The sequence below is a fragment of the Argentina silus genome (genome assembly GCF_951799395.1).
Source record: "Argentina silus genome assembly, chromosome: Y".
NCBI classification, from domain to species: domain Eukaryota; kingdom Metazoa; phylum Chordata; class Actinopteri; order Argentiniformes; family Argentinidae; genus Argentina; species Argentina silus.
The window spans coordinates 32,213,423-32,501,780 of record NC_139654.1 but is presented as its reverse complement, the minus strand read 5'-3'; the positions used below and the strand labels follow the sequence as shown (position 1 = coordinate 32,501,780).

General features: G+C 46.9%; 4 protein-coding genes and 2 pseudogenes across 9 annotated transcripts; 5 read left to right on the top strand and 1 right to left on the bottom strand.

Annotated features, from left to right (window-relative positions):
- The first annotated feature begins 99,081 nt into the window (after positions 1–99,081).
- LOC310823571 (tyrosine-protein kinase ABL2-like) lies at positions 99,082–154,855 on the top strand. The gene is made up of 11 exons (XM_083696448.1): positions 99,082–99,834; positions 139,813–139,977; positions 141,123–141,418; positions 141,527–141,799; positions 142,026–142,110; positions 142,291–142,468; positions 143,062–143,246; positions 143,472–143,624; positions 143,826–143,915; positions 144,692–144,874; positions 153,013–154,855. The coding sequence occupies exons 1-11, from the start codon at positions 99,639–99,641 to the stop codon at positions 154,851–154,853; spliced, it is 3,645 nt and encodes a 1,214-aa protein (XP_083552574.1). The 5' UTR covers positions 99,082–99,638; the 3' UTR covers positions 154,854–154,855.
- Positions 154,856–159,550: 4,695 nt separating this feature from the next.
- On the top strand, positions 159,551–236,085 carry LOC310824224 (oxysterol-binding protein-related protein 9-like). 3 transcript variants are annotated; one of them, XM_083697053.1, is made up of 23 exons: positions 159,551–159,670; positions 161,339–161,389; positions 169,717–169,795; positions 174,521–174,597; positions 177,979–178,074; positions 178,183–178,230; positions 178,681–178,710; positions 178,802–178,852; positions 191,317–191,407; positions 192,020–192,124; positions 192,565–192,712; positions 194,811–194,923; positions 220,333–220,445; positions 221,565–221,650; positions 221,795–221,972; positions 222,196–222,280; positions 225,189–225,299; positions 229,543–229,606; positions 229,938–230,078; positions 230,536–230,614; positions 231,172–231,263; positions 231,507–231,642; positions 234,885–236,085. In XM_083697053.1, exons 1-23 carry the CDS (start codon positions 159,560–159,562, stop codon positions 234,957–234,959), a joined length of 2,160 nt encoding a protein of 719 aa, XP_083553179.1. In that variant the 5' UTR covers positions 159,551–159,559; the 3' UTR covers positions 234,960–236,085. The 3 variants fall into 3 exon arrangements, with proteins under 3 accessions (XP_083553179.1, XP_083553177.1, XP_083553178.1); XM_083697051.1 differs by having other exon boundaries at positions 159,587–159,670; positions 174,487–174,597; XM_083697052.1 differs by lacking the exons at positions 159,551–159,670; positions 161,339–161,389; positions 169,717–169,795 and adding an exon at positions 175,972–176,201 and having other exon boundaries at positions 174,501–174,597.
- A 1,825-nt stretch (positions 236,086–237,910) lies between these two features.
- On the top strand, positions 237,911–246,114 carry LOC310824225 (torsin-3A-like; annotated as a pseudogene). The gene is made up of 11 exons (XR_014555077.1): positions 237,911–238,215; positions 238,402–238,461; positions 238,630–238,676; positions 238,857–238,953; positions 239,190–239,245; positions 239,398–240,935; positions 241,337–241,459; positions 241,748–241,998; positions 242,435–242,590; positions 242,895–242,997; positions 243,272–246,114. The product of XR_014555077.1 is annotated as a torsin-3A-like (transcript).
- Positions 246,115–246,301: 187 nt separating this feature from the next.
- On the top strand, positions 246,302–257,180 carry LOC310823768 (calreticulin-like). 2 transcript variants are annotated; one of them, XM_083696619.1, is made up of 10 exons: positions 246,302–246,430; positions 246,542–246,655; positions 246,968–247,069; positions 247,279–247,482; positions 247,570–247,664; positions 248,173–248,382; positions 248,922–249,035; positions 255,603–255,746; positions 255,948–256,040; positions 256,393–257,180. In XM_083696619.1, the coding sequence occupies exons 2-10, from the start codon at positions 246,562–246,564 to the stop codon at positions 256,567–256,569; spliced, it is 1,233 nt and encodes a 410-aa protein (XP_083552745.1). In that variant the 5' UTR covers positions 246,302–246,430; positions 246,542–246,561; the 3' UTR covers positions 256,570–257,180. The 2 variants fall into 2 exon arrangements, with proteins under 2 accessions (XP_083552745.1, XP_083552746.1); XM_083696620.1 differs by having other exon boundaries at positions 246,326–246,655.
- Positions 257,181–257,514: 334 nt separating this feature from the next.
- LOC310824075 (uncharacterized protein) lies at positions 257,515–278,041 on the top strand (the record flags this gene model as incomplete). The annotated part of the gene is made up of 8 exons (XM_083696956.1): positions 257,515–257,602; positions 261,977–262,903; positions 265,614–265,853; positions 269,550–269,591; positions 271,622–271,688; positions 271,909–272,021; positions 272,574–272,668; positions 277,939–278,041. Exons 2-8 carry the CDS (start codon positions 262,334–262,336, stop codon positions 278,039–278,041), a joined length of 1,230 nt encoding a protein of 409 aa, XP_083553082.1. The 5' UTR covers positions 257,515–257,602; positions 261,977–262,333.
- A 6,786-nt stretch (positions 278,042–284,827) lies between these two features.
- LOC310824074 (phosphatidylinositol 3,4,5-trisphosphate 3-phosphatase and dual-specificity protein phosphatase PTEN-like) lies at positions 284,828–285,668 on the bottom strand (annotated as a pseudogene). The gene has a single exon. The product of its transcript is annotated as a phosphatidylinositol 3,4,5-trisphosphate 3-phosphatase and dual-specificity protein phosphatase PTEN-like (transcript).
- Between the last annotated feature and the right edge of the window lie 2,690 nt (positions 285,669–288,358).

The window sequence follows — 288,358 nt, the reverse complement described above, 5'->3', positions numbered from 1 at the left end:
CCGACACCGCTCTCTAGCCCTCTCAAAAAGGGACGTGATTCCTGAGCTCCACTGCTGTGAGTCTTTTAATACTCCAAATTCAGTCCACTGATCTGTCCTCTTCTTTTAGATCTCCTACCCAGCTCGTGTTACTGGTCCTGGTGCGGATGCAAGTATCCCGTCTGTTCTTCGGGGGACCGCCTGCTAGCCTACAGCCTACCGTGAACTCTGTATTTCCAACTCACTGCGGCGGTAGGAGGAGAGATTGTGGGACTCTGGGGCGTGAGTTGGAAACGGACGGACGTTTTAATTCCATTTTTCGTTTTAAAACTATTGTTATGTTTTTGCCATTATTGCCACTGTTGTGTTGATTAATTAGATCTACAATTCCTTTCGGGAAACTCTAAGGCCAGAAAGTTATGTCCATCAGATGTGGTTAGTATACTGTGTACTAGTAATGGCCTACATCTCTCGCCTTATACCTACCTAAGATTTACCTGTGTGCAGGGATGTCACTTTGTTATGACTATATTGACTGTGAAGTGTGCAGTGGTTATTTTCCTTAGCACCATAGGAATGTATTCTCCCATTTGAGTTGTTTTACAACCCCTTGAGGTCAGTTGGTTTGCCGTTTGATATTGTGCTCCCTCACTGTGTGAAGTGTACTGGTACATGTAGCTCTTGTGCCCCCATCTATCCAGATTGTGCTTTTACCACTTATGCATGCTGTGTGCTGTGACTCTAACTTCCCTGTACCATTTAACGTATTGATATCGTAGGAGACTGAGATGCTACAGTACATCGACTAGTCCGCAGCTCATGCTTTCTGCCTAGTGTATCCCCCCTGACCCTGTAGATCTTTTTAGTATGACTGATTATAACCAATGAATTTCTATTAAAGTATATTGTGTATTTTTTCAAACCTGCCTATTGTTGTGGTACTTGGGGATCCAGAAAATATGTATTTGAGAGAGGTATGGAGAGGTCATTAGTAGTCGATTTGGGCTTAGCCCTCCCTCTCGTGACAGACTCACCCTGCTGTTAACTGTCTACTTCCCACAGTTTCCTCTGCTTCAGCTTAATGTTATGCTCTGAAAGTGACCTACAAATCAGAGCTTAGCATATGAAAGCCTCAATAGTTAACAACAGCTCTATTCTTATACGAGTACCAGTTGGTGTGGTTGCAGGAATTTAATGTATTGATAAGGACAGTTCATCCAAAGGGGATATTTTAATGCAGGGGCTAGAATAACCATTCAGATCCTTTGGTGTAATATGCACAGTGTAATCTATCTTTTTATGTTTAGCAAGGAGAGTAGCACAACTTAGGTGACTATTTCAATTCTGTCTAAACTTCTAACAAGAACTAAAATACTTTTTTTTTTTTAAATGCAGATTTGTACTTTATTTAAGCTTTAAGCGTTACAGCATGGTAATGCAATGTAGCAATAAAGTAATTTAAGAAATAAAAGAAATTAAAGTAAATAAAAGGAATAAAAGAAATTTAAATCTTATCCTATCTGTCCCTACTCTGTCTAACTTAGTATAAATTTAGAGAGGCTCCATCCACCATCGGCATTTGCGCAACCACCGAATACTCTCGGTGCCTCTATCAGCCCTGCTGATTTCTCCGAAGTAGCACCGTGCCCTCAGCCGAGGGGCTTCGACGACTCATGCTTCTCAGTACAAGTGAAGCGGTCACTCAACCTTCAGCAAGCCTTTTAACCGAGTCCCAACCACAGACAGTTATGGACAATGCCAACTACTGAGAGGGCGAGGGCTAAGTCTCCAGGCAGCTAAGAGGAAGCCTACTCCGATACTAACAGCCATCCAGGCTGGGAGCAAGTCTAAACTCTCCCCAGAGAGGACTTTGGTTGTGGATGCCTTGATTGGGCTAGACCTCCTGGTCTTTTAGGGATCCATCCTCCGTGCGGTCATATGGAAATGCCCGTTGAGATGCTCTTGTCATCCCATTTTATACCTATTCTCCGGACCTGGACTCCTCCTGGTAGGTGGAACACTTTTCCCCTATCAGACTTCTTTCTCCTTCCCCACAACATACTTGGGCATACATTCCCCTGTTCTGGAAAGTATCTTCCAGAAAAGGCCCACGTCCCAATGTCAACACCACATTTGGGCACATCTTCCCCTGTTTGTAAAGTACCCTCCAGATAAGGCCCACGTCCCAAGGTCATTCACCTCTCTCTCCCTACCAAACTTGAATACAGATCAATACTTAAACTTTAATCATAAAACAAACTTCAACATCAACCATTAAACATGTTAAACACATTTCAATCATTAGTCAATCTTGAATCACTCTGTTTGGTACTCAACTTTAAACATGTTTCCACATTAATCATTCTGTTAAGTACATTTGAAACATTAAATGTATTAAACCATGTACTATTGGTTATATTTGAATGGTTACATTTGCTGTTACTTTATTAGCTACATTGGAATAGTTATATTTTGATGTTATATCAATAGTTATTTAGTATATCCTATTGATAACACTTGATTTTACTTCAGAACATCATTACTCCACACAGAGAAGACAGAGAACCAGGTGTTGCAGGTCGAGGGAAGTCCATATCTTTCGACATCCCCCCCCCCCAACAAAAATAAAAACAAAACACCATCCAGTCTAAAACCACAACATCCCTCCAAGTCTTACCCATCCATAATACCACCTGCACAACCACTCCCACCCCCTGAAGCCCCCAACCAACAGCCTCCCATCACAGCACAGATCACACTTCCCCACATTCACATACACCAATCACAAATGCAGTAGGTAGGGGTTATACGGCTAATAGGTCCAAGCCGACACTTCAGAAATTTCACGGTGTGAAGTGTTGCCAAAAGGCACCACAAGGTGGTGACAAGAGCTGTGAAGGATATGCGTCTTACATTTACATTTTACATTACATTATGGCATTTAGCAGACGCCTTTATCCAAAGCGACTTACAACAAATACATTTGTTTAAGTAAGTGAATCATCTATCCATCAGTCATCATAAGAAATAGTAATCAATGCTCGGACCAGGGGCCATTGGCAGTAACAATGCTAGAAGAAGGAAAAATTATTTTTTATTTTTTTAACAGGAGAGAAACTTGTACAGGGGGGTAGTGGGGATGAAGAGGTCTTTAGGAGGGACCGTTAAGATGTAGCCTGAAGAGATGGGTCTTCAATCTACGGCGGAAGATTGATAGTGACTCTGCAGTCATGACAGCAGTGGGAAGCTCGTTCCACCAGCAGGGCGCCAGGACAGTGAAAAGCCATGACCGAGTAGTGTGGCTGCTGCATCCATGTAGAGGTGGAAGCCGAGGTGGAAGAGCGAGTGACTGGGCAGGGGTTTGGGGGCTGACCATTGCTTGCATGTAGGGAGGGGCTGTTCCCTTTGCCGCCCGATAGGCGAGCACTAGGGTCTTGAATCTGATGCGAGCTGCTACCGGGAGCCAGTGAAGGGTGTGGAGGAGGGGAGTGACATGGGAGAATTTGGAGAGATTGAACACCAGACGGGCGGCAGCGTTCTGGATGAGCTGCAGAGGCCTGATGGTGGAGGCGGACAGACCGACCAAGAGTGCGTTGCAGTAGTCAAGGCGAGAGATAACAAGTGTTTGGACCAAAAGTTGTGCTGCTTCTCTGGTGAGGAATGGACGTATCCTTCTGATGTTGCAGAGGAAGAATCTACAGGAGCGTACTGTCGCTGTGATGTTCGCCACACAGGATAAGTGGTTGTCAAGGATCACCTTAAGGTTCTTTGCTGTATGGGAGGAGGTCATGGAGAGGGCAGGCTTTCCCTGGGAGGAAGAGCAGCTCAGTCTTGTTAAGGTTGAGCTTGAGGTGGTGAACTGACATCCAAGCAGAAATGTCTGCAAGACACGCAGAGACACGTGTTGCCACCTGTGCGTCAGAAGGGGGGAAAGAGAGAAAAAGTTGAGTGTCATCTGCGTAGCTATGGTAGGAGAAACCATGTGAGGAAATTACAGAGCCAAGAGATTTGGTATAGAGGGAGAACAGTAAGGGCCCTAGGGGACCCCAGTGGTGAGGGCTCGTGGAGAGGACAGCGATCCTCTCCACGTCACCTGGTAAGAGCGATTGGCCTGGTATGATGCAAACCAGGAGAGTGCAGAGCCAAAGATGCCCAATTCTGAGAGGGTAGAGAGAAGGATCGGGTGGTTTACTGTGTCGAATGCAGTGTCTCCCGGCAATTCAGGCCCTGTACAGGTGCCCCGGACCAACCCTCTATTCAACAGGTATAGACCTCAGCCTGCAGGGTCTTACCTTATCAGCTACTAAAAGGTCCTGTGTAGGTTGGTGTCGATTAGACTCACTCCGCTGTTAACAGTCTATGTCCCATAGTTCCTCCATTGACTTCCTTTACCCACCTCAGTTGAACTGAAAAATCACCCCAAAAAACCGTACACAGAAGTGGGTAATCTCTATGGTTAGCGACTGCTCTAATCTTATATGAGTGCAAGTTGGTGTGGTTGCGGATAAAAAGTTTATCGGTGAGTACAATTCACCCAAAGGAGGTAATAATGGGCCTGATATAACCATTCAGATCCTATGATGAAATATGCACAGTAGTCTATATCCTTTTATGTCACCAGGAGGAGGTAAAACGCTTATGATGGATGGAATACTAAAAACAAAAATAAAAAATAAGAATTAAGAATTAAATTGAGAAAACTGTTCCTTTAAATGCAGGTTAGATTCTTTAATAATGGCTTAAAGCATTACAGCATAGCTGAGTTCTCATAAAAATGGGTTACAGACAGAGTGTTAAAATGTAAAAATGATAAAATGTAAAAATGATAGAAATCAGAAAATAATTTAAAAAAAAACCTATCAATCTGTCCCTACTCTGCCCCGTCCTTACTCGTCTGTGAAATTTAGAGAAGTCCCAGTTTCACTTGGACGAGCGAAGCCGGTTCCTCTTTCCGCCACGGCTGTGGAAAAGAGCCGCTGTTATACAAAGAAAGGTCCGCCAAGGTCCTCTGTTGTAATCCAGTGGCGAGTCCATTCGTCAGAATTTAATCAGAGTGTGAGCTCCGGTCACGGAGAACTTCTCGGGCACAAGAGTATGAGAGCTCCAGTTTCCATCCCGGGGTAAAGTATCCAACACGCTCAGTCCTGCTCCGGTCCTTCAGGCTTCAGGTTTTATCGCTCCTCAGCGGGGAAAGACCGTTGTACTGCTCCGGGGAGCTCTTTTTATACTCTTGCTAAAAGTCCTCCAATGCGACTTCCTTTTTGTCTAACACCTCTTATGTGGCTTCCTATTCGTGTAACACCAGAGGCAGGTACACACTTAGTGGGTTTGTGCTTGAATATTAAAGCGTGTTAAACACAGTTTGAGTGTGTTTGTGTTTTGAGTGTTAACCATAGTGTGTGTATGTTCTTGTGCTTGTGTATTTGTGTTAGACACACTTGTGTGTGTTTGTATTTTGATATGAAGTGCTTCTAGGGAAGTTCTTTTTAAGGAAGTCTCTCTGTCCCTCAACTCTCAGTATTATAAGACATAATAATACATTCGAACCGTATAACAACATAGCAATCAGGCATATAATTCGATCTAGAATCCAGTAAATCACTCTGGGTTCACCTTGTTATTCTTAAACCTTCTTATCATACTCATGCTTGATTATGGACACCAGGGTACTTTTTGTTGGGGATTTCTAACACCTGACCTACTTCACTCCGTAGGCCTTACACAATTAACCCTTTTTATGCCGTGATAAAACTTTGTATCATCAAAATTAAACTTCAGTCATATAGTAGCCTACTTCAGTAATCATCCCTGAGTAAGATTACACAATAAAAAATTAGTATTTTTATATTCTTAGTACTTTCAGTATTAGCAAGCCGTCATCACAATGAGGCCCAAGCAGATATGTTGACACGGGGTCATACACTTGCATTCTAATTTCTCTTATTTAGTTATGCAGTTACACATATTTGAATCAACTTATCATTTATAAGCAGTCATTTCCAGCTGCTAGGGTCATCTCGTAGAGTAGATCAAGGAAGGTCACCTCCGAGCCATAGGCCATATCTGGTGGAGAATTCAGCTGTAAAACCTCCATGTCTAGAGTAAGGATCAGCATCGGGTCATGCACTTGTAGCACTGGGTCGAGGGCTAGATCGAGGATGAAGACTGTTTCAGGAGCATCCTCGGCTGCGGCCCCTCTCATCAGGTTTGGCATGATAGGATCAGCAGGAACCACAGCCATTGGCTCCAGTATGGCTAATTCTGTTTTTGTGAACGGCGAGTATGGGGAGAGAGGCGAGTAGGGAGTGCTAGGTGCCTCGTCCAATACCACCCAGTCGGGCGGCAGCTGTAGCTCCGGGGAGGAGATATCCTCCAGCTCCAACGGGTCCTGTGATATTGGGGGTGGCGGTGGTGTGACCTCCTTCTTCTCATGCACACCTCAGCCTCCTGTGGGCCTCTGCACACTGTACTTTGCCTTTTTCCTAAGGGTTCGTGTCGTATCAGGCCTCGGTCCGGTGGTCTCAGTCTCGGTGTCTTCATAGGTGGTACAGATTAGCACTTTTGGCGCCATCTTCCGGGTCCCAGACGTGCTCTTTTCCTCCTTTATTGATGCTCTCTTTGTTGATATCCTTTTGGTTGATGTCGTCTTTGTTGAGGTCCTCTTAGTTGATGTCCTCTTGGTTGATGTATCCTTTGTTGATGCCCTCTCTTTCTTAGCTGTTTGTACCAGAGTACCTGGTCTGAGTGGCCTCAACCTCCATTAGTGGCGGTATAGTTTCCATACTGCTACGTCCCCAACTGCCAAGCCTCTTCTCTCTCTCGCCAAGGTTGCTCCCAAACCTCGGGCCAATTCCGTTGTGCTTAACTGGGTAACATTGGGAGTGGTGTTCAGGCCGGGGAAAGGCCAAACTAGACTCGCCCTTGGCGACAGCAGCGGACAGGTCCAGAAGAATGAGAACAGAGGAGAGGGAGGAAGCTCGAGCAGAGTGGAGGGCCTCCGTGACAGCAAGGAGAGCAGTCTCAGTAGAGTGCCCAGCCTTAAAGCCGGATTGGTGAGGGTCAGGGAGGTTGTTCTGAAGGAGGTAGTGAGACAGTTGGTTCAAGGGTTTTAGATAAGAAGGGGAGAAGGGATACCGGTCTGTAGTTATGGACAGCAAACGGGTCAAGAGGTGGTTTCTTGAAAAGAGGCTTGACTCTGGCTGTCTTGCAGGCCGCTGGGACAGATCCTGTGGAAAGAGAGGAATTGATTAAGGTGGTAAGGAACGGAAGGAGGTCTTTGGAGATGGATTGGAGAAAGGGGGAGGGGACAGGATCGAGGGGGCAGGTGGTTGCCCAGTTTTAGAACATCATCAGGGGAGAGGGGGGAAAAATCGGATAAACCAGAGACTGGGTGTAGCACAGTGGGTTTGGGAGGAGAGGTAGCAGTGTTGGTGAGAGGTAGAGGGAAAGAGCTGCTAATGTCATCAACCTTCTTTTCAAAGTAGTGACAAAGTCATCCGCAGACAGGGAAGAGGGGGACGAGGTGGGTTGAGGAATGAGGAAAATGTGGAGAACAGTTTCCTTGGGTCAGAGGCAGAGGATTGAATTTTGGATTGGTAGTAAGAAGCTTTAGCAGCTGATGCAGATGAGGTGTAGTTGAAGAGGAGAGAGAGATAAGGTTCTAGGTCATCAGGCAGGCCAGTTTTTCTCCATTTCCTCTCAGCTGCCCGGAGCCCTATTCTACAAGCTTGCAGGGTTTCAGACAGCCAGGGAGCACGTGGAGTGGATGGTGCCGGCCTTGAGATCTGTGGACAGAGAGAGTCGAGGAAAGAGAGGACAGGAGGGTAGAGAAGGCTGCATCAGTGGATAGAAGGGAGAAGGATTCAACAGCGGGTAGGGTGGATAAGACAGAGGAAGAGAGAGCGGTGAGTGAGAGGGTACGCAGGTTGCGTACGAGAGGATAGAATGTGGGTAGAGACTGATGGGGATGGGGAGGATTTGAGAGGAAGGGAGAAGGATACAAAATGATGATCAGAAACCAGAAGAGGGGTAACAGTAAGGTTGGAGGTATGGGAGGATCTTGTGAAGACAAGGTCGAGCTGATTGCCCGCCTTATGAGTCGGAGGAGCGTGGGACAGGGTAAGGCCGAAGGTGGAAAGAAGGTCAAGTACTCCAGACGAGTGAAGCTTCTCCAACTGGATGTTGAAGTCACCCAGTAGTGTGAGCGGTGTGCCGTCCTCAGGGAAGAAGCTGAGAAGGACATCCATCTCGTCTCAGAAGTGGCCAAGCTGACCTGGTGGATGATAGGTAACAACAATGTGAAGTTTGATCGGGGAGGTGACAGAAACAGCATGGAATTCGAAGGTGGATAAGGACATTATGTGACCACTGAGGTGAGATGAGGAGTCGTGTTCCTCCCCCTCGACCAGAGAGTCTAGGGGAATCAGAAAAGGAGTCGGCATCAGAGAGGGCTGCCGGACTAGCTGTGTTTTCCGGTGTTATCCATGTCTCTGTGACCGCTGACTGGCAGTTCCAAAGCCCTCCCGTGACAGTGAGGTCGTGGTCAGTTGAGCATGGTACGTAGACTAGATTAAATGGGTTGCGAGTGGGGGTGTAGCGTGTCCTCCTGAAGGATGAAATAACAGGAATGGGGAGGAAGCACATTGTGATATTTGCCAGTATAGAGAGAGAGGGTTTGTGGGAAATACAAGACGTAGGTAGCACTCAGTACACTCAGAGGAGTGAAAAAATAATCTTCCTCTCAGGCCTTCCTCGATGGACTCCACAGATTGACTCCTTCGTCTTTGTGTCAAGCGTCTTTGTGTCAGGAGGCTGTCGCTCTATGATCGTCACAATAGAAATGCAGATTCTGTGATTGCTGATGACTAGCAGGGTAGCAGCCCCTCTCACCTGACGATCAGTTAACGACCAGACATGTTTCACCACTCAACTCAATCCTAAATGTCTTGCACTTGCAAACGTCCATGTTTGTTTACATTTGTCAGCGCACATTTCACAGCGCGCACAAACAATCACCATCATCGGATAATTTAAATTTTCTGGAAAGTGTTTTAGTCAATAATTTTTTTATCACGAATGACCTCACACGTAATGTGATAAATTATGAATTGTAATCGCTACATCGCAAACAGAGGATGATCTCACATGAGAATCAGAATCAGAATTCTTTTAATTGGTCAAGAATATTTGCACATACAGGAAATTTACTTGGTGAGGTTGGTGCATGGGACAAAAAACTATATAAAAAAAACAAAAAAAAGAACAATATATAAGCAAATATGAACAAAAAATGTACAAAATATTAACAAAGTAGCAAAAGCAAATTTACAAAATAGAACAATAAAACAATACATTTTTGTCGGGTGTGTGAGGCTAAGTGGCAGTGAGGCTAGAGGCTGTGAAATGGGTAGGGGGCACGTACACTATGAATTAGAATAATTTTAAAAGATTATAAATTACACTGTCAGTGCATTGTGTGTGTGTGTGTGAGACAGGGTGGGGAGGAGGGAGTGGAAGTCCCAGAGTCAGTGAGAGGCAGGGAGCTTATTTGTGAGCCCCACTGCCATGGGGAAGAAACTGTTCAGGTGGTGCGAGGTTTTGGTCTTGATAGACCGGAACCTTTTGCAAGTCTATGGAAGAGGTGGTGACCAGGATGGGAAGGATCAGCTATGATCTTTCCTGCTCTCTTACTGGTCCTGGAGTGGAACAGGTCCAGGAGAGATGGCAGGTTGCAGCCGATGATCTTCTCGGCTGATGGAATGGTCCGCTGCAGTCTGCCTTTGTCCTTGGCAGTGGAGGCAGTGGAGGCAGCGAACCACATGGTGATCGATGAGCTGAGGATGGCTTCAATGATGGCCGTGTAGAACTCAACCATCACTTTCTGCAGCATGTTGAATTTCTTCAGCTGCCGCAGGAAGAACATCCTCTGCTGGGCCTTCTTGATGGTGGAGGTGATGTTCTCCGCCCACCTGAGGTCCTTTGAAATTATTGTCCCCAGGAATCTGAATGACTCCACAATGTTAACTGGGGAGTCACACATGATGAGGGGGGTGGTTGGGGCTGGGCTTCTCCTGAAGTCTACTACCATCTCTACAGATTTTAGGGCGTTCAGCTCCAAGTAGTTCTGGTTGCACCAGGAAGCCAGGCTGTCAACTTCCTCCCTGTAGGCGGCCTCATCACCGTTGGAGATTAATCCAATGAGGGTAGTGTCATCCGTGAACTTCAGGAGTTTGACAGAAGGGTGGCTAGAGGTGCAGCTGTTGGTTTAGAGGGAGAAGAGTAGAGGAGAAAGCACACAGCCTTGTGGGGCTCCGGTGCTGATGGTCCGGGGCTCCGAGACAAGTTTGCCCAGCCGTACCTGCTGCTTCCTGTCTGTCAGAAAGTCAGTGATCCACCTGCAGGTGGGCTCAGGCACACTCAGCTGGGATAGCTTATCCTGGAGGAGAGCTGGGGCGATAGTGTTAAATGCAGAGCTGAAGTCCACAAACAGGATCCTGGCGTAGGTGCCGGGGAAGTCTAGGTGCTGTAGGATGAAGTGAAGTCCCATGTTGACTGCGTCGTCTACAGACCTGTTGGCTCTATAGGCAAACTGCAGTGGGTCAAGGAGGGGGTTGGTGATGGCCTTGAGGTGGGTGAGCATGAGGCACTCAAAGGTCTTCATTACCACGGAGGTCAGGGCGACTGGTCTGTAGTCATTAAGGCCTGTGATCTTCTGCTTTTTGGGAATTGGGATGATGGTGGATGTAGGAAAGCAGGCAGGTACCATGCATTCAGCCAGTGAGGTGTTAAAGATGTCCGTAAGCACTGGAAACAGCTGGTCTGCACTTTGCTTCAGTGTGGAGGGGGAGACAGCATCTGGTCCAGCTGCCTTGCAGGGGTTCTGTTTCTTTAACAGTTTGTTAACGTCTCTCTCCTGGATGGAGAGGGCTGTAGAGGTTAGTGTCTCTGTCCAGGCTGGGAAGGAGAGGTGTGATAGCTGTGGGGGAGGGTTGGTTTTGTGGGTCAGAGTCAGGGCTGCTCCATTGTCTGTCAAGATTCAAGATTCAAAGATTCAAAGTGTTTATTATCATATGCACAGTAGAAAACATGTTTCCATGTACAACGAAATTCTTGCTTTGCTGTCCGCAGAATGCCAACCAATGTAAAATATACAATACAAAAGAATATACAATATATACTAAACAAATGTACAAGACAGCAAAATTTAAGGCATAAAATAAAATAGCAGCAATAATAATAATAAAACAGTGCAAACGTAGCAGTGCAATTATGCAAACTGGTTATGAGGTAGTAAGGTTATATTCATCTCCTATGGGTTGTTTAGGAGCCTGGTGGCAGTGGGAAAGAAGGAGTTCTTCAGTCTGGTGGTCCTGCATTTAACACTTCTGTACCTCCGGCCTGAGGGTAGAAGTGTGAACAGTCCGTGCTGGGGGTGGGTGGGGTCCTTGAGGATGGAGGCGGCTCTCCTGTGGACTCTGCGGTGGTAGATGCTCTGCAGAGAGGGCAGTGGAGTCCTGGTGATTTTCTCAGCGGTCTTCACCACTCTCTGCAGGCGTCTGCGGTCCATAGCAGTAGTGCTGCCGTACCACACAGTGATGCAGCTAGTTAGGATGCTCTCAACAATGCAGCTGTAGAAGTTGCTGAGGATCTTGGGCGACATGCCAAACTTCCTCAGCCTCCTCAGAAAGTACAGCCGCTGTTGGGCCTTCTTAACCAGCTGAGTGGTGTTAAGTGTCCAGGTGAGGTCCTCGCTGATGTGGACGCCCAGGTATTTGAAACTGCTCACCCTCTCTACTTCAAGTTCCCGGATGTACAGTGGCCGATGAGGTCCCCTCTTCTTCCTCATGTCCACTATCATCTCCTTCGTCTTGTCCGTATTGAGGGCCGAAGGTGGAAAGAAGGTCAAGTACTCCAGACGAGTGAAGCTTCTCCAACTGGATGTTGAAGTCACCCAGTAGTGTGAGCGGTGTGCCGTCCTCAGGGAAGAAGCTGAGAAGGACATCCATCTCGTCTCAGAAGTGGCCAAGCTGACCTGGTGGATGATAGGTAACAACAATGTGAAGTTTGATCGGGGAGGTGACAGAAACAGCATGGAATTCGAAGGTGGATAAGGACATTATGTGACCACTGAGGTGAGATGAGGAGTCGTGTTCCTCCCCCTCGACCAGAGAGTCTAGGGGAATCAGAAAAGGAGTCGGCATCAGAGAGGGCTGCCGGACTAGCTGTGTTTTCCGGTGTTATCCATGTCTCTGTGACCGCTGACTGGCAGTTCCAAAGCCCTCCCGTGACAGTGAGGTCGTGGTCAGTTGAGCATGGTACGTAGACTAGATTAAATGGGTTGCGAGTGGGGGTGTAGCGTGTCCTCCTGAAGGATGAAATAACAGGAATGGGGAGGAAGCACATTGTGATATTTGCCAGTATAGAGAGAGAGGGTTTGTGGGAAATACAAGACGTAGGTAGCACTCAGTACACTCAGAGGAGTGAAAAAATAATCTTCCTCTCAGGCCTTCCTCGATGGACTCCACAGATTGACTCCTTCGTCTTTGTGTCAAGCGTCTTTGTGTCAGGAGGCTGTCGCTCTATGATCGTCACAATAGAAATGCAGATTCTGTGATTGCTGATGACTAGCAGGGTAGCAGCCCCTCTCACCTGACGATCAGTTAACGACCAGACATGTTTCACCACTCAACTCAATCCTAAATGTCTTGCACTTGCAAACGTCCATGTTTGTTTACATTTGTCAGCGCACATTTCACAGCGCGCACAAACAATCACCATCATCGGATAATTTAAATTTTCTGGAAAGTGTTTTAGTCAATAATTTTTTTATCACGAATGACCTCACACGTAATGTGATAAATTATGAATTGTAATCGCTACATCGCAAACAGAGGATGATCTCACATGAGAATCAGAATCAGAATTCTTTTAATTGGTCAAGAATATTTGCACATACAGGAAATTTACTTGGTGAGGTTGGTGCATGGGACAAAAAACAATATAAAAAAAACAAAAAAAAGAACAATATATAAGCAAATATGAACAAAAAATGTACAAAATATTAACAAAGTAGCAAAAGCAAATTTACAAAATAGAACAATAAAACAATACATTTTTGTCGGGTGTGTGAGGCTAAGTGGCAGTGAGGCTAGAGGCTGTGAAATGGGTAGGGGGCACGTACACTATGAATTAGAATAATTTTAAAAGATTATAAATTACACTGTCAGTGCATTGTGTGTGTGTGTGTGTGTGAGACAGGGTGGGGAGGAGGGAGTGGAAGTCCCAGAGTCAGTGAGAGGCAGGGAGCTTATTTGTGAGCCCCACTGCCATGGGGAAGAAACTGTTCAGGTGGTGCGAGGTTTTGGTCTTGATAGACCGGAACCTTTTGCAAGTCTATGGAAGAGGTGGTGACCAGGATGGGAAGGATCAGCTATGATCTTTCCTGCTCTCTTACTGGTCCTGGAGTGGAACAGGTCCAGGAGAGATGGCAGGTTGCAGCCGATGATCTTCTCGGCTGATGGAATGGTCCGCTGCAGTCTGCCTTTGTCCTTGGCAGTGGAGGCAGTGGAGGCAGCGAACCACATGGTGATCGATGAGCTGAGGATGGCTTCAATGATGGCCGTGTAGAACTCAACCATCACTTTCTGCAGCATGTTGAATTTCTTCAGCTGCCGCAGGAAGAACATCCTCTGCTGGGCCTTCTTGATGGTGGAGGTGATGTTCTCCGCCCACCTGAGGTCCTTTGAAATTATTGTCCCCAGGAATCTGAATGACTCCACAATGTTAACTGGGGAGTCACACATGATGAGGGGGGTGGTTGGGGCTGGGCTTCTCCTGAAGTCTACTACCATCTCTACAGATTTTAGGGCGTTCAGCTCCAAGTAGTTCTGGTTGCACCAGGAAGCCAGGCTGTCAACTTCCTCCCTGTAGGCGGCCTCATCACCGTTGGAGATTAATCCAATGAGGGTAGTGTCATCCGTGAACTTCAGGAGTTTGACAGAAGGGTGGCTAGAGGTGCAGCTGTTGGTTTAGAGGGAGAAGAGTAGAGGAGAAAGCACACAGCCTTGTGGGGCTCCGGTGCTGATGGTCCGGGGCTCCGAGACAAGTTTGCCCAGCCGTACCTGCTGCTTCCTGTCTGTCAGAAAGTCAGTGATCCACCTGCAGGTGGGCTCAGGCACACTCAGCTGGGATAGCTTATCCTGGAGGAGAGCTGGGGCGATAGTGTTAAATGCAGAGCTGAAGTCCACAAACAGGATCCTGGCGTAGGTGCCGGGGAAGTCTAGGTGCTGTAGGATGAAGTGAAGTCCCATGTTGACTGCGTCGTCTACAGACCTGTTGGCTCTATAGGCAAACTGCAGTGGGTCAAGGAGGGGGTTGGTGATGGCCTTGAGGTGGGTGAGCATGAGGCACTCAAAGGTCTTCATTACCACGGAGGTCAGGGCGACTGGTCTGTAGTCATTAAGGCCTGTGATCTTCTGCTTTTTGGGAATTGGGATGATGGTGGATGTAGGAAAGCAGGCAGGTACCATGCATTCAGCCAGTGAGGTGTTAAAGATGTCCGTAAGCACTGGAAACAGCTGGTCTGCACTTTGCTTCAGTGTGGAGGGGGAGACAGCATCTGGTCCAGCTGCCTTGCAGGGGTTCTGTTTCTTTAACAGTTTGTTAACGTCTCTCTCCTGGATGGAGAGGGCTGTAGAGGTTAGTGTCTCTGTCCAGGCTGGGAAGGAGAGGTGTGATAGCTGTGGGGGAGGGTTGGTTTTGTGGGTCAGAGTCAGGGCTGCTCCATTGTCTGTCAAGATTCAAGATTCAAAGATTCAAAGTGTTTATTATCATATGCACAGTAGAAAACATGTTTCCATGTACAACGAAATTCTTGCTTTGCTGTCCGCAGAATGCCAACCAATGTAAAATATACAATACAAAAGAATATACAATATATACTAAACAAATGTACAAGACAGCAAAATTTAAGGCATAAAATAAAATAGCAGCAATAATAATAATAAAACAGTGCAAACGTAGCAGTGCAATTATGCAAACTGGTTATGAGGTAGTAAGGTTATATTCATCTCCTATGGGTTGTTTAGGAGCCTGGTGGCAGTGGGAAAGAAGGAGTTCTTCAGTCTGGTGGTCCTGCATTTAACACTTCTGTACCTCCGGCCTGAGGGTAGAAGTGTGAACAGTCCGTGCTGGGGGTGGGTGGGGTCCTTGAGGATGGAGGCGGCTCTCCTGTGGACTCTGCGGTGGTAGATGCTCTGCAGAGAGGGCAGTGGAGTCCTGGTGATTTTCTCAGCGGTCTTCACCACTCTCTGCAGGCGTCTGCGGTCCATAGCAGTAGTGCTGCCGTACCACACAGTGATGCAGCTAGTTAGGATGCTCTCAACAATGCAGCTGTAGAAGTTGCTGAGGATCTTGGGCGACATGCCAAACTTCCTCAGCCTCCTCAGAAAGTACAGCCGCTGTTGGGCCTTCTTAACCAGCTGAGTGGTGTTAAGTGTCCAGGTGAGGTCCTCGCTGATGTGGACGCCCAGGTATTTGAAACTGCTCACCCTCTCTACTTCAAGTTCCCGGATGTACAGTGGCCGATGAGGTCCCCTCTTCTTCCTCATGTCCACTATCATCTCCTTCGTCTTGTCCGTATTGAGGGTGAGGTTGTTGTCCTCGCACCATGTTACCAGACTGGCCACCTCCCTCCTGTAAGCCGCTTCGTCCCCGCCAGTGATGCATCCTATCACTGCGGTGTCGTCTGCAAACTTTAGGATGATGTTGTCCTTGTGGGAGGCGACACAGTCGTGGGTGAACAGGGTGTAGAGGATGGGGCTGAGGACGCATCCCTGTGGGGTGCCAACATTTGTAATAATGCTGGCTGAAGTCCTATTGCCAATCCTGACAGACTGGGGCCTGCCAGTCAAAAAGTCTAGGAGCCAGTCACAGAGGGTGGGGTGCAGGCCAAGTGTGGACATTTTGTGGATGAGTCTGTGGGGGATGACTGTATTAAAAGCTGTTTTTTTTTTTACTGTCGAGTCTACAGTAGAAGTCGTTTAGGTCATTTGCAAGTCTGAGGTCTTCCATAGAGTGGGGGGATTTGGTTTTGCAGTCTGTGATCACTGACGAGGAGTCGTTGGCTGCAAACTGTTGTTTTAGCTTCTTTGAGTACTGTCGTCTGGCCTCCTTAATCTCCTTGCCAAACGTGTACTTAGCTAGTCTGAACCTTTCCTTGTCTCCACTCCTGAAAGCCCTCTCCTTCTCCAAACGAAGCTGTTTGAGTCTTGCTGTGAACTAGGGCGTGTCATTGTTGTAACTCACCCTGGTGCGTGTTGGAATACATCTGTCCTCACAGAAGCTGATGTATTCGTCCAGGCTGTTAGAAGCAGTCCTAAAAATGTCCCAGTCTGTGGTGTGAAGGCAGTCACGCAGATGCTCTACTGCTTCTCTGCTACTCCAATTCTTTGATGTCCTCACAGCAGGTTTAGAAAGTTTTAGTTTCTGCCTGTATGCCGGGATCAGATGAATAAGAGCATGGTCAGATAGTCCCAGAGCCGCGCGGGGAACTACGTGAAAAGCTCTGCTGATGGTGCTGTAACAGTGATCCAGAATCTTCTCCTCCCTGGTCAGGCATTTGATTAGATTAAAGTCCCCAAGGACAATAACTGTTCGCTCTCCTTCTCTCCACTCCTAATATTTGGTTGGCGAGTTGACGTTGAGCCACTTTCATGTCAGCTTGCGGGGGGAAGTAAACTCCAGCCAATATAAAAGAAGTGAGTTCACGTGGAGAGTAAAACGGTCTGCAGGTGATGAAAAATGATTCCAGGTCAGGAGAACAAGTTTGCAAAATCACTTTCACGTCGTTGCACGAGCGTTGATTTATATAGAAACAGATCCCACCTCCCACCTCCTCCCAACACAAAACAGAAGAGAGGGAAAAGTCTCTATTTGTCCTGATAAGAAGACGCAATTCGTCCATTTTGTTGCACAGTGCGCGGACATTTGAGAGGAGTATTTCCGGTAGAGGCGAGCGTAATCCTCTCTCCCTAAAGTGCACTAAAGCACCGGCGCGTTTGCCGCGGCGCCTTCGTTGCACTGCTTGGCCAAGGGCCAGAGCACCTTTGACCAGAATGTCCAGTAAATCCACGGATGAAGCGAGAAAGTTGGGACATAAATCAGATGGTGTTGAGTCCCTGATGTTAAGCATCTCGTCCCTCGTGAAAGTAAACTTAGTGGAATCACAATTAATGGAATTAAAGACTATAAACAAACAAAGAAGTGCGCACCAACACACCGTGGCAGCCGTATGAGGCGCCATTTTGATATATATGGACTTAATATATGGAAGACCAAAGAACTCATTGTGGACTTCAGGAAGTCTAAAGCTGGCGCACACACCCCCATCCTCATCAACGGGACTGAGGTGGAGCGAGTCACCAGCTTCAAGTTTCTGGGTGTCCACATCTCTGAGGACCTCTCCTGGACCCTCAACACCTCCACCCTGATAAAGAAGGCTCACCAGCGTCTCTTCTTCCTGAGGAGACTAAAGAAGGTCCATCTCTCTCCTCAGATCCTGGTGAACTTCTACCGCTGCACCATCGAGAGTATCCTTACCAACTGTGTCACAGTATGGTATGGCAACTGCTCGGCATCGGACCGGAAAGCACTGCAGAGGGTGGTGAAAACTGCCCAACGCATCACCGGTTCCTCACTCCCCTCCATCGAGGCTGTCCAGGGCAAACGATGCTTGCGTAAGGCACGCAGCATCGTCAAGGACATCTCTCACCCCAACCATAGACTTTTCACCCCACTCCCCTCCGGGAGGCGCTACAGGTCTCTCCGCACCCGAACCAGTAGGTTCAGAGGCAGCTTCTTCCCTGCGGCTGTCACCCTGCTGAACTCGAACACTACACCTACCTGACAACCTACTACCCCTGCAACCCCCACCCCCCCCCCCACCCGGACAATTGCACTATTGCACTATTACTCCCCTCCCCTGCTCTTACTCAATACCACTGCTCTTCTGTACATACCTGTCCATACTGTTCATACTGTTCATAATGCACATAATGCACATATCCTATATTTTCTTTAATACTACTGCACATACTGTACATACTTGTTTATACTGTTTATACGGCATTCCATATTTATATTTATTCTGCATCTACCTCATGTTACTGTTAATACATATATACTGCTAGACTGCATTACCCATACAGCTCATATGCTGCTACACTGCTCATACTGTAACTATTTATTCTGCTATAATGCTACTGTTACTCATATACTGCTATACTGCACTGCTATATTATACTGCTTATATTATACTATATTATACTGCACTACTACTGATCATATATTGCACTACCTGTAAATACTGTTCATTGCACTTTCTGCTATTTTGCACTCCTGGTTAGACGCTAACTGCATTTCGTTGTCTCTGTACTTGTACTCTGCACAATGACAATAAAGTTGAATCTAATCTAATCTAATCTAAACTGTAAATTCTGATATCCAATACAGGCAACATTGAAGATGAAGTCAAACTACTGTATACAAACTAGACCAACCTTTTTAGCCTACCGAGGCGATGACAAAGAGGATGGTTATTAGAGATTGGCAAAAATCAAGTTTATTGTAGCAGCTCATGAATTGCAGAGATGAAGAGTGGAAATGGTTTAAATATCAGGTTATTTTAACGAGGACCAAGCAATGGGACCAAGTCCTATCTACTCTCATTGTCACGCCTTCCACTTCCACCCAGCCTGTGCCAGTCTCTCTCCCTCTCCCCTCTGTCTGTGTGTGTTTGTGTGTGGGCGTGGCTCCAGGCTCCAGCCATCCAGTTCACCTCATCATCTTGCAGTATTTAATCCCCGGCTTCCCATCCACTCATCGGCAGATCGTTTGTTGTCTTTTCACGTTAGTCTCGCTCTCGGCCGCTTTGCAGCGTTTAGTTCTCTGTAGATTCTCTTTGTCAAAGTATTTGTCTCACCACGCTCTTTCTGTGCTACATGACATGTTTCTGCCAGCCTGCCTGCTCGCCTGCCTACCCTACCTGCCCTATCTGCACTGCCTGCCTGCCACCCTACCCTGCTTGCCATTCCACCCTGCTACTCCGTTTTCCCCTATTCCCTCATTAAAACCAGTTTCTTTTATATACAGTCATGAGAAAAAGTTAGGACACCCCCCAAAATATTAAGTTATTCTCTTAAAAATATGGACATATCAATATGTTATCTTCTTTCTGACAATGTCTATAGATAAAGGGGATGTAATTGAACAAAAAACTATGAAAATGTAACTTTGTAATCATTTATTTAACGAAAAATTAACAATAATGCCAATTCCTACTGAGGAAAAAGTTAGGACACCCTATGCCCTAATAGCTAGTATTGCCCCCCTTGGCTGAAATAACCTCAATTAGACGTTTCTTATAACTGTCTACAGGTCTCTGACATCAATTGGGAGAAAGTTTTTCCCACTCCTCCTTGCAGAATTCTTTCAGCTGTGTGATGTTCGAGGGGTGTCTTGCATGCACAGCCAGTTTCAAATCAATCCACAGCATCTCAATAAGATTAAGATCCGGGCTTTGACTTGACCATTCCAGAACTCTCAATTTATTTTTCTTGAGTCATTCCTTGGTAGATTTACTGGAATGTTTTGGGTCATTGTTATGTTGCATGGTCCACATCTGCTTCAGCTTCAACTTTCGAACAGATGGTCTCACATTTTCCTCAAGCACCCTCTGATACAATACAAAATTCATAGTGGATTCTATGATGGTGAGCTGACCAGGCCCTGCTGCAGAAAAGCAGCCCCAAACCATGACATTTCCACCCCCATGCTTCACAGTTGGTATGAGGTTCTTGTTCTCAAATGCTGTCTTGGTTTTGCGCCAAACATGTCTACTCTTACTGTGCCCAAATAGTTCAACTTTGGATTCATCTGTCCAAAGCACATTGTTCCAGAAGTTCTGGTCTTTCTCTAGGTGTTCTCTGGCAAACTTTAGTCTTGCCCTGATGTTTTTTTTTGACAGCAGGGGTTTCCTCCTTGCACACCTCCCATGTAATGCAAACTTGTTCAGTCTCTTTCTTATGGTGGATGCATGTACTTTGACATCAATTGTGGCAAGAGATACCTGTAGGTCTCGTGATGACATTCTGGGATTGTTGGAGACTTCTTTAAGCATCTTTCGGTCAGCTCTTAGGCTGAACTTGCTTGGGCGGCCTGACCTGGCCATGTTGGTGGTGGTTTTAAATGTTCTCCACTTGTAAATTATTTTCCGGACAGTGGAATGGCCAATTTCGAATAGTTTGGAGATCTTTTTATATCCCTTCCCAGACTCATATGCATCTACAATTTTTCTTCTGAAGGCCTCAGAGAGCTCTTTTGATCTCGCCATGGTGATGCAACTCACTTCAACAATCAAGAGCAAACCAAACTAAATATCTGAGGTTTAAATAGGACAGGCTCCTCCAAAATCCTCTGTAACGATGTTCTAATCATTTGCACCTGATGTGGTGCTCTTTATTATAATTTTAGGCATTTTAAGTGGAACTAAATGTGGGGGTGTCCTAACTTTTTCCTCACAAGAAGATTGCATTTCTATTAATTACATTTTACCAATCATTTTTTAAATAATTTGTTTCAGTTGTATTTGTTTAGTTATATTACCTCAATTTTTCAATATTGTTCAAATGAATATCAAATGTCCATATGTTTGAATATGTTGAAGAAGACAAAGGTTTTCATAGGGTGTCCTAATTTTTTCTCATGACTGTACGTGTCCTGTCTCTGTGTCCTGCGCTTGGGTTCCTTAGCTCTGACCGTAACACTCATCCCGTCATCAAGCATTCTCTCATAGCGTAGAGAAGCGGGGGAAATGTATTAGCGCAATTATACTGTATTTCATGAGGGCCTAAAATGCTGTGAGGGTTGTGATGTCTTTGGGTGAACCTTAATTTAGAAATAATTAATGTCTTCATGGACACTTCATAAAATGATGCCAGACATGGAATATACACTCACCGAACACTTTATTAGGACCACTATACTTATACTGGGTAGGGCCTCCCTTGGCTCTCAAAACAGCCTCAATTCTTCGTGGCATTGATTCCACAAGATGTTGGAAACATTCCTTTGACATTCTGGTCCATGATGACATCATGCAATTCCTGCAGATTTTTCAGGTGCACTTTCAAGCTGTGAATCTCCCGTTCTACCACATCCCAAAGGTGTTATGTTGAATTCAGATCCAGTGACTGGTCACTGAAGAAGACTGAACTCATTGTCATGTTCATGAAAGCAGTTTGAGACGACTTTTGCTTTTTTGGTGCATTATCATCCTCAAAGTAGCCATTAGAAGATGGGTAAATTGTGGCTGTAGCCAGGTTCTAAACACAGAGGCGGACTCAATACGAGTGATAAGGGAATATCCCGTTTATTTAGAATTATGTTTTACGTCCTTGTTGACTTTTCAGCCTGTTTTCTAGCTTTTCAGCCTTCTCTTCTTCCTCCTCCTCGTTGTTGTCCAGCCCCCCCTACTGAAAGCAGAGGCACACACATCTTAAACCATTCGGTAACGAGGCTTCATTCGCAACAGGTGTGCGACAAAGCCTCGCTTCCGCCCCCTGGCCACGGTCCTGTAGCACCCTCTACAGGCCGAACGCTGCATGTCCCCCCCACAGTGGCCATGAAGGGATCCACATGGTCAGCAACAATACTCAAATAGGCTGTGGCAAGCGATGATTGATTGGTATTAACAGACCCAAAGTGTGCCAAGAAAACATTCCCCACACCATTACACCACCTCCACCATGAGAAGGTGTACAGGTGTTCCTAATAAAGTGTTCAGTGAGTGCATGTGGCAGTGTGTCCGCGAAAGTGCATATTAATTAACTCATAGAATATAATGTTTCTCAGTTGATTCTGCGCATTTCAGCTACATGGACATAAATATGTTCATATGCGCAGAGAAGTGGGGGAAATGTGGGGGACATGAATAAGCGTGAGTCGGCTTTAATAATGCAACAAATCTTCACGCGGGACAGGAGTGAGGATTTGGGGTTTCAGTTGGATAATAATGTATTTATTTTGTATAGCACTTTTTGGCGGATTGTTTGAAGGATGAGAGCGTGCTAGATAAATTGTCACGCCTTTGTTTGCTAAACCATCAACAATACAGTATATCACTATAAACGTTGAACTCAAGGCTGGCTCGGGAACAGCTTGCTTCAGTCACACTGGATTTTCGGTTTTAGTCTATAGAAACACGCCAAAAATGAGATTTGTTCACACAGGTCTGTTTGCTAGTGTAGTTAATAAACTTAGATGAAGAAAGGAAGCTGCAGAGGTCCGGATGAGTCAGTTTAATCGTCTTTAATTAATCATAACTTCATCGTTACAATCCACGGCCAGATGTGGGGGCTCCTATACAGTCAATGATGTCCCCCCCTTCTAGTCTAGCCGTTCAGTCTTATATACAGGACAGCATGCCTTATCTTACAGAACAGTATGTCTTATCTTCCAGATTTGGGCATGGAATTCCCAGGTCCACGTTGCTCTAAACCTTTTCAACCTATACTATGGTGATGTTCATAGCCCTACCCAAATAAGGCTATGAATCCCTAGGCCCGCATTACTTTAAACATTTTCAACCTATACGATGGTGATGTTCATAGCCTTAACCAAATAAGGCTATTCCCAACACTATCTCTCCCGCACCGTCTCCTCAATCTACAGTGGCCAACTGCATGCTGCATCTTCCATTGTGCACAACACTGTAGGCTATTCATAACACATCAGGCCTTCTTTTGGTCAGAGCAAAATACACTACACTAGAGTTGTCATAGAGAACAACAACCAGTCGGCAAAATCTTGATTTTCGTTAAAACGTGGAACAAATAAAATAATGTTATGTTATCTTGTTTTGTTCACACATTATTTATTATAATGCCTAATGCATAATGGGAGGAGCGCACCGGTATACAAAAAAAATGCACAGCTGGTTTCGGACACGCTCTGCTGTATCCTCCTCCTGTTCTCTTGCTTGATCGTGACTGTGTGAGCGAATACCCTCTCCCTCCCCCTCCCATTGTAACTATACCTCAACTGCTCTGCTTTGATTGTTTATCTGAAACGATCAAGCAAGCTATTGCGAAAGGCTATCTTATTATGATGAGTACAACCTTCAAAAAAGTATTTTACACACACTACATGTGTCCAATACAATGTATGCACGAATCAGGAAAAAATGATTTGTCAGCAGTAATTGAATACATGTGAATAAAAAAAAATAACCTGTCAGTGATTTTTTTTTATTGACACAAGTGGTGACTGCTGGTGTCTTGGGCTGAATAAATTCGTCGGATATCCAAGTTAAGCTATCCAAGCTAGACCAAACATTTTTTTTGCCTATCAAGGCTATCTGGCTCAAAACGCAGTGCAAACATACTTCACAGCTCTTATCACCACCTTAAAGTTAAGCTACTGTATAAAGCTAGACCAAACTTTTTAGCCTACCAAGGCTATGATACTGTACAAAACGCATCGCGTTTGAAACAACTCATACAGCAAGCTACAATACAGTACTCTTGGGGGACGTTGTGGGACTCCCGCAACATCGTCACACCAGTGGGGACTTTCTCAATTCCTACCAACTGTATTTTAAACTGCTCCATCTCCGGAAGGTAGCCCCTACTCCAGAGAGAGCTGTCTCCCCCGCAAAAGGTCAGTCAACAGTAAATCATCTAGAACTGGAGACCAAATCTTTTCAAAAGACCTTTCATTACCCCCCAGAACAGCTCTTATTCTTTCATGGGGGAGTACCCTGAACATTTCTCTGTACCACAGAGTTTCTTTAATCCAATTTATCAAAATACACTTCCTTGCTAGGAGTAATAGTTTGTCAAAAAGTTTATACTGCAAGAAAAGGAATGAAAGATGTGAAATTGGTTTTGAAGCTGCTGAAAGGACATCAGGACATTGTCCCGCCACACTTTAATAGTGTTCTAGATGATTGGGTTATTTGTAATGTCCCTATTTATGTTTCCCTTGTCAGATAACCAGACTCCATAAGGAAAAAGGTGAACAATCCCAGGAATACACAGAGGGATTAGAGTTGAGATAGACATGTAACCATTCCCAAATAGAGCGAGCATGGCACGCCCAGTTGTAAAAATTTACATTTGGCAAAGCAAGGCCACCCCTGTCCATAGGCAACTGCAAGGCTTTCATTTTCTGCCTGGGTCTCTTGCCATGCCAAATTAATTTTGAGAATGTTCTTTCCAAGTCTCCAACAACCTTTTGGGACAGCCACAGAGGAAGCATTTGTAAAGGGTAAAGCAGTCAAGGGAGGATGTTCATCTTGATCAGACTTATTCGACCCATAAGAGAGAGTGGGAGATCATGCCAGCATTCCATATATTTCTTTACCGCTGCTGTTATTGAGTCAAAATTCAATCGCCAAAGATCCTTGAGATTTGGTGGCACTTTAATCCCGAGATACATGAAGCCAGTCCTCGACCATTGAAAGGGAAAGTTCACCAAAGAGTCAAGATTGTTACACTAGAACGTCTGAAGAACCAAATGACGGCACACAGAGAGGGTAGTAGCATTTAGCCCGAAGGCGTATTTAATAATAAAGAATAGGGAGAGGGATAAGAGAGAGAAGGAATCCAGGAGGGCGCCCAGGCTATAGGACTCCTGGTTCCAGGCGAGGGTTGTTGGGAAGAGTCACGTTTGAGGGGTGCCAGGGTGGGCGAGTGTAGTGTGGCTTACCAGGACCCCTCTCTCTGGTAAGCCATGTCTTTTGCCTTCGGGGAACGAGGACAGGTCAGGCAGGTAGTGGCCGGTCTGCCCACAGTAGAGACAACGCTGGTCCCGAAAATGCTGCTCGTGCTCCGCTGTGGACAGACGGGACCTGCCCACCTGCATAGGTTCCTCCTTGGCCCTGGGAACCGAGGTGGTCATGGGGGGCACCGTGGGGACTTGAGCTCGGGGAGGTCCGGGAAGGGAGCTGGGGGGTACACGGCCGAGCGTGGGTGTCAGCCGGGGAAATGGAGTCCTGTCCTGGCTACGTTCATAGCGTCTCTCACGCAGACAGTCGTCCATCTCCAGGGCGAGCTCATTGTAAGAAGCGGGGCGGGGAACTCCATGGTGTAGTCCGCCACCGAATGGGTCCCCTGGCGGATGACGTGGAGGCGGGCAGCTGCATCAGAGCCCTACTGGGGGTGATCGAAAACAAAACGAAACTCTGCCTTCGTTGTCGGACGCCAAGGCAGGGTTACTGCCCAGGGCAGCGATGGCCCACTTCAGCACGCGATCGGTCAGCAGAGAGATGATGGAGGCCACCTTGTTCCTCTCGGATCGGAATCTGCTGGGCTGGTAGCAGAAGGCGAGCTCGCATTGAGCCAGGAAGCCGCGGCAGAGGTCGAACTCACCAACGAAGGGGGAAGGCAGCGCGAGGTGGGGCTCTCGAAAACCATGCGGAGTCAGGGCACTGGGTCCGGGGGCTAGGCTCTGTTATGGAAAATACATTGATAGAACTATTTTCAGGTAATACACTTTCATATGACTGATACAACTTGTGTAACTACTGTGATTACATTTTCTCTTGCCACACCTCTAAAGTTCTATAGCCATTGTTCTGAGAAGCACTGTATGATTTACCATATGAACAGCGGTGACTTCGGAGGGAGTGGTGAGGGAGCGCAGTAATGGGGGAACAGACATACAGTGGGTGAAATAATTATTTGATCCCCTGCTGATTTTGTTAGTTTGCCCGATTACAAAGAAATGAGAGGTCTATAATTTTTATGGTACTTTTAGTTTAACAAATAGAGACAGAATATCAACAAAGAAGTCCAGAAAAAACACATTATATAAAGTTATAAATTAATTTGCATTTGATCGAAGGAAATAAGTATTTGATCCCCAAGCAAAACATGACTTAGTACTTGGTGGAGAAACCCTTGCTGGCAAGCACAGAAGTCAGACGTTTCTTATAGTTGGTCACCAGGTTTGCACACATCTCAGGAGGGATTTTGGTCCACTCCTCTTTACAGATCCTCTCCAAATCCTGAAGGTTTCAAGGCTTTTGCTTGGCAACTCGAAGCTTCAGCTCCCTCCACAAATTTTCGATAGGATTAAGGTCTGGAGACTAGCTAGGCCACTCCATGACCTTAGTGTGCTTCTTCTTGAGCCACTCCTTTGTTGCCTTGGCTGTAGGTTTTGGGTCATTGTCATGCTGGAAGACCTATCCATGACCCATCCTCAGTGCTCTGGCTGAGGGAAGGAGGTTCTTGTCCAAGATCTTATGGTACATGGCCCCGTCCATTGGCCCCTCAATGCAGTGAAGTCGTCCTGTACCCTTAGCAGAGAAACAACCCCAAAGCATAATGTTTCCACCTCCGTGTTTGACGGTGGGGATGGTGTTCCTGGGATTGTAGCATTCAGCATTTCTCTCCCTCCAAACACGAAGAGTCGAATTTATGCCAAAGAGTTCAATTTTGGTCTCATCTGACCACATCACCTTCTCCCAAGCCTTCTCTGAATCATTTAGGTGTTCATTGGCAAACTTCAGATGGGCCTGTACATGTGCCTTCTTGAGCAGGGGGACCTTGCGGGCACTGCAGGATTTCAATCCGTTACGGTGTAGTGTGTTACCAATGGTTTTCTTGGTGACTGTGGTCCCAGCTGCCTTGAGATCATTACCAAGCTCCTCCCGTGTAGTTCTGGGCTGATCCCTCACCCTTCTCATGATCATCCTTACCCCACGAGGCAAGATCTTGCATGGAGCTCCAGGCCGAGGGCGATTGATGGTTATTTAGTATTTCTTCCATTTTCTAATAATTGCACCAACAGTTGTCTCCTTCTCACCAAGCTTCTTGCTGATGGTATTTGTGGGGGGACATGCAGAGTTCGGCCTGTAGAGGGAGCTACAGGACCGTGGCCGGGGTTGTGTCGGCGAGACTTTGTTGCACACAAATGAAGTCTGCAAATGAAGTCTCGCCGGCGAATGTTTAAGATGTGTGTGCTTCTGCCATTTCAGTAGGGGAGCTGGAAACGGCGAGACGGGCACGCTGTCGGAGAGAGAGCGGACCGTGTGTTAAGGAGGCTGGAAAGCCAAGAGACATTTAAAACCACTCTGTATGAATAAACGGGAAAGTTGTTCCCTTACCGTGAACGCTGCGTCTGCCTCTGTGTGACAACGAACATTGCTACATTGGCGCCCAACCTGGGACACAGAGTGAAGGCGGAATGGAGTCGCTAGCAGCGGCGATATCGAGGATAGCGCTTGTCCTCGAGCAGCAGACCCAGCAGGCGACGCTGGAGGAACTGACGGCGGCGAGGACCGCGGACCGTACCCTCCTCCAGGACCTCACCAGGGTCGGCGGGCCGGCGCCGGGTACCGGAGCGGCACCAGGTCCCCCCAAGGTCCAGCTACAGAAGATGGGGGACCTGGACGACCCAGAGGCGTTCCTCGCGGTGTTCGAGGGGACGGCAAGGATCTCGGGGTGGCCGGTCCGAGAGTGGGCCTACCATCTGCTGCCCCTCCTGTCAGGGGAGGCGCAGCTCGCGGCCCACAGTTTGCCGGCGGCCGCCCAACGGGATTACACGTCCCTGGCCCGGGCGATTCGGGACCGCCTGGGCCTGACACCGGAGGAACACCGGCGCCGGTTTCGGGCCCTGACAATGGAGGAGGGCTGCCGGCCCTTCGCCTACGCCCAGCGGCTGGGGGACAGCGCATGGCGGTGGCTGGACCCCGAGAACAACTCGGCGGTGGAGGTCGGGTACCGGGTAATCATGGAGCAGTTCCTCGCGGGGCTCCCGGCCCGTACCGCTGCCTGGGTCCAGTACCACCGCCCCCAGGACCTCAAGACCGCCGTGGGACTGGCCGGGGGGGGGGGGGGGGCGACGCCCAGGAGGAGCCGAGGGAGCGGAAGGAGAGAGGCCGGCGCCCGCCCCAAGGTCGAGATGGCAGGGGCGCACCCATCCAGAGCCGACCCCACAGGTAGCACCTCGAGCGACAGGGGGGGTGTGTTGGCGGTGCGGACGGCCGGGCCACGTGCAGGCCGAGTGTCAGGCGATGGACGTGGGACAGGTCGTCCGCATCGGCGACATACCGGGCCCTCCCCCCGGACCAGGAGCAGCGTATCGTATTCCGGTAAGGATACAACATGATACGCACCAGGCATTCTTGGATTCGGGCTGCATGCAGTCCATGATCCAGGAGCGCCTGGTTCGGCCGGGGGCATTGTTGAAGGCATCGAGGGTGCGGGTGAGGGGACATTCACGAATATCCGGTGGTCGCTATCGAAATTCATTTTGAGGGAAAAAACCATAGTGTACAGGCGGCGGTTAGCCCACGCCTCACGCATCCCCTGATTCTAGGTGTGGATTGGGAGGGGTTTCCTCAAGCGGTAAAGAGGGCTACCGGGATGCGTGCACGACAGCTAGGGAGGTGTGAGGCGTGTAATGTGCTCTGTGCCGAGGCGGCGCCTCGCGGCACTGCCGGGGAGCCGGAGCCGGCGGGGGCGCCTCACCCCGAGACTTCCCCGCCGAACTATCCGCTGCTAGGCGACTTCCCCCTCGAGCAGTCTCGTGACGAGACCCTAAGATCAGCCTTTGACGGTACTTTGATACGGCCAGACACAGTGCGCGCCCACCCCTATTTTGCAATTATCAGCGACAGGTTATATAGAGTAAGTCGTGACTCACATAGTCAGGAGGAAGTAACCCAGTTGTTGGTTCCCCGCAGCCGCCGCGAAATGGTCTTCCAGGTGGCTCATTTCAACCCCATGGCGGGCCATTTAGGGTATGACAAAACACTGCACCGTATAATGGCTCGATTTTATTGGCCGGGGATTCGGGCAGAGGTGCGTAGGTGGTGCGCTTCCTGTCGGGAATGTCAGTTGGTAAATCCCCCGGCCATTCCACGGGCCCCCTTGCGGCCCTTACCATTGGTCGAGAACCCGTTCGACCGCATTGCGATGGATATTATCGGGCCATTTGACCGGAGTACACAGGGTTATCGATTTGTGTTGGTCTTGATAGATTACGCCACCCGATACCCCGAGGCAATACCTCTGCGCAATATCTCTGCCAGGAGTGTAGCGCAAGCATTGTTTCAAGTCATCTCCCGCGTGGGAATCCCGAAAGAGATTCTCACCGATCAGGGCACTAATTTTATGTCACGCACCCTCAAGGAACTGTATGGCTTGTTGAACATCAAGGCGATTCGAACCAGTGTTTACCACCCGGCCACTGACGGCCTTTGTGAGCGGTTCAATCGGACCTTGAAGTCAATGATCCGGAAGTTTGTCCACGAGGATAGTCGGAATTGGCATAAATGGCTAGATCCCCTGTTGTTTGCGGTGCGGGAAGTTCCCCAAGCTTCCACCGGGTTTTCCCCGTTTGAGTTACTCTACGGGCGTAAGCCCCGGGGTGTCCTAGACCTGCTTAAAGAAAATTGGGAGGAAGGGTCTAGCGACAGTAAAAGTGAGATCCAGTACGTCCTCGATTTGCGCACAAAGCTCCACACCCTAGGGGCTATCTCACGTGAGCATTTGCTGCAAGCCCAGGAGCGTCAGAAACGCCTGTATGACAGGGGGACTACCCTACGAGAGTTTACACCGGGAGACAAGGTGCTCGTACTGTTACCCACCTCCAGCACGAAATTACTCGCGAAGTGGCAAGGGCCTTTTGTGGTCACACGTCGCATGGGGGACGTGGATTATGAGGTTGTACGCTCGGACCGGGGGGATAGCTTGCAGGTGTATCACGTCAATCTCCTAAAAAAATGGAACGACGTGGTCACTGTTGCTCTGGCTACGGTAATTCCAGAGAGAGAGGAGTTCGGTCCGGAAGTCCCAAAATCGAAAGTTAGTACTCCGGTCGATATTGATAACCATCTCTCTGCTAGCCAGGCCGCGGACGTTGCAGATTTGCAGCTTAAGTTCGCCGACGTGTTCTCTCCCCTGCCCGGTCGGACTACGCTCATCGACCACCATATAGAAACGCAGCCGGGTTTAACGGTGCGCACGCGTCCCTATAGGTTGCCGGTGCACAAACGAGACGTTGTGTGCAGGGAGTTGGAAGCCATGCTGGAGCTGGGTGTGGTCGAGGAGTCCCGCAGTGATTGGTGTAGCCCCATCATGCTTGTCAACAAGCCAGATGGGGCTATACGGTTCTGTGTGGATTATAGACGGGTTAATGCGGTCTCCAAGTTCGATGCATATCCGATGCCCCGGGTCGACGAGCTCTTGGACCGGCTTGGTACGGCCAGGTACTTCACGACATTGGATTGCACGAAGGGATACTGGCAGATTCCACTCTCGCCGGTGTCCCGGGAGAAAACGGCATTCTCCACTCCGCTCGGGTTATTCCAGTTCACCGTGCTCCCTTTCGGGTTGTTCGGAGCCCCAGCCACTTTTCAGCGCCTCATGGACCGTATTCTGCGGCCGCACGCCGCCTATGCTGCGGCCTACCTAGATGACATTGTCATTCACAGGGACACCTGGCCGCAGCATGTGCGGAGTGTGGCTGCTGTTCTGCGGTCCCTGAGACAGGCGGGGCTGACGGCCAACCCGAAAAAGTGTGTGATCGGGCGGAGGGAGATCCGGTATCTGGGGTACCACTTGGGACGGGGGGAGGTGCGACCGCAGATTGAAAAGACTGCGGCCATCGCCGCCTCTCCCCGGCCCAAGACAAAGAAGGAGGTGAGGGCCTTCCTGGGGCTGGCGGTATATTACCGGCAGTTCGTACCAGGGTTTTCAGAGCTGGCCAGTCCCTTGACGGACCTCACCCGGAAGGGTGCCCCGGATCCGGTCGAGGCCCTTAAGGGGGCTCTTTGTGGAGAAACGGTCCTGTATGCGCCTGATTTTAACCTCCCTTTCTCCCTGCAGACGGACGCGTCGGATAGAGGGCTGGGAGCAGTGCTGACCCAGCGCGTGGAGGGGGCCGACCGACCGGTGCTGTACCTCAGCCGCAAGCTGTCGGAGAGGGAGGGCCGGTACAGCACCGTGGAGAAGGAGTGCTTGGCCATCAAGTGGGCGGTCGGCACCCTCCGCTACTACCTGCTGGGTCGCGCCTTCACCCTCTATTCCGACCATGCCCCCCTCCAGTGGCTCCACCGCATGAAGGATGTAAACGCGAGGATCACCCGGTGGTACCTCGCGTTGCAGCCCTTCAACTTTTCCGTCGTGCACAGACCGGGGGCGCAGATGGTCGTGGCAGACTTCCTCTCCCGTGCAGGGGGGGGGGAGTAGGTCGTCGGCCGTCGGGTCGTCGGCCTGTAGAGGGAGCTACAGGACCGTGGCCGGGGTTGTGTCGGCGAGACTTTGTTGCACACCTGCTGCAAATGAAGTCTCGCCGGCGAATGTTTAAGATGTGTGTGCTTCTGCCATTTCAGTAGGGGAGCTGGAAACGGCGAGACGGGCACGCTGTCGGAGAGAGAGCGGACCGTGTGTTAAGGAGGCTGGAAAGCCAAGAGACATTTAAAACCACTCTGTATGAATAAACGGGAAAATTGTTCCCTTACCGTGAACGCTGCGTCTGCCTCTGTGTGACAACGAACATTGCTACAGTATTGTAGCCCATTCCAGCCTTGTGCAGGTCTACAACTCTTACCCTGATGTCCTTTGAATGTTCTTTGGTCTTGCCCATGGTGGTGGAGAGGTTGGAATGGAAGAGATTGATTCTATTGACAGGTGTCTTTTATACCCATAACAAGCAGAGATTAGGAGTACTTTTCCTAAAGTGACAGGACTAATCTGTGTGCCTCATGGGCATATAACCGGTCTGTATGAGCCAGAATTCTTGCTGGTTTGTAGGGGATCAAATACTTATTTCCTTCGATCAAATGCAAATGAATTTATAACCTTATATAATGTGTTTTTTCTGGACTTCTTTGTTGATATTCTGTCTCTATTTGTTAAACTAAAAGTACCATAAAAATTATAGACCGCTCATTTCTTTGTAATTGGGCAAACTAACAAAATCAGCAGGGGATCAAATAATTATTTCCCCTACTGTATCTTGCCGATCGGTGTGAAATGTTGAACGCCGATTGATCAGTAAGAAAGTCTCCCCATTGTTCATTCTCTCCCACCCTCTCTCACGTAAACACAAGTCCATCAGCGCCTACCATTATGTTTAAACTGTATAAAAAGACAACCCTGATAATCGTCTCTTCAGACTTGTGCTGAACGGATCTACGCTGGGCTGCTCTTTCGCTCTTGTCTCTTGTTTGCAAGCAATAAATACCGGACTCAGATATTGTGGCTACTCAGGACTTGTTTCTTGATTCTTACCTCCGAAGAGCTGAAGTACAGAGTGGTAAAGCCTAGAATTCCACCACAGCTCGCAGGCGCTGAGGGTTGGGGTTGGCTCAAGGAGTTGAACTCGAGTTGGGATATGCGCTCTTTCATGAGCCGGAAGGCGCTGTCGAGTTGGTCCATGATCCGGTTCAGGAGGGTGCTGTGGTGTTGAACGATGGCGAGCAGGGGATGGTCGCCCCCTGCCTCCCTCCGGCTCGGGTCCCTAAAGCTGTCTGGTTCCAACATTTGGCCAGAACGTTCTGTTACACAAGAACGTCTGAAGAACCAAATGACAAATGAGAAAGAGAAAAAGCTTAGCAGCTGGGGGACACCGCGGCTGCGGATGTTCCTGAAACACATTTTATCTTTGATTTATCCCTCAAATAGGTGCAACTGCATAACTGCTTATAGATGATAAAATGATTCACACATTGTGTAACTGCATAATTGCATACAGATGATGAGTAGAAATCAAAGATAATGTGACTGAAGTGATAAGTTGATTCAAACATATGCGACAGCCTAACTGCATAGACGTAACTAGAGTGAGAGTGCTTGACCCCGTGTCACCATATCTGCTTAGGCCTCATTATGATGACGGCCCGCTATCAAAGAAAGTGCTAAGAATATGAGAATACCCATGTTTGATTGTGTAATCTTACTTAGAGATGATCACTGAAGTAAGATACTATATTACTGAAAGTTGTAGTCAAGGGTACAAAGATTAATCACTGCAAGAAAGGGGATATTGTGTAAGGCCTGCCGGGAGAGTCCCCAACTGAAAAGTACCATGGCGTCCAAAATTAAGTGTGAACCTGTTAAGAAATGTGTAATACTAATGATAAGAAGAATAGAATGTTTTACTGGTTTTAGATCCTTTAAAAAGATTGATTATTATACGGTTATACGGTTGGAGAATGTGTTGATGTAATGGGGCCTGAAAGCCATTGAGGGACAGAGAAACTTTCCTAATTTTAGTGTTGCGAAATCTGGTGATGATGCATTTCTCCCCCCCCCTTGTCTAGACACTCTCTGCAAATACTTTGTAGGCCTGCTCTGCAAAACAGAGACACACACTCGGCAAAACATAGACACACAATGTTCAGACATAGACACACATACACAAGGTAGGGAGGTACCTTAGCAAGGGTATAAAACGAGCTCCCCGGGAGCATTTCGCTGGTCATTCCCCGCTGCGGAGCGTATGAACCTGAAGCATCGGAGCAGGAGAGAGTGTGTTGGAGACCAAGCCCGGAGCTCATACTCTGATCAAATTCTGACTTACGAATTGCAACTGCTGAACAGCTATTGAAGACGAGTTTTCTTGACAGTACTTGGACAACATTTTAGTAACTAGACCACACTCTGAAAACTCCACAGTTCCTCTCTCAGCACGGGGCTCCTCCCTTAGCTGTTGAGGCTGTGGCAGTGAGGAAGACTGGGGGCTATTATTATAGGTTTTCACAAATTCCTGGATCACATTTAGACATATTTGTGGAGGGGACATGCAGCGTTCGGCCTGTAGAGGGAGCTACAGGACCGTGGCCGGGGTTGTGTCGGCGAGACTTTTGTTGCACACCTGCTGCGAATTAAGTCTCGCCGGCGAATGTTTAAGATGGGTGTGCTTCTGCCATTTCGAGAGAGAAAGGGCGACTGGAAAGTCGCCGAGTGTGTTGAAAGACTGGAAAGTCGAACTAACGAACTTTATGAATAAACGGGACCTTTCCCTCACCACACCACTGCGTCTGCCTCTCTGTGTACAACGGACATTGTTACATTGGCGCCCAACCTGGGACACAGAAGAAGGCAAGATGGACGCGCTAACAGCGGCAATATCAAGGATAACGCTCGTCCTTGAGCAACAGACGGCCCTGCAGCAGACCCAGCAGGCGACACTGGAGGAGCTGACGGCGGCGAGGGTCGCGGACAGGGCCCTCCGCCAGGACTTCCCCAGGGCCGGCGGGCCGGCGCCGGGGACCGGAGCGGCACCAGGTCCCCCCAAGGTCCAGCTGCAGAAGATGGGGGACCTGGACGACCCAGAGGCGTTCCTCGCGGTGTTCGAGGGGACGGCGAGGATCTCGGGGTGGCCGGACCGAGAGTGGGCCTACCATCTGCTGCCCCTCCTGTCAGGGGAGGCGCAGCTCGCGGCCCACAGTTTGCCGGCGGCCGCCCAACGGGATTACCAGTCCCTGGCCCGGGCGATTCGGGACCGCCTGGGCCTGACACCGGAGGAACACCGGCGCCGGTTCCGGGCCATGGCCATGGAGGAGGGGTGCCGGCCCTTCGCCTTCGCCCAGCGGCTGGGGGACAGCGCATGGCGGTGGCTGGACCCCGAGAACAACTCGGCGGTGGAGGTCGGGAACCGGGTGGTAATGGAGCAGTTCCTCGCGGGGCTCCCGGCCCGCACCGCCGCCTGGGTCCAGTACCACCGCCCCCAGGACCTAAAGACCGCCGTGGGTCTGGCCGAGGACCATCTCTCCCTCCCACCGCGGGGGCCACAACGACCGACCCCGGCCCCGCGGCAAGGGGGGGGGGGGCAACGCCCAGGAGGAGCCGGGGGAGCAGAAGGAGGGAGGCCGGCGCCCGCCCCGAGAACGAGATGGCAGGAGCGCGCCGATCCGGAACCAACCCCGGCCCCGCAGAGAGCACCTCGAGCGACAGGGGGGGTGTGTTGGCGGTGCGGACGGCCGGGCCACGTGCAGGCCAAGTGTCGGGCGATGGACGTGGGGCAGGTCGTCCGCATCGGCGACATACCGGGCCCTCCCCCCGGACCAGGAGCGGCGTATCGTATTCCGGTAAGGATACAACGTGATACGCACCAGGCGTTCTTGGATTCGGGCTGTATGCAGTCCATGATCCAGGAGCGCCTGGTTCGGCCGGGGGCACTGTTGAAGGCATCGAGGGTGCGGGTGAGGTGTGTGCATGGGGACATTCACGAATATCCGCTGGTCGCTATCGAAATTCATTTTGAGGGGAAAAACCATAGTGTACAGGCGGCGGTTAGCCCACGCCTCACGCATCCCCTGATTCTAGGTGTGGATTGGGAGGGGTTTCCTCAAGCGGTAAAGAGGGCTACCGGGATGCGTGCACGACAGCTAGGGAGGTGTGTGGCGTGTAATGTGCTCTGTGCCGAGGCGGCGCCTCGCGACACTGCCGGGGAGCCGGAGCCGGCGGGGGCGCCTCACCCCGAGACTTCCTCGCCGAACTATCCGCTGCTAGGCGACTTCCCCCTCGAGCAGTCTCGTGATGAGACCCTCAGATCAGCCTTTGACCAAGTGATAGCAATTGATGGTACTTTGATACGGCCAGACACAGTGCGCGCCCACCCCTATTTTGCGATTATCAGCGACAGGTTATATCGAGTAAGTCGTGACTCACATAGTCAGGAGGAAGTAACCCAGTTGCTGGTTCCCCGCAGCCGCCGCGAAATGGTCTTCCAGGCGGCTCATTTCAACCCCATGGCGGGCCATCTAGGGTATGACAAAACACTGCACCGTATAATGGCTCGATTTTATTGGCCGGGGATTCGGGCAGAGGTGCGTAGGTGGTGCGCGTCCTGTCGGGAATGTCAGTTAGTAAATCCCCCGGCCATTCCACGGGCCCCCTTGCAGCCCTTACCATTGGTCGAGAACCCGTTCGACCGCATTGCGATGGATATTATCGGGCCATTTGAGCGGAGCACACAGGGTTATCGATTTGTGTTGGTCTTGATAGATTACGCCACCCGATACCCCGAGGCAATACCTCTGCGCAATATCTCTGCCAGGAGTGTAGCGCAAGCATTGTTTCAAGTCATCTCCCGCGTGGGAATCCCGAAAGAGATTCTCACCGATCAGGGCACTAATTTTATGTCACGCACCCTCAAGGAACTGTATGGCTTGTTGAACATCAAGGCGATTCGAACCAGTGTTTACCACCCGGCCACTGACGGCCTTTGTGAGCGGTTCAATCGGACCTTGAAGTCAATGATCCGGAAGTTTGTCCACGAGGATAGTCGGAATTGGCATAAATGGCTAGATCCCCTGTTGTTTGCGGTGCGGGAAGTTCCCCAAGCTTCCACCGGGTTTTCCCCGTTTGAATTACTCTACGGGCGTAAGCCCCGGGGTGTCCTAGACCTGTTTAAAGAAAATTGGGAGGAAGGGTCTAGCGACAGTAAGAGTGAGATCCAGTACGTCCTCGACTTGCGCACAAAGCTCCACGCCCTAGGGGCTATCTCACGTGAGCATTTGCTGCAAGCCCAGGAGCGTCAGAAACCCCTGTATGACAGGGGGGCTACCCTACGAGAGTTTACACCGGGAGACAAGGTGCTCGTACTGTTACCCACCTCCAGCACGAAATTACTCGCGAAGTGGCAAGGGCCGTTTGTGGTCACACGTCGCAGGGGGGACGTGGATTATGAGGTTATACGCTCGGACCGGGGGGATAGCTTGCAGGTGTATCACGTCAATCTCCTAAAAAAATGGAACGACGTGGTCACTGTTGCTCTGGCTACGATAGTTCCAGAGAGAGAGGAGTTCGGTCCGGAAGTCCCAAAATCGAAACGTAGCACTCCGGTCGATATTGATAACCATCTCTCTGCTAGCCAGGCCGCGGACGTTGCAGATTTGCAGCTTAACTTCGCCGACGTGTTCTCTCCCCTGCCCGGTCGGACTACGCTCATCGACCACCATATAGAAACGCAGCCGGGTTTAACGGTGCGCACGCGTCCCTATAGGTTGCCGGTGCACAAACGAGACGTTGTGTGCCGGGAGTTGGAAGCCATGCTGGAGCTGGGTGTGGTCGAGGAGTCCCGCAGTGATTGGTGTAGCCCCATCGTGCTTGTCAACAAGCCAGATGGGACTATACGATTCTGTGTGGATTATAGACGGGTTAATGCGGTCTCCAAGTTCGATGCATATCCGATGCCCCGGGTCGACGAGCTCTTGGACCGGCTTGGTACGGCCAGGTACTTCACGACATTGGATTGCACGAAGGGATACTGGCAGATTCCACTCTCGCCGGTGTCCCGGGAGAAAACGGCATTCTCCACTCCGCTCGGGTTATTCCAGTTCACCGTGCTCCCTTTCGGGTTGTTCGGAGCCCCAGCCACTTTTCAGCGCCTCATGGACCGTATTCTGCGGCCGCACGCCGCCCATGCTGCGGCCTACCTAGATGACATTGTCATCCACAGTGACACCTGGCCGCAGCATGTGCGGAGTGTGGCTGCTGTTCTGCGGTCCCTGAGGCAGGCGGGGCTAACGGCCAACCCGAAAAAGTGCGTGATCGGGCGGAGGGAGATCCGGTATCTGGGGTACCACTTGGGACGGGGGGAGGTGCGACCGCAGATTGAAAAGACTGCGGCCATCGCCGCCTCTCCCCGGCCCAAGACAAAGAAGGAGGTGAGGGCCTTCCTGGGGCTGGCGGGATATTACCGCCAGTTCGTACCTGGGTTTTCAGAGCTGGCCAGTCCCTTGACGGACCTCACCCGGAAGGGTGCCCCGGATCCGGTCCAATGGTCGGGCCAGTGCCAGGGGTCGTTCGAGGCCCTTAAGGGGGCTCTTTGTGGAGAAACGGTCCTGTATGCGCCTGATTTTAACCTCCCTTTCTCCCTACAGACGGACGCGTCGGATAGAGGGCTGGGAGCAGTGCTGACCCAGTGCGTGGAGGGGGCCGACCGGCCGGTGCTGTACCTGAGCCGCAAGCTGTCGGAGAGGGAGGGCCGGTACAGCACCGTGGAGAAGGAGTGCCTGGCCATCAAGTGGGCGGTCGGCACCCTCCGCTACTACCTGCTGGGTCGCGCCTTCACCCTCTACTCCGACCATGCCCCCCTCCAGTGGCTCCACCGCATGAAGGATGTAAACGCGAGGATCACCCGGTGGTACCTCGCGTTGCAGCCCTTCAACTTTTCCGTCGTGCACAGACCGGGGGCGCAGATGGTCGTGGCAGACTTCCTCTCCCGTGCAGGGGGGGGGGAGTAGGTCGTCGGCCGTCGGGTCCCCGGCCTGTGTCGGGCGGTGGGGGTATGTGGGGGGACATGCAGCGTTCAGCCTGTAGAGGGAGCTACAGGACCGTGGCCGGGGTTGTGTCGGCGAGACTTTTGTTGCACACCTGCTGCGAATTAAGTCTCGCCGGCGAATGTTTAAGATGGGTGTGCTTCTGCCATTTCGAGAGAGAAAGGGCGACTGGAAAGTCGCCGAGTGTGTTGAAAGACTGGAAAGTCGAACTAACGAACTTTATGAATAAACGGGACCTTTCCCTCACCACACCACTGCGTCTGCCTCTCTGTGTACAACGGACATTGTTACAATATTATTATAGGATTTTTCAACAGTTTCACGGAACATACTTGGACACATGATTTCAGGATCTTCTAGATTTCAGGTTCATCCAGAATTCTGGATCCTCGAGATTTCAGGATCATCCAGAATTCAGGATTCTTCAAGCAATCAAAGAAAAATTATTTTAGTAGATTTTCTAGGTTTTACTCGTCAGGGGCAAAGCTGAGGCCCCCCGCGGGGATTCAGAGCCTCTTGGCTGGGTAGAGGAAACTCAAGCTCTCCACCACAACCACGGCGGAAAGAGGAACCGGGTTCGAAACTGGAGCCTCTCTAAATTTCACTCACACACAGTAGAACAGGCAGAGTAGGGACAGAGGTATGGCTTTATTTACTTTTAGGATTTTTATCGTGTTTCTATATTTTATCTGATTAACATTTTAGAATACTGTCTGTAACCCCATTTTATGATATTTTAGCTATGCTGTAATGCTTTGAACTATTATTAAAGATCATATCCTGCATTTAAAGCAACAGTTTCACAAAATTTAATTGTTTATTATTTTTACTTTAAATTGTATAACTCATCACAAGTCATATATCTCCTCCTGGTTATGTGAAAGATTATAGGTTACTGTGCATGTGTTATCATAGGATCTGAATGGTTATATCTGACCCATTATTATTACCTCCTTTGGGTATATTATACATACCGATAAATCTTTTATCCGCAACCACACCAACTTGCACTCGTTAAGGTTAGAGCAGTCGTTCAACCATAGAGATTGCCCACTTCTGTGTACGGTTTTATAGGGGTGAATTTTCAGTACATTTGAAGTGGGTGAAGGAAGCTTATGGAGGAACTATGGGATTCTTAGACTGTTAACAGCGAAGTGAATCTAACCGCCACCGACCTCCACCGGACCTGAGGTCCAGACCTATTACTAGAGGGTTGGTACCGGAGCCCTGTAAGGGGCTTTGAGTTCTTTTTATTCTTTTTATATTTTTAATTCGAACTCATCTGCCGGGAGACAGGGGTTGGGGGCCGAAGTACAGGTAGGGGCTAGGTCCGTGGAAAATGAGGGTTCTGGAGGGGCACAGGAGAACAAGGTAAGTCACAAGGATACTCTGGAGGGCTGAAGCGTCTGCGGGACACGTGGAAAGAGTTACCATAACACAGTAAGACACAGTACGTTCTGGCACTGGAGTGGAGTTCAGGCAGGGTTTGTGTAGGCAGGCGATTGGCGATGGGTTGCAGGCGCGCTGATTGGCGATAGGGAACAGGTGCGCTGCCGACTGGGGGCTGGACGCTCCAGCGATGATCGCTGGGGCCTCAAGGTGGTGTCAGAGGGTTGGTTAAGAGGAGGGAACGTAACAAAAATCATCAAAACAGTTTAGAGGCATGGCCTCAGATTTACTATAGTTTATCTTATACCCAGATATGGAACTGAAATCATTAATAACTGACAATATAGCTGGGATTGACAGCTCAGGGGATGACAGGAACAAAAGTATATCATCCGCCTATAAGGCAATCTAATGTAGCGTACCCTCAACTGCAATACCCTTTATGTCATTGTGAAGTCTGATAGTCTCTGCTAGTGGCGAGAGCAAAGAGCAGTGGGCTAAGTGTACTAAGACACCTGTCTAGTACCTCTGGCCGGAGGAAAGGGTTCAGACCGCAGGCTATAGAGTATCCATGGCATAGATACCAGGGCATATGGGAAAGTCCAGCAAAACTGTCACTTTAAACAACCATGCCTGATAGAAAGTGAAATAAGGCCATCTTCGTTCAATTCAGTCCATCGAGAGTCAGCCATCATGGGACAACCATCTGCGGCCTGGCCGAGCGTTCTGTGTGCTCTGGTGATTTTCACGGTGCCTCTCTCGGTCTCCAAGCTGAGTAGAGTAGGAAGCCAGCTCTCAAAGAATTTGACAGGCAGATGTCCTTCTGCACCCTCTTTTAGACCGACGATGCGAATGTTGTCCCTCCGACTTCCTGAAGATCCTCAGCTTGACAGGTAAGATGGTTCACATTCTTCTCAAGCTCCTCAATCCTTTTCTCCATGGTCACCCCAATATCCTCGGTCACTGACACACTGCTGCAGTGATCCGCTTTGTGTTGTTGTCAAGTTGTGACACGATTGAGTCCAGAGTCACAGACAATTCAGCAAATTTCACATCCATCATCGCGCTTATCCTCTCAGTGACGTTGCGTGCGAGGTGTCCAGCTATGCCCTTGTCGACCGCCATCTTTCTCAGGCATAGCACTAGCTTTTAAGGTAAGGTTAACTGACCTACCTTAACCTTTCCATTCTCTTTGATGGCACATTCACAACATTTTGCAAAGTTCAGAAGGGTCTCACTGGCATTTCGTTGGCCAAGAACCTCTTCAAAAAGCTCAGGTGCCACGACTGCAATCTCCGCAATTGGTGCAGTGGACAGCACAGTGTTCTTGTCGACTCTAGGGCTGTGGTCCAAAATTGCGTTCTCTATCTAGAGTGTACAGATATGCACAGTCATGTGATCAAGTGCTGTTCCAAACTCAAGTCCGTTAAATGTCAAGGACATTGTCAAGGAGTTTTCCTGGCATACTTGGGAGGTCTGAATAACAAAGCATGGTGGCCAGCATACTTTCTGTTCCCAGTGATCATTGCGATTTGCACACAATAGGTAGAAGAAGAGATTTTTTGGGGGGGGATAAATTATGGCGTGTACAAATTTAAGTGAGATTTTTTTTAATTAGGTATTTGGGTAAAATAATTTGTATGCACAATTTCAGAAATGATGTATGTATACATGTTTTTAAAAATAAATAGTGACAAAGCAAGCTAGCAATCTAGCAAGCGGTTAAAGTAGCTTAACGAGCCAACGTTACAGTGAACAGTTAACGGACCGTTAATGTTGGACGTAGCTAGCTAAGTAGGTCAGTGCTTTAGCTACCAACGGAGCTACAGAAGCGACATTAGCTAGCTAATTGTTCCAGGAAGACAGGACATCGAGGCCATCATCACTGCTATGTCCACCACCAAGCAGCAATTGTAGCTGGCAAAAGACGTGGATGGCTGGATCAGACTGTTGGCTACCTTCTGTCTCAGGCGACTAGATTAGATTAGATTGGATTAGAATCAACTTTATTGTCATTGTGCAGAGTACAAGTACAGAGACAACGAAATGCAGTTAGCGTCTAACCAGAAGTGCAAAAAAGCAGAAAAGTGCAGTGTATAGTATAAGTAGTGCAGTGTAAGCAGTATATGAATTAGCAGTAGCATTATAAGCAGAATAAATAGAATGCAGTATGAACAGTGTAAGCAGCATATGAGCTGTATAGGCAATGCAGTATAAGCAGTATATATGTATTAACAGTAACATTAGAGTAAATAGCAGAATAAATATGGAATGCCGTTTGAACAGTATAAACAGGTATGTACAGATATGTGCAGTGTATTAACAGTAGTATTAAAAGAAAAATATAAGGATATGTGCATTATGAACAGTATAGACAGATTATGAACAGTATAGACAGATATGTACAGAAGAGCAGTGGTATGTAGTAAGAGCAGTGTGTACAAGTGAGGATACAGTATGTACAGTTTATAGGAATACTGTAGGGTAGAGTAGTGCAATTGTCCGGGGGGGGGGGGGTGCAGGGGTTGGTAGGTTTTCACCTAGGTGCGGAGTTGGAGTTCAGTAGGGTGACAGACGCAGGGAAGAAGCTTCCTCTGAACCTGCTGGTTCGGGTGCGGAGAGACCTGTAGCGCCTCCCGGAGGGGAGTGGGGTGAACAGTTTATGGTTGGGGTGAGAAATGTCCTTGACGATGCTGCGTGCCTTACGCAAGCATCGTTTGCCCTGGACAGCCTCAATGGAGGGGAGTGAGGAACCGGTGATGCGTTGGGTAGAAGTTCACCAGGATCTGAGGAGACAGATGGACTTTCTTTAGTCTCCTCAGGAAGAAGAGACGCTGGTGAGCCTTCTTAATCAGGGTAGAGGTGTTGAGGGTCCAGGAGAGATCCTCAGAGATGTGGACACCCAGGAACTTGAAGCTGGTGACTCGCTCCACCTCAGTCCCGTTGATGAGGATGGGGGTGTGTGTGCCAGCTTTTGATTTCCTGAAGTCCACAATGAGCTCTTTGGTCTTCCTGGTGTTGAGAGCCAGGTTGTTGTCGGTGCACCACACTGTCAGGTGCTGGACCTCCTCCCTGTAGGCCGACTCATCGTTGTAGAACCTTCTATCTGTCTCAGGTGACGAGAACCTTCTGTCTCATGTGACAAGAACCTTCTCTTTGTCTCAGGTGACTAGAACCCTCTCTCTCAGGTGACTCGAACCTTCTCTCTCTCTTCGGTGTCGAGAACCTTCTATCTGTCTCAAGAGACTAGAACCTTCTGTTTCAGGTGACGAGAACCTTATCTCTGTCTCAGGTGACGAGAAACTTCCCTCTGTCTCAGGTGACCAGAACCTTCTCTATGTCTATGGTGACTCGAACCTTCTGTCTCAGGTGACGAGAAACTTCCCTCTGTCTCAGGTGACTAGAACCTTCTCTCTGTCTCAGGTGACTACAACCTTCTGTCTCAGGTGACTAGAACCTTCTCTCTGTCTCAGGTGACTACAACCTTCTGTCTCAGGTGACTAGAACCTTCTCTCTGTTTCAGGTGACTAAAACCTTCTGTCTCAGGTGACTTGAACCTTCTGTCTCAGGTGACTTGAACCTTCTCTCTGTCTCCGTCGCACCCTTCACTGGCTCCTCGCATCAGATTCAAGACCCCGGTGTTCGCCAACCGGGCAGCAAGGGGAACAGCCCCTAAACCCATGCCCGATCACAGCCCCCAAACTCCTACCTCTTCCACCTCAGCTGGCCGCCTGGCACCGCCGCCTCTACGTGGACACAGCAGTCGCGCTCCTCGGTCACGGCTTTTCACTGTCTTCGCGTCCCGCTGGTGGAACAAGCTTCCCACTGCTGTCAGCACTGCAGATTCACTACCTATCTTCCGCCATAGACTGAAGACCCATCTCTTCAGGCTACATCTTGACTGTCCCTCCTAAGGACCTCTTCATCCCCACTACCCCTCTGTACAGTTTCTCGACTGTAAATAAATAAATTGAAAAAAAAGAAGAAAAAGTAATTCTTACTTCTTCTAGCATTGTGACTGCCAATATCCCCTGGTCCAAGCATAGATTTGTTTTTCTTATGTTGACTGATGTATAGATGATTCACTTACTTTGACAAATGTATTTGTCGTAAGTCGCTTTGGATAAAGGTAATCATCTGCTAAATGTAAAAAATGTAATGTAAATGTAAACAAAACATCACCTTACATCACCTAACACCACAACACATTACCTGACAACACATCACGTAACATCACCTAACAATACAAGACATCACCGAACAACACACCACCTAAAAATACAGCACATCACCTGACTGCACAACACATGACCTAACAACACCTAATAATACAACAAATCACCTAACAATACAACATATAACCTAACATCACCTTTCATTACAACACTGTCATGGTTTCGGCTGTACCTCCCCCATTCCCAGTGTTTCCTCTGTTATCCCTTCCCTGTGTCTCTCGTTTGTTTTCCTTGCTGTGAGGACGTGGGTCTGGGTGTGACACCTCCGGGCACACCTGCTGCCTATTCACCTGCACAGCTGTGTTCCATCCACTCATCAAGCTCCAACAGCTTTTATACCCCGGCTCTTCATTCCAGTCTTCGCCGGATTATTCAGTCACCTACGTGGTACTAATACTATCGCCTTGCAACGTAGTACGCTACCTATGATATCCAAGTGTTTATGCTCATTGCTAACTATATGTTCCCTGTGCCTCAGGATCAACACCTCCCAGGAATCCTGGTCTGCCTCGCCCGACTGCCTCCCCGCCGACGCACGGACCTCCACACAGCACCTCGCCCGTCTGTCCTTCCGCTCCCCCTGGTTACCCACAATAAATCATCCTTTAACATTGCCGATCCTTGTCCGTGTTCTGCATTTTTGGTCCAACTAACCCTAACCCTAACACACATCACCTAACATCACCGAACAACACTGTTAGGGTGGGTGGTAGTGTGGTGGACCCAAGTGCGGAGAGGCAGGCAGGCAGAATCTCAGACGAAGACATGGGGAACACACAGGCTATTTATACAAACAGGGGACAGAACACACAGGTGGTATGATTTAAGGTAGATTGGGAGGCACTGACCCATATAGCCAGAGGGGGGCGCCAGAGTCACCAGAAAGCAACCTCACATCAATACAACAATACAACACATCACCTTCCCTCACCTAACAAAATACGGTCCTCTGTGGCTCAGTTGGTAGAGCATGGCATTAACAACGCTTTGGTTGTGGGTTTGTTTCTCGCTGGGGCCATACAAAGAAATGAGCGGTCTATAATTTTTATGGTACTTTTAGTTTAACAAATAGAGACAGAATATCAACAAAGAAGTCCAGAAAAAACACTTTATATAAAGTTATAAATTCATTTGCATTTGATCGAAGGAAATAAGTATTTGATCCCCTACAGTCCAGCAAGAATTCTGGCTCATACAGACCGGTTATATGCCCATGAGGCACACAGATTACTCCTGTCACTTTAAGAAAGTACTCCTAAGCTCTGCTTGTTATGGGTTGTGGCGCCCGGCCCGTGCCTAAGCCCATGCGCGAGTGTGGGACGGTGGTAAATGGAGTATATATCTCGCCTCGCTTTGTCTCTGCTGTTTCTGCTGTCCCTCTCTTGCCCCGTGTTGTCTTTGGCAGGACCATGTATGGAGTTCCTGCGCCCCAAGGGGCCACAGCTGCAACCCGTGGAGATAATCACCGTATGCCCATACATGGAGTTCCTGATAATCAAGGCACAGCTGAAGGGCATCAGCAGGAGCAGCAGAGACCGTACAAAAGGAGCCAACGGAGCACCCAGTGGGGAAGAGTTGCTACGGCGAACCACGGAGCAGTTGATGAGAGAAAGAGTAAGCCAAGTCACCGTTGTCCTGTGTTTGATCCCTGACCATAGGAGAGCCCCCTTTGAAGCCCGACCCCGAGAACGACTGAGAGCCCGCTACGTTGCCAACCTTCGCCTGTCTGACTACCCCGCTGCCGCCCCGACCTGGAACGTAAGAGGACCACCCACCGTGTACCGAACCCCCTGCTATCTTCCCGACGACGGATCTCCTGCGAGGCCCTTGAACGACACGACGCCTTCTCACCCCCACCCTCTCTCTATCATTTCCCTCTCCCCGCTAATCGAATAAATATTGTTGACTGTAATTCTGGTGTGGACCTCTCTGATTACACTGTGTTTGGGTCCGTGACGCGCCCGCACACCCCGGCGGCCGTCACAGGGTATAAAAGACACCTGTCGATAGAATCAATCTCTTCCATTCCAACCTCTCCACCACCATGGGCAAGACCAAAGAACATTCAAAGGACATCAGGGTAAGAGTTGTAGACCTGCACAAGGCTGGAATGGGCTACAAGACCATCAGCAAGAAGCTTGATGAGAAGGAGACAACTGTTGGTGCAATTATTAGAAAATGGAAGAAATACAAAATCACCATCAATCACCCTCGGCCTGGAGCTCTATGCAAGATCTCGCCTCGTGGGGTAAGGATGATCATGAGAAGGGTGAGGGATCAGCCCAGAACTACACAGGAGGAGCTTGGTAATGATCTCAAGGCAGCTGGGACCACAGTCACCAAGAAAACCATTGGTAACACACTACACCGTAACAGATTGAAATCCTGCAGTGCCCGCAAGGTCCCCCTGCTCAAGAAGGCACATGTACAGGCCCATCTGAAGTTTGCCAATGAACACTTAAATGATTCAGAGAAGGCTTGGGAGAAGGTGATGTGGTCAGATGAGACCAAAATTGAACTCTTTGGCATAAATTCGACTCTTCGTTGTTTGGAGGGAGAGAAATGCTGAATGCTACAATCCCAAGAACACCATCCCCACCGTCAAACACGGACGTGGAAACATTATGCTTTGGGGTTGTTTCTCTGCTAAGGGTACAGGACGACTTCACTGCATTGAGGGGCCAATGGACGGGGCCATGTACCGTAAGATCTTGGACGAGAACCTCCTTCCCTCAGCCAGAGCACTGAGGATGGGTCGTGGATGGGTCTTCCAGCATGACAGTGACCCAAAACATACGGCCAAGGCAACAAAGGAGTGGCTCAAGAAGAAGCACACTAAGGCCATGGAGTGGCCTAGCTAGTCTCCAGACCTTAATCCTATCGAAAATTTGTGGAGGGAGCTGAAGCTTCGAGTTGCCAAGCAAAAGCCTTGAAACCTTCAGGATTTGGAGAGGATCTGTAAAGAGGAGTGGACCAAAATCCCTCCTGAGATGTGTGCAAACCTGGTGACCAACTACAAGAAACGTCTGACTTCTGTGCTTGCCAACAAGGGTTTCTCCACCAAGTACTAAGTCATGTTTTGCTTGGGGATCAAATACTTATTTCCTTCGATCAAATGCAAATTAATTTATAACTTTATATAATATGTTTTTCTGGACTTTTTTTGTTGATATTCTGTGTCTATTTGTTAAAACAAAAGTACCATAAAAATTATAGACCGCTCATTTCTTTGTAATCGGGCAAACTAACAAAATCAGCAGGGGATCAAATAATTATTTCCCCCACTGTATATACTGAAAAATGTATGCACTCACTGCAATGTAAGTCGCTTTGGATAAAAGCATCAGCTAAACGGCATATATTATATTATATATGGCATATATAACAACACAACACATCACCTAACAATACAACACATCACCTAACATCACATCACCTAACAACACAACACATCACCTAATAATACAACATATAACTTACATCACCTAACAACACAACACATCACCAAACAACACAACACCTAACAATACAACACATCATCGAACAATACATCACCTGACATCACCTTACAATACAACACATCAACAACACATCGAGTTGCTTTTCACTTTCAACTCCATCGAGTTGCCTCGCATTCTGTGCCTCGTTGTTTTAAAAAAAAAATGTTGTGTTCTCTGAAAACTCATATCATTGTCTTTGTTAATATGCTACACTCAAAAAATGAGTCGCCCCATGGTGTTTCTAAGCAGAGGTATTTGATTCTTCTTTTACTGTTAATCTCTGGTAATATACAGCCAAACCCTGGCCCTGCTGACACCGACATAAAGATTTGTGATACTCCAGCAGATTTCAAGTGCAGGTCTGGTCTGGGTGTTATTCATATGAACATATGTAGTATGCTTCCTAAAATTGATATCTTACATATCTGGGCCAAATCTACTGATGCCGACGTTATTGTGCTATCCGAGACCTGGCTCACTAGGTCTGTCGTGGATAAGGACATCTCTATTGGTGGGTATTGTTACGGTCCCTCTCCCTGACCGGCCCTCTGGCACCACCTTGAGGCCCAGGCGATCATCGCTGGAGCGTCACCCTCCCAGTCGACAGCGCACCTGTTCCCTGTCTCCACTCAGCACATCTGAGAACCATCAGCAATCACCTCCCTATAAGAACCCTGCCTGAACTCCACTCCGGCACCAGAACGTACTGTGTCCCACAGTAACTTTTCGAGTCTCCACATACGTTTCCAGCCAGTTTTGCTATCCTCCCGTGTCCCTTGTGTCTGTGTGTGTATCACCGTGTTCTCCTGTGCCCCATCCAGAACCCTAGTCTTCCTCGGATTCCCCTCCTCTACCCATCCATGGACCTAGCCCCTACTCCCTCTTCGCTACTGGACCTCCCTGCTACCGACCCCTGGACTGAACCCCGTCTACTCCCCACGGATTACCCCACGGCGCCTTTCCCCTCTCCCGAACACTGGACCTCCCGTTATCCACCCCGGACCGGACCCCGACGACCCACTTGGATTATCCTTCTCTTCCCTACCCTTTTCCCTTTTATTATTATTAAATATGCCTTCGGGCTAAACCCCACCACCTTCTCTATGTGCCGTCATTTGGTTCCTCAGACGTTCCTGTGTAACAGGTATAATGTTTATCAATGTGATCGCCCCAGGAGAGGGGGGGGGAATCGCAAAAAAAGACTAAATTTCCGGGGCGCTCAGTGGCATACCATATCATCGCAAGGTCCCTGGTTCGATTCCGGCCATCGACATATCCTGCATGTCATCCCTCCTCTCTCACCCATCCTTCCTGTCAATCTCTACTATCTCTATCCCAATAAAGCAGAAATGCCTTTAAAAAAAAAAAAGACTGTTGCTGATGCACTTCCAACGCTGTCACAGTTGCTATCACAACTGCAGTACAGCGAGATCATTTTGACAGGTGACCTTAACTGGGATTGGCTTAAGCCTATTTCTTTTTTAAAGATCTCTGTAGCTCACTAAATCTTACCCAACTTATCGGGTCCCCCACACACCCTAACCCCAAATACCCAGAGAAATCCTCTTTAATTGATTTGTTTTTAACAAATGTTCCCCACAAATATTCTGAGGCTGGTGTTTTTGCAAATGACGTTAGTGATCACTGCGTAATTGCTGCAATTAGAAATGCTAAAATTCCAAAGTCTAGGCCTCGCTTTGTTAAAAAAAGAGATTTGAAGCACTTCTCTGAACAAGGCTTTTTGCACTTGTTGTGAACTTATTTGTGATGTATTTGTGTTGTGAACTTATTTCACCTTGACTGGGAGAAAATCGATCTCATTGATGATGTTGAAATTGCTTGGTCACTTTTTTATGACTTGTTCTCTCGTACTGTGGATAAACATGCTCCTGTTCGAAGGTACAGGGTTAAGGGACGAGACAATGCATGGTTCTCCCCTGAACTGTCTAAATTACTCCATGAAAGAAATTTGGCTTGGGCGAGGGCTAGGAAAACAGGGACCGAGGCTGACTGGCTCTATTTTAGACAAATTCGCAACCGTTTTACTTCATTTACTAGACGAGCCAAGTCTGATTTTTATTTGACTGACAATTTGAATAATCCCAGGAAATCCTGGAAAGCCATAAAATCTTTATCAACCTCTAATACCCGTCATACACATACCCTTGTATTGTTGAGGACACCAAATCCATTTCAGATAAAAAAGACATGCTGGAATGCTTTAATGAACACTTCATTGCCTCTGGTTCCCTGTTTAACCAGTCCCCACCTCTAAAAAACGTGCCTTCTCCGCACTTAGCTGCTGACTGTGCGTTTGATGGTCACGGGCTGCAAAGCTCTCACTCACCATTGCACCCTTTATGCCAGAGTTCAGTGGCCTTCATTGGCCTTTCGCAGGCTAACTTACTGGTAGTGATGGCAATGCGACACTGAAGCTTCGATACGTGCTTCAAACACTGAACAACAATTCCATCGAACCACTGCTTCAAAGCTTGCTTTGGTGCGAAAAATATCATGTGACATATGACGTCCGAAGCAGCAACTGCTTCATTGCCTGAATGAATCACCTGACTGGTTCGTGGTCCAATCAGGTGATTCACTGGCACTGCCTCGTCTCGATTCTGACAGGTGATAGGTTGCGACAGTTTTGAATTTGAGTGCCTCAACACTTTATAACCGCTCTAAACAATGCACAATTTGTGGATTGTCGTAGTAGGTGCGTTGTTGGAATTGCGTTTGTATTAGATTATTATGGAGCCAGCCAGGAGGAGAGGTCGTTCTGACATGTGGGAACACTTCAATCGGATCGCTCCTGATAAGGTAGGTGTGCTGGCTGTTTAATATTTAACGTAGGAAAAGTAAAGTTACTTATACAACAGTAACTGTCAGTACAGTCCTATAGCTATGGTCTATCTCAAGTCTATACTAAGTAGCATTACAGTAAAATGATGTATATGATTAGTGTAGCCATTAGGCTACAGCTTTATAGACTCAAATTGTATTTTTATTTACAAATGGCTTTCTCTACAGGTCCGGTGCTTGGTGTGTTCATCTGAACTGAAGTATCATGGGAATATCATGCTAAGTATCCTTAGCAGCATGGAGCTGCTGCTAACCAGGGGAACACAAATCAAGGTCGGCTATATGTATTATATTGTTATTAACTAGACACACTAACACAATATGATATGACTGTATTCCATGACTCATAGGCCTGCTTCATTTTAATGCAATTTCACATAAATCCTTATTTTCTTTTATTCATTTTCTTTTTATTTCTTTATGTTTTTATTTATTTGTCTTAGTGGACCGGAAGCGAGAGCTAGATGAGGCTCTTGTGAATATGGTGGTGAAAGACTCGCAGCCTTTTTCCATCGTGGATGACTGTGGCTTCAAGGAGTTTGTGGCATTGCTTGATCCCACATACACTCTTCCATCCAGACGGGCTCTAAAGAACATGGTGGTCCAGAGATACGAGGAGCAGAAGACCAAGACCAAGGCTGTCATGCAGAGGGTAGAGGCTGTGAGCCTGACTGCTGATATGTGGACCTCCATTAATATGGATGCATATCTAGCAGTGACCTGCCATTATGTGGATGACTCTGTGAAGCTGGCCACAGTGCTTTTGGGAGTGCTGCCTTTCCCTGAAGCTCATACAGCTGATAACATCACTGCTGCAACGAGGTCTGTCATGGAGGAATGGGGCATTGAAGGCAAAGTGACCTCGATTGTGACAGATGCAGGAGCTAATATGGTTGCCTCTGTCAGAAGTTTAAATCTAAGACATGCACTTTGCTTTGCTCATTCACTAAATTTAGTGGTGAAGAAGTCTCTTAATGCAACTCCTGGCCTAGAAGACCTACGCACAAGGGCACGAATTTTTCAAAACCAGCACAACAGCAAAAGAGAAGCTCAGACAAGTGCAGGAGCAGATGAATCGTCCAGTGATGAAGCTTATTCAGGAGGTGGACACACGCTGGAACAGCACCTTCCTCATGCTACAACGCCTTTTCGAAGAGAGACAGTCAGTGGGGGCAGCTCTTGCAACGCTGAGAACAGACGTGAGACCTCTGTCCTCTGAGGACTATGAAACAGCTGCTGCATGCCTGCAATTGCTTGCCCCCTTTTACCAGGCAACAGTAGAACTGTCCGAGGAGAAGAGAGTCTCAGGGTCAAAGGTTATCCCAATGACAAAAATGTTAATCTTATACTTGTATGACACAATGGGGAAAAGAAGCCACAACACGGCTAAACTACTGGGACAGAACTTGGTGTCACTGATGCAAAACAAGTTTGACACTATAGAGAACCAAACAGCACTGACCCTTTCAACACTGCTGGATCCTAGATTCAAAACCATTGGATTCTACAATCAAGCACAGGCATCAGTAAAACGACTGACAGCACAATGCTCACAATTGATAAGATACACACCACCTGACACACCTACAGAAGAACAGCCCTCCACATCAGCTCAACCAGCACCAGCAAATGTTGAAAATCCATCATCCACAGGTAATGTTATAAATAGTTAATTGATAAAATGCAGGACAAAATAAGTACAAGTAAAAAAGGATACAAATTGAAACCTTTCAGTACTGATGATTACCGTCATGTTTGTCTTTCAGATATTAACCTTTGGGCAACTCTGGACAGAGATGCTTCTGAAGCAAGGAGGGCAAGGAATGCCACAGCGGATGCTGTAGTGGAGGTGCAGCGGTACATGACTGATCCACCGCTGGAAAGATCAGAAGACCCACTGGCTTACTGGCTGAACCATCAAAATGTGTACCCTCATCTGTTTAAATTAGCAAAACAATTTTTATGCACGCAAGCATCATCGGTTCCTTGTGAGCGAGTATTTTCCAAATGTGGAGAAGTTGTGAGCAAAAAAAGAAACCGGCTCAATCCAAAAACTCTTGAAAAAATAATGTACCTCACTAAAAATCTTTGAGTGTTCCCCATCCCACATAATCACCCCCTGCCATAGTTACACAAGCACACCCAACCTATGCCATATTTTCCCCATCACTCTCTCCTCAATGACACAATACACACATTCATCAATCTTTATTTGTAAATAGAACATGATAGTGTGTGTGTGCATCAAATAATTTTCAAAGCAAAGATACTTTAAATCCAAGGGTGATCAAAGCAAAGATGCTTCAGAACAAAATATATTTTCTACAAAAGTAAAGTAGTTTCTCCAAAACTGCTCATTGAGGTGTGTGTGTGTATGTGTGCGTAATTAAAAGCCTTCTGTCCACCAACGAGCCTGCCTAATTTGACTGCAGACTGCAGCCTTGACCTCCAGGAGGGGTCACTGTAACTGAAGCTTCAAGTAATGAACCCATTTTCAAAACAATTGGCTCAAGTGGTTCAGTGCTTCACAAAAAATTCATTTGCCCATCACTACTTACTGGTACATCTTTATATATAAGTCTATCCTTGGTCTGCTCCCCTCTTATCTTGGTGGGTACATCTCGCTCAAAACTAGTAATTACTGTTTGCGTTCGAGCACTTTTACTTTACGTCCCTAAGGTTCGCACTGAACTTGGGAAGCAGGCCTTTAGGTTCGCCGCCCCTGTAGCTTGGAACCACTTACAGACTGACTTACAAATTGAGGATCTGATCCCGGTCGGGGCTGTTACGCCCAAACCCCCTGGTGGTAGGGGACCGCCGGCGCAACACAGGACAGTGAGAGCATGAACGAAGGAGACCAGTGACAACCAAAAGTCTGTTCAATAATAATTTATTTGCAGCAGCACGGGACACAGAGAACGAGACACAACATAGACCCAACCCCCTGAGCTAAGCAGCGACGACTAAAGGAAAAACCCCAGGAAAAAAACTAAATCTAAACTTATAACTCAAAAACAACCCCAAGGCTAACCCCCTAAACTAATCCCCATGACCGGCGCCGAAGCATCTAAACAAAACAATACAAGGGTTACCCTACGTGTGTGCAGGACAAGATGTAAACCTGCAGGTTTGTAACTAATTACCCTACCTCTCGAACTCTGTGCCCGGCTAAAAAAAAAGAAGAGAAAAAAACAAGGTTAACAAAAGGTAAACAAACTAAAAAAATAAACAAAGTGAAAACTCAGGAACATAAACTACATCCTAAACAAAGTATCAAAAAACAAAAGGAGAGCTGCCACCTCTCTAACTTAACCAAACCAAATGAGGACTGCCACTCCTCTTGAGGAACCAAACAAAATAACTTAAATAGGGTGTGGTGTGAGTTAATTGATGGACAAATGAAGACTTGATTGATGGATCCCAGCTGCCAGGCATTCCCACTGATTCACCTGACAGGAGGGACCTGCTGGAACACAAGAGAGAGAACACAAACAAACAAAACACTAGTGATGGGCAAATTAAGCTTTTGTGAAGCACTGAACCACTTGAGCCAATTGTTTCGAAAATGGGTTCATTACTCGAAGCTTCAGTTACAGTGACCTCTAGTGATGGCAGTTTGACACTGAAGCTTCGATACGTGCTTCAAACACTGACCAACAATTTTATCGAAGCACTGCTTCAAAGCTTGCTTTGGTGCGAAAAAAATCACGTGACATATGACGTCCGAAGCAGCAACTGCTTCGTTGCCTGAATGAATCACCTGACTGGTTCGCGGTCCAATCAGGTGATTCACTGGCACTGCCTCGTCTCGATTCTGACAGGTGATAGGTTGCGATAGTTTTGAATTTGAGTGCCTCAACACTTTATAACCGCTCTAAACAATGCACAATTTGTGGATTGTCGTAGTAGGTGCGTTGTTGCTGTTGAGTTGTTGGTATTGCGTTTGTATTCTCTGAGTGTTCTTCTTGTAATCTTTGAGTGTTCCCCATCCCACATAATCACCCCCTGCCATAGTTACACAAACACACCCAACCTATGCCATATTTTCCCCAGCACTCTCTCCTCAATAACACAATACACACATTCATCAATCTTTATTTGTAAATAGAACATGATATTCAGTCTTAGTCAAAGAATTTCATCAAAGCAAAGATACTGTAGCGAACGGCGGGGTAGAGCAGCTTGTCTTAAGCCGGTATCGAACTCGCAATCTTTCGCTTACAAACCGGCCGCGCTAGCCACAACACCAAGAGCGGTAACTCCCTTGGCGGAATTGCTAACGGGCCTTTCACAGGGTCGTTACAATACTTTAAATCCAAGGGTGATCAAAGCAAAGATGCTTCAGAACAAAAGATCTTTTCTACAAAAGTAAAGTAGTTTCTCCAACACTGCTCATTGAGGTGTGTGTGTGTGTGTGTGTTCGTGCGTGCGTGCGTGTAATTAAAAGCCTCCTGTCCACCAACTAGCCTGCCTAATTTGACTGCAGCCTTGCACTTCGCCAGGAGAGGTCACTGTAACTGAAGCTTCGAGTAATGAACCCATTTTCGAAACAATTGGCTCAAGTGGTTCAGTGCTTCACAAAAGCTTCATTTGCCCATCACTAGTGACCTCTCCTGGCGAAGTGCAAGGCTGCAGTCAAATTAGGCAGGCTAGTTGGTGGACAGGAGGCTTTTAATTACACGCACGCACGCACGCACGAACACACACACACACACACACACACACCTCAATGAGCAGTGTTGGAGAAACTACTTTACTTTTGTAGAAAAGATCTTTTGTTCTGAAGCATCTTTGCTTTGATCACCCTTGGATTTAAAGTATTGTAACGACCCTGTGAAAGGCCCGTTAGCAATTCTGCCAAGGGAGTTACCGCTCTTGGTGTTGTGGCTAGCGCGGCCGGTTTGTAAGCGAAAGATTGCGAGTTCGATACCCGCTTAAGGCAAGCTGCTCTACCCCGCCGTTCGCTACAGTATCTTTGCTTTGATGAAATTCTTTGATGCACACACACACTAAGACTGAGTATCATGTTCTATTTACAAATAAAGATTGATGAATGTGTGTATTGTGTTATTGAGGAGAGAGTGCTGGGGAAAATATGGCATAGGTTGGGTGTGTTTGTGTAACTATGGCAGGGGGTGATTATGTGGGATGGGGAACACTCAAAGATTACAAGAAGAACACTCAGAGAATACAAACGCAATACCAACAACTCAACAGCAACAACGCACCTACTACGACAATCCACAAATTGTGCATTGTTTAGAGCGGTTATAAAGTGTTGAGGCACTCAAATTCAAAACTGTCGCAACCCATCACCTGTCAGAATCGAGACGAGGCAGTGCCAGTGAATCACCTGATTGGACCGCGAACCAGTCAGGTGATTCATTCAGGCAACGAAGCAGTTGCTGCTTCGGACGTCATATGTCACGTGATTTTTTTCGCACCAAAGCAAGCTTTGAAGCAGTGCTTCGATAAAATTGTTGGTCAGTGTTTGAAGCACGTATCGAAGCTTCAGTGTCAAACTGCCATCACTACAAAACACCCCAGGTCTAACAGAAAAAGACCTCTCCACCCGTAACACTCCCTCCCTCAAATATCAACCCATTTGATACAAACCATAACCCTTGGGGAGGAAAAAACATGTTACATCAACAAACACATTTCAATAGTGGAGTAAAAAATAATATGATGTTACCAAAATAATGACTTTCAAAACAAAAACAAATAATATTTTCTCATGGCTGTCCACACCGGGACAGAGCATCCGCGAAGACATTAGCAGTGCCTTTCTTATGGCGGATGACTAGGGAGTAGTTTTGTAGAAACAAGGACCACCTCATTAGTCGACGGTTGTGGTTATACATTCGGTGAATGAAAACTAAGGGATTGTGATCAGTGTAGACCACAATGGGTACAGTACTGGACCCCACGTACACATCAAAAAACTGTAAGGCCAACAGTAGGGCCAGGGTCTCCTGTTCTACAGTAGAGTACCGCATCTGGCATTTGTTGAATTTCTTCGAGAAGTATCCGATGATCTAAACCATCTTCATCCGACTGAATCAATACTGCCCCAACAGCAATGCAACTGGCATCGACCTCCAGTGCAAAGGGGAGGCTGAAACTTGGTGCACTAAGCACGGGAGCGCTGCATAGAAGAGCCTTACAGCTCTCGAAGGCCGTCTGACAGGCATCGGTCCACTGGAAAGAAAGTTTAGGACTCACAAGGTCGGTCAAAGGAGCAGCAACAGAGGAAAAGTTTTTACAGAAACCCCTGTAATATCCCGCCATTCCTAAAAACCGGCGCAACTCCCTCCTAGTGGTAGGAACTGGAAAGTCACGGATCGCTATCAACTTGGCAGCAAGGGGGCGCACTTTGCCACCACCCACTTGCTTACCCAAGTACGTCACCGTTGCCTTTCCAAATTCACATTTTGCCAAGTTGACGGTCAGAGATGTGTCTGCCAGATGCTGAAAAACGGTGCGGAGAGAGCACTCATGCTCCTCCCAAGTTGTGGAATGAACCACTACATCATCCAAATATGCCGTACAATTTGGAACGTCTCCGAGTGCGGTGTTTACCAACTTTTGGAAACAGGCTGGGGCGTTCTTCAGGCCAAACGCCATCACTGTGTACTGCAAGAAGGTATCGGGAGTGACAATAGCTGAGATATCAGAAGCACGAGCTGTAAGGGGCACCTGCCAATACCCTTTAAGCAGGTCTAACTTTGTCACAAAGGTAGCAGAACCAATGGTATCCACACAATCATCAATGCGTGGAAGTGGAAACGAATCAGAAACCGTGATGTTATTTACTTTTCGATAATCCGTGCAAAATCTAAAAGTCGAGTCTGGTTTCGGAACAAGTAGGCAAGGACTACTCCACGGACTGGAACTAGGCTTAGCCAGACCATGTTCTAACAGGTACTGAGTCTCCTGTTTCATAGCTGCCCTCTTGACAGCGTTAACGCGGTAGGGATGTTGTTTTATTGGTCGAACATCGCCCACATCTATGTCATGCTCCAGGACATTAGTACGAGATGGAACGTCTCCAAACAGGCAGGAGAAATCTGAGATTAATGATACCAGCTCTGATTGTTGCTCAGCACTCAAATGTGACATAAGACTCGGAAGGTTGTTTAGCATCTCTGAATTGGTCAATCGAGGGATTTGTTGCTGAAATCTACGGGTATCTAACCCGTCTTCGTCACAATCAGACGGATGGGAGCTAGGACCAGCCACTCCAACAGTGGCCACTGGGGGCACTCTGCTTTCGGGACTGAAGCTTTCTCGGTCGTGGTATAGTTTAAGCATGTTAAGGTGACAGACACGTGTTTTTCTCTTCCGATCAGGGGTTCTGATTATATAATCAGTTTCACTCAACTTTCTCTCAACGGCATAAGGACCTGAAAATCGTGCTGACATAGACGACCCCTGAATAGGTAACAGGACCAACACCTGGTCTCCTGGTACAAGAGATCGGAGAAGAGCTTTCTTGTCGTACCGCGTCGTCATGTCACCCTGAACTCCCAACAGACTCTCTTTAGCCAGGCTGCATGCTCCGTGCAGCCGCTCACGAAAACGACTCACATAGCTGAGGACATTGTTCTTTGTTGACAGACCCTCACCCAGGATTTCATCCTTGAGCACTTTCAATGGCCCCCTCACAGTGTGGCCAAACACTAACTCAGCTGGACTGAAACCTAGGGATTCCTGTACTGTTTCTCTAACTGCAAATAGAGCCAACGGGACCCCATCATCCCGATCTTTGTTGTTCTCCAGGCAGTATTTGCGCAACACAGACTTAATGGTGCCATGCCATCTCTCTAGGGCACCCTGCGACTCCGGGTGATAAGCACTAGAGACACGGTGAATAATAGCTAATGATTTTAAAACCTGTTCGAAGATGCCTGATAGAAAGTTAGTACCTTGATCTGTTTGTACTATCTTGGGCAGCCCGAATGTAGAGAAAAACTTGATCAGGGCCTTCACTACAGACTGCGATGTTATCTTTCTAAGAGGGATAGCTTCGGGGTATCTAGTAGCTACACACATCATTGTTAACAAGTACTGATTTCCACTCTTTGTTTTTGGTAGAGGACCGACACAGTCGACCAGGACATGCTCAAATGCCTCGCCTATAGCGGGGATCGGACGAAGAGGAGCAGGTTTAATAACTTTTCCAACCATCTGACATGTGACATGTACGACAAAACTTTTAAAAGTCTAGTGAAGGGCTTGGAAGCAGACTCCATAGGAGTCTGTAACTGCTTCCACTAGACCTGTTTCCCCCTGTCTCCTTATGCCTCTGCGAGGTGTTTACTGTTAATGCTTTGTATTTTATGTGTTTTAATGTTTTGCTTGTGTGTTGTGTTCTATGTCTTGCTTTTGTACCTTTAATGCTGATTGTGTGTTGCTTTTGTGTGTCTACTGTTACACATAGGATCCTGTGTGCTTTGCCTTTTGTGCTCTTGGTGTTGCTTGCTTATATGTTGCTTATATGTTATGTTACTCTGCAGATGTTTGCTGTTTTAAACTGTGTTGCTGCTTTCTTGGCCAGGGCTCCCTTGAAAAAGATGTCTCGTCATCTCAATGGGACTCCCCTGGTAAAATAAAGGTTAAGTAAAAATAAATAAAAACATCACCTAACAATACAACACATCATCTAACAGTACAACATATAATCTAACATCACCGAACAATACAACACATCATCTAACAGTACAACATATAATCTAACATCACCGAACAATACAACACATCACCTAACATCATCTAACAATATAGCACATCACCTAACAATACAACATATTACCTGACAATACAACACATCACCTAACAATACAACACATCGCCTAACAATACAACACATCACCTAACATCACCTAACTACACAACACATCACCTAACAATACAACATATAATCTAACATCACCTAACAATACAACACATCACCTAACAACACAACACCTAACAACACAACACAGCACCTACAATCACCTAACAATACAACACATCAGCGAACAATACGACAAAGAGAATGAGATTGACTGGAGTTTGTGGTGGAAGGGCCAGTACATTCTGTCTCACTAACTTCTCTGCTGGTGTAGCCATTCTCTTTTCTCCAGGGCTTGATGTTAATATCATCTCCACCACAGAGATAGTGACAGGCAGGGCTTTAGTGGTCAGAGCAGAAATACAGGACATTTCTGTTTCTTTAACATCTATGCTCTGAATCAGGGCTTAGACAGGCTGGACATCTTTCAGAAAATAAAGGATATCTTAAAGCAGTGTGATCAGAGCGAATGTGTAGTGATGGGGGGAGATTGGAATTGCACTACAAATTTTACATTAGATAGAACAGGAGAGGAACCTCACTTACAGTCATCTGCCACTTTATCACAGGTGTAGTAGATGTATGGAGGGTCAAACATCCCCAAGTTAGGCAGTACACATGGGTTAAGGTGTTGGATGGGAACGTGAGTGCAGCCAGGCTGGATAGGGTTTACATGTCACATAGTTTTAGAAACAGGTTACTGAACAGTTACATTTACCCAGTAGGTTTCACTGACCATCACTTAGTTACTTTAGATTTTCATATCTCACCAACCACTAAATGCAGCTCATACTGGCACTTTAATGTTAAGCTGCTTCAGGACGGTGATTTCTGCCAGAAATCTGAGACGTTCTGGGGAATCTGGAGAGAAAGGAAGAGGAACGTCAGAAAGGAGTCATTAAGTCAGTGGTGGGCAGTGAGCAAGGCACACATAGGAGTTTTCTGTCAACAATATACAAGTCATTCCACAGTGAGAGTCAAAAGACTCATTCAGAAATTAGGGATTTGGAAAACAGTCTATTCACTCACAACAGCAGAGACAGTCACAGGCTTCAACAAAAGAAACAGGAATTAGGTTATTTTTTACATTAAAGAGTTAAAGGGCTTTGGTCAGGTCACGGTTCGCCAGTGTTAGAGACATGGATGCTCACACCTCCTTCTTCTTTAACCTGGAGAAGTCTGTCTCTCGGACCAAACAAATGGTCTGTCTCCGCCTCCCTGATGGTAACAGGGACGACTGACCTGGCTGAGATGAGACAACATGCCGTAGAGTTCTACAGCGCCTTCTTCAGGATGGGGGACTGTAACAGGAGAGTGTGTGGACAAGCTGCTGCATGGCATCCAGCTGGGCTCTGAGGACAGAGCTGTCCTGGATGCCAATATCTACCTGGAGGAGCTCACTGCTGCTGTGGGTCAGATGGCTCCTGGTAGAGCTCCTGGACTAGACGGACTGCCTGCAGACTTTCATAAGGACTTCTGGAAGTGTTTGGGAGCTGACCTGTGGGAGGTGCTGCAGGAGTGTTCTCAGACAGGCCTGTTACCGGCATCCTGTTGGCATGCAGTTCGTTCACTGTTACCCAAAAAATGAGATTTGGCTTTACTTAAGAACTGGAGACCAGTGGTTTTGTTATGCACAGACTACAAACTTCTTTCAAAGGTGCTTGCCAACAGGCTTAAAAACGTTCTGTAATTAATAATCCACAGAAACCAGTCATACTGTGTACTGGACAGATCTATCATGGACAATATTTTTCTCATGAGAGACTTATTTGATATTTGTAAACTGTACAGTATTGATGTTGGAATTATATCATTCGATCAGGAGAAGGTGTTTGATAGGGTTGACCATGGTTTTCTTTTTTCCACTTTAAGAGCTTTTGGTTTTGGAGAAGGTGCTGGGTTTGGTGTATAAGGAAGCGTTTTGTTTGGTGAAAGTGGGTGGTGGGCTGAGCTGTCCAGTACAGGTTCATAGAGGATGTCCTATCTCTGGACAGCTATGCTCTTTAGCTATTGAGCCTCTTCTGAATAGATTAAGATCCAGGCTATCAGGACTTATGTTACCAGGGTTGCCTCAGCGGCTCTCGCTGGTGGTGTCAGCTTATGCTGATGACATTAATGTGTTTGTTAGAGACCACAGAGATGTGGAGTTCCTGGGTAGTAGTTTAGATATGTATGAAAGGGCATCTTCAGCAAAAGTGAACTGGGAAAAAAGTGGAGCTTTGCAGGTTGGGCTGTGGGCAGACAAGGAAGGGCCAAAGTTACCAGGAAACCTCAGCTGGGGAAGGCAGGGCATGAACATTGTGGGTGTTTTTCTGGGAACAGATGAGTTTCAGAGGATGAACTGGGAGGGTGCTATGGAGAGAGTGTGTGCCAGACTGTCTAAATGGAAATGGCTGCTACCTCAGCTTCCCTACAGGGGGAGAGTCTTGATTGTCAAGAACTTGGTTGCCTCGACCCTTTGGCACAGACTGATAGTCTCACCTCCACCAAGGGGCCTGATTGAAGGAATTCAGAGGGCAGTTGTGGATTTCTTCTGGTCAGGGCAGCACTGGCTAAGATCAGCGATACTGTACCTGCCGGTACAGGTGGGAGGACAGAGCCTGGTTGACATTGCATCACGTATCACAGCCTTCAGGCAGCAGACAGCTCAGAGACTGCTTTACAGCTTTGGCCTGCCATGGATAGATACTGCCTGTTTGCTGCTGAGGAGGACTGGATGCTTAGGATACAACAAACATTTGTTCCTGCTTCGGCCCCAGTCCATGGATTTAACTGGTCTGACACATTTTTACCAGTCTGTCTTACAGGCGTGGCAGGTTTTAACGTTCCATGACACCAGGAATGTGGCTATTTGAGGAGCCCCTGTTTGAAAACAGTTTCATCACCTTTCAGGTTCTGTTTTCTGTCAGCCCTGAGATCTAGACTGAGAGAGGCTGGCTGTGTTAAGCTGGGTCATCTCATGAAGACCTCCTCCATCTCTCATCTAGCTGGACTGCTCAACATCAGATCCAATAGACTGCTGCTCAGGCTGGTGGAGGAGGTCGGTGCTTCCCTGCCAGAAATCCTCAGAGCGTTTGCTGAAGACCGTACTCTATCTGGCCAATGGGATGATGAATATGAGTATGTCTTTCCTTCCCATGCTGTCTCTCCTGCTGTGGGACAGTGGCAGGATGAGGAGGACATCCTGCTGTCTCTAAAGACCCCAGAGATGGGAGACTTTGAGACACTGGGGAAGAAAGCAGCATCATATCAGTGTGAAGGTTTCAAACGTACGCTCCCTGGCAGGGGTGAAGGTGTCAAGGTGGAGTTTTTTGGCATGGAATCGTCCCCGAGGGGCTGTTGGGGGTCCCTGTACAAACCCCCCGTTGACAAACAGACAGGTGACCTCCAGTGGAGGATTGTACATGGGGCCATAGCTACAAACAGGTATCTGGTGCAGCTCAATCCTGGCACAGGGGACGGCTGTCCTTTCTGCTCGCAGACAGAAACAATATACCATCTGTTTATTCAGTGTTCCAGACTGGTTGGACTATTCAGCCGACTGCAGTCATGGTTTCAGGGCTTAGGAGAAAATATTTATTTTTGTCTTTTTATCTATGGTCCACACCTATCTGTACACACACTAATGAATTTCATTTCAGGACTGGCCAAATTAGCTATTTGGAAAACAAGGAAAAACCGTGTGAGGGGTGAGGGGTCAGAGGATGTGGTTCTGATGCTGACTGGGCTGCTGGTATGGTAAATTTCTATAGCAAATAAAGAGAGAACATTCCTGTAACAAGGTCCGGACACAGAGGTAATGTTCTGGGAATCAATCCCGTTTATTGGTCAGTAATACTTTGTTCTTTGGTCTTGGTGACTTTCCAGTCGCCGTGTATCAAGCGTTCCGTCTTCTCCGCCACTCTCCTCCTGAAAAGCAGAGGCACACACATCTTACGCCCTCCGGTAACGAGGCTTCATTCGCAACAGGTGTGCGACAAAACCTCGCTCCCGTACCCTGGCCACGGTCCTGTAGCACCCTCAACAGGCCGAACGCTGCATGTCCCCCCACATACCCCCACCGCCCGACACAGGCCGGGGATACGACGGCCGACAGCCTACTCCCCCCCCCCTGCACGGGAGAGGAAGTCTGCCACGACCATCTGCACCCCCCGTCTGTGCACGACCGAAAAGTTGAAGGGCTGCAACGCGAGATACCACCGGGTGATCCTCGCGTTCACATCCTTCATGCGGTGGAGCCACTGGAGGGGAGCATGGTCGGAATAGAGGGTGAAAGCGCGACCCAGCAGGTAGTAGCGGAGGGCACCGACCTCCCACTTGATGGCCAGGCACACCTTCTCCACCGTGCTGTACCGGCCCTCCCTCTCTGACAGTTTGCGGCTCAGGTACAGGACCTGCCGGTCAGCCCCCTCCACCTGCTGGGTCAACACTGCTCCCAGGCCTCTATCCGACGCGTCCGTCTGTAGGGAGAAAGGGAGGTTAAAATCAGGCGCATACAGGACCATTTCTCCACAAAGAGCGCCCTTAAGGGCCTCGAACGACCCCTGGCACTGGCCCGACCATTGGACCGGATCCGGGGCACCCTTCCGGGTGAGGTCCGTCAAGGGACTGGCCAGCTCTGAAAATCCCGGCACGAACTGCCGGTAATAGCCAGCCAGCCCCAGGAAGGCCCTCACCTCCTTCTTCGTCTTGGGCCGCAGAGAGGCGGCGATGGCAGCAGTCTTTTCAATCTGCGGCCGCACCTCCCCTCGACCCAAGTGGTACCCCAGATACCGGATCTCCCTCCGCCCGATCACGCACTTCTTCGGGTTGGCCGTCAGAACAGATGCCACATTCTGCATATGCTGCGCCCAGGTGTCACTGTGAATGACAATGTCAACCAGGTAGGCCGCAGCATAGGCAGAGTGCGGCCGCAGAATGCGGTCCATGTGGCGCTGAAAAGTGGCAGGGGCTCCGAACAACCCGAAAGGGAGCACCGTGAACTGGTAAAGCCCGAGCGGAGTGGAGAATGCGGTCTTCTCCCGGGATACCGGCGAGAGTGGAATCTGCCAGTATCCCTTCGTGCAATCCAATGTCGTGAAATATTTGGCCGTGCCAAGCCGGTCCAAGAGCTCGTTAACCCGGGGCATCGGGTAGGCATCGAACTTGGAGACCGCATTAACCCGTCTATAATCCACACAGAACCGTATAGCCCCATCCGGCTTGTTGACAAGCACGATGGGGCTACACCAGTCACTGCGGGACTCCTCGACCACACCCAGCTTCAGCATGGCTTCCAATTCCCTGCACACAATGTCTCGTTTGTGTGCCGGTAACCTATAGGGACGCGTGCGCACCGTTAAACCCGGCTGCGTTTCTATATGGTGGTCGATAAGCGTAGTCCGACCGGGCAGGGGAGAGAACACGTCGGCGAACTTAGCTTGCAAATCTGCAACGTCCGTGGCCTGGCTAGCAGAGAGATGGTTCAATACCGACCGGAGTGCTAACTTTTGATTTTGGGACTTCCGGTCCGAACTCATCTCTCTCTGGAATTATTGTAGCCAGAGCGACAGTGACCACGTCGTTCCATTATTCGATTTACGTGATACACCTGCAAGCTATCCCCCCGGTCCGAGCGTACTACCTCATAATCCACGTCCCCCATGCGACGTGTGACCACAAACGGCCCTTGCCACTTCGCGAGTAATTTCGTGCTGGAGGTGGGTAACAGTACGAGCACCTTGTCTCCCGGTGTAAATTCTCGCAGGTTAGTTCCCCTGTCATATAGGCGCTTTTGACGCTCCTGGGCTTGCAGCAAATGCTCGCGTGAGATAACCCCTAGGGTGTGGAGCTTTGTGCGCAAGTCCAGGACGTATTGAATCTCACTTTTACTGTCGCTAGACCCTTCCTCCCAATTTTCTTTGAGAAGGTCTAGGACACCCCGGGGCTTACGCCCGTAGAGTAATTCAAACGAGGAAAACCCGGTGGAAGCTTGGGGGACTTCCCGTACCGCAAACAGCAGGGGATCTAGCCATTTATGCCAATTCCGACTGTCCTCGTGTACAAACTTCCGGATCATTGACTTCAAGGTCCGATTGAACCTCTCACAAAGGCCATCAGTGGCCGGGTGGTAAACACTGGTTCGAACCGCCTTAATGTTCAACAAGCCGTACAGTTCTTTGAGGGTGCGTGACATAAAATTAGTGCCCTGATCGGTGAGAATCTCTTTAGGGATTCCCACGCGGGAGATTACTTGAAACAATGCCTGCGCTACACTCCTGGCAGAAATATTGCGCAGCGGTATTGCCTCGGGGTATCGGGTTGCGTAATCTATCAAGACCAACACAAATCGATATCCCTGTGTACACCGATCAAATGGCCCGATAATATCCATAGCAATGCGGTCGAATGGGTTCTCGACCAATGGTAAGGGCCGCAAGGGGGCCCGTGGAATGGCTGGGGGATTTACCAACTGACATTCGTGACAAGAAGCGCACCACCTACGCACCTCTGCCCGAATTCCCGGCCAATAAAATCGAGCCATTATACGGTTTAGTGTCTTATCATAACCTAAATGGCCCGCCATGGGGTTGAAATGAGCCGCCTGGAAGACCATTTCCCGGCGGCTACGGGGAACCAACAACTGGGTTACTTCCTCCTGACTATGTGAGTCATGACTTACTCTGTATAACCTGTCGCTGATAATCGCAAAATAGGGGTGGGCGCGCACTGTGTCTGGCCATACCAAAGTACCATCAATTGCTATCACTTGGTCATAGGCCGATCGTAGGGTCTTGTCCCGAGACTGCTCGAGGGGGAAGTCGCCTAGCAGCGGATAGTTCGGCGGGGAAATCTCGGGTTGAAACCCCCCCGCCGGCTCCGGCTCCTCGGCGAGGCGCCACCTCAGCACAGAGCACATTACACGCCTCACACCAGCCCGCTTTACCGCTTGAGGAAACCCCTCCCAATCTACACCCAGAATCAGGGGATGCGTGAGGCGCGGGCTAACCGTCGCCTGTACACTATGTTTTTTTCCCTCATAATGAATTTCGATAGCGACCACAGGATATTCGTGGATGTCCCCATGCACACACTTCACCAACACCATCGATGCCTTTAACAATGCCCCCGGTCGAACCAGGCGCTCCTGGATCATGGACTGCATGCAGCCCGAATCCAAGAACGCCTGGTGCGTATCATGCTGTATCCTTACCGGTACACGATACGCCGCTCCTGGTCCAGGGGGAGGGGCCGGTATGTCACCGATGCGGACGACCTGCCCCACCTCCATCACTGGGCACTCGGCCTGAACATGGCCCGGCCGTCCACATCGCCAACACACCCCCCCTGTCGCTCGGGGTGCTTCCTGCGGGGTCAGGGCTGGCTCTCGATGTGCCATCTCGTTCTCGGAGCGGGCGCCGGCCTCTCTCCTGACAGAGGGAGAGATGGTCCTCTGCCAAGCCCACGGCGGCCGCGAGATCCTGGGGCCGGTGGTACTGGACCCATGCGGCGGTTCGGGACGGGAGCCCCGTGATGAATTGTTCTAAGACCACCCGGTCCCCGACCTCCTCCGCCGAGCTGTTCCTCGGGTCCAGCCACCGCCACGCGCTGTCCCGCAGCCGCTGGGCGTAGGCAAAGGGCCGGCTCCCCTCCTCCATCGTCAGGGCCCGGAACCGGCGATGGTGTTCTTCCGGTGTGAGGCCCAGGCGGTCTCGAATTGCCCGGGCCAGGGACGGGTAGTCCCGTTGGTAGGCTGTGGGCAGCGAGCTGCGCCTCACCTGACAGGAGGGGCAGCAGATGGTATGCCCACTCACCGTCCAGCCACCCCGAGATCCTCGCCGTCCCCTTAAACACCGCCAGGAACGCCTCCGGGTCGTCCAGGTCCCCCCTTTTCTGGAGGTGGACCTTGGGGGGACCTTGTGCCAACTTGGGCGCCGGCCCCGCCTTGATGGCCCCAACGAGGTCCCGGAGGAGGGCCCGGTCCTCAGCCCTCGCCGCCGTCAGTTCTCCCACCGCGGCCTGCTGGTTCTGCTGCAGGAGGGCCTGCTGTTCCAGGATCATCGTCATCCTCGAAATGGCCGTAGTTAATGTCTCCATGTCTCTGTCCCAGGTTGGGCGCCACTGTAACAAGGTCCGGACACAGAGGTAATGTTCTGGGAATCAATCCCGTTTATTGGTTAGTAATACTTTGTTCTTTGGTCTTGGTGACTTTCCAGTCTCCGTGTAGCAAGCGTTCCGTCTTCTCCGCCACTCTCCTCCTGAAAAGCAGAGGCACACACATCTTACGCCCTCCGGTAACGAGGCTTCATTCGCAACATGTGTGCGACAAGACCTCGCTCCCGTACCACCCTCTACAGGCCGAACGCTGCATGTCCCTCCACAATTCCACATAGGACAGGACAGAGAGGCTAAAAGTGAATTATGAAAAACAATTATAAATGTTCCATAAGAAAACAGGTTGATGTAGAAAGGGAGTAAAACCAGGAGATAACCAGATGTTGATTTATGAAGGGAATGATGTGAAGAGGTTCTTAGAAGTTGCATGAAAGGATGAGAGCCTATAGGAAGCAGATCACCAGAACATGAAAAACATGAAATATTAATAAGTAGTACAGGGGGTGATGTAATATTAACCAATTATAAACATTCCATATAAGACAGGGCAAAGAGCCTAAAATAGAGTGATGAAAAACAATGATAAATGTTCCATAAGAAAACAGGATAAGGGATAGAGGCAGTGACGATTTATGGAGACACTGATAACAGTGCGGTTGGTAGGTGAAAGGAGGTTCATCGGTACCAAGCACAAGAACCACAGTACTAATATTCTTGTGATAATTACGATGAGCTCACCACCAATATTGTAGCAACCCGAGAACTATCTTTAGAAATGGGAGGGGAAACCAGGCCGTGACGAGGTATAGGAACCGGGTGAATGATATTGGTGGCGAACAGCCAGGAAGTGTAAATGATTTGCATATGAGGCATGGAACCTAAATTTGAATTGTATAAATATGGTGTACTGGGAGACAAACGGGAGATGCTTCGTGAATCACCTCGGCTTTTGTTACTTGAAATAAAAGTCTCTGAATAAACCATCAGCTCGAGTCTTTGGCATTTTATTTCAAAGTATTTTGACTTGGAATTCCACCACACTGGCAGCTCGGGTCAGGGTGTAGTTCGGTTTTTACAGACTGACAAAAAAGACAGAAGTCTTTGTGAACATTTGGGGTGTGCAGGATGTGCTGTGTTCGGTCAGAGAGAACTCGGTGGTTCTGAATTTTAGATTCCTTGAGTGTTTCTGTTCGTTTTTTTGCATGAATTTGTTTTGTTGCAATTTTTGATAACAGCAAAACTTGTGTAAACGGAATTCACTAGAAATAATGGTCTGTTTTAAAATTCCAAAATTCTCTCTGTCTCTCTCTCTCTCTAGGACTCAGGACTGGACGCGTTCCCGTGTGCTGCCCCGGACCTGTGGAGGACAGAGAATGAGTAGGGCTGGAGGGAGAGGAACCAGCGGGTGACCCGGGCGTTGCTCTCTTTGTTCCGAGCCATCCAAACCAGTGGTGCATGCATCGGTGACCAGGGTGAATTGCCGTCCCAATACATAATACTTTAAGGTCTCCAACGCCCATTTGATGGCCAGACACTCCTTTTCTACCGTCGAGTAATTCTTCTCTCTCAGCAGTAGTTTTCGACTTATGTACATTATGGGGTGTTCCTCACCTTCTCTCAGCTGGGACAGGACGGCACCCACCCCGGTCTCTGAAGCATCGGTCTGCACCACCAGCGGTTGAGTGAAGTCCGGGGTCACCAACACTGGGTCCGAGCACAGGGCCTCCTTCAGCCCTACGAATGCCTTCTCCGTCTCTGCCGTCCACTCGACCCGATCCGGCATTCGGTTCCAGGTTAGTTCTGTCAGCGGTCCTGCTAGGGAAGAGAAGTGGGGAACAAATCGCCGGTAATAGCTGGCAAGCCCTACAAACACCCTTACTTGTTTTTTGGTTTGGGGGCGGGGCCACCCGCGGATCGCCTCGACCTTCCCTACCTGGGGTTTGACGCATCCTCTCCCGATAGTGAACCCCAGGTAGTTCGCATCTTGGAGGCCGAGACGACACTTTTTGGGGTTTGCTGTGAGCCCCGCCTCCCGTAGGGCTTGCAGCACGGCTTCCACCTGTTCCAGGTGCTTTCCCCACTCCTCTCCGTGTATTACTATATCATCAATGTATGCCGCGGCGTACTTTTGGTGGGGCCTAAGGACCTGATCCATTAGCCGTTGGAAGGTGGCAGGGGCTCCGTGGTTTTCTCCCGGGCTTCCGGGTTGAGGGGCACCTGCCAGTATCCCTTGGTCAGGTCGAGCGTGGTAATGTACCTGGCCCTACCCAATCGCTCGATGAGCTCGGCTACCCTGGGCATAGGGTAGGCGTCGAACTGTGAGATGGCATTAAGTTGCCGAAAGTCATTGCAGAATCGTATGCTTCCGTCTGGTTTAGGAACCAATACTATGGGACTACACCATGCGCTCCTAGACTCCTCAATTATCCCGGCTTTCAGCATGGCGTGTACCTCGTCCTTAATGGCTTCCCTCCGAGCTTCGGGTATGCGGTACGGCCTTAGGGTTACCTTCTTCCCAGGGGTGGTAACGATAGGGTGGGAGATGAGGGTGGTGTGGCCCGCGGTGGGGGAGAAAACATCACAATTCCGGCTGGTCAGCTCCGTCATATCTTGCCGTTGCCTCGGGGTCAGCTGGTCGCCCATCGGCACCACCTCGGGTTCCTCCTTCTGTTGAATCGGGGGGGGGGGATAGGGACAACAGGGCATCACGGGCTACCCACTTTTTTAATAAATTGATGTGATATACCTTGGTGGGTGGTCTTCTCCCAGGTTGCCTCACCCTGTAGTTCACCTCTCCTATCTATCATTATCTCATACAGCCCATGCCATTTGGCAAGAAACTTACATTCTGTGGTGGGGACGAGCACTAGTACCTTATCCCCCGGTGCGAATATTCTGGGCTGGGTCCCCCGGTTGTAGACCCTGGCTTGGGCCGTCTGGGCCTCGATCATGTGCTCCCTCACCGTGGGCCATAGGACGGCCATCCGGTCCCTGAGCTCCTCCACATGCTCCACCATGGTGCGGTGGGGAGAGGGCTGATGTTCCCAGGCCTCCTTGGCCAGATCCAGCAGTCCGCGTGGTCTCCGCCCGTACAGCAACTCGAACGGGGAAAAGCCGGTGGACGCTTGGGGTACTTCCCGGATTAAAAACATGAGAAAAGGGAGGAGCTGATCCCAGTTCCTCCCGTCTACTTCCATCACCTTTTTTAACATCCGTTTTAAGGTCTGATTGAAACGCTCCACCAGCCCATCAGTCTGGGGGTGATACACAGAGGTGCGTATTTGTTTGATTCGCAACAGCTTGCACATATCCTTCATTATATTGGACATAAACGGAGTCCCTTGGTCCGTCAGGATTTCGTCGGGGATGCCGACCCTCGTGAACATCGTCACCAGTTCTTTCGCGATGCCTTTCGTGGCCATTGTGCGGAGGGGAATGGCTTCGGGATACCTGGTGGCGTAGTCCACGATAATGGGGAGGGGTATTAAGGGGTTCCTTACGTGGGGACGGGGTGCCACCATCTGGCACTCCGGGCAGTCCCTACAGTATGTCTCCACGGCCTTTCTTACTCCTGGCCAGTGGAATCGGGCCTTGATGCGCTCCAGCGTTTTCTCTCCTCCCAGGTGGGCTCCCAGCATGTGGGTGTGGGCCAGCTGGAGGACAGAGGGGATAAAGGGGCGGGGCACCAACAGCAACTCGCGGGCTATCCCATCTTTCATTACCACTTGATACAATAAAGTTTTGTTAACTGCAAAGTGCGGATAAGTCAGCTGTCTTACCCCTTCCATCAGCTGGCCGTCCACTACCTTCACTTGCTGTAGGGTGCTGGCGAGATTGAGGTCCTCTAGCTGGGCCGTCCCGAAATGTCCCGTCAGACGCGCTGGTAGGGGGGGTGCGTCGGTGCCCATAGGGAACATGTCCCCGAGTCCTGCCTCCTCTTCTTCCGATGGGGACACTTCCCCTGCTGCTGCCGTGGCGAGGGTCTCCTCCTCTGCCCTTGCGGCGGCGGCGCTGCCCGCGCCGTCCGACAGCGGGACCGTGGAGTCTCCTGACTCCGGCCCTGGGAGCGCGCTCGGGGTTTTGGGGGTGGATTTTTTCTTCCCCTTCCTGGGCGGGTTGGCCCAGTCATACCTCCCTCTAGCGTGCCAGAGTTCTAGGAAGAGGGGGTTGTCCCGTCCTATGAGGACCTCTACTGGTAGGTCCGGAACGACGCCGACGGCTCCCTCGAACACGCCCCGTGTGGTCTGTATCCGGAGGTGGGATAGTGCCTCGTCTCCCCGTGTATACAGGTGACTGGGAGCGAGGCCACGAGGTAGGGGAGTTGAGCATACTCAGGGAGGCCTAGCATCACTGTGCTTCCGGAATCTAATAACGCCGTGGCGTCCCGACCATTAATGCTTACGGGGATAATGGGGGGTGGTCCGGCCGGCTGAGCCCAGCAGGCTGCCAGGAGTCCCCCGTGTCCCCGGGAGGTCGACTCGGAGGGGGCGGTTGGCATGGAGGCGTCGGGATTTCGGGGGCATGACCACGAGAGGTGGCCTATTCCCCGCAGGTGTACAGTCATGAGAAAAAGTTAGGACACCCCCCAAAATATTAAGTTATTCTCTTAAAAATATGGACATATCAATATGTTATCTTCTTTCTAACAATGTCTATAGATAAAGGGGATGTAATTGAACAAAAAACTATGAAAATGTAACTTTGTAATCATTTATTTAACGAAAAATTAACAATAATGCCAATTCCTACTGAGGAAAAAGTTAGGACACCCTATGCCCTAATAGCTAGTATTGCCCCCCTTGGCTGAAATAACCTCAATTAGACGTTTCTTATAACTGTCTACAAGTCTCTGACATCGATTGGGAGAAAGTTTTTCCCACTCCTCCTTGCAGAATTCTTTCAGCTGTGTGATGTTCGAGGGGTGTCTTGCATGCACAGCCAGTTTCAAATCAATCCACAGCATCTCAATAAGATTAAGATCCGGGCTTTGACTTGACCATTCCAGAACTCTCAATTTATTTTTCTTGAGCCATTCCTTGGTAGATTTACTGGAATGTTTTGGGTCATTGTCATGTTGCATGGTCCACATCTGCTTCAGCTTCAACTGTCGAACAGATGGTCTCACATTTTCCTCAAGCACCCTCTGATACAATACAAAATTCATAGTGGATTCTATGATGGTGAGCTGACCAGGCCCTGCTGCAGAAAAGCAGCCCCAAACCATGACATTTCCACCCCCATGCTTCACAGTTGGTATGAGGTTCTTGTTCTCAAATGCTGTCTTGGTTTTGCGCCAAACATGTCTACTCTTACTGTGCCCAAATAGTTCAACTTTGGATTCATCTGTCCAAAGCACATTGTTCCAGAAGTTCTGGTCTTTCTCTAGGTGTTCTCTGGCAAACTTTAGTCTTGCCCTGATGTTTTTTTTTGACAGCAGGGGTTTCCTCCTTGCACACCTCCCATGTAATGCAAACTTGTTCAGTCTCTTTCTTATGGTGGATGCATGTACTTTGACATCAATTGTGGCAAGAGATACCTGTTGGTCTCGTGATGACATTCTGGGATTGTTGGAGACTTCTTTAAGCATCTTTCGGTCAGCTCTTAGGCTGAACTTGCTTGGGCGGCCTGACCTGGCCATGTTGGTGGTGGTTTTAAATGTTCTCCACTTGTAAATTATTTTCCGGACAGTGGAATGGCCAATTTCGAATAGTTTGGAGATCTTTTTATATCCCTTCCCAGACTCATATGCATCTACAATTTTTCTTCTGAAGGCCTCAGAGAGCTCTTTTGATCTCGCCATGGTGATGCAACTCACTTCAACAATCAAGAGCAAACCAAACTAAATATCTGAGGTTTAAATAGGACAGGCTCCTCCAAAATCCTCTGTAACAATGTTCTAATCATTTGCACCTGATGTGGTGCTCTTTATTATAATTTTAGGCATTTTAAGTGGAACTAAATGTGGGGGTGTCCTAACTTTTTCCTCACAAGAAGATTGCATTTCTATTAATTACATTTTACCAATAATTTTTTAAATAATTTGTTTCAGTTGTATTTGTTTAGTTATATTACCTCAATTTTTCAATATTGTTCAAATGAATATCAAATGTCCATATGTTTGAATATGTTGAAGAAGACAAAGGTTTTCATAGGGTGTCCTAATTTTTTCTCATGACTGTAGCACCTCTGTGGGTCGGCCATCCCCGCCGGCCGGCCCCCTGGGAAGAGGGGAGGGGGTCGTACGGGGTCGAGGGCGGATCTGTGCTTCCACTTTCGCTGGTCGTGGGGGTCTCAATACCCCTTGGGCGGCCTGGTAGCCCTCCACCAGTGTCACCAGCTGCTCCGCATTCTGGGGGTTGCTCTGGCAGGCAAACTTTTTGGCCTCGAATGGCAACGCCCGGATGTATCTGTCCATTACGACTCGCTCGACCGGTCCTCGGGTCTGCGGTTCCGACACCAACCATTTGTTGGCGAGTCGGGTGAGCTCATGCATCTGAGCGCGTGGGGACTCTGAGGGGTCGAAGGACCATTCATACAACTGCTGGGCCCGCGAGAGGAGGGTGTGGCCGAGCCTCTTTAATATCTCCTCTTTTAGCTCCCCGTATGGTATGGTGTCGCTGGTGCACATATCCTGGTAGGCACTCTGAGCCACCCTCGCCAGGAACGGTGCCACCATGTCCGTCCAAGACTCCAGTGGCCATCCTTCTCTCTGGGCGGTCCGTTCAAAGGTGAGGAGGAACGCCTCCACGTCGTCCATCTCCGTCTGCTTTACCAGGAAGCGCGCTGGGTTCGCCTGGCGTCCCTGATCCTTAGCCATCAGTCCCGCCACTAGCTCCTCATGCCGCTCCTGTTGGGCCTGACTCATGGCTATGAGCTGCGCAATCAGCGCCTGGAAGTCGGGGGCTGTAGCCATGGCGATCTCTGGGCGACTTTCACTGGGTTTGGTTCTAATAGGCAACTGCCCGCATTCTCCACCAACTGTGACACCCTCCGGGGCGTGAGGGAGTGTCACTGAACCAAACACAGTAAAAGACGTGAGTTCCGCACCAGGATCCAAATTAATTAACTTTATTTGGGAGCCGGGGAGGGGAGAAGGGAGGTGATAGGGGAAGGGAGAATCGGAGGTCAATGCATCCACTGGGCTGTCAATCCGTCGTCGGTGGTCAAGCACAGGATTCGGTACACGGGTTCGGGTAGTCATACGGTCCAGGATGAGGCGGTCGGCAGGGTAGTCGGGCAGGCAAAGTTCGGTACACAGACGGGCTCTCAGACGGTCAGGGGGTCGGACTTTCCTCTGGGTTCTCCTATACAAATGGGTCATACACAGCGCTTTTAAATCTCTCTTTCTTACTCTTCTTCTCATCACCTACTTCCACCCAGTGTTTGTCGGAGTCCCCCTTTTCTCCTGCTTCCACTCGCGCTGATTGCGTGTTCCGGCTGCCCTCGCGCTGACCGGCGGAACTCCATATATGGGCATGCCCCATATCTTGCGTGGGGAGAGAGAGAGAGGGAGAGAGGCGGCAGCAGAGACATAGCGGGGCGGGATATACACCCCATTTATTACCGTCCCACGTTTCCGTGCGCCCTCATTCACACAGCAGGCGTCACAGTATGATTAAATCCCCTCCTTCAGTTCACAGTCAAGTCACCGTTTCATTTCAGATCTCTCTCTGTGCCAACATAGTAGTCCTTAAATGGCAGCTCGGCTGTAATGTTGACTTTTCTCTAAGTATGCAGTAATATACAGTATAGTGCCTTCAGTTAGTATTCACGCCCCTGGACTTTTTCCACATTTTGTTGTGTTACAACCAGACTTTATAACAGATTTAATTGAGATGTTTTTGTCACTGATCTTGTTGTAAAACAACAATAGTATTCAATAAACAGAGTTCTCCACAGGTCTTCAGCTGGATCTGGATATAGAGGTGCAATACCATTGCCCTTCAAATGACCATTGTAATCAACTGATTGACCCTCTGGCTGAAATCCTGTGGAGCGTCTAAGATACATAGCAAAACACTAGAAAAAAACATCAGAAAATAACATCAAAATACTACTCGTAAAACACTCATTAAAATGAGATCAAATATGACTCTACACACATCTATGAAACACTCAAATGTCATAATAGAAAGACCTAGGGGAAAGAGGGTGTGAAGAGGTCATGATGATTCAATTGCCAGCAGGACATTGGCCAGGTGTGCCCACTCTTTGGTGACACAATGGACCAGGACAGTTGTAAAGTGATAGCAGTTGATCAAGGCAATTCCTTTGGCTCATAAACACAGACAGTGATTCACATGTAAACACATGTAAATGGCATGTCATCATCACAAATTTAGCCAACAGCTGTATTTCCCACATTAATCATTGTGGGGGGACATGCAGCGTTCGGCCTGTAGAGGGAGCTACAGGACCGTGGCCAGGGTTGTGTCGGCAAGGCTTCGTTGCACACCTGTTGCAAATGAAGCCTCGTTGGCTAGTGCTTAAGATGTGTGTGCCGTTGTCATTTCAGGAGGTGAGCTGGGACCGGCGACACAGGAGAGAGAGAGAGTGGAGAGTGGCTTTTGAGGAGGCTGGAAAGCCAACGGACAGTATTACTAAAAAACTTTATGAATAAACGGGAACATTCCCTTACCGGTATACTGCGTCTGCCTCTGTGTACGAACGGACCTTGTTACATTGGCGTGCCCTCCTCCAGGACCTCGCCGGCGCCGGAGACCGGGTCGGCACAAGGTCCAGCTACAGAAAATGGGGGACCTGGAGGCGTTCCTCGCGGTGTTCGAGGGGACGGCGAGGATCTCGGGGTGGCCGGACGGAGAGTGGGCCTACCATCTGCTGCCCCTCCTGTCAGGGGAGGCACAGCTCGCGGCCCACAGCTTACCAGCGGCCGCCCAACGGGATTACCCGTCCCTGGCCCGGGCAATTCGGGACCGCCTGGGCCTCACACCGGAGGAGCACTGTCGCCGGTTTCGGGCCCTGACAATGGAGGAGGGGAGCCGGCCCTTCGCCTACGCCCAGCGGCTGCGGGACAGGTCGGGTACCGGGTAGTCCTGGAACAGTTCCTCACGGGGCTCCCGGCCCGAACCGCCGCCTGGGTCCAGTACCACCGTCCCCAGGATCTCAAGACCGCCTTGGGACTAGCGGAGGACCATCTCTCCCTCCCACCGCGGGGGCCGCAACGACTAACCCCGGCCAGGGGGCGGGGGGCCGGCGCCCAGGAGGAGCCGAGGGACCGGAAGGGGAAAGGCCGGCGCCCGCCCCGAGGACGAGATGGCAGGGGCGCACCCATCCAGAGCCAGCCCTGGCCCCACAGGTAGCACCCCGAGCGACAGGGGGGGTGTGTTGGCGGTGCGGACGGCCGGGCCATGTGCAGGCCGAGTGCCCGACGATGGAGGTGGGGCAGGTCGTCCGGAGCGGCGTATCGTGTTCCGGTAAGGATACAGCATGATACGCACCAGGCGTTCTTGGATTCGGGCTGCATGCAGTCCATGATCCAGGAGCGCCTGGTTCAGCCGGGGGCATTGTTGAAGGCGTCGAGGGTGTTGGTGAAGTGTGTGCATGGGGACGTTCACGAATATCCGGTGGTCGCTATCGAAATTTATTATGAGGGAAAAAAACATAGTGTACAGGCGGCGGTTAGCCCACGCCTCACGCATCCCCTGATTCTAGGTGTAGATTGGGAGGGGTTTCCTGAAGCGGTAAAGAGGGCTACCGGGATGCGTGCACGACAGCTAGGGAGGTGTGAGGCGTGTAATGTGCTCTGTGCGGAGGCGGCGCCTCGCGACACTGCCGGGGAGCCGGAGCCGGCGGGGGCGCCTCACCCCGAGATTTCCCCGCCGAACTATCCGCTGCTAGGCGACTTCCCCCTCGAGCAGTCTCGTGACGAGACCCTAAGATCGGCCTTTGACCAAGTGATAGCAATTGATGGTACTTTGATACGGCCAGACACAGCGCGCGCCCACCCCTATTTTGCGATTATCAGCGACAGGTTATATAGAGTAAGTCGTGACTCACATAGTCAGGAGGAAGTAACCCAGTTGTTGGTTCCCTGCAGCTGCCGCGAAATGGTCTTCCAGGCGGCTCATTTCAACCCCATAGCGGGCCATTTAGGGTATGATAAAACACTGAACCGTATAATGGCTCGATTTTATTGGCCGGGGATTCGGGCAGAGGTGCGTAGGTGATGCGCTTCTTGTCGTGAATGTCAGTTAGTAAATCCCCCGGCCATTCCACGGGCCCCCTTGCGGCCCTTACCATTGGTCGAGAACCCATTCGACCGCATTGCGATGGATATTATCGGGCCATTTGACCGGAGTACACAGGGATATCGATTTGTGTTGGTCTTGATAGATTACGCCACCCGATACCCCGAGGCAATGCCGCTGCGCAATATCTCTGCCAAGAGTGTAGCGCAGGCATTGTTTCAAGTAATCTCCCGCGTGGGAATCCCTAAAGAGATTCTCACCGATCAGGGCACTAATTTTATGTCACGCACCCTCAAGGAACTGTATGGCTTGTTGAACATCAAGGCGATTCGAACCAGTGTTTACCACCCGGCCACTGATGGCCTTTGTGAGCGGTTCAATCGGACCTTGAAGTCAATGATCCGGAAGTTTGTACACGAGGATAGTCGGAATTGGCATAAATGGCTAGATCCCCTGTTGTTTGCGGTACGGGAAGTCCCCCAAGCTTCCACCGGGTTTTCCCCATTTGAATTACTCTACGGGCGTAAGCCCCGGGGTGTCCTAGACCTTCTTAAAGAAAATTGGGAGGAAGGGTCTAGCGACAGTAAAAGTGAGATCCAATACGTCCTGGACTTGCGCACAAAGCTCCACGCCCTAGGGGTTATCTCACGCGAGCATTTGCTGCAAGCCCAGGAGCGTCAGAAACGCCTGTACAACAGGGGAACTACCCTACGAGAATTTACAACGGGAGACAAGGTGCTCGTACTGTTACCCACCTCCAGCACGAAATTACTCGCGAAGTGGCAAGGGCCGTTTGTGGTCACACGTCGCATGGGGGACGTGGATTATGAGGTAGTACGCTCGGACCGGGGGGATAGCTTGCAGGTGTATCACGTCAATCTCCTAAAAAAATTGAACGACGTGGTCACTGTTGCTCTGGCTACAGTAATTCCAGAGAGAGAGGAGTTCGGCCCGGAAGTCCCAAAATCAAAATTTAGCACTCCGGTCGGTATTGATGACCATCTCTCTGCTAGCCAGGCCACGGACGTTGCAGATTTGCAAGCTAAGTTCGCCGACGTGTTCTCTCCCCTGCCCGGTCGGACTACGCTTATCGACCACCATATAGAAACGCAGCCGGGTTTAACGGTGTGCACGCGTCCCTATAGGTTACCGGTACACAAACGAGACATTGTGTGCCGGGAATTGGAAGCCATGCTGGAGCTGGGTGTGGTCGAGGAGTCCCGCAGTGACTGGTGTAGCCCCATCGTGCTTGTCAACAAGCCGGATGGGGCTATACGGTTCTGTGTGGATTATAGACGGGTTAATGCGGTCTCCAAGTTCGATGCCTACCCGATGCCCCGGGTTGACGAGCTCTTGGACCGGCTTGGCACGGCCAAATATTTCACGATGTTGGATTGCACGAAGGGATACTGGCAGATTCCACTCTCGCCGGTATCCCGGGAGAAAACTGCATTCTCCACTCCACTATTCCAGTTCACGGTGCTCCCTTTCGGGTTGTTCAGAGCCCCAGCCACTTTTCAGCGCCTCATGGACCGCATTCTGCGGCCGCACTCTGCCTATGCTGCGGCCTACCTGGATGACATTGTCATTCACAGTGACACCTGGGCGCAGCATGTGCAGAGTGTGGCGGCGGTTCTGCGGTCCCTGAGGCAGGCGGGGCTGACGGCCAACCCGAAGAAGTGTGTGATCGGGCGGAGGGAGATCCGGTATCTGGGGTACCACTTGGGTCGAGGGGAGATGCGGCCGCAGATTGAAAAGACTGCGGCCATCGCTGCCTCTCCCCTGCACAAGACTAAAAAGGAGGTGAGGGCCTTCCTGGGGCTGGCTGGCTATTACCGGCAGTTTGTGTCGGGATTTTCAGAGCTGGCCAGTCCCTTGACGGACCTCACCCGGAAGGGTGCCCCGGATCCGGTCCAATGGTCGGGCCAGTGCCAGGGGTCGTTCGAGGCCCTTAAGGGCGCTCTTTGTGGAGAAACGGTCCTGTATGCGCCTGATTTTAACCTCCCTTTCTCCCTACAGACAGACGCGTCGGATAAGGGCCTGGGAGCGCTGCTGACCGGCCGGTGCTGTACCTGAGCCGCAAACTATCGGAGAGGGAGGGCCGGTACAGCACGGTGGAGAAGGAGTGCCTCGCCATTAAGTGGGCGGTCGGCGCCCTCCGCTACTACCTGCTGGGTCGCGCTTTCACCCTCTATTCCGCTCCACCGCATGACGGATGTGAACGCGAGGATCACCCGGTGGTATCTCACGTTGCAGCCCTTCAACTTTTCGGTCGTGCACAGACCGGGGGCGCAGATGGTGGTGGCAGACTTCCTCTCCCGTGCAGAGGGGGGGGGTAGGCTGTCGGCCGGCGTGTCGGGCGGAGGGGGTATGTGGGGGGACATGCAGCGTTCGGCCTGTAGAGGGTGCTACAGGACCGTGGCCAGGGTCACGGGGGACGAGGCTTTGTTGCGCAGCTGGTGCGAATGAAGCCTCGTTTAACGAAATGGTTAAGATGTGTGTGCCTCTGCTTTTTCAGTAGGTGGGCTGGGAACGACGGTGAAAGGTTTTCGAGACAGACGACTGGAAAGTCAGCGATTGAATGACTGTACTAATAAACGGGACCAAATCCCTCACTAACATACTGCGTCTGCCTCTGTTTACCAAAGAACCTTGCTACAGCGCTAGACCTAAAGTCTCGGCTAGCTCAACTCTTAGCCAAGCGGTGCCATGGTCCGTTGTCATGAAGGGAAAGCATAGTGCTGGTAAGCGCCTCTCTCGCCCATCACACACACACACATCTCTCTCGCCCATCTCCACCAGAACACATCCTACTGGAGAACAGATTTAACATCCTGGACTTGCAAGAGTTCCCCTCTTTGGCTAGTCAGACCCAACCTTTTCCACCTTCTATACCACCTAGGCCTAAATTGACTGTCCCCATGCACACACTTCACCAACACCCTCGACTCCTTTAACAATGCCCCCGGTCGAACCAGGCGCTCCTGGATCATGGACTGCATGCAGCCCGAATCCAAGAACGCCTGGTGCGTATCGTGTTGTATCCTTACCGGAACACAATACGCCTGTCCTGGTCCGGAGGGAGGGCCCGGTATGTTGCCGATGCAGACGACCTGCCCCACCTCCATCACTGGGCAATTCGCCTGCACATGGCCCGGCCGTCCGCATTGCCAACACACCCCCCCTGCCGCTCGGGGTGCTTCCCGTGGGGCCAGGGCTGGTTCTCGACATGCCTGCCCCTGCCATCTCGTCCTCGGGGCGGGCGCCGGCCTCTCCTCCTCCAGCAGCACGGCTCCTTCCGGAGCACGGCGGGGTTCCTGTGGCGGGAGGGAGAGATGGTCCTCCGCCAAGGTAACGGCAGCCGCAAGATCCTGGGGCCGGTGGTACTGGACCCAGGCGGCAGTCCAGGCCGGGAGCCCCGTGAGGAAGTGCTCCAACACCACCCAGTCCCCGACCTCCTCCGCTGAGCTGTTCCCTGGGTCCAGCCACCGCAGCTGTCCCGCAGCCGCTGGGCATAGGCAAAGGGCCGGCTCCCCTCCTCCATCGTCAGGGCCCGGAACCGGCAACGATGTTCCTCCGGGGTGAGGTCCAGGCGGTCTCGAATCGCCCGGGCGAGGGAGGGATAGTCCCACTGGGCGGCTGTTGGCAGCGAGCTGCGCCTCGCCCGACAGGAGGGGCAGCAGATGGTACGCCCACTCGCCGTCCGGCCACCCCGAGATCCTCGCCGTCCCCTCGAACACCGCCAGGAACGCCTCCGGGTCGTCCAGGTCCCCCATCTTCTGGAGGTGTACCTTGGGGGGACCTTGTGGCGACCCGGGCGCCAGTCCCGCTTTGATGGCCCCGACGAGCTCCCGGAGGAGGGCACGGTCCTCAGCCCTCGCCGTCGCCATCTCTCCCATCGCGGACTGCTGCTCCTGTTGGAGTTGGGCCTGCCGCTGCAGTATGAGGGCCATTCCTCCGATGGCCGCTCTTAGCGCCTCCATTTGCCCTCCGTCTCTCTGTGCCCTACGTTGGGCGCCATTGTAACAAGTTCCGTTGTACACAGAGGCGGACGCAGTGGTGTGATGAGGGAATGGTCCCGTTTATTCATAAAGTTTTTCGTTCTTTTCGTATTGGCTTTCCAGCCCTCCAAACACTCGGCAACTTTTCAGTTGCCGTCTCCCTCCTGAAAGCAGAGGCACACACATCTTAAACCCTTTCGTCAGCGAGGCTTCATTCGCAACAGGTGCGCAACCAAACCTCGCCTCCGTAACCCTGGCCACGGTCCTGTAGCTCCCTCTACAGGCCGAACGCTGCATGTCCCCCCACAGTTGGTCTGTGGTATAAATGTGATACGCTCACCCTTATTGTGACAATATATCGTCCACCGAAGCAGTGTGCAGCTTTTCTCCCAGAAATTGCAGATCTACCATCATTTCAACTGACTATGACAAGGCCTATCTCCTATTTCAACGTACACATCGATTATATCTTCGACTCTAAGGCTATGCACTTTCTAAATCTATTACTGTAACGAGTTCCATTGTACACAGAGGCAGACGCAGTGGTGTGGTGAGGGAAAGATCCCGTTTATTCATAAAGTTACTGTTTTGCTTTTAAGTTATTGCTTTTCAGCCCCCATGCACTCCTTGAAAGCAGAGGCACACACATCTTAAACCCTTTCGTTAGCAAGGCTTCATTCGCAACAGGTGCGCAACCAGCCTCGCTTCCGTACCCTGGCCACGGTCCTGTAGCTCCCTCTACAGGCCGAACGCTGCATGTCCCCCCACAATTACACTCACTTGATTTTATTCAGCACATTGCTGAACCAACTCACAACAAAGGCCATACTTTAGATTTGGTCATTTCTAAAGGGTTGGGTATTTCTGTCTCATCTATTTTAGATCTAGTTGTGTCAGATCATTACTGTATTTTTTCAATGTAATGCTCCCTGTAGAACTTAAAACTTGCTATCTACAACAGAGTAATGAAGATGGCTAGACAAGCACACTTCTCTAGACTCATTTCTGAAAACACAAATAAGCCTAATATTATCTTTTCAACAATTGATCAATTAATTAATCCTACGCTGACTGCCGATCCTGACATTGTGTTCGGTTCCGCATCTAGATGTAATGAGTTTGCTACTTTCTTTCAGGAAAAGATACCCAGTATTCGTTCACACATTTCTCAGGCCAAGTTAACTATAGATTTAGATGATCAATGCAGACAAATTGATGCTGTTATGGATTCATTTGATCAAATCGTGACGCAAGCTTTGAGTAAAGTTATCTCTCAGATGAAGTCCTCAACCTGCTCACTTGATCCCATCCCCACAAAGTTCTTTAAAAAGGTGTATGATTGTTGACTTGATGATGCTTTGGCAATTGTGAACTGTTCTTTATCAGCTGGCAAATTCCCCACCGCCTTGAAATCTGCCATTGTGAGACCAACACTGAAAAAGAGGCATTTTGACAGCTTTGTTCTCTGAAATTTCAGGCCCATATCCAACATCCCTTTTTTAAGTAAAATCCTTGAAAAAACTGAATCAATTCCTGGTTACACACAACACCCTTGAGACATACCAGTCAGGCTTCCGATCTAACCATAGCACAGAGACTCCTCTGGTAAAGGTTATAAAAATGTGGATGTCCCAGAATTTTCTCCAACTGAACGACGACAAAACAGAGATCATTGTGGTTGGACCAATACCTCAAAGAGATATAATATCAAACATCTAGAGCATCTGGGCCTATGCTGTAGTCAGGAGGCCAAGAACCTAGATTATAGATAATGACCTATCTTTTGAGCTCCATATAAGAAATGTTACTAGAATTGCCTTTTTTCATTTAAGAAACATTGCAAAGGTCAGACCTTTCCTCCAACAAGCGGATGCAGAAAAGCTTATGCATGCTTTCATCACCGGTCGCCTAGACTACTGCAATAGCCTTCTCTCTGGTCTCCCCCAAAAAAGTATTAAACAACTACAGTTAGTTCAGAATGCGGCTGCAAGGGTATTGACTCACACAAAAAGGAGAGACCACATTACCCCAGCACTCCATACACTACACAGGCTACCTATGTGTTTTAGAATAGATTTTAAGGTTCTTCTTCTGGTTTTCAAAACGGTAAAAGGTTTAGCACCAAGATACTTGGGTGACTGCATTCAGGAATACACTCACCGGCCACTTTATTAGGTACACCTTGCTAGTTGGACCTCCTTTTGCTTTCAGAACTGCCTTAATTCTTTGTGGCATAGATTCAACAAGGTGCTGGAAACATTCCGCAGAGATTTTGGTCCATATTGACATGATAGCATCATTGCTGCAGATTTGTCGGCTGCCCATCCATGATGCGAATCTCCCGTTCCACCACATCCCAAAGGTGCTCTATTGGATTGAGATCTGGTGACTGTGGAGGCCATTGGAGTACAGTGAACTCATTGTCATGTTCAAGAAACCAGTTTGAGATGATGTGAGCTTTGTGACATGGCGCGTTATCCTGCTGGAAGTAGCCATCAGAAGATGGATACACTGTGGTCATAAAGGGATGGACATGGTCAGCAACAATACTCAGGTAGGCTGTGGCGTTTAAACAATGCTCAATTGGTACTAAGGGGCCCAAAGTGTGCCAAGAAAATATCCCCCACACCATTACACCACCACCACCAGCCTGAACCGTTGATACAAGGCAGGATGGATCCATGCTTTCATGTTGTTTACACCAAATTCTGACCCTACCATCTGAATGTCGCAGCAGAAATCGAGACTCATCAGACCAGGCAACGTTTTTCCAATCTTCTATTATCCAATTTTGGTGAGCCCGTGCGAACTGCAGCCTCAGTTTCCTGTTCTTAGCTGACACGAGTGGCACCCGGTGTGGTCTTCTGCTGTTGTAGCCCATCTGCTTCAAGGTTCGACGTGTTGTGCGTTCAGAGATAGTCTTCTGCATACCTTGGTTGTAACAAGTGGTTATTTTAATTACTGTTGCCTTTCTATCATCTCAAACCAGTCTGGCCATTCTCCTCTGACCTCTGGCATCAACAATGCATTTTCGCCCAGAGAACTGCCGCTCACTGGATATTTTCTCTTTTTCGGACCATTCTCTGTAAACCCTAGAGATGGTTGTGCGTGAAAATCCCAGTAGATCAGCAGTTTCTGAAATACTCAGACCAGGCCATCTGGCACCAACAACCATGCCACGTTCAAAGTCACTTAAATCACCTTTCTTCCCCATTCTGATGCTCGGTTTGAACTTCAGCATGTCTACATGCTGAAATGCATTGAGTTGCTGCCACGTGATTGGCTGATTAGATATTTGCGTTAACGAGCAGTTGAACAGGTGTACCTAATAAAGTGGCCGGTGAGTGTATGTACCCTCACTTCCCTTCACTCCCCGCTTAGTCTTCACCGTTTGTTGGCCGCTTCACAAGCGTGAGTTCTATGAGTACACAAGTACTATTTGGAGACTGTGATCTCCCCTTTTATTTCGAGTCTTGAGTCTGTGTTTTTGTATCCTGTTTTGTCTGCTCTTTCAAAGTAAAGATCCTTTTGTTTGGCACCGCTAACTACTCGTCCGCCTCCCTTTCTCTGCACCGCACCTGGGTCCGCTTACAACACCAAACCCTTACAGTTGGCTAAATTTGTGACCACTACATTCCATTTCCATGTGTTTCCACGTGAATCACTATCTGTGTTTATGAGCCAAAGGAATTGCCTTGATCAACTGCTATCACTTTACAACTGTCCTGGTCCATTGTGTCACAGAAGAGTGGGCACACCTGGCCAACATCCTGCTGGCGATTGAATCATCATGACCTCTTCACACCCTCTTTCCCCTAGGTGTTTCTATTTTACAGACTGACGTTTGTTGTTCCATGGACCCCAGAGGCCAGGACAGTGAAAGGATCAACCTGCATTGAATTAGGGCAACGGGTCAAACTCAGCCATGACTTACGATGTGGGAGATGGATATGGAAAAAAATTCGAAGGGCCATCTAGTGCACATCCACACACACTTGCTTCTTTGAATATAGTCTCTTCAATTTGTTGTAAGACAGGCTCCACCCATGCTCCCGCCTCTAGCACTATAGGACATGTTCCTGTTAACGATGTTATGCATCACTGGCAGGGACGAAGCGGCTTACAGGAGGGAGGTGGCCAGTCTGGTAGCATGGTGTGAGGACAACAACCTCACCCTCAATACGGACAAGACAAAGGAGATGATAGTGGACATGAGGAAGAAGAGGGGACCTCATCGGCCACTGTACATCCGGGAACTTGAAGTAGAGAGGGTGAGCAGCTTCAAATACCTGGGCGTCCACATCAGCGAGGACCTCACCTGGACACTTAACACCACACAGCTGGTTAAGAAGGCCCAACAGCGGCTGTACTTTCTGAGGAGGCTGAGGAAGTTTGGCATGTCGCCCAAGATCCTCAGCAACTTCTACAGCTGCATTGTTGAGAGCATCCTAACCAGCTGTATCACTGTGTGGTACGGCAGCACTACTGCTATGGACCGCAGACGCCTGCAGAGAGTGGTGAAGACCGCTGAGAAAATCACCAGGACTCCACTGCCCTCTCTGCAGAGCATCTACCACCGCAGAGTCCACAGGAGAGCCGCCTCCATCCTCAAGGACCCCACCCACCCCCAGCACGGACTGTTCACACTTCTACCCTCAGGCCGGAGGTACAGAAGTGTTAAATGCAGGACCACCAGACTAAAGAACTCCTTCTTTCCCATTGCCATCAGGCTCCTAAACAACGCATAGGAGATTATAATCATGGACTACCTCATATAACTGTACTACCTCATATAACTGAACCCGACTGTCAAATTTTCAGTTTGCACATGCATAATTGCACTGCTTACATTTGCACTGTTTTATTATTATTATTGTTGCTTTTTTATTATCACATGCTGCCTTAAATTTTGTTATCTTGTACATTTTGTTTAGTATATATTGTATATTTTTTAGTATTGTACATTTTACATTGGTTGGCATTCTGCGGACAGCAAAGCAAGAATTTCATTGTACAGGGAAACATGTTTTCTACTGTGCATATGATAATAAACACTTTGAATCTTGAATCTTACCTACAATCATGCTTCTTGGATGAAGTTAACACCACACAGTGATCCACAATTTGGTGGACTTGATACTTTATATGCGAAGAGCAATCATGGCAAGGATCCACGGAAGTGTTATGACACTAAGAGTCTCGCTCCGGTCCTTTATGTATGCACACACACAGATCCACATAATTCCACACATTATAATTATGTCTCTCTTCTGTTTAACCTTACTTCTCCCCCAGGTGAAATTAGACCCAGACCATTCATCTGGACGAAACAAAGGGAAGGTATGTACTGTGTTGGTTCATGTGCTGCTAGTCCAACAAGTTGGACGAGTCCACAAAATTGTTCATGGACCAGTGAGCGTTACAATCTTACCACATGTGGATATCACAAACAGAACACAGTGTCCAAAATCATATCCTGTTCCCAAGGGAGGTCTTATGAAAGGCAATATTAATAAAACCCTCCTGCATGACGTGAATCTGATCCGGGTTCACGTGTCTTATAATATTTCTAATGTTCTTTCAGCCAATCTGTCTAGATGCAACATTACAAAACATTTAAATGGTTGCAGTCACGCATGGCTGATTTGGTATCAGATTACAAGGACAGGCTAGCTGTCCAACTCCCTCACATACCCGTACTAAGCGTGGCTTATTCTGTGATATGACTGGACCTTTTGGTACTGGTAATACTTTATTCAACACATATCAGATTACTAAACAATCACAATACACTTCTTGGCTTTCTAATCAAATTGTTACTGGCTTTCAACACATAACCAAAGCTGATGATAGTCTAATTAAGGCAGTAAAATCTGAACTGAACTGTTCTTGCAAGAGTTCCCATCAGTGGACGGGAGCAGATATGGCGGAGGGAAGATGTCCATCAGCAGAAATCCGAGCTGGGGTAAGCTAACTAGTCTGGCCTCACTCCAAGAAGAAGAAGAAGAGACGGAGCCATAAAAGCACTATCAGTAAAAATAAGAAAAATAAATAGAAGGCAGAGCAAGCTAACTGAAGGCAAGTTTAAATAAGTGTGTTTTGAGAAGTTTCTTAAGTGTTAAGAGTTTCTACCTCTCTGATATTGCCTGGTAGGGCGTTCTAAAGCTTAGGGGCATAGCAGCTAAAAGTCGCCTCACCGCTTCTCTTACGGTTTGCTTTTGGAATCACTGAGAGAGAAGCAGTGGAGGATCTAAGGGTTCTATTTGGCACATACGTATAGCACAGTGACAATTACGCACAGGTGCTAGCAATGAGTTTGTGATTGGGTGGCCCAGTGGAAGGACAGAGGGAGACACCTAGGGACCGCACTAGGAAGCGCGACCCCCATCCACAACAGCCAACAGCTGTATTTCCCACATTAATCATATTTTCAGACCAGTTTAATAATCAGCCTGTCTTCAAATCTATCTACAACACTCCTAAAATTAGCTGTAATGCAAACATGTCTTCAACAACTTACTCAATAAGTTTAATTGAATCCATCTGAGTGCTGTAGTCGGATAGCAGTTCATGTGATTTCGGAATTAATATCTTTTGTTTTCACAGGGTCTCTGATTTGCATATAAATCAATTACACACTGTGTGGATTAGGCTGTCATTACCAACTCAGCAAAATTAATAATTTTGCATAGCCATAACATGATGCAACTACCACTATTCTTCACACGAGGGATGGTGCAGAAACTGCATTGCATGTGCTGGATTTGCACTAAACTTAATGTTTTGAAGTAAAAACCAAATAAACATTCAAGCCACTTTCTTTGTTGCATCGCTTGAATTCATTGTTGCTTCACTTGAATTCACATTAATTTACATTTTTACATTTTTGACATTAAGCACACGCCTTTATCCAAAGCAACTTACATCAAGTACATTTCTCTAAAGTAAGTGAATCATCTAGATTAGATTAGATTCAACTTTATTGTCATTGTGCAGAGTACAAGTACAGAGACAACGAAATGCAGTTAGCGTCTAACCAGAAGTGCAAAATAGCAGAAAGTGCAATGAACAGTATTTACAGGTAGTGCAATATATGATCAGTAGTAGTGCAGTATGATATAGTATAATATAAGCAGTATAATATAGCAGTGCAGTATAGCAGTATGTGAGTAGCAGTAGCATTATAGCAGAATAAATAGTTACAGTATGAGCAGTGTAGCAGCATATGAGCTGTATGGGTAATGCAGTCTAGCAGTATATATGTATTAACAGTAACATGAGGTAGATGCAGAATAAATATAAATATGGAATGCCGTATAAACAGTATAAACAAGTATGTGCAGTAGTATTAAGGAAAATATAGGATATGTGCATTATGTGCATTATGAACAGTATGAACAGTATGAACAGGTATGTACAGAAGAGCAGTGGTATTGAGTAAGAGCAGGGGAGGGGAGTATAGTGCAATAGTGCAATTGTCCGGGTGGGGGGGGGTTGCGGGGGTAGTAGGTTGTCAGGTAGGTGTAGTGTTCAAGTTCAGCAGGGTGACAGCCGCAGGGAAGAAGCTGCCTCTGAACCTACTGGTTCGGGTGCGGAGAGACCTGTAGCGCCTCCCGGAGGGGAGTGGGGTGAAAAGTCTGTGGTTGGGGTGAGAGATGTCCTTGACGATGCTGCGTGCCTTACGCAAGCATCGTTTGCCCTGGACAGCCTCGATGGAGGGGAGTGAGGAACCGGTGATGCGTTGGGCAGTCTTCACCACCCTCTGCAGTGCTTTCCGGTCCGATGCCGAGCAGTTGCCATACCATACTGTGACACAGTAGGTAAGGATACTCTCGATGGTGCAGCGGTAGAAGTTCACCAGGATCTGAGGAGATAGATGGACCTTCTTTAGTCATCAGTCATCATAAGAAAAACAAATCTATGCTAGGACTAGGGGCCATTGGCAGTCACAATGCTAGAAGAAGGAAGGATTACTTTAAATTTAATTTAATTTACAGCAGAGAAACTGTACAGGGGGGTAGTGGGGATGAAGAGGTCTTTAGGAGGGACAGTCAAGGTGTAGCCTGAAGAGATGGGTCTTCAGTCTACGGTGGAAGATAGGCAGTGACTCTGCAGTCCTGACAGCAGTGGGAAGCTCGTTCCACCACCGGGACGCCAGGACAGTGAAAAGCTGTGACTGGATCGCGCAACTATAGATATTTCTTTTCATGAAAGGATTCTGTTGTCCCATCGACTGTGCTTTTTCCTCTCCGCCATTCAACTTTGTAGATTTTTCTAAGTCTCCCCAGGCCTCAGGGTAGTATTCCTGAGCAATTTTGTTCCTCTCCATATGCTCAGTTTGTAATGACAATCTGATCCACACAGTGTGTTATTGATGCCTATGCAAATCAGAGACCCTATAAAAACAAAGATATTAATTCCAAAATCACATCAACCATTAACACTCAGATGGATTCAATTCAACTTATTGACTAAGTTGTTGATGACATTTTTGCATTTGAGCTAATTTTAAGAGTGTCATAGCAAAGGAGGTGAATACTTATTGACTCAAGACATTTCAGCTTTTCATTTTTAATTAATTTGTAAAAATGTCTAAAATGTTCACTTCAACATTATGGGGTATTTTGTGTAGATCAGTGACAAAGACAATTAATTAAATCTGGTTGGAACACAACAAATTCTGGAAAAGGTCCAGGGGGGTGAATACTTACTGAAAGCACTATATCTACAAGATTACATTTAATATATTGAAACAAATTATCTATGTAGGTGGTAAAGCACAGGATGACATTAGATGATCCATGTTTGTAACGAAGTCCGTTGTACACAGAGGCAGACGCATTATCGTAGTGAGGGATTTTGTCCCGTTTATTATCACAACTATTCACTTTATCGGCTTTTCAGCCCGTCTCAAAGTTCTAGCGGCTTTTCAGCCCGTCTCACAGTTCTAGCGGCTTTTCAGCCCGTCTCACAGTTCCTGCGACTTTTCAGTCGTCTGTCTCGGAAGCCACTCCTGTCGTTCCCAGCCCACCTCGCCTTCTGAAATGGCAGAAGCACACACATCTTAAACATTTGCCGGCGAGACTTAATTCGCAGCAGGTGTGCAACAAAAGTCTCGCCGACACAACCCCGGCCACGGTCCTGTAGCTCCCTCTACAGGCCGAACGCTGCATGTCCCCCCACATACCCCCACCGCCCGACACAGGCCGGGGAACCGACGGCCGACGACCTACTCCCCCCCCCCTGCCCGGGAGAGGAAGTCTGCCACGACCATCTGTGCACCCGGTCTGTGCACGACGGAAAAGTTGAAGGGCTGCAACGCGAGGTACCACCGGGTGATCCTCGCGTTCACATCCTTCATGCGGTGGAGCCACTGGAGGGGGGCATGGTCGGAGTAGAGGGTGAAGGCGCGACCCAGCAGGTAGTAGCGGAGGGTGCCGACCGCCCACTTGATGGCCAGGCACTCCTTCTCCACGGTGCTGTACCGGCCCTCCCTCTCCGACAGCTTGCGGCTCAGGTACAGCACCGGCCGGTCGGCCCCCTCCACGCGCTGGGTCAGTACTGCTCCCAGCCCTCTATCCGACGCGTCCGTCTGTAGGGAGAAAGGGAGGTTAAAATCAGGCGCATACAGGACCGTTTCTCCACAAAGAGCCCCCTTAAGGGCCTCGAACGACCCCTGGCACTGGCCCGACCATTGGACAGGATCCGGGGCACCCTTCCGGGTGAGGTCCGTCAAGGGACTGGCCAGCTCCGAAAACCCTGGTACGAACTGGCGGTAATATCCCGCCAGCCCCAGGAAGGCCCTCACCTCCTTCTTTGTCTTGGGCCGGGGAGAGGCGGCGATGGCCGCAGTCTTTTCAATCTGCGGCCGCACCTCCCCCCGTCCCAAGTGGTACCCCAGATACCGGATCTCCCTCCGCCCGATCACGCACTTTTTCGGGTTGGCCGTCAGCCCCGCCTGCCTCAGGGACCGCAGAACAGCAGCCACACTCCGCACATGCTGCGGCCAGGTGTCACTGTGAATGACAATGTCATCTAGGTAGGCCGCAGAATAGGCGGCGTGCGGCCGCAGAATACGGTCCATGAGGCGCTGAAAAGTGGCTGGGGCTCCGAACAACCCGAAAGGGAGCACGGTGAACTGGAATAACCCGAGCGGAGTGGAGAATGCCGTTTTCTCCCGGGACACCGGCGAGAGTGGAATCTGCCAGTATCCCTTCGTGCAATCCAATGTCGTGAAGTACCTGGCCGTACCAAGCCGGTCCAAGAGCTCGTCGACCCGGGGCATCGGATAGGCATCGAACTTGGAGACCGCATTAACCCGTCTATAATCCACACAGAACCGTATAGTCCCATCTGGCTTGTTGACAAGCACGATGGGGCTACACCAATCACTGCGGGACTCCTCGACCACACCCAGCTCCAGCATGGCTTCCAACTCCGTGCACACAACGTTTCGTTTGTGCACCGGCAACCTATAGGGACGCGTGCGCACCGTTAAACCCGGCTGCGTTTCTATATGGTGGTCGATGAGCGTAGTCCGACCGGGCAGGGGAGAGAACACGTCAGCGAACTTAAGCTGCAAATCTGCAACGTCCGCGGCCTGGCTAGCAGAGAGATGGTTATCAATATCGACCGGAGTGCTAACTTTCGATTTTGGGACTTCCGGACCGAACTCCTCTCTCTCCGGAATTACCGTAGCCAGAGCAACCGTGACCACGTCGTTCCATTTTTTTAGGAGATTGACGTGATACACCTGCAAGCTATCCCCCCGGTCCGAGCGTACAACCTCATAATCCACGTCCCCCATGCGACGTGTGACCACAAACGGTCCTTGCCACTTCGCGAGTAATTTCGTGCTGGAGGTGGGTAACAGTACGAGCACCTTGTCTCCCGGTGTAAACTCTCGTAGGGTAGACCCCCTGTCATACAGGCGTTTCTGACGCTCCTGGGCTTGCAGCAAATGCTCATGTGAGATAGCCCCTAGGGCGTGGAGCTTTGTGCGCAAGTCGAGGACGTACTGGATCTCACTCTTACTGTCGCTAGACCCTTCCTCCCAATTTTCTTTAAACAGGTCTAGGACACCCCGGGGCTTACGCCCGTAGAGTAATTCAAACGGGGAAAACCCGGTGGAAGCTTGGGGAACTTCCCGCACCGCAAACAACAGGGGATCTAGCCATTTATGCCAATTCCGACTATCCTCGTGGACAAACTTCCGGATCATTGACTTCAAGGTCCGATTGAACCGCTCACAAAGGCCGTCAGTGGCCGGGTGGTAAACACTGGTTCGAATCGCCTTGATGTTCAACAAGCCATACAGTTCCTTGAGGGTGCGTGACATAAAATTAGTGCCCTGATCGGTGAGAATCTCTTTCGGGATTCCCACGCGGGAGATGACTTGAAACAATGCTTGCGCTACACTCCTGGCAGAGATATTGCGCAGAGGTATTGCCTCGGGGTATCGGGTGGCGTAATCTATCAAGACCAACACAAATCGATAACCCTGTGTACTCCGGTCAAATGGCCCGATAATATCCATCGCAATGCGGTCGAACGGGTTCTCGACCAATGGTAAGGGCCGCAAGGGGGCCCGGGGAATGGCCGGGGGATTTACTAACTGACATTCCCGACAGGAAGCGCACCACCTACGCACCTCTGCCCGAATCCCCGGCCAATAAAATCGAGCCATTATACGGTGCAGTGTTTTGTCATACCCTAGATGGCCCGCCATGGGGTTGAAATGAGCCGCCTGGAAGACCATTTCGCGGCGGCTGCGGGGAACCAGCAACTGGGTTACTTCCTCCTGACTATGTGAGTCACGACTTACTCGATATAACCTGTCACTGATAATCGCAAAATAGGGGTGGGCGCTGTGTCTGGCCGTATCAAAGTACCATCAATTGCTATCACTTGGTCAAAGGCTGATCTGAGGGTCTCGTCACGAGACTGCTCGAGGGGGAAGTCGCCTAGCAGCGGATAGTTCGGCGAGGAAGTCTCGGGGTGAGGCGCCCCCGCCGGCTCCGGCTCCCCGGCAGTGTCGCGAGGCGCCGCCTCGGCACAGAGCACATTACACGCCACACACCTCCCTAGCTGTCGTGCACGCATCCCGGTAGCCCTCTTTACCGCTTGAGGAAACCCCTCCCAATCCACACCTAGAATCAGGGGATGCGTGAGGCGTGGGCTAACCGCCGCCTGTACTCTATGGTTTTTCCCCTCAAAATGAATTTCGATAGCGACCACCGGATATTCGTGAATGTCCCCATGCACACACCTCACCCGCACCCTCGATGCCTTCAACAATGCCCCCGGCCGAACCAGGCGCTCCTGGATCATGGACTGCATGCAGCCCGAATCCAGGAATGCCTGGTGCGTATCATGTTGTATCCTTACCGGAATACGATACGCCGCTCCTGGTCCGGGGGGAGGGCCCGGTATGTCGCCGATGCGGACGACCCGTCCCACGTCCATCGCCCGACACTCGGCCTGCACGTGGCCCGGCCGTCCGCACCGCCAACACACCCCCCCTTTCGCTCGAGGTGCTCCCTGTGGGGCCGGGGTCGGTTCCGGATGGGTGCGCCCCTGCCATCTCGTCCTCGGGGCGGGCGCCGGCCTCTCTCCTTCTGCTCCCCCGGCTGGGCGTTGGCCCCCCCCCCCTTGCCGCGGGGCCGGGGTTGGTCGTTGTGGCCCCCGCGGTGGGAGGGAGAGATGGTCCTCGGCCTGTCCGACGGCGGTCTGGAGGTCCTGGGGCCGGTGGTACTGGACCTTGGGGGGACCTGGTGCCGCTCCGGTCCCCGGCGCCGGCCCGCCGACCCTGGTGAAGTCCTGAAGGAGGGCCCTGTCGGTGCTCCTCGCCGCCGTTAGTTCCTCCAGCGTCGTCTGCTGGGTCTGCTGCAGGGCCGTCTGCTGCTCGAGGACCAGCGCTATCCTCGACATTGCCGCTGCTAACGCCTCCATTCTGCCTTCCCTCTGTGTCCCAGGTTGGGCGCCAATGTAACGAAGTCCGTTGTACACAGAGGCAGACGCAGTATCGTAGTGAGGGATTTTGTCCCGTTTATTATCACAACTATTCACTTTATCGGCTTTTCAGCCCGTCTCAAAGTTCTAGCGGCTTTTCAGCCCGTCTCACAGTTCTAGCGGCTTTTCAGCCCGTCTCACAGTTCCTGCGACTTTTCAGTCGTCTGTCTCGGAAGCCACTCCTGTCGTTCCCAGCCCACCTCGCCTTCTGAAATGGCAGAAGCACACACATCTTAAACATTTGCCGGCGAGACTTAATTCGCAGCAGGTGTGCAACAAAAGTCTCGCCGACACAACCCCGGCCACGGTCCTGTAGCTCCCTCTACAGGCCGAACGCTGCATGTCCCCCCACAATGTTATCTGTCCTTCTGCTGCCAGGGTTGGACAGGCGAATGATACCATTCCTTATTCCGTTCCATGCATTACAATGAGCCCGTCCTCCGATTTCTACCTCCACCAGCCTCCCCTGGTCTGCTAGTTCCCCAGGGTGTTCCCAGCCACATGAAGGAGATGCTGAAATAGCATAATGGTCCTTTCTGAAGTGTATGAGATCATTCCAGACAGTGGAGACCAGATTATGTGGTTTCTGTACGACTATGAATGTTAAGCCAAAGGTGTATGTCTTACACACACACACACACACACACACACTTGTAGAATAATTTCATACAGATTTATTCCAAAGCAATATTGAAAGTTCTACAGTGGAACCTCGAGATACGAATGCCCCAATATAGCAATGTTTTGAGTTACGAATTGAAATTTCGTAGAATTTGTGCTCTGAGATACGAATGAAAATTTGAGATACGAATCCTTTTTTTTCGCGAGAATTGGCAGCCGCGCGCCAGAACTGGCAGTCGCCTGCACACGAACCCTTTTTTAAAAAAAATTTGAGATACGAATGTTTTGACTTACGAAGGAAGTGAACGGATTAAATTCGTATCTCGAGGTTCCACTGTATATCTATAAATAAATCTGTAATTCCACACCGGGTGTGTATAGGTGGAAACTAATTAACTACTGTTGCAGCTGGCTGCCCGTGTGTTACCATTGTCGGTGTAACTGGTAAAGGTGTATATGTATTTGTGTCATGTATTCCTGTCATGATGTATGATGAATGTGTGTAGCTTCAGCAGGTTTTACATAAGCATGTTACCATTTTTACAAAAGCATTTTTTCCCCATCACTGTTTAAAAAAAAAAAAAAGGAAAATGAGAGATTTGTATATCAGGAAATGTTCATTCTGGAAGCTCCAAAACCATGGTTTTGATAGTTTGTTTAAAGTTTTCACAATTGTTTGGGGTGAAGTACAGAATGAAACCAGTACATACCATCACCACTCTAACAACATGTTGCTGTTTTGCCCGATTTCAGTATTTCTATGCTTGTTTCTCATGACTTTGTCCATCAAAAACCTCAGAAATGACCCTCGTAAAGTTCTTGCAAAATCATACCAAAAGATGTTTTGTTACAAGAACAGTACTTTAGAATAGTGCAGTGAACTGTTTACTAGTGGTATATTAGTATTTCAGTTGTTTTTCTTTCATAAAGTATTTAACAACAACTCATAACTCATTTCTCTGATCATTTAGAAAATGATTAAAACTACAGATAACTTTTGTTATGATATTTATATTTTTGAACAGAGTTTACTTTATAACTGTGGGGGGACATGCAGCGTTCGGCCTGTAGAGGGAGCTACAGGACCGTGGCCAGGGTGACGTCGGCGAGGCTCCGTTGCACACCTGTTGCAAATGAAGCCTCGTTGACTAGATGGTTTAAGATGTGTGTGCCTTGGCGTTCGAGAAAGAGGGAGGGCGACTGGAAAGTCGCCGAGTGTTTGAACATTACGAACATTTTATATAATAAACGGGATTTTCCCAGACCACACCACCTCGACTCCGCCTCTGTGTCACAAACTTGTTACAGTGGCGCCCAACCTGGGACACAGCGAAGGTGGAGGAAAAGGGAATGGAGGCGTTAAGCGCGGCTATCGGAAGGATGGCCCTTATACTGGAGCAGCAAGCCCACCTCCAGCAGGAACACCAGACCGCAGTGAGGGAGATGGTGACGGCAAGGGCTGAGGACCGTACCCTCCTCCTGGAGCTCGTCGGGGCCATCAAGACGGGGCCGGCGCCCGGGTCGGCACAAGATCCCCCCAAGGTCCACCTCCAGAAAATGGGGGACCTGGACGACCCGGAGGCGTTCCTGGCGGTGTTCGAGGGGACGGCGAGGATCTCGGGGTGGCCAGACGGCGCGTGGGCACACCATCTGCTGCCCCTCTTGTCAGGTGAGGCGCAGCTCGCTGCCCACAGCCTGCCAGCGGCCGCCCAACGGGACTACCCGTCCCTGGCCCGGGCAATTCGAGACCGCCTGGGCCTCACGCCGGAGGAACACCGTCGCCGGTTCCGGGCCCTGACGATGGAGGAGGGGAGCCGGCCCTTTGCCTACGCCCAGCGGCTGCGGGACAGCGCGCGGCGGTGGCTGGACCCAGGGAACAGCTCGGCGGAGGAGGTCGGGGACCGGGTGGTGTTGGAGCAATTCCTCACGGGGCTCCCGGCCCGGACCGCCGCCTGGGTCCAGTACCACCGGCCCCAGGATCTCGCGGCCGCCGTTACCTTGGCGGAGGACCATCTCTCCCTCCCGCCGCAGGAGCCCCGGCGACCAACCCCGGCCCCGCGCCAGGGGGCGGGGGGCCGGCGCCCGGAAGGAGCCATGGTGCCGGAGGAGGAGAGACCGGCGCCCGCCCCGAGGACGAGATGGCAGGGGCAGGCATGTCGAGAACCAGCCCTGGCCCCACAAGAAGCACCCCGAGCGACAGGGGGGGTGTGTTGGCGATGCGGACGGCCGGGCCATGTACAGGCGGAGTCGAGGTGGTGTGGTCTGGGAAAATCCCGTTTATTATATAAAATGTTCGTAATGTTCAAACACTCGGCGACTTTCCAGTCGCCCTCCCTCTTTCTCGAACGCCGAGGCACACACATCTTAAACCATCTAGTCAACGAGGCTTCATTTGCAACAGGTGTGCAACGGAGCCTCGCCGACGTCACCCTGGCCACGGTCCTGTAGCTCCCTCTACAGGCCGAACGCTGCATGTCCCCCCACAATAACATTCCTCTATTTTTCCTGAGATCAATTGATGGAGTTATCATGTTTGAAACATTTCTTGGGAAATTGGTTGTTACAATCATGTATGATGTTGACTTAATGGCTATGTTTCTACCAGTACTGTAAAGATTAGGTATTAGATTAGATTAGATTAGATTAGATTCAACTTTATTGTCATTGTGCAGAGTACAAGTACAGAGACAACGAAATGCAGTTAGCGTCTAACCAGAAGTGCAAAATAGCAGAAAGTGCAATGAACAGTATTTACAGGTAGTGCAATATATGATCAGTAAGTAGTGCAGTATAATATAAGCAGTGCAGTATAGCAGTATATGAGTAGCAGTAGCATTATAGCAGAATAAATAGTTACAGTATGAACAGTGTAGCAGCATATGAGCTGTATGGGTAATGCAGTCTAGCAGTATATATGTATTAACAGTAACATGAGGTAGATAGCAGAATAAATATAAATATGGAATGCCGTATAAACAGTATAAACAGGTATGTACAGTATGTGCAGTAGTGTTAAAGAAAATATAAGGATACGTGCATTATATATTGTATTGTATACACTGTCAGGTTGAAAACATAATGGTTAAGTGGTATCCTGAGGCCCATACAGGGTTGACATTGTGACTTCTGTATGTTGAACCTCACAAGCACCGTTGTGGTTTCTGATATACCTTTCATAGAAAAGGTTATTATAACTTATGAAATATAAAGAGAATAAAACTTGGGATGGCTTTCACCAAATACTTCTTGGTCCTATGGTTATTTGTGTGAAAATTAGTAATTGTATTCAGCTAGAAACTATCTATTCTGTGTTATGATAATGAAAGGTTAATGCTAAGTGGGATCCTTGGGACGACCCAACTCTGACGTCACCTCATTGAAGTTGAGATTTAAAACGTTTAAAGGTAAACTTAGGTTAGGTAAGGGTTATGATTAGGAGAGGGGGTTCAGGCTCGGGTTAGGGTTTAGAGTAGGATCGCCCCATGGATCCCACTTAGCATCTACCGATAATGATATGACCGTAGGCTATATGAATGTTGAGATTTGCTGCTTGTGGGGACAATGGCCATGTAGTTATCAGCCCACTCTGAGACTAACTTAGAGTATTGTGGTGGTGATGCACTGGCCTGTATCATGGTCTACCTGTGCAGGTAACCTGTGGAGATGATCTACTCTTAATCTTCACATTTCTGTCCAAATGAAGGCTGTGTATCTTGATACACCTCAATGGAATGGATATAAGCTCTATTGATTCAGCATTTCATTTGCATGTTCTTGTCAAAAGAGTAGGACTTTTAGAAGAGTTTGCACTGTTGAGAGGAAGCTGGCAAAGTAAGCATTTCATTATTGCAATTTACAACTGTATCCTGTGCATATGACCAATACACTTTGACTTGACTTGACTTGACTTGACTAGGACCCCACCACCAAACAAACAGCACATCATTGACTCTTGTAATGTTTTTATTAAGTAAATGCTAAGGAACCACACACACAGCAACATTACATTCGTTCAAAGTTCTGATGACAGTGTCCACAGCATTATTAAGTGTATATTGGGGCCCCCATAATAAAACTCATGTCTAGCAGTTTTCTGGTCCAGGTGTAAGCTATAGTTGGTCCCCGAATGTCCACCTCTAGCGGCCGGGAGGTCTTGGTAGAGTTGGGGACATCGGGCCGGGGTAGGAATGGATCATTGTGACAAGCGGAGCGAAACCCAGCTGTATTCTGCGGTAAAGATGGCGGCAGCAGAGGGGGCGCGCAGTGGCCGGAGCACGGTGAAACGACCCTGAAAGGGTCCGTATTTCCCAGAATAACGGCCGTTAAGGAGCGAACATTGCAGCCTCGCGATCCCGCGGACCGTTGGCAAACAGTTGTTTTCATTTATTCGTGAGGCTTTTAGCGTTATTGTTTGAGGCAAGGTGGGTGGATGTCACACTGATAGCTGGCTAGCTATCGAGCTAACAAGTAGCTTGGAGTCGGGTGGAAGAGGGGGTTGACGAAGAGTATTCGGAACAGGCCGCTCCATAGTTGGGGGATGTGAGACAGGAGTGCGAAGGGTTGGCTCGCTTCGTCCCGAACATCTTTACACCGAACAGCGGGGATGGGACAACAGGTAGGCCGTGTCGGTGAGGGTGCATCGACGGGGCACCCACCGCAACAGCCACACCACGGGAAAGGGAACCGGGGAAGCAGCGCCGGGAGGAGACCACGGGAAGTCAGCAGCGCCGGGACGCCAGGCAGGACTGCTGCCGTTAATGTACCGGACCCAGCGATCAATATATTCACCCAACATTCAGGTAGAAACAGACACACATTGTATAATACGAAACAGTTGATTCGCTAGCTTTTTATGAATTTAAGTGTAATGGTATACTCTGACTGTGGCTAGCTAACGTTAGCAATCTCTGACAACGACGCGTTAGCGGAAATAAGGCATTGCCATCAGTGCCAGCATCCAGTTGTTTGTAAACCAGCTAAAGCAAAAACGTTCGCTCGTTTCCTTGGACCTGCTAATCCAGATTTATTTGGCAATTTATCAGGGCAAGTAGAAGCGCAGATTTGGCAGTGACAGCAAAAAATCTGTCACTGTGTGTGTGAGAGAGTGTCAGACTGTGTGTGCGCGTGTGTCTGTCTGACTGACTGACTGACTGACATGGTCAGGTAACTTAGTGCAGTCAAAGCCACTAAAGGGAGGAGATATTGTTACTCCGATCCTAGACAGAAGAAGAGAGAGAGGGATGAGGACGGAAGAGAAAGAACAGTGCAGGATCACACCAGAAGGGATGCTTCTGAAACAAACGTCTTTGCCACTGGCGACAGAGTACCAATTCCACTCTATTAACTCACTATGGCTGCTCTAACAGTCTCGCCTTACAACTCAGAGAGGTTTTTTACATGCTCCATTACAACTCTGTATAGTCTATGGTTACTGTCTACTCAACAGGAAAATATGCTAAGTTCTCCTCTTGGTTCATTTGTAGACGTTGTGACTAATGTAACCAACACATATCGGTTGAGGATGGCTTTATTCATAGACAGCATACTGGGTCAGTACAGGCCTCAGTCTGTGCTATGCACGCAGTGGGCTTGGAGTGTGACACACCGGACCCACCCGTTCCCATAGTGAGGAGGCTATAGTCTAGTATGCCCCTTAGTCTCCTCTGTGTCCATCTGTAGAGGCTGGTGAAGGTCATTCCATTCCATGCATTCCAATGAGCCCGTCCTCCGATTTCTACCTCCACCAGCCTCCTCTGGTGTCCATGTTGCTCCAGGATGTGGTAGACGCCATAGGTAGGCTACATGGTTCAGCATCTCTCTGTGGTTCATTGTTGTTTGATCCGAGCCTCCCTCGCCTGGGCTGGCACTGATTACTGTTGTGTTGTGTATGTGATTGTGTTGTGTATGTAACATTGTATGACCGTTAGGAAGCATGATTCAAGGGGGTGTCTTCGGTTCTTCCCTGCATGATTAAACCACATCACCCCTGTAATCTCCCAGTGTTCCACCTCCTCAGACCTCCATCTCTCCCCCCGGCCCCCTGCCCCAGTGAGGGTTAGTCAACGTCCAGTGTTATCCGATGTGAAGGGGGGAGAAGGCCCAGCCCCAGCCAGAGTCTCGCCGGCTCGTCCCTTTCGTTAGGCTCCCTACTACCCACAGAGAGACCCAACCCTGTCACGTCTCTCTACCAACACCCAGCCTCTTCAGCTGGAAACTTAGACCTGCAAAGTGCAGACTCACACTCGCACACATTCCCTGTCGGGTCTGGTCTCTCCAGTGTCAGGATTCAGGAGTGGCTCTTTAATAGCGGATGCAGAGCCCTAGCCAGCGCTGGGGGGCAGTTAGCTTGTAAAACCCCACACGGTAATAGAAGAATGAAAAGCAAAGATGTATTTGTCTGTATGTGCAGTCTCTCTTTCTCTCCAGGGCCACTCTGAAGCACCGTGTGTGTGTGTGTGTGTAATGGATGGTAATGACGAGGGTTGGACGGTAATACGGTATCCCGCAGGATTTGAAAATGCCCACAGTGTGCTTTTCAATACAGTCATAACATTTCTGCTCCATTATCTATCAAACTACCAAATGAAGCGCAGTTTGTTACAAAGAAATTATGTTTCAGGCTAGCAGGTTCTCTCTCTCTCTGGGAGTCTCATCTCCCAAAGAAAATATATAGACTTTCAATGGAATTTGGCCTTGGAGGCTACAGGTCCTAGGCCCCCTTTTCCCTAGCTCTGATATTATGTCTCTGCGTTGTGTACTGAGAGGCACACAGAATATTGTCCAATTCCAACACACCTCAAACTGAAACACCCATTAACAGCTGCACGGATGGGATATCTGTCTGTATCAAGTGCTGCTGTCGGGTTCAGACAATGGATTTGTGATAGTCAGTTAACATGACACCAAACATGTTGTTAACTGTCCACTTTTTCACACCCGACTGGAACCTACAGTCAAAATGCCTACAGACTAGCTTTTTTCCAGAAAACCACACAGCGGACAACATTGTTGATGCAGTCCGCACGGCACTTAAGGATTGGAATGCGAATAAACTCTCGGCCATAACGACAATACTGCTAACATTGCAGCTGCCATCAGGGCCCTGAATTGGCCATGGCTCAACTGTTTTGACCACAACCTCAATCTGGCGGTGACAAACGCAGTGCAGGACCAGAAGCAACGGACAGAGCGGGCCCTCTGAGTCTGCCGTGCCATTATCACAGCTGGCCCTGAAATAGAGAGCTCAAAAAGAAGCAAGCAGAATTAGGACTCCCAGAACAGTCTCATAACGGTAACTAAATCAATATTCTTAGAGACAAATTATAGCCTATAGGCTACAGGACGATATTATATATGATATTATATTATTACGAATGCTGTGTGTGATGCTTCTTATTAAGCTATCGTATTATGCTATCCAACTGTTTCTTTAGTTTGTCATGCTGTGATCAGGATGTCAAGTTCAAATGATTGTTTAGGCTAAATGTCATACGGTATAGCCGTATGACCGTCACCACATAAATAATTGAGTTTTTCAATGAAGATTAAATATATGGAGCAAAGACGGCTCCCCCATGACCATTATTTAAAAACAAATTGCGGTTATACTGCATACCCCAGTAAAATTTGAGGACGGTATACATTTTTTCACACCTGTATGCCGTCCAACCCGAGTAATGATACAGTTATGACCTACCTGAGACACGGTTGTGTATGGTGCGGTATTGCTGTGTGAATCCATTTAGACCATGTGTGAGTACAGCCAATAGTGTAGCCTATATATCACTCAGGGTCTAATGCTGAATTCCAAATGTAATGGACCCCCTGATAGCCCCTACCATCGAGCTAGCCACTCCTGTTGCTAGACATGAATATCCAATCCCGTCAGACCTACACTACCAAGGACCTAGGGGGTAGGGGCTAGAAGGCAGAGGTGGAGAGACTAGTTTGGGATGAAGGGTTAGGGGCTCGTTTGGGGTGGAGGGGTTAGTGGTTAGTTTGGGGTGCAGGGTGAAGAGGTAGGGGTTTGTTTTGGGTGGAGGGGTTAGGGGCAAGTTGAGGTGGAGGGGTTAGGGATTTGATTGGGGTGGAGGGCTTAGGTTTTTTTTGGGGGGGTGGAGGGTTAGGGGTTAGTTTGGGGTGCAGGGTGAAGAGGTAGGGGTTTGTTTGGGGTGGAGGGGTTAGGGGCCAGTTTGGGGTGGAGGGGTTAGTGGTTAGTTTGGGGTGCAGGGTGAAGAGGTAGGGGGTTTGTTTGGCGTGGAGGGGTTTGGGGCTAGTTTTGGGTGGAGGGGTTAGGGGCCAGTTTGGGGTGGAGGGCTTAGGGGCTAGTTTGGAGTGGAGGGGTTTGGGGATACAGTCATGAGAAAAAGTTAGGACACCCCCCAAAATATTAAGTTATTCTCTTAAAAATATGGACATATCAATATGTTATCTTCTTTCTAACAATGTCTATAGATAAAGGGGATGTAATTGAACAAAAAACTATGAAAATGTAACTTTGTAATAATTTATTTAACGAAAAATTAACAATAATGCCAATTCCTACTGAGGAAAAAGTTAGGACACCCTATGCCCTAATAGCTAGTATTGCCCCCCTTGGCTGAAATAACCTCAATTAGACGTTTCTTATAACTGTCTACAGGTCTCTGACATCAATTGGGAGAAAGTTTTTCCCACTCCTCCTTGCAGAATTCTTTCAGCTGTGTGATGTTCGAGGGGTGTCTTGCATGCACAGCCAGTTTCAAATCAATCCACAGCATCTCAATAAGATTAAGATCCGGGCTTTGACTTGACCATTCCAGAACTCTCAATTTATTTTTCTTGAGCCATTCCTTGGTAGATTTACTGGAATGTTTTGGGTCATTGTCATGTTGCATGGTCCACATCTGCTTCAGCTTCAACTGTCGAACAGATGGTCTCACATTTTCCTCAAGCACCCTCTGATACAATACAAAATTCATAGTGGATTCTATGATGGTGAGCTGACCAGGCCCTGCTGCAGAAAAGCAGCCCCAAACCATGACATTTCCACCCCCATGCTTCACAGTTGGTATGAGGTTCTTGTTCTCAAATGCTGTCTTGGTTTTGCGCCAAACATGTTTACTCTTACTGTGCCCAAATAGTTCAACTTTGGATTCATCTGTCCAAAGCACATTGTTCCAGAAGTTCTGGTCTTTCTCTAGGTGTTCTCTGGCAAACTTTAGTCTTGCCCTGATGTTTTTTTTTGACAGCAGGGGTTTCCTCCTTGCACACCTCCCATGTAATGCAAACTTGTTCAGTCTCTTTCTTATGGTGGATGCATGTACTTTGACATCAATTGTGGCAAGAGATACCTGTAGGTCTCGTGATGACATTCTGGGATTGTTGGAGACTTCTTTAAGCATCTTTCGGTCAGCTCTTATGCTGAACTTGCTTGGGCGGCCTGACCTGGCCATGTTGGTGGTGGTTTTAAATGTTCTCCACTTGTAAATTATTTTCCGGACAGTGGAATGGCCAATTTCGAATAGTTTGGAGATCTTTTTATATCCCTTCCCAGACTCATATGCATCTACAATTTTTCTTCTGAAGGCCTCAGAGAGCTCTTTTGATCTCGCCATGGTGATGCAACTCACTTCAACAATCAAGAGCAAACCAAACTAAATATCTGAGGCTTAAATAGGACAGGCTCCTCCAAAATCCTCTGTAACGATGTTCTAATCATTTGCACCTGATGTGGTGCTCTTTATTATAATTTTAGGCATTTTAAGTGGAACTAAATGTGGGGGTGTCCTAACTTTTTCCTCACAAGAAGATTGCATTTCTATTAATTACATTTTACCAATCATTTTTTAAATAATTTGTTTCAGTTGTATTTGTTTAGTTATATTACCTCAATTTTTCAATATTGTTCAAATGAATATCAAATGTCCATATGTTTGAATATGTTGAAGAAGACAAAGGTTTTCATAGGGTGTCCTAATTTTTTCTCATGACTGTAGTTTGGGGTGGAGGGGTTAGTGGTTAGTTTGGGGTGCAGGGTGAAGAGGTAGGGGTTTGTTTTGGGTGGAGGGGTTAGAGGCAAGTTGGGGTGGAGGGGTTAAGGTTTCGTTTGGGGTGGAGGGCTTGGGGGTTCTTTTGGGGTGGAGGGGTTAGGGGTTATTTTGGGGTGCAGGGTGAAGAGGTAGGGGTTCGTTTGGGGTGAAGGGGTTAGGGGCCAGTTTGGGGTGGAGGGCTTGGGGGTTCTTTTGGGGTGGAGGGGTAGGGGTTAGGGGTTAGTTTGGGGTGCAGGGTGAAGAGGTAGGGGTTTGTTTTGGGTGGAGGGGTTAGGGGCTATTTTGGAGTGGAGGGACTTGGGGTTAGTTTGGAGTGGAGGGGTTCGGGGCTCGTTTGGGTTGGAGGAATTCTATTTAAATTCATGGCATTTAGCAGATGCCTTTATCCAAAGCGACTTACAACAAATACATTTGACGAAGTAAGTGAATCATCAACACTCACCGTCCACTTTATTAGGTCCACCTGTTCAACTGCTCTTTAACGCAAATATCTAATCAGCCAATCACATGGCAGCAACTCAATGCATTTAGGCATGTAGACATGGTCAAGACTACCTGCTGAAGTTCAAACCAAGCATCAGAATGGGGAAGAAAGGTGATTTAAGTGACTTTGAACGTGGCATGGTTGTTGGTGCCAGATGGGCTGGTCTGAGTATTTCAGAAACTGCTGATCTACTGGGATTTTCACGCACAACCATCTCTAGGGTTTACAGAGAATGGTCCGAAAAAGAGAAAATATCCAGTGAGCGGCAGTTCTCTGGGCGAAAATGCATTGTTGATGCCAGAGGTCAGAGGAGAATGGCCAGACTGGTTTGAGATGATAGAAAGGCAACAGTAACTAAAATAACCACTCGTTACAACCAAGGTATGCAGAAGACTATCTCTGAACGCACAACACGTCGAACCTTGAAGCAGATGGGCTACAACAGCAGAAGACCACACCGGGTGCCACTCGTGTCAGCTAAGAACAGGAAACTGAGGCTGCAGTTCGCACGGGCTCACCAAAATTGGATAATAGAAGATTGGAAAAACGTTGCCTGGTCTGATGAGTCTCGATTTCTGCTGCGACATTCAGATGGTAGGGTCAGAATTTGGTGTAAACAACATGAAAGCATGGATCCATCCTGCCTTGTATCAACGGTTCAGGCTGGTGGTGGTGGTGTAATGGTGTGGGGGATATTTTCTTGGCACACTTTGGGCCCCTTAGTACCAATTGAGCACCATTTAAACGCCACAGCCTACCTGAGTATTGTTGCTGATCATGTCCATCCCTTTATGACCACAGTGTACCTATCTTCTGATGGCTACTTCCAGCAGGATAAAGCGCCATGTCACAAAGCTCACATCATCTCAAACTGGTTTCTTGAACATGACAATGAGTTCACTGTACTCCAATGGCCTCCAGAGTCACCAGATCTCAATCCAATAGAGCACCTTTGGGATGCGGTGGAACGAAGGGATTCACATCATGGATGTGCAGCTGACAAATCTGCAGCAACTGTGTGATGCTATCATGTCAATATGGACCAAAATCTCTGAGGAATGTTTCCAGCACCTTGTTGAATCTATGCCACAAAGAATTAAGGCAGTTCTGAAGGCAAAAGGGGGTCCCGGTACTAGCGAGGTGTACCTAACAAAGTGGCCGGTGAGTGTATACCATCAGTCATCATAAGAAAAAAATACATCTATGAATCAGAATCTGAATTCTTTTATTTGGCCAAGTATATTTGCACATACAGGAAATTGACTTGGTGAGGCTGGTGCATGGGACATAAAAAACAATTGCAAAAATTGACAAGAAATTTACAAAATAGCAAAATATTAACAAAATAGCAATAACAAATTTACAAATTCACAAAAAAGAACAATAAAACAATACATTTTGTAGGCTGTGCGAGGCTAAGTGGCAATGAGGCTAGAGGCTGTGAAATGGGTATGGGGCATGTACACGATAAATGAGAATAATTTTAAATAATTATAAATTACACTGTCAGTGCATTGTGTGTGTGTGTGTGTGTGTGTAAGGGTGGGGGTGGAAGTCCCAGAGTCAGGGAGCTTGTTTGTGAGCCCCACTGCCATGAGGAAGAGACTGTTCACGAGGCGCAAGGTTTTGGTCTTGATTGACCGGAACCTTTTGCCGGATGGAAGTCTATGGAAGAGGTGGTGACCAGGATGGGAAGGATCAGCTATGATCTTTCCTGCTCTCTTACTGGTCCTGGAGTGGAACAGGTCCAGGAGAGATGGCAGGTTGCAGCCGATGACCTTCTCGACTGACCGAATAGTCCGCTGCAGTCTGCCTTTGTCCTTGGCAGTGGAGGCAGCGAACCAGATGGTGATAGATGAGCTGAGGATGGACTCAATGATGGCCATGTAGAACTCAACCATCACTTTCTGCGGCATGTTGAATTTCTTCATCTGCCGCAGGAAGAACATCCTCTGCTGGGCCTTCTTGATGGTGGAGGTGATGTTCTCCGCCCACCTGAGGTCCTTTGAAATTATTGTCCCCAGGAATCTGAATGACTCCACAGTGTTAACTGGGGAGTCACACATGATGAGGGGGGCGGTTGGGGCTGGGCTTCTCCTGAAGTCTACTACCATCTCTACAGTTTTTAGGGCGTTCAGCTCCAAGTTGCTCTGGCTGCACCAGGAAGCCAGGCTGTCAACTTCCTCTCTTTAGGCGGACTCATCCCCATTGGAGATTAATCCAATGAGGGTTATGTCATCCGCGAACTTCAGGAGTTTGACAGAAGGGTGGCTCGAGATGCAGCTGTTGGTGTAGAGGGAGAAGAGTAGGGGAGAGAGCACACAGCCTTGCGGGGCTCTAGTGCTGATGGTCCGGGGCTCCGAGACAAGCTTGCCCAGCTGCACGTGCTGCTTCCTGTCAGGAAGTCAGTGATCCACCTGCAGGTGGGCTCAGGCATGCTCAGCTGGGATAGCTTGTCCTGGAGGAGAGCTGGAGCGATGCTGTTGAATGCGGAGCTGAAGTCCACAAACAGGATCCTGGCGTAGGTGCCGGGGGAGTCTAGGTGCTGGAGGATGAAGTGGAGTCCCATGTTGACTGCGTCGTCTACAGACCTGTTGGCTCTGTAGGCAAACTGCAGTCGGTCGAGGTGGGGGTTGGTGATGGCCTTGAGGTGGGTGAGCACGAGGCGCTCAAAAGGTCTTCATTACCACAGAGGTCAGGGTGACTGGTCTGTAGTCTGTAGTTAAGGGTTAGGGTTATCCATCCTGGATGGAGAGAGGTGTGATGGGGGGAGGGGGTTGTCTGGGTCCATTGTGTAGAGGGGGGGGGGGGGGGGGGGGCAGTGTCTCAGGCTGGTAAGAAGAGGTGTGATAGCTGTGGAGGGGGGTTGGTTGTGTGGGTCAGAGTCGGGACTGTTCCATTGTCTGTCGAATTTACAGTAGAAGTCATTCAGGTCGTTTGCAAGTCTGAGGTCTTCCATAGAGTGGGGGGATTTGGTTTTGCAGTCTATGATCTCTCGAAGGCCTTTCCAGACTGACGAGGCTGCTCGTTGGCTGCAAATTGTTCTTCCAGCTTCTTTGAGTATATAATTTTTATGGTACTTTTATTTTAACAAATAGACACAGAATATCAACAAAAAAAGTCCAGAAAAACATATTATATAAAGTTATAAATTAATTTGCATTTGATCGAAGGAAATACAGTGGGGGAAATAATTATTTGATCCCCTGCTGATTTTGTTAGTTTGCCCGATTACAAAGAAATGAGCGGTCTATAATTTTTATGGTACTTTTATTTTAACAAATAGAGACAGAATATCAACAAAGAAGTCCAGAAAAAACACATTATATAAAGTTATAAATTCATTTGCATTTGATCGAAGGAAATAAGTATTTGATCCCCAAGCAAAACATGACTTAGTACTTGGTGGAGAAACCCTTGCTGGCAAGCACAGAAGTCAGACGTTTCTTATAGTTGGTCACCAGGTTTGCACACATCTCAGGAGGGATTTTGGTCCACTCCTCTTTACAGATCCTCTCCAAATCCTGAAGGTTTCAAGGCTTTTGCTTGGCAACTCGAATCTTCAGCTCCCTCCACAAATTTTCTATAGGATTAAGGTCTGGAGACTAGCTAGGCCACTCCATGACCTTAGTGTGCTTCTTCTTGAGCCACTCCTTTGTTGCCTTGGCTGTATGTTTTGGGTCATTGTCATGCTGGAAGACCCATCCACGACCCATCCTCAGTGCTCTGGCTGAGGGAAGGAGGTTCTCGTCCAAGATCTTACGGTACATGGCCCCGTCCATTGGCCCCTCAATGCAGTGAAGTCGTCCTGTACCCTTAGCAGAGAAACAACCCCAAAGCATAATGTTTCCACCTCCGTGTTTGACGGTGGGGATGGTGTTCTTGGGATTGTAGCATTCAGCATTTCTCTCCCTCCAAACACGAAGAGTCATGCCAAAGAGTTCAATTTTTGTCTCATCTGACCACATCACCTTCTCCCAAGCCTTCTCTGAATCATTTAAGTGTTCATTGGCAAACTTCAGATGGGCCTGTACATGTGCCTTCTTGAGCAGGGGGACCTTGCGGGCACTGCAGGATTTCAATCCGTTACGGTGTAGTGTGTTACCAATGGTTTTCTTGGTGACTGTGGTCCCAGCTGCCTTGAGATCATTACCAAGCTCCTCCCGTGTAGTTCTGGGCTGATCCCTCACCCTTCTCATGATCATCCTTACCCCACGAGGCGAGATCTTGCATGGAGCTCCAGGCCGAGGGTGATTGATGGTTATTTTGTATTTCTTCCATTTTCTAATAATTGTACCAACAGTTGTCTCCTTCTCACCAAGCTTCTTGCTGATGGTCTTGTAGCCCATTCCAGCCTTGTGCAGGTCTACAACTCTTACCCTGATGTCCTTTCAATGTTCTTTGGTCTTGCCCATGGTGGTGGAGAGGTTGGAATGGAAGAGATTGATTCTATTGACAGGTGTCTTTTATACCCATAGCAAGCAGAGATTAGGAGTACTTTTCCTAAAGTGACAGGACTAATCTGTGTGCCTCATGGGCATATAACCGGTCTGTATGAGCCAGAATTCTTGCTGGTTTGTAGGGGATCAAATGAATTTATAACTTTATATAATGTGTTTTTTCTGGACTTCTTTGTTGATATTCTGTCTCTATTTGTTAAAATAAAAGTACCATAAAAATTATAGACCGCTCATTTCTTTGTAATCGGGCAAACTAACAAAATCAGCAGGGGATCAAATAATTATTTCCCCCACTGTACTTAGCCAGTCTAAACCTTTCCTTGTCTCCACTCCTGAAAGCCTTCTCCTTCTCCAAAGCAAGCTGATTGAGTCTTGCTGTGAACCAGGGCTTGTCATTGTTGTGACTCACCCTGGTGCGTGTTGGAATACATCTGTCCTCACAGAAGAAAGCTGATGTATGACGTCATAGACGTCATAGACATGTCCAAAGTCCGGCCCGGTTAAATTTCCACCGGCCCGCAGTCTCTGTCATAAAATCTATAATATGCGGCCCGCCAGCACTGTTGACCAGAGTATAAAATACGCGCGTACAAAAAAGCTATTTTATATTTCACCAGAAGATGGCAGCAGACCTATGGCGCAACTGGAAGCTGTTTTAACGTCACAGCAGCGCTTTTTCACAAGAGCCCGCGAGTCAAATGAAAATGCTACAAAGGCGAGCTACGAGGTGGCAACGCTGATTGCCAAGCACTGCAAACCTTGCCTAGCCTTCAGGTGCAAAATGCAGTGGTAAGCGAACTGTATTCACACATCAAAGCCTTTGGGACCAAGCTGCAATTTTTCCAAAGGCACCTGTCACAAACGCAACCCAATACCACACATTTCCCAGCGCTACAGGAAATAATGTCCAGTTTCCACAGAACAATAACAGTGCGCAAACGAGGAGGTATGCAGCAGACATCTCATCTCTGGCTGAGGAGTTTCAACAACGCTTTCGGGATTTCACAGCTATTGAAAAGGAGATGACGCTTTTTTCCTCTCCTTTCTCTGTGCAACCTGATGATGCTCCGGACCACCTGCAGCTGGAGCTCATTGAGCTGCAGTGTGACCCCGAGTGGTGCAGCTGGCACCAACAGCTCTCTCGTCAACTTTTACCGCCAGCTTGATAAAGGCAGGTTCCAAGAGATTCGGTTTGTTTGGCTCGACGTATTTTGCGAGAACACATTCTCGGTTATGAACTTTAACAAGAACCGCGTGAGGACAAGACTAAGTGACTCTCACCTGCGTGACATCTTGCGCATCAAAACCACTGTCTTTGAGCCAGACCTGGCCTATTTAATGCAGTCGAGATCTCAGTGTCACCCATCACATTAGTGCAGGCAAGGCAACTTATTTGTTTTTGTCGTCTGAGATGAATACATTCCAAAATCTCAGTGAATTATTTTTTTGTGATGATCAAAGCCACAGTTTTGAATATCCACTGAGTCGTATGGCCCTCAATGTTTTGCACTTCTGAATAAGATAACTGTTATATGTCATATGTTTTGAATTTAAAAGTTTACAGTGAACATTTAATAGTGAATAATATGTAATGTTTCAAATGAACCTAAGTTGTTCTATGTTTAAGCTTCTTGAAAGTTTTTTTTACTCAGACTGCTTTTCTTCATTTTATGTAGCCTTTAAATTTGAAAGGCAGACTGCTTTTGGTAAAACTTGTTAATTTGTGTGCCATGTGAAGAAATGAAAGGTATGCCATTTCCAATAAAAATGTCATAAAATAGTTTATTTGCATTTATTGTTAATGGTTCAAAGAATTTCAGGCTGAAGGTCGGCCCTCGCACATTTTCACCTCACCAAATCTGGCCCTCTTTGCAAAAAGTTTGGACACCCCTGGTCTTGGCTGTTGGAAGCAGTCTTAAAAATGTCCCAGTCTGTGGTATCTTGGCAGTCACGCAGCTCCTCTGCTGCTCCAATTCTTTGATCTCCGCACAGCAGGTTTAGAAAGTTTTAGTGTCTGCCTGTATGCCGAGATCAAATTGAATAAGAGCATGGTCAGATAGTCCCGAGGAACTGCGTGATAAGCTCTGCTGATGGTGCTGTAACAATGATCCAAAATCATCATCTCCCTTGTCGGGCATTAGATTAACTGTTTATATTAAGGGAGTTTGAGTTAAGTTCCCCTTGTTAAAGTCCCCAAGGACAATAACTGGGGAATACGTGTTCTCTGTCCTTCTCTCCACTCCTAATATTTGGTCGGCCAGTTGACGTTGAGCCACTTTCACATCAGCTTGCGGAGGGCCAATATAAATGAAGTGAAATGCCAACGCCAGCCAATATAAAAGAAGTGATATCACGTGGAGAGTAAAGCAGTCTGCAGGTGATGAAAAATGATTCCAGGTCAGGAGAACAAGTTTGCAAAATCACTTTCACGTCGTTGCACCAGCGTTGATTTCTATAGAAACAGATCCATCCACCTTTCGTTTTGCATGAAAGTATTGGGTCGCGATCCGCACGTAACAGCTGAAAGCCAGGCAGCTGTACAGCGGAGTCCGGTGTAGATTCAATCAGCCACGATTCTGTGAAACACGAAACAGAAGAGAGAGAAAAGTCTTTGCACAGGGGGGTAGTGGGGATGAAGAGGTCTTAAGGAGGGACAGTTAAGATGTAGCCTGAAGAGATGGGTCTTCAATCTACGGTGGAAGAGGTTGTGACTCTGCAGTCATGACAGCAGTGGGAAGCTCATTCCACCAGCGGGGGTGCCAGGACAGTGGAAAGTCGTGACTGAGAAGAGCGACTGCTATATCCACGTAGAGGCGGCAGTGCCAGGCGGCCAGCCGAGGTGGAAGAGTGGAGTGATCGGGCAGGGGTTTGGGGGCTGACCATTGCTTGAAAGTACGGAGGGGCTGTTCCCTTTCCCGCCCGGTAGGCGAGCACCAGGGTCTTGAATCTGATGCGAGCTGCTACCGAGAGCCAGTGAAGGGTGTGAAGGAGGGGGGTGACATGGGAGAATTTGGAGAGATTGAACACCAGACGGGCGGCAGCATTCTGGATGAGCTGCAGAAGCAGAGAGCCTGGCCAAGAGTGCGTTGCAGTAGTCAAGGCGAGAGATCACAAGTGTTTGGACCAAAAGTTGTGCTGCTTCTCTGGTGAGGAATGGACATATCCTTCTGATGTTGTAGAGGAAGAATCTACAGGAGCGTGCTGTCGCTGTGACACAAAGGATAAGTGGTTGTCAAGGATCACTCCAAGGTTCTTTGCTGTCTGGGAGGAGGCCACAGTAGAGTTCTCTACTGTGATGGGGAAGTCTTGGAGAGGGCAGGCTTTCCCCGGAAGGAAGAACAGCTCAGTCTTGTTGAGGTTGAGCTTGAGGTGGTGGGTTGACATCCAAGCAGAAATGTCTGCAAGACACGCAGAGACACGTGTTGCCACCTGTGAGTCAGACGGGGGGGGAAAGAGAGAAAGAGTTGAGTGTCGTCTGCATAGCAGTGGTAGGAGAAACCATGTGAGGAAATTACCAAGCCAAGAGATATGGTGGAGGGTGGAGGTGGCTGCATCAGTGGATAGAAGAGAGAAGGATTCAACAGAGGGTATGGAGGATAAGACAGAGGAAGAGAGAGCGGGTACGCAGGTTGCGACGAGAGGACACAGTGTGGGTAGAAACTGACAGGGATGGGGTGGATTTAAGGGGAAGGGAGAAGGATACAAAATGATGATTAGAAACTGGAAGAGGGGTAACAGTAAGGTTGGAGGTATGGGAGGATCTGGTGAGGACAAGGTCGAGCTGATTGTCCGCCTTATGAGTCGGAGGAGAGGAGGTCAAGTACTCCAGAAGAGTGAAGCTATTCTGACTGGGTGTTGAAGTCACCCAGTAGTAAGAGCGGTGTACCGTCCTCAGGGAAGAAGCTGAGAAGGACATCCATCTCATCTAAGAAGTGTCCAAGCTGACCTGGTGGACGATAGATAACGACAATGTGAAGTTTGACAGGGGAGGTGACAGAAACGGCATGGAATTCAAAGGTGGATATGGACAGGTGTGACAGGGGAAGGACATTATGTGACCACTTCGGTGAGATGAGGAGTCCTGTTCCTCCTCCTCGACCAGAGAGTGTAGGGGAATGAGAAAAGGAGTCGGCATCAGAGAGGGCTGCCAGAGTAGCTGTGTTTTCCGGTGTAATCCATGTCTCTGTGAGGGCAAGGAAGTGTAGAGACATGAAGCAGACATAAGCTGAGAGAGCCTCTGCTTTCTGGACCGCTGACTGGCAGTTCCAAAGTCCTCCCGCGACAGTGAGGTCGTGGTCAGTTGAGCATGATGGGTAGATTAGATTGGAATGGTTGCAAGGGGAGGTTTAGCGTTGATGTGTCCTCCTGAGAAATGAAATAACAGGAATGGGGAGAAAGCACATCTTGATATTTGCCGATATAGAGAGAGAGGGTTCGTGGGCAATACAAGATGGAGGTAGCTCTCAATACACTCACAATTCAATAGTAGTGAAACTAATAGAATATAAATACTTAGTAGTTTGGCGTTCCTCTCAGGCCTTCCTCGATGGACTCCACAGGTTGACTCCTTCGTCTTTGTGTCAGGTGTCTTCATGTCAGGAGGTTGTCGCAGAGGCTGTTGCTCTGTGACCGTCAGGATAGAAATGCAGATTCTGTAATTGCTGATGACGAGCAGGTTAGCAGCCCCTCCTACCTAACGATCAGTTAACGACCAGACAGGTTTCACCACTCAATCCCAATTGTATTCGTCCTAGTCCAAGGTGAGCAGGAGTTAAAATACCTTGCAGAGTAGTTTCAGGCCCTCCCACTGGAGATTGACAGCAATTGGCTTCAAACAGATGGCTTTCAATAGAAACTAGAGCAAGATAGCCACAGTAAAATACAACAGCTGCTTTTAAACAAGATTAAATTAATTTACTTAGACTGGAGAACAGGCTTCACCACTCAATCCCAAATGTATTAGTAAGAGTAACGTTAGGCTGCAGTAACATGATACATAAGCTTTTTTTAATTTTCACACCGCTATTGTACAGTTGAATCTTACCCTGACAGCACTGTATGTGTCCATATTGATTTCATATTGAGTGTGAACAATGCAGCTGCCTGCCCCTCCTAGCGAGCATCAAAGTCTGGTGTCATTCTTGACGTAGAGATCCGCAGTGTAGAGGACAGATGATGGTCCCTTAACCGTGATCAGATTTGTTATTGTTCATCACAGAGAATGTTTGTTCGCACACGTGGAGCCGAATAACACCAGCATCAACTGGGCATGTTTTCACGTGTGGAAACTTTGTTTCACTCAGTGAGGCGTAAAACGTGTCTTGTGCGACTGTTGTACTTCTCCTTCAGAGTGGAGTCGCATTGTAGGTCAATGAGTTTTTTTGGGTATCATTTGGTGCTTTCTCGCAGTCAAGGTTTGGGGAGCCATCTGTGGTGACGTTTGCCAGTTTACTCCATGGTAGATTTAGTCTTTCTAAGCACACAGACACTAGGTCGTAAAGGTCCGATCCCCTCGTTGTCACCTTCATTGATTCCATTGCAAGAAATTCCTCTGTTATTTCAAAGTTGTCATTTATTCCTCTGACAAAGGTTCAGGGTTAGGTTCAGGTTAGGGTTAAGGTTAGGCATATAGGACAGTGTGGTTAGGTTGAGGCAGAAATCTCAAAGGATCAGAGTTGTAAGACGGGAGGCCAGAGACCGTGTGTGTGGGTGTAGTGTTTAGGGTCTAGGGTGTAGTGTGTCAGTGTAGTGTGTGTGTGTAGTGTTTAGTGTTTAGGGTGGAGTGTTTAGTGTGTAGTATGTAGGGTGTAGTGTATAGGGTGTAGGGTCTAGTGCAGGGGTGGGCAATTATTTTTCCCAGGGGGCCACATGAGAAACAGAAAATATTATGGAGGGCCGGGCTAATAGCCTGAACTCAATTCTACATAACATTAATTGTATTTCTTTGTAAAAAGCGGTAAATTGCATTGTTTTGACAAGCTGTGACTGGTAAGAGTAAATGTTATGATTATTAAGTAATGAAAAAGTGAGGTTGCCTTACAAGAAATGTCATTTATTCAATCACATTTTCAAAAACAATGGTACACAAAATAAGAATGTTTTTAACATTTGTGACTTGCTCATTTCTCTACTCAGTCACATTAACCCCAAAACACATTTTAGTTTAATATACAGTATTGTTGGAAAGAGGAGATCTTTAGCTTTCTAAAGACATCAATATTGTCTTTGTACTCCAAATATTAAGTAGTCTAACCATCTAATTTACTGTTTCTTTTTTTTTTTTTTCTTGTTCAGTGAGAGAAATCTAGTCTCTGTTGGGCTTTAACAAGTGTATCAAAGTCAGGCTGAATGTCTGAGGTGGCTATGCGAAGCACAGCTGACAGATGATCATCAGTGAGAGAGGATCTATACCTGGATTTGTTAAACTTCATCAATGAAAATGTTTGTTCACATATGTAGGTAGATCCAAAGAGAACCTTCTGAGCATGTCTCCTCATGTTTGGAAAGTTCTCCTTTTTGAGAGAGGAGTAAAAGTCCAGCACTGATTCTGACTTAAAGTGCTCTGCCAGTACCACATCAGACTGCAGGTCAATGAGCTCCAGCTGAACGTCACTGGGTGCATTATCCACAATGCAGGTGAAGGGAGAGAAGATCATGCTCATTTCATCCTCAACTGTTTTGAAATCTTCAAATCGCCTTGAAAACTCACCATGCAGTGCTCCTAACATGGATGAGTACCTGTGGAGGTGATCAGCTGATGGTTTGACTTCTTTCAGGGTTTGCATGTGAGTGAGAGTGTTGCTCTCCAGTTGGCTTGAAAGAAACTGCAACTTTCTCATGAAAGCCTTCACCAGGCTGTGCATTTCATGAACAAAAAGGCCCTTGCCTTGCAGTTTGGTGTTCAGTTCATTCATCAGTGCAGACACATCCACAGCAAATGCTAAATCTAGTCCCCATCTGAGAGCTCTGGGATGTCTTTGCCTTTCTTCTCACAAAACTCCCGAATCTCTGCTTTCAGGTCCCAAACTCTTTTCAGCACTTTGCCCAGGCTGAGCCATCTGACAGTTGTGTGGTAACCAATGTCACCATGTTCAGACTCATGCTCCTCCAAAAGCTCAACAAACTGTCTGTGATTTAATGCTCTTGCCCTGATAAAGCATACTATTTTAGTTACAACATCAGTAACATGGTTCACTTTTAACACTGACTTGCACAACACATTCTGATGGAGAATACAATGTAAAAATACAAATTTCTGCTCTGGGTCGATTTCAGTCACTTTATCTTGCATTCGTTTCAAAAGTCCAACATTTTTCCCAGTCAGATTTGGACAACCATCGGTTGTGACACCTGCCAGTCTGTCCCATCTCAGTCCCAGCTCGTCCATGCATGCATTTACCTCCGTAAACAGATCGCTCCCCGTCGTCGTCCCTTTCATTGACCGCACTGCTGCCAGCTCCTCCGTAATCTTGAAGTCTTTCGTTATCCCACGTAAAAATACAAGTAACTGGGCTGTGTCACGGACATCACAGCTCTCGCCCAAAGCTAAGGAGAAAAAGTCCAAATTTGCAATCTCACTTTGCAGCTGAAGCTCCAAATTCCCTGCGATGTCCTCGATCCTTCTCGTCACGGTTCGCCTGGACAGCGGGACTTTCTCAAATGCTTCTTTTTTCTCGGGGCATATTAGAGTCCACCAAGCACTCTTTAATGAACTCCCCCTCCGAGAATGACTTGCTGTTTTTAGCGATTTTGTGGGATATCATAAAGCTGGTCTTGGTTGCTGCCTCACTGGATGTGTGAAGCTTGGTAAAAAAGCCTTGTTGCCTCTGTAGCTTAGCTAGCAAAGCTTCTGTTGTCCGTGACCGTTCAGCATCGGTCAACTCTTTGTATTTTCCCGCGTGTTTCGTCTCGTAATGTCGATTCAAATTGTAATCCTTGAAAACGGCAATCTGCTCTCCACAAACTATACACACAGTTTTACCTCTGACTATAGTAAATAAATACTTATCAGTCCATGTTTTGTTGAAAACTCTGAATTCGGCATCGACCTTTCTTTTTTTGGCGTGACCAGACATTTTGAGTGCTATCTTGTGACAAGGTAATATCAGATACCGTCAATCAGACTCATCCCATCACACAATGTTTTACGACATGTCGAATCGAGTCATTAGGTACGCTTAAAAAATGTATAAATAAATAAAAAACAATACGTTTATTTTCTAATTTCCATTTATTCCTACGGGGGCCGGTCAACGTCAGCCAAAGGACCGTATGTGGCCTGCGGGCCGTGCTATGCCCAGGTCTGGTCTAGTGTGTAGGGTGTAATGTTTAGTGTGTACTGTGTAGGGTGTAGTCTTTAGGGTGTAGTGTCAGTGTAGTGTGTGTGTGTCTGTGTGATAATGTGTGTGTGTGTGTGTGTGGGGGGGGGGGGGGGGGTGTGTGTGTGTGAGAGAGAGGGGGGGGAGAGAGTGAGTAATGGGCAAGAGAGAGGGGGGGGGGAGAGAGTGAGTAATGGGCGAGAGAGTGAGGGGGGGGGGAAGAGAGAGAGGGGGGGGAAAGGGGTCATGGGGGGGGGAAAGAGAGAGGGGGGGGAAGGGGTCAGGGGTCATGGGTCATGGGGGGGGGGAGAAAGAGAGAGGGAGGGGGGTAAAATGGGTCATGGTAATGTTTAAAAAAAGTGTTTTCCCTTTGTCATGATGGGGTATTGTGTGAGGATTGATGGCAAAAAGAAAGAAATTTCATCTACTAGGTTATTTTATTTATTTACACATGATTCTATCTTTTCACATGGTCATTTCAGTCCATTATGGTATATTTGGTATTATTTCTGGTGTACATGCAAACAAGACATGCCTCTCTGACATGTGGAGAGTCAACATGAGGTCACACGGCTCTTTGTTTCACAAACATTTTGTTTCTATGGACATCGTTCTCATCATCATCACTGTAGTAAAATGAAAGAACTTGACTCCAGGGTTAGTTGAGGCTAGTAGACTAGTGCTGCCTTTATCAGAATGAGAAGGAGGAGGAGGCAGAAGGTGAGAGTTACTGTCATTACTAGCAAAACACAGAGGCACTTGGGGGGGAAATGAGGGATAGAGGGAGGGAGGGATAGAGGGAGGGATAGATTCGATTCGATTCCACTTGATTGTCATTGTGCAGAGTACAAGTACAGAGACAAGGAAATGCAGTTAGCGTCTAACCGGAAGTGGAAAAAAAAGCCGGAAAGTGCAATGTGAACACTATCTATCTACAGGTAGTGCAGTATATACAGTGGGGGAAATAATTATTTGATCCCCTGCTGATTTTGTTAGTTTGCCCGATTACAAAGAAATGAGCGGTCTATAATTTTTATGGTACTTTTAGTTTAACAAATAGAGACAGAATATCAACAAAGAAGTCCAGAAAAAACACATTATATAAAGTTATAAATTAATTTGCATTTGATCGAAGGAAATAAGTATTTGATCCCCAAGCAAAACATGACTTAGTACTTGGTGGAGAAACCCTTGCTGGCAAGCACAGAAGTCAGACGTTTCTTATAGTTGGTCACCAGGTTTGCACACATCTCAGGAGGGATTTTGGTCCACTCCTCTTTACAGATCCTCTCCAAATCCTGAAGGTTTCAAGGCTTTTGCTTGGCAACTCGAAGCTTCAGCTCCCTCCACAAATTTTCTATAGGATTAAGGTCTGGAGACTAGCTAGGCCACTCCATGACCTTAGTGTGCTTCTTCTTGAGCCACTCCTTTGTTGCCTTGGCTGTATGTTTTGGGTCATTGTCATGCTGGAAGACCCATCCACGACCCATCCTCAGTGCTCTGGCTGAGGGAAGGAGGTTCTCGTCCAAGATCTTACGGTACATGGCCCCGTCCATTGGCCCCTCAATGCAGTGAAGTCGTCCTGTACCCTTAGCAGAGAAACAACCCCAAAGCATAATGTTTCCACCTCTGTGTTTGACGGTGGGGATGGTGTTCTTGGGATTGTAGCGTTCAGCATTTCTCTCCCTCCAAACACGAAGAGTCGAATTTATGCCAAAGAGTTCAATTTTGGTCTCATCTGACCACATCACCTTCTCCCAAGCCTTCTCTGAATCATTTAGGTGTTCATTGGCAAACTTCAGATGGGCCTGTACATGTGCCTTCTTGAGCAGGGGGACCTTGCGGGCACTGCAGGATTTCAATCCGTTACGGTGTAGTGTGTTACCAATGGTTTTCTTGGTGACTGTGGTCCCAGCTGCCTTGAGATCATTACCAAGCTCCTCTCGTGTCGTTCTGGGCTGATCCCTCACCCTTCTCATGACCATCCTTACCCCACGAGAGGAGATCTTGCATGGAGCTACAGGCCGAGGGCGATTGATGGTTATTTTGTATTTCTTCCATTTTCTAATAATTGCACCAACAGTTGTCTCCTTCTCACCAAGCTTCTTGCTGATGGTCTTGTAGCCCATTCCAGCCTTGTGCAGGTCTACAACTCTTACGCTGATGTCCTTTGAATGTTCTTTGGTCTTGCCCATGGTGGTGGAGAGGTTGGAATGGAAGAGATTGATTCTATTGACAGGTGTCTTTTATACCCATAACAAGCAGAGATTAGGAGTACTTTTCCTAATGTGACAGGACTAATCTGTGTGCCTCATGGGCTTATAACCGGTCTGTATGAGCCAGAATTCTTGCTGATTTGTAGGGGATCAAATACTTATTTCCTTCGATCAAATGCAAATTAATTTATAACTTTCTATAATGTGTTTTTTCTGGACTTCTTTGTTGATATTCTGTCTCTATTTGTTAAACTAAAAGTACCATAAAAATTATAGACCGCTCATTTCTTTGTAATCATTCAAACTAACAAAATCAGCGGGGGATCAAATAATTATTTCCCCCACTGTATATGTATGAACAGTGACATTAGAAGCAGAATCAATAGAGAATGCAGAGAGAGAGAGAGAGGGGGGAGGGAGAGAGAGAGTGAGAGTGAGTTGGACCGGGTTGAGGGGTGTCCTTTGTGTCAGTACTCTCATCCAGCGCAATAGAACAAATATGTGAAGCCCTCCGGTTTATTGCTCAACTTTGTAGCCAGCTCCTTGTCAGTTGTCTCCACACGCAGGGTGGCAGTTCGGTGGGATAAACTCAAGTTTTCGAAATGGTTTTTGCTCTCTGGGCAAATCATCCGAGCAGTCCATACATTCCTTCAAAAGCTCCCCTTCAGAGAAAGATTTGCCAGGCATGGCAATTTTGTGAGCTAGTACATAACTTGCCTTGGTCGTGGATTCTTGAACGGTGGACTGGCATGTAAAAATGTTCTGTCGACCTTGCAAGTTTGTGACAAGTGGCTTTACTTGCCCTTTCCTGAGGAGATGGGTTGCTAGTGTAGTTAGCATGCTTGAGAAGTGGCGACTGATATTGTATTCCTTCAATACATTAATACTGTCCTGGCATATTAAACATACAGCCTTGGATCCAACATTAGTGACAATATTTCAGTCCATTCTTTGTTGAAAACTCGGCATTCAACGTCCACTTTTCTCTTTTTTGCCCCACTCATTTTTTTGTATTAACTGTCAGGTCAACATGAGTTCTGACAGAGCAGGAGCACTGAACTTCTACACTTGAGTGACAGTTAGGTGACCTCAGGCTAGGCCTGAGAGGGTTGCATATTGTTAGATATATGTGCAGTATTTCTCCCGCAGTAACACAATAGTTTCCAGGTTTGCAATGAGATGAAATAAAGAGACCTGAAGGTTGACGTCTTTTGGAGAGGGTACTTTAGTCAATGTCACAAAGAAATGATGTTTCGGGCTCTCTCTCTCTCTGGTACTCATCTCCCAGAGAAACTGTATAAACTACCCATGGGATTTGGCCTTGGAGGCCACAGGTCCTTATCCCTCTACTCCCCTTTCACTTGCACCAGGTGTTATTTAGTCTGCGTTTTATCTGTGTATTTGACAGGTTGCTACTTGGCTAGAAATGAGGGGCACATAGAATACTTGAAAATAGAATACAGAAATCATGGGACAATTCAGTCAGTTCAGACAAAACAGTCCCCCCATGATCATTTTAAACAAAGTATAATGATCAAGAATTTCCGAAATGAACAATAAAGACACCAAAACATAAAAAGTATAAAAGTATATGTAACAAGGTCCGTTAGTACACAGAGGCAGACGCAGTATAGGATTTAGGGATTGCTCCCGTTTATTCATACAGTCTCTCGTCAAAGTCCTTAGTCGGCTTTCCAGCCTCGTCAAAATCCTTAGTCGGCTTTCCAGCCTCGTCAAACGGTTCGTTCGTTCGTTCGTTCGTTCGTTTGGTCGTTACGTCTTTCTCTCTCTCTCTCTCGCCGTTCCCAGCTCACCTACTGAAATGGCAGAAGCACACACATCTTAAGCACTCGCCAACGAGACTTCATTTGCAACAGGTGTGCAACGAAGCCTCGCCGACACAACCCTGGCCACGGTCCTGTAGCTCCCTCTACAGGCCGAACGCTGCATGTCCCCCCACAGTATAAAAAACAGGAAGTATTAAAAACAGCCAGAATAAAAAGTGATTACATTCCTTCATATACTTAACACCCCCCCTGTTGTCTCTAGGACAACATCCACATACAGAATCCCCATCAGATTCTGGAACTTTATACCATTAAACCCAGGGAGGGGTGAAGGCCACTTCAGCTATACAGCTAGAAAAGTTACAACAGTTGATTATTGTACTTTGTTTTCCCACTAAAGAATAATCAAAATAAGGAAATACAAAAATGAATGATTAAAATACAAAAGATATAAAAAACAGCAAGCAATGTCATATAAAAATTAGTCACTCATACTTCTAACAAATACCAGGGTTCTCAAATGTTAATGCATACCAAGCTCTTTACCAAGCATGCCTCAGGTCAGTCTTGATGACTCTCAGTTTATTGCGCCGAAGCAATGAGGCAAACATTTTGAGCACCACACATTTCCAGAGCATGAATATGACAGATCACCAACAGACGAAGCAAGAGAGGCACCAACAGTTTCAATAGGCCCTGTAGCAAAGGAGAGGCACAAGAAAAGGGGTCCCACTCAGAGGTCGTTGGAATGTGCAGGGCAGACACAACATCTCTAATGTGTTCTATTTGCACTGCCAATTCTTGAGAATGGTCGGGAATATAGAAACAACAAGTGGAATTAATAACTGCACACAATCCCCCCTGTTGAGCATAAAGCATGTCTTGGCCCATACGATTTTGAAGTACCACTTTTCTCATCTGACAAGTCTCTTCTCCCAACATTTCTAGTGATGTTGCAGTAGCATTAGCCAACTTATCCATCTCCTCTGCCAACATCCATCAGACAGGGCAGAGTAAACACCTACAGGTGATAAAACATTGGAAACCTTGAGCATGAGTCATTTTGGATGTTGCATTAGCACTGAGTGAATGTCTAGTGCGTGCGTGTGAGTGTTGCACATAGTCAGAAGGTAGTCCTAGATGATGTAGGAGAGGAGTGTACCACTATCCCAGGAAGAACAAACCCCAGATAACAAGTCCCAAACCAGTGATAAGGTAACATTGAGTAAGCCCTTAGACCACAAACCCAATAAGTGTTCATCGTGTTGAAGCTGGGTCGGTAAGACACAACTGTGGCTGTGTTTTACACTTGCTCCGCCCAACTTGCACACTACCTTTTTCAGATTTCAGACAGAAGCGTCCCTTGAGTCGGCGTGCTAGAGTAATGGACTTGGAAGGTCCATTCCCATGTGAACACAGTGCTGTTGTACCTTTGAGGTCTGATAAATCTATGTACATTTACAACATTTAGCAGACGCCTTTATCCAAAGCGACTTACATTAGATTAGATTCAACTTTATTGTCATTGTGCAGAGTACAAGTACAGAGACAACGAAATGCAGTTAGCGTCTAACCAGAAGTGCAAAATAGCAGAAAGTGCAATGAACAGTATATACAGGTAGTGCAATATATGAGCAGTAAGTAGTGCAGTATAGTATAAGTAGTGCAGTGTAAGCAGTATATGAGTAAGCAGTAGCATTATAAGCAGAATAAATAGGTTGCAGTAAGAACAGTGTAGCAGCATATGAGCTGTATAGGTAATGCAGTCTAGCAGTATATATGTATTAACAGTAACATTAAGGTAGATAGCAGAATAAATATAAATATGGAATGCCGTATGAACAGTATAAACAGGTATGTACAGTATGTACAGATATGTGCAGTGTATTAACAGTAGTATTAAAGAAATATAGGGATATATGCATTATGAACAGTATAGACAGATATGTACAGAAGAGCAGTGGTACAGTAATAGTGCAATTGTCCGGGTGGGGGGGGGGGGGTGCAGGGGTTGGCAGGTTGTCACCTAGGTGCAGTGTTCGAGTTCAGTAGGGTGACAGCCGCAGGGAAGAAGCTACCTCTGAACCTGCTGGTTCGGGTGCGGAGAGACCTGTAGCGCCTCCCGGAGGGGAGTGGGGTGGGCATATGTCAGTCCAAACCTCAGTCAGCTGCACAGCACAGGCCCTGAGGACGCGTCCGGGGATCCCATCAGGACCAGCAGCCTTGCGTGCATTAGTCCTGCTCAGTGCCGCACACACGTCGGTGGGAGAGAGAGTGAGGGGCTGGTGATCCGCAGGGAGCACAGCCTTGATGGCCACCTCCTTGTTGTCCCTGTCAAAGTGGCCATAGAAGTGGTTCAGCTCATCAGGCAGGGAGGCGTCAACGGAGAGGGGTGAGGTGTTAGTCGGTTTGTAGTCACATTTGTCTAAAGTGAATCATCTGTAGTCATCATAAGAAAAACAAATCTATGCTAGGACCAGGGGACATTGGCAGTCACAATGCTAGAAGAAGTAAGGATTATTATTTAAAAAAATGTTTAAATGTAGATATTTTTTTTTAGGATTATTATTTACATAAGAGAAACTGCACAGGGGGTAGTGGGGATGAAGAGGTCTTTTGGAGGGACAGTCAAGTCAAGATGTAGCCTTGACTTGACTGTCCCTCCTAAAGACCTCTTCATCCCCACTACCCCCCTGTGTGGGAGGTAACATGGAATACACAGCTATTTGTAGGGCTGAGGCGTAGTGATGAGTGTTCTCTTGAGCAGCCATGGAGTAGTAGTCTTGCATCAGAGTAAAGTAAAGGGGACAGGCATTTTGGGTATTCCCAGTGCGAGAGATATTAGATTAGATTAGATTCAACTTTATTGTCATTGTGCAGAGTACAGAGACAACGAAATGCAGTTAGCGTCTAACCAGAAGTGCAAAAAAGTGCAGTGTGAACAATATATACAGGTAGTGCAGTATATGAGCAGTATAAGTAGTGGAGTATAAGTATAGGTAGTGCAGTGTAGTAGTATATGTATTAGCAGTAACATTATAAGCAGAATAAATAGAATGCAGTATGAACAGTATAAACAGATATGTACAGTATGTACAGATGTGCAGTGTATTAACAGTAGCATTAAAAAAATAAGGGTATGTGCATTATGAACAGTATAGACAGATGTGTACAGAAGAGCAGTAGTATGTAGTATAAGAGCAGTGTGTACAAGTGAGGATGCAGTATGTACAGTTTATAGTAATACGGTAAGAGTAGTGCAATTGTCCGGGGGGGTGGTGTAGGGGTTGGTAGGTTGTCACCTAGGGTGCAGAGTTAGAGTTCAGTAGGGTGACAGCCGCAGGGAAGAAGCTTCCTCTGAACCTGCTGGTTCGGGTGCGGAGAGACCTGTAGCGCCTCCCGGAGGGGAGTAGGGTGAACAGTCTGTGGTTGGGGATATGGGCATCAACATACAGACATAACATTGAGATTGGTTCATCTTTTCTGCTACCCTGTGTGCATACTGTAAGGCAACGTTTTGTGGATCCGTCTGTACCTGTAACAATATCACACTGAGGAGCACAATAGGTTGAAGCATGATGGTTAGAGTTGAGAACACAAACTGTTGTAAATATGCCACAAACGTTGTTTTTAGTCCACACACAAAACCCTGCTACCCAAATACCACAGTCTTTGTCTGTTGTCACACTTGATAGGTGACACGGTAACGTTGAAGTTCCAGGAGTGATGTCAATTGGAATTGGTGCAGCTCACAGATTTTAACTCCACCCGAAAGACAAAAAAAAATGAAAAACAGCAATAACAAGGTTCTTCTTGAAGTGTTGTTGTTTTTGCCCGAATCAAAACAATACATTTCCCTATCTGAGGTAGACCAGCATGGATGTAATGTGACATCAAATGAATGATTCCCCATTAACACCGTCTTCACCCGGAGTAGGCCCCCACAGCCGATTGCTCATGGTTCTGTAGCTCCAAGGCTTGGTCTTCCAGTATTATCAACGGGTTTACAATGACTGGCGTGTATCCATTTTGATTTCCCCTCTACTTTAACTGCTGTGTTGGTTATCAACAAAACCTGATAGGGACCTTCCCATCTAGTTTCTAATGTAACTTTTTGTGGTTTGTGTATCATAACCCATTGACCTGGTACAATAGTGTGTCCCCCTTCAGGAGGTTCTACCCACGCATCATGTACCCGCTGTTCACCAAAACATATTCAAGTTACAGTTATATAATGAATATGGGCTTAAAGTTCAGACACTCAGCTTTAATTTGAGGGTATTCATATCCAAATTGGAGGAAGGCTTTAGGAATTACAGCTCTTTAATATGTAGCCCCCTCTTTTTCAAGGGACCAAAAGTAATTGGACAATTGACTCAAAAGCTGTTTCATGGACAGGTGTGGGCTATTCCTTTGTTATTTCTTTATCAATTAAGCAGGTAAAAGGTCTGAGTTGATTCCAAGTGTGGCATTTGCATTTGGAAGCTGTGAACGCACAACATGCGGTCAAAGGAGTTCTCAATGACAGTGAAACAGGCCATCCTTAGGCTGCAAAAACCAAAAAAAGAGACCTAGCGGCAACATTAGGAGTGGCCAAATCAACAGTTTGCTACATTCTGAGAAAAAAAGAACGCACTGGTGAGCTCGGCAACACAAAAAGGCCTGGACGTCCACGGAAGACAACAGTGGTGGATGATCGCAGGATCCTTCACATGGTAAACCCCTTCACAACATCCAGCCAAGTGAAGAACACTCTCCAGGAGGTAGGCATATCATTATCCAAGTCTACCATAAAGAGAAGACTTCACAAGAGCAAATACACCACACACCACAAGGTGCAAACCACTCATAACCCTCAAGAATAGAAAGGCCAGATTAGACTTTTTCAAAAAACATCTAAAAAAGCCAGCCCAGTTCTGGAACAGCATTCTTTGGACAGATGAAACTAAGATCAACCTGTACCAGAATGAAGGGAAGAAAAAAGTATGGAGAAGGCTTGGAACTGCTCATGATCCGAAGCATGCCACATCATCTATAAAACATGGTGGAGGCAGTGTGATGGCATGGGCATGCATGGCCTGACAGGTAGGGCACTGAGATACGACTCTTTCTGCCTTTTTCCTGAAAGCTGGGTTCCACCACTGGTTGGTAAAACAATCAAATTTTGGTCGAGAGTGATGCTGGACACCAGTCCCTCAGCAAGGTATATTGCTTGTAGGGCTCGAAGGCATGCTCCAAAGCAGGCTCCAAAGCCCTAAGGCCACAGCATCCAACTTGGCTGAATAGTACCCCACAGGTCATCGTCAATCTCCGTGTTCTTGTGCGAGGATGGCGGTCATGTATCCGTCTCTCACACATACAACATGAAGAGCTGTCCATTGTCTGGTATTCCAAGAGGTGGAGCAGTGCTCAGTGCTGCTATTAACTTCTGGAATGATTGTCTTTGTTCTTCGTTCAGTTGAATTGGAGTCTTGGACTCTGGTTGACCTTTCAGCAGTTCGTTCAGGGGCTTAGATATCTCAGTGTATGCATCTACCCAGGCTCGGTTGTAGTTGCACAGCCCCAAGAAGGATCTTCTTTGGAAGGATCTTCTTTGATTTTCGTTCCGGAGTCTGTTGGATTGCTGCAGTTCGGTTTTCCGTGATGTCTCGCCTTCCCTGGGAGATCAACTGACCCAAGTAAGTCACGCTGCTACACCAATTGGCTTTGTGACCCTTTATCTGATGATGGTACAAGAGGGTCCTGAGGTCCATCACAGCGACAGCACACTCCTGTAGATTCTTCCTCTACAACATCAGAAGGATACGCCCATTCCTCACCAGAGAAGCAGCACAACTTTTGGTCCAAACACTTGTAATCTCTCGCCTTGACTCCTGCAACGCACTCTTGGCCAGACTCCCCGCCTCCGCCATCAGACCTCTGCCGCTCATCCAGAACGCCGCCGCTCGTCTGGTGTTCAACCTCCCCAAATTCTCCCATGTCACGCCCCTCCTCCGCACCCTCCACTGGCTCCCGGTAGCAGCTCGCATCAGATTCAAGACCCTGGTGCTCGCCTACCGGGTGGCAAAGGGAACAGCCCCTCCCTACTTGCAAGCAATGGTTAGCCCCCAAACCCCTGCACGATCACTCCGCTCTTCCACCTCGGCTGCCTGCCTGGCACCACCGCCTCTACGTGGATGCAGCGGCCGCGCCACTCGGTCACGGCTTTTCACTGTCCTGGCAACCCCGCTGGTGGAATGAGCTTCCCACCACTGTCAGGACTGCAGAGTTACTACCGATCCTCGCCGTAAATTGAAAACCCATCTCAGGGTACATCTTAACAGTCCTTCCTAAGACCTCTTCACCCCCACTACCCCCCTTGTACTACCCCTAACCCCAACCCTTGAGACCTCTTCACCCCCACTTTCCCCCCTGTACAAGTTCTCTCCTGTAAATAAAAAAAAATATATGTGTAGCAAGGTTCTTTTGTACACAGAGGCAGACGCAGTATCTTAGTGAGGGATTTGGTCTCGTTTATTAGCACAGTCATTCACTCTCTGGCTTTTCAGCCCGTCTCAAAGTTTTGGCGACTTTCCAGTCGTCCGTCTCGAAACCTTTTCCGTCGTTCCCAGCCCACCTACTGAAAGCAGAGGCACACACATCTTAACCATTTCGTTAAACGAGGCTTCATTCGCACCAGCTGCGCAACAAAGCCTCGTCCCCCGTGACCCTGGCCACGGTCCTGTAGCACCCTCTACAGGCCGAACGCTGCATGTCCCCCCACAATATGCCTTCTGGCATTACGACTGCCAATGGCCCCTGGTGTGAGCATTGATTACTTTGTCTTATAATGACTGTTGGATAGATGATTCACTTACTTAAACAAATGTATTTGTTGTAAGTCGCTTTGGATAAAGGCGTCTGCTAAATGCCGTAAATGTAGGTCCATCTCATGCTCCTGCTCGTCCTCTGACTCCAACATATCGTCCACATATAGGAGGATTGTGGATTTGATTAGGGCCATCTCTCTGAGGTGTTTTTTTCTTCACTGTAAAGGCGAGCCACGGTTGAACGTCCTTCGTGAGGGGGGCGGTCCAAAAAACATTCTTTATGTTGATAACACAAAAGTACTTGTGTTCAGGCTTGAGATCTTGGAAAATTTTCAGCTTGTCAATGCACTCATTGGCCACCCTGTAGTCAACGGTTAGTCGCCAAGGTCCATCCGCCTTACGAGCTGGCCACACTGGGGAATTCGAGCTGCGGTGTCTTCACCAGTATCCCTCGTCCCACCAGGTCATCAACAATTTGTTGGACTGCTGCAACTGCTTCTTTGTTGTTCTCATGTGAACGGCAGCCTGAAGAGGGCGCAATAGGGCGGCATCTGGTCAACAGCCCTCCACAGTGGCCATTATAGCTCTCTGTCGCTCTAGGGACAGCTGGGTGAATTGTTGAACAATTGGTTGAAGCATGGAGTTTGAGTTGGTTGATTGGTTTTGAGAGTAGTTTGTTTTATCCCCTCTGGGATTCCTGCCATTTTCTTTTCTTGCAGTTCTCCTTCCAGTGTCCAGGTCTTTTGCAGTAGTGACGCTCTCCTTCCCGTCTGGGTGCTCGATTTTGGTTCCTCGAGACTGCTCTGACCTTTATAGTACTTCCTGTTCCCAGGTCATGATCCAGTTGTGACAGTTTTGCCACGAGTTCGCCATAACTGGCATTTCTCCAGTCTGCACATACTGTGACAACACCCCTTCGGAGTCCCTCTCTCACTGCTTGCATCAGTTGGTGGTTTAGGGCTCCATTGATGGTCTTGTCCTTGTTGTCTGAAGTTATGGCAGGCAAGCCACTGTGTCTGACCACGTCTGACGGAAGCGTTCCTCGAAGTCAGGAAAGTACTCAGCAGCCTTCTGGAGGCACTTGGTTACCTCAGTCCAGTCAGTGGTGGTATGGGAGGCTGTAATCACCCATGCCTGAATACCTTCCCAGGCTCCAGTGATGTTCTGCAAATCTACACCCAGAATGTTCTCCACTCTTAGTCTCAAGGCTTCAATCTCTCGAGGGTTGAGCACATAGGAGTAAACCTGGAGTGCATCGATAAATGCCCCTCAGACGTTGCACCTGTTCCCAGGATTTTAGACCTGCTGTGCCTGGGTGTGACACCTCTTTTGACCAGAGTTCTCTCACAGGGCAGATGGTTGGTAGTGGAGGGGCTGGCCCCTCCTTCGTTGGCCTCCCTTTAGCTCTGTCCCTGTACTTCCAGGTTTTAGCGCATTCTGTCTCGAGCTTCACCTTGAGCACTTCAGCCCTCTCCTCTGCTTCAAGCCTGGCTTGGTCAGACTCTTCTTTCGATTCTGCCCACGCCATATCCCTCTGCTTGTTCGTGTTCCACTATGGATCCAGTCAATGCCCTGGTCCTCTGCTCTGCTTCCACTTTGGATTCAGCCAGTGCCCTGGTTTTACTTTTTTCATGCTGAAGCACTCGTTCGTGTTCCAGTGTAATGTGGAAGTCTTTTCTTGCACAAATCACTCCTACCACAATCAATGACCATTGATGTTTTTCCTCTCCAGCTTTCATACACTGAATTTGGAGCGGCATTGCCTCCTTTTTCAGTCGTGGGCTTATCAATGCTATTTTCCTCAAGTAGCATTTTTAGTTTTAGTTTTAACACTAGTTGTGATCAATTACTGGAATAAAACAATAGTTAACCGACTGACAGGATAACAAGACAAAGAAATAACGGACTGACAGATAAACAGGATGTTTTGTAGTTAACCAACACAGCAGATTGTACAATACAGAAAATACAGAATTCGGACAGTGAAAGCACAGTATTCACAGTATTCTTCTTACTATTGCAGGTTTCAGATTTAGGATAGATTCAAGAATGAATATATACCAGGTAAATAGTGACTCATAACCTTAAAAGAATTAACAGATATATGGATAACCTGTTTTAATGACGACTTTCGAGTGACAACTCCACTATTCCAAGTGAAGGTTTAACATCAGTCACACTTTTTTCACTCATGCGTGTATGCTTGTTTGGGATTGCGCAAGAGGACTCACCGAGGCTTTTACAGCAGAAAGGAGAGTCTGGGAATCTGGCGGGAGGGGTGCCAGGCTCTCATCGGTCTCCACACAGTAGTTTTGACCCAACTCCCGGGAACAGGGTGCACGCAGTTGGGGTCAATCACTCCTGGTTTCTGGTCTGGTTCTGGTGAGGTTATCTCTGGGCAATCCGGGTCATCACAGCACCAAGTTGTTAGATATATGTGAAATTTCTTCCGCAGCAACACAATAGTTTCAAGGTTTGCCATGAGATAAAGAGATCTGAAAGTTGACTTCTTTTGGCAAGGGTACTTTATTCAATGTTACAAAGAAATGATGTTTCAGGCTTGCAGGTTTTCTCTCTCTCTCTCTCTCTCTGATACTCCATTTCCAAGAGAAACTACCCATGGGATTTGGCCTTGGAGGTCACAGGTCCTTATCCCTCTACTCCCCTTTCTCCAGCACCAGGTGTTATTTAGTCTGCGTTGTGTATTTGAGTGAGGGGCACATGGAAAACTTGAAAATAGAATCCAGAAATCATGGCACAATTCTTACAATAGAAAGCAGGGCCATTTACTGGATATCTGTTTGTGGGGGGACATGCAGCGTTCGGCCTGTAGAGGGAGCTACAGGACCGTGGCCAGGGTTATGAAAACGAGGCTGGTTGCGCACCTGTTGCGAATGAAGCCTCGCTAACGAAAGGGTTTAAGATGTGTGTGCCTCTGCTTTTGAAAAAAGGACGGCAACTGGAAAGTTGCCGAGTGCATGGAGGGCTGAAAAGCAATCATCACAAAAACGTTATGAATAAACGGGACCTTTTCCTCACCACACCACTGCGTCTGCCTCTGTGTGTCACGGACATTGTTACATTTGGCGCCCAACGTGGGGCACAGAGATGGAGGCGTTAAGCACGGCCATCGGAAAGATGGCCCTCGTATTGGAGCGGCAGGCCCACCTCCAGCACGAGCAGCAGTCTGCGATGGGAGAGATGGCGACGGCGAGGGCTGAGGACCGTGCCCTCCTCCGGGAGCTCGTCGGGGCCATCAAAGCGGGACCGTCGCCCGGGTCGCCACAAGGTCCCCCCAAGGTACACCTCCAGAAGATGGGGGACCTGGACGACCCGGAGGCGTTCCTGGCGGTGTTCGAGGGGACGGCGAGGATCTCGCGGTGGCCGGACGGCGAGTGGGCGTATCATCTGCTGCCCCTCCTGTCGGGCGAGGCGCAGCTCGCTGCCCACAGCCTGCCAACGGCCGACCAGCGGGACTATCCCTCCCTCGCCCGGGCGATTCGAGACCGCCTGGGCCTCACCCCGGAGGAACACCGTTGCCGGTTCCGGGCCCTGACGATGGAGGAGGGGAGCCGGCCCTTTGCCTACGCCCAGCGGCTGCGGGACAGCGCGCAGTCCATGATCCAGGAGCGCCTGGTTCGACCGGGGGCATTGTTAAAGGCATCGAGGGTGTTGGTGAAGTGTGTGCATGGGGACATTCACGAATATCCTGTGGTCTTGATCGAGATTCATTTTGAGGGGAAAAAGCATAGTGTACAGGCGGCGGTTAGCCCGCGCCTCACGCATCCCCTTATTCTGGGTGTAGATTGGGAGGGGTTTCCTCAAGCGGTAAAACGGGCTACCGGGGTGCGTGCACGACAGAGAGGGAGGTGTGAGGCGTGTAATGTGCTCTGTGCTGAGGCGGTGCCTCGCGACACTGCCGAGGAGCCGGAGCCGGCGGGGGGGGGTCTCAACCCGAGATTTCCCCGCCGAACTATCTGCTGCTAGGTGACTTCCCCCTCGAGCAGTCTCGTGACGAGACCCTACGATCGGCCTATGACCAAGTGATAGCGATTGGTACGGCCAGACACAGTACGCGCCCACCCCTATTTCGCGATTAACAGCGACAGGTTGTACCGAGTAAGTCGTGACTCACATAGCCAGGAGGAAGTAACCCAGTTGTTGGTTCCCCGTAGCCGCCGGGAAATGGTCTTCCAGGCGGCTCATTTCAACCCCATGGCAGGCCATTTAGGGTATGATAAGACACTAAACCGTATAATGGCTCGATTTTATTGGCCGGGAATTCGGGCAGAGGTGCGTAGGTGGTGCGCTTCTTGTCGCGAATGTCAGTTGGTAAATCCCCCAGCCATTCCACGGGCCCCCTTGCGGCCCTTATCATTGGTCGAGAACCCATTCGACCGCATTGCCATGGATATTATCGGGCCATTTGATCGGTGTACACAGGGATATCGATTTGTGTTGGTCTTGATAGATTACGCAACCCGATACCCTGAGGCAATACCGCTGCGCAATATTTCTGCCAGGAGTGTAGCGCAGGCATTGTTTCAAGTAATCTCTCACGTGGGAATCCCGAAAGGGATTCTCACCGACCAGGGCACTAATTTTATGTCACGCACTCTCGGGGAACTATATGGGTTGTTGAACATCAAGGCGGTTCGAACCAGTGTTTACCACCCAGCCACTGATGGCCTTTGTGAGCGGTTCAATCGGACCTTGAAATCAATGATCCGGAAATTTGTACACGAGGATAGTCGGAATTGGCATAAATGGCTAGATCCCCTGCTGTTTGCGGTACGGGAAGTCCCCCAAGCTTCCACCGGGTTTTCCCCGTTTGAATTACTCTACGGGCGTAAGCCCCGGGGTGTCCTAGACCTTCTTAAAGAAAATTGGGAGGAAGGGTCTAGCGACAGTAAAAGTGAGATCCAATACGTCCTGGACTTGCGCACAAAGCTCCATGCCCTAGGGGTTATTTCACGCGAGCATTTGCAGCAAGCCCAGGAGCGTCAAAAGCGCCTATACGACAGGGGAACTAACCTGCGAGAATTTACACCGGGAGACAAGGTGCTCGTACTGTTACCCACCTCCAGCACAAATTACTCGCGAAGTGGCAAGGGCCGTTTGTGGTCACACGTCGCATGGGGGACGTGGATTATGAGGTAGTACGCTCGGACCGGGGGGATAGCTTGCAGGTGTATCACGTAAATCTCCTAAAAAAATTGAACGACGTGGTCACTGTTGCTCTGGCTACAATAATTCCAGAGAGAGATGAGTTCGGACCGGAAGTCCCAAAATCAAAAGTTAGCACTCCGGTCGGTATTGATAACCATCTCTCTGCTAGCCAGGCCACGGACGTTGCAGATTTGCAAGCTCAGTTCGCCGACGTGTTCTCTCCCCTGCCCTGATTTTAAGGCCTGGGAGCAGTGCTGACCCAGCAGGTGGAGGGGGCTGACCGGCCGGTGCTGTACCTGAGCCGCAAACTGTCGGAGAGGGAGGGCCGGTACAGCACGGTGTACCTGGCCATCAAGTGCCTGGCCATCAAGTGGGCGGTCGGCGCCCTCCGCTACTACCTGCTGGGTCGCGCTTTCACCCTCTACTCCGACCATGCTCCCCTTCAGTGGCTCCACCGCATGAAGGATGTGAACGCGAGGATCACCCGGTGGTATCTCGCGTTGCAGCCCCTGCTTTTGAAAAAAGGACGGCAACTGGAAAGTTGCCGAGTGCATGGAGGGCTGAAAAGCAATCATCACAAAGACTTTATGAATAAACGGGACCTTTCTCTCACCACACCACTGCGTCTGCCTCTGTGTGTCACGGACATTGTTACACTGTTATACAGCAGGGGAAAACTATGTTTATTGACACGGAAATATGCAGTGATAAAAAAATATTTTAACGCTGAGGGAGGGTTCGCAGGCCGGACTAAAGTACCTGTACCGGTCCATGTGTGGGTTTCGGGTGGGGTGGTTAGGGGCTAGTTTGGGGTGCAGGGTGGAGGAGTTAGGGATGGTGGCGGTGTTGGTGGTGAGCTGCTGTTTGCTTCTGTCACCACTGGGTGTGTGTGTGTGTGTGCGCGCTTGTGTCATAAACATTGATTATGGCAGTGGACTTTGTTATGTTGGCCTATACTCTGTGATGGTTAATTAATTATTCATCCTCTCTTCTCCTCCTCTCCTCTCTTTACTCCTCCACTCTCCTCTCCTTGCCTCTCCTCCCCTATCCTCCTCTCTCCGCCTGTTTTTTAAAGTGTGTTGTTGAAAGAATTCATAAGATTGTGATGCAAAGGAAACTTAACATTAAAGTCTACGTAGGTTCAGGCAGGGCACTTTCAAGACAGAGCAGCTGGCCGTCAGGTCACTGGCATGCGTCAGGTGTCGGACAGCTGAACCCACCAATGAAAGAAGCAAACGCATGTTCACAGGCCTAGGCTGAGTTGCTACACTCCACCATGCTACACTCCACCATTCTTAAGCAGTGTTTTCGCCACTGGCTATGTGAGTACATGTGAGTACTTCCTCTCAAGAGGTTAGGAGTTAAGAAGTACCACATATTTAATTAAATACATGATGTTCACAGTTCATCCATTCCTGCTTTTGGAAATCCTGTTCTTTATTCTTCAAAATACTGTTGTGTCAGGATGTCGTGAACCTTCCTGCTATTCTGGTTTGTCATCCCCACCGATGAAATTCGAAGAGGGGGTTTATGACTCAGTCTCTGTCCATCGTATGTCAAGTTCTTCTCCGACATCACTGGGACAAATTTAAATTAAACTCAGGTGTATGATGGGTCTTGCATACAGATGAGACATTTACGACAATCACTGATTGGCCCAAAACATTTACAGTCATGAGAAAAAGTTAGGACACCCCCCAAAATATTAAGTTATTCTCTTAAAAATATGGACATATCAATATGTTATCTTCTTTCTAACAATGTCTATAGATAAAGGGGATGTAATTGAACAAAAAACTATGAAAATGTAACTTTGTAATCATTTATTTAACGAAAAATTAACAATAATGCCAATTCCTACTGAGGAAAAAGTTAGGACACCCTATGCCCTAATAGCTAGTATTGCCCCCCTTGGCTGAAATAACCTCAATTAGACGTTTCTTATAACTGTCTACAGGTCTCTGACATCAATTGGGAGAAAGTTTTTCCCACTCCTCCTTGCAGAATTCTTTCAGCTGTGTGATGTTCGAGGGGTGTCTTGCATGCACAGCCAGTTTCAAATCAATCCACAGCATCTCAATAAGATTAAGATCCGGGCTTTGATTTGACCATTCCAGAACTCTCAATTTATTTTTCTTGAGTCATTCCTTGGTAGATTTACTGGAATGTTTTGGGTCATTGTCATGTTGCATGGTCCACATCTGCTTCAGCTTCAACTTTCGAACAGATGGTCTCACATTTTCCTCAAGCACCCTCTGATACAATACAAAATTCATAGTGGATTCTATGATGGTGAGCTGACCAGGCCCTGCTGCAGAAAAGCAGCCCCAAATCATGACATTTCCACCCCCATGCTTCACAGTTGGTATGAGGTTCTTGTTCTCAAATGCTGTCTTGGTTTTGCGCCAAACATGTCTACTCTTACTGTGCCCAAATAGTTCAACTTTGGATTCATCTGTCCAAAGCACATTGTTCCAGAAGTTCTGGTCTTTCTCTAGGTGTTCTCTGGCAAACTTTAGTCTTGCCCTGATGTTTTTTTTTGACAGCAGGGGTTTCCTCCTTGCACACCTCCCATGTAATGCAAACTTGTTCAGTCTCTTTCTTATGGTGGATGCATGTACTTTGACATCAATTGTGGCAAGAGATACCTGTAGGTCTCGTGATGACATTCTGGGATTGTTGGAGACTTCTTTAAGCATCTTTCGGTCAGCTCTTAGGCTGAACTTGCTTGGGCGGCCTGACCTGGCCATGTTGGTGGTGGTTTTAAATGTTCTCCACTTGTAAATTATTTTCCGGACAGTGGAATGGCCAATTTCGAATAGTTTGGAGATCTTTTTATATCCCTTCCCAGACTCATATGCATCTACAATTTTTCTTCTGAAGGCCTCAGAGAGCTCTTTTGATCTCGCCATGGTGATGCAACTCACTTCAACAATCAAGAGCAAACCAAACTAAATATCTGAGGTTTAAATAGGACAGGCTCCTCCAAAATCCTCTGTAACGATGTTCTAATCATTTGCACCTGATGTGGTGCTCTTTATTATAATTTTAGGCATTTTAAGTGGAACTAAATGTAGGGGTGTCCTAACTTTTTCCTCACAAGAAGATTGCATTTCTATTAATTACATTTTACCAATAACTTTTTAAATAATTTGTTTCAGTTGTATTTGTTTAGTTATATTACCTCAATTTTTCAATATTGTTCAAATGAATATCAAATGTCCATATGTTTGAATATGTTGAAGAAGACAAAGGTTTTCATAGGGTGTCCTAATTTTTTCTCATGACTGTATGAACGACAGTGAAGATGCGTTCTTGCCTTTTAGAGTTGTATAGGAGTTTGAGGTGCCATCATCAACATGTCATAGGGTGTTGGGGAAGCTAGAAGTGTAGCAATGGACTAGGCATTCGATTTTTTGTATAAGAATCAACACAGCTGTAGAGCAAGACTGATGGATATTGGCTTGCATATTTTGTCTAGCTATTGGTGAAACTGTGTTAGGACATATTTCATTCAATATGGAGTTAGTATGTTAGTAGCTATTGGTCACAGAGGCACTATGAGAGAAGCCTCCCTGTGCACAACACAGCACTGTTTCACTTAGCCAACAGTGTGTCAGAGGTTTATGGATTAACATCTTGCTTCATTTACATGTTTTCCTTTTTTCTTTAGGGGCGCTACATCTTTGTGGGGGAAGACAATGGTGTTGTTCGACATGCACTTGCCTGTGTTGACGTGCGCGTCGGGTTGCGATGCAGCTCTTCTATTTGTTTTGGGGTCCTAACAACCTTGGTTTAGAGCATAGTGCGAATTTATCCTGTTCTAGGTGCCTGGATGCTGGCCTGCCAATGCCCTTCCCCCCCTTTTAGATATGGTTTGATTAAATACTAAAGGGGTTGCATTCCATGTGTTCAAGGCTGCTCTTACATGTGATGGGGCGGCAAAGACTACAGAACTACAGCCTCCAAGGCTCAGATGGCAGGTTTTCTGTCAGCTGCGGGCATGATCCCTGCAGTATAGATCGTTCGGCGCTGCCACTCAGCAGCATCAACCTTCGAGGCATCGACGGCTACCCTGATGAGATGGCACACATACATATACCCACACAGGCACACATACTCTGCCAGGCACACACTGGCATGTACGCATGCACACACTCACACGCACTCACGCACGCACGTTGTGGGAGCCTGGTCGATAGGCGCAACAGTGGGTCAACCAATGAGAATAAGAACAGGCAGAAACAGGGGTTGCGGTGAAATCAACTTAGGGTTTTTATTTACAAGGTGCGGGAAAAAGGGAGAGGCGAAAGGCAACTCAAATCTTCACCGGGTTGGCGGTTGGCGTTACGGCGCTCTGCCTGGTTCTTCCTGTGATGAGAGAGAGAGACAGGCCAAAGTTAGTCGGATATCGGGTCCCTGCCACTGACCTCTTCGCCCCAGCTCGGCTTCGTCTTCCTCCGGTTGGTTGGGGGTTCCTCTCCGGCTTCCAGGCTTTCTCTCACGTTTCGGTATGAGACTGGCTTAGCGGGTATCTGGTCTCGACTCGTTCCTCCAGCCAGTCTCTCTTCAGCTTGTCCTGGGGAGTATAAAAGGCCTCAGGATCGCAGAGCTAACTCAGCACACCTGTGAGCGGTAAGCTGAGTCATCTGATTGGGGCGGAGTCTCCAGGACATAGAACTGGGATAGTACCTCCCATCCACCACTACACCCCCTGGCTGCCTTTGCCTGCCCCGGTGGCCACCAGGTGTCTCTGTGGGGCACTGCTCACCGGCTGGGCCATCACAACGTGCACAAACACACACTTTCTCCTCAGCATCATAAGAATGTCAAGTGGATGAAATAAAAAAGACAGTGTCAGCACAAGCGCTGAGTACATATAATGTATACATGGAGATGTGATGGCGTGCAGCAATTAACAGCCTGCTTACAGGCCGATGGGTCGATGTCCTCAATAGCACACAACGTTTACATTAGATTGAATTATAAGAAATACTGAAGCCCAAGGAACTGAGTAATGTATGATATAGAGACATGATGGCAATGTTTGTACAGTTGTTGGATGTAAGAGCAAGTTGTGAAGTGATGTAACAGTTATTCATTGCAGGTGGTAGCCGGGTACTGATTGCGTAGTAAAAGTAGAATGACCAGGCAGATCTCGATAATCATCCATGGTGGGTAGCAGACGTGCTCTGTGAACGAGGAATTAGCACAGAACCATGAGGTTGTTTCTTGACATCCCCTGGCCAATCCTGAAACGTGCAGGGAAGGGATGATGAATCAGCAGTTGGGAAAGGCTCTCTGTGGTTGAGTCATTGAGAGACAGCCTTTGGTGTGTGTGTGCGTGTGTCTGTGCGCATGCGCGTGTGTGTGTGTACTCAGTCAATTAGCAGTGTTTATTGTTTGCCCGTGCAGTGTATGTATATTCAAGGTGAGATTTCCACAGGCTTTTGACAGAGAGTGATGACTCTTAATTAACCTTTTCACTTCTCCCTCTCTCCAGAGGCCCTCCACCGGCCCTTCGGCCTGGACTCGGCAGCGTTGACGGAGGCGGTCCGCTGGAGCTCCAAGGAGAACCTGCTTGGCGCCGCCGAGAGTGACCCAAACCTCTTTGTTGCACTTTACGACTTTGTCGCCAGTGGCGACAACACACTGAGCATCACCAAAGGTATGTAGCGACACAGAGAGTTCCTGTATCCATGGTTACGCAACAGTTACTCAACAGATACTCTGGTATCATATATTCGTCCTGTATTGTCTACCACTCCTTGAGGGTGACTCCTAGCCAGAGGTATGGCCAGCCAGGCAGTAGCAGCCGAGAACAGAGTGTTGCTCATGAGGAAGTTGAGTGTTTCAGTGTTTCCTCTACCGTTGTAAAGATGGGGTGCCCTGCCTGAGGCCTCGGACACACCAAAGTATACTATCTGTTTGGAGTGGGCGATATGGCCTAAATGTCATATCACAATATTTTCCACACTCCACACTGAACAATAACGATATCATATCACGATACACATATAATTGAACTTTTTGACCTTCTCAACAAAAAAAGTGGATGATAAACTGCAGGATAGAAGTGCAAAAATGCAGGATAAACAGTTTGCTACATAGGACCTTTTTCCTACATAGGACCTACAATCTTTTTTCAAGTCAGTCAGGAACAACATTAAAACAAATGACAGTGCAAAAATGCAGGATAGATAAATAATAAGAGCTGAATTAAACAACAAAATGAAAATGGGTAGTTCCACTTTAGGGATGCTTACTCCCACATGTTTCAAATAACAAAAAAAACGTATCACGTATTTGTGCAGACTAGTTCCATCTCTCACAGGTTATGGGCCAGAAAAACTAGCTTATCAACAGTCTCTGGTTTCAGTGTTGACTTGTGGCATGTGACAATGTTGCCACCAGTGCTAAACTATGGCACTAGTTATCTCTCTCCATCATGCTTTTTTGTCATAGGGACAACCAGCGGAGAATTATGCTTTTAGTGATGTGTGGGTGGGTGTGGACTGCTGAGTTTTCAAACACGTGCCGCTGCTGGGGTTGCCTGCTGCCCGCATTCTGTTGCTTTCATCATATTTTCGCGGACATGATTTATTTTTAGGGGATGGAAGAGGTTGGTCGTCTTACCTCCTTTCTCAGTCACAGGCCGCCGGCATAGCTTGCAGATGATACTGTCTTTGGTTTAGTGTGATTGGTTGAGGTTGGATATTTTGAATCCAAACCAGTTCCAAATTAAAGACGAAGCAAGAGTTTATTTTGGAGGCTTGAAATGTTTAACATTGACTACCCCCCCCCCCCCCCAAGGAGAGAAGCTGCGTGTCATAGGCTACAACCAGAATGGCGAGTGGAGCGAGGTGCGCTCTAAGAACGGCCAGGGCTGGGTGCCCAGCAACTACATCACGCCCGTCAACAGCCTTGAGAAGCACAGCTGGTACCATGGGCCCGTGTCCCGCAGCGCCGCAGAGTACCTGCTCAGCAGCCTCATCAACGGCAGCTTCCTGGTCCGGGAGAGCGAGAGCAGCCCCGGCCAGCTGTCCATCTCCCTACGGTACGAAGGCCGGGTCTACCACTACCGGATCAACACCGCCTCGGACGGCAAGGTGGGTTAGATACAGCGCACACACGCACAGATACTGTACATACATACACACACGCGTCATGTTTATTTGCCACTCTGTCAATCTGGATGTGGTATTCCCTCCCCCTAGGTGTACGTGACTGCGGAGAGCCGCTTTGCCACGCTGGCTGAGCTGGTGCACCACCACTCCACTGTGGCGGACGGCCTGGTCACCACCCTCCACTACCCCGCCCCCAAGTGCAACAAGCCCACCGTCTACGGCGTGTCGCCCATCCACGACAAGTGGGAGATGGAGCGCACGGACATCACCATGAAGCACAAGCTGGGGGGAGGGCAGTATGGGGAGGTGTACGTGGGGCTCTGGAAGAAATACAACCTCACTGTGGCCGTCAAAACACTCAAGGTTAGTGTGTGTGTCTGTGTGAGCGCGTGCCTGTGTGTACAGTATCTGTGTGGTGTTCAGCTAGCTAGCTGTGTCATTTAATATTATCATGGCGTCTCTGTTTGGCTGAAGCTGTAGCCTTTCATGTAATGTGAATTGTGAATGAGTGGCGGTGTTTAGTGGTGATAGATTGTGGTACTACATGGGTTGTGGTGTGTGTGTGTGTGTGTGTGTGTGTGAGAGACAGGAAGACACAATGGAGGTGGAGGAGTTCCTGAAGGAGGCAGCCGTCATGAAAGAGGTGAAACACCCCAACCTGGTGCAGCTGCTAGGTCAGTATTATACACATTTGGTTAATATAGATACATACATACGTACGTACGTACGTACATACATAGATAGCTGTATATACAATCTTAACTCTCATTATACAGATACTAGCGGTATGATTAAAATGTGTGTGTGTGTGTGTGTGTGTGTGCTTCCGTGTACGTGTCTGTTGGTCCATCTAGGTGTGTGCACACTGGAGCCCCCATTCTACATCGTGACAGAGTACATGCCCCACGGTAACCTGCTGGACTACCTGAGGGAGTGTGACCGGGAGGAGACCAACGCTGTGGTGCTGCTCTACATGGCCACGCAGATCTCCTCAGCCATGGAGTACCTGGAGAAGAAGAACTTCATCCACAGGTGAGACACTCACACAGACAGAGATAGAATAGATCTCTATGGACATAGCCATGTTTCCAAACAGGATTGATAGATAAATATAGAAAAGGACTTGATTTCATTTAATAGGGCCTGAAACTCACTTTTTGGTCAGCCGCTATGACTGGTCAATGAGAAACAGGGGAGGCTGGTGGAGGTAGAAATCGGAGGACGGGCTCATTGTAATGCATGGATGTAATGACCGGTGAGAGACTCTAAGACAGGAGACTCAGGACAGAACGTTTTTTTGTTTTGTTTTTCTGTAGTTTTCCTATGCTTGATGATAACACACAGTAACAGTAATAAAAGTAACGTAACTTGAAAAAGGTGAATGATATATCAAGCCATTATTGTTCTTGAAGAATGTCATTCTGCTGTTTTTTTTCTCTGTAAATTGTATTGAAACTGAAGTAAAAATGCACTTTAATTACACTTTGACGTTGATTTAGACGTTAAACAAACTATTTGGTCCAGCACCCACTATGGGTGATACATTACCAGCCACACACTTTTTTAAAATGTTTTTGGCTCACAACAGTCTCTCTCTCTTTCTTCCCCCCCCCCTCCTCTCCCAGGGACCTGGCAGCGAGGAACTGTCTGGTAGGAGAGAACCACGTGGTGAAGGTGGCAGACTTTGGGCTGAGCAGGCTGATGACAGGGGACACCTACACAGCCCACGCCGGGGCCAAGTTCCCCATCAAATGGACCGCCCCGGAGAGCCTGGCCTACAACACCTTCTCCATCAAGTCTGACGTGTGGGGTGAGGACACAGACACACACACATACTGTACATACACACACAGGTACATACATACATACATACACACACACACACACAATACTGTACACACACAAAACACACTGTCACACTACAATTTCCACCACAGCCAGTATGTTTCTCATCCCTCTCTCCTCTCCTCCCCCTCTCCCTCCCTCCCTCTCTTCCTCCTCTCCTCCCTCTCTCTCCTTTCCATTCCTCCTCCAGCGTTTGGCGTGCTGCTATGGGAGATCGCCACCTACGGCATGTCTCCGTACCCGGGCATCGACCTGTCCCAGGTGTACGACCTGCTGGAGAAGGGCTACCGCATGGAGCAGCCTGAAGGCTGCCCCCCCAAGGTCCACGAGCTGATGAGGGCCTGTGAGTACTGGTACCTCTGCCACCGCCCTGGTTCTCTTGGGTTCTGTCTCTCTACACAGCAGGGGAGGCTGGTGGCGGAGGTAGAACATCAGAGGACAGGCTCATTATAATGCATGGAATGAGGGATGGTATCAATATAATCTAATGCGTCTCTGCACTGCAGTAAGATAGGCTAGTGTGTGTGTGTGTGTGTGTTGCCAGGTTGGCAGTGGAGCCCGCTGGACCGCCCGTCGTTCGCCGAGACCCACCAGGCCTTTGAGACCATGTTCCACAACTCCAGCATCTCAGAAGGTACTTTATCCATACACACCTTTGATACAGTTATACACCAGGGGAGACTGGTGGAGGTAGAAATCGGAGGACGGGCTCATTGTAATGCATGAAAGGGAATGAGGAATGGTATCAAACACATCATTCCGTTCCATGCATTACGATGAGCCCGTCCTCCGATTTCTGACTCCACAAACCTCCCCTGTTTCCACCTAATACAGACGTATTGGCTCTCTCTGGCGATATGCTTGCTAGGTTTCCCTGTCTGTAGGCCATGTAGTTCTGTTCGCTGCCTCCATTCACTATGCTCAGTTGAAACAGTGGTTTATTAGAAGAGTGGAGTTACGCCAATGGAATTACTGAAGGCTTCAAATTGTTCCAAAAATTCCTTCTTGATTTACCCATAGAATTTTTTATTGGACTAAGATATGTAAGTGAGCGGGGCTAACAATAGATGGACAATAAATGGAGGGAAAAATGGCAGACGAAAAGAGGCAGTTTCAGCCCCGAAACGTCATGGCTACTCTCAAGTAAAACAATAAAACTACTACACATTTGGAAAATCTCTCTCTTGAATTGGTGCCACTCTTCTGATATACCACTCTAGGCAGCAGCAGATGGAGGAGAATGGTCTTTAATGAAAAGGAGAGAACAGGAACAGTCATGACTCATGTTGATGCAAGTTTGTAGTGCTTTTGTAGGTGTTTTGTAGTCATTCTAATTAGTGGGGAAACAACAATAATACTCTTTCTCGGCCAGTAATGTAGTCTAACTCTCCTCTCCCTTCCCCCCTACAGAGGTAGCGGAGGAGCTGTGTAAGACTGCCTCCTCTGGCCACGGCACGCCACTGCACCCCTTCGGCCACGACATGCCCCTCCTGCCGTCCAAGTCTCGTACGCTCAAGAAGCACGGGGAGAACAAGGAGAACATCGAGGGCGGTCTGGACGCTCTGCAAGACGCCGGGACACACAGCCCCTCAGGTACCCGCCCCCTCCTCACCCTCGACCCCGCCCCGCCCGCCACCTCACCCGCAGGCTGAGGAGGATGGCAGCGATCTTAAATCAAATTAGTATTAGGGTGTGCTTAGTTGAGCAGTCTTATGGCCTGGGGGTAGAAACTGTTCCGGAGCCTGTTGGTCCAGGACTGGATGCTCCGATACCTTTTGCCAGAAAGCAGCAGAGAGAACAGGTGTGGCTGGGGTCCCTGATGATCTTCCCAGCCTTCCTCTTGCACTTCTCAGAGTAGAGGTCCTGAATGGCTGGTAGCTTGCGGCCTGTGATGTACTGGGCCGTTTTCACCACCCTCTGAGGGCCTCACGGTCGAGGGCAGTGCAGCTGCCATACCAGGCGGTGATTCAGCCGGTCAGGATACTCTCTGTGGTGCATCTGTAAACGTTTGTAAGGATCTGGGGGTCCATACCGAATTTCTTTCTTGATCACAGTGTGGGTGTGGTGTGACACCAAGGAACTTGAAGCTGCTGACTTTCTCCACTGCAGCCCCCACTCTTCCTCCTGAAATCCACGATCAGCTCTCTCCTTGGTTTTGCTGATTTTCATAGAGGTTGTTGTCCTGGCACCAGTCAGAGTGGATGAGGTGATAGTGCCTACCTTCACCACCTGGGATCTGCCCGTCAGGAAGTTCTGGATCCAGTTACATAGTGAGGTGTTGAGACCCAAGTCCCTGAGCTTGGTGACGAGCTTAGAGGGGACAATGGTGTTGAATGCTGAGCTGTAGTCGATAAACAGCATTCTCACATAGGTGTCCCTCTTGTCCAGGTGGGATAGGGCAGTGTGCAGGGTGTAGGCAATGGCATCATCTGTGGATCTATTGGGGCGGTATGCAAACTGAAGACGGTCCAGAGTGGCAGGTAATGATGAGTTGATGTGAGACTTCACCAGCTTCTCGAGGCACTTCATGATGATCGGGGTGAGTGCAACGGGGGGGCAGGTTATCTTGTTCATCTTGGATGATAGTGGTCGCTTTGAAACAGGTGGGTATTACAGACTGGGACAGGGATAGATTGAATATGTCCGTGAAGCTGTAGGCGCATACTCTGAGGACACGGCCAGGGATGCCGTCTGGACCAGCAGTTTTGTGGGTGTTAGGGTTAGGGTTTAAAAAGACGCATTTAAAAGCCTTCCTCACGTTGGCCGTGTTGATTGCTAGTACGTTGTCCTCGCGAGCAGCGAGAGCCTTGATGGGAGGCACAGTGTTGCTGCCATCAAACCGAGCATAGAAGTTGTTAAGCTCGTCCGGTAGCGTAGCAGAGTTACCCAAGCTGTCAGCTTTCTGTCTATAGTCTGTAGTCCGCGCCACATACCACGCACATCAGCGCCCTTGTATAGTGTTTCGACCTTGCCTCTGTTTTGCAGTCTTGATGACCCTGTGCAGGGCGCCTCTCGATTTCTTGTATTTTTCGGAATCGCCGGAGTTAAATGTGTTGGTCCGTGCTTTTAACAGGTGACGTTTGCTTCAGTCTCTGTTTGTCAGGTAACAGCAGGATGGAGGCATGATCAGATTTGCCGAATGGAGGTCGACGTAGGAATTTATAGCCATCCTCGCAAGTGGAGTAGAGATAATCTAATGTACAGTTGTGTTCAAAATAATAGCAGTGTGATTAAAAAAGTGAGTAAAGCTCAAAATGTATTTCCATACACGCAAATGCATTGGGAACACTGCACATTCTATTCCAAATCAAAACATGAAGAAAAATGTATCACATTTGTTATTACTTTACAGAAAGTGAAGAAAAAGGAATATTATGCTGTTCAAAATTCCACAATTCCTCTGCATTTCTTGGTTTTGCCTCAGAAACAGCATTTTTGATGTCACCTCACAAGTTTTCTATTGGATTAAGGTCCGGGGATTGGGCTGGCCACTCCATAACGTTAATCTTGTTGGTCTGGAACCAAGATACTGCTCGCTTACTGGTGTGTTTGGGGTCGTTGTCTTGTTGAAACACCCATTTCAAGGGCATTTCCTCTTCGGCATGAGGCAACATGACCTCTTCAAGTATTTTGATGTATGCAAACTGATCCATGATCCCTGGTATGCGATAAATAGGCCCGACACCATAGTATGAGAAACATCCCCATATCATGATGCTTGCGCCACCATGCTTCACTGTCTTCACAGTGTACTGTGGCTTGAATTCAGTATTTGGGGGTCGTCTGACAAACTGTCTGCGGCCCCTAGACCCAAAAAGAACAATCTAGTCCACAACATGTGGCGCCATTTCTCTTTAGGCCAGTGTAACAATGTCCGGTGGTACACAGAGGCAGACGCAGTATAATGATAAGGGAATTTCTCCCGTTTATTTTCAAAGGGGTCCGCTGGCACGGTTCGGCTTTCCAGCCTCGTTCAAAGTCTCTCCTTTGGTGCTCGGCTCGGCTCGGCTCTGCTCTGCTTCTCCAGCTTAGCTCCCTTTCTGAAATGGCAGAAGCACACCCATCTTAAACATTCGCCGGCGAGACTTAATTCGCAGCAGGTGTGCAACAAAAGTCTCGCCGACACAACCCCGGCCACGGTCCTGTAGCTCCCTCTACAGGCCGAACGCTGCATGTCCCCCCACAGCCAGTCAATGTGTTCTTTGGCAAATTGTAACCTCTTCAGCACGTCGTTTTTTCAACAATGGGACTTTGCGGGGGCTTCTTGCCGATAGCTTGGCTTCACATAGGCGTCTTCTAATTGTTACAGTACTCACAGGTAACTTTAGACCTTCTTTGATCACCCTGGAGCTGATCATTGGCTGAGTCTTTGCCATTTTGGCTATTCTTCGATCCATTCGAATGGTAGTTTTCCGTTTTCTTCCATGTCTTTCTGGTTTTGGTTGCCATTTTAAAGCATTTGAGATCATTTTAGCTGAACAGCCTATCATTTTCTGCACTTCTCTATATGTTTTCCCTTCTCCAATCAACTTTTTAATCAAAGTACGCTGTTCTTCTGAACAATGTCTAGAACGACCCATTTTACTCCGATTTTCAGAGAGAAATGCACTATAACCAGCATGTACAACATTTGCTGCCTTCGTCCTTAAATAAGGGCCACCTGTGTGACACCTGTTTTTTCACAGAATGAATGACCTCACTAATTGAACTCCACACTGCTATTATTTTGAACACGCCCCTTTCAATTAATGATTCAATTACACAGAATCCAGCAGCATGTATGTCATGACTGTTGGGTCTGTTGGTTTTCTATTACTCTGCTACACCTACTAGTAAATTATTTGCCATGTAGAAATATAATTTCTACCAAAAACAGTGATTGATCTGGTTAGTGATGTTGGACTGCTATTATTTTGAACACAACTGTATTTCCTCGCGTGGAGCAGGAGATGTGCTGTATGTACCTCGGTCGGACTTTCTTCAAGCAATGATGAAAGTGGCCTCTGCGTGAACCGATTCCTGCCTGTTCACTGTCGCGTACAGTTCTTTGGGTGCAGTCGTAGTGTTCGCTTGGGGAGGGATGTAGACCGCAGTAATGATAACTGATGAGAATTCACGAGGGAGGTAGAAGGGTCTGCATTTAAGCATCAGATGTTCCAAGTCGGGAGTGCAGTAGGATGAGAGTGGCTCCACATCAGTACACCAGTTGTTAATCATGAAGCATACCCCTCCGCTTCCCGGATCTACCTGCCAGACTGACCTCTGACCTCCCTCCCTCACCACCACCACCTCCACCTCCTCACCCATAGCTGGTGATGCCCATAACATACCCACTTGACCCAGAGTCATCACGCCCATTTGTTTATTTTACTTTTACTGTATTTTATTAACCCTTTATTTAACCAGAGAGACATTTATTTAACCTTTATTTAACCTGATTGGTTCCGGGGAGGGGGGCCTGAGGTGGTGTCAGTTGAGCAGTCAAATGGCCTGCGGGTAGAAGCTATCCTGGAACCTGTTAGTACGGGTCTGGTGCCATTTGCCAGACGGTAGCTGAGAGAACAGGGCGTGGCTGGGGTGCCTGGGGTCCCTGATGGTCTTCCCAGCTTGCCTCTTGCACCTCCCGGAGTAGATGTGCTGCACAGCTGGGAGCTCACGGCCCATGATGGACTGGGCTGTTTTCATCACCCTCTGCAGAGCCTTGCGGTCGAGGGCGGTGCAGCTGCCGTACCAGGCGGTGATACAGCTGGTCAGGATACTCTCTGTGGGTTAGAATTTCCTCAGCCGTCTGAGGAAAAACAGGCGCTGACGTGCCGTCCTGATCACTGTGTGGGTGCGGTGTGACCATGTTAAGTCCTCAGTGATGTGGACACAAGGAGCTGCTGAAGCCCCACCGATGTGGATGGGGGCGTGACCCCCTGCTGCTTCTTCCTGAAGTCCACAATCAGCTCTTTAGTTTTGCTAATGTTGAGGGAGAGATTATTGTCCTGGCACCAGTCCGGAAGTCCCTGTAGGCTGACTCATCATTGTTAGTGATCAGGCCAACCACAGTGCTGTCATCAGCAAACTTGATGATGGAGTTGTGCGTGGCCACACAGTCGTGGGTGAACCAAGGAGTGCAGCAGAGCACGCAGCCCTGCCCCCCCCCCCCCCCCCCCCGTGTTAAGAGTCAGAGTGGAGGAGGTGATACTGCCTACCCTCACCTCCTGGGGTCTGCCCGTCAGGTTCTAGATCCAGTTACACAGGGAGGTGTTAGGACCCAGGTCCCTGAGCTTGGTGATGAGCTTGGAGGGGACTATGGCGTTGTAATCAATGAACAGCATTCTCACATAGGTATCTCTCTTGTCCAAGTGGAATAGGGCAGTGTGCAGGTGAGAGCAATGGCGTCATCTGTGGATCTGTTGGGGCGGTATGCAAATTGAAGTGGGTCCAGTGTGGCAGGTAGTGTGGAGTTGATGTGGGTCTTAACCAACCCCTCAAAGCACTCCATGATGACAGACGTGAGTGCAACAGGGCTATAGTCATTAAGGCAGGTTACCTTGGTCTTTTTCGGCACTGGAATAATTGTGGTCACCTTAAAACAGGTGGGGATTACAGACTGGGACAGGAAAAGGTTGACACTTGTAATGGCAAAACAATTATTTGTGCTATTTTGCTTTGTCTTACATGAAATGTATTGACCTTGTTGTGACCCAATGTACTTTGTTATTTTCCATTGTGTGACTGAGGAAGAACCAAAACCGACTGCTCCTTCTATCATACAATAGACAGTGTGTGACCTTGGAACACTCCTAACTGCAGGCTGAGACATTGTAATAGTGGCTCACAACACCTACGCTTCTTTCCCAGCTTCTTTATCAGCAAACAGGTGCAAGATATGTTTACCCCTAGACCTATGACGTACGAGCATTGGAGTTAAGGACGGTCCTCTCCTCAGCCACAGCATCAGTATCTGAATCCACACTGTTGGTGAAGGAATGCTGATCCGGCCGTAAGCAGAATTGTTTAAACTTTGTACATGCATTAAAACTCTCAACTGAGACCAAACATTGTTTATTGTTGTTCACTGAAAGATTTCCATCACACTATGTCTGTGAAGTGACATCTGGCAGCTGGTCAGAGCATGCTCTGACGATGCGGCTTTGTGGGTGTTAACACGCTGAAAAGCCTTACTCACGTCAGCCGCAGTGATCAATAACACACTGTCCTCTCGAGCAGTGAGAGCCTTTGTGGGGGGCTCGATGTTGTTTCCCTCAAACTGAGTGTAAAATGTGTTGAGCTAGTCAGGAAGCGTCGGTGCTCATACTGACAGGTCTCCCCTTATAATCCGTAATCATCTGCAGCCCACGCCACATACCTCTCACGTCAGAGCCCTGGAATTGTGATTCGACCTTGTCCCTGTATTGTCTTTAAGCGTCTTGATAGCTTTCCGTAGGTTGTATCTGGATTTATTGTATTCATCCAAATATACCCTCATTCACTACCCTTCATGTAGTTAACATCATTGGGTGCTTGTAATGAGCTAGGGGGAGTTTATATCACCAGTCCCTTGGTTTTCAATCTATGATAGGGAGTCATGCAGCAACATTCTCGTTAATGTCTCTTATATTTTCTCTTAATTTTCTGTAAAGAGAAAAAATAAGAGAAGTCAACTACAGATGCACCAAACGTTCTTAACCATCCAAATCTGCTCTTACCCAGGTGTGCTGAATGATGAATCCCACTTGATCATACATTGGAGGCGCGTGGCCGATTGTTTGTTATTAGCATAGGTGTGCAAAAATCTGAAAACATTGGTGAATCCCAGAAATCAATGGGTACTGTGGGAGCCTGGTCGATAGGCGCAACAGTGGGTCAACCAATGAGAATAAGAACAGGCAGAAACAGGGGTTGCGGTGAAATCAACTTAGGGTTTTTATTTATAAGGTGCAGGAAAAAGGGAGAGGCGAAAGGCAACTCAAATCTTCACCGGGTTGGCGGTTGGCGTTACGGCGCTCTGCCTGGTTCTTCCTGTGATGAGAGAGAGAGACAGGCCAAAGTTAGTCGGATATCGGGTCCCTGCCACTGACCTCTTCGCCCCAGCTCGGCTTCGTCTTCCTCCGGTTGGTTGGGGGTTCCTCTCCGGCTTCCCGGCTTTCTCTCACGTTTCGGTATGAGACTGGCTTAGCGGGTATCTGGTCTCGACTCGTTCCTCCAGCCAGTCTGTCTTCAGCTTGTCCTGGGGAGTTGTGGGGGGACATGCAGCGTTCGGCCTGTAGAGGGAGCTACAGGACCGTGGCCGGGGTTGTGTCGGCGAGACTTTTGTTGCACACCTGCTGCGAATTAAGTCTCGCCGGCGAATGTTTAAGATGGGTGTGCTTCTGCCATTTCAGTAGGCGAGGAGAGCTGGGAACGGCGAGACGAGAGAGAGACTTTCTGACGAGGCTGGAAAGCCCAAACAGTGACAAGTAACTTTATGAATAAACGGGAGAGAAATCCCTTACCTAACGTGGGGCGCCAATGTAGCAATGTCCGTTTGTACACAGAGGCAGACGCAGTATGGAGGTAAGGGATTTCTCTCCCGTTTATTCATAAAGTTACTTGTCACTGTTTGGGCTTTCCAGCCTCGTCAGAAAGTCTCTCTCTCGTCTCGCCGTTCCCAGCTCTCCTCGCCTACTGAAATGGCAGAAGCACACCCATCTTAAACATTCGCCGGCGAGACTTAATTCGCAGCAGGTGTGCAACAAAAGTCTCGCCGACACAACCCCGGCCACGGTCCTGTAGCTCCCTCTACAGGCCGAACGCTGCATGTCCCCCCACAGGAGTATAAAAGGCCTCAGGATCGCAGAGCTAACTCAGCACACCTGTGAGCGGTAAGCTGAGTCATCTGATTGGGGCGGAGTCTCCAGGACATAGAACTGGGATAGTACCTCCCATCCACCACTACACCCCCTGGCTGCCTTTGCCTGCCCCGGTGGCCACCAGGTGTCTCTGTGGGGCACTGCTCACCGGCTGGGCCATCACAGTACGAACAAAATAAGAACAAATCGTGGATACGAACAAAAATAAGAGGAAATTTGTTTCTGTATCGCTTCCTGCATGAGGCCCATTAAGTGCACATTTATAAGGCTATGGGTAGAGAATCAACACCCGTAGCCGATCGCAGCCACACCCGATTCTCTGTTGTAATAAGTTTATTTGGAAGCATTTATGGTATGCATCATATAAGTAGTATCTTATGCTTTTTCATATACACATTTTTTTTTATAAAAAAACCCTGTAAAAAAAATCAGAAACAGCAGAAAATACCAATCGGAGCAAAACAGAAACAGACACTGGACACATCGCAAAAAACAGTGAGGTTAATGGAAAAACTCTACTCCACTACCACCCCGGTAAACACTCTGCTACAATGTTTGATTTGACTGCAGACTTTCCGAACAGTAATTGGTGTTGCACAACTGTGTATCAGGGGAGGCTGGTAGAGGTAGAAATCGGAGGATGGGCTCATTGTAATGCATGTAATGGAATACAACACGTGTGTTTGAGACCATTCCTAATTCCATTCCATGCATTATAATGAGCCCATCCTCCGATTTCTACCTCCAAAAGCCTCTACTGGTGTGTATAGGTGCCAGTAGTAACTGCCATGGTGTGTGTTACTGTGTGCTATTGTGTGTTACTCTGTGTGTGTGTGTGTGCGCGTGTCACCCTGTTACCAGTAGTAACCCCATGCCTCTTCTCCTCCCCAGGCCTGGCTGCCCCTCTACTGGGAGGAGGTGACGGGTGCTTGGGCAGCTCTCCTGCTCTGCCCCGGAAACAACGGGACAAATCCCCCAACAGCCTCCTGGAGGACGGCCAGGAGACCAGCTTCATCCGCGACCACAAGGCGGGCTTCTTCAGCTCATTCATGAAGAAGAAGTCTTCCTCCCCCTCCTCCCAGCTGCAGCAGAGCCTGCCCACCCCACCCAAGAGGAGCAGCTCGTTCCGGGAGATGGAGACGCAGCCTCATAAGAAGTACGAGTTCGCCACGGGCTTCTGCGCCCTCCCCCCTCCCCTGCCCCCCCAGGCCAACGGCCTCGGCTTCTCCCCATCCCACGGAGACACCAACCATGTCCAGTCGCGCTGCTGCGGCGCCACCTTCGGACAGAAGCCCTCGGCCAACCAGGGCTCGGGTGGGGCGTGTTCACAGTTGGGCGGCAGCAGCACTAGCTGGGCGGGGCTTGCGGGGTTCTTCACCCCTCGCCTCATCAAGAAGACCCTGGGGCTACGGACAGGCAAGTCCACTTGTTCGGAGGACGGGGGTGTGGGATCCGGCGGGGGGGGCAAGCCCTTCCCCAGGTCCAACTCCACCTCGTCCATGTTGGCCGGGCTGCCGGACCTGGAGCGCATGGCTCTGACGCTGCCCAGGAACCGGAGCAGCAAGCCCCCTCTGGAGCGCACAGCCTCCACCACCTCCCAGCCGGAGAACGGGGCTGCCTGCCCCGCGGGGGACACCACCCTGCCACAGAGGATGGACGAGGGCACGGCCCAGATCAGGGACAGGCCCAAGGCCAAGCTGCTGCCCCGTGGGGTGGGGGGAGGAGGGAGGGAGGCCGGGGGCGGTGGCAGGGTGAGAGTGGGCGAGGAGTCCAACTCGGACTGTCACTTGCGGGGGAGGGAGGGTCAGGAGGGCGGGGTGCAGGACAGACAGGTGTGGTCGTCGCCCTCTAAGACTGCGGGGGGGGCGGGCCTGTTGGGGCTGGGGGGGGGCGGCGCGCCACACAACCACAAGGTGCCCGTGTTGATCTCCCCCACACTGAAGCACAGCCTGGCCGACGTTCACCTGGTGGGGGTCGACTCCCAGGGCAATCGCTTCAAACTGCTGGAGCATCAGGTGGACCGTCCACGCCTGGTCAAACCCAAGTGTGCTCCCCCGCCGCCCCCCACCCTGCTGCGCATGCAGCACTCCTACAGCGGAGATGGCGAGGAGCAAGCGGGGCCGGGCGGGGGAGGGGGCACAGAGGTCAACGGGGGCGGGGCGGGCGCCAAACGGCCGGGGCGAGTGGTCGGCATGGCAACGGGCAGACTGTCAGTGCCGCCACCACAAGTGACTCCATCCTTCTCCTCTTCTTCCTCCACCAACAACAACACGCCCACCACTAAACTGGCCAACGGTGCCACCAGCACTACCATCTCCTCCTCCAGCACAGCGCCCTCTGGAAGCTCTAAGGTGGCGCTGCGGCGGCCCAGGCAGCAGCAGGAGAGGCTGCACGTGGACAAGGTCAGCCGGGAGGTGCTGCTGGAGTGTGCAGAGTGCCTGAGCAGCACCCTCCACAGCAGCCCTGAGTCATCCTCCAGCAGCCAGGTGGTCGACGCCGGACACCAGCTGCTGGACTACTGCTCCGGCTACGTGGACTGCATCCCCCAGATGAGGAACAAGTTTGCTTTCCGGGAGGCGGTGGGGAAGCTGGAGCTCAGCCTGCAGGAGTTTAGGGCCTCGTCTGGGGGAGGCGGAGGTGGAGGGGGGCTTGGGGGCCTGGGGGGACCCAGTCCGACTCTGGACAACCTGCAGACTTGCATCAAGGAGATAAGTGATGTGGTGCAGAGGTAGCTGACATGACGACCCCCCCCCCCCAACCCCGCGCCACACCCCCGGACCCTATCAGACTCTACTTTGTACTCGCTTTTTTTATGTTTCTGGTTCTAATTAACCATTTGGGGACACAGAGAGAAAAATCTCAAGTGCCTCAGAGAAAATCACGAGAAATACTCTCTTTACTGTTTACAATTGACTCTTTTCATAAAAGCCAGTGGAGAACACTGTTCTGAATGTTTGTGTGTATAAAAACATTGTTGTTGATACCAAACTAGATGTGTTTAGTTCATTTTGCGCCTGTTTTATGCCCCCAAAGTTCAAAAGTCTGCCATCGGGTTTAAGACCTTCCTGTGCTCTGAATGTGGAGTGTGTCAGTGATGTGTTCAGGTCCAGTTAGACAGTGAGTCCAGAACAGGGTCAGTCTGTGTAGCTGAGTGTCAGTGAGGCGCTACGCTAAGCTCTCGTCGCCTGGGACATAGAAAAGATTCTAGTCACCTGAGACAGAAGGTCTAGTCACATGAGACAGAGAGAATGTTTGTGTCGCCTGAGACAGACATAAGGTTCTATTCAACTGAGACAGAGAGAAGGCTCTAGTTACCTGAAACAGAAGGTGCTAGTAACCTGAGACAGAAGGTCTCGTCACCTGACACAGAAGGTTCGAGTCACCTGACACAGAAGGTCTCGTCACCTGAGACAGAAGTTATAGTCCCCTAAGACAGAACGTTCGTGACACCTGAGACTGAAGGTTCAAGTCACCCGAGATAGAAGGTTCGAGTCACCTGAGACAAAGAGAAGGTTCTAGTCACCTGGGACAGAGAAAATGTTCGTGACACCTGAGACAAAAGTTATAGTCGCGTAAGACAGAAGGTTTTCGTCACCTGAGACAGAAGTTATTGTCCCGTAAGACTGAACGTTCTTGTCACCTGAGACAGAAGGTTCTAGTTACCTGAGACAGAGAGAAGGTTCTCGTCACCCGAGACAGAAGGTTCAAGTCACCTGCGACAGAGATAAGGTTCTTGTCACCTGAGACAGAAGGTCTAGTCACCTGAGACAGAAGTTATTGTCCCGTAAGACAGAAGGTCTAGTCACCTGAGACAGAAATTTCTAGTCACCTGAGACAGAAGGTCTAGTCACCTGGTACAGAGAGAAGGTTCTCGTCACCTGAGACAGAAGTTATAGTCCCGTAAGATTGAACGGTTCTTGTCACCTGAGACAGAAGGTTCGAGTTATCTGAGACAGAAGTTTCTTGTCACCTGAGGCAGAAGGTTCTAGTAACCTGAGACAGAAGTTTCTCGTCACATGAGACAGAAGGTCTAGTCACCTGACAAGATTCAAGATTCTTTATTTGTCACGTGCATACAAGTATGCAGTGAAATGCAAAAGTGACAGTGCCACAGAGTAGTGCAACAATACAATAAGTTTTAAAATACAATAAAATAAAAATAGAAGTACTAAAAAATATACAGTATGGACAGTATAAACAATATGAACAGTATAAGCAGTAAGCATATAAGTAAGCAATATAAATAGCAGATGGATGATTGTGTGTGCATATGTGTTAAGATGACAGTGCATGTCTGAGTGACTTGAGGGGGGCACTGGTGGGGTCATCGTTGACGATTCTGATGGCGTGGGGGAAGAAACTCAGCCTTAGCGCCTCTGTTCTTGCTGCATGACAGCGGAGGCGTTTTCCTGACCGCAGCGGCTGGAACAGTCCATGTTTCGGGTGGTGAGGGTCCTTCATAATCCTGTAGGCTCTGGTCCTACACCTCCTGGTGTACAGGACATGGAGAGGGGGGGTTGGAGCTCCCATGGTTTTTTCTGCCAGGCGTACCACCCTTTGCAGAGCTCTCCTGTCCTGGGCCGTGCTGTTACCGTACCAGACGGTGATGTTGCCAGCCAGGATGCTCTCCACAGCTCCAGAGTAGAAGGACTGAAGGATCCTCCGGGAGACTCTGAATTTCCTCAGCTGCCTGAGATGGAACAGGCGCTGCCTTGCCTTTCCCACCAGAGAACTGATGTGGGTAGTCCAGGTCAGGTCTTCTGAGATGTGGACTCCCAGGTATTTAAAACTGCTCACCCTGTCCACAGCAGTCCCACCGATGTCCAGCGGTGTGTAGGCCCTTAGTTGTTGTGCTCTCCCGAAGTCCACAATCAGCTCTTTAGTCTTGGAGACATTCAGGATGAGGCTGTTCTCCTGACACTAGAGTGACAGGTCCGCCACCTCGTCCAGGTAGCCTTTCTCATTGTTATCTGAGATCAGCCCCACCACAACCGTGTCGTCCGCAAACTTGATGATGGAGTTTTCGCTGGACTTAGCCACACAGTCGTGGGTGTACAGGGAGTAGAGGAGGGGACTAAGGACACAGCCCTGGGGGGACCCTGTGCTCAGTGTGAGTGAGCTGGAGGTGTGTCTACCCACCCTGACCACCTGTGGCCTGGCCGTCAGAAAGTCCAGGATCCAGGCACACAGGGGAATGTTCAGTCCTAGACCAATCATCTTATCAGCCAGTCTGGTGGGGACTATGGTATTGAACGCTGAGCTGTAGTCTATAAACAGCATTCTCACATAGCCCCCCTTCTGCCTATCAAGGTGAGAGAGAGTGGTGTGGAGGACCTGGTGACAAGACACAGAAGGTCTTGTCACCAGAGACATGTCCTTTCGATCTGACTCCCTATGGCCCTGTCTGTCAGTGCCTAGATTCTAGAAATGTATGAAAAAAAACTGCAAAAACACAACTCCTGCTTTTTTTATTGAAAGCAAACATATTTTGAGAAAAAATTTTTTTTGCTTTATTTCATATCCAGGAAGAAGTGTTTGACTATGGAAAGGAAACAGGAAGAGTGTAACTAACTGCAGGACTGAGGCCCCATCACCTATGATCTAATTAATAAATGTATTGTTTTTCTCCAGTTATGAACATGTTGGAATGTCCATCTGCATGAGTGGCTATCTTCCCAAGAGAAGATGAGGCTTTGATCTGTTTTGGTCATACTTTTCAACCCCAATATCAGTCATTCTTATCGGCAACTCTCCAAACGGAATGTTGAAGCGTTTGTTCTGTGTGCTCTAGAAGGCTTCACCGTGACTTGTGAGGTCATGTTGCTCAGGTCACATGACTGATGTAGTGTCTACACAGATTTTCCCAGATCAGTTTCCTGCTCTCTTCCCAAATGCCCCCAGAGAGGCTGGTCTATACTGGACACATCCTGCCATGTCGTTAACACACAATGGCCTGGTCTCCCTGGACACAGATTAATAAAGCTTATCGTAGACTGAATTGCATCTTCAATGGAGATTTTCTATCATTCCTCATTCCATTCCATGCATTACAATGAGCCCATCCTCCGATTTCTACCTCCACCAGCCTCCCCAAGCTGCTGCTTTGTTCCTGAAGGAACTGAACTATTAATCCTCTCCTCTGGCTGCCTGTGACATTCTTATGAATACTAGCCTCTTCTGTGACAGCACCGTGTCTCATTAGGCCTTTCGTCCATACTGCCTGTCACCTTGACTTCCTTATTCTCAGTTCATCTTTTTATATTCTGATTAATTCTCAGTCAGCTCCAGTCATACTGGTAATTTTCGCTTAGGGCTTAGTCCAGACTCTCTCTCTCTGTGGCTTTGAGACCGTCTCTTATTTGACTGATCCTGCAGACAAGATTCATTGTTGTTGGAATACGCTCACACCAATAAGGCTAATCAGTTCATGCTGAGGAATGACTTGGTGCTCTCCAGTGGGGAAACTCAAGATTTTTTTTTAGAATCCATAAATTTATTTTTTAATTTAGGTTCAAGTGCTCATCATTAATTTCTACCCTGATTTTTCATTTTGTTATGATGAATCTTTGTGTTCTCTTTATGTATTTTGACTGATTCTATTTTTGTTAATGTTTTTGGACCCTGAGGCTCCCTTCTGTTTGATCAGAACGGTGCTGAGAACCTTGTCTGTAACACGTGATATACCAAAGGTCACTTCCCAGATAAACGAGTGCAATGCAATTTTGAATATGTGAATTTAACAGGGATGAAAATGGCTGAGGATGAGGTTAACATATTAACTTTTTGTTTATTGTCAGAAAATATATATTTTGTGTGTTTTTAATTGAAAGCTCACATACAATAGTATATAAATGTGAAGTTCTCCCTATCAGTGTTCAACTTGATGTAAAATAAATAACTATAAAAGAACTCAATGGTCCTAATTCTTTGGCAGCATGTGTGCGTAGCAACCCTACCCACTACCACAACCCCTGCTCTCAAGACATGTATTGAAAGTGTGATAATTTAAAAAAAACAACAACAAAAACATTGACACATTGGATCAAAGACAAACATTGTATTACCTTGTGTTCAGAAGTGTATTTTGAGTGAAGGAGCAAGGATGTATTCAAACATTGCGTCTCTGGAATGCAGTGTCGTCAGTGCAGAGTTATGGGAGCATAATTAACCTGGGGAGAAATGGCATTTGGATCTCTGATTGCATGCAGTCTTTGATTATAAGGCCCCAAACACACAACAGCTATGAAGATGAACGTATTCACTCTTTAGATCAACACACTTTCTATTGCTATATAGCTAACCCAAACCCATATCTTTTGATATTGATCAGGGCCATCATACATCATTGGGTCATCGGCATCAGAAGTTTTGACATCCAGTGACGCTTGGTTTTCCCCATACCGACTCCTCCCCTTGGACTCTGTGGCCAAGTGTAAAGATGGCGTCGATTATGGAAGGGCCGCTCAGCAAGTGGACTAACGTCATGAAAGGCTGGCAGTACCGCTGGTTTGTCTTGGACTACAATGCCGGCTTACTTTCATACTTCACGGTGCGTATTTTGTTGTTTTTAGTCAGTAATTACCTGATAAGCACGGGTAGCAGTGATGTTAGTTGCCACCAGTTGTCAGAACCAAGCAGAGACAGGGGCCTGTGTGTCGGGAGTTGGGAATCTCAGCTGGCTAAAGTGGGCGGGGGCCATCAGTGACAGACTCTCTGACCTATCATAGCCCTACTGTAGGACCAGCTAGCAAATTAAATGGCAATATTCCCACTACTTCCTTGTATCCAGAGTAATGTTGCAGCAATGCTAGGCTAGCTCTGGCTAAGTTACTGTTGTGGGCTCGTTGCTTTTCACCAGTGTTGCAAGACATTTAATGTTTGACACACCCTTTCATGTCAATATGAAATCAATACTGGGCTTGATCACTCTAGACAGCAAAAGCAACGTAGCTGGAGTTGTCAATCATAGCATGACAGCAACGGGAGGTGACAAGGTTAGCCAGCTAAGCTAGTTGAGTAGTTATCTGCAGCAAACAAGCTTAATGTATTGACGTGTTGCCAATAAGTAGCTTGGAATGTTAACCGCTACCTGCGGTTAACATTCCAAGCTACTTATTGGCAACACGTCAATAGATTAAGCTTGTTTGCTCCCTCGTGGTTTAAGCCCCTGGTAACCAGTTCGCACACCAACATCTTTAGATATCACGTGAAATCTTAGTGCTGAAGTTGTTGCCAATGCCAACCATCCCATAGTCAGATATAGCAACTCACACTGTTATTATTAGGAACTCCAGGAGATACTGTCACATCAATCTCTGATGCAGTGTTTGTCATGTAGCCTTGACTGACCAGATCAGATTAAAGCATTTGATCTCACATTTATGATATCATCTCATTGAGGGGAACAGTGGTTTATGACAACTCATCAGTAACTAGCCAGATCTATAGGTCTATCGAGTTTGGGAAACTCTGTATGTAGGCTATATCTATGGCTGTGGTACTTGTGTGACAGGCGGGGTTTGAACCCATGTGGAAGACACAAGCATCTACCATAAGACCAAAAGAACATCCTGAAGGTCTGAGGACGACACTTGAGTTTGTCTCAAGCAGGGCTACCTCATCACGAGAGCGTTCCTTTTTTTTCAGTTATGAAAGAACTGTCTCTTCTGCCTACTTGTCTGACCACTGAAGAGAAGTAAGACTGTGAAATAGGGATTTTTGGACATGTCTTAAATTTGATACACATTTACTTAAAATCTAATATATTCTCAGTCAGTACCCTGGCCTGAACTTTCAGATTATGCGTATTAATGCAGAAGAGAATGATCGACTTGTCATTGTGGAGTTTGTCTTGAGGAGTGCAGTCAATAACATAGCCTATTTCATGTCATCTTTGTGTAGCGGAGATGATTTGGAATCGGACCTCGGACCTTGAGGATGTCGTCTTGACCTAATGGTAGACACTTGTGTCTCCCATGTTGGAGACCCTGTCCCTCACATTAGCTATGGGAAAGAAGCTCTTTATGAGGAGACTGAGGAGGAATATGCTTGATCATTTGTAATGGGGATGTTCTATGTGTTTTTATGTTATTCTTGTTAACACGGATGGGCTTTGTTTTAGCTACTTGTCTTGACGAGGTTATAACACAAATGCTACCCGCGTTTCTTACCTCTGCTGACTTTTTCAAACCTAATTTGTTCTCTCGTTCATTTCCAGTCGAAGGACAAGATGATGCGAGGCTCAAGAAGAGGCTGTGTGCGTCTCAGGGTAAGGAGCTGGAGTTGGTCTAGATGTTGGTCCACAGCAATGGTCCACACATCTCCCTTCCGTGTCCCCCCCACCCCATTATGAGCCACACATTTCCCTGTGTCTGTCAGTCTGTCCTTCCGTCCCCCTCACCTGTCTCCCCCTCTCTTTCCATCTGTCCCCCTCTCCCCCTCTCTTTCCAACTCAATCTGTCTCCCCCCAGCCACCACCCCCACATGGTCCACACATCTCCCTGCTGTCTGTCCGTCCGTCCTTCCGTCCCCCTCGTCTCCCCCTTTCTTTCCAACAGTCCCCCCCCCCCAGCAGTCCCCCCCCCCCCAGTCCCTGTGCAGGACATCTACTCCGGGAGGTGCAAGAAGAAGGCTGGGAAGATCATCAGGGACCCCCCCAATGAAATCATGTTCACTATAATGTTACGATTTAAGGTTATTGATGGTGTAGAGCAGGGGTGTCAAACTCAAATACACAGTGGGCCAAAATTAAAAAATCGAGGGCCGGACTGGTTCAATGTTTATTGCAAAACTTATTGAAATGAACTTATTGCACATATTGAACCTGGAACTAACAAAGCTTAAGTTATTGCCTATAAAAACAACATTAAACATTAAATAAATGAAAAATCAGTTGCATTCATTTCTTATGGCTCTATCTGCAGCTTTAATTTCTAATGAAAACATTTTTCCACAGGCCAACAACAGCCAAAAAAATAATTTCCTTCAAAGAAAAACCAAACATGCCATGTGGTAGCAAGAAAAAAGTGCAAAAAGGAAACATATTAAAGCTCAGTTTGCTGCTCTGTGATTCACACTAGTCTAAGCCAGATACTTGGCATCTCATCTTGGATGCAAGTTCATCAATGTTTGGGGTCAGGCTCTGAGCTGAGGAAATCCTCAGGATTGAGTGAAGGTGTTCATCAGAAAGATGACTCCTGTGTGATGTTTTGTTTGTCTTCATCAAAGAGAACAGTTGTTCACACAGGTATGTGCTGCCAAACATAGAGAGCATTTGAGCAGCTTGGGTACGCAGCTGGGGCATTGTGTCGGGGATGAAACGTGGAAACTGTGCAGCACCCACCGAGTCATACTTTGCCTTGAGTGTGTCACTACATTGGAGTTCAATCAGCTCCATTTGTATGTTGGTTGGTGCGCTTTCCACGTCAGCTGCAAATGGATTACTGAGCAGTTCAAACCTGCTTTTTTGGGCTTCAAAGTCGGCAAATCGCCGTGTGAAGTCGGCACCAAGTATGCTGAGTTTTTCAGCAAACTGTACACGTGGGAACACAGCGGTAGAGACCTGCTCTTTCATAGTTTGGCAGCACGGAAAATGGCTCAAGTTTTCTTGCAGCATCTGCGTCTCCCACAGGCGCAGCTTGGTTTTAAAAGCCCTCACTGCAGCGTACATGTCTGTGATCACACGGCCCCGCCCCTGAAGCTGCAGGTTGAGCGCATTGAGATGGCTCGTGATGTCACACAGAAACACCACTTCACACAGCAACTTTTTATCCCGGAGCTCTGTTGTGTCTTTCCCTTTGCTTTCCATGAACTGACAGATCTCCTCACGCAACTCGAAACATCTTTTCAGCACTTTTCCTTGGCTTAGCCATCGCACCTCTGTGTGATAGGGCAAGTCATCATATTCTGAATCCTCCAGAAACGACTTGAACTCACGGTGATTTAAACCTTTGGCTCTTATGAAGTTAACTGCTCGTGTTATGGTGCTCATTACATGTTCCATTTTCAAGGCTTTGCCACACAACGATTCCTGGTGTATGATGCAGTGATAAGCTGTCAGCTCACCTGCGCCGTTATCTTCTCCCGGATCCTGCCCACCAATCCGCTCCATCTGTCGTCAGTCCCACAAGTTTATCCCAAGGCAGCCTCATTATATTTACACATCTGGATACCTCTTCAAAGAGATCTTTTCCCGTAGTTGTGCCATGCATTGATCTTAATCCCAAAAGTTCCTCTGTTACGCACAAACTTGAGTCCACTCCACGGATGAAAATTGACAGTTGGGCAGTATCAGAAGTGTCGCTGCTCTCATCCACAGCGAGGGAGTATGCGATGAAATATCTTCCCTTTCCCACCAGCTGTTGTTGTAGATTGGTGGCAAGCTCACGTACACGGTCAGCAACGGTGTTTCTGCTCAGGCTCACATTTGAAAATGCTTGCCTTTTATCTGGGCACACGCAAACTTTCATCATGCAGTTTTTAACAAATTCTCCCTTGGTAAAGGGCCGGGCTGATTTAGCGACCTCTGCTGCCACAATAAAACTAGCCTTTACAGCAGCCTCACTTTGTGATTTGGCTTTTGTGAACATAGCCTGCTGTGACACCAGACTTCTTTTTAACTCTTCTACCTTCTGGAGCCTCTGTTTCTTGTCCAGATGCTTGTACCTGTCGTGGTGTTTCGTTTCATAGTGTCGTCTTACGTTATATTCTTTGATTACAGCCACACCGTCTCCGCACACAAGACAAACAGGTTTGCCCTTTTTCCGCGAACATATACTCTGCCTCCCACCTGCCTTGAAAACCCCTGTTTTCAAAGTCCACCTTTCGTTTAGCCATTTTTGGGGAGAGGGATAGCTTAAAGTTAACCACAGGTGACTAGCGCCATAACGATGCTGATGAGGGAGTGGGGTAAGGGCTCGCGCTTGCCAGGCAACGCACTGCCCGGCAAGCGAGAGCAACGCACTGGCAGTGCATTGTGGGATTTGTAGTATTAGTGGTGCGTGCAATATACCGGCGGGCCAGCTCTAATAGTAATTAGATATTATCCCGCGGGCCAAAGATAATTCAACTTGCCCTCGAGTTTGACATATATGGTGTAGAGTATGTGTTTGTTTGCGTCAGGCAGGCAGGTGTGTGACTGAGTCACTCTGTTGTTTTTCTCTGTGTCCGCGTTTTTCTCTCTGTCTCTCTCTCCTGCTGGTCCCCGGGAGAGAGAGCGAGGAGGAGAGAAAGAGAAGGAGGTGAGAGAGAGGAGAAGAGAGATGAGAGAAGGAGGAGAGAGAGAGCGAGGAGGAGAGAGAGAAAGATGAGGAGAAAGAGAAGGAGGAGAGAAGGAGGAGAGAGGAAGAGAGAGAGAAGGATGAGAGAGAGATGAGGAGGGACGGAGTGAGAGAGAGGAGGAGAGAAGGAGGGGAGAGAGAGATGATGAGAGAGAAGGGAGAGAAGGATGAGGGAGAGGAGGAGGACAGAGGAGAAGGAGGAGTGAGAGAGAGGAAGTGAGAAGGAGGAGAGAGAGAGGAGGAGGAGGAGAGAGAGAGGAGAGAAGGAGGAGGAGAGAGAAATGAGGCAAGGAGGAGAGAGAATGAGGAGAGAGAGGAGGAGAGAGAGATGAGGAAAGAGAAGGGGAGAGAGAGAAGGAGGGGAGAGAAGGAGAGAGAAGTTGGAGAGAGAGAAAGGAGGGGGAGAGAGAGAGATGGGAGAGAGAGAAGGAAGAGGGAGAGGAGAGAGAAGGAAGAAAAGGAAGGAGGAGAGAGAGAGAGATGAGGACAGAGAGAGAGGTAGAGAGAAGTAGGAGAGAGATGAAGGAGGAGAGAGAAAGAGGAGAGAAAAGAGAGAGAGAGAAGGAAGAGAGATAAGGAGGGGAGAGAGAAGGAGGAGGGAGAGATGAGCAGAGAAGAAGGAGAGAGAGAGATTAGATAAGATTCAACTTTGTTGTCATTGTGCAGAGTACAAGTACAGAGACAACGAAATGCAGTGAGCGTCTAACCAGAAGTGCAAAAAAGCAGAAAAGTGCAGTGTGAACAATATACAGTGGGGGAAATAATTATTTGATCCCCTGCTGATTTTGTTAGTTTGCCCGATTACAAAGAAATGAGCGGTCTATAATTTTTATGGTACTTTTATTTTAACAAATAGACACAGAATATCAAAAAAATAAAAAGTCCAGAAAAACATATTATATAAAGTTATAAATTAATTTGCATTTGATCGAAGGAAATAAGTATTTGATCCCCAAGCAAAACATGACTTAGTACTTGGTGGAGAAACCCTTGTTGGCAAGCACAGAAGTCAGACGTTTCTTGTAGTTGGTCACCAGGTTTGCACACATCTCAGGAGGGATTTTGGTCCACTCCTCTTTACAGATCCTCTCCAAATCCTGAAGGTTTCAAGGCTTTTGCTTGGCAACTCGAAGCTTCAGCTCCCTCCACAAATTTTCTATAGGATTAAGGTCTGGAGACTAGCTAGGCCACTCCATGACCTTAGTGTGCTTCTTCTTGAGCCACTCCTTTGTTGCCTTGGCCGTATGTTTTGGGTCATTGTCATGCTGGAAGACCCATCCACGACCCATCCTCAGTGCTCTGGCTGAGGGAAGGAGGTTCTCGTCCAAGATCTTACGGTACATGGCCCCGTCCATTGGCCCCTCAATGCAGTGAAGTCGTCCTGTACCCTTAGCAGAGAAACAACCCCAAAGCATAATGTTTCCACCTCTGTGTTTGACGGTGGGGATGGTGTTCTTGGGATTGTAGCGTTCAGCATTTCTCTCCCTCCAAACACGAAGAGTCGAATTTATGCCAAAGAGTTCAATTTTGGTCTCATCTGACCACATCACCTTCTCCCAAGCCTTCTCTGAATCATTTAAGTGTTCATTGGCAAACTTCAGATGGGCCTGTACATGTGCCTTCTTGAGCAGGGGGACCTTGCGGGCACTGCAGGATTTCAATCCGTTACGGTGTAGTGTGTTACCAATGGTTTTCTTGGTGACTGTGGTCCCAGCTGCCTTGAGATCATTACCAAGCTCCTCCCGTGTAGTTCTGGGATGATCCCTCACCCTTCTCATGATCATCCTTACCCCACGAGGCGAGATCTTGCATGGAGCTCCAGGCCGAGGGCGATTGATGGTTATTTTGTATTTCTTCCATTTTCTAATAATTGCACCAACAGTTGTCTCCTTCTCACCAAGCTTCTTGCTGATGGTCTTGTAGCCCATTCCAGCCTTGTGCAGGTCTACAACTCTTACCCTGATGTCCTTTGAATGTTCTTTGGTCTTGCCCATGGTGGTGGAGAGGTTGGAATGGAAGAGATTGATTCTATTGACAGGTGTCTTTTATACCCATAACAATCAGAGATTAGGAGTACTTTCTTAAAGTGACAGGAGTAATCTGTGTGCCTCATGGGCATATAACCGGTCTGTATGAGCCAGAATTCTTGCTGGTTTGTAGGGGATCAAATACTTATTTCCTTCGATCAAATGCAAATCAATTTATAACTTCATATAATGTGTTTTTTCTGGACTTCTTTGTTGATATTCTGTCTCTATTTGTTAAAATAAAAGTACCATAAAAATTATAGACCGCTCATTTCTTTGTAATCGGGCAAACTAACAAAATCAGCAGGGGATCAAATAATTATTTCCCCCACTGTATACAGGTAATGCAGTATATGAGCAGTATAAGTAGTGCAGTACATGTATTAGCAGTAACATTATAAGCAGACTAAATAGAATGCAGTATGAACAGTATAAGCAGCGGCCTGTTGGTTAGGAAGTCCAGAATCCAGTTGCAGAGGGAGGAATTGATGCCCAGTTCACTGAGTTTGGTGATCAGTTCGGAGGGAATGATGGTGTTGAAAGCTGAACTGAAGTCAATGAACAGCATTCTCACATAGGTGTTGCTATTATCAAGGTGGGACAGGGCGGAGTGAAGTGCCGTTGAGATGGCATCCTCTGTACTCCTGTTCTGACGGTAGGCGAATTGGAAGGGGTCCAGTGTGGGTGGTAAACAGGTCTTGAGTTGAGCTAGGACCAGCCTCTCGAAGCACTTCATGATGATGGCCGTGAGTGCAACTGGGCGGAAGTCATTAAGGTTCGTTGCAGTGGAGTGTTTTGGCACCGGCACGATGGAGGTTGTTTTGAAGCACGCGGGGACAGCTGCTTGGGCTAGGGACAGGTTGAATATGTCAGTCCAAACCTCAGTCAGCTGCACAGCACAGGCCCTGAGGACGCGTCCGGGGATGCCATCAGGACCAGCAGCCTTGTGTGCATTAGTCCTGCTCAGTGCCGCACACACGTCGGTGGGAGAGAGAGTGAGGGGCTGGTGATCTGCAGGGAGCACAGCCTTGATGGCCACCTCCTTGTTGTCCCTGTCAAAGCGGCCATAGAAGTGGTTCAGCTCATCAGGCAAGGAGGCGTCGATGGAGGGGGGGGAGGTGTTAGTGGGTTTGTAGTCTGTGATGGCCTGGATGCCTTGCCACATGCATCGGGGGTCAGAGTTGTTTTTGAAGTGATCCTCGATCCTTAGCTTGTGGTTGTGCTTGGCCTTTTTGATGCCCCTCTGCAGGTTAGCCCTGGATGAGCTATAGGCCTGAGCATCACCTGATCTGAAGGCAATGCCGCGTGCCTTCAGCAGGAGTCGGACCTCACTGTTCATCCATGGCTTCTGATTAGGGAAAGTGGTAATCTGTTTGAGTGTGGTGACACTGTTGATGTTGGAATTGATGTAGTCCAGAACAGAGGAGGCATATGAGTCAATGTCCGTGTGGGAGTCATGGGTGGCCTGTGTGGCAAACACACCCCAGTCAGTGTTTTCAAGTCAGCTCCCTCTGGCCAGACCTTGACTGTCCTCACTGTAGGTTTCACCCGTTTGATGAGTGCTGAGTACTTGGGCAGTAGGAACAATGAGAGGTGATCAGATTGACCTAGGTGGGGCAGGGGAACGGCTTTGTAAGCATCAGCCATGCTAGTATATACTTGGTCCAATGTCCTGTCTCCTCTGGTGGGGCATGAGACATTTTGGTGGAATTTGGGCAGTACAGTCTTTAAATTGGAGTGGTTGAAGTCACCCGCGACAATGAAGGCTACCTCGGGATGCAGAGTCTGCTGTTTGCTAATGGCAGTATGCAGTTCTTTCATGGCAATCTTAGCATTAGCATCCGGGGGGATATAGGCTGCTGTGATAACAGTGGATGTGAACTCTCTGGGCAGATAGAAAGGTCTACACTTAACCATGAGAAACTCTAGGTTAGCTGAGCAGTGACTCTCGGTGATGGTAGTGTCCGTGCACCACGTCTTGTTCACATAAATGCACAAACCTCCACCTCTGGTCTTACCGGAGTCACCCGCTGTTCTGTCTGCTCGGAGGACGTAGCGCCCTGCTAGCTTGATAGCGTTGTCGGGTACCTCGCTGTTGAGCCAGGTTTCCGTGAAAACCATGATATTACAGTCCATAATCCATTTGTGTGTGGTGATCCACAGCCGCAGTTCATCCATCTTGTTCGCCAGGGAACGAACATTGGCGAGGAAAAGGCTTGGTAGTGAGAGTCGATGTGGAGTTAGCTTGAGCCTCGCTCTCAGCCCACCTCGGCTACTACGCCTGTGTTTACGTTTCCGAGCCGGTCTGGGGTTGCTTCCGGTCGGTGTAGCGGAGTTAGCTGGTCCTGCTGTTTTGGCAATCACAGGTATTACGTTGATAAAGATGTCTGGAATGCCGGAACCGATGTCCAAAAGTTCTCGTCGGCTGTACGAAATGTACGCTAAACTGTTTTTAGCGAGAATACTTGAAATAAACAAGCAAATAACCACTAATTCGCAAACTCTGGAGAGAGAGATGAGGAGAGAAGGAGGAGGAGAGAGAGGAGGGGAGAGAGAGTGAGAAGGAGGAGAGAGAGAAATGGAGGAGAGAGAGAGAACGAGGAGAGAACGAGAGATGGAGGAGAGAGAGAGAAATGGAGGAGAGAGAGAGAACGAGGAGAGAACGAGAGATGGAGGAAAGAGAGAGAAGGAGGAGAGAGCGAGGAGGAGGGAGAGAGAGAAGAAGGAGGAGGAGAGAGAAGGAGGAGTGAGAGAGATGGAGAGAGAGAAATGAGGAGAGAGGGAGAGAAGGAGGAGGAGAGAGATGAGGAGAGAGAGAGAGATGAGGAAAGAGAAGGAGAGAAGGAGGAGAGAATGAGGAGAAAGAGGAGAGAGATGAGGAGAGAGAGAGTGAGAAGGAGGAGAGAGAGAAATGGAGGAGAGAGAGATGAGAGAATGAGAGATGGTGGAGAAAGAGATGAGGAGAGAGAGAGAAGGAGGAGTGAGGGAGATAAGGAGAGAGAGAGAGAGAGGAGGAGAGAGAGAGAATGAGGGGAAAGCAGGAGGAGAAGAGAGAGAAGGAGGAGAGAGAGAGAAGGAGGAGGAGAGAGAGAAGGAGGAGAGAGCGAGAAGGAGGAGAGAGAGATGAGGAGAGAACGAGAGATGGAGGAAAGAGAAGGAGAGAGCGTGAGAGAGAAGGAGGAGGAGAGAGAGGAGGAGAGAGAGACAAGGAGGAGGGAGAGAGAGAGTAGAGAAGAGAGAGAGAGATGAGGAAGAGAGAGAGACGTGTCTCTGTGTGTCTTCTCTCCTAGGGAGCTGTGATCGGCATCGATGACGAGGACGACAGCACATTCACCATCACTGTGGACCAGAAGACTTTCCATTTTCAAGGTGAGCTCTCCTCTTCTTCCTCATTTCCTTGTTCTGACGGTCAGACAGGCAGAGCCATAGGTTGGACTGGAGCAGAGCGGATCAGGGCTGAGGGGCTGGAGCAAGGCTTGACCCAAAAAGACAGAATCTTCTTGAACAAAATAAACAAAGGTGTTTTTTTTCTCTCTCTCTTTCTTTTCCTCCTCCTGCTCTGGGGATGATAAAGGAATAACACTGAGACGGTCTTCTGCCACTCCCCTACGACAACACAGACAGGACCTGGCCCCCCTCCCAGACCCCCCCCCCCCCGCCCCCAGTAGCTAGAGGGCAGCAGGTCCGACCTGGAGCAGAGTAGCTCTGATGTGTTTGTCAAGGGTTTGGGTTAGTCATTTATTCAGACACACACAAAACTGCTACTAACCTAAACCCACCAAATGGAGATACTACTGTAGTTTCAAGTTTATTGTTACGTCTCATACAGTGTTATTTGGCTCGGTTCCATGACAATGCAGTATACAAAATACAAATAATACAATACGCAGTAGTGCAATGAAATGAGGACAAGACAATAAGTGACAAGATAAGTGAGACAGTTGGACAGTGACGATTATTGGAAACACATAAGACAATAGACATGACACAATTGCAGTATAAATAGTAAAAGTAAGTGGGTCAGTGGAATGTCATTATTATTGCACTGTGCCCTTGGTGTAAGAGGTGTTTGTTTAAAGTGACTGTGTGCTAGTAAAGTCCATGCTGTGGGTGTGCTGGGGGTAAAGTCATGAGTCTGGAGTAGGCTTGTTCATGAGCCTGATGGCCTGGGGGAAGTAGCTGTTGGTGAGCCTCTGAGTTTTAGCCCTGAGGCTCCGGAGGAGGCTCCGTCTTTTGGACGGCAGCAGTTCAAACAGGCTGTGGTTGCGGTGGCTGTGGTCTCTGATGATCCTCCGGGCTTTGCTGACACATCGTTTGTTGTATATGTCCTGGATGGAGGGAAACTCACATCCACTGATGCGCTCAGCTGTCCGCACCACCTTCTGCAGCGCCTTGCGGTTGAGGGCGGTGCAGTTGCCGTGCCTGGCAGTGATGCAACCCGTCAGGATGCTCTCGGTAGTGCCTCTGTAGAAGGCCCGCAGGATCTTGGGCTTCATGCCAACCTTCCTCAGAGGCGCTGCTGTGCCTTTTTCACCACCTGATTGGTGTGCTCATCCCAGGTGAGGTCGTCGGAGATATGGACGCCAAGGAACTTAAAGCTGTTGACCCTCTCTACTGCGGACCCGTTGATGGTGATAGGGTCCTGTTCCCGGCCTTTCTTCCTGAAGTCCACCACCAGCTCCTTGGTCTTGTCGGTGTTGAGAGAGAGGTTGTTCTCCTGGCTGTACTGGGCCAGGCGGTCGACCTCTCTCCTGTAGGCCGTCTCATCGCCGTCTGTGATCAGGCCAATCACTGTGGTGTCATCAGCGAATTTGATCACAGAGTTGGAGCCATGAGTGGCCATGCAGTCGTGGGTGTACAGGGAGTAGAGGAGGGGACTCAGGACACAGCCCTGGGGGGGGCTCCTGTGTTGAGGGTCAGGGAGGTGTCTTCGAGCCCATTCTCACCACCTGTCGTCGGTCCGACAGGAATTCCAGTATCCAGTCGCATAGGCCGGGGTTGAGGCCTAGGTTTCTCAGCTTGGTGTCGAGCCTGGAGGGGACAATAGTGTTGAATGCTGAACTGTAGTCAACGAACAGCATCCTCACGTAGGTGTTCCTCTTCTCCAGGTGGGTGAGGGCGGAGTGGAGTGCGGTGGCGATGGCGTCGTCAGTGGATCTGTTTTGCCTGTAGGCAAATTGGTGAGGATCCAGGGTCTCCATCCAGGAGAGAGACGTCAACAAACTGTTAAAGAGTCAGAACCCCCGCAAGGCAGCTGGACCAGACGCTGTCTCCCCCCCCACACTGTGCAGACCAGCTGTCTCCAGTGTTTACGGACATCTTTAACACCTCATTGGTCGAATACATGGTACCTGTCTGCTGCAAAACATCCACCCAACATTCCCAAAAAGCAGAGGATCACAGGCCTTAACTACAGACTACAGACCAGTCGCCCTGACCTCTGTGGTAATGAAGACCTTTTGAGTGCCTCATGCTCACCCACCTCAAGGCCATCACCAACCCCCACCTTGACCCACTGCAGTTTGCCTACAGAGCCAACAGGTCTGTAGACGACGCAGTCAACATGGGACTCCACTTCATCCTCTAGCACCTAGACTCCCCCGGCACCTACACCAGGATCCTGTTTGTGGACTTCAGCTCCGCATTCAACTGCATCGCCCCAGCTCTCCTCCAGGACAAGCTATCCCAGCTGAGCGTGCCTGAGCCCACCTGCAGGTGGATCACTGACTTCCTGACAGGAAGCAGCATGTGCGGCTGGACAAGCTTGTCTCGGAGCCCCGGACCATCAGCACTAGAGCCCCGCAAGGCTGTGTGCTCTCTCCTCTACTATTCTCCCTCTACACCAACAGCTGCATCTCTAGCCACCCTTCTGTCAAACTCCTGAAGTTCGCGGATGACATAACCCTCATTGTCCCCACCAGACTGGCTGAAACGATGATTGGATTAGGACTGAACACTCCCCTGTGTGCCTGGATCCTGGACTTCCTGACGGCCAGGCCACAGGTGGTCAGGGTGGGTAGACACACCTCCATCTCACTCATCCTGAGCACAGGGTCCCCCCAGGGCTGCGTCCTTAGTCCCCTCCTCTACTCCCTGTACACCCACGACTGTGTGGCTAAGTCCAGCGACAACTCCATCATTAAGTTTGCGGACGACACAGTCGTGGTGGGGCTGATCTCAGGCAACAATGAGGAAGCCTTCCTGGACGAGGTGGCGGACCTGTCACTCTGGTGTCAGGAGAATAGCCTCATCTTGAATGTCTCCAAGACAAAAGAGCTGATTGTGGACTTCAGGAGAGCACAACAACTAAGGACCTACATGCCGCTGGACATCGGTGGGACTGCTGTGGACAGGGTCAGCAGTTTTAAATACCTGGGAGTCCACATCACAGAAGACCTGACCTGGACTACCCACATCAGCACACTGGTGGGAAAGGCAAGGCAACGCCTGTTCCATCTCAAGCAGCTGAGGAAATTTAAAGTCTCCCGGAGGATCCTTCAGTCCTTCTACTCTGGAGCTGTGGAGAGCATCCTGGCTGGCAACATCACCGTCTGGTACGGTAACAGCACGGCCCAGGACAGGCGAGCTCTGCAAAGGGTGGTACGCCTTGCAGAAAGGACCATGGGAGTTCCAACCCCCCCCCCCTATAACACATATGCACACACATAATTATCCATTGCAGACTCATCTTTCACTGTAATTAACTGTACTGTTAACCTGTCATTGCCATTGTATATAGCCATTCCATTGTGTACATTGCTTACATTGCTGTTTATACTGCTGTCTATATTCTATTTATTTTTAATCTTATTGTTGCACTCCTCTGTGGCACTGTCACTTTTGCATTTCACTGTATACTTGTATGCACGTGACAAATCTTGAATCATTGGATTAATCTCCAATGGGGATGAGTCTGCCTACAGAGAGGAAGTTGACAGCCTGGCTTCCTGGTGCAGCCAGAGCAACTTGGAGCTGAAGGCCCTAAAAACTGTAGAGATGGTAGTAGACTTGAGGAGAAGCCCAGCCCCAACCGCCCCCCTCATCATGTGTGACTCCCCAGTTAACACTGTGGAGTCATTCAGATTCCTGGGGACAATAATTTCAAAGGACCTCAGGTGGGCGGAGAACATCACCTCCACCATCAAGAAGGCCCAGCAGAGGATGTTCTTCCTGCGGCAGCTGAAGAAATTCAACATGCCGCAGAAAGTGATGGTCGAGTTCTACACAGCCGTCATTGAGTCCAGCTCATCAATCACCATCTGGTTCGCTGCCTCCACTGCCAAGGACAAAGGCAGACTACAGCGGACCATTCGGTCAGCCGAGAAGGTCATCGGCTGCAGCCTGCCGTGTCTCCTGGACCTGTTCCACTCCAGGACCAGTAAGAGAGCAGGAAAGATCATCGCTGATCCTTCCCATCCTGGTCACCACCTCTTCCATAGACTTCCATCCGGCAAAAGGTTCCGGTCAATCAAAACCTCCTGAACAGTCTCTTCCTCATGGCAGTGGGGCTCACAAACAAGCTCCCTGCCTCTCACTGACTCTGGGACTTCCACCCTTTCACACACACACACACACACACACACACAATGCACTGACAGTGTAATTTATAATTGTTTAAAATTATTCTAATTTATAGTGTACATGCCCTATACCCATTTCACAGCCTCTAGCCTCATTGCCACTTAGCCTCGCACAGCCTACAAAATGTATTGTTTTATTGTTCTTTTTTGTAAATTTGTTATTGCTATTTTATTAATATTTTGCTATTTTGTAAATTTCTTGTCAATATTTGCTATTGTTTTGTATGTCCCATGCACCAACCTCACCAAGTCAATTTCCTGTATGGACAAATAAAATAATTCTGATTCTGATTCTGAACCTAGCTCACTGCTCTCTTGTCTAGCCCAACACTGCATCAGGATGACAACATAGCCAGAAGAGGGTAGCACTTGGACTGTGTCTTCTGAGTCAGTTGTGCTAAACTCGGAGGCCAGAGGAGTTGTTTCTGCCAGGCCGGGACCTCACTGCTTTGTGTCTGCTGTCTGTCTCTCTGGACTAAGAGAGACAGACATCTGTGTGTGTTTCCCCTCCCAGCCCGCGATGCAGACGAACGGGAGAAGTGGATCCACGCCTTAGAGGGAACTATCCTCCGCCACACCCTCCAACTGAGGGTAAGTGCACAGTACACACTCATCTGACATGGTGGTGTTTTTAGGACTTAAAGGTTGTGTGTGTGTGAGAGAACTCACAAACAAGGAACACCATTTGCAAACAGAGGGTGGAAGTGGGGAGTCATGTGACCCAACAGGCAATCAGAGCCCAGCTTACTTTATCAGTCAGACATCTGCCCCCACAGCTTTATCCAATCACAGCAGCTGTTGATGCTTGTCACATGCAAGGGCTTGTGCTGCTGCTGTTTCTCCTAGTTCTGTGTGTATATCCTGTGAGAAGTGTAGGAGGAGGACCCCAGGATTAACTTCTCCTGCATAGCCTTTAGTTACACTCACCGGCCACTTTATTAGGTACACCTTGCTAGTACTGGGTTGGACCCCCTTTTGTAGCCCATCTGCTTCGAGGTTCGACGTGTTGTGCGTTCAGAGATGGTGTTCTGTATACCTTGGTTGTTACGAGTGGTTATTTGAGTTACTGTTGCCTTTCTATCCTCTGGCATCAACAAGGCATTTTCTCCCTGAGAACTGCCACTCACTGGATATTTTCTCTTTTTCGGACCATTCTCTGTAAACCCTAGAGATGGTTGTGCGTGAAAATCCCAGTAGATCAGCAGTTTCTGAAATACTCAGACCAGCCCGTCTGGCACCAACAACCATGCCACGTTCAAAGTCACTTAAATCACCTTTCTTCCCCAGTCTGATGCTTGGTTTGAACTTCAGCAGGTCGTCTTGACCATGTCTACATGCCTAAATGCATTGAGTTGCTGCCATGTGATTGGCTGATTAGATATTTGCGTTACTGAGCAGTTGAACAGGTGTACCTAATAAAGTGGCCGGTGAGTGTAGTTTAGCTAGTACACTCTCAGTTAGACTTAGCTGTTAGCGAGAACACTCTGCTGTTGGATTTAGCTAGAACGCTTTTCTCTGAGCTGATGGAGGAGAAAACACTGTAGATCGATAAAAAAAACACTCAAGTCTCGTTTCTGCTGCCTGTTACTGTAGGTGAGCTGAAGAGTAGAGAGGCGTGTGCACGTGTGTGTGTGTGTGTGTTAGGGGAGCAGAGAGCAGCCCCTGCGTGTGCGACTGAGAGGAGGAGAGAGGGGAGCAGGGACAGTCTGGTCTGTGGTGCAGAAGTAGCAGCCTGGTGACGAGACAGGGAGAGAAGCAAAGGACGAGGTAGAGGGATGTCCCTCCGAGCACGGCGTCCTGTAAATACCCCCACTGACTGCCTGTGGGGGGACATGCAGCGTTCGGCCTGTCGAGGGAGCTACAGGACCGTGGCCAGGGTTGTGTCGGCGAGGCTTCGTTGCACACCTGTTGCAAATGAAGCCTCGTTGGCTAGTGCTTAAGATGTGTGTGCCTTTGTCATTTCAGTAGGTGGGCTGGGAACGTCAGGAGTGGCTTCCGAGGGAGACGACTGAAAAGTCGCAAGAACTTTGAGACGGGCTGAAAAGCCGAGCTAGCGAATGTTTGTGATAATAAACGGGACAAAATCCCTCACTACGATACTGCGTCTGCCTCTGTGTACAACGGACTTTGTTACACTGCCATCACCGTCACAGGGGACCGACCGACAGACAGACAGGCGGGCAGGCGGACAGACGGTAGGAGGGCGCCGGTGCAGCCTAATCTAATCTAATCTGTGTGGCCACACAAACATAGGGAGTGGAAGTGGGGTGGTGGGGGGGTTAGGTGTTAATTTCTTATGGAGGTCAGGGGGGGGGGACTAGCCTAAACTCGCTCACTTAGACTAGCCTAAACTGTATTTGTTTAGCATTCGTTTCTACAATGTTGTAGTTCAGGATGCTATATAATGAGCTCATTAAAACAGATCAAGTGACATTGAGTTAATGGAATAAACAGTTGTGGTAGCTACAGTGCTATAGCAGTGATTTGCCAGTGTGGATGTACAGTATGCTACGTAGCATTAGCTTTGTTAGGAACAGGCTGGGTTCCTCTGGTTGATTTTTAGGCCAGGCTCTATTGACAGTGGTTTCTTTATCCCTTTTGAAGCTCCAGTACAGCAGTGTTGCTCCATACAGTACAGTACTTGCTATAGGCTGGACGAGAAGTAGTACTAGGAAGGCACTAGACTTTTTTTTTTTTTTTTACAGGCTAAACATTAGAAAGCGGCTGGAGTTGTGGCGTTGTGTTTAATGGCTTTCCTGCATATCCCAGTCAGACGCGCTGGAGTTGGGAAACAGCCATGTTCCTCGGGCTGTAATAGGAATGTAGGACCGCGTCACACCACAGCTACACTGGTACAGGGATTTACCACTTCAACTGTAACTTCAGACCGTGACTGTCTACATTGGTCGTTAGGTCTACACTGGTAGTTAACTTCAGACAGTGGCCATCTAAACTGGTAGTTAGGTGGTATTGACTAGGAGGCAGTCCTGTGGTAACATTGGGTATTTTCTGGTGCTCATTTCGACAAATTCAATTTGTTTTACAACTATAAAGTACCAAATGGTGCTTAGTTGGTGCTTTTTATGATACATTTTTGAGCTGTGTTCACCTACCTAGTTCACCTAGGTTCACAACCTGTTGTTGTTATCCCTGTCCACTAGGACAACCTGTTGTTGTTAGAAAGGCTCAAAACCAGGAGACCAAACTATTGGAGACTTTTACATACTGTACACTCACCGGCCACTTTATTAGGTACAACTGTACGCAAATATCTAATGGTGTGGGGGATATTTTCTTGGCACACTTTGGGCCCCTTAGTACCATCTGAGCATCATTTAAATGCCACAGCCTACCTGAGTATTGTTGCTGACCATGTCCATCCCCTTATGACCACAGTGTACCCATCTTCTGATGGCTACTTCCAGCAGGATAACACACCATGTCACAAAGCTCACATCATCTCAAACCGGTTTCTTGAACATGACAATGAGTTCACTGTACTCCAATGGCCTCCACAGTCACCAGATCTCAATCCAATAGAGCACCTTTGGGATGTGGTGGAACGGGAGATTCACATCATGGATGTGCAGCCGACAAATCTGCAGCAATGATGCTATCATGTCAATATGGACCAAAATCTCTGAGGAATGTTTCCTGCACCTTGTTGAATCTATGCCACAAAGAATTAAGGCAGTTCTGAAGGCAAAAGGGGTCCAACCCGGTACTAGCAAGGTGTACCTAATAAAGTGGCCGGTGAGTGTATATGGCTGCCATATGCCAACACATACTGTATACACAAGCTTTTAGCAGAGACAAACATGTCTCAGGACTACCTGTATTGAGAACATCACTGTGAACCTGAAAGTGGCAGAGAACTACAAAGCCCACCTTGCCCTGCTTAGTCTGATGAGGTTGTACCGTCTATTTGAATCTGATTGATCAATCATCTGTTTGTGTTGTTTTCATCTTCAGGAAGCAGAGTCTGGCTTTGTTCCGAGTGTCCAGGACTTTGACAAGAAACTCTCGGAGGCTGACGCATACCTGCAGATCCTCATTGACCAGGTGAAGGTGAGTCTTTAGCCACGCTAGGCTAATGAATATAATAACCGTGACTCCTCACTGCGACACCTGGCTGTCCTCTCCAGACCCATAATGCACCTCTCTTCTCTCCTCTAGCTCTTTGATGAGAAGATCAAAGACTCCAAAGACAATGAGTCACGCAGAGTGAGTAACCAGATCTCTGTTCTGTTCTCTTGTTTTACCTCTTCTGTCGGAGCCTCATTATAGTGTTGTTCTCCCCATCTTGTTCCCCCTCTCCTCTTCCCTGTCCTCCCTCTCGTCTTCTCCCTCTCCTCTGCTTCCCTTTCCTGTTCTCCCTCTCATGTTCTCCCTCTCCTCCCTTTCCTGTTCTCTCTCTTCTCCCTCTCCTCCCTTTCCTGTTCTCCCTCTCCTTCCTCTCATGTTCTTTCTCTCTTGTCCTCCCTCTCCTCTTCTCCCTCTCTGCTCCTTCTTCTCCTGGTGTAGCCTATTCATAGTCCTAGTGTTTTATCTCTACAGTCATTAGGAACATTTCATGGTGATAATTGTGACATGTTTTCTTACTCGGTGTTATCCCCTGGCTAGTTTTGAATCTTGTGAAACACACAATGTTCATATATCTTTTTTTTTTCTCAGAAGATTGAGCATTTGAAGGAGACCACATCTGTAAGTATGCACCATGGATGTTAAGTATTTGTAGAATCTTCCGTCCGAGTGTGAGTGCTGTGTTTCATTCTCTCTGCTATGTTTCTTTCAGAGTATGGTAGAGTCCATCAAGCACTGTATAGTATTGCTGCAAATTGCCAAGGTAAGGAAACCTATGGTTGCATGGTTCATTCATGATCCTCTGTGTTTGGCCTGTTGGTGTTTGCATCTGTCATGTGATTGTTGTGTTGAGGTCACACCACTACACTGCCTGTGTTAGCATTAGCCATGCTAGGCTAGCTCTCAACACAGCTATCACACCACTACACTGCTTGTGTTAGCGTTAGCCATGCTAAGCTAGGCTAACTCTCCACACAGCTAACAAGCTAGGTAGATATACAGTAACCTGTGGTGGTGGTTGCTGGGTTAAGAGGTTCTTGAAAAGCGGGTCTCACATACATTCTATAACTGGAACCCTAGAACTGTGTTGTTGTTAGCTTCAGAAAAGGTCTGACTATGATTATGGATACTCGAGAAAGAAGGGCTCAACTCATATCAACGTCATAATTATGATTTACAAATAGTTGTTGAACCTTCCGTAAGTATTGTTTTCTTCTAAAAAAGAAAGTATGGATTAAAGTAACGAACAGCAACACGCAAATGGACTCATAGTACTCTGCCAGTGAGGGAAAAAAAAATGTCATCTACCGAACCTCTGTCCTGCTTTTCCTCCTAATTCACTCTGAACTGTAAGAAAGAAGGCCGAATCACATCTGTGTTAGTGCATGCCTCTTCACTACAACAACAGCTTCTGCCTCTTCACTAGAACAACCGCGTTGTCTCACGTAGTTCCTCCTCTTCTCTGTTGCCACCTCTATCCCTTCCTTCAGTTGATGAAACATCCTCTGCTTTTCTATCAATGAAAACTACTGGGATCTTTCCTCTCCACACCTCCCAAAGACACAGAAGTGTGTGTGCGTGCGAGAGAGCTTTAGTCCTCACTTAGCCCCCTCCCCCACTAATTCCCCATCGATTAGTCCTTCCTGTGTATGCTTATTGAACCACCAAGGACTAATACAGTTGAAGTCGGAAGTTTACCTTAGCCACATACATTTAAACTCACAATTCCTGACATTTAATCCTAGTAAACATTCCCTGTCTTAGCTTAGCTTACTTTATTTTAAGAATGTGAAATGTCAGAATAGTAGTAGAGAGAATTATTTATTTCAGCTTTTATTTCTTTCATCACATTCCCAGTGGGTCAGAAGTTTACATACACTTAGTTAGTATTTGGTAGTATTGCCTTTAAATTGTTTAACTTGGGTCAAATGTTTTGGGTAGCCTTCCACAAGCTTCCCACAATAAGTTGGTGGAATTTTGGCCCATTCCTCCTGACACAACTTGTGTAACTGAGTCAGGTTTGTAGGCCTCCTTGCTCGCACATGCTTTTTCAGTTCTGCCCACACATTTTCTATAGGATTGAGGTCAGGGCTTTGTGATGGCCACTCCAATACCTTGACTTTGTTGTCCTTAAGCCATTTTGCCACAACTTTGGAAGTATACTTGGGGTCATTGTCCATTTGGAAGACCTATTTGCGACCAAGCTTTAACTTCTTGGCTGATGTCTTGAGATGTTGCTTCAATGTATCCAATATATCATTTTCCTTCCTCATGATGCCATCCATTTTGTGAAGTGCACCAGTCCCTCCTGCAGCAAAACACCCCCACAACATGATGCTGCCACCCCCGTGCTTCACGGTTGGGATGGTGTTCTTTTTCCTCCAAACATAACAATGGTCATTACGGCCAAACAGTTACATTTTTGTTTCATCAGACCAGAGGACATTTCTCCAAAAAGTAAGATCTTTGTTCCCATGTGCAGTAGCAAACCGTAGTCTGGCTTTTTATGGCGGTTTTGGAGCAGTGGCTTCTTCCTTGCTGAGCGGCCTTTCGGGTTATGTCGATATAGGACTTGTTTTACTGTGGATATAGATACTTTTGCACCTGTTTCCTCCAGCATCTTCACAAGGTCCTTTGCTGTTGTTCTGGGTTTGATTTGCACTTTTCGCGCCGAAGTACGTTCATCTCTAGGAGATGGCTGCGTGGTCCCATGGTGTTGATACTTGCGTACTGTTGTTTGTACAGATGAACGTTCTACCTTCAGGCGTTTGGAAATTGCTCCCAAGGATGAACCAGACTTGTAGAGGTCCACAACCTTTTTTCTGAGGTCTTGGCTGATTTCTTTTGATTTTCCCATGATGTCAAGCAAAGAGGCACTGAGTTTCAAGGTAGGCCTTAAAATACATCCACAGGTACACCTCCAATTGACTCAAATTATATCAATTAGCCTATCTAAAGCCATGACATCATTTTCTGGAGTTTTAATGACCTAAGTTTAAACTTCTGACTTCAACTGTAGATGTCAGCACACCGGGAGGTCTGTCTGTCTATGTCCATCCGTGTGTCTCATTGTCTGTCTGTCTGTCTGTGTGTATGTCTGTGTGTCTGACTGTCTGTCTGTGTATGTCTGGCTGGCTGACTGCCTGGCTGTCTACATGGTCTGTCAATCTAACTGTGTATGTCTGTCTGTCTATCCATTGATAGATGGCTTTGATAGAGGGATGCCTGCTGAGGATCATCTCCTTGGCCTGGGTTAGAGTGAGAGTAATCTCTCCAGCATTAGTATAACTGTAGTATTAGGCTACATAGTATAAGTTATGTTCCATTAAAGTATTCGTATTTCATGACAGCATGAGAATTACATGTACAGTACAGAGCACACACACACAGTGTTTGATACCGTTCCTCATTCCATTCCATGCATTACAATGAGCCAGTCTTTCTACCAGATGACACACTCTCTACCATAGAACACACTCTCTACACACTCTCCACCAGAGGACACACCCTCTACACACTCTACCAAAGGACACACTCTCAACACACACTACCTGAGGACACACTCCCTACCAGAGGACACACTCTTCACACTCTACCTGAGGACACACTCTCTACCAGAGGACACACTCTCTCCCAGAGGACACACTCTCTTTACACTCTCTACCAGAGGACACACTCTCTACACACTCTCTACCAGAGGACACACTCTCTACACACTCTCTACCAGAGGACACAATCTCGACCAGAGGACACACTTTCTACACACTCCCTACCAGAGGACACACTCTCTTCACATTCTCTACCAGAGGACACACTCTCTACACACTCTCTACCAGAGGGGACACTCTCTCCTAGAGGACGCACTCTCTACACACACTCTACCAGAGGACACACCCTCTACACACTCTCCACCAGAGGACACACCCTCTACACACTCTACCAAAAGACACACTCTCAACACACTCTACCTGAGGACACACTCTCTTCACATTCTCTACCAGAGGACACACACTCTACACACTCTCTACCAGAGGACACACTCTCTACACACTCTACCAAAGGACACACTCTCAATACACTCTACCAGAGGACACACTCTCTACCAGACAACACACTCTACACACTCCCTACCAGAGGACACACTCTCTACTCACTCTCTACCAGAGGACACACTCTCTACACACTCCCCACCAGAGGACACACTCTCTACACACTCCCTACCAGAGGACACACTTTCTAAACACTCTCTACACAGTCTACCAAAGGACACACTCTCTACCAAAGGACACACTCTCTACACACTCTCTACCAGTGGACACACTCTCTACACACTCTCTACCAGAACACACACCCTCTACCGGAGGACACACTGGTTTGGGAGCAACCTTTCTGTAATTATCTGTGATCAGGAATGGCTGCAAGCACTCTGCTGGAAACGTGGCATATGGAGGGGGGAAGGTGGGGCAGGATGGGGGAGATGGGCAGGGGGCCAAATGGAAAGTAAACAGAGATCATCCAAATCTCCAAATCTCTCTCTCTCTCTGTGAGCCCGAGCAGGGAGAGGACTTTTATTGCACTCCACTTTATGCCTTCTGTTCCTCCTGTCACGTTCTCTCTCTCCCCTCCTCTCCTCTCCTCTCCTCTCTCCTGACTGCAAAGACCCTGAGTGGAGTAGAGGTGTCTGTCTTGTAGAGTAGAGTGTGAACCCTTCCTTTCTGCACATCATTCCATACACACTCAGTTCCTCTCTCTTCCTCGTTGGTCCTCCACAGCATCACACTACTGTTGTATTCTGTGGTTGTGGAGGTCTCTCTCTGGTGACGTGTGTGTGTGTGTGTGAGAGAGTAAAAGATGTCGATAAGGCCAGGCCAATGGTAGCTTGCAGCCTATCGAGGATTCCCTGTGGCTTTAAAATCACAGGAGAGTTAGACAAACATGTTGACACTAGACTGTTTACTTTTTATATTTTGCAGGGTTGAAAATATGCTTATTATAGAGTATCAGGCCTATAGCACTGCACATGTAATATGATGTATAGATATTGATTGGCTGATATTGTTTTTTTAAATGTATTTATTTAACCTTTATTTATACAGGTTAGTCACATTGAGGTAAAATCTCTTTTTCAAGAAAGACCTGTTTCAATAGCAGCAGGGGGAACAAAGTTTCAGACAAAACAACTTACATGCACAAACACAACATTGAACAAACTATGGACACACATACAGTACAACACTTACATATAGAAACACAAGCGTCATAACTAAAAACAGCTGTCGGAAAGACAGTTACACACATCTGTGATATTTGCATCGACCAAGTGTTTAAACTCCACCAAAGGGACAAAATCATCAAGTTTAAAACTGTTCTGGAGAGAATTCCAGGACCATGGAGCTGAGTAGATAAAACTATTTCAACCATAACCTATTCTTATTTTTGGGACCGTTAAAAGCAAGTGTGAGTGAGACCATAACTGATATTTATTTTCTGACCTAATCAAAAAGGAACAGAGATAAAATAACATTTTACCCAGTACGGCCTAATAAATCAGAGTATACCAATGCGTAGGCTCAAACAGAGTCAATGACGACCAGCCAACAGCACTGTAGAGATCACAATGATGTCAGATGTTTGTGGTTGGTAATGAACCTGAGGGCCGCATGATTTCAAGTTTATTTGTTACGTCTCATACACGAGTGCAGGGAGTAAAATTCTTGGGCTCGGTTCCTTGCAGCATACAAAATACAAATAATACAAATACGCAGTAGTGCAATGAGGTAAGGACAAGACAATAAGTGACATAGTACAAGATAAGTGAGACAAGACAATAAGTGACAGTACAATATAAGTGAGACAGTTGGACAGTGACGATTGTTGGGGACACAAGACAATAGACATGACACAATTGCAATATAAATAGTAGAGTAAAAGTAAAGTGATTCAGTGGAATGTCATTATTATTGCACTGTGCCCTTGGTGTAAGAGGTGTTTGTTTAAAGTGACTGTGTGCTAGTAGAGTCCATTCTGTGGGTGTGCTGGGGGTAAAGTCATGGGTTTGGGGTAGGCTTGTTCATGAGCCTGATAGCCTGGGGGAAGTAGCTGTTGGAGAGCCTCTGAGTTTTAGCCCTGAGGCTCCGGAGGAGGCTCCGTCTTTTGGACGGCAACAGTTCGAACAGGCTGTGATTGGGGTGGCTGGGGTCTCTGATGATCCTCCAGGCTTTGCTGACACATCGCTTGTTATATATGTCCTGGATGGAGGGAAACTCACATCCACTGATGCGCTCAGCTGTCCGCACCACCTTCTGCAGCGCCTTGCGGTTGAGGGCGGTGCAGTTGCCGTGCCAGGCAGTGATGCATCCCGTCAGGATGCTCTCGGTAGTGCCCCTGTAGAAGGACTGCAGGATCTTGGGCCCCATGCCAACCTTCCTCAGCTGCCTGAGGTGGAAGAGGCGCTGCTGTGCCTTTTTCACCACCTGATTGGTGTGCTCGTCCCAGGTGAGGTCGTCGGAGATATGGACGCCCAGGAACTTGAAGCTGTTGACTCTCTCTACTGTGGACCCGTTGATGGTGATAGGGTCCTGTTCCCGGCCTTTCTTCCTGAAGTCCACCACCAGCTCCTTGGTCTTGTCGGTGTTGAGAGAGAGGTTGTTCTCCTGGCTCTATTGGGCCAGGCGCTCAACCTCTCTCCTGTAGGCCGTCTCATTGCCGTCTGTGATCAGGCCAATCACTGTGGTGTCATCAGCGAATTTGATCACAGAGTTGGAGCCATGAGTGGCCACGCAGTCGTGGGTGTACAGGGAGTAGAGGAGGGGACTCAGGTCTCTGAGCCCATTCTCACCACCTGTCGTCGGTCCACAGGGAGTTCAGTATCCAGTCGCATAGGCCGGGGTTGAGGCCTAGGTTCCTCAGCTTGGTGTCGAGCCTGGAGTGGACAATAGTGTTGAATGCCAAACTGTAGTCAACGAACAGCATCCTCACGTAGGTGTTCCTCTTCTCCAGGTGGGTGAGGGTGGAGTGCGGTGGCGACGGTGTCGGCGTCGTCAGTGGATCTGTTTTGCCTGTAGGCAAATTGGTGAGGGTCCAGGGTGGGAGGGAGCATGCTGCAGATCTGGGCCTTGACATGCCTCTCAAAGCATTTGCTCACGATGGGAGCGAGAGCAACAGGGCGCCAGTCGTTTAGGCATGCTACCTTGCTCTTCTTCGACACTGGGGCAATGGTGGATGACTTGAAGCAGGAGGGGACTGTGGAGAGGGAGAGGTTGAATATGTCCGTGAACACACCAGCCAGTTGCACTGCGCACACTCTGATCACCCGGCCGTCTGGTCCAGCCGCCTTGCGGATGTTGATGCGCCCGAACTGCCTGCGCACCTCTGCTTCGGTGATGACCAGGGCGCTGGCAGTGCTGTCCGCGGTGTGTATCTTCTCTGGTGGGATGGCGTTGGAGTTTTCGAAGCGGGTGTAGAAACTGTTCAGCTCGTCCGGGAGAGAGCTAGCTACAGTAGCTGCGCAGCCAGGTCTCCCTTTGAAGTCTGAGATGGTGTGTAGCCCTTGCCACATGCTGCGTGGGTTGTTGCTGCATAGTTGTGACTCTATCTTATTGCTGTATTCCCGTTTGGCTACCTTGATCACTCTGCGGAGGTCGTAGCGGGCTTTCTTGTCGTTGGTGATGTCATTTGAAGGCTGTGTCTCTCGCGGTGAGTGCAGCTCTGACTGCGCTATTTATCCACGGTTTCTGATTTGGAAACAGCCGTACGGTCTTTGTGGGGACAACTTCCTGTATTCCGTGTTGTATGAATCCCATGACTCCTTGCGCGTACCCATGTAGGTCGTCATTCCTCTCGCGGTAGATTTTCCGGTCTGCGTCGTCCAGGTAGAACAGCCTCTGTCTCCTTGGACCAAACCTGGATCGTTCTCACGGTGGGTGGAGCGAGTTTCAGCTTGTGTCTGTAGGCGGGCAGAAGTAGGATGGAGGAGTGGTCTGATTTTCCGAACGGAGGTGTGACGGAAGGGGGTGTAGCAGTGATAGAGAATACTTCCGGCACGTGTGTTTACATCGATGTGTTGGTGAAGTTTGGGAATTGCTTGTTTCAGCGATGCCTGGTTGAAATCGCCCACCACAATAAGAGCTGAATCAAGTGCTCTCAGGGTAGTGGTAGAGGCCTACATACAGTGGGGGAAATAATTATTTGATCCCCTGCTGATTTTGTTAGTTTGCCCGATTACAAAGAAATGAGCGGTCTATACATTTTATGGTACTTTTATTTTAACAAATAGAGACAGAATATCAACAAAGAAGTCCAGAAAAAACACATTATATAAAGTTATAAATTCATTTGCATTTGATCGAAGGAAATAAGTATTTTATCCCCTACAAACCAGCAAGAATTCTGGCTCATACAGACCGGTTATATGCCCATGAGGCACACAGATTAGTCCTGTCACTTTAGGAAAAGTACTCCTAATCTCTGCTTGTTATGGGTATAAAAGACACCTGTCAATAGAATCAATCTCTTCCATTCCAACCTCTCCACCACCATGGGCAAGACCAAAGAACATTCAAAGGACATCAGGGTAAGAGTTGTAGACCTGCACAAGGCTGGAATGGGCTACAAGACCATCAGCAAGAAGCTTGGTGAGAAGGAGACAACTGTTGGTGCAATTATTAGAAAATGGAAGAAATACAAAATAACCATCAATCTCCCTCGGCCTGGAGCTCCATGCAAGATCTTGCCTCGTGGGGTAAGGATGATCATGAGAAGGGTGAGGGATCAGCCCAGAACTACACGGGAGGAGCTTGGTAATGATGTCAAGGCAGCTGGGACCACAGTCACCAAGAAAACCATTGGTAACACACTACACCGTAACGGATTGAAATCCTGCAGTGCCCGCAAGGTCCCCCTGCTCAAGAAGGCACATGTACAGGCCCATCTGAAGTTTGCCAATGAACACCTAAATGATTCAGAGAAGGCTTGGGAGAAGGTGATGTGGTCAGATGAGACCAAAATTGAACTCTTTGGCATAAATTCGACTCTTCGTGTTTGGAGGGAGAGAAATGCTGAATGCTACAATCCCAAGAACACCATCCCCACCGTCAAACACGGAGGTGGAAACATTATGCTTTGGGGTTGTTTCTCTGCTAAGGGTACAGGACGACTTCACTGCATTGAGGGGCCAATGGACGGGGCCATGTACCGTAAGATCTTGGACGAGAACCTCCTTCCCTCAGCCAGAGCACTGAGGATGGGTCTTCCAGCATGACAATGACCCAAAACCTACAGCCAAGGCAACAAAGGAGTGGCTCAAGAAGAAGCACACTAAGGTCATGGAGTGGCCTAGCTAGTCTCCAGACCTTAATCCTATAGAACATTTGTGGAGGGAGCTGAAGCTTCGAGTTGCCAAGCAAAAGCCTTGAAACCTTCAGGATTTGGAGAGGATCTGTAAAGAGGAGTGGACCAAAATCCCTCCTGAGATGTGTGCAAACCTGGTGACCAACTATAAGAAACGTCTGACTTCTGTGCTTGCCAGCAAGGGTTTCTCCACCAAGTGCTAAGTCATGTTTTGCTTGGGGATCAAATACTTATTTCCTTCGATCAAATGCAAATGAATTTATAACTTTATATAATGTGTTTTTTCTGGACTTCTTTGTTGATATTCTGTCTCTATTTGTTAAAATAAAAGTACCATAAAAATTATAGACCGCTCATTTCTTTGTAATCGGGCAAACTAACAAAATCAGCAGGGGATCAAATAATTATTTCCCCCACTGTATATACAACATCACTAAAATCTAAGACCGACAGGAATGTACACCGTACCAGCTCCTTTCTGGCCTCCAAAGAACAACAAGACTTATGCCGGTAATAAAAACCTGTTCTCAGCTTGAGCTTCCTTATGGAGCATGATTATACACTCACTGAGGACTTTATTAGGAACACCTGTACACCTTCTACATTTACATTTACATTTATGGCATTTAGCAGACGCCTTTATCCAAAGTGACTTACAACAAATACATTTGATTCATACATGATTCATTACAGTGAATCATCTATCGAACAGTCATCATAAGACAAAGTCATCAATGCTCACACCAGGGGCTATTGGCAGTCGTAATGCCAGAAGCCAATTTTTTTTTTTTTATAATTATTTATTAACAGGAGAGAACTTGTACAGGGGTGAAGAGGTCTCAAGGGTTGGTGTTAGGGCTAGTACAGGGAGGGTAGTGGGGGTGAAGAGGTCTTAGGAAGGACTGTTAAGATGTAGCCTGAAGAGATGGGTTTTCAATCCACAGCGGAAGATCGGTAGTGACTCTGCAGTTCTGACAATGGGGGGAAGCTCTTTCCACCAGCGGGGCGCCAGGACAGTGAAAAACCGTGACCAAGTGGCACGGCCGCTGCATCCACGTAGAGGTGCCAGACGGGCAGCTGAGGCGGAAGAGCGGAGTGATGGTTTGGGGGCTAACCATTGCTTGCAAGCAGGGAGGGGCTGTTCCCTTTGCCGCCCGGTAGGCGAGCACCAGGGTCTTGAATCTGATGCGAGCTGCTACCGGGAGCCAGTGGAGGGTGCGGAGGAGGGGCGTGACATGGGAGAGTTCTCATGGTGGAGGTGGTGTAATGGTGTGGGGAATGTTTTCTTGGCACACTTTGGGCCTGTTAAGACCAATCAATCATCGCTTGAATGCCACAGCCTATTTGAGTATTGTTGCTGACCATGTGCATCCCTTCATGGCCACAATTTTACCCCTCTTCTAATGGCTACTTCCAGCATGATAATGCAGCATGTCACAAAGGAAAAGTCGCCTCAAACTGGTTTCATGAACATGACAATGAGTTCAGTGTTCTTCAGTGGCCTTCCCAGCAGTGTTGCCAACTCCTCAGTAAGGAAAGTAGCTATTGGCTGTCCTAAAAGTCGCTAGAAGTCGCTAAATGACGTCATCGCCTAATTTGCATAATATCTCATTTGCATGTAATTGTAATGGACGCTGTAGGAGAGAGGAATAATGTCGTGGGAGAGACAAAAAGTGAGTAAAAAACACCCTAAATATGTTTAGAACTACAAATTAACTTTCTTCTGTTGATTCTTGGTTTTAATTTTGCCATTGAAATCACTTCTCAAAATAACTTCATGACTTTAATGCTTTGTCTAGACCCACATTACATAAAACAATTTTGTCCTGTATTGTTAAATGTTAGAATATCAAATTTAATCAAAATACTGTTATGTGGGGTGGAATTGCTAGCTCTACGTCCAACCCTCCTCCTTTATCCGGGCTTGGGACCGGCAAAGTGACCCAAAAGAGACACAAAGCTGCAGAGAGTGACACACAGCGAATAAGAACCAGATCTTTGAGGCCATACTCCTCCTTCAGCACGTTATGGACCCCATTGTTAATCCCCGTCATAACAGAGGCATTGTCAGTCCCTATCCCCAGGAGTTTCTCTTTTTTTAAGACAACACTTCTCCAGGAAAGCCACAACAGCTCGGGCTATAGATCTGGCATCTCCTCCCTCCAACTCAACAAGCCCCAGAAATGTTGAGACAATTGTGTGTTTGGTGTCACTAAAGTACCTTATCACAACCCCCAGGTACTTAGAAACACTTATATCTGTGGACTCATCGAGGAGGAGGCTGAAACTATGGTCACCCACATCTGCGACCAACTTTTTTAGAAAGTATGGTGCTAGAACACCATTAATCATTTCCGTGCACTTTGTCCTGTGCATTTTGAAGTGAGTAGCAGCAGTGGAGTCTGAGAAAGCAGCTTTACATGCTTCCCCAATGTGATCACATGCTAGCATGGAACAGTGTTCAGCAATAGCTAATGCCATGGTGGCTTCAGCCTTTTTTGCAGAGTAAATTTTTTTACTCATTAATGGCAGCTTGCTTTGGGTGGAACTGTTATAAGGCTTTGCCTTTTGAATATGTTTTTGAGTTGTCATGTGTTTTTTTATATCACAAAGTTTGGCGTAGAAATCAGCCTTACAATACATGCAGTATGCCCGTGTATCATCTCCAATAAACGGCTTCAACCAGCCTTTGAATTCAGGGTTTGATCCCCACTCCTTTCTGTATTTTTGAGCGGACAGTTTAGACATGATGAGCTAGCTAGCTAGATGTTTAAGCTTATGTCACAGAGAGGCACACACGCAGTGGACGAGGTGAGTAAGTGACTGAGGCTGTGTGAGTCAAATGCAGTAATTTATTTTAGTGTGACAGTGAAGAAACATTTACATTTACATCCCGCTCTGTAAGCCAGGGCGGGATCAGCGGCGGCTTTGCGCACGCGCGATTCATTTGCAGTGTGGACGCAGAGTGGTGTGGGTCTCCTCTCTGCTCTGACTGCAGCTGGGACTGCTGCGTGAGACTGACCGCCTGTGAGTGCTTTGGGACGGGGGAGGGGCTCACGGCAACACCCGCTGCTCGTTGAGGACAGTAACTGCAGAGCGATATGTGCTTTCACGTCAGAGTCTCCAAAACACCAGAAAAGTCTCCAATAACATCCGAGAAAGTCGCTAGATTTGTCGCAAGTCGCTTTTGACAAAAAAAGTCGCTAAGAGGATTTGGAAAGTCGCCAAGTTGGCAACACTGCTTCCCAGTCACCGGATCTGAATTTAATAGAATAGAATAGAACACCTTTGGGATGTGGTAGAATGGGAGATTCACAGCTTGAAAGTGCACCTGAAAAATCTGCAGGAATTGCGTGATGCAATCATGTCATCATGGACCAGAATCTCAAAGGAATGTTTCCAACATCTTGTTGAATCAATGCCACAAAGAATTGAGGCTGTTTTGAGAGCAAAGGGAGGCCCTACCCAGTATTAGTATAGTATTCCTAATAAAGTGTTTGGTGAGTGTACAGTACACTGTTTCTTGGAAGCAAAGTGAAAGATAATCGATCTTTCCGGGTGTTGGCAGTGTACATTTCATTTTGTTTAGGATATTTGTTTGCATATTAGCTGTGTTTTGATGTGCTAAGTATGTGTTTAGCAGTGGAGGCTGATGGAGGTAGAAATCGGAGGACGGTCTCTTTGTAATGCATGGAATGGAATGAGGAATAGTATCGCTTACGCGGGCGGAATTCCATGCATTACAATGAGCCCGTCCTCCGATTTCTACCTCCACCAGCCTCCCCTGGTGTATAGCCTTAATGCATGCATGTTGCCCGTGTGTCCTGTGTGTTTTAAGGTGTGTGTGTGTGTGTGTGTGTTCTGTCTCCCCGTGTCTAGAGCACCATCAACCCAGTGGAAGGGATTTACCAACCTTCTCTGGACGCCTCAGTAGTCAACACCATGCCAACACAGACCACCCTACCCACAGGTACACACACACACACACACACACACACACACCATAACCTCCACCTCAACACACACGCACACAGAGACCACTCTCCCTACATGTACTCACCACACACACACACACACACACATACCACCCTACACACGCACACCACCATGCCTAACCCCCTAGGCACTTGTGCAGAGTGACTCATGAAACACAAAACTCAGCTGCAATGCCCCCCGGTGGACATCAATGATATCGCCGCTCCAGCAGCCCGTCTCCACCCATTGTCATTATCAATTGTCCCTTTGTAGGCCAGGCTAATTTCAGCCTGAGCTCAAACTGGACTTGGGGGTCCCTTCTTTCCGAGGTCCGGACCCCTGTGTCTGCGGAGTGGCGGGCTGGCTAAGAACATTCTGGCTGGCACAGGTTTAGAATCTCAGATCTCGCTCGGCAAAGTGAACTGACAAGCTTTCTTTCTCTTGCCGGTCTGTCATGAAAAGTGTGTGGTGTTGTGTCATAAAGCAATGCTTTTATGATGTCAGTGCTCTGTAGGTTTATGATTCATGTAGAACTGGCATGGCAACTCCAATGGGAGTATCTGTCTGTTCATTCTGACTCTATATGCCCCCTCCTGTTGTCGTGTAGATGGCTCGCAGGTGTGTAAAGTGGAACAGCGGCCCTTCACTCCACCGGTGGGACCTGTTGTCACGGTGATGAGCAGCCTGCAGACTCCAAGCCCCAACAGCACAGGTGAGAGGTCAAAGGGGGTCAAGAGGTCAAACATTCAGCACTAGAGGGTTTGTGGAGGACAGGACTGTTGTTTTTTGGGATTTATGATTTTTTTACTCCAAAAGCACACGTTACGCTATTCACGTTCTGTGTGGTGAGTGTGTGAGAGCCTGTGTGTGTGTGAGAGAGGTACTCTCTCCTCATGTCATAACTTCTCTGGCTGGAGGGCTTCTAACCTCTCACTGATCCTGCTGATGCTGCAGCATTACTGCTGTGCTCAGCTGTGCACTGAGGAGCCTGAGAAAAGAGATTTAGCTCCATAGAGCCTCTGTATGTGATTAAACTATAGCAGCTGTAGTATAGAATTATCAGCCATACTTGACATGCCTTGTGGAAACCCATTTTGTGGTCTCAGCTGTAACCTCCCCCTCTCCCTCTTGCACTCTCTCTCTCTCTTTCAGGGAGTGGTCCCTCAGGCCCCAGCAGTGGCGTGACCACCCCCTCCCACATGGCCCTCCCCTCCGTCCCAGACTTCTCCTACTCCAGCAGCGAGGACGAATTCTATGACGCTGACGAGTTCAGCAGCACATCTCCCAAACACTGTCTGGAGTAAGTACACACTACACACTAACACTGTCTAGAGCAGGGGTGCCCAAATTCTTCCCAGTGGAGGGCCAAAATGTAATCTGGGGGGAGGGTCGTGGGCCAAAATGTTAATTTTGCAGTACATTAAGTTAAATATGGGTATACAGTGGGGGAAATAATTATTTGATCCCCTGCTGATTTTGTTAGTTTGCCCGATTACAAAGAAATGAGCGGTCTATAATTTTTACGGTACTTTTAGTTTAACAAATAGAGACAGAATATCAACAAAGAATTCCAGAAAAAACACATTATATAAAGTTATAAATTAATTTGCATTTGATCGAAGGAAATAAGTATTTGATCCCCTACAAACCAGCAAGAATTCTGGCTCATACAGACCGGTTATATGCCCATGAGGCACACAGATTAGTCCTGTCACTTTAGGAAAAGTACTCCTAATCTCTGTTTGTAATGGGTATAAAAGACACCTGTCAATAGAATCAATCTCTTCCATTCCAACCTCTCCACCACCATGGGCAAGACCAAAGAACATTCAAAGGACATCAGGGTAAGAGTTGTAGACCTGCACAAGGCTGGAATGGGCTACAAGACCATCAGCAAGAAGCTTGGTGAGAAGGAGACAACTGTTGGTGCAATTATTAGAAAATGGAAGAAATACAAAATAACCATCAATCGCCCTTGGCCTGGAGCTCCATGCAAGATCTTGCCTCGTGGGGTAAGGATGATCATGAGAAGGGTGAGGGATCAGCCCAGAACTACACGGGAGGAGCTTGGTAATGATCTCAAGGCAGCTGGGACCACAGTCACCAAGAAAACCATTGGTAACACACTACACCGTAACAGATTGAAATCCTGCAGTGCCCGCAAGGTCCCCCTGCTCAAGAAGGCACATGTACAGGCCCATCTGAAGTTTGCCAATGAACACCTAAATGATTCAGAGAAGGCTTGGGAGAAGGTGATGTGGTCAGATGAGACCAAAATTGAACTCTTTGGCATAAATTCGACTCGTCGTGTTTGGAGGGAGAGAAATGCTGAATGCTACAATCCCAAGAACACCATCCCCACCGTCAAACATGGAGGTGGAAACATTATGCTTTGGGGTTGTTTCTCTGCTAAGGGTACAGGATGACTTCACTGCATTGAGGGGCCAATGGACGGGGCCATGTACCGTAAGATCTTGGACGAGAACCTCCTTCCCTCAGCCAGAGCACTGAGGATGGGTCGTGGATGGGTCTTCCAGCATGACAATGACCCAAAACATACAGCCAAGGCAACAAAGGAGTGGCTCAAGAAGAAGCACACTAAGGTCATGGAGTGGCCTAGCTAGTCTCCAGACCTTAATCCTATAGACAATTTGTGGAGGGAGCTGAAGCTTCGAGTTGCCAAGCAAAAGCCTTGAAACCTTCAGGATTTGGAGAGGATCTGTAAAGAGGAGTGGACCAAAATCCCTCCTGAGATGTGTGCAAACCTGGTGACCAACTATAAGAAACGTCTGACTTCTGTGCTTGCCAGCAAGGGTTTCTCCACCAAGTACTAAGTCATGTTTTGCTTGGGGATCAAATACTTATTTCCTTCGATCAAATGCAAATGAATTTATAACTTTATATAATGTTTTTTTTCTGGACTTCTTTGTTGATATTCTGTCTCTATTTGTTAAAATAAAAGTACCATAAAAATTATAGACCGCTCATTTCTTTGTAATCGGGCAAACTAACAAAATCAGCAGGGGATCAAATAATTATTTCCCCCACTGTATATATATATACATGTGTTTACAGATCTCTTAAATAAATAAATATATTTTATTTATATTTTATTTTATGTTTATTTATGTTATATTTACAGTTATTATGTTTTATATGTTATATTTATAGTTATGATGTTACAGTTATGATGTTCATATGATGTTCATTTTTGAGGAATAAATTTGCTTGGTTTGAATTCTATAAAAGTGGGTCAAGACTTAATGACCATGGGAAAATGTGGGTCCCAAGGCCAGACCAGTTGAGAACCACTGGTCTTGAGTAAGTACACATTACCTAGAGTAAATACGATGTAGCATTCACACTGCAAGCATTGACTCCCCCCCCCCCCCCCCCAGTCAGTCAAGGCCACCAAGAGGCTTGTCCCACAGCGATGACGGAACAGGACTGAAACGACCGGACACTAGCGAGTCCCTCAACTCCTCCATGTCCAACGGCACCACTGACGCAGGTGAGACACACACACACACACTCTTTCTCTCTCTCTTTCTTTCTCTCTCTCTCTAACACACTCCCATACATACAGTGGGGGAAATAATTATTTGATCCCCTGCTGATTTTGTTAGTTTGCCCGATAACAAAGAAATGAGCGGTCTATAATTTTTATGGTACTTTTATTTTAACAAATAGAGATAGAATATCAACAAAGAAGTCCAGAAAAAACACATTATATAAAGTTATAAATTCATTTGCATTTGATCGAAGGAAATAAGTATTTGATCCCCAAGCAAAACATGACTTAGTACTTGGTGGAGAAACCCTTGCTGGCAAGCACAGAAGTCAGATGTTTCTTATAGTTGGTCACCAGGTTTGCACACATCTCAGGAGGGATTTTGGTCCACTCCTCTTTACAGATCCTCTCCAAATCCTGAAGGTTTCAAGGCTTTTGCTTGGCAACTCGAAGCTTCAGCTCCCTCCACAAATTTTCGATAGGATTAAGGTCTGGAGACTAGCTAGGCCACTCCATGACCTTAGTGTGCTTCTTCTTGAGCCACTCCTTTGTTGCCTTGGCTGTATGTTTTGGGTCATTGTCATGCTGGAAGACCCATCCACGACCCATCCTCAGTGCTCTGGCTGAGGGAAGGAGGTTCTCGTCCAAGATCTTACGGTACATGGCCCCGTCCATTGGCCCCTCAATGCAGTGAAGTCGTCCTGTACCCTTAGCAGAGAAACAACCCCAAAGCATAATGTTTCCACCTCCGTGTTTGACGGTGGGGATGGTGTTCTTGGGATTGTAGCATTCAGCATTTCTCTCCCTCCAAACACGAAGAGTCGAATTTATGCCAAAGAGTTCAATTTTGGTCTCATCTGACCACATCACCTTCTCCCAAGCCTTCTCTGAATCATTTAGGTGTTCATTGGCAAACTTCAGATGGGCCTGTACATGTGCCTTCTTGAGCAGGGGGACCTTGCGGGCACTGCAGGATTTCAATCTGTTACGGTGTAGTGTGTTACCAATGTTTTTCTTGGTGACTGTGGTCCCAGCTGCCTTGACATCATTACCAAGCTCCTCCCGTGTAGTTCTGGGCTGATCCCTCACCCTTCTCATGATCATCCTTACCCCACGAGGCGAGATCTTGCATGGAGCTCCAGGCCGAGGGTGATTGATGGTTATTTTGTATTTCTTCCATTTTCTAATAATTGCACCAACAGTTGTCTCCTTCTCACCAAGCTTCTTGCTGATGGTCTTGTAGCCCATTCCAGCCTTGTGCAGGTCTACAACTCTTACCCTGATGTCCTTTGAATGTTCTTTGGTCTTGCCCATGGTGGTGGAGAGGTTGGAATGGAAGAGATTGATTCTATTGACAGGTGTCTTTTATACCCATAACAAGCAGAGATTAGGAGTACTTTCTTAAAGTGACAGGACTAATCTGTGTGCCTCATGGGCATATAACCGGTCTGTATGAGCCAGAATTCTTGCTGGTTTGTAGGGGATCAAATACTTATTTCCTTTTATCAAATGCAAATGAATTTATAACTTTATATAATGTGTTTTTTCTGGACTTCTTTGTTGATATTCTGTCTCTATTTGTTAAAATAAAAGTACCGTAAAAATTATAGACCGCTCATTTCTTTGTCATCGGGCAAACTAACAAAATCAGCAGGGGATCAAATAATTATTTCCCCCACTGTACATACATACACACACACACACACACACACACACACACACACTCACTCACTCGCACAGACACACTGTCTCTCTAACACACACACTCACAGACACACACACACTCTGATCTACTTTCTTCAGATGTGGAGGGGGTTGAGTAGCTGATAAGAGGGTGTACAGCTGTGTTGCATCAGTGTGGGTAGGACCTGTGATGTTAGAGTCACTGTGGGGTTTAGGGTTTGTGGGGAGGCTCGTGGCTCATTGTAATTCATTGTAATTGAGATTTCTACCTCCACCAGCTTCCCTTGGTGTATATCATTGGTTCTATGAGTGTTGTGAGGACCAATGGGTCAATGTTGTGCTTAGCTGTAACTGTGTTAGATCTAGGTCAGGGGGTACTCAATTACAATTTGTGAAGGTCCAGTCACAACATTTTCTCGTTGGCAAAGGTCCGGATGGATGCCGTCATTTTCATACCGTAGAGCGGTGGAGTAACACACCGTAGTCGTCCATATTATGACTGGATGTTTTTCTATCAAATGTTTTGGGAAATACTGATAAAACATTGAATGAAACAAATAAGATGCATTTGAATGATGAACAAACAACTTCTTTATTTTAGAAATTAAAAGTTTCGGTGCAAAAACTGTAGTAGGCTATTAGCCTTCTATTTGCCATGCTGTCTTAAAATAAATGTAAGTAATGAGTCCAACAAAAATAATGAATTAATATCTTTTGCCAAATTATGTAAATAAAGTGCACATTTGTGACAGCATTCCAGAAGAACAAAAATGGTTGCATAGTCAGCTTTATGCAAAAAAGTCACTGTGGGCCAATGTACATGTAAAACTCACTTTGGGCATTGCATGGCCCGAAATAATAAATAAGGAAAGTTAAGTTGACAAAAAATCTGAATGCACAGAAAGTCTCACAGGGACACCAGCTGCAGGCACCATCTTTCCCAGAAAGTGACAGGGTCATAATCTCCAACTGCACTTTTAAGGCCACATTTCCTTGAAGTTCAATCAACTCCATTTGTATTGTTGCAATATTTACTCATCTGAAGATCTGTTTGGCTTCCTCTGAGAACATTTGTGATCAAGAAAGGGTTTTGGATGAACAGCAGCAGTTGTCTTCCAAGAGTGAAGTCATCAAAGTGAGCCTTGAAGTTATCCATCAGCTTCTGGATGAAATAAACATGGTTGTGAATATCTTTCTCTCCCTTGGTTTGCTCCAAAAGTTTGGGGAAGTGGACAAGCTCTCCCTGGAGATCATTCTTGAAAATCTCCAATTCCCTCTGGAAAGCACAGACTGCTGTTTTGAGATCACACACGGTGTTGTCCCGTCCCTGCAGTGTAAGATTGAGTTTAATTAAGATGTGATGTCTGCATCACAAATGCAACCTTTTACATGTTCTCCTTCCCTTCCAAAAACTCTGAAAACTTAGTTGCCTTAACACTATTTTGCTCTGATGGGAAAGCTTTGATCTCTTCCTGAATGGCCCAAAAATGCTCCAAAACCTTGCCCTTGCTGAGGCATGTGACATTGTTGCGCAGTAGTAAATCATCAAAGCTCGCATTGACCTCTGTCAGAAAGCCTCATAGCAGATGATGTTGTAGGGATGATGACGCTCTCAAAAAGTTGATCCGTTTCATCATCATTGTCATGATCTCCGCATACTCCTTTCCTAAACTGGCACACAGGACAGATTGTTGTATGAAGTAAGGTCAGGGTGGTCTCTTTCAAACATCCAACCAATCCCCTCTCTCTTCCTATCATGGCTGGAGCTCCATCTGTCGTGATGGAGTCCACTGCCTTCAGCATCCTCTCCTCTGGTGTGTGCTTCAAGGTTAGTTAAACCCAACATGTCCTCACATAATCCCTTCTTTGTTTCATTATAAAATCTGACAAACACAAGAAGCTGGGCATTGTCAGTGGTGTCTGTTGATTCATCCACAGCTAATGAAATGCATGGAGCTTTTAGAATGGCCTGATCAAGTTGTGAAGTCAAACTTCAGGTAATATTTCTGTTCTTTTCACATTTGTGGAATGTGACAGGGGGGATTACATTTGTACATTTTTTACATTTAGCAGACACTTTTATCCAAAGCGACTTACAACAAGTACATTTGTCGAAAATAAGTGAGTCATCTATACATCAGTCATCGTAAGAAAAAAATCTATGCTCGGACCAGGGGCCATTGCTAGTCATAATGCTAGAAGAAGGAAGGATTTTTTACAGTAGAGGAACTGTAGAGAGGGGTAGTGGGGGGTAAAGAGGTCTTTAGGAGGGACAGTCAAGATGTTGCCTGCAGAGATGGGTCTTCAGTCTACGGCGGAAGATAGGGAGTGACTCTGCAGTCCTGACTAATACATTTGGGATTGAGTGAGTGGTGAAGCCTGTTCTCCAGTCTGAGTAAATTAGTTTAATCTTGTTCTAATCAAAGAGCTGTTTAGTTGTTTGTTTTGTTGTCGCTATCCTGCCTTACGCTCTGATAAGTAGTTTCTATTGAAAGCCACCTGTTTGAAGTCAATTGCTGTGAAGTGCTGTCAATCTCCAGTGGGAGGGCCTAAACCCTATCCTGCCAGGTATTTAACTCCTGCTCTCCCTGGACCAGGACTAATACATTTGGGATTGAGTGAGTGGTGAAACCTGTCTGGTCGTTAACTGATCGTCAGGTGGGAGGGGTTGCTACTCTGCCAGTCATCAGCAATCACAGAATCTGCATTTAGATTGTGACGATCAAGCTACATCTTAACAGTCCCTCCTAAAGACCTCTTCACCCTCACTACCCCCCCTATACTAACCCTAACCCCAACTCCGAGACCTCTTCTCCCCTGCTACCCCCCTGTTCAAGTTCTCTCCTGCTAATAAAGTATATTTAAAAAAAATATACTAATAAAATTAGCCTACTGGCATTACGACTGCCGATGGCCCCTGGTGTGAGCATTGATTACTTTGTCTTATGATGACTGTTGGATAGATAATTCACTTACTTAAATAAATGTATTGTTAGTCGCTTTGGATAAAGCTAGGCGTCTGCTAAATGCCATAAATGTAAAATGTAAAAGATCACTCCTGAAGTATTTTTATTCTATTTTGATAATTTCTTCTTTACCTATTGAGCCTACCTACACTCACCGGACACTTTATCTGCTTCGAGGTTCGACGTGTTGTGTGTTCAGAGATGGTGTTCTGCATACCTTGGTTGTTACGAGTGGTTATTTGAGTTACTGTTGCCTTTCTATCATCTGGCCATTCTCCTCTGACCTCTGGCATCAACAAGGCATTTTCGCCCAGAGAACTGACGCTCACTGGATATTTTCTCTTTTTCGGACCATTCTCTGTAAACCCTAGAGATGGTTGTGCGTGAAAATCCCAGTAGATCAGCAATTTCTGAAATACTCAGACCAGCCCGTCTGGCACCAACAACCATGCCACGTTCAAAGTCACTTAAATCACCTTTCTTCCCCATTCTGATGCTTGGTTTGAACTTCAGCAGGTCGTCTTGACCATGTCTACATGCCTAAATGCATTGAGTTGCTGCCATGTGATTGGCTGATTAGATATTTGCGTTACTGAGCAGTTGAACAGGTGGACCTAATAAAGTGGCCGGTGATTATATATCCTACTTTTCCCACTAACCCTCTCCCTCTATACCGGCAAAAAATCACAATGTGCTTTCTCCCCATTCCTGTTATTTCCTCCATCAGGAGGACACATCGACGCTACACCTCCACCCGCAACCCTTCCAATCTAATTTACCCACCATGCTCAACTGACCATGACCTCACTGTCACGGGAGGACTTTGGAACTGCCAGTCTGCGGTCCGGAAAGCAGAGGCTATCTCAGTCTATGCCTGCTTCATGTCTCTCCACTTCCTTGCTCTCACATAAGACATGGATTACACCGGATAACACAGCTACTCCGGCAGCCCTCTCTGATGCCTACTCCTTTACTCATTCCCCTAGACTCTCTGGTCGAAGAGGAGGAACAGGACTCCTCACCTAAGTGGTCACATAATGTCCTTCCCCTGTCACACCTGTCCATTTCCACCTTTGAATTCCATGCTGTTTCTATCACCTCCCCTGTCAAACTTCACATTGTTGTTATCTATCGTACTCCAGGTCAGCTTGGCCACTTCTTAGATGAGATGAATGTCCTTCTCAGCTTCTTCCCTGAGGACGGCACACCGCTCACAATACTGGGTGACTTCAACATCCAGTCGGAGAAGCTTCACTCGTCTGGAGCACTTGACCTTCTCTCCTCCTTCGGCCTCACCCTGTCCCACTCTCCTCCGACTCATAAGGCGGGCAATCAGCTCGACCTTGTCTTCACAAGATCCTCCCATACCTCAAACCTCACTGTTACCCCTCTTCCAGTTTCTGATCATCATTTAGTATCCTTCTCCCTCCCTCTCAAATGCTCACCCTCCCAGCCAGTCTCTACCCACACTGTATCCTCTCGTTGCAACCTGCGCACCCTTTCACTAACCACTCTCTCTTCCTCGTCTTATCCGTCCTACCCTCTGTTGAATCCCTCTCTCTTCTTTCTACTGATGCAGCTTCCTCTACCCTCCTGTCCTCTCTTTCCTCATCCTTCGACTCTCTCAGTCCACAGATCTCAAGGCCGGCACCATCCACTCCATGCGCTCCCTGGCTGTCTGAAACCCTGCAAGCTTGTAGAATAGGGCTCTGGGCAGCTGAGAGGAAATGGAGAAAATCTGGCCTTCCTGATGATCTCGACCCTTATCTCTCTCCTCCTCAACTACACCTCATCTGCATCAGCTGCTAAAGCTTTATACTACCATTCCAAAATTCAATCCTCTGTCTCTAACCCAAGGAAACTGTTCTCCACATTTTCCTCACTCCTCAACCCTCCTCCTCCCCCTCCTCCCTCCTCTCTGTCTGCCGATGACTTTGTCACCTATTTTGAAAAGAAGGTTGATGACATTAACAGCTCCTTCTCTCTACCTCTCACCAACAATGCTACCTTTCCTCCCAAACCCACTGTGCAACACCCAGTCTTAGGCTAGTGACAAACAGTCAAAAAGGGCTTTAGTTTTCGAGATACCCCTACCGGAGGTAGAACTAAACCCAACAATGTTTTTCCTCATCTCTAAGGTCTCCCATACATGAAATGGATTCTTAGATACAAAATATTTACTGCTAAGATTGTGAAATTGACAGATATTGTCATATACCTCCAAACAAAAAAAGGCCTAAAATATAGCCTCTCCGTATGGGAGTTAAGACATATAAACTAATGCAGAATAATAACACAAGCTCTGAGATCTTTGAAACTTGGCATGTTTGTAGCCAGGGAGTCACTTTACCTACTGGAAAACCTGGATGTGAATATCTTGATGTATGAAGTAGATGGAGACCTATAAACACATACCTAAAATAAGCGGACAGTGAAAAAAATGATATCTATGCAGAATGTTATCATTTACTTTATAGTTGCTTTACCAGGGATTATCATAGGAACACATATGATGGCTTGTTGGAAAGGTGGGGTTGTGCTGAATCCAGCAATACCAAATATGTATATATGGTATGAACAATGAAGATGGTATGTCACTCAATGTATGAGGTGTCCAAAATGAAAGAAAATCAAACACTGATATAAAAGTCCAAAGCTCTGCAAATTAAGTAACCTGAGGTTAGTGCTGCTCTGTACTACACATTTAATAATGACACATATAATATAGCACACTGTACTATACAGTTCATATGGAAACAAAGATTGAAATTGAAAGATGACACCTTTTACAGTGACTACTTGTACTGTCCTCGAAACTCATAAAATGGCTTATTGGAAGGATGTCGTTGTGCTAAATCCAGCCAACCAAATATTTAAATAAACCATGCAATCATTCATAATTAGATGTTTGAGCTGTCCCAAATGAAAGAACTCATTGCATTGCAATGTGCTGTAGTGTCTTGTCTGAGAACATCACCAGAGATCGGTGAGTCTAGTTAAGGCTTCGGGCCTGGCAATAGCACACACAAGAGACCAGGAGTCAGGATTGCAGTTTGGCATTGATGAGCCTTTTAATAAAACTATAACTTAACTTCACAGAGCACAAATCAAATTACAGTTTCAAATCAAACAAATGGTATCTAACCAAACAAACACTTTGAGGAGGAATGAGCCCTCTCCTCACGCTAAATCTTCAGCTCTCTCAGGCTTTTTATTTTTTAGCAGCAATCAATTGTAACATGGGCTTCTTTTGGTAGCCATTCTAGGGGCACTTTGGCATGTCAGCCCCCCTGATGTCACAACTGCAACTGCATTTCACTGTCACTCATCCACATCATCATCAGTGACAAAATGGGTCACATTTGGACAGTCTGGAAAAGAGCAAGAGCAAAACTCAGTGCAAGTCAATCCCACTGCAAGACACTGGCATTTGGTGGTATCATTGCATTTTCCATCTTTACAGTACAGGTGGGTGATGTCTCTGACTTCTTTAGGTGCTGGTTCCTTCTGGAACATCACAAGTTCAATGGACCCATCTTCTCTAAACTTTCATCCTCTACCAACTGGGTTCCAGAGATGAGGCTTGGCCAGGTGGCTGTGACGCCACACTGCTGTTTGATATAAGGCTCTCAACACATGTTGCTGGAAGGCATCTTCTGTTGGAGGTAGATTTGCTGCAGATGCATCTGTGGTAGATGCAAGTGTGTACCTCAGCTCATCCAGATTGGTGCAAAGATGTCCATCCACCCTTTTTTTTTGGCCATACAGGAGGAGGGCATATTTTCTTGCCACAGGCAAAGCTTCTTGCAGGCTTCCAGAAAGTCCAAACTTAGTCATTTCCTTCAGCTCACTCAGATGGGACTTCAGTCTTGTGAAGGCAGTGGTCTTCCCAATTCTGTATAAGCTGCTTGTTGTATCGCAACCTGTGAGGGCATGGCATGCAGGCAAACAATCACAAAGAACTGGTCCAAGCTTCTGAGTGATTGAACAGACTGGGATGAATCTTTCCTTCAGGCCATGTCCAGAGTGCATGAAAACTGCAGAGGATCCAAACATTCCTTTGCTTGTATAGTAGATCAGCAAAACCAGCACATCTGTATCATCACATTTGACTATTAGACGAGAATGTGACTGTGCAAGGTGTATTGCATGTAACACCAGTCTCGCATCGGCCTCCTCCTGGTCACTGTAAAGCTCTGTCAAATAGTCAATGCCTGACTTCCTAACCCTCTTAACTTCCTCACCATTATCAAATCCACCTGCCAAGATTACTGTGTTCTCTGAAGAGAGTCTCATCGGCCCAGTACTGGTGATGTAGTTACTCACAAAGCTACATAGAGCAGCCTTGTTTCCACTGATCTTAAGGTATTTCCTATAGTTTGGAACACTTGCTTGTCCTGTGATGATATGTGTTCGTGTGGTTTGAATGGTGCTTCTTCTTTGCCTCTCTAGATCTTTGACTGAGTGTTGATGGTCATATCTGTCAAACACTACAACAACACAGCTGATGCCTTCCTTTCCCATTAACATTGTGATCTTTTTCCAGACACACTCGGCCAGGTCGTTGAATGTTTGAAAGGCTGAATCATGGAGACTCTGTAGAAGAGCCATGCCATCGATGATGTATGCTGATGGTACTTCAGCATTTGGCAGCTGCTGTGACTCTTCAACAACAGCCTCCAGTTTCTTGGCAAGGTCAGCTTTAGTTGTCTTCCTCATGCTTCCATCATCATAAAACAAAGAGGGCGGGACAGCTGCGAGTTCGTGAGACATCACAGTTTCCATGGACACCTCTCTTTGCTTGGAAACAGCCAGTAACCTTCGAAAGAGCACATCTGAGTCCATGTGAACCTGTCTAGACCGGACTCCAACTGATGTTTTCATATCCTTGAAGGTTGCACACTGGTTTCTTTTCTCAGGCTCCCAGAAGCTCTTTGTTCTTTTTGATTTTGCCAGACGTTCTTCAATAAAGATGGCATTCTGCTTTGCACCATCTTGGAGGAAGCTTGAGAGCCCTTTTGCAACCTTCTCAGATGCAACCTGACCACTTGCAATATTGATCAATTCCTCAGGAATGCTTTCAAGATCAAAAGGATTCTGTCTCTGCTCCACAGCTTCCATTATCTCCTGTATGTCTCTCTCGTCTCTTTCCATTCTGGATGCTCCATGCTCCTGGTGTACTTTTGGGCCCTTTGCATCAATGTCACAAAGCTCTTTCATGGCATCCACATACGCTGTGTGAAACGAGTGGGAACACTCTAGGTAAGGTGAGGCACTGGGACACTCTTGAAAGAGACTGGGAACAGGCTGACCACGGTCAGATGGTTGGGGAGTTGGAAGGAGGACGCAGGCAGAGAGAAGTCCAGTTTAGCCGCAATGGGCATTTATTGATAATTCTTTTCTTTCAAGTACTCTTTCTTTAATGTTTCTGGAAATTGGTTACATTGCGTGTGTGCTGTAACAACAAAAGAGGCAAAAAACATAGCCATCAGAAATAAGAACTTCATAATCAGCACACTTCACATTCAGTGTCATAAGTTGAGTGTTGGCCCCAAATGGGCCTCCACACTAACATCTCACATTAGCGAATCACATAATTAATTAATTAACTGTTCGAACAGCACAATACATCATTATAAAGTGACATAACTACCATGGCAGCATTAACATAAATTATTCCAAAGGATAAATCAATATACTGCAGATTTAAATATTTACATATTTACATCACTACTTCCGGTTACCGGCATAGCGCTCACGTTATCACCGCTTGCTACACAAACAATACTTGCAGGCGCAAACTTCAAACGACATGCAGGTGTCGGATAATGTTGGATATACAGCCAAGATCAAAGGCAGGAGGAGAGGGAAACCACACTCACGTTTCAAAGACGCACACAGGATAATTTCGCAGGCCAGGAGATAGGAGACGTGTCGGGATCTCGGGCAAACGATCTGGATGCAAACGATGGCACCTCACAGCCAGGTAGGTTATATTGCGGTTCTAATTAGCTGATTGTCATCAGGTGTTTGCGTTACGCGTGAGGTGTGGCGTGGTTGCATGAGTGCGTTCTGGGCAGGGACAGTTGAAGCAGCGCGATGACACAAGCCAGTTATTCGGGAAGTGAGTGGGGATTTTGTACACTGTGGTTACATGTCTTGTCATCAGCCATCTTGTGAGAGCTCCCTTTCGCAATGTAAAACCAACAACTCCACCCTGACTCTTGCCTTCACGATTAATGGTTTGCTCCAGTGCCTGATCAGATGCCACACAGTTGAAGCTTCGATGCTCAGACCGGCGAACAACAAACCCACCTTGCTGCATGAATGTGTATGCTTCTGGTTGTTCATGTTCAAGGGTTTTCATTTCTGCAACATAGACAGGCATGTACTTGGAATAATTGGTCTTTCCAGCAGCTCTGAACCAAGGCATAACTCCACACATGCAATTCAGGTGAAGTTGAAAGTCAGCTTCGCGTTCTGAATGAAGGATCCGTAGCAACAGATCAGCACCATTTAGGAAAATTATCCAGTATCCAAATGTTGCTGATTGCTTAACTCCCTCATTTGTGAACTTCTGGATTTTCTTCTGAATCTCATGGAGTTCAGTCTCCACCTCACCGATGAGCTGTTGAGCAGTGGCCTTGTCATTACCATGAAATGCATGCTGTACATCTCGTAGGAGTTGCTCTTGTTCTTCAGTCATTGCACATTGGCCTTGTTTTTCAAACCATGATTGCATAGCTTTCCAGAAGAGCCTGAACAGAGCCTCAGAGGCTTTATGCTCCTTACTCCTCTTGCCAGCTGTTTCCCTTGAAGCATCTGTCGAGCTGTTCCCTCTGCATACACATCTGACTCAGTTAGTATGTCAAAGAGTCCACCATTGCCATACAGCTTTCCGATGCTTGCCAGGTAAGCCATCGTGATATGCATACCTCCCAGTCTCATTGTGATCTTTCCTTGTAAAGGAAGTGGTTTGCTCCACAGTATCTGTTGTGCTTTACTATAAATAGCAAGGTCTGCAGTCAAGAATATGGTCCTGTCCCAGGTCTGCAGCAAGCTGTACAAGTCTTATCAACGATGTATAGATGGTGGACAATTCTGAGGGTGATTCTCTTATGAAGGGCATGTAGAGTACACTGGCTACTGAACAAGCAGTGTCTGACGTGAGGGCATTGAATGCAGACCATGAAGGGACATGCTGCCGATTCTCAATTACATTTCGGGACAGCTTCCATACCAGATCTCTGTCTTCAGCTGCTTTAGAGACTGTTGTGTTTGTGTTTAGTAACTCAGACTGGGGAAGTTCAGGTGGTTCTGGTCGCTTTGTTGATTTGATGTATCTGTCAATTGAAATGAGAGGATAATCTTGTGATCATATGCATTGAATATTATATCACTTTAAACCCTCACAGCATACATTCACTTCACTATTAAACATTTCACCCACCCATTATTTTTTTAGCAGTGCATGTGAATAAGTGGATACCATAACATGAAAACATAAAAATAGATTTCAGAGAAAAAATTAAAAAAAATAAGTACCTGTAAAGTGTATCTCCATTCAGGTCGAATGTGTTTAAGGTGGTGAGGGACCTCTCTGGAACCCGTGCTAGGCATGTATCTGCTGTGGAGACTTGGCCTCTTCGGAACACAACAGAAGCCATAGCATGAGTTGTATGCTTCCCATCCAGGGTATCTTCATTTTGGTCAAAGTTGTCGATGGCTGCATCAACAATTCCATATTCAGCGACTCCAGTGAGGCCTGTTGGGATGTAGACACCTCTCTCTGTCCTTGATATCTGGTCTGCTGCCACAGATGTGAGGAAATGCCTAACCTCTGTATAGGAAACACAGTGCCCCATTGCACTGAGCTCATCGATGAGTGTCTTACTACCAAACTCATGATGAATCAAAATGGCGAGTCCCAGTGTGATTGGCGTATGGATGGTGACGGCTCTGCCCAATGAGATCATGACCGATTGCTATCACACACAGATTGTCCTTCGAAGCTGGGTCATCATCACATGTTTGGTAACCTCTGTGGGCACGTGAATCAACACACCAGTTCACAAAATCATACAGGGTGTTTGGTACATACTTGCTGCATTGACAACGTGATAGACGATCACTGCTGACATATGATTTACTGTCATGCTCTACCTGCTCCATGCTTTTCCTCAATATGTCTTTAGCCCTGTGTAATAATTGAGTTTCAGAAAGACTCTGACTTGTCTCTGGAAGTGTTGTCTCATAGTCTTCTGTATGTTCTTCAGTCTTTTCTCTGAGTTGAGCAGCTTCCCTCAGTGCACAACCTACAGTCATAGTCTCCGAACACACCAGATCTGACTTTCCTGGACATGGAACAAATACCAGCCTGTCTTTGTAATGCTGCATCAGCTTTCCCTTTAGTTTCCAGGATCTGTATTTCTTGTGTTGGACCATGGACACATCATCTTCCTCAGAAATGCTCATTAGTATGTCATCGTAGCTATCACTCAAATAGTTGAGAGTTCTCACTTTCATATCTTTGGACAACACTGTTTTATCAATGTCTTCAGTGAGCTTGATAAAGGCTTTGTCATAGACATTGGTCTGCTTTTCTGATTCTTTTCTTCGTCTGGCAGCTGCTATATTTCGTTCAGAGATGTAGTGTGCAAGGCACTTTTTATGGTATTTAGCATCATATGCAAAGAGATCTGGGCATGAAAGACTCCGAAGATGTACATCTTCATCAAGCCTTTCAGAAGCTGCATGAAGGACCTTTTCTCTGGTACTCGCGCCTGTACCAGTTGAAATGGCTGTCAGAGGTTCTGGTCTAGTGCTGGCCTTCCCACAAATGAAACAATCTCTCTGTATGTTAAATGATGTTGTATCAGCCCTACTCAGCCTTCTTGGCACAGATGTGCTCTCACTCTCAACATTTGCAACTTGCTGCTCACTGTTTTTTGTCTTGATGCAGTAGTTCGCTCTACATGATACATGATATGACACTTTAATTTTGGCTGAAAGTATGTCATCTCTATATGGAGCAAGGGTTTTATGGACATCATCATCTCTCTGCTGAGCAAGAGTAAGTATGCGTTGGAGGCCTTCTACTGTGGGGTTTTGGACATAGGGATCTTTTTTCTTGCCCTTTTCAAAATGTTTCCCACAAATGATACAAAGATTTGGATCCAATGTCTGTAAGTCATCCTCCATAATTCAACAGACTAGTAAAAAGGGAAAATAATATACATTTAAGAATTAGCATTTTCATAATACAATGAAATACAATGTTAAATTACACATTCACTCTACAGTTTTGTTGCTAGCAGAAAGAATGGTGCTAATTCAGAGGGCTAAGTACTTTCTTAGCTAGGCTATTTAACTACTTGTATGATTCTAGGTCAGCCTTTTCACATGATTGTAATGTAATGATTTACCTGTCAGTTTAGGAAAATATCCATAAAGACAATGATGTAGCTAGCTTCAGCTGGATCCGATAGCCTAACAGTAGTCAACTAACTAGACCACATTAATACTTATCAAATCAGGTATATCTAATATCTAATCAAAGGTCACATCAAGGGGGTAGTGGGCTCTACTGCCCACTACTGGTCTGGAGAGACCAAAGCTGCCAACATTATTTCCCATTATACAGTAATTACTTGACTACAAAGAAATTCAAGTGGATGTAAATATTTTAATAAAGGTGTTCCTTTCAATTATAACCTGATTCAATTGGATCTTTCTTTCCGTATGAACTATATAATACAATGTGCAATATTAAAAATATAATTATTAAATGTATTATAATATAGAGCAGTAATTACCTCATGTAAGTTAATTTGCAGTAACATTGAATTTGTCAACATTCCTCTGACCACTGATAATGGGCATTGGACTGGAGGCTGTCACTGTTTCATTTTCTTTCATTTTGGACACCTCATACATTGAGTGACATACCATCTTCATTGTTCATACCATATATACATATTTGGTATTGCTGGATTCAGCACAACCCCACCTTTCCAACAAGCCATGTGTTCCTATGATAATCCCTGGCAAAGCAACTATAAAGTAAATGATAACATTCTGCATAGATATCATTTTTTTCACTGTCCGCTTATTTTAGGTATGTGTTTATAGGTCTCCATCTACTTCATACATCAAGATATTCACATCCAGGTTTTTCCAGTAGGTAAAGTGACTCCCTGGCTACAAACATGCCAAGTTTCAAAGCTCTCAGAGCTTGTGTTATTATTCTGCATTAGTTTATATGTCCTAATTCCCATACGGACAGGCTATATTTTAGGCTTTTTTTTGTTTGGAGGTATATGACAATATCTGTCAATTTCACAACCTTAGCAGAAAAATATTTTTGTCTAAGAATCCATTTCATGTATGGGAGACCTTAGAGATGAGGAAAAACATTGTTGGGTTTAGTTCTACCTCCGGTAGGGGTATCTCAAAATTTGGGGGGCATTGTCACTAGCCTATCTCTGGTTTATCAGATTTCTCCCCCTTCTCCCCTGACGATGTTCTAAAACTGGTTACATCCAAGCGGGCAACCACCTGCCCCCTCGATCCTATCCCCTCCCCCCTTCTCCAATCCATCTCCAAAGACCTCATTCCGTTCCTTACCACTTTAATCAAGTTCTCTCTATCCACAGGGTCTGTCCCAGCTGCCTTCAAGACAGCCAGAGTCAAGCCTCTTCTCAAGAAACCAACTCTTGACCCGTCTGCTGTCCATAACTACAGACCGGTATCCCTTCTCTCCTTCTTATCTAAAACCCTTGAACGTGCTGTCTCTAACCAACTGTCTAACTACCTCTTTCAAAACAACTTCCTCGACCCTCACCAATCCGGCTTTAAAGCTGGGCACTCTACTGAAACTGCTCTCCTCGCTGTCACGGAGGCCCTCCACTCCACTCGAGCTTCCTCCCTCTTCTCTGTTCTCATTCTTCTGGACCTGTCTGCTGCTTTTGACACAGTAAACCACCCGATCCTTCTCACCACCCTCTCAGAATTGGGCATCTCTGGCTCTGCACTCTCCTCGTTTGCATCCTACCTGGCCGGTCGCTCCTACCAGGTGACGTGGAGAGGATCTCTGTCCTCTCCATGAGCCCTAACCACTGGGGTCCCCCAGGGCTCTGTTCTTGGGCCTTTACTATTCTCTCTCTATACCAAATCTCTCGGCTCTGTAATTTCTTCACATGGTTTGTCCTACCACACCTACGCTGATGACACTCAACTTTTTCTCTCTTTCCCCCCTTCTGACTCACAGGTGGTAACACGTGTCTCGGTATGTCTTGCTGACATTTCTGCTTGGATGTCAGCCCACCACCTCAAGCTCAACCTTGACAAGACTGAGCTGCTCTTCCTCCCAGAGAAAGCCTGCCCTCTCCAAGATTTCTCCATCACAGTAGAGAACTCTACTGTGACCTCCTCCCATACAGCCAAGAAACCTGGGGTGATCCTTGACAACCACTTATCTTGTGCGGCTAACATCACAGCGACAGCACGCTCCTGTAGATTCTTCCTCTACAACATCAGAAGGATACACCCATTCCTCACCAGAGAAGCAGCACAAATTTTGTAATCTCCCGCCTTGACTACTGCAACGCACTCTTGGCCGGACTCCCCGCCTCCGCCATCAGACCTCTGCAGCTCACCCAGAACGCTGCCGCTTGTCTGGTGTTCAACCTCCCCAAATTCTCCCATGTCACGCCCCTCCTCTGCACCCTCCACTGGCTCCCGGTAGCAGCTAGCAATCAGATTCAAGACCCTGGTGCTCGCCTACCGGGCGGCAAAGGGAACAGCCCCTCCCTACTTGCAAGCAATGGTTAGCCCCCAAACCCCTACACGATCACTCCGCTCTTCCACCTCGGCTGCCCGCCTGCCACCACCACCTCTACGTGGATGCAGCGGCCGTGCCCACTCGGTCACGGCTTTTCACTGTCCTGGCGCCCCACTGGTGTAATGAGCAGTCCCCACACTGTCAGGACTGCAGAGTCACTACCGATCTTCCGCCGTAGATTGAAAACCCATTTCTTCAGGCTACATCTTAACAGTCCTTCCTAAGACCTCTTCACCCCCACTACACTCCCTGTACTAACCCTAACCCCAACCCTTGACACCTCTTCACCCCCACTTCCCCCCCTGTACAAGTTCTCTCCTGTTAATAAATAATTTAAAAAAAAACTAAAAAAGAAAACATATATATATATATATATATATACAGTGGGGGAAATAATTATTTGATCCCCTGCTGATTTTGTTAGTTTGCCCGATGACAAAGAAATGAGCGGTCTATAATTTTTATGGTACTTTTATTTTAACAAATAGAGACAGAATATCAACAACGAAGTCCAGAAAAAACACATTATATAAAGTTATAAATTGATTTGCATTTGATCGAAGGAAATAAGTATTTGATCCCCTACAAACCAGCAAGAATTCTGGCTCATACAGACCGGTTATATGCCCATGAGGCACACAGATTACTCCCGTCACTTTAAGAAAGTACTCCTAATCTCTGCATGTTATGGGTATAAAAGACACCTGTCAATAGAATCAATCTCTTCCATTCCAACCTCTCCACCACCATGGGCAAGACCAAAGAACATTCAAAGGACATCAGGGTAAGAGTTGTAGACCTGCACAAGGCTGGAATGGGCTACAAGACCATCAGCAAGAAGCTTGGTGAGAAGGAGACAACTGTTGGTGCAATTATTAGAAAATGGAAGAAATACAAAATAACCATCAATCGCCCTCGGCCTGGAGCTCCATGCAAGATCTCGCCTCGTGGGGTAAGGATGATCATGAGAAGGGTGAGGGATCAGCCCAGAACTACACGGGAGGAGCTTGGGCCATGTACCGTAAGATCTTGGACGAGAACCTCCTTCTTGAGCCACTCCTTTGTTGCCTTGGCCGTATGTTTTGGGTCACTGTCATGCTGGAAGACCCATCCACGACCCATCCTCAGTGCTCTGGCTGAGGGAAGAAGGTTCTCGTCCAAGATCTTATGGTACATGGCCCCGTCCATTGGCCCCTCAATGCAGTGAAGTCGTCCTGTACCCTTAGCAGAGAAACAACCCCAAAGCATAATGTTTCCACCTCCGTGTTTGACAGTGGGGATGGTGTTCTTGGGATTGTAGCATTCAGCATTTCTCTCCCTCCAAACACGACGAGTCGAATTTATGCCAAAGAGTTCAATTTTGGTCTCATCCGACCACATCACCTTCTCCCAAGCCTTCTCTAAATCATTTAAGTGTTCATTGGCAAACTTCAGATGGGCCTGTACATGTGCCTTCTTGAGCAGGGGGACCTTGCGGGCACTGCAGGATTTCAATCCGTTACGGTGTAGTGTGTTACCAATGGTTTTCTTGGTGACTGTGGTCCCAGCTGCCTTGAGATCATTACCAAGCTCCTCCCGTGTAGTTCTGGGCTGATCCCTCACCCTTCTCATGATCATCCTTACCCCACGAGGCGAGATCTTGCATGGAGCTCCAGGCCGAGGGCGATTGATGGTTATTTTGTATTTCTTCCATTTTCTAATAATTGCACCAACAGTTGTCTCCTTCTCACCAAGCTTCTTGCTGATGGTCTTGTAGCCCATTCCAGCCTTGTGCAGGTCTACAACTCTTACCCTGATGTCCTTTGAATGTTCTTTGGTCTTGCCCATGGTGGTGGAGAGGTTGGAATGGAAGAGATTGATTCTATTGACAGGTGTCTTTTTATACCCATAACAAGCAGAGATTAGGAGTACTTTTCCTAAAGTGACAGGGCTAATCTGTGTGCCTCATGGGCATATAACCGGTCTGTATGAGCCAGAATTCTTGCTGGTTTGTAGGGGATCAAATACTTATTTCCTTCGATCAAATGCAAATCAATTTATAACTTTATATAATGTGTTTTTTCTGGACTTCGTTGTTGATATTCTGTCTCTATTTGTTAAAATAAAAGTACCATAAAAATTATAGACCGCTCATTTCTTTGTAATCGGGCAAACTAACAAAATCAGCAGGGGATCAAATAATTATTTCCCCCACTGTATATACACTCACCGGCCACTTTATTAGGTACACCTGTTCAACTGCTTGTTAACGCAAATATCTAATCAGCCAATCACATGGCAGCAACTCAATGCATTTAGGCATGTAGACATGGTCAAGACGACCTGCTGAAGTTCAAACCGAGCATCAGAATGGGGAAGAAAGGTGATTTAAGTGACTTTGAACGTGGCATGGTTGTTGGTGCCAGAAACTGCTGATCGACTGGGATTTTCACGCACAACCATCTCTTGGGTTTATAGAGAATGGTTAGAAAAGAGAAAATATCCAGTGAGCGGCAGTTCTCTGGGCGAAAATGCCTTGTTGATGCCAGAGGTCAGAGGAGAATGGCCAGACTGGTTTGAGATGATAGAAAGGCAACAGTAACTCGAATAACCACTCGTTACAACCAAGGTATGCAGAAGACCATCTCTGAACGCACAACACGTCGAACCTTGAAGCAGATGGGCTACAGCAGCAGAAGACCACACCGGGTGCCACTCCTTTCAGCTAAGAATAGGAAACTGAGGCTACAATTCACACGGGCTCACCAAAATTGGATAATAGAAGATTGGAAAAACGTTGCCTGGTCTGATGTGTCTTGATTTCTGCTGCGACATTCAAATGGTAGGTGTCACGCTTGAGGTTGCTGTTTGGTGACTCTGGCGCCCTCCTCTGGCGGTACGGGGCCAGTGCCCTCCTAATCTACCAGTATTGGTTTCACCTGTGTGTTCTGTCCCCTGTTTGTTATTTATAGCCTGTGTGTTTCCCCATGTCCTTGTCAGAGATTCTCCCTGTCTGTCCGTGAGTACCCTGTCTGCCCGTCTGTTCCGCATGTTCTAGTTATTCCACTTATTAAGTGTGTACTTTTGTTAATAGGAGCTGGTTTTCCCCACCTTTGTTTTACCTTTTTTTCCCCAGTGTTTGTTTGTATGCCGTTCCCCAGTTTTATGATTAAAACCCCTTTTGAATTATACTTCACGCTGTCGTCTGAGTATCTCTCCGCACTTGGGTCCACCGCACTATCACCCCCTAACAGGTAGGGTCAGAATTTGGCGTAAACAACATGAAAGCATGGATCCATCCTGCCTTGTATCAACGGTTCAGGCTGGTGGTGGTGGTGTAATGGCATGGGGGATATTTTCTTGGCACACTTTGGGCCCCTTAGTACCAATTGAGCATCGTTTAAACCAGGGGTTCTCAACCTTTTGCAAGCTGGGCCCCCCCAAAGCTGGTTCATTGCAGTTGGGGCCCCCCCTCCTCCCGGCGCCAACCCCCCCCCCCTTCCCGGCGCCACCCCCACTACACCACCTTGCATAGCTAGATAGATAGATAGATAGATAGCCCTAGGCTAGGCTATTATTGTTAGGCCCACACTATTATTATTATTATTATTATTATTATTATCATCATCAGTAGCGGTAGGTAGGCCTATTATCATTACTAGGCTATTGTTATAATTGGCAGTAGCACCAGACTTCTAATGTGAGCTTGCAGGCATTATTATTATTATTATTATGAGTAGTGGTAGGCCTATTATCATTACTAGGCTATTGCTATATAATTATATGAGGTTACATGCTTTATTGTTGTTAATAATAATAATAATAATAATAATAATAACAACAACAACAACAACAACAACAACAATAAAGCATGTAACCTCATATAATTATATAGCAATAGCCTAGTAATGATAATAGGCCTACCACTACTCATAATAATAATAATAATAATAATAATAATAATAATAATAATAATAATATCATCATCATCATCATCAGTAGGCCTATTATCATTACTAGGCTATTGCTATAATTGGGAATTGGCACCAGACCTCTGATTTGAATTTATGCTTTATTATTGTTATTATTACTAGGCCTAATAGTAGGCATATCATCTGCATTTTTTACAGAAGCTTGCATGTAGGCGATGTTAATGTGAGACCTGAGCCTGCTTTGCCTTGCAAAGATCCTCAATTCTTGGCGCAATGTCTGATAAACATAGCCTCAAATCATCCTCGATTTGTGCACGATTGCGGTATTTCGTTTTGAGTGCAGTAATTTTTGAGAATCCTGCCTCACACAAATATGTCGACGCGAAAGGGAGGAGAATCTTCAAGGCGACGTCACAGAGTTGAGGGTATTCCTGCATCAATGCTGCCCAGAATGACGAAAGAGGGCAGGAGGTAAAGAGTTCCTTCAGCCTACTGTCACTCTTCAGCTCAATAAGCTGTTCCTGCATATCAATTGACAGCTCGTTTGCTGTGCACACAAATGGATCTCGAACCCACGCAAAAGCGCGATAATCCTCTTTAAAGTACGTCGCAAATTGTTTTCTCATTGCTGACAGGTGCTCAGACGCTGTTTAGCGGCCGTGATTTGATGAGATTTATAATTTTCACGGATCGGTTCAAAGAGAACCGGCATTTTTTTAGCAGCTAGTGCTTCGCGATGGACCATGCAATGTGTCCATTTCACAAGTGGAGCTACTTGCTGAACGCGAGCAGCTAGGCCACGCTCACGGCTCGTCATTGCCCGCGCACCATCCGTGCATAGGCCAACGCATCGGTCCCAAGCCAAACCATTTTCATGGATAAATATATCGAGGACATTGAAGACGGCTTCTCCTGTAGTGTGCGACAGAAGAGGCCGGCAAAACGGGACATCCTCCTCAATCGCCTTGTCCCGCAGATACCTGACATAGGTGAGGAGCTGGGCCTGCCCAGCAATATCAGTGGATTCGTCCAGCTGCAGCGCGTAGTAAGGACTCTTTTTTTATGAACTCTATCAGTTGCTCTCTGATATCATTAGACATGTCTGAAATTCTCCTAGCGACTGTGTCATTGGACAGTGGTACTGTACCGAGTTTGGCTGCTGCACTATCTCCTATCATTATTCTGCACATGTCTTGCGCGGCCGGCAAAATGAGAGTCTCTGCAATTGTATGCGGTTTACCCAGTTTACCTATTCTTTTGGCCACTGCATATGATGCCTCCAAACACTGTTTAGACACAGTGCTGTGCACTGAAATGGTTGCCAGTTGCTGATGGAGGCCATCAAGCTTTCTTTTAAAATATTCAGCCGGTTTATCCTTAATGCCAGCATGCTTTGTTTCGAGGTGCCTTTTTAGTTTGCAGGGCTTCATGCTGTTGTTTGCCAGCACCTCGGCACACACAACACACTGAGGTCTCAGATCAGCCGTGACTATAAACCCAAACTGCAGGTATGCTTCATCGTACCTTCGAAGCTTTTTTGCAGCTGGTGGTGCGTCGGTTGCCTTGTTGGTCCTCACTAGAAATCTCTCCATTTTTGTTTGGTTTTGAAATAATTTGGATGTGGATTAGTTGTGTTTTCAATAAAGTTTAGGCTATGATGTAACGATGTGTGCGTGTGTGTGGCTATGTTGAGAGACTAGTATCGGGGGCTAATCAGTCGGGACTTAGGCATGATCTTTAATACAACAGTACACAATAACGATTTTGCAGGCAATGCAGATTTTATTTTAAGACTTAACAATTGTAGTCCTTTGTGAGTGAGTGGGTGTGTGTGTGTCTTAGTTGCGTGGGTCGTAAAGTTGCTAGCTAGTTAGCTAAGTGCACGCCTAGCAGTTAAAAATTACTGGCTAGGGCTGAGATGGGGATAATCTTTAAAAAGACTGTTTGTGCGGTTAGTCTTTAAAAAGACTGTTTGGGTTTTGAAGTATAGGCCTAAGTAAATCGATATCGAGATTGATAACAGATAGACTAGCGAGAGCTGGCACAAGCGAACTTGGCAAGAGCCTAGACTAGAGTGAATGGAGCTACGACGCGTGTGCGGACGCTTATATAGTAGCACTTACGTGACGTCGCGTCACAGGCTCAAAATACTACCCCCTGTATTGGTAGATTTGAAATGAAACTGTGTGGTTGATTTGTTTGTGTGTTATAATAGTCCAACCACTTGCATTTCGACATGGGGGGAATCTGTTGCATCTCCTTTGTAGGTCTACTAATAGCCAGTGAGTCCGTGATTTTTCGTGTTTTTTTTTTTGTTTTTTTTTCCTCCCATCCTGTAGCTTACTCGCGCCCCCCCGAGAGAGTGTCCTGGGGGGGCGCGCCCCACCGGTTGAGAACCACTAGTTTAAACGATACAGCCTACCTGAGTATTGTTGCTGACCATGTCCATCCCTTTATGACCACAGTGTACCCATCTTCTGATGGCTACTTCCAGCAGGATAACTCGCCATGTCACAAAGCTCACATCATCTCAAACTGGTTTCTTGAACATGGCAATGAGTTCACTGTACTCCAATGGCCTCCACAGTCACCAGATCTCAATCCAATAGAGCACCTTTGGGATGTGGTGGAACGGGAGATTTGCATCATGGATGTGCTGCCGATAAATCTGCATCAACTACGTAATGCTATCATGTCAATATGGACCAAAATCTCTGAGGAATGTTTCCAGCACCTTGTTGAATCTATGCCACAAAGAATTAAGGCAGTTCTGAAGGCATAAGGGGGTCCAACCCAGTACAAGCAAGGTGTACCTAATAAAGTGGCTGGTTAGTGTATATGCCTTCTGGCATTACGACTGCCAATGGCCCCTGGTGTGAGCATTGATTACTTTGTCTTATGATGACTGTTGGATAGATGATTCACTTAAACAAATGTATTTGTTGGAAGTCGCTTTGGATAAAGGCGTCTGCTAAATGCCATAAATGTAAATATAAATGACAGCAGTGGGAAGCTCATTCCACCACCAGGGCGCCAAGACAGTGAAAAGCCATGACCGAATAGCGTGACCGCTGCAAGGTGGAACGGAGTGATCGGGCAGGAATTTGGGGGCTGACCATTGCTTGCAAATAGGGAGGGGCTGTTCCCTTTACCACCCAGTATGCAAGCACCAGGGTCTTGAATCTGATGCGAGCTGCTCCTGGGAGCCAGTGAAGGGTGCGAAGGAGGGGGGTGACATAGGACAATTTGGGGAGATTGAACACCAGACGGGCAGCAGCATTCTGGATGAGCTGCAGAGGTCTGATGGCGGAGGCGGGGAGCCCGGCCAAGAGTGCGTTGCAGTAGTCACGGCAGGAGAACAGTGCCTGGACCAAGAGTTGTGCTGCTTCTCTGGTGAGGAATGGACGTATCTTTTGGATGTTGTAGAGGAATAATCTACAGGAGTGCGCTGTTGCTGTGATGTTTGCCGCACAGGATAAGTGGTTGTCAAGGATCACCCCGAGATTCTTGGCTGTCTGGGAGGAGGTCACAGTGGAGTTCTCGACTGTGATGGAGAAGTCTTGGAGAGGGCAGGCTTTCCCAGGTTTTACTCTATTTCCTCTCAGCTGCCCTATTCTACAACCTTGCAGGGTTTTAGACAGCCAAGAAGCGTGTGGAGAGGATCATGCTGGCCTTGAGGTCAGTGAACAGAGAGAGTCAAAGGATGAGGAAAGAGGGTGGAGGAGGCTGCATCAGTAGATAGAAGGGCGAAGGATTCAACAGAGGGTAGGGAGGATAAGACAGAGGAAGAGAGAGTGGTGAGGGAAAGGGTACGCAGGTTGCGACGAATAGACTGGGAGGGGGTGGATTTGAGGGGAAGGGAGAAGGATCCAAAATAATGGTCAGAAACTGGAACAGTAAGTTTGGAGGTATGGGAGGATCTGGTGAAGACAAGGTTGAGCTGATTTGCCCGCCTTATGAGTCGGTGGAGAGTGGGAAAGTGTAAGGTCGAACATGGAGAGAAGGTCAAGGAGTCCAGACGAGTGAAAGTTCTCTGACTGGATGTCACCCAGTAGTGTGAGCGGTGTGCCATCTTCAGGGAAGAAGCTGAGAAGGACATCCATTTCTTATAAGAAGTCACCAAGCTGACCTGGGGGATGATGGATCCATTTGATCTTTCACTTGTTCATATTTTTGTTTACCGTCAAGCAAGGTCTCAGCAACTTCACACATGCATTCTTTAACCATCTCTGCATCAGTAAATGACTTCTTGCGTTTTCCTAATACCCATGCTATTCTCAGTGAACACTCAGTTGCACGTTGTTGGGCTGTAAGGGAAATTGACAAGCACTCTGGTGGTCCTCATATTGGGATTTCAGCAGATTTATTTTGCTCGTCTTCACCTCTGTATTTTGAGGATTCGTCGAAATTACCATGTTTACTTTCATAATGCCATTTTACACTTTTTACAAGAGCTACGCACATAGCATATCAGGCACATTGGTTTTGTACTGTTGCAGGGAGAATTTATGCATATTTTTCTGTCCACTCATCTTTGAATGCACGATTTTCGCTGTCAACTTTTCTTGCTTTTGAACAAGCCATACTCCCACAAGGTAACTAACGATATGCTTCAAAACATTTCTAAGCCATCTCAGATGGCGCGAGGTACGCCTTTCTCTGTGTCTGTCTGTGTATGCCTGCCTGTGTTCAGTCTTCTTGCTGCTTTTTGGGAATTACGATATTTCCATATTTTCACGCGATTGTATCAGACATGACTCTAGAGGCGGGGTTTACTTCCACACTCTGAGAGCGCGAGAGACAGAGAGAGAAGCTCCGGCGGTGGGAAACGCTGCCCGCCCCGGTCGATCATACGTCTGATTCTGAAATTGATTTATTGACTTGGCATCACTAAGACCGGTACTGTTCGGTCCGTATTGAGCCTTTGCTCGGTCCAGGTCCGGACCGGAGTCCCTCTATTAAGTCTCTAGGTGTTGAGGTGGTGGTGGTGTTGTTGTGTGTTCTCAGACCAGGTTGACAGCCATGATGAGTGTGACGACGAGGGAGAGTCGGTGGAGGAGCACAAGTCAGTCATCATGCACCTGCTGTCCCAGGTCCGACTGGGCATGGACCTCACCAAGGTAACTCCTCCTCCTCATCCTTCCTCTTTCTCCCCCTCTTCCTCTTCCCCACCCTTCGGAAAGTATTCAGACCCCTTCACTTTTTCCACATTTTGTGGAATTTTGAGTTATAGACTCAATTTAAAATGGATTAAATTAAAAGAATTTGCCATCAATCCACACACAACACCCCAGAATGACAAAGCGAGTCCATCTTAATGCAAGGATAATAGTTGTAATTTTGGAATTAATATCTTGGTTTTTATAGGGTCTCTGATTTGCATAGGAATCAATTTCACACTGTGTAGATTCGGATGTCACGACCAACTCAGCAAATTTCATAATTTTCCCTTGATCCTGACAAACTCCCCAGTCCCTGCCAGTGACAAACATACCCATAACTTGATACAGCTACCACTATTCTTCACACGAGAGATGGTGCGGAAACTGCATTGCATATGCTGGATTTGCACCAAACGTAATGCTTTGTAGTAAAAACACATTTCCAGCCACTTTCTTTGCTTTATCACTTGAATTCATTGTTGCAAACACAATTATGGATATGAGAGAGATGATTTGGTTATAAATAATAAATAAACTTATACATTTGGTTCAAGAGTGATTGAGAATGTCATCGACTGTGCTTTTTCTTCTCCACCATTCAACTTTGTAGATTTTTGTAAGTCTCCCCAGGCCTCAGGGTCACATTCCTGAGCAGTTTTGTTCCTCTCCATTTGCTCAGTTTGTCATGACAACCTGATCCACACAGTGTGTAATTGATTCCTATGCAAATCAGACACCCTATAAAAAGAAAGATATTAATTCCAAAATTACATGTCATAGCAAAGGGTCTGAATACTTATGTACATGAGGTATTTCTGAATTTCAATTTTAATACATTTACTGAAATTTCTAAAAACGTGTTTTCACTTTGTCATTCTGGGGTATTGTGTGTGGATTGATGGCAAATTATTTTAATTTATTCCATTTTAAATTGAGTCTATAACACAACAAAATGTGATAAAAGTGAAGGGGTCTGAATACTTTCTGAAAGAACTGTAGTTTCTCTCTCTCTCTCTCACACATACATTGTTTCTCTCTCTCTCTGTTCCTGCCTGTATGTTAATATCCCCCCCCCAGGTGGTCCTACCTACGTTCATCCTAGAGAGGCGGTCTCTACTGGAGATGTACGCAGACTTCTTCGCACATCCAGATCTGTTCGTCAGGTACGTCACTCCAACACTTCCCTGCAACAATACACACTTAGAGCCAGAAACTTAGAGCCAGTGATCTGAGAGCCTATTGGCCGATGACGATGTTGGTAAGCCCTGCTCCAGTGATGTGATTGGCTGTGTGTGTGTGTCCGTCAGCATCGCGGAGCAGGCGCAGGCCAGGGAGCGCATGGTGCAAGTGGTGAAGTGGTACCTGTCTGCGTTCCACGCCGGGAGGAAAGGCTCAGTGGCCAAGAAGCCGTACAACCCCATCCTGGGGGAGGTGTTCCTCTGCCACTGGGATCTGCTCGGTGACACAGACGAACCCGCCAACACGGTAAGACTACAGACAGACACAGGCAGGCAAGCAGACAGGCAGCCAGGCAAGCAGGCAGGCATGCAGACTTCACTAGCACAGTACAGACAGACACCATAATCATAATATGAACAGACACCATGGCAGAGACACACTCCTCACTCAAATTGGTTTGTTACACATTGATGTTTCTCTTTGATGTTGTTTTACTGTTCAACTGACCTGTCCATTCTCCCTGGTCCAGGAGCCAGTAGGGGAGGGGCCAGTGCCATGGTCTTCAGCCAACAGTGTGTCTTTTGTAGCAGAGCAGGTCTCTCACCACCCCCCCAGTGAGTATCACCCCCCCCTCTACTGTGATGAAGAAGTCTTGGAGAGGGCAGGCTTTCCCTGGGAGGAAGAGCAGCTCAGTCTTGTTAAGGTTGAGCTTGAGGTGGTGGGCTGACATCCAAGCAGAAATGTCTGCAAGACACGCAGAGACACGTGTTGCCACCTGTGAGTCAGAAGGGGGGAAAGAGAGAAAGAGTTGAGTGTCATCTGCGTAGCTGTGGTAGGAGAAACCATGTGAGGAAATTACCGAGCCAAGAGATTTGGTATAGAGGGAGAACAGTAAGGGCCCTAGGACAGAGCCCTGGGGGACCCCAGTGGTGAGGGCAGCGCTCCTCTCCATGTTACCTGGTAAGAGCGATCGGCCAGGTATGATGCAAACAAGGAGAGTGCAGAGCCAGAGATGCCCAATTCTGAGAGGGTGGAGAGAAGGATCGGGTGATTTACTGTGTCGAATGCAGCAGACAGGTCCAGAAGAATGAGAACAGAGGAGAGGGAGGAAGCTCGAGCAGAGTGGAGGGCCTCCGTGACAGCAAGGTGAGTAGTCTCAGTAGAGTGCCCAGCCTTAAAGCTGGATTGGTGAGGGTCAGGGAGGATGTTCTGAAGGAGGTAGTGAGACAGTTGGTTAGAGACAGCACGTTCAAGGGTTTTAGATAAGAAGGAGAGAAGGGATACCGGTCTGTAGTTATGGACAGCAGACGGGTCAAGAGTTGGTTTCTTGAGGCTTGACTCTGGCTGTCTTAAAGGCCGCTGGGACAGATCCTGTGGATAGAGAGGAATTGATTAAGGTGGTAAGGAACGGAAGGAGGTCTTTGGAGATGGATTGGAGAAAGGGGGAGGGGATATGATCGAGGGTGCAGGTGGTTGCCCGCTTGGATGTGACCAGTTTTAGAAGATCATCAGGGGAGAGGGGGGAGAAATCTGAAACCAGAGACCGGGAGTAGCATAGTGGGTTTGGGAGGAAAGGTAGCAGTGTTGGTGAGAGGTAGAGGGAAAGAGCTGCTAATGTCATCAACCTTCTTTTCAAAGTAGGTGAGGGGGAGGTGGAGAGGGAGGTAGCAGACGGGGAGGAGGTGGGTTGAGGAGTGAGGAAAATGTGGAGAACAGTTTCTTTGGGTCAGAGGCAGAGGATTGAATTTTGGAATGGTAGTAAGACGCTTTAGCAGCTGATGCAGATGGGGTGTAGTTGAGGAGGAGAGAGAGATAAGGTTCTAGGTCATCAGGAAGGCCAGTTTTTCTCCATTTCTTCTCAGCTGCCCGGAGCCCTATTCTACAACCTTGCAGGGTTTCAGACAGCCAGGGAGTACGTGGAGAGGATCGTGCCGGCCTTGAGGTCTGTGGACAGAGTCGAAGGCTGAGGAAAGAGTGGACAGGAGGGTGGAGGAGGTTGCATCAGTGGATAGAAGGGAGAAGGATTCAACAGAGGGTAGTGAGGATAAGACAGAGGAAGAGAGAGCGGTGAGTGAGAGGGTACACAGGTTGCAACGAGAGGATACAGTGTGGTTCGAGACTGACTGGGAGGGGGAGGATTTGAGAGGAAGGGAGAAGGATACTAAATGATGATCAGAAACCAAAAGAAGGGTAACAGTAAGGTTGGAGGTATGGGAGGATCTGGTGAAGACAAGGTCGAGCTGATTGCCCGCATTATGAGTCGGAGGAGAGTGGGACACGGTCAGGCCCGAAAGAGGGAGAGAAGGTCAAGTGCTCCAGACGAGTGAAGCTTCTCCGACTGGATGTTGAAGTCACCCAGTAGTGTGAGCGTTGTGCTGTCCTCAGGGAAGAAACTGAGAAGGACATCCATCTCATCTAAGAAGTGGCCAAGCTGACCTGGTGGACGATAGATAACAACAATGTGAAGTTTGACAGGGGAGGTGACAGAAACAGCATGAATTTCGAAGGTGGATATGGACAGGGGAAGGACATTATGTGACCACTTCGGCGAGATGAGGAGTCCTGTTCCTCCCCCTCGACCAGAGAGTCTAGGGGAATGAGAAAAGGAGTAGGCGTCAGAGAGGGCTGCCGGAGTAGCTGTGTTATCTGGTGTAATCCATGTCTCTGTGAGAGCAAGGAAGTGGAGGGACATGAAGGAGGCTGAGAGCCTCTGCTTTCCGGACCGCTGACTGGCAGTTGCAAAGTCCTCCCGCGACAGTGAGGTCGTGGTCAGTTGAGCATGGTGGGTAGATTAGATTGGAAGGGTTGCGAGTGGGGGTGTTGCCGGTATAGACATCGAGGGTTTGTGGGCAATACAACATGTAGGTAGCACTCAGTACACTCAGAGTCGTGGAAAAACAAACTAATAGAATAAAAATACTTTGTAGTTTGGCTTTCCTCTCAGGACACAGATTCCTTTGTCTTCGTGTCAGGAGGCTGTCACTCTGTGATAGAAATGCAGATTCTGCGATTGCTTATGACTAGCAGGGTAGCAGCCCCTCCTGACCTGACGATCAGTTAACGACCAGACAGGTTTCACCACTCACTCAATCCCAAATGTATTAGTCCTGGTCCAAGGTGAGCAGGGGTTAAATGCCTTGCAGGATAGTGTCAGGCCCTCCCACTGGAGATTGACAGCACATCACAGCAATTGGCTTCAAACAGCTGGCTTCCAATAGAAACTAGGTTCCTGAGCTTAAGGCAGGAAAGCCACAGCAGAAATACACAAGCTACCAACAGCACACTGGCTTTAAACAAGATTAAACTAACTTACTTTGACTGGAGAACAGGCTTCACCACTCAATCATGTATTGTCACCTTTAGGCTGTGATGGCTATGTTTAGGCTGTGATGGTTACATTCAGGCTGTGATGGCTACGTTTAGGATGTGATGGCTTTGTTTAGGTTCTGATGGCTACGTTTAGGCTGTGATGGCTACGTTTAGGCTAACCATACTGTTTCCTCTCCTCCTCTTCCTCCCCAGTTTCTGCATTCTATGCGGAGTGTTTCAGCAAAAAGATCCAGTTCAACGCCCACATTTGGACCAAGTCTAAGTTCTTAGGAATGTCTATCGGAGTCCATAACATTGGCCAGGGTAAGATAATGTCCTCTGACACTCTTACAACGAGCTGCCAACCAACTTACCTCACATAGAAAGATGACTTTTGCTCATTTTGTTTTTGCGCAATATTTTATATATACAGTGGGGGAAATAATTATTTGATCCCCTGCTGATTTTGTTAGTTTGCCCGATTCCAAAGAAATGTATAATGCATTTCATTATATGCATTTCAAACATATAATTTTTATGGTACTTTTATTTTAACAAATAGAGACAGAATATCAACAAAGAAGTCCAGAAAAAACACATTATATAAAGTTATAAATTCATTTGCATTTGATCGAAGGAAATAAGTATTTGATCCCCTACAAACCAGCAAGAATTCTGGCTCATACAGAACGGTTATATGCCCATGAGGCACACAGATTAGTCCTGTCACTTTAGGAAAAGTACTCCTAATCTCTGCTTGTTATGGGTATAAAAGACACCTGTCAATAGAATCAATCTCTTCCATTCCAACCTCTCCACCACCATGGGCAAGACCAAAGAACATTCAAAGGACATCAGGGTAAGAGTTGTAGACCTGCACAAGGCTGGAATGGGCTACAAGACCATCAGCAAGAAGCTTGGTGAGAAGGAGACAACTGTTGGTGCAATTATTAGAAAATGGAAGAAATACAAAATAACCATCAATCGCCCTCGGCCTGGAGCTCCATGCAAGATCTTGCCTTGTGGGGTAAGGATGATCATGAAAAGGGTGAGGGATCAGCCCAGAACTACACGGGAGGAGCTTGGTAATGATCTCAAGGCAGCTGGGACCACAGTCACCAAGAAAACCATTGGTAACACACTACACCGTAACGGATTGAAATCCTGCAGTGCCCGCAAGGTCCCCCTGCTCAAGAAGGCACATGTACAGGCCCATCTGAAGTTTGCCAATGAACACCTAAATGATTCAGAGAAGGCTTGGGAGAAGGTGATGTGGTCAGATGAGACCAAAATTGAACTCTTTGGCATAAATTTGACTCTTCGTGTTTGGAGGGAGAGAAATGCTGAATGCTACAATCCCAAGAACACCATCCCCACCGTCAAACACGGAGGTGGAAACATTATGCTTTGGGGTTGTTTCTCTGCTAAGGGTACAGGACGACTTCACTGCATTGAGGGGCCAATGGACGGGGCCGTGTACCGTAAGATCTTGGACGAGAACCTCCTTCCCTCAGCCAGAGCACTGAGGATGGGTCGTGGATGGGTCTTCCAGCATGACAATGACCCAAAACATACAGCCAAGGCAACAAAGGAGTGGCTCAAGAAGAAGCACACTAAGGTCATGGAGTGGCCTAGCTAGTCTCCAGACCTTAATCCTATAGAAAATTTGTGGAGGGAGCTGAAGCTTCGAGTTGCCAAGCAAAAGCCTTGAAACCTTCAGGATTTGGAGAGGATCTGTAAAGAGGAGTGGACCAAAATCCCTCCTGAGATGTGTGCAAACCTGGTGACCAACTATAAGAAACATCTGACTTCCGTGCTTGCTAGCAAGGATTTCTCCACCAAGTACTAAGTCATGTTTATAATGTGTTTTTTCTGGACTTCTTTGTTGATATTCTGTCTCTATTTGTTAAAATAAAAGTACCATAAAAATTATAGACCGCTCATTTCTTTGTAATCGGGCAAACTAACAAAATCAGCAGGGGATCAAATAATTATTTCCTCCACTGTATATATTTTATATATACACTCACCGGCCACTTTATTAGGTACACCTTGCTAGTACCGGGTTGGACCCCCTTTTGCCTTCAGAACTGCCTTAATTCTTTGTGGCATAGATTCAATAAGGTGCTGGAAACATTCCTCAGAGATTTTGGTCCATATTGACATGATAGCATCACGCAGTTGCTGCAGATTTGTCGGCTGCACATCCATGATGTGAATCCCCGTTCCACCACATCGGTGCTCTATTGGATTGAGATCTGGTGACTGTGGAGGCCATTGGAGTACAGTGAACTCATTGTCATGTTCAAGAAACCAGTTTGAGATGATCATAAAGGGATGGACATGGTCAGCAACAATACTCAGGTAGGCTGTGGCGTTTAAACGATGCTCAATTGGTACTAAGGGGCCCAAAGTGTGCCAAGAAAATATCCCTCACACCATTACACTACCACCACCAGCCTGAACCGTTGACACAAGGCAGGATGGATCCATGCTTTCATGTTGTTTACGCCAAATTCTGACCCTACCATCTGAATGTCGCAGCAGAAATCGAGACTCATCAGACCAGGCAAAGTTTTTCCAATCTTCTATTGTCCAATTTTGGTGAGCCTGTGCAAATTGTGGCCTCAGTTTCCTGTTCTTAGCTGACAGGAGTGGCACCCGGTGTGGTCTTCTGCTGCTGTAGCCCATCTGCTTCAAGGTTCGACATGTTGTGCGTTCAGAGATGGTCTTCTGCATACCTTGGTTGTAACCTTGGTTATTTGAGTTACTGTTGCCTTTCTATCATCTCAAACCAGTCTGGCCATTCTCCTCTGACCTCTGGCATCAACAAGGTATTTTCGCCCAGAGAACTGCCGCTCTCTGGATATTTTCTCTTTTTCAGACCATTCTCTGTAAACCCTAGAGATGGTTGTGCGTGAAAATCCCAGTAGATCAGCAGTTTCTGAAATACTAAGACCAGCCCGTCAACCATGCCACGTTCAAAGTCACTTAAATCACCTTTCTTCCCCATTCTGATGCTCGGTTTGAACTTCAGGAGGTCACCTTGACCATGTCTACATGCCAAAATGCATTGAGTTGCTGCCATGTGATTGGCTGATTAGATATTTGCGTTTACGAGCAGTTGAACAGGTGTACCTCATAAAGTGGCCGGTGAGTGTATATACATTTAGGCATGTACACATGGTCAAGACGACCTGCTGAAGTCGCTGCAGAATGCTGTGGTAGCCATGCCTTGGTGTGCCTTGAATTTTGAATAAATCACCAACAGTGTCACCAGCAAAGCACCCCCACACCATCACACCTCGTCCTGCATGCTTCACGGTGGGAACCACACATGTAGAAACCATTCGCTCACCTTTTCTGCGTCTCACAAAGACACAGCGGGTGGAACCAAAAATCTCAAATTTTGACTCCACTGGTCTAATGTCCATTCCTTGTGTTTCTTGGCCCAAGAAATTCTCTTCTTCTTGTTGTTCTTCCTCAGTAGTGGCTTCTTTGCAGCAATTCGACCCTGACGGCCTGTGTCTCCTCTGAACAGTTGATGTTGAGATGTGTCTGCTACTTGAACTCTGTGAAGCATTTATGTGGGCTCTAATCTGAGGTGCTGTTAATTTGCGGTTTCTGAGGCTATTAACTCTAATGAACTTATCCTCTGCAGCAGAGGTAACTCTTGGTCTTCCTTTCCTGGGGCGGTCCTCACGAGAGCCAGTTTCATCATAGCGTTTGATGGTTTTCGCGACTGCACTTGAGGATACATTCAAAGTTCTTGAAATTTTCCGGATTGACTGACCTTCATGTCTTAAAGTAATGATGGACTGTCGTTTCTCTTTACTTAGTTGAGTGGTTCTTGCCATAATATGGATTAGAACAGTAGTCGAATAGGGCTATTCACTGTATAGAACTGTGTACAACACAGCACAACACAACTGATGGTCTCAAACACATTAAGAAGGCAAGAAATTCCACAAATTAACTCTTGACAAGGCACACCTGTTAATTGAAAACCATTCCAGGTGACTACCTCATGAATCTGATTGAGAGAATGCCAGAAGTGTGCAAAGCTGTCATCAAAGCAAAAGGTGGCTACTTTGAAGAGTTTAAAATATAAAACATATTCTGGTTTGTTTAACACTTTTTTGTTTACTACATAATTCCATATGTGTTCTTTCATAGTTTTGATGTCTTCAGTATTAATCTACAATGTAGAAAATAATAAAAAATAAAGAAAAACCATTGAATGAGAAGGTGTGTCCAAACTTTTGACTGGTACTGTATATATATAATTTAAGCTTTATTTATTCAGGGGAACCTGACTAAGAACAGAGTCTCCTTTATAGCAGAGTTTTACAGAGATTTACAAAGATCAAAATACAAATTAATAAAATAAAACAAATATACAACGCAACAACCAGTTACAAAAAATACAATAGTTGACATAAATACACTAACCACACAAACTTGAATTGAAATTACTGTCAGGCTGTGGGCACAAAAGCTGGTTTAGTTTCCATCGAACAGCGGATGAAAAGGTGTGTTCTAATGTAGTGACGTGTGCATCCTCCAGGCTGTGTGTCGTGTTTGGAGCATGATGAACACTACATCCTCACCTTCCCCAACGGCTACGGCAGGTAGGACCAGACTCGCATCACACCTGGGTCAGGAACAGGAGGGGCTGGTGGAGGCAGAAATCGGAGGACGGACTCATTGTTGATGGTCATAGAATGGAATGAGAAATCGTGTGTATGATACCATTCATCATTCCGTTCCGTGCATTACAATTAGCCCGTCCTCCGATTTCTGCCTCCACTAGTCAGGAAGTGTTTCAATCCCTTTCTAGACCCAGATCTGACTCGCATATCCTACAACAGCAGCACACCCATATGAGTTTGGGTCCGTGGTGTGTGGCTAACATGTGCTATGTGTAACAAGTGCTAACATGTCCCTGTGGCGTGTCTCCAGGTCGATCCTGACGGTCCCGTGGGTGGAGCTAGGAGGAGAGTGCAACATCAACTGCTCCAAGTCTGGCTACAGCGCCAACATTGTGTTCCACACCAAACCCTTCTATGGAGGCAAGAAGCACAGGATCACCGCCGAGATCTTGTAAGAGGACGTCTCGTATTAGAAAGTCTTCTAGTGTCACTAACACAGCAGTTCCCAAACCATGTGAGGTCCCCTGATTTCAAATGTGGGGTTCCCTGAGAAAATCAAACTAACCTCAATGATAAATAAGACACACAAATGTTATTTCGTATGAAGACAAACATTGTCTATGTATTGCACCTGTAGCCTATATTGTGTTTTGGGGTTCATATTCAACCAATTAGAGCATGTTTTAGGCGATTAGAATACACTTGGATGTCATTCATATGTGTTGGCATAGCCCGCAATCAAGTTGTTGGGATCACGGGAAATGATTGATGTCAATTTGGGAGACAGAAAAGTAAGGGAACCCCCTGCACACAGTCATACAGACTGTGTTAGCGTCAGTATATTGGTAACAGACTGAACCAATAACACAGAGTTGTTTATTGTTGTTGTTTGTTTGTTTGTTGTGCAGTTCCCCCTATGATAAGAAGTCCTTCTGCTCCATTGAAGGAGAGTGGAATGGAGTGATTTATGCTAAGTTGGCGTCGGGGGTGAGTCACGTCTTAAACTGTCTTTTCTGCTGGTGGTCAGTCGTGCCCACCAGGGGAGGCTGGTAGAGGTAGAAATTGCTGTGTTTGATACAATTCCTCATGTAGTGCACACACATAGACAAGCAAGAAAAAGAGAATGTTTAGGTAGAAGAGGTCTGAATAAAGAAAACACCTAAACACCTGATATTGTCACTACAGGAGCAGACGGAGTAGGATATAAAACTGGAAAGCAAAAAAACTCATACAACACTGCTTACTTGCTACTTCCACAGCGTGTAAAAGTCACTGACGTTTCGGTCAAGAGACCTTCTTCAAAGTGTCAATAGATAGATGGAAGAGAAAACATTTTTATTTATTTTTTTATTTATTTTTTATAAATCTTCCTTTCTCTAGCACTGTGACTGCTGATGACACTTGTTCTTATGGAAGGTTTTACTTATTATGACTGATGTATAGTTGATTCACTTACTGAGACAAATGTACAAATGCTTTGGATAAGTGTCTAAATTACTTAAATATAAATGTAAGAGGTGTGATGTTGATTCTGGTGCCTGCAGGAGAATGCGTTGTTCATCGACACAAAGAAGCTGGGCATCATGAAGAAGAAGGTCCGCCGGCTGGAGGAGCAGCTGCACTACGAGTCTCGGAGGTGAGGACAGGAAGCAGCTCACTCAACCAATCACAGCTCCCCAATTCGATCAATTACTAAAGCAGCTGTTGCTGTCATCTTTGAACTTATCTTTTTGTCTCTCTCCCTCCTCCCTCTCTTCCTCTCTCTCTCCCCCCCTCCTCCCTCCCCTCTCTCTGTCCCTCCTTCTCTCGTCTCTCTCTTCCTCCCTCCTCCCTCTCTCCTTCCTTCTCCCCCTCCCACCCTCCTCCCTCCCTCCCTCAGCCTGTGGAAGGATGTAACAGTGAACCTGAAGCTGAGGGACATTGATGCAGCGACAGAGGCCAAGCACAGCCTGGAGGAGAAGCAGAGAGCCGAGGCCAGGGACAGGAAAGAGAGCGAGATAGCCTGGGAGACCAGGGTAGAGTGGATTTATTAGATCAATTATATGATGCTATAATTATACTATTAGAATTATACATCTGTCTATTCTTCTCGACACATCTGTCTGTCTTTCTCCTGAATTCTGGCAGCAGTAGGAACACACCACACAAACCTGTGCACTCACTCACACACACACAGAGGTCGACAGTTCACTGTCAGGATGGGACAGGCTCAAATACTGTTGATGTTCATAAACTGATATGATCAATATTGATGGAATTGTTACATACAATTAATCTGGTGTAAATCTTGTGGGTGTCTGTCTGTGGTCAGTCCTATCTGTGGTCAGAAGGGTTGGGCGGTATAACAATACAGTACCCCGTGGGATTTGAAAATGCCCACGGTATGCTTTTCAATGCCGTCATAAAATTTTTGCTCCATTTTCTATCAAACTGCCAAATTAAGTGATGTTTGTCAATTCACAATGTGTGTCAGCGCCGTTGCCAGCATGGTCGGAGAAAGAATTACAATATTTCACCTTCAGGAGTGTAACTTTTGGGGTGTTGCACGTGACCTCTTCCACCTAAAGCAAGAGAAGGAAAAAAATTTTTTACTTGGTCCCTAAAAGAATGCCACTGCTGCTATATGGCAGCATTTCGGGTTCCGACCCGACAATAAAGGAGAGCCTGCAGATTTGGAGAGGTTATTTGCTAGATTTGCATGAAAAAGATAACGGCCAGAGATGGGAACATTAATTGGAACTAATCTACACTCGCACCTCAAACACCCATTAACAGCTGCACGGATGGGATATCTGTCTGTATCAAGTGCTGCTGTCGGGTTCAAACAGCTATTCGCTAACAACGGATATGTGGCCGTCAGTTAACATGACGCCATACATGTCCTTAACCGTCCACTTTGTCACACCCGACTGGATCTACAGTCAAAATGCCTCCAGACTAGCTTTTTTCCAGAAAACCACATGGCGGACAACATTGTTGATGCACTCTGTGCGGCACTTATGGATTGGAAATTAGATGTGAATAAACTCTTGGCCATAACGACTGACAGTGCTGCTAACATGGCAGCCGCCATCAGGACCCTGAATTGGCCATGGCTCAACTGTTTTGGCCACAACCTCAATCTGGCTGTGACAAACGCAGTGCAGGACCAGAGGCAACGGACAGAGTTTACCGTGCAATTACCGCCCCCTTCTCTCACAGCTGGTGAGTATAGTATACACTGTGTGCACAATTATTAGGCAAGTGAGTATTCTGACCTTAGCATTATTTCGATACACATTTTCCAACTCCAAACCATATAAACTTGAATGCTTATTGGATTTAATCATTTTCAGGTGATATGCATTTGTGTAATGAGGGAGGGTGTGGCCTAAAGTGATTAACACCTTATATTAAGGTGTGCATAATTATTAGGCAGTTTCATTACCTCAGGTAAAATGGGCAAAAAAAGAGACTTAACTGACACTGAAGTCACAAATTGTAAAATGCCTTTCAGACGGATGCAACACACTTGAAATAGCTAAACTATTGAGGCGTGACCACCGGACAATCAAACGTTTTGTTGCGAATATTCAACAGGTTGCAAAAAAACGCATGGAGAAGAAAAGGCGCAAATTAACTGCGAAAGACTTGAGAAGAATTAAACGTGAAGCTACCAGGAACCCATTATCCTCCAGTGCCACCATATTCCAGAACTGCAACCTACCTGGAGTGTCCAGAAGTACAAGGTGTCAAGTGCTCAGAGACATGGCCAAGTTAAAGAAGGCTGAAACACGACCACCACTGAATAAGATTCAAGTTGAAGAGTCAAGATTGGGCCAAGAAATACCTGAAGACAGATTTTTCAAAGATTTTATGGACAGATGAAATGAGAGTGACTTTTGATGGACCAGGTGGATGGGCCCGTGGCTGGATCACAAATGGACACAGGGCACCACTTCGAGTCAGACGCCAGCAAGGTGGAGGAGGGGTACTGGCTGCTATCATAAAGGATGAGCTAGTTGGACCTTTTCGGGTTGAAGATGGACCGAAAATCAACTCCCAAACCTACTGCCAGTTTCTGGAAGATACTTTCTTCAAGCAGTGGTACAGGAAGAAGTCTGCAGCATTCAAGAAGGCCATGATCTTTATGCAGGACAATGCTCCATCACATGTATCCAAGTGCTCCACTGCTTGGCTAGCCAGCAAAGGCCTCAAAGAAGACCAAATAATGACCTAGCCCCCTTCCTCACCTGACTTAAATCCTATTGAGAACTTGTGGGCCCTTCTCAAACATCAGATTTACAGCGAGGGAAGGCAACACACCTCTTTGAACAGTATTTGGGAGGCTGTGGTTGCTGCTTCAGCGAATGTTGACCGTGAACAGATCAAGAAACTGACAGACTCCATGGATGGAAGGCTCATGGCAGTTATTGAAAAGAAGGGTGGCTATATTGGTCACTGAATATTTTTGAAAGGCCAAAAATGTTATTTAATTGTCATTTTGTGCCTAATAATTCTGCACACTTATATATTCCCCTGAGAAAGACAAAACTCACTTTCTTTCTTAAACCTTCAGGTTTGCGGTTCAATAACATTTTGGATTAACTGAGAGCATTGTATTTGTTCAACAATAAAAATTAATCCTGAGGAATACAATTTGCCTAATAATTGTGGACGCAGTGTAGTCTCATAACGGTAACTAAATCAATATTTTATAGACAAATGATAGCCTATAGGCTATATGACATGAGACAAGTTGTATTATTACGAATGCAGTGTGATGCTTCTTATTAAGCTATCATAACATGCTATCCAACTGTTTAGTTTGTCAAGCTGTGGTCGGGATGTAAGGTTTAAATGATTTGTCATACAGTATAGCAGTCACCACATAAATAATTTAGTTTTTCAATGTAGATTAACTATATGGAGCAAAGACAGCTCCCGCTACCCCCACGCAACGTAAATTTAAAAAATGTTTGTGGTAATACTCCCGGTAAAATTTGAGAAAGTATAAAGGTGTGACATGTATACCACCCAACCCTAGTGGTCAGTCCTGTCCGTGTGTCTGTGGTCAGTTCTGTCTCTGGTCAGTTCTGTCTGTATCTGTGGTCAGTTTTCTCTGTTGTCAGTCCTGTCTGTTGTCAGTTTATTCTGTGGTTAGGTCTGTCTGTGGTCAGTTCTATCTGTGGATAATCTTGTCTGTGATCAGTCCTGTCTGTGGTCAGTTCCGTGTCTGGTCAATTCTGACTGCGTTGTCTGTATTTCCTGTCTGTAGCTATTCCATGAGGACGGCGAGTGCTGGGTCTACGACGAACCTCTGTTGAAAAGATCTGCATCGCAGCGACACTGAAGCTGCACACACACACACACACACACACACACACCACAGAGTCTTAATAAGAACTCTTTTACCAGCCACTTCTTATCCAAGCCTTGGCATGACTAGGACTGACTGGTGATTGAACATGTGTACACAGCTTTGCATTTTACAAGTTTAGAAATGGAATGAAATGAAGAGAAACATCTGTGATTTAAAAAATAAATAAATACTGTCCCCAACCCCCCCCCGTTTGATCACCCCACATCCACCACCTCGATGACCTCCAGACCTCACCCCTGCCCCCCCTCTTTGAAGAAACAACACAGATCACAAACGGTTTGAGCACCCTGCGGATCTAGATCCACAACCAAACCCATATTATCTCACTGGAGGCATCTCTCCAGGGTCAGACCTTTATCCCTGAGACAGGGGGGAGGGGGGGGGGGTCGGGCAGGAGGAGGAGAAGAAGGGGGTGTTCTGATCCAACCAACCTTGAAGCAAACACACACAGCATTCTACATCTCAGGGAAACTGCTGACTGAGGGATGAAAGCTGTCTCTGTGGGCATTGGAAGTCCTTACGGTGGCAACACACAATGCAGCGGTGGCCGTGGGGGTAGCCAACAACTAGCTACAACTGTTTGTCTACAAACTCAAAAAGCCATTTTTGTCTTTGTTTATATTGAATTGAGGCCTTGCCATACATTTCAGTATCGCTTCATAAGAGCAATCAAAACAAAATGTATTTTTTTATTTCCTTGAAGTTATTGAAGGAAATAATTGATTGTATCAGATTTTCATGTTTATTGATGCATAATATTAAATCTCTTTGAGTTTACATGTGAGATTCTCTGACTTGAATGAATTGGAGGAGGAGAAGGAAGGAAGGAAGGAAACCCTAAACCCTTCTTTCTCTATCACTGTGACTGTGGATGGCTCTGGTTCTTATGGAAGGTTTTACTTACGATGACTGATGTATAGTTGATTCACTTACTTGTAAGCCGCTTTGGATAAGAGCGTCTGCTAAATTACTTAAATGTAAAACTTTTTTTTTTTTTGTAAATGGTGTTTTATATTCGTTTATGAATACATATTCTACTGTATGATGTATTTTTGCTTATCTGGTATGAATAAACACTGGACACACACAAATATTATTTTATTGACTTTTGTTCATTTATTGAGTTATTGTTCCAGGCAAGTTATTAATAACACATTATTAATAACACATTTGTATTCATGTTACGTTCCCACTCCTACCCTGTCACTCTACATTCAGGTGTCCGTCAGCAATTGGCTATTCGTCCCCATCACTCATCACTGTTCCTGACCAATCAGAGGGCTGTCCGTGTCCTTTAAAAGCTCCACTGGACTTCCCCTCGGGAGTCGACCCATTTTCACAGTAGTCTTGCGTTTGCTGTCGACTCGAATCTCCGACGTATTAGTTTTGCATTTGCTGTGTTCGAATCTCCGACGTACTAGTTTACATCTAGTTTTATTTTGTTATATTTACGTCATTGTTTACTTATTGTTTTTTCTCATAATTTGTCTGTCTGTTAATTGTACGCCATAGGGGTAAGGTGAATAGGTAAGAGACCCATGGGTTTACATTTCCAACACGTAGGCTCACCTCTGTTACAATTCACCAGGTTAGGAGTGGGTGCCGCCCCATGTATGTTCTAGTCTAGTGTAGCATAGCACTTTAGCATAGCCCTGATAGTATAGCTTACTATTGCACTAGTTTAGGACATCACTTTTGTTTATGATTTCTTTGCTTTGGCACCGCTTGTAGTTCCCTTTTCTCCTTGGCGTGTGTCTTGTGTTGTGTTTGCCCCGAGGAAATAAATAACTGTATATAGTTGAATTGTGGCTTGTGGCTGTTTAATTCCTCCAATAAGTCCGATGTACTACCTTTTTGTTGCGACTCCTCTACAGCCCCTAGACGTAGACGAGTTTTCATCTGGAGTCGTAACAATTCATAATATTCGGGTTAATGTATTTTAGACTGATTGAATAGAAACCAGAAAGCAATGGGAACTCACAGGAAGGGGTTGGACATTTTATGGACATTCTATTATTTATTTATTTTACTAATTCACATTACAAATGATCAGCGGAAATATATAAGTATATATATCCCAAAATGTTATTTTTTCATCATCATTACTACAAAAACAATGTGTATCTATATCAATTTTAAATCTGACCAGCACTCATTGTCAATGTAATGGATTGTCAATATTTTACATTACTATTTAATTCGCCAAATGCAGAGAAACAGTTCAAGTTCGAGCCAATCTCAGAGGATGTTGGTGTCTTTTCCCAGAAACCAGTGCAATTATCCGGTATAAATTCAGCTCCCACCCTGCGTTCCGTTTCCAATACCCCTCGGATACAGCTTTAAACGAAGGAAGGTTAAACACTGGTTGTGCAATGCGCAGTGTTGTAGGTAGTGATGGCGAGATGAAGCTTCATGAAGCATTGAAGCTTTCCATCCAATTGGTTCACTCATGGGCCGAAGCTTCATGGTGCTTCATTTGCTCTACTGTGCCTTCAAGTGGACAATAAATGTAAAGCAGGCAGAGTGATTATAATGACACCATGGCTTTGGTGCGTGAAGCTTTGAATTGAATTGTGCTTCTCCTCTTTCTTGCTGGTTCCATCGCAAAAAAAAAGAAGCTGGAATAGATTGCAAACAAACGCGCAATAAAGTCCCAAGTCCACAAAATGTGGGGGGACAGGGGAGGTCCATTGCGTTTCGTTGCCCCTTATATTTCGAATCGCACGCCAAACCGCGAACCATTTCCTGAATCAGTCACGTGGTACGGCCGGCTCGCGAGTCGCGAGGCTTCGAACGTCACCACATACGTCATCGACACAAGCCTCGATACGCGCTTCACAAAAATCTTCCTGGATTACTCGACACACGCTTCGAAGCCTCGACACGGAAGGACACATCACTAGTTGTAGGTTATTGGAGAATAAATGCAATCCTATTCAAATCATCGGTTTATGGTCAATGTCCTGTCTAGCTGCCTTGATTAGACATTTTTAGCCATTTCAGCTGTCGTGTCGTATCATCGATGCCTGGCATAGCAGGCCCGTGCCGCCACGTGCCCCCCCCCCCTAACCCCAACCCCCGAACTATTGACCAATTTATGTCTTGTCGTATGTATATCGTTTTGCTACTAGTATCTCCCATGCCTTTTTAAGATTAAATAAATGTTGGTAGGGACATCTGAGATGAGGAAACGCCAACCATTCTGACACCGCATGGTGCTGCCTTGGTAAGTTCCTGTAATACAATAACTGAACAATTTGTAGAACCATGTGCTGTCAATGATTGTTTTTAAACTATGGGAATCTCTTTGAAAAAGAATGAAAGAGGACTTGTTTCCTGATGCCGTGTACAGTAATGTGTTCTAGCTAATCTATCAAATCCATGTTTCTATATCCATATTTCTCCTCTACAGTGGGAGCGGATGGTGAGATTTGCTGAGTGCTGATTTGCTGAAGAACTGCAAGCTGATAAGGTGACTTGTTTCCAGACTACAACAGGCATGTTTTACGGTGATGCACTGTTGACTGCATAGTTCAGCCGGTTAAACCGTGACAAACAATGCTAGCTGATGTATCCGTGTTTACTAAAGCTGACTGTTCCATTGGTTGTTGCCCTGTTCTAACAGCATGTTCATTTGCAGAGCTTCTGTCCTAGATCTCAAGCATGTTGATGGAAGTATGAACTCAAGTAAGTTGATCTTTTGGAATGAAGTGGAGCTACTGCACAAACACTATCTTGACCTGATGAATAAGAATCAGGTCGCTGATCACTTTAAGGACACTTACATTTCTGATCCGGATTGTAGACCTAGCTAATTGTGCACTGTAGAGCCCATTGTCTTGTTACTAATTGTCTGGTTGCTTGCAGGAGCAGAGGTCATGGAAGGTCTCTTCTGAAGAGGTGACTAGAAGTACACACAGCTGTGCAGGCTGAGGGAATCCAGATGACCTGCAGATTGAACATGGTAAATATTCTGTCCTAAATCCAAAAGTTAAAGGGGTCAACAGAAGCAAGTTGGTCTCTTTGGAATAAAGAGGTGACTGCACAAACACAACCTGAGTGATGAGAACTAGTCTCCTATCATGTTGAGGACTTGTTTTAATTTCTGATTAGGCTGTGAACCTAGCCTGTGCAATGCATAGTCTCAAGCTAGATGCTAGCTGTGATGTGTTGGGTTTGATGTTGGTTGTCTTTGGCCAGTGTGAAGACTAGGTTGGTGGTCCAATGGATAGACTGGATTCCACACTGCTTGTCAGGTGAGGATGTTATATTTAATCAGCTGTTGATTCTGTGATGCTTACAAATGTCTGACCTGAATTCTAATGTGGACATTCTTTGAGTAACCTGGACATGTCTAGCACCATGAGCCCACCATTCACCTCTTATAATGCCTGTCATTTCCCTTCAGGTGACTGCAGCAGTGGGGGGGGGGCTGTCCTGTGAATGGTTTTGAGTTGACATGTTTGTTCTGTTGTGGAAATGTCAGCCTGTTGGTCAGTACTCGTTAACATGGGGATGCATGTTAATTGAAAGGTCGTATAACTACTACTGTATTTGATCCATCCTGATGCAAGGTGTAAGATTAACAGAATGACAAGACAGCCCTTGGGGTCTTGTGTTTTGAGTTTTTCATGCATATTAGTCATACAAAACTATTCACCGTTTCAATGTGGCTTATTTACATTTTCCAACAGCATTGCCTTCCTATCCATAAATGAAATTAATACGAGGTACAACCCTCTTATCGGGCGTCCGTTTCCGTGCGTGAGTTCTGCCCACCTACTTAAAACAAACAAACCATGTTTGACCATAGTCACTGTTTGGAATGAGGTATTTCTGCACACACCCCCATTTATGAAAATGACAATTTCTTAAAAATAAAAGTTAAACTTGTTTAAACATTTGGGAATGCTAAATATGGATAAAGGAACCACAAATGATTTGTAACTATACCTGGGAATTAACACTGAATCATCTCAATGTATTTGTGTTTTTAAGGGTTCCTAATTGTTCCATTATCCAACATACCCTTGCTACACTGTGTAGCGCACACATGGACTGTACACAAAATATTTTCCAATACTAAACATGATTCTTACTACCACTGTACTCAACAACCTTTCTACATATCAAGTGAGTTTCAACCATGAGGGAACAATCATTGCCACTTCAGTGTCCCAGCAGTTAAAAGTGCCTCGTCTAGATTGCATAGTATGCAATTTGGAGATGTCACTTAACTGTTGGGCCACAGTAAAGGGTCAATAAATCTTTGTATGACGCCCCTTGTGGTTGAAACTCACTTGATATGTATACTGGAAGTGTTGTGGAGTACAGTGTTAGTAAAAATCATGTTTAGCCTTGGAAAATGTTGTGTACAGTCCATTATGTGTCCTACACAGTGCAAATAGCCAACAACATTTGCTAAGACGAGGCTTTTCACTCACTCATTCAGTTTATACAAATATAATAGGCATGTGATTATACATGTAATTGCACCAATATGTACATTTTAAAGATCAAAAATACTTTTTCAAAATTGTATTTACTTTCTGTTGGGTAATTTTTCCTTATTTCAGCATTTGCATGTAGTGGACATTTACCACTAATAGGGGGTGGTGGTGATTTCTCGTGACAGGCAGTTGCGGATATAACATACACTCGGGTACCGTTTACTGTACAATTTCATGAATGCTGGCCCTTTGCATTATAGGCCAGTAGATGGGTTTGAATTGACCGAAGATCGACCCCTCTCAGATAACCGCTAATTGATGGCATTACGGATGTTTCTCTTCTCGATATTGCCCCTTTTTTGGGTTGTTTCTGCAAAAGCAGATTTATTTCAATTTGACAGCATTTCTAATGCATCTGCGTATTATTTCAACTACATTTATTCTAATATATGGGAGGGGGAGTATCAACCAAATCAAGATGATGCGACCCAGCAAGGTAAGATTTTTTTTTTTTATGCGTGTTGAAAATGATGAATTCTTATTTTTGCTGAATTTCTGGCTGCTATTATGGAGGTAGATACGCTTTCCCTAGCTTTAGATACCGAATTTAGAAACTGAGCCGCACTGTGCTTGTAGCCTACGTTCAGAGTTGCCTCAATATGGAAATATTATCAAATATTTAAAAATGACTTGAGTATATAAAATGTAACCCTTATAGTTCAAGACAATATTTTGAATGTAAAATGAATTATTCAGCATCATTTCTCTTGTGGAAATTAGTCCTGCTAAAGACAAAAAGAGCCACTTGCTAGTCAGTTCTGATTAATAGGCTCCATAATGGAGTTATGTAATGATGAGGCCCTTTAAGCGTTGCCATAACTGCCATGTTATGTCCAGTCCCCACCAGGGACTTGTGGACAGGCTTTCCTCAGGACTACCTCAGTCTGTTGTCCCAGTGGTACTGCAGTGTGGGACAGTGCTGTGACTTGGGCGACTGTCGGATAACCAATAACATCACCGATATGATCATGAACCTACTGAACATGTTGCCATGCATGTTACACTAGTATTCCATGTCATGTCTTCTCAACTGCTTGCTGTTTTCTTGCGAATACCATAGTGGGACCTATAGATCTGTCCCTATCGCGTGTGTATAGCATCTCATTATCGGTCAGTCCTCATTTGATGTGCGTTTGATGTTCTTTTGTTTATTAACTACCTAGCCATGTAAGTCATGGTCCATGAACAAATTAGACATTTTGGTTGTGTGCAGGTCTGAGTCTGACTTTGTGTTAACGTTTTGTGCAGGTCTGTCCAGGGACCTCCAGCTGAAGCTGCATGGGCAGCACCTGGTCCAGAAGGCTGTACAGGGCTTCTTCAGCAACCCAGAGTCCAACAAGCCCCAGACCCTCTCCTTCCATGGCTGTTCTGGCACCAGGAAGAACTTTGTGGCCCACATTGTGGCTGATAACCTATTCCGGGACGGGATGAAGAGCAAATGCGTGCATCTGTTAATCGCCCCCTTCCATTTCCCACATGCCCTGGTGGATGTGTACAAGGTTGGTGCGATGAGGTCAGTTGGCACCAATGGCACCCCTCTTTGCCAGGGACATCACCATTACTCCTGTTCAAACATGGGGTCTTGATCTTTGTCTTTTGATTTAAAACATTGTTTGGTTTTATCCATGAATTGTCAACATTAGTCAGTGTACCTACTGTATATTTATTAATATTGTTTAAATATTTGAATATTTGCTGGTGATCTTGTAGTGATGTCAGATACTGCTTTGATCCCTCGTTGGTTAGGCAACCTTGATGGCAAGACGCATCTTTCTCCCAAGTTTTTGTCCCAGTGGTGTTGAGACGAAGCGTGTGACATACAAACCTACTTCATCGTGGGGGACAATTACTGTGGCTGTATGAACTGTACATGCTATGAGAATATTCAATAACTTGAATGCCATGTTTTTATTTATTAATTAGTTCTCTCCCCAGGGCCAGCTGAGAGTCCGTCAGAGACATGGTCCTCAGACGCTGTTCATCTTTGAGGCGGAGAAGATCCACCCAGGCCTCATCGATGACATTTATCATCATGGATCACTCTGACAACGTGGATGGAGTCAGTTACGGACGAGCCATCTTTTTCCTCAGGTTAGCATACATGGTTAGCATTTCTCCTGCTAAGATTAAGGTCTCTTCCTTTAGTTTATTTAAGGGAACTTTTACAAAGCACAGTTAATCTTACAGAATAACAAAAACAACATGCAGTCTCTTTTTTCCTGTTGAAATGATTCATTTAAAAAAAATGTCACTGCACACACCTTGAATTTATATTTATAAATGCTGTCTCTCCCCCTCCCTGTCTCTGTCTTATTGAATTAAGCTGAAATACAGACAGCAGCTCACTATTTCTGAGGTTTTACCCGTACCGAGTTGTGATGTTGTTTCTCTGCAGTAATATCGGAGGAGCAACCATCAACGATGTGGCCTTGAAGTTCTGGCATTCTCGGCAGAACCGTGAGGACATCGGCTACATTCTGAAGCCATGGAGTCTCAAGGTACTCAGCAATGCTACCACTCGCTGAAGCATACACATGAATACATTTTCACTGGCAAGGTTTATACAATGTCTTTCTTATGGAGTCTGCAATGTGAATCCAATAACTCTGTTTGCAAACAAACTTGCAGAAAACATTTGGAATGGAGGATTTGAAGTTCATTCGAAATTCTTAGGAATGACATGGATATTCAAAATTCTATGTAGAAGACGCATTGTTCCAAAGTAAACACCTTTCATGAACTTGTCACAAACCAGTTTGTCTGTCCTCCCAGGGGGCTTTGCCCATAGTGAGCTGATGTCAGGTCACCTGATCAACTTCTTTGTTCCCTTCCTGCCGCTGCTAGAACCTGCCGGGAACCCTGGATGAGGTGGCCAAGGCCATGCTCTACGTACCCAAGGAGGAGAGACTGTTCTTTGCCCAGGGATGCAAGTCCATACCCCAGAGGGTCTACTTCTTCCTGCCCTAAAAGGAACCAGGGCAACTCTAATCAGCAGGGTTCGAACATGGGTCTCCTGTGCACCTCCAGACTGTGTTAGCTTGCTGAGCTGATGCATAGGGATGAGCTCAGGGAGCTAATGCTAAGTCTCAAGCAGGGTGACTCATCCATAGAGTGTGGTTCACAAACTGCCTCTGCTACATAACCCAGCAAACACATGAACATTATTCTAGAGAAGGAAGGGGGAAGCAGGATTTGTCCTGCTGACATATTGGACTAATTTTGCAGTGGCACATGCCGACAGGACATTTCTACGTTCACCATTCTCCCCTGGTTACTATGGTACATACAGTGGGGGAAATAATTATTTGATCCCCTGCTGATTTTGTTAGTTTGCCCGATTACAAAGAAATGAGCGGTCTATAATTGTTATGGTACTTTTATTTTAACAAATGGAGACAGAATATCAACAAAGAAGTCCAGAAAAAACACATTATATAAAGTTATAAATTCATTTGCATTTGATCGAAGGAAATAAGTATTTGATCCCCAAGCAAAACATGACTTAGTACTTGGTGGAGAAACCCTTGCTGGCAAGCACAGAAGTCAGACGTTTCTTATAGTTGGTCACCAGGTTTGCACACATCTCAGGAGGGATTTTGGTCCACTCCTCTTTACAGATCCTCTCCAAATCCTGAAGGTTTCAAGGCTTTTGCTTGGCAACTCGAAGCTTCAGCTCCCTCCACAAATTTTCTTTAGGATTAAGGTCTGGAGACTAGCTAGGCCACTCCATGACCTTAGTGTGCTTCTTCTTGAGCCACTCCTTTGTTGCCTTGGCTGTATGTTTTGGGTCATTGTCATGCTGGAAGACCCATCCACGACCCATCCTCAGTGCTCTGGCTGAGGGAAGGAGGTTCTCGTCCAAGATCTTACGGTACATGGCCCCGTCCATTGGCCCCTCAATGCAGTGAAGTCGTCCTGTACCCTTAGCAGAGAAACAACCCCAAAGCATAATGTTTCCACCTCTGTGTTTGACGGTGGGGATGGTGTTCTTGGGATTGTAGCATTCAGCATTTCTCTCCCTCCAAACACGAAGAGTCGAATTTATGCCAAAGAGTTCAATTTTGGTCTCATCTGACCACATCGCCTTCTCTGAATCATTTAGGTGTTCATTGGCAAACTTCAGATGGGCCTGTACATGTGCCTTCTTGAGCAGGGGGACCTTGCGGGTACTGCAGGATTTCAATCCGTTACGGTGTAGTGTGTTACCAATGGTTTTCTTGGTGACTGTGGTCCCAGCTGCCTTGAGATCATTACCAAGCTCCTCCCGTGTAGTTCTGGGCTGATCCCTCACCCTTCTCATGATCATCCTTACCCCACGAGGCAAGATCTTGCATGGAGCTCCAGGCCGAGGGCGATTGATGGTTATTTTGTATTTCTTCCATTTTCTAATAATTGCACCAACAGTTGTCTCCTTCTCACCAAGCTTCTTGCTGATGGTCTTGTAGCCCATTCCAGCCTTGTCAGGTCTACAACTCTTACCCTGATGTCCTTTGAATGTTCTTTGGTCTTGCCCATGGTGGTGGAGAGGTTGGAATGGGAGAGATTGATTCTATTGACAGGTGTCTTTTATACCCATAACAAGCAGAGATTAGGAGTACTTTCTTAAAGTGACAGGAGTAATCTGTGTGCCTCATGGACACATAACCGTTCTGTATGAGCCAGAATTCTTGCTGGTTTGTAGGGGATCAAATACTTATTTCCTTCGATCAAATGCAAATCAATTTATAACTTTATATGATGTGTTTTTTCTGGACTTCTTTGTTGATATTCTGTCTCTCTTTGTTAAACTAAAAGTACCATAAAAATTATAGACCGCTCATTTATTTGTAATCGGGCAAACTAACAAAATCAGCAGGGGATCAAATAATTATTTCCCCCACTGTATCTGCTGGATAGGGGCTGGCACTTTCAATGCAAACAGCAAATACAGTGGAACTGAGTGGAATCTCGAGTTCCACTGTACTGTATATTACAGTAAACTTAACAAAATGTTTACCTTTTTTGTGTGGGCATTTTAATGATTATTGTGAAGTTGTGTGTATTGTTTGACGTGGGGGAAGATGTTCCTCATCCAAAAACAACTTTGCATACATTACGACACCACATTTTGAAGTGATTCTCATGCTTTACCATAACTCCTGAGGGAAGTGTTACAGTTTGTAATTTGCAATAACGTAGGACATCTTAAATGGATTATTGTGTTGGAAAGGTTCCTGAGACAGTATTCTGGAAATAGGAATTACAGTCTTAAAATATACATATGGGAAACATACATGTGTAATTAATTGTTATTGAGAGTAAATATTAGTATTTACTCTATGCCCACCAATTGGTTTGATGTATGTATACTTTGTTTTTCACAAGAGTGAAGCCTATGATGATCAGCGGCTAGGCAACTGATGCACATATCAGGCATTTGAACAGTTATAAATAGCTATGCTTCATATCTTTTGAAGCTATGCTTCATATCTTCTGCTATTGAAGTGACCCCTGTTCATATCAGTCATTGAGTGTAAACGGAGATACAGTGGTGTGTGGCAGAGGGAATGGATTGTCTTCTATTCCAGAGGAATGGATTTGTCATTTTAGGAAAAATAAAAACATTCTTGACGTGTCTGGGTACTTTGGCACTTCTTGGCATAAATACATGTACCACTGAATAACAGGGCAGGTCGATTAACAGTGCATCGCGACCCCCCCCCCCCCCCCCCCCCCCCCCCCCTTATTTCGCTTAGAAATAGAATAGGATAGAATGCGATTCATTCATCTGTGGCTGATGCACTCGGCTACTCTGGGGCGTGTGTCAAGCAAACGCGTGGTCAGCTTCCATTGGCTGCAATGATTTGTCCCGTACCTTTTCTTACAGATTCGATTGGTTTTATCCACTTTATCCTCCTCCAGCTGTGTCCAGTGAAAAGTCCAGCATTCGAGGTCAGGATTTGAAGAATATAGAACGTATTGCTAGTCGTACTGCTTCATGCAGTGCATATATATAATTTGTCACATTTATATACTTATCTTGTTTAGTTTTGTATTTTATAGGGTCTATCTAGCCTGCTACAATGACAGTGCGGTCATTGCTTTTGGTGGCCGTATCGGTCGCAGCAATATTCGCCGAGTCCTCAGTGTATTTCCGAGAACAATTTAAGGATGGGGGTAAGTTAAAATCCGCCAAATATCAAATCCAGAAATATCGTCTTACGCGCTTTAGTGAAAATCTGCTTACTTTGCATGTTGAAATCTTTTAAACGGGCAGCTTGAGTATGCTCATAGCACAATTGATCCTTATTTCAGCTTGCTACGGAGCTATTTATAGTCGTTATTTATCGAGACAAGTACCGGTAGCATTAGTGACATAAGGCCTACAACCGCTACTGTGTCTCTCACACCCCTACCCACCCACACCCAAATGTTTCTCGACCACAACAGTAATCAGATTGACAGCTGGTTTTGTATGTTCTGTTTCAGAAGCCTGGGAGAGTCGCTGGGTGGAATCCAAGCACAAGACCGACTACGGGAAGTTCGTCCTGGCAGCTGGGAAGTTCTACGGTGATGTAGAGAAGGACAAAGGTGAGAAAAACGACTAGAGATGTCTTAAGAACCCACACTAAAACTAATAACCATTTGTAAATGCAGCCACTACACATGAAACAACAATGATTTCTATGTCTTTCCCTCAAATGAATACTAATCTTAAAGGAGAGGGATTGTGCAGAAGGGTCAGTTGTTCTTAAGTTTGTGTATGTGACATCACTGTGTTGACCTTGTCAACGTCGCAGGTCTTCAAACCAGCCAGGACGCGAGGTTCTACTCTGCCTCGTCCCGTTTTGATGACTTCAGCAACAACGGCCAGTCCCTGGTGATCCAGTTCACAGTGAAACACGAGCAGAACATCGATTGTGGCGGAGGATACATCAAACTGTTCCCCTCGGACCTCAACCAGGAGGAGATGCACGGAGACTCCACCTACAACATCATGTTTGGTAAGTGTGTATGTCTAGTTGCCTTTTTACCTTCCATTCCAGATTGTTGGCTGTTAAGTTGAATTCCTGAGGTTCTGTGTGTCTCAGGTCCGGACATCTGTGGACCAGGCACTAAGAAGGTCCATGTGATCTTCAACTACAAAGGCAAGAACCACCTCATCAATAAAGACATCAGATGCAAGGTGAGACGCAAACAAAAATGTGTGTTTCTATAATGGGACGGCTCGCCTTAATTTGATTACAGACAACACGTTTGCACTTAAGCAAATCAGGTCGGCCTCATTTCCTTTTCAGTAATAGCAGATTCCATGAGTTATACCATCTGTGTTCTCTGTAAATAGACAAATGGAATAGGAAATCTCTGTTGTCTCAGAAAGTATGTTGCTAGTTATACAGTAAATGCTTTGGAAGCGTGTGACCACTCAGAACAGATGCGTCGACCAAAATGTTATAGAACTGAATGTAGAAAATAATGTAGCTGATCCACACTCAAAAAAGAGACAATGACGACAAGGCTTAGGTCGAAACATTTGTCTACCTATCGCTGAATGAAATAAATACTACTACTAAAAAATTGTTTTAAAAAAAAAAAGTTAATCTATTTAGAACCAACTACATTATTTTGTTAGAAATGCTTGCAATAACCTAAAACCACAGACTTTGTTTACACTTATGCTTGTTGTTGTCTAGGATGATGAGTACACCCACCTGTACACGTTCGTGGTGAACCCTGACAACACCTACGAGGTGAAGATCGACAACAAGAAGGTTGAGGGGGGCAGTCTGGAGCAGGACTGGGACCTGCTGCCTCCTAGGAAGATCAAGGACCCCGCGGCCACCAAGCCTGAGGACTGGGACGAGAGGGAGAAGATCGCGGATCCCGAAGACAAGAGACCTGAGGTGTGTTTACACCACTTAGAGAGAGTATAGTTGATCCCTTAACCGTTTCCCTTCACTTGTCATCTGTGGCTCAGTTGGCAGAGTAGGGCGCTAACAACGCTTAGGTTGTGGGTTTGATTCCTGCTGGGACCATATATACTGAAATGTATGCACTCACTGCAATGTAAGTCGCTTTGGATAAAAATGTCAGCTAAATGGCATATACTTGTACAATGTGCAGTACCAGGGGACGCTGGTGGAGATAGAAATCGGAGGATGGGCTCATTGTAATGCATTCCATTCATTACAGTGAGCCTGTCCTCCGACCATCCTCCACTGATGTACAGGTTAATTGGCACTAAGGTCCTCCTGATGTTTAAATGACATTAGTTTGCTGTCTGTTATGTTACTGTAAAGCTGAAGACAATTTTTCAATATTAGTGGACAAAGTTTTCTATTATATTGGCAATTCTATTCTACTGACCTGAGTATGTTCTCTCGCCATAAAAGATGCACTTGCCTCAATAATCAATACCAATGTATTAACAATCTCCCTGTAGGACTGGGACAATGCTGAGAACATCCCAGACCCTGATGCTAAGAAGCCTGATGATTGGGATGAGGAGATGGATGGAGAATGGGAACCACCTATGGTCACCAACCCTGAGTATAAGGTAGGCCTTCTGCTCTCCACACAACACACGGTACCTCCTCCATGGTCATTTCCTCATATGACTAAGCAGTATTGACATGGCTGTAGCATTGGGAGACAGTGGCTGAACTGCAGGTCAATGGGATGGTGACTTCACAGTGCGAAGCTAGCTGTACACAGTGCCATGCTAAGATAGCCATACACCAGGGGTGGGCAAACTGGGCCACATTTGGTCTTGAATACCAGGTGGGGGGGGGGCTTTTTTTTTCTTTTTCTTTTTTCTTTTTTTTTTTTTTCAAATACTTGATATTACATTGCATTCAACACACTGCTCTATGTACCTCAATTACAAATGTATTAAACCAAAAATATTTTTGCATGTGCACTGATGTTCAAGTGAATCACATTCTTTTCCAAAGGACTGGCTATCAAGAGACCTATTTTCACACAATGTCCCTCTGTTTAAAGTCCTGTTTTTTTAACAATTTAACAATTTTTAACAATCAGTACATACAAAAGTACAGAACAATAGGCTATCACTTTTATATTTTACAATACATCAGTGCCTTATCTCAAGTTATATTGTGTTACAGTCAACATATTATCACCAGATACTCTTAATCAGTTAAAAAAAAAAAAAGAATTGATTTATTGAATTCATCACCGAAAAGGTTTGCTCACACATGTAAGTGGAGCCAAACAGCACCAACTGAGCCAGCTGTCGCGTGTGAGCGAACTGTGTTTCACTCAATGAGGCATAGAACTCGGGCAGAGTGACTGTTTCAAACTTCTCCCGGAGTGGAGTGTCACACTGGAGATCAATAAGCTCCAGCTGGATGTTCGGTGGTGCTTTCTCATAATCGTATGAGAGAGGGCGTGACAAGTTCCAGCGAATCTTCAACAGTGTTGCCAACTTGGCGACTTTCTCGCTAAATCTGGCGACTTTCCAAATCCTCTTAGCGACTTTGTCAAAATCGACTAGCGACAAATCTCGCAACGTTTTCTGGTGTTTTGGAGACTCTGACGTGAAAGCATGTATCGCTCTGCAGTTACTGTCCTCAACGAGCAGCGGGTGCTGCCGTGAGCCCCTCCCCGTCCCAAAGCACTCACAGGCGGTCAGTCTCACAGTAGCCTCGCGCAGCAGTCCCAGCTGCAGTCAGAGCAGAGAGGAGACCCACACCACTCCACGTCCAGACTGCAAATGAATCGCGCGTGCGCAAAGCCGCCGCTGATCTCGCCCTGGCTTACAGAGTGGGATGTAAATGTTTCTTCACTGGCACACTAAAATAAATTACTGCATTTGACTCACACAGCCTCAGTCACTTACTCACCATGTCCACTGTGTGTGCGCCTCTCTGTGACAAGCTAAACATCTAGCTAGCTAGCTCATTATGTTTAAACTGTACGCTCAAAAATACAGAAAGGAGTGGGGATCAAACCCTGAATTCAAAGGCTGGTTGAAGCCGTTTATTGGAGATGATACACAGGCATACTGCATGTATTGTAAGGCAGATTTCTACGCCAAACTTTGTGATATAAAAAAATACATGACAACTCAAAAACATATTCAAAAGGCAAAGCCTTATAACAGTTCCACCCAAAGCAAGCTGCCATTAATGAGTAAAAAAAATTGACTTGACAAAAAAGGCTGAAGCCACCATGGCATTAGCTATTGCTGAACACTGTTCCATGCTAGCATGTGATCACATTGGGGAAGCATGTAAAGCTGCTTTCTCAGACTCCACTGCTGCTACTCACTTCAAAATGCACAGGACAAAGTGCACGGAAATGATTAATGGTGTTCTAGCACCATACTTTCTAAAAAAGTTGGTCGCAGATGTGGGTGACCATAGTTTCAGCCTCCTCCTCGATGAGTCCACAGATATAAGTGTTTCTAAGTACCTGGGGGTTGTGATAAGGTACTTTAGTGACACCAAACACACAATTGTCTCAACATTTCTGGGGCTTGTTGAGTTGGAGGGAGGAGATGCCAGATCTATAGCCTGAGCTGTTGTGGCTTTCCTGGAGAAGTGTTGTCTTAAAAAAGAGAAACTCCTGGGGATAGGGACTGACAATGCCTCCGTTATGACGGGGATTAACAATGGGGTCCATAAAGTGCTGAAGGAGGAGTATGGCCTCAAAGATCTGGTTCTTATTCGCTGTGTGTCACACTCTGCAGCTTGCTGTAAGTCATGCTTCCAATGACACCATCCCCCGTAGTGTGGAGTACTTGGTACGGGAGACTTATAACTGGTTTTCAGTGTCTCCAAAGCGCAGGGAGGCCTACAAGGCCATATATGAGACCATCAACTGTGGGGAGAAACCCTTACGAATAACCAAGGTGTGTGCCACACGTTGGCTCTCCATTGAACCAGCGGTTTCACGCATTTTGGACCAGTGGGAGGCGCTTAAACTGCATTTCGCATTCACCAAGTCCAGTGAACACTGCTACATGGCTGAGGTTTTATACTCCATGTACAGTGATCCTCAAAACATCTTGTATCTGACTTTTTTGAAGTCAGTGCTGGGTGAGGTACAGTTGGCCATCAAGGCTTTTGAGGGGGAGCAGGTAGATCCTGTTAAACTTTTGACAGCTTGGTTAGCCTGATAAAGTCTGTGAGTAGCAGGGTGCTGAATCCACTGGCAAATATTGATGTACTCAAAGAGCCAATTGATGGATACATCAGTCCCAAACCATACCTTGGTTACCTTTTTGAGTCAAAGGCAGCTGAGCTCCACCTTGCGCCTGAGGACAAGAACAATGTCCGAAAGCGGTGTGTAGCCTTCACCATCTCCCTCACTAACGAGTTGAGGGTGAGACTGCCGGACAACATCGAAGCATTGCAGTACATGTCAGTTTTCAATGTAGAGGAAACTCTAAAGCACAACAAGAGCCTGGGAGAAATAGAAAAAATAGCCAAGCTCCTTGGCTACTCTCCTGCAGAGATAGACAAGATTGTCCAGCAGTGGCGTACCATGCATCTTAATAAGTGGAATGAAACAAAAAACACAGTGGGCTTCTGGAATGAGATTTGGAAGTTCAGGGATGCAGCTGATATCAACCCGTTTCAGGAACTTGCCATGGCTGCTGTGTCTGTGTTGTCCTTGCCACACTCGAAAGCTGAAGTCGAGAGATTATTCAGCCAGATGAGTGTGGTAAAAAGCTGACTTAGAAATCGAATGTCCTTGCAGACCCTTAACTCCATCCTGTATGTCCGATATGGTCTGAAGTTGTCTGGTGAGGCTTGCTATGAGCACAAGCTGCCTGATAATGTTTTGCAGCTTTTTGACACATCAGCTGCTTACTCATTTAAGTCAGCTCCCTCAGTTGCTGAACCTGCCATAGAAAGCCTTGACCAAAATTAAGATGACCTGCTCTTTCTGTGAGCCAGCACAGCGTGTGTGTGGAGGGGGGTCTGAAAAAAAAAAACAATGAACCTGAATTAGGGCCAGACTAGTTACCATCATTTTCTCACATTGCTATTGACAGTTTTTTCTATTGTCTCTTTTTGGTCCATTTAGATTGTTAATGTTGTCAAGTTAAAACCGTCTATACAAAAAAAAAACCTTAAAAAAAAAACCTAAGTAACTCTGCCAGAGTGTCTCTTTTGGGTCACTTTGCCGGTCCCAAGCCCGGATAAAGGAGGAGGGTTGGACGTAGAGCTAGCAATTCCACCCCACATAACAGTATTTTGATTAAATTTGATATTCTAACATTTAACAATACAGGACAGAATTGTTTTATGTAATGTGGGTCTAGACAAAGCATTAAAGTCATGAAGTTATTTTGAGAAGTGATTTCAATGGCAAAATTAAAAAAAACAAGAATCAACAGAAGAAAGTTCATTTGTAGTTCTAAACATATTTAGGGTGTTTTTTTGTCTCTCCCACGACGTTATTCCTCTCTCCTACAGCGTCCATTACAATTACATGCAAATGAGATATTATGCAAATTAGGCGATGACGTCATTTAGCGACTTTTAGGACAGCCAATAGCTACTTTCCTTACTGAGGAGTTGGCAACACTGATCTTCAATCTTGGCGAAGTCAGAGAAACGCCGTGTAAACTCGGCCTGCAAGTCTGTATCTCACTGCGCTGGGTGGCAACAATCAGTTGCAACAATCTCCGTGTTTATTTCGCACTCTACATTCCCAAAAACAACTCATTCACACTTCCTATTTACGTACATAATTTGTCCATCCGTCACCACGCTAAGGCACCTGGGTAATGTAGTGAATTCGTCTACGCTCCACCAGTAGGTGTCTAGTCACCACACAGGTCCCCCCCAGAATTCACAAACACTGACTTCCCATAACGCGCCGGGGCTCGGATGACCCGTCCAAAGCGGCTACTGGACTCCCGAACCTGGGATGGAGAGCCTGGCCCGGAATCACTAGGATTTCTCTTCGTGCCCGTACCAGCAGGAGGGCGGCCACGGCGTGGTGGACGAGCCACCTCCACTTCGCGTTCCCCATCCAGATGAGCTGACTTCAGGCGGTCCACCGAGATATGCTCCCTATTCCCCCCTATGTCAATGACAAAGGTCTTGTCGCCTGTCTCCACGACTCTGTAGGGGCCATCGTAAGGCGGCTGTAGAGGGCTCCTATGTGCATCGTGGCGGATGAACACATATCTCGCTGACTGTAGATCATGAGGGACATGGACGCGTTGCAGGCTGTGATTTGAAGTGGGAGTCGGCTTAAAGGCACTTGCCCTGTCCCAGAGATCACGCAGTTGCTCTGGTGCCGACCAGGGAACGGTAACCGAAGGAAAAAAATCACCCGGCACTCTAAGGGCCTGGCCATAGACGAGCTCCGCCGAAGAAGAGAGGAGGTCCTCCTTAGGTGCAGTACGAAGTCCCAGCATCACCCAGGGTAGCCTGTCGATCCAGCTATTGCCCTGGAGGTCCACTTTCAGCGCTGCCTTCATGGAACGATGAAAGCGCTCACACAGGCCATTGGCCTGGGGATGGTATGCTGTAGTCCGATGGAGTGAAATACCCAACTGCTGAGTGATAGAGGTCCACAGCTGTGAGGTGAATTGTGGCCCCCGGTCTGAGGAGAGGTCAGAGGGAACCCCGAACCGGGCAATCCAAACCCCAATGAATCCACGGGCCACCTCAGCTGTCGTTGTTCCTGACAGTGGAACCACCTCCGGCCACCGTGACGTAAATAGGAAGTGTGAATGAGTTGTTTTTGGGAATGTAGAGTGCGAAATAAACACGGAGATTGTTGCAACTTTGAACTGGTGATCCTCGAGATTCTTCACATCACGTCAGGGTCACCAATTGTAGTGGTTTGCGGGATCTGAAGAATCTCGAGGATCACCAGTTCAAAGTTGCAACAATCTCCGTGTTTATTTCGCACTCTACATTCCCAAAAACAACTCATTCACACTTCCTATTTACGTACATAATTTGTCCATCCGTCACCACGCTAAGGCACCTGGGTAATGTAGTGAATTCGTCTATGCTCCACCAGTAGGTGTCTAGTCACCACACCATGACAAATTCTGTCGTTCGAGGCAAGCAGAAACGCTGTTGAATAAGTCTCGTCCCGTCGTCGTCCCTTTTAATGATTCCATGAAAAGAAATTCCTCTGTAATTTCCAAGTTCTCGTTTATCGCTCTAATAAAGACAGTAAGTTGTGCTGTGTCCTTAATGTCCGTACTGTCGTCCAGCGCAAGTGAAAAATACTCGAAATCCGTCACTTTCCTCTCCAACTGGGAACTAAGATCTTGATCAATAAATTCCACCCTCCGTTTAACTGTTCTCCGTTGACAGACTAATGTTCTCAAAATGGGCTTTACTGTCCGGACTGACCAGGCTAGCAGCCTCCACCATGCATTCCTTAAAAAAAATCACCCTCTGAAAAAGGCTTGCTATGCTTTGCGATTTTGTGAGACAGCATGTAACTCGCCTTTGGTTGAGTTTTCTTGAACGGTGGATTGTCGAACAAATATGTTCTGGCGGGCTTGTAAATTTGCAGCCAACGTGGCAGCCCTCCTTTCTCTTTCTTGTGCAGATAGTTAGCATGCTTACTTGAGAAGTGCCTGCTAATGTTGTGTTCTTTGAAGACGGCAAAGCTCTCCTGGCATATCAAGCATACCGCTTTAGATCCAACAGATGTGTGTGTAAAAATAATTTAAAAAAATAAATATATAAAAAAGCATTTCGTGCTCCATTCTCTTTTTGAAAACACGACATTCACTGTCGACTTTTCGTTTTTTGGAAAGGCTCATTTTCGAACTTCGTCCACACACTATAGGATCGAGCAGGGGCTTCTACTGCCATCTTACAGGACTTCTGCTCTACCTTTACAGCATGTGACCTCATACTGTGCTGAAACTAATTAGGGTCTAACAGAATCAAATGTATTGTTTTGGTTAAAAGATCGCGGGATTAAAACTCGAGGCGGGCCGTAGTTTGCCCATGTCTGCCATACACAGTGCCATGCTAAGCTAGCCATAAACAGGGATGTAGGTAGAAATCGCGCTCATTGTAATTTATGGAATGGTATCAAACACGTGTACCCTCAGAGATCTACTGTAGCTAACCCTCCCTTCTCCCTCCCCCCCCCCCACCCCCAGGGTGAATGGAAACCCAGCCAGATTGACAACTCCGCCTTCAAGGGGAAATGGGTGCATCCTGAGATAGACAACCCAGAGTACACGGCTGACGCCAAGATCTACAAATACGACAGCATCGGAGTGATCGGCCTGGATCTGTGGCAGGTAGGCTGGCTTTGATCCGAGCTAGATCCAGACTTTACATATTAGTTTATGACAGAATGTATAGTGCATGTTTTCATAAGTTGTATGTGTTTAAGAGATCTACTGGCACGAATTGTAATGCATCATATGTGTTGCTGTTGGTCATTTAATTGTTTTATTCCATTCTTTCATTCTCTAAACCAATCACTTACCTTGTTACAGGTGAAGTCAGGCACCATCTTTGACAATTTCCTGATCACCAATGACCCAACGCTGGCAGAGGAGGTTGGGCGTGAAACCTGGGGATCCACTAAGGTTGTCAATAACCTCCATCAGTGTTTTACCACCAGTTTTCAGCTTCAGATGTCACACTGGGCTGCTTACCCACACTCGATCAAGCCCTTCTGTGGTTAAAGGGACACTTCACCATACACCAACATCACATTCATTATCTCCAGCACCTCCACATTTTTTAAGTTGTCAATTTTCTAAATTACAGCCACAAAAGCTCATTGTAGTTTCTGAAAAAGGTTTACCCCTAATCAAAACCTAAAAGGCCATTTCAATAGAGATTCACCAGGAAACTGTCTTAATAAGACCTCCTAAAATGATTTACTATATTTGGGGGCTTGTCACTTACTGGTCTTCCGTGTTTGTGTTTACACAGGACCTTGAGAAGAAGATGAAGGACGGCCAGGAGGAGGAGGAGAGGAAGAAACGCAAGGAAGAGGAGAAGAATAGGAAGGAGGAGGAGGAGGATGATGATGATGAAGAAGAAGAGGAGGACGACGAGGAGCAGTATGAGGAGGAAGAAACAGACAGTATACTCAAGGATGAGCTATAAACCTGCCCTCTTGAGAGAGAGACGTTTACAGAACAAGGGAGATGGGTTCAATCTATGACTAAGGACAGCAATCATTTTATGTTTCCATGTGCTATTATTAATAAACCAAGGGAGTAAATATGGTTTAGAGGTGTGAGAGAATGTCTTGATCTGAGACAAGCAGTTCCAGCAGTAAGAAAACACAGGCAATTGCTTTGTTTTCTGTAAGAGGGATGTAATGGTTATACACATGAAGATAGGCTTGTATATCTTGTTGTGCCATCTCATTACTGAAAAAGAACGCTCCAACTGCTGTGGCCATGACCATAGTTTCTTCTAAAACTTCATAAGATTAATGTTTACCTCAAAATTGTGTTTGTCTCATTGATAATCTGACACATTTGTACAGAGTCTGTCGTCTGGGCTGCGTTCAGGAGGGCACAACTTCTCAAGCGTCTAGCTAGCTGTTGAGTGATTCATTCTGTTCTTCTGACGTCATGTTTCTGTACTGCTCTGCCCCCAGAGCTGTCCCTGTCCGATAGGAAGTCACTGTTCCTTTTCTAAGACATATTTTGTACTGTGCTATGTATTAGAATGTGTTCATTTTGTTGCGTGAACAAAGATTTACTGTCCAATAAACAAAAAAAAGGAAATAAGACTGCCTCAATTGTTGTTATTGTCACACTAAAAGTGTTTTATTGTAATTTAGTAATTCAGGCACATATACATTACATAATTATTATAATAATTTTTCCCCAGTCCAAAAGTTCGTTTGCAAATGTATACTTAACATTTCTCATCATACATACAAAGCTAGACCACTTGTTGTCACAAGAAGATTTTTAAAATATTCATTCTTATTCATACTTTGCTTGGGACATTCATATTCGTGTTTGCGTATAGCATCGGCGAGCTGCAGTGCAGACAGTCGCACCCCAGTCCAGGAAATCCAGTTCCTTGTTTTCAGGACTCCCCTATATGCCTATCGCTACGTTACGCAGAATGAAGTAGTGGGAACAGAAACACTGTGGCTGCCAATCTGTCATTGACACAGGTAACTCTAATTTAATCTCGAGCAATGTTTATGTGTGTTCGCTCTACAGTGCAAATGAATTTGAGGACCATTGGCGAATTTTGACAGATTAAAACGGTTGCGCCCGACGATCACTTTCCCTTTTTATGGAAGTTGTGTCCAGAGCTTTGACTGGGAAAAGTTTCTGTCTCATCTCTTTGGGGACTGCGTTAGGGCGTAGCTAGCTACATAAAGCTAGCGAGCTAGTTGCTAGTTTGTGTCATGGTTGAGTAACTTTTGCTACTTTCTATGTTCATTTTGATTGTATTATTAGGCTATTTTCACTCCACCACTAGCTAACAGTTTAGCTAGCTGCTGCATCTTGAACTTGAAGAGGAGCTGCTCCCGATCAGAGAAAAAGTGCCATTTTGCTGTGTTTCTCCCAATGGCAATGCATGTGTTGTTGTCCCACTGTCACCTATTGATGCAGATCTCTTTCACTGCAAAAAAGGCCCTACTAGAAATAAGCCTAATATTCCTAAATCTAGCCAAATTATCTTGTATTGAGCAAAAAAATCTGCCAATGGGGTAAGCAAAATATACTAGGTTAGAATTCTTAAAACTAGCAAAAAAGTCTAGCCACTGGAGAATCATAATGCGCCTTAAAACTAGACAAAAAGGCTAGAATTTGAGCAAACTGAGCTTACTACAAGCAATGCAATCATATTTATTTAAGACAGAGTAACTTAAAATGAGAAATTTAGTCTAGAATTTATATCTTGAAATAAGATTAATAACTAGCACTCTTAAAATAAGCATTTTATTCTCTTAATTGAGCTGACTTTAAGAATTAATACCTTGAAGTTATATTAATAACTAGCCAAAAAAGTTTAAAACAAGACACAATATCTTAAAACAGCACGATCAAAATAAGTTAATTTGTCTCAAATCAAGGCACCAGAAGCATCTTGTTTTTAGCATTTCTTTCTTTATTAAGAGATTTTTTAATCAACATGCTTCATTCAAAGCAATTGTTGTAACTTCTTCCTGTCAAAAGTGGTCACTGGTGTGTTTCCAATGGCGATCATGCAGTTATCCTCATAGACGAGCACAACTGGACAGGACAGGGGTTGCTGGCCAAGTATGCATCAGGGTCTTCTGAAGCCTAGATGACAAGAGTGGAAGTTTAGGAAATCACAAGTAACAAAAACTTTGTCCTGGACTGGGATACTTCCAAAAAAACACAACAATTAGGTCACTGACAACACTACCTTTTTTGCATAAATGACAGAGGCTTACCACAAAATAGAACAACTGAAAAATTAAATACTTTAAGTCTCACCGTAAGGACATGGAAAACAGCCTCGCTGCTTGCGCCCAGCTTCTTAGGTGGCATAGTGCTGGATGGGAAGAGCAGTGGCAGGGCTCTGAACACAGCAGTGGCATCCACTATTTTGAAAGAAAGCACAACACAAGGCAGTATGAGTAACCACTCATCATGAGATCTCAAAATATAAACTTGGACAAATCAAGGTATACAGTGACCTCACCTCCATCCAACGTTTTAGGGGGTTTCATTGCTTTTGAACATTCCAGTTGTACATTCAAATAAGGATCATATATAATATTTTGTTGCATATGTCCTGGTCTATCTATATTTTTATCATCTTTTGCTAGAAATGGTAGAAAGAAGCTCATTAGAGTGTTCAGAATTGAATTTTCAGCTTTCCCATATTCAAAAACCTACTTTTAGACACCAAGATCATCCAAATTGATCAAAGTGGTGAGATTATGTGTCAAATGTCTCCATCTACAAGTCTGCATGGCGGCCATCTTGGAAAATGGGTGGCCCGCGTGCTTTTTCAGAAGAATAATGTCTAAGGAGTATTTGTACCAAGTTTAGTGCTTGTATCACTATTTGAAAGATTGTTTCAGTTATCTGCTGCACTATAACAGAGTTACTGCTAAATAACGTTTTGGCAAAGACACAAAACATCTACCATGTTGTACTAGCCTGCTAGTTCTAAGGTCTAACTGTCCTGAAAACTTAGCACTAAAGTTCCAGAGTTAGCCAACAGTTGTATAATTTCCTTAGTTAAACTTCATGCACTTTTGCAAAAATAGCATCAAAATACTTAATGTTTGATAATAAAATGCACAATATTAACTGTAGATACATACATAAGGATATTTTGAGCTTTACCATGCTAGTTAACTTAATGGGTTTTAGCACACAACCCAACCTAGCAAGGCAGGTTAGACACATAAAATGAAAAAAGTTAATGTTAATAAAACAGATAACTTAACAATATAACGTACCTCTTAGTGTAGCAATTGCAACTTCGTCCAGTTGATCCATTACCGCGATTCCAAAAACTCTCTGGCTGCAAAAATATGTACCTGCATTTGAGATCCAACGGTTACCGGCCTCTCTTCTCTACAGAAGACCGCACGTTGGAATATACCTTTTCAGGGTAGGGTCGGGGGTGCGGCCGGCCGGCCGAAACAGCTTAGTTTTTTTTTTATTAAATTGAAATTCCTTTAGATAATTTCACTAACATATAATACATATTAAGCCCGTGTATGGGATAATTAATTAATGACTGGTTGCTGCTCTTATGAGACCCAGAGTCACTTCCCCTTGATGACCTAATGTGTCGCCCCAAGGGGATAAAGATATTAAAACTTTTGTTCCCATTAATAAATTGTGTGATGAAACACTTAGTACTTTTAGGACAACTTGACTTGGATGTTCTCAATAGTGCATTACTTGCATTTCCCTACTCTCCACTTGATGTCAGAGATAAACCAAGCCCTATAAGCTACAGCACATTAGCATCCAGTGACAATAAATTAAAGCAGTCCTCAGGCCAAATGATTGTTCTACTTAAAATTCTTCCATTTCTGATTGATACAGTTAAAGGTAATGAGTACACAGTCATTCTTGAGCTGATAGAAATAGTTCAAATTTTGTTTGCTCCTGTTATTGGTCTACAGACTATCAACAAATTGAAAACACTCATTGAACAGCACCTAAAACATATGAAGAACCTTTTCCCAGATAACAACATCACTCCAAAGCAACATTATTTGATTCATGTTCCATCTCAGATTAAGCTACTGGGACCAATGGTTCATCATATGTGCATGAGATTTGAATCAAAGCATTGCTTTTTTAAACAGTGGGCTTCAAAACTAAACTTTAAAAATGTCTGCAAGTCCTTAATAAGGCATAATCAAATGTATGAATGTTGTCAGAATGTAAGTAGTTCTGAACACCCCATTTTTTCAAATGATTGTACATTGGGACCGATATCAGAAATAAGCAACATGTCATACTTAAAAGAAAAAACGAGAGCCTTCCTTGGAAATGATGAGGTAAACCATGCAGTGTCTGTAAAATGGATTAATCTAAATGGCAACAAATATATACGGAAAAAGTCATTATTTGTGAATAATGTTAATTCTGATCTGCCAGAATTTGGACTTTTAAAAAATATCTATGTGATTAATTCATCATTGTTTTGTTTTGAGTTCATACAGTACAACACCATTTGTTATAATAGAGATTATATGGCATATCAAATAGAGATCCCAAACTTGGCACAAGCAACTGAACTGATATCGGTCGATAACCTTGTAGATTTCACTCCGTATTACAGCTTTACTCACAAGGATATGGTCTATGTCCCAATGAAATATTACCTCGGGGATGTGATTGGGCTACACAAAGCCTCATCTTTGTAAAAGGCACATTGTTTTTCTGTTATTAAAACAGTTGTGGCTCATATACAGTCATGGAAATTCTGCAAAAAGGTATTGAAATGTTATGAAATTAATTTGGTAAAAAGATAGTGGGCAACACAGAACTGTTTAATACCTTTTTCCAAATCAGTCAAACTGTATTGTCATGTTTGTCTAGTTAATAATGACAATAAATGAAAAATAAAATAATAAATTGCTGTCATTTCTTAAGATTCTTAAATTGAGAAGTTGTGCAAGTGGTCTCAATCTTAAAATAAGGAACATAATCTTGTTCCTTTGCTGGGATAATTTGCAAAATATGTCCATACCTTGTTACTAGTTAAATTGAGCTTGATATTAGCTAGTAAATCTTATTAAGAAAAAGTTAGATATATTTTCTCAAAATAAGACAATTTTTCTTATGTGAAAAATGCTTGGCAAGATTCTTCTTCTTATTAGACTAAAAATAGGACTAATTTTCTTGAAAAAGGGCTTTTTTTTCTTTCTTAAAAATCTGTTTTTGCAGTTGTGGGGGGACATGCAGCGTTCGGCCTGTAGAGGGAGCTACAGGACCGTGGCCGGGGTTGTGTCGGCGAGACTTTTGTTGCACACCTGCTGCGAATTAAGTCTCGCCGGCGAATGTTTAAGATGTGTGTGCTTCTGCCATTTCAGGAGCGAAGCTGGAGAAGGCGAGGCGAGGAGCGAACGGAGGCTGGAGAGCCCAAGCAGAGAGCCCTATCACCGAGGCTGGAAAGCCCAAGCAGAGAGACCTATCACCGAGGCTGGAAAGCCCAAGCCGAGAGACTTATCACCGAGGCTAGAAAGCCCAAGCAGAGAGACGTATCGACGAGGCTGGAAAGCCCAAGCAGAGAGACTTGTCGACGAGGCTGGAAAGCCCCAGCCCTATTGATCACTTGTTGTGGAATAAACGGGAAAGTACTTCCCTTACTGTGAACGCTGCGTCTGCCTCTGTGTATAAACGGACATCGTTACATTGGCGCCCAACCTGGGACACAGAGGGAAGGCAGAATGGAGGCGTTAGCAGCGACAATGTCGAGGATAGCGCTTGTCCTCGAGCAGCAGACGGCCCTGCAGCAGACCCAGCAGACGACGCTGGAGGAACTAACGGCGGCGAGGATCACCGACAGTGCCCTCCTTCAGGACTTCACCAGGGTCGGCGGGCCGGCGCCGGGGACCGGAGCGGCACCAGGTCACCCCAAGGTCCAGTACCACCGCCCCCAGGACCTCCAGACCGCCGTCGGACAGGCCGAGGACCATCTCTCCCTCCCACCGCGGGGGCCACAACGACCAACCCCGGCCCCGCGGCAAGGGGGGGGGGGCCAACGCCCAGGAGGAGCCGGGGGAGCAGAAGGAGAGAGGCCGGCGCCCGCCCCGAGGACGAGATGGCAGGGGCGCACCCATCCGGAACCGACCCCGGCCCCACAGGGAGCACCTCGAGCGACAGGGGGGGTGTGTTGGCGGTGCGGACGGCCGGGCCACGTGCAGGCCGAGTGTCGGGCGATGGACGTGGGACGGGTCGTCCGCATTGGCGACATACCGGGCCCTCCCCCCGGACCAGGAGCGGCGTATCGTATTCCGGTAAGGATACAACATGATACGCACCAGGCATTCTTGGATTCGGGCTGCATGCAGTCCATGATCCAGGAGCGCCTGGTTCGGCCGGGGGCATTGTTGAAGGCATCGAGGGTGCGGGTGAGGTGTGTGCATGGGGACATTCACGAATATCCGGTGGTCGCTATCGAAATTCATTTTGAGGGGAAAAACCATAGAGTACAGGCGGCGGTTAGCCCACGCCTCACGCATCCCCTGATTCTAGGTGTGGATTGGGAGGGGTTTCCTCAAGCGGTAAAGAGGGCTACCGGGATGCGTGCACGACAGCTAGGGAGGTGTGTGGCGTGTAATGTGCTCTGTGCCGAGGCGGCGCCTCGCGACACTGCCGGGGAGCCGGAGCCGGCGGGGGCGCCTCACCCCGAGACTTCCTCGCCGAACTATCCGCTGCTAGGCGACTTCCCCCTCGAGCAGTCTCGTGACGAGACCCTCAGATCAGCCTTTGACCAAGTGATAGCAATTGATGGTACTTTGATACGGCCAGACACAGTGTGCGCCCACCCCTATTTTGCGATTATCAGCGACAGGTTATATCGAGTAAGTCGTGACTCACATAGTCAGGAGGAAGTAACCCAGTTGCTGGTTCCCCGCAGCCGCCGCGAAATGGTCTTCCAGGCGGCTCATTTCAACCCCATGGCGGGCCATCTAGGGTATGACAAAACACTGCACCGTATAATGGCTCGATTTTATTGGCCGGGGATTCGGGCAGAGGTGCGTAGGTGGTGCGCTTCCTGTCGGGAATGTCAGTTAGTAAATCCCCCGGCCATTCCACGGGCCCCCTTGCGGCCCTTACCATTGGTCGAGAACCCGTTCGACCGCATTGCGATGGATATTATCGGGCCATTTGAACGGAGCACACAGGGTTATCGATTTGTGTTGGTCTTGATAGATTACGCCACCCGATACCCCGAGGCAATACCTCTGCGCAATATCTCTGCCAAGAGTGTAGCGCAAGCATTGTTTCAAGTCATCTCCCGCCTGGGAATCCCGAAAGAGATTCTCACCGATCAGGGCACTAATTTTATGTCACGCACCCTCAAGGAACTGTATGGCTTGTTGAACATCAAGGCGATTCGAACCAGTGTTTACCACCCGGCCACTGACGGCCTTTGTGAGCGGTTCAATCGGACCTTGAAGTCAATGATCCGGAAGTTTGTCCACGAGGATAGTCGGAATTGGCATAAATGGCTAGATCCCCTGTTGTTTGCGGTGCGGGAAGTTCCCCAAGCTTCCACCGGGTTTTCCCCGTTTGAATTACTCTACGGGCGTAAGCCCCGGGGTGTCCTAGACCTGTTTAAAGAAAATTGGGAGGAAGGGTCTAGCGACAGTAAGAGTGAGATCCAGTACGTCCTCGACTTGCGCACAAAGCTCCACACCCTAGGGGCTATCTCACGTGAGCATTTGCTGCAAGCCCAGGAGCGTCAGAAACGCCTGTATGACAGGGGGTCTACCCTACGAGAGTTTACACCGGGAGACAAGGTGCTCGTACTGTTACCCACCTCCAGCACGAAATTACTCGCGAAGTGGCAAGGACCGTTTGTGAAAATGGAACGACGTGGTCACGGTTGCTCTGGCTACGGTAATTCCGGAGAGAGAGGAGTTCGGTCCGGAAGTCCCAAAATCGAAAGTTAGCACTCCGGTCGATATTGATAACCATCTCTCTGCTAGCCAGGCCGCGGACGTTGCAGATTTGCAGCTTAAGTTCGCTGACGTGTTCTCTCCCCTGCCCGGTCGGACTACGCTCATCGACCACCATATAGAAACGCAGCCGGGTTTAACGGTGCGCACGCGTCCCTATAGGTTGCCGGTGCACAAACGAAACGTTGTGTGCACGGAGTTGGAAGCCATGCTGGAGCTGGGTGTGGTCGAGGAGTCCCGCAGTGATTGGTGTAGCCCCATCGTGCTTGTCAACAAGCCAGATGGGGCTATACGGTTCTGTGTGGATTATAGACGGGTTAATGCGGTCTCCAAGTTCGATGCCTATCCGATGCCCCGGGTCGACGAGCTCTTGGACCGGCTTGGTACGGCCAGGTACTTCACGACATTGGATTGCACGAAGGGATACTGGCAGATTCCACTCTCGCCGGTGTCCCGGGAGAAAACGGCATTCTCCACTCCGCTCGGGTTATTCCAGTTCACCGTGCTCCCTTTCGGGTTGTTCGGAGCCCCAGCCACTTTTCAGCGCCTCATGGACCGTATTCTGCGGCCGCACGCCGCCTATGCTGCGGCCTACCTAGATGACATTGTCATTCACAGTGACACCTGGCCGCAGCATGTGCGGAGTGTGGCTGCTGTTCTGCGGTCCCTGAGGCAGGCGGGGCTGACGGCCAACCCGAAAAAGTGCGTTATCGGGCGGAGGATGATCCGGTATCTGGGGTACCACTTGGGACGGGGGGAGGTGCGGCCGCAGATTGAAAAGACTGCGGCCATCGCCGCCTCTCCCCGGCCCAAGACAAAGAAGGAGGTGAGGGCCTTCCTGGGGCTGGCGGGATATTACCGCCAGTTCGTACCAGGGTTTTCGGAGCTGGCCAGTCCCTTGACGGACCTCACCCGGAAGGGTGCCCCGGATCCGGTCCAATGGTCGGGCCAGTGCCAGGGGTCGTTCGAGGCCCTTAAGGGGGCTCTTTGTGGAGAAACGGTCCTGTATGCGCCTGATTTTAACCTCCCTTTCTCCCTGCAGACGGACGCGTCGGATAGAGGGCTGGGAGCAGTACTGACCCAGCGCATGGAGGGGGCCGACCGGCCGGTGCTGTACCTGAGCCGCAAGCTGTCGGAGAGGGAGGGCCGGTACAGCACCGTGGAGAAGGAGTGCCTGGCCATCAAGTGGGCGGTCGGCACCCTCCGCTACTACCTGCTGGGTCGCGCCTTCACCCTCTACTCCGACCATGCCCCCCTCCAGTGGCTCCACCGCATGAAGGATGTGAACGCGAGGATCACCCGGTGGTACCTCGCGTTGCAGCCCTTCAACTTTTCCGTCGTGCACAGACCGGGTGCGCAGATGGTCGTGGCAGACTTCCTCTCCCGTGCAGGGGGGGGGGAGTAGGTCGTCGGCCGTCGGTTCCCCGGCCTGTGTCGGGCGGTGGGGGTATGTGGGGGGACATGCAGCGTTCGGCCTGTAGAGGGAGCTACAGGACCGTGGCCGGGGTTGTGTCGGCGAGACTTTTGTTGCACACCTGCTGCGAATTAAGTCTCGCCGGCGAATGTTTAAGATGTGTGTGCTTCTGCCATTTCAGGAGCGAAGCTGGAGAAGGCGAGGCGAGGAGCGAACGGAGGCTGGAGAGCCCAAGCAGAGAGCCCTATCACCGAGGCTGGAAAGCCCAAGCAGAGAGACCTATCACCGAGGCTAGAAAGCCCAAGCAGAGAGACGTATCGACGAGGCTGGAAAGCCCAAGCAGAGAGACTTGTCGACGAGGCTGGAAAGCCCCAGCCCTATTGATCACTTGTTGTGGAATAAACGGGAAAGTACTTCCCTTACTGTGAACGCTGCGTCTGCCTCTGTGTATAAACGGACATCGTTACAGCAGTGTTGTTGTTACAACGACGTTAGCTCTCTAGCGGTGTTTCTTCCAAGATTCAAGATTCTTTATTTGTCACGTGCATACAAGTATACAGTGAAATGCAAAAGTGACAGTGCCACAGAGTAGTGCAACAATAAGTTTTAAAATAGAATAAAATAAAATAGAAGTAATAAACAGTATAAACAGCGGTGAAGCAATGTACGCAATGGAATGTCAATATACAATGGCAATGACAGGTTGACAGTACAGATAATTACAGTGGAGGATGAGTCTGCAATGGATAATTATATGTGTGCATATGTGTTATGATGTCAGTGAGTGTGTGAGTGACTTGAGGGGGGCACTGGTGGGGTCATCGTTGATGATCCTGATGGCATGGGGGAAGAAACTCAGTCTTAGTCTCTCTGTTCTTGCTGCATGACAGCAAAGGCGTTTGCCTGACCGCAGCAGCTGGAACAGTCCGTTTTTCAGGTGGTGAGGGTCCTTCATTATCCTGTAGTCTCTGGTCCGACACCTCCTGGTGTACAGGACATGGAGAGGGGGGGTTGGAGCTCCCATGGTCTTTTCTGCCAGGTGTACCACCCTTTGCAGAGCTCGCCTGTCCTGGGCCGTGCTGTTACCGTAGTAGAAGGACTGAAGGATCCTCCGGGAGACTTTGAATTTCCTCAGCTGCCTGAGATGGAACAGGCGTTGCCTTGCCTTTCCCACCAGTGTACTGATGTGGGTAGTCCAGGTCAGGTCGTCTGTGATGTGGACTTCCAGGTATTTAAAACTGCTCACCCTGTCCACAGCAGTCCCACCGATGTCCAGCGGCGTGTAGGTCCTTGGATGTTGTCCTCTCCTGAAGTCCACAATCAGCTCTTTTGTCTTGGAGACATTCAGGATGAGGCTATTCTCCTGACACCAGAGTGACAGGTCCGCCACCTCGTCCAGGTAGGCTTCCTCATTGTTATCTGAGATCAGCCCCACCACAACTGTGTCGTCCGCAAACTTGATGATGGAGTGGTCGCTGGACTTAGCCACACAGTCGTGGGTGTACAGGGAGTAGAGGAGGGGGCTAAGGACGCAGCCCTGGGGGGACCCTGTGCTCAGGATGAGTATGCTGGAGGTGTGTCTACCCACCCTGACCCCCTGTGGCCTGGCTGTCAGGAAGTCCAGGATCCAGGCACACAGGGGAATGTTCAGTCCTAATCCAATCATCTTTTCTCTTTCCCGTTTGTTTCTTAGCACTAGTATAACAATGAGTTAATGAGTAAGCAAGCTCAGCTGATCATTAGTAAGGTTAAACTAAGAGCCCACTTCACTGGCTGGGTTAATGTGTTGCATGGCTGTGTGACCTTTGACGAAAGAACACTGTGTCTGGCAACAGCCAGTTTACACTGGCAACCAGAGAGTTACTTGACTATCTAGCTAAAGTTAGCTAGCTATCCACCCAGCCTTTGGTTTCGCAACAAGAGGAAAGTAACGAGTAAACCGCCGTTGTCCGAGCTGCGACAGTACTAGCAAAGTATCTTTCTAGCTAGTTTGACAGCTTTAGTTTAGATGGCTGGGTATTGTCCCGTTGACTCATGAAACTCAGACCATATGCTGTAAAGTAACCCAAGTTAGACCTGTAACCTGAACCCCTCCGCTGTAAACCTAGTTCTGTAGGTTGCGATCTTGACAGCAGCTGTAAATATGACTGTACTGATACAATGATGGTATCCCAGCCTCACCTCAATGGAGGGCTGTCACTAGATGAATATGCCCTGCAGAGTCATAATGCAGCTATCAGTACATAGCTCTGATGTTGTGTAGGGACATGTCTATTGCTTCATTAAGCTGATGTGCATGATGAAATACAACATTGAGAGAATTATGTCGCGGTCAGTGTGTACTCAGTGTTATATTATAGGCAGTATCAACATTGTATTGGGTTTAGTTATGCTTTCTTATGGTCTTGTTAATCTACTACGCTTTTGTCCTATGTTTTGACACTGTGTACGTGATTATGAATGATTCATACACCGCCTTGTGTGATTTCACCCTTTCCTTTATTGGAGGTAGCTGGTGGAGGTAGAAATCAGAGGACGGGCTCATTGTAATGCATATAATGGAATAGAATCAGGAATGGTCACACCAAACACACCATTCTCATTCCATTCTATGCATTTGTATGAGCCTGTTCTCCGATTTCCACCTCCGCCAGCCTCCTCTGCGATGCATATATGGTGTTGCTCTGTATTCAGACTGAGCGCTGACCTGTAATAGACACTAGTTGTTGTTGTTTTTGCTGGTGTTTCTTGGCAGCTGTGGAAGGATAAGGGATTGACCAGAGAATTGGGAAGACCTCCACCTACCGCCAGGCTAATGCTGTATCGGCTGTGCTTCTGTATACAGAACGATTGGGAGCGTTCAGTGCTGTGCAATTAAGAGTCGTACAAATACTCAGTGTTTAGTCAGCCAGCTGTCCCAGGCACACGATTGTTGGTGATAGAAACTGTGGAGAGCTCGTAGGGACGGATGGATGTGTGTGAATAGTGATCAGATTATGAATTGACTATTGACATGCTATGACAGGCGACAGTGTGGTTTCACAGGGGCTTGTTATAAGCCAAGCCTACATTTCACTTACATTTCGCCTACATCTTTGTCACCAAGGTTGGAATATGTTTAGATTAGGGGAGGCTGGTGGAGGTAGAAATCAGAGGACGGGTTCATTGAAATGCATGGAACGGAATGAGGAATTGTATCAAACACAACTGTTCAAAGACTTGTCTCCCTGATTCCGTTCCATGCATTACAATAAGCCCATCCTCCGATTTCTACCTCCACCAGCCTGCCCTGGCTACTGTAAAACCTAGTCTAAGTAGAGCTGTCTTACCTTAAGCCTTTTGCTGTATTAGAGATATCGACAAAGACTAATTATATTATATTAAATAATGGTTGTTGTGGTATTAAGCTTGCTTGAAGGATCTAGAGGCACTTTCTCTCTATGGTTAGACAATGTGTTTTGTGGCTGATGTAGGAGGTTATTGTGCTTGCTCATATCCTTCTTGTTTTTGTCACTTCCAGTAAGACATCTCTCTGACGTTGCATGTTTCTATCTGTCCCTGCAGCTCTCTAGTGGAAACCCTGTCTATGACAAGTACTATCAACAGGTGAGCCCTCTTTCAGGAATGTCAGAACTTGTCATTGTAAGAGGCCTGTGGCCAACTCTGCTATTGTACCGATGCAGGTACTGGTATGGTTAGGGCTATAATCAGATGCAGGAGAGGCTGGTGGAGGGAGAAATCGGAGGATGGGCTCATTGTAATGCATAAAATGGAATGAGGAACGGTATGAAACATGTCCATTCCTACCCCCACCAGCCTCCACTGAGGGAGATGATGTGCTGCGTTAGCTAGCTAACAACAGCTTTCTGCAAAGCCTCACTGAACCAACCTCACCTGGTAGAACTGCAGTCAACATAAGCTATCACCCCCCCCCCCCCCCCAAGAATTACAATATTTCACCATCAGGAGTGTAACTTTTGGGGTGTTGCATGTGACCTCTTCCTTCCAGATTTGGACGAGGTTATTTGCAAGATTTGCATATAAAAGATGACGGCCAGAGATGCGAACACGAATGGGAACTAATCAACACTCACACCTCAAACTGAATTAACCCATTAACAGATGCACGGATGGGATATCTGTCTGTATCAAGTGCTGCTGTCGGGTTCAGACAGCTATTCGCTGGCAACGGATATGTGGTCGTCAGTGAACATGACACCATACATGTCGTTAACCGTCCACTTTGTCACACCCAACTGGAAACTGCAGTCAAAATGCCTACAGACTAGCTTCCAGCTTTTCCAGAGGGGGTTGGACATCTTCTGTCATTGTCGGAATTGGGAGAAATAGCCAAAATGCGAGGGTGATCAGATTGACATACTGACAAATATATGCAACACTCTCGTGATCAGAGCTGTTTATACAGTAGGCATTGTCTCATTTCCACCTGATAATTTCATGCTCTTCACTCACACTAACCACAATGTTATTCTCCCATCACCAGTATTGTTGGATATGGGCAGTAAAGCAGTGAGTGTATAATTTGTTTTATTCTTGTCATTGCACATGGCATGTAGAACTTTCATGAGTCAATCATGTAAAATACGTTCAGTGCCAGAGCATAAACTTAATGACATGAACTGCACTCTTTGCTTTGTGAGTGCGCTGTGTCCATATAGCCTACTGCTGAAATGCGCAGACTCAATACGTTATGGATATGATGAAGCGAACTTAAGTGGTCACCTGACCAACTAACACAAGTTAACATTGTTATATCTGACTCCAAAAGATATTTCATGGTTAATAATGATTGATAATGCTTTGCTCATCAGACACTCGATCATATTGGATCCTAGATTCCATTAAGAATACCCAAAATGCTACTTTGCCATGCCATCAAGTTAAGATAAATCGTGAGGAGTTTACGCTCAAACCAATATCTGAAGCTGATGACTCAACTCTACGTGTTGTAGATGCATGTGAACATTAGACATTAAATGGGAGAACCTGGTTACGATTATGTCATCTAGTGTTAACAGAACCTTTATCTAGCGCACAACCTCACATTAATGCACATAGGAAGAATGAGAATAGAGTATCAACAAATTAACCAATTTAACAGTTTCAAAGCAACACATGATGATAAGTTTAACCATACGTTTAACGCATGTCATGGACAACACGGGAGACCGGTGGCCATGGGCCGAACCCGAGTATCATCCTAACAAAAGGACAGGTGTGAGATTGCAATATTACAATCGCAAAGGAATTGACAAATGGCGAGGTGCGATTTCTTCAGGATGTCCACCAGGCAAGCTCATTCAACTGTAAATGGGTATTCCATTATCAACATATCACTGCCTTTGTCTCAGCCACATTTAAACACATTTAAATCAAATAGCTTGAGCCACCAAATCCATCTACACACTATAACACACTGTAAACATATCCGTCATGCTCAACTATGTCTCCTGGTGGTTGTTTGAACAAGATGAATGACCCAAAATGAATGACCCAGCTGTCATACGGTATAGCAGTCACCACATAAATAATTAGGTTTTTCAATGTAGATTAAATATATGGAGCAAAGACGGCTGTCGTGTGAAAAAAATGATACCCCCCAACCCCCCTGTTAGAGAGGCTGGTCGCCTGAGGAGAGAGAAGATGAGAGCGAACCAGTGAGACTGCAGCAGCACAGGGAAGGTCTGAGGCTTTAAGTATCTGAGTTAACACTCATACATATAGGTCATGAATGGAGTCTGTCTATGTGAAACTGCAGGAGTGTAACTATTCTGTTTGAGAGGGAAAGCACTGAAAAAGGGAGAAAAATGTGCTTTCTATGGTTCCCTTCAACGTTTATTCCTGCTGTATTTATATGATGAATTCTACCCTTTAGTGATTACTTCAACATGTGTGCGTGCAGGTGGACCCGTCTGGCAGTGGGCGGGTCGCAGCAGCAGATGCACCTTCGTCAACACCTCGTCTCAGTTCAGTAACAAGATGTTTGCTGTATCTGTGGACTTAAAGGTCCAGCATGTAGTTTTGCTTGTTGCTGCCCCCACTGGCCATACTGACAATTTGAAAAACTTGCATATGCTAGAACCAGATGTGAAATAGGCACATAAAGGCCAGTGTCCTACCTGACACCAGATTTTAGAAAACACTTTTTTTTTTGTAATACAGCACTCTGCGCTTCAAACGTTCTTCATCATGTGATCTAATTCCTTGATGGCTACCGATTTATCATGGCCATTTAGCACTGTTTTAAAGCTCAAATCTACCTACTGGACCTTTAATGCTGAAAGTTGTACCTGTATTATTATTAATGCATCTCTTCTTCTCTCTTCAGCATGACACCAGTAGTCCACAGCTCCCAAGGGGGGGGGGGGGGGGGGGGGGGGGGCATAGACAGCCTGTGGGTGGTGAAGGTGAGAGGAACCTGTCAGTCAAGGGAGGCTGGTGGAGGTAGAAATCTGAGGACGGGCTCATTGTAATGCATGGAATGGAATGAAGAATGGTGTTAATCCAACTACTGTAAATCAGAACCAGAGATGATGAATCCTTCCCTCCTCCTCTCATCTTCCCCAGACGGAGGAGAAGCTGAAGTTTGAGAGAGACTCTCAGGAGAGAAGGTCAAACCAGTGCTGCTCAACTCCAAACTACCACTGGACGTCCTGGGCACGGTAAGGCTGTCTGAGGGGGTAGAGGCCAGGGGAGGCTGGTGGAGGTTGGTAGGAATCGGAGGACGGGCTCATTGTAATACATGTAATGATATTGTATGGCTACATTGATTATAAGAATATAATCAATGGCATGAGGAATGTCTCCCCTCACAACATCATTCCTTATTCCGTTCCATGCATTACAATGAGCCCGTCCTTCGATTTCTTTCCCCACCAGCCTCCCCTAAAGGACACAGGATTTTCCTCTGGTCCCTGGCGAGTCAATCATGGTAGTCAGTCACAGAGTAACATCATTGATGTCCACTGGGGGGTGGTCTTGTGTCAGAACTGTCCCAGTGCTCTCCCCAACCTGACTGACTGCAGGAGGTGATTGGTAGTGGCCTGATAAGGACCTGTAGTCAGGACTGGTTATGTTGGTACTGAGTAGAGGTTTGGAACTGGTGATGATGAAAAATCTGTTCACCCGTCTGTCTGTTACAGGTATGGGAGCTGACTGACCTAGACAGAGATGGCATGCTGGACAGAGATGAGTTTGCCGTGGTAAGATACACACCAATCACTCCAGTGGAGAGACGGGAGGAAGAGAGAATCATGCATTAGCAATTTACCCTATCAATAACTACCAAATCAAGGTTATCTACTTTCACACAGAGTAGAATCACTGTGTTTATAATTATAATTTATGCTCCTCTAATAGCCTGGAGGAGGAAGGACACGCTGTATTCGATAAACAACGTTCTCACACTGAATCAACACATGTACTCTACTGTACTTAATATAATGGCCAGCTATTGATTATTATCATAACATGCTGTTTCTGTTATTGTCATGTACATCTAATATTAGATTTATTATTATTATTATTATATAAAATGTAGCCTCAGCTGTGAGTTCTAGACTAGAATGTGCTTTTCTTATGGAGAGTGTGTTAACCACAGAGAGAGAAGTGTTCTTTCTACATGGTGTTGTTATAGCATGATGTAGTTATGAAAGAGACAGAGACACTTAGCAGTGTTATGACTAAGGTGAAGTGAAAGCTTGTTTTATCATGATCTAATATTTAAAGTGTGTGTCTGTGTTCGTGTGTCCTTGTAGTAGAATTTAAGTAATGGTATTTTGAAATAACATACCGTTAACCAGAGCTGTTGATTCATTCAGAGACTTTATTCACAGAGAACGAAGCCGGGTCAGGTTTGCAAAGTTGAACCCCTTTCACTTCCGTTACCTGTCCTTTTATAAACATCACACAGGTCAACGCCCTTCATTCAAATTCCTGTCTACTTACACCAATGATATTTAAGAACTACATTTCGTCATCCAGGGGCTACTCCCACCTGACGTGGCGTCGGTCAGTCTATGGAGAGATCAATTGACCGAGGCTGTTTACAAAAGCCATCTGTCCTGGCTGTTTACAACTGTGTTTATTACTCATCTATCCTGTTTCTGCAGCTTTGATCTATTGTACTCCATTGTGTTCATACCCTCTAGTCAGCCCTTGGTTTAACCTCACCCCTCCTTAATTGCACTCTTCAAACATTCTTAAGACCATCTGTTTTCTTGTGACCTTTTCCCCTAGGTGTGGGATTACAACCCTTATATTGTCTTTAAATTTACCATATACTCCCCCCTTTGGGACTTAATAGTCCCACATCCTATATTAATAAGTTGTAAATGATATACTAATAAAACAGGTAAGTGATCTAAGACAACATACATACGCAAATCACAGAAGCAAACATAACATGTATGGCATCAACAGTATGACATTCTATTAGCTCCTGGGGACACGCCTCCTTTACAGGTGGGGGCGAAAAACCCAGCCTCATATTTAGGAAAATTCCCCCACGGTTCTCACCTTATCCAATCATCATTGAGCAACCACTTTACAGGTCTGCAAATGAGCACCCGTCCCCATGAGCAACAACTTCCTACACATTTAAATGACTACACAAATTGTTAATAAAAAGTAAAACAACACACAACACATCAACCTATAATGGGACTTTATGTCCAACACAGGGGACCATTCCCTGTCTCTGAACCATGGCCATCCCATTGTGCCTCTATGCATACATTCAACATGGTCATTCTATCAGTACTACACACAATAATTGTTACACATAACACCTTAAAACACATCAATGTCCATTCAAATTGTCAATATTCCAAGGGGAATATAGTCCTTGTATGGCCAGGGTTTCGTCTTTCTTGATGAATGTAGCCATGTTCCTCCCAAGTAGGTGTAGCTGTTAGCGCTTGCTAGTCCTGGCTGGGAGTCGAGACGATCTCGTCGTCATCGGATGAGGGGGCAGAAGACTCACTGCTGCCTCCCCAGTCGAGAACAGGATATAGGTCTAGTTGGCCTCCCATTCTGTTGAGTGCCATTGGAGCTATCCCTCTGGTTACACTCATCTGCTTAATTGTGCTCTGTATAAAAAAGGATCTCAAAACAGGCATTATACAACAAAATAACAGTCCTAACACTACAATCACTATCACAACCACTGTGTATCTCAGTTAATCAATTCATATATTGTTTCAATTCTATCTGGCGTTGTTCAAGCGGTGGTCCTTTGTAAGGTCCTTGTATTGTTAGCACTGGCATGGGTCGACCCGTAAGCATTTCATGCGGTGTTAAATGTGTGTTTCTGTTAGTCTGCATGCGATAATTCATTAATGCAAGTGGCAAGGCATTTACACAATTAAGCTTTGCGCTGGCATATATCTTATTCAGCTTTGTTTTGAGGGTACCATTTATTCATTCTACCATTCCTTGTGATTGTGAATGGTAGACACAACCCAATCTTTGCTTTATTCTTAACTGCTGTATGACTTGTTTCACAGTTTTCTGAATAAATGCTGCACAGTTATCTGAGCTAATCTCATTAGTTATTCCAAATCTGGGTATTACTTCTCTTGTTGTATGTAACCCCTGTTCCCTGCTTCTACCCATCTGCTGAATCTATCTATAACAACAAGCATGTATCTTTTCCCAATGACCTTTTTTATCATGTCTACATAGTCCATTACCAAATTTGTAATTTAAATGTTTTTAATTAATTAATCTATAAGTTTAAATGCATTTTCTACCATTGCCTGTACATAGGGTGCCCAATAACCTTGGATTTTTATCTTTCTCACAACTTCCCCCCTTGCGCAATGGTCAAAACCATGCGCACCAGTGATCAAAATCCCCAGTAGCACCGTAGGTGCCACTGTATTACACTCATATGATCTCCACAATCCTGTAGAGTCTACCTTCGCCCCCCTTCGGAGCCACATGGATTGCTCAAACGGCCCTGCAATCCGATGCATGCGTATTATATCCTCTAGCTGCGTTATTGGTTCTATTAATTGATTATCTGACTTTTCTTTCATCTGACCCTGTCGTTTAACCAATATGGCTACTTCCTGTGGTATATATTATTTTATGAATTCCTTATCTGCAGAATGTCTTACCAATGGGTTACTTGTTTCTTTCCAATCACTGTTTAATGCGGTTCTCATCATTTGTCCCAAGACTCTTGCTCTATACCCTTTATTTACCATTAATGACACATGATGAGCAGCATTAGGTATATTATACCATTTTTGTACGAATTCTGATTCATCTATTTGTATAGCTGCTCCCTGTTTTCCCCCTATAATATATTGTGACATTAATGGGACAACCAGATTTTTGGTTTGCTCCTGCCAGATTTGTTCTTGGCAGGAGTTGCAATTTAAGTCAAATCGTGGTCTTCTTACATCTGGCAGTTGGGCTTCAATAGATTTTCTCCATTTTAACCAAGTTTGCTCTATTTCATAATTTATTTCCCCTAACCAGTAATCATTTGCGCTTGCAGTTATTGGTATTTCTTGTATCTTTATTGCCATAGTATCGACATATACACCTTCTGGGGAACACCATATTTTCATCCCCAGCATGCATAATGCATCCCTCCCCAAGAGATTCACAGATGACCGGTCAGAGGTCAGTATGGGCAGGGTTGTGGCTCTGTCTCCTATCTTCTATTTGAACCTACAGCATTGGTTCTTGATCAGCTTCTGTGGTTAATACTGGAAGCTAGTAACCATAATTGAATCCCCTATATGGATTGGCCGGTCCTTGTGGAGGCTCCTGCTGTTGCTGACTATAGCCCTGTTGACTATCCTCCCTCGGCTGCCATAGATTAATACAATCCCTCTGGAAATGTCCTGGTGTTTGACATCTCCAGCACACATCAGGTGGACCTTGTGGGTTTGTCCTTTGGAACCTTCCTTGGGGTCCCTGTCTGTCCATCCATGGCTGAAACTGCTGGGGCTGCTGGGTATACACCTCAACTACAGGTACGGTGGGTTGCTCTTGTCCCTGAGGTCTCAGCACTGGAAGTGGTTCTGGTGTGGCTCTGTATGGAACTGGTTTCTCGGCTTCGGCGCCCATTACGCCCTGTACCTTCTTTTTGTTTCGTTCTGTCAGTTCCCCCAGCTGGAGCTGTGTTAACTTTCTCTGGTTCTCCTTTTCTTGCTCCTTTAGCCTTGACTCATCTTTTCCACTGCATGGACCAGATGATCACAGAATTCCTTGTGTGTCTTGGACGTGAGTCCCACCACATCCTCTAACCTGCTTTTCACCGGAGGGGACATGGCATCTACCACTGCGGTTCTGAACAGAGTTGTCATCAGTGGGTTTCCCTCTGGGTCTACTTCGGTCTCTAGTTTCCACTTCTTTAGTTGCTGGTGCAGGTATGTGGCAGGATTCTCAGTCTCTCCCAGTGGGTCTCCCTTCAGGGTCTTAATATCCAGCCTCTGTGGATATTCTTCTCTCAGGGTTGTCCACATCTCATTTCTGGTCTGGTCAAATGACATCCCATCGGCTCTGGTATTGCCCGTTGCTCCTCCCAGTCCACAGCTTATGAGGATGTCTTCCATCTTTGCCACCCCCAGTACCTTGGCCAACAGGGCTTTGAGGTCTCCCACCGCCAGCAGTTTCCCTGCAGTCTCTTCCTCAAAGCTTCTAATCCATTTACCTGCTCCATCATGTATGTTAGGTAATCCGCTAACTATTCCCTGCAAATCCTGCATATCCCAGGGCACATAGTGTCCTTGATTTCCTTTTATCAGGATGGGGCAATGATATCTATCTGGGTGACCTATCTTTTCCTTATCCCTCAACTCTCGTTCAGTAGTCCTGGATCTTTCCTCATGTCTTCTCCTAACACTTTCTTCCCAGTCACTAACTATTTCATCTACTGTTTGTGCTTGGTCTATCTCCCTCTGGCTTATCCCAGACCTCCTCACCTCCTGTCCCTCGTCACCGGACCTCGGGTCATCTCTTGGGTCATCTCTGGGTTCCCAGGCGGTTGCCCCCTCATCTCTGGGTGTGCTGTATAGCTGTTTCTCTGTTCGGCGTGCGCTTGGTTTAGTCCTCTTCTCTTGTCTTGACTTGGACCTCCACCTGCCTTTGTCTACCTGATTTAAGGCCTCTTTTATTCCTGCATAACAATCAAGCTCTATGGGGCGTCTTGATCCCCTTCTCACTTCACTTCCCTTCTCTTCTTCCTCATCTCCCTCTTCCAACTTTAAATTCCCATCCAGGTGTATCTTTGCTGATAACACAGAATTCCCCATGGCTGTAGGGTGGGGGCATCACCTTTTCTTCCTCTGTGCCCTTCTCCACCATTCTTAGCTCTCTAGCCTCCTTTAACATTGCTTCCCCTTCTGCTTTGAACAATTTCAACATGTCTATTTCTCTCTTTCTTTTCTCCTGTCTCTTTCTTGAATTTTCTCGAGGTTTGTGGTTTCTTATCAGTGTTCCCATTTCCTTACACACCGCAACATCAAATGTCCCCTCTTTAGGCCACTTAGTATAATTCTTACTGGTTCGTTTTTCCCATTTTTCTGACATCTTTTTTATTTGGTTATTTAAAAGAGGGTTTTTATTCTCTAATATCTCTACTGGAGTTACCATGGTAATCCTTTTCTCCATTTTTCCTTTTATTTTCCTTTAGCAGTAATTATTCTTTAGGGTTATTGTAAAATGTCTTAATCTTCACTCTTTTCTGTAATTTGTCAAAAGAGAACAATATTGTATTATTGGTTATCTAGGACAGCGTTTCCCAACCGCTGTGCCGCGGCACACTAGTGTGCCGTGAGAGATCGTTGGGTGTGCCGTGAGAAATTATCCAATTTCCCTTTTTTTTAAATTAACATTTATTAATTATTATCTGCAAATAAAATGTCATTGTCGAGTGTCTGTGCTGTAATATAGTGACTGGCAGAGTAATGTAATATTCGTCCGGGTGGCAGCAGGTAGCTAATTGCCTCGTTCCTTCTTAGAGACAAGAGTCGCATGCGACAGGTCGTGGTGACAGTGATGGAGAAGTTTTTAAAAAGGAAAAATGTAAACTCCGAACTGGGCCCTGGACAAGATTCTGACCCAGGTGAAGTACCAGGCCCTAGTATGAGTGGTGGTAAAAAGAAAGCAAAGATGGTGAGCTCGAGGCAATACAGCGAAAGCTATCTTCCAACAGCGCCATGGTGCCAAGCAAGCTTAAACGCCATCTCCAAACGAAACACCCGTCACTTCAAAACAAGCCAATGGACTATTTTGTTCGCCTGCGTGAAAACACAGAGAAACAGGCAACTTTTATGAGAAAAACCACAAAGGTAAATGAGAAAGCCCTCAAAGCTAGTTACCTAGTTGCTGAACTCGTAGCTAAATCAAAAAAGTCCCACTCTGTGGCAGAGACATTAATACTACCTGCCTGCAAAGCCATTGTCAACGAGATGCTCGGCCCTGACGCGGTTAAAGACAGAGCTAAAGTCCCGCTCTCAGATAACACAATTGCCAGGCGTATTGATGACATGTCTACAGACATCGAAAGTCATGTTTTGGGAAAGATACGCATCAGTAGGAAATTTGCGTTGCAACTTGATGAGTCTACGGATATTAGTGGACATTCTCAGCTGTTGGCCAATGTGCGTTTTGTGGATGGAGATGCCATTAGAGAAAACTTCCTGCCAGAAAAAACAACAGAAGAGGAAATGTATATAATATTGTAATTATATATACTGTATCAGGCTACAGTGTCATTTTGTAACATTTTTGGTTGGTGGTGTGCCGCAAAATTCTTCCAATGTAAAAAATGTGCCGTGGCTCAAAAAAGGTTGAAAAACACTGATCTAGGATATCACTGTAAAATTAAAGAAATATGTTAAGAAACAGCTTTTGGAATCAGTTTGAGATATCCTATTCACAATTGGTGTCTTACACCCTGGGAATCAAATATAGATATAACCAACAACTTATGTACTTGCATGTATGTATGTGTGCTTGAGAATGTAGTTGTATGTATGACAATGTATGAATGAGTGTGTGTCTATATTGGCATAATTATGTGTATGTGTCTATGTGTGTGAGTGTGTAATGTATGTATGAGTGTAGTATGTGATGTGAGTATGTGTGTGTGTGTATATAAGATGTGTGTGAGTGTGAGTGGGGATGAGGGGGAGTGAATGTGCGGTGTGTGTGTGTGTGTGACCCTAGAAGGTGAATTAAATCAGTGTGAGCTTAGACATTAATCTCTTCAATTAAGAATCACTTTCACTCAGCATACACTTGTATAATAAAATATTCTTATTCTATCTTATTTATTTATTCATTCATTCATTCATCCTAAACCTAACTGCTGTGGAGTCTATTGTTATAATACGCACTCAACCCACTCAGTTGATTCCCTCCCCCTTTTACAATAATACCGCCCAACTCGGATGACGTTTCAAGATGGCGGTTCTCACGTTTTTTCTTTAAACGTCTCCCCACTTTATTTCAACTGTCTCCCACAATTCTTACTCCGACTCCCCAAAGGGTTGTCTCTATTCCTACTTTTGATTGTTTGGCTTTTACAAGAAGTATCTTACGTTTCCTTTAAGAGGCATCGATGGCTTTCTTCCAATTCCGTATACACAGATATACTATATATCACACAGTTTTCTCATTATTCTGTACTCTGGGAGGCCTAAAAAGTTCACACATTGACCCATTCTCTAAAAATGTATACTCTTTATTCCTCTCTACCAAATTTCTATAATATATCTAATTGGTTAGACTTTTGTCTTCTCTCCTTTGTTATATACTAACTGTAGTCCTCAATTCCCGACCAACAGTGTTTATACAGAATATCTCTCTCAACATAAGCCAGCACAACAAAATATCACTCTCTCAACATAACTCAGCGCTTTTCACAAACACTCACAACATAGCAATTTTTACAAACATTTTCACAACACAACACAGCAATTGTACAAATATTATCACCACACGACACAGCGTTCTTACACTAAAACTACAAGCGGCACTTCTACAAGCGGCCATCTACGTCCGTTACGTCACAATACTAATATACACCGCAATATTTCCCTTAAACTACACAACAACGATATTTCAGCGGTAACCATGTAACAATCTGCCCGATCAGACCTGTAATATATATATATATAATATGAGAGCGGTAACCACAGATTAATTTACACCCGATTCAGACCTGTAATATCGCTCTAACTCTTTAGCTTACCGTCCAGCCCCAAATCAATCAATTTCAATTTCAGCGGTAACCATAAATTTACATATTTTCATATGTAACATAAATTTCATATGTAACATAACATAAATTTACCCGAGCAGCCTGAAATATTGATCTAATTTGGCGTTATCCTAAGCTCTTCTGTCCGAGCTGACCTGTAATATTTATTTAATATCACAGCGGTAACCACGGAATTTACCTTATTTATAGTTAATGCACATGTTCTGAAATCCTCAACAGCTCTAGTTCAAATCCTAAATTTGGTTTCTTTATTGGTAAGACTCCTGCACGTGTTCCACCGCGGAGGCCAAAGGTCCAGGGCGATTTATACACATTTTCTATACTAAAAGCAGGAATTCTGCTTACTTTGTTTTTGAGCTCATTCAATTTGTATAAATCGTCCGGTCCACTCCTCAACGATAGTTCACGATGCAAGCCTTATTTATCCAATCCTGTTCGTGACGCCAATTATGTAGTAGAATTTAAGTAATGGTATTTTGAAATAACATACCGTTAAACCGGAGCTGTTGATTCATTCAAAGACTTTATTCACAGAGAAAGAAGCTGTGTCAGGTTTGCAAAGTTGAACACCCTTTCCACTTCCGTTACCTGTCCTTTTATAAACATCACATAGGTCAACACCCTTCATTCAACAAACGTCTAATTCCTGTCTACATACACCAATAACATTCAAGAACTACATTTCGTCATCCAGGGGCTACGCCCCTTTGACTTGGCGTCTGTCAGTCTACTTGAGAGATCAATTGACCTAGGCTATTTTCTAAAGCCTTTTGTCCTGGCTGTTTACAACTGTGTTTATTACTCATCTATCCTGTTTCTGCAGCCCTGAACCATTTTACTTCAAAGCCTTCATACCCTCTAGTCCAGCGTTTCCCAACCGCTGTGCCGCGGCACACTAGTGAAATTATCCAATTTCACTTTTTTTAAATTAACATTTATTAATTATTATCTGCAAATAATATGCCATTGTCGAGTGTCTGTGCTGTAATATAGTGACTGGCAGAGTAATGTAATATTCGTCCGGGTGGCAGCAGGTAGCTAATTGCCTCGTTCCTTCTTAGAGACGAGAATTAGTGACGCATGCGACAGGTCGTGGTGACAGTGATGGAGAAGTTTTTAAAAAGGAAAAATGCAAACTCCGAACTGGGCCCTGGACAAGATTCTGACCCAGGTGAAGTACCAGGCCCTAGTATGAGTGGTGGTAAAAAGAAAGCAAAGATGGTGAGCTCGAGGCAATACAGCGAAAGCTATCTTCCAACAGCGCCATGGTGCCAAGCAAGCTTAAACGCCATCTCCAAACGAAACACCCGTCACTTCAAAACAAGCCAATGGACTATTTTGTTCGCCTGCGTGAAAACACAGAGAAACAGGCAACTTTTATGAGGAAAAACCACAAAGGTAAATGAGAAAGCCCTCAAAGCTAGTTACCTAGTTGCTGAACTCGTAGCTAAATCAAAAAAGTCCCACTCTGTGGCAGAGACATTAATACTACCTGCCTGCAAAGCCATTGTCAACGAGATGCTCGGCCTTGACGCGTTTAAAGACATAGCTAAAGTCCCGCTCTCAGATAATACAATCGCCAAGCGTATTGATGACATGTCTACAGACATCGAAAGTCATGTTTTGGGAAAGATACGCATCAGTAGGAAATTTGCGTTGCAACTTGATGAGTCTACGGATATTATTGTATCAGGCTACAGAGTGTCATTTTGTAACATTTTTGGTTGGTGGTGTGCCGCAAGATTCTTTCAATGTAAAAAATGTGCCGTGGCTCAAAAAAGGTTGAAAAACACTGCTCTAGTCAACCCCCACTATCAGATCTCACCCCTTCTGAGATGTTCCAGGACCATCTGGTGTCCTTGTGACCTTTTCCCCTAGGTGTGGGATTACAAACCTTATATTGTCTTTAAATTTACCATACTAGCTGTTAGGCCTTTACATGGGTTATGACATGGGTCATGTTATCAGTGGCATCGGGGACGTAAGTACAACAACTGGTGCCCACTATATGACAGACCCCTCCCTGTGCTGCCAACATCATGTCCAATGCCATTCTATTCTGTAACGCCAAGTTTCTAAGAGCTCTGATTTCGGGAGTCAAGGTCTCAAAACCCTTTTCCACCAATGCCGTGAGGTTTTCTAAATCTAGAGTAAGTGCGTCGATATTATGTGCATTGTTAACTGTTCCATAAAAGGGTATGAGACCTCCAAAGAACTTCTGTCCTGTTGAAAGCCTCACTCGATCACGTTTCTGAACATGCAGTGGCTGATGGGGCACATAATAATGTGGATAATTTACATGATACCTAGGCATTTTTCCGAGCATTCCTATCGCGGGGAGTAGGCGGGATAGGAAACATTTTCCACACCAGCCAGGCCTTAGGGCCTGATATACGTTTTTACCACATACCCAAACATGCTGGGTGAGGCAACCAAACCCGTCTCCGTGGGGCATACTCACGAGAGGGTTATTGCTGACGTTACCTGTCGTGCTGTTAAGGAGAATCAGATGATTAGTTAGATTTAATTTTCCAAGATATGGGACTCCTACGCTATTCTTACAATTGGTGGTGGAACCGTTGTCTGCTTTTATCCCACATGTTACCTGTATTGTTAAATTACACTTTGACTGTCCCAAAGGCTTGCTGGTCTTATCACAACTTCGTTCAAAACATATGCCTGGAGGCATTCTGCCTGGTGGTGTGGTAAACACCGGCCTGGACACGTCCTCATTGGTTACGTCCTCGGACACGTTGACTAGTCTAGCAGTGCTGTGGGAAAAATTAGGTACAGACACATTAAGCCTGTTCAATTGGTTGGTCAAATTGTTTACCGTGTGGTTCTGGGTAAACATCATTGCTCCCATTACCTCTGAGGCATTTAATGGATATGGCAAAAGGGGCATTGAAGAGGCAGTGCTATGTGGTAGTTGGGTACAAACGTAACAACTAGTGTTGGTTACTCGTCTCGTTGATATGTACAGTGGGGGAAATAATTATTTGATCCCCTGCAGATTTTGTTAGTTTGCCCGATTACAAAGAAATGAGCGGTCTATAATTTTTATGGTACTTTTAGTTTAACAAATGGAGACAGAATATCAACAAAGAAGTCCAGAAAAAACACATTATATAAAGTTATAAATTAATTTGCATTTGATCGAAGGAAATAAGTATTTGATCCCCTACAAACCAGCAAGAATTCTGGCTCATACAGACTGGTTATATGCCCATGAGGCACACAGATTAGTCCTGTCACTTTAGGAAAAGTACTCCGAATTCCTTACCCCATCTCAGTCGTGCTCCTGAGCGGATTCAGCTAAAAGTGAATCAAAATATGTTTAGCTAAGTTTCGCAAAGTATTCTCTTTCTATGTCTCAAGACGAGCAACATATAGCCTACTTAAAAAAGTTAGATTTAACTTTGAAACATTCACTATTGCTAAACTTAAAGTCAAAGTTCTGAATGCCAACACTTGTTACTCCTCAAATGATTCGTCAGAGCTATTGTAGCTAACTATCGTCAACTATTTCAGTGCTGCTAGAAATCGTCGTCTTTTCCAAGTTGGAGCTTCGTCGTCACAACAGTTTGATGTCTTCACAGACAGGCAGTGGCTGGGGGAACTCAAAGTACATACGCTTGTCCTCTCGCCTTGTGTGCACTGGGTTGGACGTATGGATCTTTGACTTTTAGTTGATAAACCACAAACTGCGGATCCCAATGCCAATTCCCTTTCTTGAAGCCCTGAGGAATCGGGTCACTCCTGTTTTTAATGGTACTGTCCCTGCAGGTGCCTCCACTAAACATGGGGAGCGTCTCAAACACCATTTTGTGAAAGAGCAGAGCGATGGGCTTGTACTCTAGCTGGTTCTTCAGAAGGTAGCTGTAGTAGTACACATAGCGTCGCTGGCTTGGGATTGTGACTCCCTTCTTGTCTCTTGTCCGCACTTCCCCGTAGAAGTCGAGTGCTTCCTGTGCCTCCAGTAACTTCCCTCGGTGGAGGAGATAGGCGCAGATCATGACGCCGGTGCGGCCCTTCCCTGCCTTGCAGTGGATGGCTGCCACATGATGGTCATCCTCGCTTAGCCACTGGTCCAGGTCTTCACAGAATGGCTTGATTAGCTCCAGCTGAGGCGGGTTGTGGTCTTCAAAGGGGTACTGTGCAACTCTGCAGTTAAACTTCGCGGTGTCGTAATGTCGCTTGGCGCAAAGATTATATATCTTGTAATGATTTTTGTGTTTTGAGTCCAGAAACCGTACTACATCGTCTATATTGTTTCTGTAGACACCCTCAAGTCTTTCTGCAGGAAAGCCCATAGCAATTATATTCTGATAAATATAGGTCAAGTCCAAGTCAAACCCATCTTCCTGGTATCTCCTTTTGTTTTGGCTGACAATTTCCTTTATTATTGCAGCCATATCTGTGACAGGAGTCCTTAAGGTATTGAGTTTAAGAGAGAGTATTGTTGCCTTTGTACGAAACGCTGCCAATATGTTTCTCCCTCGCAATCCCGTTGGTGTCACCACTAGCTAATGCTAGTTAGCCGGAGAGCTGTCGTTGACAGCTATCTAGTAAAGTAGCTAGCTAGAATGGCTGCTCCTGCTGCTGGGTCATAAAGGAGGGCCTTACTCCGTTCCACCACAGGCCCGGCTTCACAGATCCCGCGATTTGACACAAAATCCTCCAGACGAATAGATACAGAATTATCCAGCTCTCTTTGTGGTTGTCTGGGATCTCAGGGTCAGACGACTGGGTGATGGAGGCCATGATAGGTGTATAATCTATTAGCGCCAGGAATGTAGCAATCGAAAATAGTTGTATTGGTCAATAGCTCAAAAGTATAGTCTAATATGCAAGTAGGACTCTACAGCCTTGATGGCATGTGCTCCTCAAGCTTGTGTCTCGTGATAAGTTGACCTTGCGTCTCAACTTTATTGGAGTGTATAGTGTCTTGGGGCTAGATACAGGTAAATGATGCTCCAAAATCAACCATCATTTCTAATGAATGACCATTAACTTTTACCCAAACTGTTGGATCTTCTTCCGGCTTAGACACTACCAGCTGACACCCCCCTTTCAGATTCTCTGGGCACCCCTAAAACCCCTGCTCCGGGCCCCTGTTCGGGTATAGCCTTATTTGGTTAAGGCTATGAACATCACCATAGTATAGGTTGAAAATGTTTAGAGTAACGCGCCTAGGGATTCCATGCTCAATGCCCAAATCTGGAAGATAAAGCATGCTGTTCTGTATATAAGACTGAACGGCTAGACTAGGAAGAGGGGACATCATTGACTGTATAGGAACCCCCACATCTGGCCGTGGATTGTAACGATGAAGTTATGATTAATTAAAGACGATTAAACTGACTCATCCGGACCTCTGCAGCTTCCTTTCTTCATCTAAGTTTATTAACTACAGATACATCGTAGAATACATTGTAGAATACATTTTTCAAATACAATAAAACACCATTAGGATACATTGTAGAATACATTTTTTCAAATAATGTTCCTACAGAACTATAGAAAACACCCGGTAATATTGTGAACACAGTCTATTGTGAACCTAGGTAATAACAGGTGATAACAGGTAATAACAACTCAGTAACCAAACGGCAGTGTTCTACCTGAGGGGAGAAGGCGTCTCTTATCAAAAACAACTGAAAAGTTGATCACTTGTTGTTTATTAGTGAGCGAAAAAGCTTTGATATCACGTTTAATTCTATTGTAACGGGCAGGGATCTCGCGTCGCGTGTTAGGATCTATAATATAGTCTTCTAACGGAAGTTGATGAACCACCAAAAATTGGCTAATCTTCCTTCGAAAAATGTATTTGATATAAATACAGATGGATCACAAGTTGTCTTTCATTCAACAATGATAGCTTTTTGGTGAAGAGTTTCGGTGCTATTTTCGCCTTGACCGAAGTTTTGATCTCCTACTCTGCAAGATCTAGCCTACTACATCTCATTTTATTCTAGATGTAGCCAAATCATCAAGGTAGATAGATAGATAGGTACTTTATTGATCCCTGAAGGGAAATTAAGGCGTTACAGCAGCTCACATCACAAACAACAACAACAACATTTTAAAAAAAGTATAGAAGTTAGGTAATGTGAGAAACTCGAGTACTGCATTCAAAGTTTACTCGAATGGTAATTATTTGAGAAATGAATTAACACTTTGATCCAAAGCATATCGATCTCCAGAGAACGGTTGCAGTATACTTATAGAATGCCATACATTCAGTCACGATGTGTATAGTGATTATGCACTTGCATAATCCGAAGTAAATTACCATCCCATACAAAACATGGTCCAAATATCACCGATTTTAAAGAGCCAAATAAACCTTAATATCGTCCATCACTAGCCACGGTTATCTCATGGCGGCGTCCCTCAGTACTACCAAGTCTTGATTAACATTTCACTGCGATTGTCAACAGATATGTATTTAGTTGACGACATGACGTTCTGCACGTACCTAATTAAAAGCATATTTCCACCAAATGGATGTAGAACAAATAATAATTAACCTGGACACATGAAGACTGGCAAACTCTGGAGTCATTCGAGAGAAACGATGCTGCTAACTTCGGTGTTCTCAACGATGTGTAGGCTAATGTACAGTAAATATGCCTATGCCAAAGCCTCTTTAAAGAAAGCCGGTTCACTAAATAAGGAGACAAAATGCTGTTTTTTCAGACAGGTCGCCTATGGGAGGGCAGGACAAAAACTCCACTCACACCCAAAATGATAGCACATTTTCTTTCGGTTTTTTAGATCGCTGAAGTTTGTAGAAACATTTATTGTGCAAATTTGATCCTTAAAGGTAGTTGTAATGGCTTAAAAATAGACTTTACTTGACTTTGGCCTAGCCTCCCACTCTAGATTTACACCTGCGTTACTAGGGAAACGGCGCGAGATAGACGCGATCCTAGTCATGCAAACATAACAAAGACCACTGCTATTCTATAACTGTGGTAATTGTTAAGTAATGTGTCCCCGCATGGCACTGGCTCCATCTTCCCAGTCTCTCGCAAAACCAATAGTAAATCAAGGGAGTGGCATATCTCAAGTATATACAGTCTCTGCCTATGCCTACAAT

Bases quoted from the DNA above. Each gene is read 5' to 3' on its own strand.
- LOC310823571 (XM_083696448.1), top strand. From the start codon at position 99,639: ATGGGACAACAGGTAGGCCGTGTCGGTGAGGGTGCATCGACGGGGCAC. The intron at 99,835-139,812 runs GTAGAAACAGAC...CCCTCTCTCCAG, and splicing joins TATATTCACCCAACATTCAG to AGGCCCTCCACCGGCCCTTC. The intron at 141,419-141,526 runs GTGGGTTAGATA...CCCTCCCCCTAG, and splicing joins ACACCGCCTCGGACGGCAAG to GTGTACGTGACTGCGGAGAG.
- LOC310824224 (XM_083697053.1), top strand. From the start codon at position 159,560: ATGGCGTCGATTATGGAAGGGCCGCTCAGCAAGTGGACTAACGTCATG. The intron at 161,390-169,716 runs GTAAGGAGCTGG...CTTCTCTCCTAG, and splicing joins GAGGCTGTGTGCGTCTCAGG to GGAGCTGTGATCGGCATCGA. The intron at 178,711-178,801 runs GTAAGTATGCAC...TGTTTCTTTCAG, and splicing joins ATTTGAAGGAGACCACATCT to AGTATGGTAGAGTCCATCAA.
- LOC310823768 (XM_083696619.1), top strand. From the start codon at position 246,562: ATGACAGTGCGGTCATTGCTTTTGGTGGCCGTATCGGTCGCAGCAATA. The intron at 247,070-247,278 runs GTGAGAAAAACG...TCAACGTCGCAG, and splicing joins TGATGTAGAGAAGGACAAAG to GTCTTCAAACCAGCCAGGAC. The intron at 247,483-247,569 runs GTAAGTGTGTAT...TGTGTGTCTCAG, and splicing joins CACCTACAACATCATGTTTG to GTCCGGACATCTGTGGACCA.